General features: G+C 52.2%; 67 protein-coding genes across 67 annotated transcripts; 31 read left to right on the forward strand and 36 right to left on the reverse strand.

The window, feature by feature from the left end:
• Window positions 1-667: 667 nt before the first annotated feature.
• On the forward strand, window positions 668-2,307 carry HER10_EVM0005639 (uncharacterized protein; the record flags this gene model as incomplete). Its single annotated transcript, XM_035475245.1, has 2 exons — window positions 668-742; window positions 976-2,307. 2 exons carry the CDS (start codon window positions 668-670, stop codon window positions 2,305-2,307), a joined length of 1,407 nt encoding a protein of 468 aa, XP_035333995.1.
• Window positions 2,308-4,310: 2,003 nt separating this feature from the next.
• Window positions 4,311-5,367, forward strand: HER10_EVM0001514 (thiazole biosynthetic enzyme; the record flags this gene model as incomplete). Its single annotated transcript, XM_035471259.1, has 2 exons — window positions 4,311-5,196; window positions 5,273-5,367. 2 exons carry the CDS (start codon window positions 4,311-4,313, stop codon window positions 5,365-5,367), a joined length of 981 nt encoding a protein of 326 aa, XP_035333730.1.
• A 765-nt stretch (window positions 5,368-6,132) lies between these two features.
• On the forward strand, window positions 6,133-6,960 carry HER10_EVM0008734 (uncharacterized protein; the record flags this gene model as incomplete). Its single annotated transcript, XM_035478244.1, has 1 exon — window positions 6,133-6,960. One exon carries the CDS (start codon window positions 6,133-6,135, stop codon window positions 6,958-6,960), a length of 828 nt encoding a protein of 275 aa, XP_035334215.1.
• Window positions 6,961-7,762: 802 nt separating this feature from the next.
• On the forward strand, window positions 7,763-9,643 carry HER10_EVM0013034 (uncharacterized protein; the record flags this gene model as incomplete). The annotated part of the gene is made up of 2 exons (XM_035482406.1): window positions 7,763-8,132; window positions 8,193-9,643. 2 exons carry the CDS (start codon window positions 7,763-7,765, stop codon window positions 9,641-9,643), a joined length of 1,821 nt encoding a protein of 606 aa, XP_035334518.1.
• A 577-nt stretch (window positions 9,644-10,220) lies between these two features.
• On the reverse strand, window positions 10,221-10,613 carry HER10_EVM0004271 (uncharacterized protein; the record flags this gene model as incomplete). The annotated part of the gene is made up of 1 exon (XM_035473921.1): window positions 10,221-10,613. One exon carries the CDS (start codon window positions 10,611-10,613, stop codon window positions 10,221-10,223), a length of 393 nt encoding a protein of 130 aa, XP_035333903.1.
• A 3,861-nt stretch (window positions 10,614-14,474) lies between these two features.
• HER10_EVM0006056 (uncharacterized protein) lies at window positions 14,475-16,459 on the forward strand. Its single transcript, XM_035475653.1, has one exon. It carries the CDS (start codon window positions 15,004-15,006, stop codon window positions 15,841-15,843), a length of 840 nt encoding a protein of 279 aa, XP_035334024.1. The 5' UTR covers window positions 14,475-15,003; the 3' UTR covers window positions 15,844-16,459.
• A 659-nt stretch (window positions 16,460-17,118) lies between these two features.
• HER10_EVM0009538 (2OG-Fe(II)oxygenase) lies at window positions 17,119-18,003 on the forward strand. Its single transcript, XM_035479024.1, has one exon. It carries the CDS (start codon window positions 17,182-17,184, stop codon window positions 17,890-17,892), a length of 711 nt encoding a protein of 236 aa, XP_035334268.1. The 5' UTR covers window positions 17,119-17,181; the 3' UTR covers window positions 17,893-18,003.
• An 8-nt stretch (window positions 18,004-18,011) lies between these two features.
• Window positions 18,012-19,646, reverse strand: HER10_EVM0006013 (hydroxymethylglutaryl-CoA synthase; the record flags this gene model as incomplete). The annotated part of the gene is made up of 5 exons (XM_035475611.1): window positions 18,012-18,149; window positions 18,207-18,338; window positions 18,395-19,335; window positions 19,426-19,528; window positions 19,590-19,646. The coding sequence occupies 5 exons, from the start codon at window positions 19,644-19,646 to the stop codon at window positions 18,012-18,014; spliced, it is 1,371 nt and encodes a 456-aa protein (XP_035334022.1).
• A 4,480-nt stretch (window positions 19,647-24,126) lies between these two features.
• On the reverse strand, window positions 24,127-25,395 carry HER10_EVM0010973 (uncharacterized protein; the record flags this gene model as incomplete). The annotated part of the gene is made up of 1 exon (XM_035480417.1): window positions 24,127-25,395. One exon carries the CDS (start codon window positions 25,393-25,395, stop codon window positions 24,127-24,129), a length of 1,269 nt encoding a protein of 422 aa, XP_035334382.1.
• Window positions 25,396-25,725: 330 nt separating this feature from the next.
• On the forward strand, window positions 25,726-26,959 carry HER10_EVM0004684 (uncharacterized protein; the record flags this gene model as incomplete). Its single annotated transcript, XM_035474320.1, has 5 exons — window positions 25,726-26,101; window positions 26,164-26,290; window positions 26,328-26,550; window positions 26,756-26,788; window positions 26,840-26,959. The coding sequence occupies 5 exons, from the start codon at window positions 25,726-25,728 to the stop codon at window positions 26,957-26,959; spliced, it is 879 nt and encodes a 292-aa protein (XP_035333942.1).
• A 2,291-nt stretch (window positions 26,960-29,250) lies between these two features.
• HER10_EVM0000678 (cytochrome p450) lies at window positions 29,251-31,092 on the reverse strand (the record flags this gene model as incomplete). Its single annotated transcript, XM_035470448.1, has 6 exons — window positions 29,251-29,404; window positions 29,467-29,520; window positions 29,577-30,199; window positions 30,261-30,393; window positions 30,456-30,665; window positions 30,740-31,092. The coding sequence occupies 6 exons, from the start codon at window positions 31,090-31,092 to the stop codon at window positions 29,251-29,253; spliced, it is 1,527 nt and encodes a 508-aa protein (XP_035333664.1).
• Window positions 31,093-32,082: 990 nt separating this feature from the next.
• HER10_EVM0012128 (fatty acid desaturase) lies at window positions 32,083-33,682 on the reverse strand. Its single transcript, XM_035481529.1, has 4 exons — window positions 33,562-33,682; window positions 32,693-33,485; window positions 32,429-32,597; window positions 32,083-32,372 (listed from the first exon to the last, which is right to left on the reverse strand). Exons 1-4 carry the CDS (start codon window positions 33,610-33,612, stop codon window positions 32,198-32,200), a joined length of 1,188 nt encoding a protein of 395 aa, XP_035334463.1. The 5' UTR covers window positions 33,613-33,682; the 3' UTR covers window positions 32,083-32,197.
• Window positions 33,683-37,687: 4,005 nt separating this feature from the next.
• On the forward strand, window positions 37,688-39,221 carry HER10_EVM0003258 (acyl-CoA dehydrogenase domain-containing protein; the record flags this gene model as incomplete). The annotated part of the gene is made up of 2 exons (XM_035472941.1): window positions 37,688-37,913; window positions 37,976-39,221. The coding sequence occupies exons 1-2, from the start codon at window positions 37,846-37,848 to the stop codon at window positions 39,219-39,221; spliced, it is 1,314 nt and encodes a 437-aa protein (XP_035333839.1). The 5' UTR covers window positions 37,688-37,845.
• A 563-nt stretch (window positions 39,222-39,784) lies between these two features.
• Window positions 39,785-40,382, forward strand: HER10_EVM0008068 (thioesterase superfamily protein; the record flags this gene model as incomplete). Its single annotated transcript, XM_035477603.1, has 1 exon — window positions 39,785-40,382. Exon 1 carries the CDS (start codon window positions 39,807-39,809, stop codon window positions 40,380-40,382), a length of 576 nt encoding a protein of 191 aa, XP_035334160.1. The 5' UTR covers window positions 39,785-39,806.
• Window positions 40,383-41,468: 1,086 nt separating this feature from the next.
• Window positions 41,469-42,340, forward strand: HER10_EVM0005714 (uncharacterized protein; the record flags this gene model as incomplete). Its single annotated transcript, XM_035475319.1, has 2 exons — window positions 41,469-41,666; window positions 41,732-42,340. The coding sequence occupies 2 exons, from the start codon at window positions 41,469-41,471 to the stop codon at window positions 42,338-42,340; spliced, it is 807 nt and encodes a 268-aa protein (XP_035333999.1).
• Window positions 42,341-43,002: 662 nt separating this feature from the next.
• HER10_EVM0000470 (uncharacterized protein) lies at window positions 43,003-44,556 on the forward strand (the record flags this gene model as incomplete). The annotated part of the gene is made up of 2 exons (XM_035470250.1): window positions 43,003-44,448; window positions 44,479-44,556. The coding sequence occupies 2 exons, from the start codon at window positions 43,003-43,005 to the stop codon at window positions 44,554-44,556; spliced, it is 1,524 nt and encodes a 507-aa protein (XP_035333654.1).
• A 1,470-nt stretch (window positions 44,557-46,026) lies between these two features.
• HER10_EVM0001423 (cytochrome p450 monooxygenase) lies at window positions 46,027-47,879 on the forward strand (the record flags this gene model as incomplete). The annotated part of the gene is made up of 5 exons (XM_035471171.1): window positions 46,027-46,401; window positions 46,477-46,579; window positions 46,651-46,719; window positions 46,782-47,363; window positions 47,440-47,879. 5 exons carry the CDS (start codon window positions 46,027-46,029, stop codon window positions 47,877-47,879), a joined length of 1,569 nt encoding a protein of 522 aa, XP_035333724.1.
• Window positions 47,880-48,038: 159 nt separating this feature from the next.
• Window positions 48,039-49,223, reverse strand: HER10_EVM0012665 (uncharacterized protein). The gene is made up of 3 exons (XM_035482055.1): window positions 49,026-49,223; window positions 48,644-48,965; window positions 48,039-48,591 (listed from the first exon to the last, which is right to left on the reverse strand). The coding sequence occupies exons 1-3, from the start codon at window positions 49,084-49,086 to the stop codon at window positions 48,159-48,161; spliced, it is 816 nt and encodes a 271-aa protein (XP_035334494.1). The 5' UTR covers window positions 49,087-49,223; the 3' UTR covers window positions 48,039-48,158.
• Window positions 49,224-50,434: 1,211 nt separating this feature from the next.
• On the forward strand, window positions 50,435-52,143 carry HER10_EVM0006100 (FMN-dependent dehydrogenase). The gene is made up of 2 exons (XM_035475695.1): window positions 50,435-50,923; window positions 50,987-52,143. The coding sequence occupies exons 1-2, from the start codon at window positions 50,769-50,771 to the stop codon at window positions 52,011-52,013; spliced, it is 1,182 nt and encodes a 393-aa protein (XP_035334029.1). The 5' UTR covers window positions 50,435-50,768; the 3' UTR covers window positions 52,014-52,143.
• A 593-nt stretch (window positions 52,144-52,736) lies between these two features.
• Window positions 52,737-54,967, reverse strand: HER10_EVM0010882 (uncharacterized protein). The gene is made up of 4 exons (XM_035480327.1): window positions 54,484-54,967; window positions 53,938-54,418; window positions 53,629-53,870; window positions 52,737-53,557 (listed from the first exon to the last, which is right to left on the reverse strand). The coding sequence occupies exons 1-4, from the start codon at window positions 54,827-54,829 to the stop codon at window positions 52,827-52,829; spliced, it is 1,800 nt and encodes a 599-aa protein (XP_035334376.1). The 5' UTR covers window positions 54,830-54,967; the 3' UTR covers window positions 52,737-52,826.
• Window positions 54,968-56,774: 1,807 nt separating this feature from the next.
• HER10_EVM0001084 (allantoate permease) lies at window positions 56,775-58,762 on the reverse strand (the record flags this gene model as incomplete). The annotated part of the gene is made up of 3 exons (XM_035470844.1): window positions 58,270-58,762; window positions 57,192-58,181; window positions 56,775-57,140 (listed from the first exon to the last, which is right to left on the reverse strand). The coding sequence occupies exons 1-3, from the start codon at window positions 58,492-58,494 to the stop codon at window positions 56,775-56,777; spliced, it is 1,581 nt and encodes a 526-aa protein (XP_035333695.1). The 5' UTR covers window positions 58,495-58,762.
• A 512-nt stretch (window positions 58,763-59,274) lies between these two features.
• HER10_EVM0005377 (fungal specific transcription factor domain-containing protein) lies at window positions 59,275-61,525 on the forward strand (the record flags this gene model as incomplete). The annotated part of the gene is made up of 3 exons (XM_035474998.1): window positions 59,275-60,079; window positions 60,203-60,640; window positions 60,691-61,525. Exons 1-3 carry the CDS (start codon window positions 59,355-59,357, stop codon window positions 61,523-61,525), a joined length of 1,998 nt encoding a protein of 665 aa, XP_035333980.1. The 5' UTR covers window positions 59,275-59,354.
• Window positions 61,526-61,707: 182 nt separating this feature from the next.
• On the reverse strand, window positions 61,708-63,594 carry HER10_EVM0013115 (carboxylesterase; the record flags this gene model as incomplete). The annotated part of the gene is made up of 3 exons (XM_035482482.1): window positions 61,708-62,748; window positions 62,800-63,217; window positions 63,269-63,594. 3 exons carry the CDS (start codon window positions 63,592-63,594, stop codon window positions 61,708-61,710), a joined length of 1,785 nt encoding a protein of 594 aa, XP_035334520.1.
• Window positions 63,595-66,286: 2,692 nt separating this feature from the next.
• On the forward strand, window positions 66,287-66,957 carry HER10_EVM0012274 (uncharacterized protein; the record flags this gene model as incomplete). The annotated part of the gene is made up of 2 exons (XM_035481672.1): window positions 66,287-66,480; window positions 66,534-66,957. The coding sequence occupies 2 exons, from the start codon at window positions 66,287-66,289 to the stop codon at window positions 66,955-66,957; spliced, it is 618 nt and encodes a 205-aa protein (XP_035334471.1).
• A 1,481-nt stretch (window positions 66,958-68,438) lies between these two features.
• On the forward strand, window positions 68,439-69,020 carry HER10_EVM0012346 (uncharacterized protein; the record flags this gene model as incomplete). Its single annotated transcript, XM_035481743.1, has 2 exons — window positions 68,439-68,781; window positions 68,854-69,020. The coding sequence occupies exons 1-2, from the start codon at window positions 68,511-68,513 to the stop codon at window positions 69,018-69,020; spliced, it is 438 nt and encodes a 145-aa protein (XP_035334479.1). The 5' UTR covers window positions 68,439-68,510.
• A 4,626-nt stretch (window positions 69,021-73,646) lies between these two features.
• On the forward strand, window positions 73,647-76,784 carry HER10_EVM0013455 (thermostable alkaline protease; the record flags this gene model as incomplete). The annotated part of the gene is made up of 4 exons (XM_035482811.1): window positions 73,647-75,432; window positions 75,501-75,567; window positions 75,630-75,996; window positions 76,089-76,784. The coding sequence occupies 4 exons, from the start codon at window positions 73,647-73,649 to the stop codon at window positions 76,782-76,784; spliced, it is 2,916 nt and encodes a 971-aa protein (XP_035334542.1).
• A 69-nt stretch (window positions 76,785-76,853) lies between these two features.
• Window positions 76,854-77,808, reverse strand: HER10_EVM0003561 (uncharacterized protein; the record flags this gene model as incomplete). The annotated part of the gene is made up of 1 exon (XM_035473234.1): window positions 76,854-77,808. Exon 1 carries the CDS (start codon window positions 77,796-77,798, stop codon window positions 76,854-76,856), a length of 945 nt encoding a protein of 314 aa, XP_035333859.1. The 5' UTR covers window positions 77,799-77,808.
• Window positions 77,809-79,130: 1,322 nt separating this feature from the next.
• On the reverse strand, window positions 79,131-80,498 carry HER10_EVM0001852 (methyltransferase type 11). The gene has a single exon (XM_035471587.1). It carries the CDS (start codon window positions 80,170-80,172, stop codon window positions 79,264-79,266), a length of 909 nt encoding a protein of 302 aa, XP_035333755.1. The 5' UTR covers window positions 80,173-80,498; the 3' UTR covers window positions 79,131-79,263.
• Window positions 80,499-82,108: 1,610 nt separating this feature from the next.
• On the reverse strand, window positions 82,109-83,464 carry HER10_EVM0010575 (dipeptidyl-peptidase 3; the record flags this gene model as incomplete). Its single annotated transcript, XM_035480031.1, has 3 exons — window positions 82,109-82,732; window positions 82,791-82,840; window positions 82,891-83,464. The coding sequence occupies 3 exons, from the start codon at window positions 83,462-83,464 to the stop codon at window positions 82,109-82,111; spliced, it is 1,248 nt and encodes a 415-aa protein (XP_035334341.1).
• A 2,022-nt stretch (window positions 83,465-85,486) lies between these two features.
• On the forward strand, window positions 85,487-87,246 carry HER10_EVM0001878 (uncharacterized protein; the record flags this gene model as incomplete). Its single annotated transcript, XM_035471612.1, has 3 exons — window positions 85,487-86,151; window positions 86,220-86,846; window positions 86,967-87,246. The coding sequence occupies 3 exons, from the start codon at window positions 85,487-85,489 to the stop codon at window positions 87,244-87,246; spliced, it is 1,572 nt and encodes a 523-aa protein (XP_035333759.1).
• Window positions 87,247-88,033: 787 nt separating this feature from the next.
• HER10_EVM0005270 (uncharacterized protein) lies at window positions 88,034-90,006 on the reverse strand (the record flags this gene model as incomplete). The annotated part of the gene is made up of 3 exons (XM_035474892.1): window positions 88,034-88,230; window positions 88,278-89,439; window positions 89,476-90,006. 3 exons carry the CDS (start codon window positions 90,004-90,006, stop codon window positions 88,034-88,036), a joined length of 1,890 nt encoding a protein of 629 aa, XP_035333974.1.
• Window positions 90,007-90,475: 469 nt separating this feature from the next.
• On the reverse strand, window positions 90,476-91,061 carry HER10_EVM0009836 (uncharacterized protein; the record flags this gene model as incomplete). Its single annotated transcript, XM_035479309.1, has 2 exons — window positions 90,476-90,822; window positions 90,896-91,061. 2 exons carry the CDS (start codon window positions 91,059-91,061, stop codon window positions 90,476-90,478), a joined length of 513 nt encoding a protein of 170 aa, XP_035334295.1.
• A 5,231-nt stretch (window positions 91,062-96,292) lies between these two features.
• HER10_EVM0008327 (phospholipase carboxylesterase) lies at window positions 96,293-97,097 on the forward strand (the record flags this gene model as incomplete). Its single annotated transcript, XM_035477854.1, has 1 exon — window positions 96,293-97,097. The coding sequence occupies exon 1, from the start codon at window positions 96,348-96,350 to the stop codon at window positions 97,095-97,097; it is 750 nt and encodes a 249-aa protein (XP_035334181.1). The 5' UTR covers window positions 96,293-96,347.
• A 353-nt stretch (window positions 97,098-97,450) lies between these two features.
• Window positions 97,451-99,584, reverse strand: HER10_EVM0004347 (ATPase; the record flags this gene model as incomplete). The annotated part of the gene is made up of 1 exon (XM_035473996.1): window positions 97,451-99,584. The coding sequence occupies exon 1, from the start codon at window positions 99,149-99,151 to the stop codon at window positions 97,451-97,453; it is 1,701 nt and encodes a 566-aa protein (XP_035333908.1). The 5' UTR covers window positions 99,152-99,584.
• Window positions 99,585-99,643: 59 nt separating this feature from the next.
• Window positions 99,644-101,091, reverse strand: HER10_EVM0013306 (iron-sulfur cluster assembly accessory protein). The gene is made up of 2 exons (XM_035482668.1): window positions 100,103-101,091; window positions 99,644-100,044 (listed from the first exon to the last, which is right to left on the reverse strand). Exons 1-2 carry the CDS (start codon window positions 100,854-100,856, stop codon window positions 100,007-100,009), a joined length of 792 nt encoding a protein of 263 aa, XP_035334533.1. The 5' UTR covers window positions 100,857-101,091; the 3' UTR covers window positions 99,644-100,006.
• A 236-nt stretch (window positions 101,092-101,327) lies between these two features.
• Window positions 101,328-104,291, reverse strand: HER10_EVM0001279 (uncharacterized protein). Its single transcript, XM_035471034.1, has 6 exons — window positions 104,089-104,291; window positions 103,578-103,784; window positions 103,323-103,476; window positions 103,149-103,261; window positions 102,757-103,094; window positions 101,328-102,699 (listed from the first exon to the last, which is right to left on the reverse strand). The coding sequence occupies exons 1-6, from the start codon at window positions 104,170-104,172 to the stop codon at window positions 101,718-101,720; spliced, it is 1,878 nt and encodes a 625-aa protein (XP_035333710.1). The 5' UTR covers window positions 104,173-104,291; the 3' UTR covers window positions 101,328-101,717.
• A 2,442-nt stretch (window positions 104,292-106,733) lies between these two features.
• HER10_EVM0006958 (uncharacterized protein) lies at window positions 106,734-108,207 on the forward strand. Its single transcript, XM_035476526.1, has 3 exons — window positions 106,734-107,243; window positions 107,295-107,512; window positions 107,571-108,207. The coding sequence occupies exons 1-3, from the start codon at window positions 106,928-106,930 to the stop codon at window positions 107,853-107,855; spliced, it is 819 nt and encodes a 272-aa protein (XP_035334085.1). The 5' UTR covers window positions 106,734-106,927; the 3' UTR covers window positions 107,856-108,207.
• Window positions 108,208-108,564: 357 nt separating this feature from the next.
• HER10_EVM0002627 (uncharacterized protein) lies at window positions 108,565-114,704 on the reverse strand. The gene has a single exon (XM_035472333.1). It carries the CDS (start codon window positions 113,749-113,751, stop codon window positions 108,862-108,864), a length of 4,890 nt encoding a protein of 1,629 aa, XP_035333799.1. The 5' UTR covers window positions 113,752-114,704; the 3' UTR covers window positions 108,565-108,861.
• A 13,362-nt stretch (window positions 114,705-128,066) lies between these two features.
• HER10_EVM0001904 (uncharacterized protein) lies at window positions 128,067-131,367 on the forward strand. Its single transcript, XM_035471637.1, has one exon. The coding sequence runs from the start codon at window positions 128,693-128,695 to the stop codon at window positions 130,673-130,675; it is 1,983 nt and encodes a 660-aa protein (XP_035333761.1). The 5' UTR covers window positions 128,067-128,692; the 3' UTR covers window positions 130,676-131,367.
• Window positions 131,368-132,108: 741 nt separating this feature from the next.
• Window positions 132,109-133,151, reverse strand: HER10_EVM0007514 (uncharacterized protein; the record flags this gene model as incomplete). The annotated part of the gene is made up of 1 exon (XM_035477068.1): window positions 132,109-133,151. The coding sequence occupies exon 1, from the start codon at window positions 133,033-133,035 to the stop codon at window positions 132,109-132,111; it is 927 nt and encodes a 308-aa protein (XP_035334121.1). The 5' UTR covers window positions 133,036-133,151.
• An 876-nt stretch (window positions 133,152-134,027) lies between these two features.
• HER10_EVM0002617 (proline racemase) lies at window positions 134,028-135,499 on the reverse strand (the record flags this gene model as incomplete). The annotated part of the gene is made up of 2 exons (XM_035472323.1): window positions 135,261-135,499; window positions 134,028-135,156 (listed from the first exon to the last, which is right to left on the reverse strand). Exons 1-2 carry the CDS (start codon window positions 135,371-135,373, stop codon window positions 134,028-134,030), a joined length of 1,242 nt encoding a protein of 413 aa, XP_035333798.1. The 5' UTR covers window positions 135,374-135,499.
• A 2,595-nt stretch (window positions 135,500-138,094) lies between these two features.
• On the forward strand, window positions 138,095-139,334 carry HER10_EVM0009283 (uncharacterized protein; the record flags this gene model as incomplete). Its single annotated transcript, XM_035478774.1, has 4 exons — window positions 138,095-138,555; window positions 138,665-138,801; window positions 138,920-139,029; window positions 139,269-139,334. The coding sequence occupies 4 exons, from the start codon at window positions 138,095-138,097 to the stop codon at window positions 139,332-139,334; spliced, it is 774 nt and encodes a 257-aa protein (XP_035334251.1).
• Window positions 139,335-140,167: 833 nt separating this feature from the next.
• HER10_EVM0001331 (uncharacterized protein) lies at window positions 140,168-145,707 on the reverse strand. Its single transcript, XM_035482855.1, has 4 exons — window positions 143,426-145,707; window positions 142,822-143,326; window positions 141,040-142,770; window positions 140,168-140,985 (listed from the first exon to the last, which is right to left on the reverse strand). Exons 1-4 carry the CDS (start codon window positions 143,524-143,526, stop codon window positions 140,611-140,613), a joined length of 2,712 nt encoding a protein of 903 aa, XP_035333713.1. The 5' UTR covers window positions 143,527-145,707; the 3' UTR covers window positions 140,168-140,610.
• Window positions 145,708-146,596: 889 nt separating this feature from the next.
• HER10_EVM0009026 (uncharacterized protein) lies at window positions 146,597-147,961 on the forward strand. Its single transcript, XM_035478528.1, has one exon. The coding sequence runs from the start codon at window positions 146,673-146,675 to the stop codon at window positions 147,894-147,896; it is 1,224 nt and encodes a 407-aa protein (XP_035334237.1). The 5' UTR covers window positions 146,597-146,672; the 3' UTR covers window positions 147,897-147,961.
• A 469-nt stretch (window positions 147,962-148,430) lies between these two features.
• HER10_EVM0009408 (feruloyl esterase B) lies at window positions 148,431-149,887 on the forward strand. Its single transcript, XM_035478896.1, has one exon. It carries the CDS (start codon window positions 148,711-148,713, stop codon window positions 149,674-149,676), a length of 966 nt encoding a protein of 321 aa, XP_035334262.1. The 5' UTR covers window positions 148,431-148,710; the 3' UTR covers window positions 149,677-149,887.
• A 442-nt stretch (window positions 149,888-150,329) lies between these two features.
• HER10_EVM0006139 (uncharacterized protein) lies at window positions 150,330-151,154 on the reverse strand (the record flags this gene model as incomplete). The annotated part of the gene is made up of 1 exon (XM_035475733.1): window positions 150,330-151,154. The coding sequence occupies one exon, from the start codon at window positions 151,152-151,154 to the stop codon at window positions 150,330-150,332; it is 825 nt and encodes a 274-aa protein (XP_035334034.1).
• Window positions 151,155-153,562: 2,408 nt separating this feature from the next.
• Window positions 153,563-154,979, reverse strand: HER10_EVM0000820 (amidohydrolase; the record flags this gene model as incomplete). The annotated part of the gene is made up of 2 exons (XM_035470588.1): window positions 153,563-154,804; window positions 154,893-154,979. 2 exons carry the CDS (start codon window positions 154,977-154,979, stop codon window positions 153,563-153,565), a joined length of 1,329 nt encoding a protein of 442 aa, XP_035333677.1.
• A 2,023-nt stretch (window positions 154,980-157,002) lies between these two features.
• On the reverse strand, window positions 157,003-158,409 carry HER10_EVM0002668 (glutathione S-transferase; the record flags this gene model as incomplete). The annotated part of the gene is made up of 3 exons (XM_035472370.1): window positions 158,123-158,409; window positions 157,915-158,064; window positions 157,003-157,866 (listed from the first exon to the last, which is right to left on the reverse strand). Exons 1-3 carry the CDS (start codon window positions 158,132-158,134, stop codon window positions 157,003-157,005), a joined length of 1,026 nt encoding a protein of 341 aa, XP_035333803.1. The 5' UTR covers window positions 158,135-158,409.
• Window positions 158,410-158,829: 420 nt separating this feature from the next.
• Window positions 158,830-160,790, reverse strand: HER10_EVM0006014 (thiol-specific monooxygenase). Its single transcript, XM_035475612.1, has 3 exons — window positions 160,456-160,790; window positions 159,786-160,377; window positions 158,830-159,725 (listed from the first exon to the last, which is right to left on the reverse strand). Exons 1-3 carry the CDS (start codon window positions 160,734-160,736, stop codon window positions 158,931-158,933), a joined length of 1,668 nt encoding a protein of 555 aa, XP_035334023.1. The 5' UTR covers window positions 160,737-160,790; the 3' UTR covers window positions 158,830-158,930.
• An 870-nt stretch (window positions 160,791-161,660) lies between these two features.
• On the forward strand, window positions 161,661-164,678 carry HER10_EVM0012968 (fungal specific transcription factor domain-containing protein). Its single transcript, XM_035482342.1, has one exon. It carries the CDS (start codon window positions 162,032-162,034, stop codon window positions 164,552-164,554), a length of 2,523 nt encoding a protein of 840 aa, XP_035334515.1. The 5' UTR covers window positions 161,661-162,031; the 3' UTR covers window positions 164,555-164,678.
• Window positions 164,679-165,074: 396 nt separating this feature from the next.
• Window positions 165,075-166,428, reverse strand: HER10_EVM0005654 (uncharacterized protein; the record flags this gene model as incomplete). The annotated part of the gene is made up of 3 exons (XM_035475260.1): window positions 166,129-166,428; window positions 165,438-166,021; window positions 165,075-165,377 (listed from the first exon to the last, which is right to left on the reverse strand). Exons 1-3 carry the CDS (start codon window positions 166,184-166,186, stop codon window positions 165,075-165,077), a joined length of 945 nt encoding a protein of 314 aa, XP_035333997.1. The 5' UTR covers window positions 166,187-166,428.
• A 976-nt stretch (window positions 166,429-167,404) lies between these two features.
• HER10_EVM0010182 (uncharacterized protein) lies at window positions 167,405-168,224 on the forward strand (the record flags this gene model as incomplete). Its single annotated transcript, XM_035479650.1, has 3 exons — window positions 167,405-167,587; window positions 167,647-167,751; window positions 167,838-168,224. 3 exons carry the CDS (start codon window positions 167,405-167,407, stop codon window positions 168,222-168,224), a joined length of 675 nt encoding a protein of 224 aa, XP_035334315.1.
• Window positions 168,225-169,037: 813 nt separating this feature from the next.
• HER10_EVM0005262 (uncharacterized protein) lies at window positions 169,038-170,313 on the reverse strand (the record flags this gene model as incomplete). The annotated part of the gene is made up of 5 exons (XM_035474884.1): window positions 170,022-170,313; window positions 169,677-169,958; window positions 169,401-169,616; window positions 169,229-169,339; window positions 169,038-169,168 (listed from the first exon to the last, which is right to left on the reverse strand). Exons 1-5 carry the CDS (start codon window positions 170,122-170,124, stop codon window positions 169,038-169,040), a joined length of 843 nt encoding a protein of 280 aa, XP_035333973.1. The 5' UTR covers window positions 170,125-170,313.
• A 240-nt stretch (window positions 170,314-170,553) lies between these two features.
• Window positions 170,554-172,638, forward strand: HER10_EVM0004741 (major facilitator superfamily transporter). The gene is made up of 3 exons (XM_035474374.1): window positions 170,554-171,079; window positions 171,144-171,647; window positions 171,715-172,638. The coding sequence occupies exons 1-3, from the start codon at window positions 170,819-170,821 to the stop codon at window positions 172,480-172,482; spliced, it is 1,533 nt and encodes a 510-aa protein (XP_035333948.1). The 5' UTR covers window positions 170,554-170,818; the 3' UTR covers window positions 172,483-172,638.
• A 206-nt stretch (window positions 172,639-172,844) lies between these two features.
• HER10_EVM0009345 (cutinase) lies at window positions 172,845-173,865 on the reverse strand (the record flags this gene model as incomplete). The annotated part of the gene is made up of 1 exon (XM_035478835.1): window positions 172,845-173,865. The coding sequence occupies exon 1, from the start codon at window positions 173,457-173,459 to the stop codon at window positions 172,845-172,847; it is 615 nt and encodes a 204-aa protein (XP_035334257.1). The 5' UTR covers window positions 173,460-173,865.
• Window positions 173,866-176,015: 2,150 nt separating this feature from the next.
• HER10_EVM0011069 (uncharacterized protein) lies at window positions 176,016-176,973 on the reverse strand (the record flags this gene model as incomplete). Its single annotated transcript, XM_035480511.1, has 2 exons — window positions 176,016-176,244; window positions 176,315-176,973. 2 exons carry the CDS (start codon window positions 176,971-176,973, stop codon window positions 176,016-176,018), a joined length of 888 nt encoding a protein of 295 aa, XP_035334390.1.
• A 2,189-nt stretch (window positions 176,974-179,162) lies between these two features.
• On the forward strand, window positions 179,163-180,644 carry HER10_EVM0012757 (cytochrome P450; the record flags this gene model as incomplete). The annotated part of the gene is made up of 3 exons (XM_035482143.1): window positions 179,163-179,621; window positions 179,716-180,335; window positions 180,386-180,644. The coding sequence occupies 3 exons, from the start codon at window positions 179,163-179,165 to the stop codon at window positions 180,642-180,644; spliced, it is 1,338 nt and encodes a 445-aa protein (XP_035334501.1).
• A 563-nt stretch (window positions 180,645-181,207) lies between these two features.
• On the reverse strand, window positions 181,208-181,735 carry HER10_EVM0001117 (uncharacterized protein; the record flags this gene model as incomplete). The annotated part of the gene is made up of 1 exon (XM_035470876.1): window positions 181,208-181,735. The coding sequence occupies one exon, from the start codon at window positions 181,733-181,735 to the stop codon at window positions 181,208-181,210; it is 528 nt and encodes a 175-aa protein (XP_035333697.1).
• A 2,239-nt stretch (window positions 181,736-183,974) lies between these two features.
• Window positions 183,975-185,778, forward strand: HER10_EVM0001835 (uncharacterized protein; the record flags this gene model as incomplete). Its single annotated transcript, XM_035471570.1, has 2 exons — window positions 183,975-184,498; window positions 184,584-185,778. 2 exons carry the CDS (start codon window positions 183,975-183,977, stop codon window positions 185,776-185,778), a joined length of 1,719 nt encoding a protein of 572 aa, XP_035333753.1.
• Window positions 185,779-185,825: 47 nt separating this feature from the next.
• On the reverse strand, window positions 185,826-186,614 carry HER10_EVM0011378 (uncharacterized protein; the record flags this gene model as incomplete). The annotated part of the gene is made up of 1 exon (XM_035480811.1): window positions 185,826-186,614. One exon carries the CDS (start codon window positions 186,612-186,614, stop codon window positions 185,826-185,828), a length of 789 nt encoding a protein of 262 aa, XP_035334409.1.
• Window positions 186,615-186,916: 302 nt separating this feature from the next.
• On the reverse strand, window positions 186,917-187,898 carry HER10_EVM0001801 (thioredoxin). The gene is made up of 2 exons (XM_035471536.1): window positions 187,770-187,898; window positions 186,917-187,638 (listed from the first exon to the last, which is right to left on the reverse strand). Exons 1-2 carry the CDS (start codon window positions 187,821-187,823, stop codon window positions 187,186-187,188), a joined length of 507 nt encoding a protein of 168 aa, XP_035333751.1. The 5' UTR covers window positions 187,824-187,898; the 3' UTR covers window positions 186,917-187,185.
• A 5,272-nt stretch (window positions 187,899-193,170) lies between these two features.
• On the forward strand, window positions 193,171-196,341 carry HER10_EVM0001359 (major facilitator superfamily transporter). Its single transcript, XM_035471109.1, has 2 exons — window positions 193,171-195,782; window positions 195,836-196,341. Exons 1-2 carry the CDS (start codon window positions 194,486-194,488, stop codon window positions 196,078-196,080), a joined length of 1,542 nt encoding a protein of 513 aa, XP_035333717.1. The 5' UTR covers window positions 193,171-194,485; the 3' UTR covers window positions 196,081-196,341.
• On the reverse strand, window positions 196,336-200,426 carry HER10_EVM0008251 (uncharacterized protein; the record flags this gene model as incomplete). The annotated part of the gene is made up of 2 exons (XM_035477780.1): window positions 196,336-200,159; window positions 200,213-200,426. 2 exons carry the CDS (start codon window positions 200,424-200,426, stop codon window positions 196,336-196,338), a joined length of 4,038 nt encoding a protein of 1,345 aa, XP_035334177.1.
• Window positions 200,427-203,395: 2,969 nt separating this feature from the next.
• Window positions 203,396-204,267, forward strand: HER10_EVM0009260 (short chain dehydrogenase; the record flags this gene model as incomplete). The annotated part of the gene is made up of 2 exons (XM_035478751.1): window positions 203,396-203,518; window positions 203,587-204,267. The coding sequence occupies exons 1-2, from the start codon at window positions 203,408-203,410 to the stop codon at window positions 204,265-204,267; spliced, it is 792 nt and encodes a 263-aa protein (XP_035334250.1). The 5' UTR covers window positions 203,396-203,407.
• A 262-nt stretch (window positions 204,268-204,529) lies between these two features.
• HER10_EVM0008646 (uncharacterized protein) lies at window positions 204,530-205,442 on the reverse strand (the record flags this gene model as incomplete). The annotated part of the gene is made up of 2 exons (XM_035478161.1): window positions 204,530-204,897; window positions 204,950-205,442. 2 exons carry the CDS (start codon window positions 205,440-205,442, stop codon window positions 204,530-204,532), a joined length of 861 nt encoding a protein of 286 aa, XP_035334210.1.
• Window positions 205,443-206,105: 663 nt separating this feature from the next.
• Window positions 206,106-208,425, reverse strand: HER10_EVM0010986 (uncharacterized protein; the record flags this gene model as incomplete). Its single annotated transcript, XM_035480429.1, has 2 exons — window positions 206,106-207,662; window positions 207,721-208,425. 2 exons carry the CDS (start codon window positions 208,423-208,425, stop codon window positions 206,106-206,108), a joined length of 2,262 nt encoding a protein of 753 aa, XP_035334386.1.
• Window positions 208,426-211,060: 2,635 nt separating this feature from the next.
• On the reverse strand, window positions 211,061-212,871 carry HER10_EVM0010757 (aldehyde dehydrogenase; the record flags this gene model as incomplete). The annotated part of the gene is made up of 7 exons (XM_035480207.1): window positions 211,061-211,356; window positions 211,416-211,719; window positions 211,782-211,814; window positions 211,869-211,929; window positions 211,982-212,197; window positions 212,252-212,484; window positions 212,551-212,871. The coding sequence occupies 7 exons, from the start codon at window positions 212,869-212,871 to the stop codon at window positions 211,061-211,063; spliced, it is 1,464 nt and encodes a 487-aa protein (XP_035334360.1).
• Between the last annotated feature and the right edge of the window lie 4,301 nt (window positions 212,872-217,172).

A 217,172-nucleotide genomic window follows, 5' to 3' on the forward strand; every position in this document is an offset into this window, starting at 1 on the left:
TCGATAGAAGTGTACCTTCGCATTTCGACGTCTTCTTCGCTGTAACCTGGTTGCTTAAGGACCCTGGTACTTTGAGACATGGACCAGGAATTGACCGGCCACCCTCTCGAGATTGTCGAGAGGCTACGGCACGTGGAGATAGAGAACGATTGCGGGTGTATTGAGCAAAGAGGCATCGCACCGAGCCAGCTACGCACCATCGTGAAGATCAAGAAACCTCGCACTGGCAGCTGTCTTTTCCCAGCTGGGGCGAACGGATTGCCAATTCAGTGCGGCAAGCCGCATGTGGTATCTGATCCCTGCATGACAACAGCTTTCTGATGCTTACACTGCCCGCCGTTCGGTCAGCTCCAGCCTCTCACACATCACTACTCGGGTTTCTGTCACCCCGTTGTCACAGCGGGGGACGTGCGGCGTTGAAGTTGAGTTTGCGTCAGGACAGCCATGCATCCCTGACAAGGTCAAGCATCTCCCCAAGTTCTGACGTTTCGCATATTGAACTAAACGGATTGTTTTAAAAACAAGTAGTCAACCCGTCGACGGTTGATCTCCCGCGCCACCTCCTCCGCCCGCCTATTCACCGGGACAAAATTCGACCAGCGTCCGATCCGAATCTGAGGAGTTGCAAAGGGCAGAACGTCTGCAAACGAGCTTGTGTACCGATAGAATGCCGAAGGGCTCAAGGCAGTATCACGGAAAGACGAAGAACGGGTGCCGACAGTGCAAAAAGCGTCGTGTCAAGGTACGGAATGATCCTAATTGCAAAGAGGCGAGCAGGCATGAGCAAGACGTGGCCCGCCAATACCGGGACAGACTGGTGACGTGCATGTCGGAGTCCCGGTTTATTGGGTTCTTCCTTCAGCCAGTCACGATGTTGGTTAGCCGAGCAAGACATGATCGCCGTCTAGGTCCCCCAATACTACACTATACTATCTCAGGGAGCTTTCCTTTTGCTAACTTGACACTGGGTTCTAGTGCGACTGCGTCGGTCCCGTATGCGCCAACTGTCGCCGTCGCCAAGAACACTGCAGCTATCTCGGGCTACTGGCAGACGCCCTCAATCGTGAAAATGGAGAAAAGGCTAGCGATACCCTGAGTATGGTCCGCCGTGCCGCCACGGTTGCGGCGCACGCGTCTTCACGAGATGCCCTCAGCGCTTCATTACCTGCCGAGAAGCTTCGCGCCGACGAGGCCGAGCTCAAACACCACTTCCTGAACGAGGCCTGGTTCACCTTTTCATTACAGACCGATCCTCGAAAGTGTGACGTGTGGTCGAGATGGGTGCCCCAGCTGGCGTCACGCAACGTGTTCATTCATCAGAGTATGCTTTCTATCGCGGCTCTACACCTATGCTACCTCGAACCGCCAAACGCGAAGCGGTACTATTCGATGGCTTGCCAACACGCCATACAAGCGAGCAACTATTTCCGCCTCGCCGTTCCTCAGGTCACGGAGGAGAACTGGCTGGCTACCTTTGTGTTTTCCATGTGCAACGGCATTTTCGGGTATTACCGACCGTTTGCCGATGAGAAGGTGATGGGACAGGTCAGCACGTTTGAGCCTTGCAAAGCTCTCACAGTAATGCGGGTAGCGGCCAGATTCTCAGACACGGTCACGCCACACGTCTTCAAGAGCCCTATACGGGACAAGTTAGCACAAGTCGACGTGAAAGTATGGCGTGACAGCAGCGACATACTGCTACGACCAACCATACAGAAGAAAGCCAAGTTTGTTGAGTTTCTATGCCTAGGTCCCGAAGCAACGGGAATACCAGTCGAAGACATCAAGATATACCTCGGTGCCCTCGGCGCGCTCAAATCCTGGATCATGTCTCTCCCCGGACGGCCGAGGATATGGAAGCACTTCATCATCTGGCCGTCGCTGGTGTCGGAGCAATACCTCTCGCTTTTGAGGCTGAAGGAACCCGTGGCGCTTATGATCTTTGTCCTCTGGATCGAAGTCATGTTCCTCGCGCCGCGGCGATGGTACCTCATGCCCTGGTACGATCGCGGGCACGCCAGCGCGATAGCGGAGCTCAGCAAGCAGGGCGACACGCCCGCCCGTCGGTTCTGGGATGTGCTGCAGTCGGAGGATAGTCAGTCTGATACCACGGGCGAGGATTCCGAGGGCAGTGTGGGGTGGGCGAGTAGTCCGTCCATTGCTAGGAGCGACGACGTCGGGGGGCGAAGAGGCGGGATTGTCTTGCTGTCGACTGGAGAGGAGTATGTTGGACAGGATAAAGGGTGTGGTGGTGGTGGTAGCAGCGGGTATATGAGCATTCCGGCATTGGCGCAAAAGGCGAGCTGATGATGATGGCAAATGTCATCGCGTCTAACGTCGGAACTGGTCACCTCGCGCACTTTCGCATCGATGGCACTACAGGAAGGGCCTTCAGGTTCCTGAACTGACAGGTGTCTGATAGGTTTTCCAGCGGAAGGAAAGAAAACTTACTCTAGTCTCGAGATCAGGTCGGGGGAACATTCCACGATCGCGAATACATCTCGGGTTTGGCCTATATTGGTGGCCCCGAAGATACTGCCCTCAAGCTGCGAACGGTCGCGACATGTGTTATCACGACCTGGCTAGGGCACCAATCTTACCGTACCGACCGATTTTAATCGTCTACTTTTGATCCGGTGTCCCATCGACGATCGATTAGGACTCTGGACGCATTATGGACGAGGCAATTGCAAACTCATCGACACCAAGCATGTCAAGCCTGCTCTGCTCTAGCTATCAAGCTAAAACAAACCAAATACTAAATATCATTGTTTAACTGAAAGTCGTCGCTTAAATACCCTACGCTGGTGTGCACAGGTGTCTCCCATTAGTGGTAGAGACATGATGCCCGCCAAGCACGTGAACCTCCATGTATTGCAGGCACACCATCTAGAATGCATGCCGCAAGTAGAGACTCATTGTCTGGTAGGGACCAATCCTACATCGGCGGTTAAGCTCAGCTCAGCAACCACTCAGAAGAGGTCCATTCCCAACCACGCGTACTCAGACTTGGGGAGATATGAGCAAGTTTTTTCTTCACATGTTCCTCTCATCACGTTACTACGCACCCACGGGCACCACTGCTGTGCATTCTTGGTGCGCGAATTTCCGTACGCTCTGTACCGCAGTACAGAGTACCTTTTACGTTTGACATTGCCTTGGGTGTATAGTGTTGAGGTACGCGGGCGCGCCAATGCCTCTAACAGCAACTCCGCGTGAAGCAAAGGAACGCCCGCCCCACCCCGCCCGTGTCTTGCCGTTGGACTTGGGCTCGCTAGGAGGTGTGGGGTGACGGTATGCAGGCGGGAGGTTTCTTCCGGCGTCGGCGGGCGGTGGTTGGAAAACCTTAGTCTTGGCCTGATGATCCGTTGTGATGCTGCTGTGAATATGGACGAGTGCTACACATGTATAGATTCCAGAGACATGCTTGAGTCCGACTGTTCGTCAATTCGAAGCTGGAATTCTCGGTAGTGTCTGGATCGGTCGGCGGGAGTTGACGGCACGGGAGGGAGGGGAGGAAGGGGCAAGGAGCCGATTCCGGAGGCGGGTGCCATCGGCTTTCGGGAACGACTCCGCCGGTGGGGTTCAACGACACATAGTTTAGACACCTCCACCCTCTGTCATTACTTCGCATCTCATAGGACGTGGAAGTGAGTGTATGGGGGGCAATGTGTACCAAGCAACTGTACTCGCGGTGATCGTCGAGGCGAGACGCGAGGTACGTCTGGTCTGTTTATGTACTGCATGACTACTGTTGGGAGAGGATTGGCCGATCCCGCCCGGGCGGAGGTTTGAAGGGGAAAAGAGCTCAGGATTGCGCATGTATGATGTCTTTTACCCCGCAGGCGATAGTCCAGAGTTTGTGCTATGCAGTTTCTTATCAATTGTCTATATAATATACTCATATCTCGGTCGCCTTCCTCCTTTTCTTGGTTTTTCTGGTCTGTAACCAAGTTTTATCAACCAGCTTCAATATACACACAAACAGTAGGCCCAATTCCGTGTAACCGAACGCATACAGACTGACACCCTCACAGGAGGCACTTTGCCAAACCAACACTTCACGAGTATGTGAACACTCTTGAGCGCAAATGCATGAGCCGGTGCCCACCTGAGCGCAGACGCCGCTGCCATCACTCTTCCCCATGATGAGCTAGCGACCGATGCCGATGTTGTGGCTGAGAATATACGGCCTTGAACTTGATCTGGATAATACCAGCGAAAGGATCATGCACCCTAACACAAGCAGATTACACCAAGAACAACACTCGAGAAAGTCCTTTCGAACTCCAACGACAACAAGAGACAAAATGGCTCCTCCCGCTGCAATCTCCCCCGTCCGCGACTACGCCGTCCCAGTGATGGCCAACAAGTCCAAGTCCTCCACCCCCGTCCCCACCACCGCCGCCAACCCTTCTGCCAAGGTCGAGGACATGTTCGGCAAGTGGGACTCCTTCAAGTTCGCCCCCATCCGCGAGTCCCAGGTCTCGCGCGCCATGACGCGCCGCTACTTCTCCGACCTCGACACCTACGCCGAATCCGACGTCGTCATCGTCGGCGCCGGGTCCTGCGGCCTCTCCACGGCCTACGTCCTCGCCAAAGCCCGCCCGGACCTCAAGATCGCCATCGTCGAGGCCGGCGTCGCGCCCGGCGGCGGCGCGTGGCTTGGCGGGCAGCTGTTCTCCGCCATGGTCATGCGCAAGCCCGCTGACGTCTTCCTGGATGAGGTCGGTGTCCCGTACGAGGATGAGGGCGACTTTGTTGTGGTGAAGCACGCTGCGCTGTTCACGTCCACCGTCATGAGCAAGGTGTTGCAGTTCTCTAATGTGAAGCTGTTCAACGCCACCACGGTTGAGGATTTGATTACCCGCAAGAACGAGGATGGCAGCCTGCGGGTTGCGGGTGTGGTTACCAACTGGACGCTTGTTTCGATGCACCACGACGATCAGTCTTGCATGGACCCCAACACCATCAACGCGCCGCTCGTGGTGTCGACTACCGGCCACGACGGCCCGTTTGGAGCGTTCTGCGTCAAGAGGCTTGTGAGCATGAAGCAGATTGAGCAGCTTGGCGGCATGCGCGGGCTGGATATGCAGAGTGCCGAGGACGCGATTGTTAAGGGGACGAGGGAGATTGTGCCGGGGTTGATTGTGGGCGGGATGGAGTTGAGTGAGGTTGATGGTGCCAACCGCATGGGTGAGTCACTTCGTTATACACACTTGGTCTGATGAGATGTATGTCGCGTTTTGCTAACGGCTTGGGTGTTATTCAGGTCCGACTTTCGGTGCCATGGCTCTCTCTGGAGTTAAGGCTGCTGAGGAGGCTCTTGCCATTATTGATGCCCGCAAGAAGCAGAACGAGCTCTAGACTGGGGTAGTCTGATGTTGAGGATGTCCATTTTCCTTCATCCGAAGGTTGTGTTTATTCGTAGTCGCTCGCTGCTTTCCAGATTCAGTAGGTAGGTTTGGGTCGAGATGACACGAGATTGGATACTTCGTCATGGTTTGAGATCAAGTACACACGATACAAGTATTCAAGTATGATCCGAATACAGTCACTCTTTTGATGTTATGATTATAGGTATACCAGTGACGTGAAGATCGGAGAACCTTGACAGTTTTATGGCTCTAACCTTCCGAAATATGCGGTTTCTCAGGTAGCAGTAAAGTGACACCTTGCTGGCTTACCTCGATCCGCTTCATGGATCGTACCCAGTCCGAAGGCCGACTGCTCTATTGAAGTACTCGATTCGGGCTGTATGAGCAAGTCTAGGATATGCTGACACTTGGTGGTGTAGGTAGCTTTCCACGTTCGGCACACAAAGTTGCCGTGTCGTGACTTACTTTTGCTGTAGTTACAAGCTCGCCGTGAACCTTGGGTAGTCATGGTCGTCAAGCTTAGCCAGGCTGATCGTCTACGAGACAAAATCAATCTCCGACAGGTCGAGATACGGAAATAAGTCTCAGTACGTTCCCATCTCTGTCTGGCTGAGTGAAGCACTTTCCCATAAGATACGACCCCAACAATCAACTATCAAAGCCTAAACCACAGAAATCTCTTCCATACTCCCTCACAACACCTCACAACACCTCACAACACCTCACAATTACCTACATGTCGCCCAACATGGACATGACTACCATCAGAGCGATGGTTACTGAGCGTCAGGCCAATGACTTCATGGCTGTCCACGATGATATAACTGCCTGGCAGGACATCAGGAACCAGTACAGAATCTCTGGGAAAGAGGTCTCTCCGGCAATCGCAGCCCTCACAAGTTGGATCGAAACCCAGCTCGAGGAAGCAATCGGCGCCATATACGACGGCAAATTGGAGAAAGCGCGCGTCTATGGTAACAGGATGCGGTACGGAATTAGGGCTTTCGAACAGTTCACGCGCGAGGAGGCACTGTATGGAGGCCTCGTCATGGAACTCAGGCAGATCTTGAGAGACCACGACCTGATGGAGGACCTCCGCTGTAGCGCCGAACAACTGCCAGTACTATGTGCCAAATACGACGTGAAGAGAATCACGCCGCAGGAAATTCAGGACGCACAAGATCAGCAGGGCTGGAGGGTGGCCACGAATTGGTCTGACCTGATCCAGGATGTCGATCGAGAGCGGTGTCGCTCCGCCGAGTGGAATCGTTGCTACGGAAGGTACGAGGGACGTGGCTGGCGAAGCACGCCTTTCGAATGTCCGCCAAAACCGAAAACGCCCTTCTCAAATGTGGCGCGGGCAGTTATCGACCTTTGCCTCGAGGAGGTCAATGAGGAGGATAACTGGGAGTCCGTCGTGGACATTGTACGAGAACATTGTCGACACCGGTATAATTTGGTGTATTCGATTACCCGAATTACCGAACGGAAACGACACGACGGAAAGTTCTTGCAGAAACCCATTACTTGGCTGGGCGATGCGAGACTACGGCTTCTGGGGAGTAGAAGGTTGACGATATGAACCTTGATAGGTTTGCAGAGAATGTTGATAGATTCACTTTTCAGAGCAATAGTTGAAAAACACCAATCGAGGTAGCATGTGGTATGACCGAGAGCTTTCGCCAACGCGAAGGCGTACCCTAATAACAATTCATTGAAGGCAAGGGCGCTTCTCGGTCTCGATACATCATACGGATTTGAGAAACGATTCGATACCACGAGACTAGCATTAGATACCTATGCAATCAAAAGTTGTTGAAAAGCCCATCGTTCCGACAAAGATTGCTGTCTTATGCATCAATCTCGATATTTACCCCAAATAGCTTACGATGTGTCCATTTTTCCGTGGCAAGTGAAAGATCTGGAGAGAATCCGGCAATGCCAACGCTCAATCAACTGAACACATATGTCAAAGGCATTTTTGTCTCATTGTTAGATAGTAAAGACTCTTGATACTGCAGAAGGTTGTCTTTCTTTGACTTGATTCCTCCTTTCATTTCGGGGACGTAGTACTTATGAATTGTCTACAACTGCAAGGCTCTTTGTGCTGAATGACAAGGATACAATGAAGTGAGTGTGCAAAGATCTGCACGTTCTTCTGCGTATAAATGCAACCCGTTTCGTCTCAAGTCTAGAGCTTTCCAATCCAGTCCATCCCATCAACGCAGCAACTCTCAATATCACCATTCAATTCCTGACCTCCAGCATTCCAGCACAATTTTCTTCACCATCATCTCCAGGCATCATTTAACCATCTAACCTAAAGCACAAAGCCCGACATTGCGATTGTCATCTCATTCATCCTCACAAAACTTCCAATCATCATGTGTCTTATCCTTCAGCCCACCTCCCAATGCAAGGTGTGCTTTCAACTCACCCGACTCGAAGACGTAAACCAATTCTGCACCAACACCGACAACATCGCCAGTGGCACTCAGTGGGCCAACATCTCACCTTCCATCCTAGGCTCCTGCGGTACCCTCAAGCTGACGAGAGTCCAACGTCTTGCTGAGTTCGTCTGCGAACACTGCCGCTGGTCGGCAGAGCGGGCGGCCAAGGACTTTTACGAGTTCCTCTATCCGTCCCCGCACAGGTACTTTGGAGAATCGGCCCACGGCTTCGCTGAAGATTTCTTGAGCCGTCCGAGTGCGCCTCCTCCTGGCAAGCAACGTCCGTTTCCTTGGAACAACAAGGGTAAGTCTTACAGCCTGCCTCTTCTGGCCATGACCGCAATCTCGAGATTCCCGATCCCAGCTGGGCCGGTTTCGCCACAGTCTGAGGCATCGTCTGAGGCGTCAGTTGCCACGACGCACTTGAACCACCGGTCAACTCTGGACCCGCCGGCTAGATCCAAGTATGAGTTCCACTCTTCATCAAGTGTGTATTCATGTTCTAGTGAGTCAACCGAAGAAGACAGCAAGGACGATAACCAGGACGATAGCCAGAACGACAGCCGATGCCTTCGATGGGCCAATTCGGTAGACCTTATGAACAGCAAACAACAGCTACCACCTCTGAACATGCTGGTCAATCAGACCCAGAACCTTGCAGAGACCCCAAAGTCCGCTAAGCAACTTCGAGTCGTATCATCTTGGGGCGCGAGGGCCGTTAACAACCCCGAAGAAGACCCCTGGTGGCTACCCGAGACCTGGGGTGCTGCACAGGACCTCACCGACGACCTTGTAGAATATCTCAGCAAGGCTGAGCTTGTTAGCACCTTCCACGACCACAGTGTTCACGTCTCTCGAAACAAAAATGATACAGGTACCTGGGACGAGAGCCTCACCGTCATCATCATGACGCCTAGAGGAATTAGAGCCCGCATCATGACTGGAGACGTGTACCAGCAGGGTGTAAGCCTGGCGGGCCTCCGCATGATTGATAGGACTCGGTACCAGCACATCTCCAAGAAGGAGCAGAAGAATATGGAAAAGGCGGGACTGGGCTGCATCTTCTACCCGTGTAGAGTCGCGAGTTGTCCGCTTTCTCACAGGCAGGATCAGCATCAGCCGTGGCCTTCGAACGGCGAGAGTCTGCTTGCTGGCTTGGAAAGGGGATATCGGATGCGTAAGAACTGGAAGTCGCGGGCTAGTATTCCTACCTCTATGACGCCGACGCCGACGCCGACTCCTCGTCAATATTCGTCTCCGTCCCCTATCCGTGGTCGGTTGCCTGCTGTTATTCCGCGCCGTCGCCCGGCCCCGCTGGATCTGACAAAGACCAAGGAAGTGAGATTCACTGATGCAGCAGATGTTACTGGATCGACTTGGTCCCGTGGAGATGTGACGCCTCATCCGAACAGTCTTCAGACAGCAATTTCAGATGAGGAGGAGGAGGCGGAGGAGGAGGAGAAGGGTCCCCTCACGACGCCTGACTGGTTCGAACCTCTCATGAAAACACCACTCAAGGTAAAAGGCGATGTGATGGTGAAGTACGGAGGCAGAGCTGGTAGAGTTCGACCCCAGAACTACAACTTGAACCCAGCCAGCGAAAGCAATGAATCACCACTACCTCACGTTCGTTCTGAGGCCAGTCGACAGCAAATTCCCCAGGCAGGAGGGGCTTCAATCTTTGGGCAAGTATACAACGCCAGAAGGGCTGCGGCTGGTTCACCAAGCGACGACACCTCAAATTTGCGTCGCCCTACCCATGCTCTGAACCAGTCATGGATTTCCGGTTCTGATGAGGATTATAGTGGCATCTAAAATCTTCCATCCCAATAGGTGAGTGACTGGGGACTATTTACTGACATGTGTGGAGTATGAAGTACAAAGCGCAGGTGTCAAGGACAGTGTTCACACGAAAAGATTCATCGAATTCTCCAGTTGGACAAGAACTATTACATGATTAATAGAACGCTTGTTTTGAATATCACACTACTGAGCCCTTTGATTGACTGGTTCTGACACTAATTTGAACTGCTGAGGCCGTATCTGGCCCTGAGCCATAGAACTGTTCTGGCCTAGTGCCGGAGCAAGGCTGATCGGTACTCTGCCTTCTCTATCTCTCCCATTCCCCAAAAACGAAATCCTCCTTTCCACACTCATCGTTGACGCAAGTAGGTATTGGTTCGATTGCCGAGAGGAGTGAAGGTGTTTATGTGGCTTCTAAAATATTAGATGTTTAGCAGGTTTACATCTGTGTACCGCGACCATTACGTACCATTCTTCAACACGAATATCTGCCACGATACCGTTACAAGCTGCTTCCATATTGGTAGTCGAAAGAGATGGAGGGATTTCACGTTTCGTGTGAAAAAGACAAAGAAACTCTTCTCCATGTTCACATCCTCTTCTTGCTCGTACACTTGAGTGGGCCGAACTTGTTCCTGGTGGCTTCCCACCACGCGGCACCGATCATGCCCTCGTTGCAAATCCCCACCGTCGCGAAGCGCCAGGTCAGGATGCCCTCCCACTTGTTCTCGCAGCCGGCATCTGGGCTCGGGGCGCATATCGGGAATTTCTTGAGGTTGTCCCAGAGACCGCCGCAGATGTCGGGGATACTGTCGACGTCGTCGACCATGGCGTGGATCATCCACTTGCGGTTGAGGTTCGCGAACTTGAAGTAGTTGCCCGTGCAGGTGGGTTGACCTTTCTTTAATACCTGCGGCTCTTGCCCCAGCACGCTGGTGATGGAGAGGGCTAGGGCGAGGGCGGCTGTTGCGGAGAACTTCATGTTTGATGGTTATTGTCGTAGGTCTTGTGGATGGATGCGGTATGCTGTCTTCGGCTGGTTGTGTCTGGAATGTGGTGTTTGACATCTTTCTTGAATGGTAGAAAAAAAAAGAAAATCAAAAGCTGACCGCGGTCCTGACTTCTGTCTTTCAGTCTATCCAGAGAGGTATCACAGACTGCGTAAAAAATCGAGCGTGGACCGCGGCTGGCTGTCTCGGGATCCTGGGTCAACCAAAGAAAACCCTTCGCCACAAACCTTGTGTGTTGGCTCACCTCAATTCGTGGTCTGACCTTGATGGTGCATCTTATGTTTCTTTTCGTGACATGTGACAGAAATGAATATCGGCATTCTTCTCTGCGCTTGGAGTTTGCCTAATTCCCCTGCATGATCACCAAGTGTAAGACAGCGTTCAGCCCGCGACCCTTTGATTTTCAAGGTCTAATGATATTCACATGTTGATTACGGAAACAAGGAAGACCTTAGATGTTTCAATTACATAGCCATACTGGATTTCACAAGAAACGAACATGGGAGCCAGCGTTCTACGTAATTCTCCACCATAGCCCATGGTATACTGAAGCTTAAGTCTCAAGGTAGCAACGAGAAACTTGCTCAGCTCATCTATATCACATTTTTCTCTAGACAGACACGTCTGTAACGCTTGTCGGCTCTCCAGGAGTAGCTCCTAGTCTTAAACGGCAGCATTGTCAACTCAGAACGGCAAAAATGCAAAAAATTGGGCCCTAACCAGGATTCGAACCTGGGACCTCTCCCAGATAAGTGAATCCGAAGATGTACCCTAAGGGAGAATCATACCGCTAGACCATCAGGGCTGCTGAGTCATTGAAGACTCGTGGTGTGATGCTCAGGCTGCCGGGGCGGGACCCTAAGGAGGCGAAGAGCTTTTTTGGCGGGAAAATTGAAGATCGCAAGAGTGGTGCTGTGGCGGTGGTGGCTGGTGCGCGAGGGCGGGTGGATTTGTGCGCGTCCAGAGGCCCGGCGGTGCATATGACTCTCTTGGTCAGGGTAGACAGTTGCTCTCGTGAAAGTGGCGCTTCATTGCTTCGGGACACATGGGCGTCGTGGCAGCATCAACTGCCAATTCGCTCTTCATTAAAGCGTTGTCCAGTGCTTGACAGCGGTGACACCGAATTCGTGAGTACGCCAAGTGCATTGGGCGCCGCCTTGCCCCCTTTTCCAAGGGGAAGACAATGTTGAAGGCTCTTTTGTTGATCTGGCAGATCAGTCGACAAGTCAGATCGAATCTCAGTCGAGTCCTCGACGGCATGCCCAAAGCTGTCCCAAAGAGTGAATGATCTTCAGGAACAATTGTTGTAGGCACATTCCACCTGCCTCCCTGGGCAACCACCCGGGCCAAGCACCAAAGGGAAACAATAAAAAGGGAAGACTATTCTTAGAGGCAAACAACCTAGGTCCCTCCGGGTAATGCCACATGGGCGCGCATTTGGTCCGGGTGCGGCTCCCCCTTCTCTGGCGCCGTCCGGACTCTACTGCGTACACAGCCGCAAGCCAAGCTCCCTGGAGGAAGATCGACTCGTCCGAACTTGTTGTTGTCTTTCGCGGTAAACAGCGATAAGCTCCGAACCTCCAGGGCCCTCCAAGAAGCACCGTTTTCACGGGAGCCCTCCCACACATGTCTATACGCTCTCAGTGCCCTGAGTGGTGCCTGATTAACAGCTGGTCCTGCAGTAGCAGAAGCAGCCAGCCTGCAGGCCATCGCTGGACCGGCGGTAGCTCCATCTGCCCTCAGTCCTGACGAGGCCTATGACGCGTTCGGGATTGCCACTTGCCCACTGGCCTCTGCTGCCAGCACTGCCCCAGTGGAGAAACGGAACAGAAGGAATCGCAGATTCGCACTGCGCAGAAAAGGCTCTTCCTTGGAATCAGTCCAAGAGGGGAGGGAGAAGGGTGGAGGGATTTCGGACAGCGACCAGGTTGACTGGTGATTGTGTTCCCACCTGGTGGACCGGGTCGCCGTATCCGTTACGCTGAGCGGCTTGAACGGGCTTCCGCTGGGTTTAGCTGGGAAGATCCAGACCCCATCGGTTCCTGGCACTCCCACTTTCAACCACCCCGGCGGCGTACGGGCCGTTGTGCGGCAGCGGCACTGGGATCGGAACATGGGAGAAGGAAGGATGGGACGCCGTGAGTACGAAGTCTCTAATGAGCTGTGTTGCACTGCCGAGGAAACATCCTGCGAATATTGGAAGAGCAATAAGGTAAGCGAAGGGAGGTGAAGGGGACGAACTCAGGGAGAGATGGGATGATGCTACATTGGCACAATGCATAGCAAAACCCAGCCAGGCGCCTCAGTCACCTTGCCTATTATCCTGACGTTGCTCTTCTTGAACGGTATGTATCCGTATCCGTACAGGCAATCTCCAATCCCTCACTTCGCAAATACTGTGGTGTTGTCTCCATCGGATGATATTGACGATTGAATGCGTCTATGCTGCACTTCGATGCTCCCAGGTATCGAGTCGTCAACCCTCTTCCGAGAGGCTCGCAGATAAGACCAGAAGACAACTGAGGGGTTTTCGGGTGCCGAACTTTGCATGCTGACAGCAGGGTGAAGGACGAATAGGACGTCGATGAAGGGGTGTTGCGACTATAGGGCTTGGATATGCAACGTCATGGAAGGCAAGCAGTGACGACTGTCTTTGAAGTTCGGGGGCGTCAACTCGCCTGTTCATGAGCATTTGGGTGAGAGATTTAACTTTATGCACTCGGACGCCTCCACCGGATCTCCACCAGGGAAAGTCTCTGTTTTGGTCGGAGTCATGGAGAGAAATCGAGAAAAGCAAGACACCAAAATCTGGAGTTGGGACCGCTCTAGACTTCTTATCACGTCTGGAAGGGTTCGAGAAACCTGAATCCGGTCCAGCGGACAGCAAAACACTGCAGGTAAGCAAGGCAAAACTTTGTGCGATTCTGCAGGTCGCTTGTGGACATGTGGACGGGCAGCGTCGATCTTCCCGTCATAGCTTGTGCTTCTCTTGAGTGTCCCGTCGTGCAAAGTTGGAGTGTGGTGGCACTTTGTGGGTGCCATGTTTGTGGTCCACCGACCAAGTCCAATATTTCGTGTTCCGGTTCCAGGTCGAGGTCCAGGTTCCAGGCCCAGGCGCTGGAGCTAGGTTGACTGTTCCTGGCATTGCGGCAAGCCTCTTCCCCTCTCTCGCGCAGCCAGAAACCTAACGTGCGGGTGTGCCTGGCCGGCGCGCTTTTCCTGCCGGCATTTGTTGGTGTGGGATCCATGGGGCGTACGGAAAAGAAGGGGACTTTCACTCGACTCGAGAAAGATACTGATGCGTTGTCCAACAGCAACGGGATGTTTTCATCCCAATGTGTGTGTGATGTGGCTTTTAGGCGCTGAATATCCGCATCACCCCAAGATGAGATGGAAATACTTTTGATGACGATCCATCAAACCAAACAAACCCAAGCTTTAGTATCTCATCTTCCCAGTCGATAATCACCCATTGGCAGGTCCGCCGTGTAACGGTCTAGTGATGCTTGGCTTCTGGTTGGCTTGTGAATGGAATGTTACTGCGACCTTGAGGAGGGATTGGCTTGGACTCAAATCTGGGACCAAGCTTTGGCTGGCCGTGGCCCTTTTGGAATTGGCGTGCGGTGAAATTACCTTCCCCACCCCCTTTTCCCGCATCACCGTCCAATCCTGCCCTGGCGCCGGCGGTGCACCATGATCCATCCAGGATCCATCTCCCTCCACCATCCGACTTACCCATGTCTCCCTACTGGTTCCTGGTTCCCACACGTCAAGAGGGAGGTGTGTGTGTCTGTGTGTGTGTGCGTGTGCCTGAGTTGGCAAAGCCAAGCTGGCAAGCAGCGAGAGAAACAGAGATTGTTCCTGGCCCGGCCTGTCTGGCCCTGGAACCAGCGATGCCCCTCTCCACATCGCCTAGCCCTCTCGGTCATCACTTCTGGACCTTTACCCGTTTTGGTGTCTGTTCCTGGCTAAGCAGGGTTGTTGACGGGTTGTGATGGGCTGTTGATGGTGGATGATAGAGCAGAACGCGATGTCTTGGTGACGACGCCCCTGTCACCACACCAAGTTCCCCCAGTTTGACAATGTCTCTTGCTAACACGCCTCGCAGAAGGGCGCTTCGAATGAGATTGTTTCCATCCCTTCAAAATGGCTCTCATCTCCCTCCCTTTTCTGGCACATCCCGGTTCCTGGTTTTTTGACACCACCACTCTCTCTTCAAACCATCGTCCAAATCCGCGAGTTATCTTGATAACCCGCTGTCACTCCTTTCCGGACGGGTCTAGCAAACAAAAGCACAACTTTTAGCACTCTTAACCACCAACGAGTTTTACGAATCTCTCCACGATCTCCCGATAGTTCAAGATGCACTTCACCTCTGCCGTCGTCCTCGCGGCCGCCTTCGCCGGCGTGTCTGCCCACCCTTCTGCCCACAACCACCAGAAGTTCCACGAGCGCCGCAGCGCTGACGCCGTCGAGGAGCGCGACCTGACCTTCATCAAGAACATCCTCCCCTCCACGACTCCCTCTTCCACCTCTGCCGCCCCCGCCGCTACCTCCGCCGCTTCCACCGGCGGTGTCTACACCCCCTTCTGCAGCGGCTCCAACAGCAAGCGCGCCACCATCGCCGAGATCGCCTACTCTGGCAACACCGGCAGCGCGGACAACTGGGGCTGCAACATGCAGATCGTCAACGACGCCAGCGTCTCCCTCTACAACTACACCACCACCTTCACCGCGAGCGATGCCGACTACTCTTGCTCGTGCTTCAACAAGATCGGCCCCAAGGGCCTGATCGACGGCTGCTGGTTCGCCGCAATTACTTTCACCGTCAAGGAGGGTCAGTCCAAGAACGTCGCCTTCGACGCCGACTCCCAGGGCTCATGCGCCTGCGGCTCCGGCACCACGGTCCCCAAGACCCCCATCGGCCAGTTCGCTGGTACCTGGCTCGAGTTCGACTGGGGCTCCACCCCCAACGGCGGCAACTCTGGTGCCGACGCCTCCGTCCTCGTTGCCGGCTCCCAGAGCATGCCTTACTACGGCATGAAGGTCGCCGCCAACGGCAAGACCTGCTCCTGGGTCAAGTCTGACGGCACCAACGAGGGTGCTTACATGCCCGGCATGGAGGCTGAGGATGGCGTCGGCTGCAAGGGCTACTACAAGGGCCACCTGGACGTCACCCTCGGCGACAAGTTCACCGCGTAAGAAAGGCTCATCCTTTTCTTTCCGCCTGGTCCAGTCTTCTTCCCTTGCCTGGGGTGAGTTTTTCGTCGGGGAAAGGGGGTCATCTCACACAAAACCCACGCAAAAAAACCTCGCCACGATGACGAAGCCCAGTAATGGATGTTTTCCTTAATCTTCAGAGCTTCTTGACGGCGCATGGGATACCTCTTTTCTTTCGGGGCACATATTTTGGATGGTGCGGCCTATTTGCCATTGCCCCTCGTGCCCACCACCAGCTTCTTCTGCTTTGGACATTTGTGCAGATTTCTCGGGATATGGGAAAAAGCGTTAACGAACAAGACGGTTGGTTTAAAGGGACGCCTTGTTCAACGGAACGGTTACATAAATCTAGTCCCCCTACCTACCCACACATATACCTAGTGTCTGCTGCTTAATGCGACATCAAAAAAACTCATCCTCTAAAACCTACTTAAGCTTGCCTCCCCATCTGTGCTCAGTGTGTGTGTATCGTTCATCCCGTCATTCGTCTCAAATTTGATTAGCAGTGGGCTTGCCGCGTCTAGCGAGGCACAGCTGGGGATCAAGCTTCAGAACCGTTTCATCCACGACATGGGATGTCGGCAACGCTTGTACGACCCGATCGATTCGCTATCATCATCACCTGAGTAATTTATTTGGGCGTCTCTCAAATCTGATGACAAGCCGGAAGCAGCCTCTCATACCAGTAGGGTTATCAAGTCCATAGACCTTATGTTGATGTATACAAGGCATACGGCATGCTTCTTGAGTGCTTTACATTCCGTTCTGTGTACCCCGCCGCCCCCAACAGCAAAGAAAACAACCCCACCCCTCATATTCGCAGTCACATGCAGCTTTTTACCTACCGAGAAGCGTGTTCCTTGCCAAGAATTTTATCTGCATACATTGAGGCTCTCATCGACGGCAGCTGGAGTGGTTGTGACCACTGAGGTTTCCTTCCACATTCTGAGTCTCAGCGACGGACTATGGCCACCCCCATGACAGTGTTATTGGCGGGTCCTGTGAGACGTATCTTATTATTACCGAATTTTAACTCATCATCGAACTCACGTCTAGGACTGTTCTTGTGGCTGTTGTAAGGGATATGAGTGAGATTCCTATAGCTGGAGATCTTAGAATGAGTCTTCTCTTTCCCGTCCGTAGCCGCTACGGTTTCCCGCAAGTGCCCCACTTCAGTTCCGTGGTGGTGCCACACCGAGCGACTTTTGCCGCTGAGTCAAATTTGGTTCAACATCATCTCATCCATCGGTGTTATTCCACAACTCTTACTCATCACCACTGCCACGACGGAAAGCTTTGCATGGCGCTACAGCTTTCGTAATGAATGAACTACCAATTCAGCCCTCGGGCATCTTCTGGCAAGATGGCTTCATATCATCCGAGCATGAGGAAAAGTTAATACACATTTTTCGCAACGAGCTTTCCTGGCCAGACCGATCTGGGCGACTGTCTCTCCACTACGGCTACACCTTCGACTATAAGACATTCGGCGTGGACCCCAATATCCCCTTCAACCCTTTTCCGGACTGGCTGGAGCCGTTGCTTCCCACATGCGAGGGCAGACCACCGGATCAAATTTGCCTGCAGCATTACCCACCCGGCGCCGGCATCCCGCCCCATGTCGATACTCATTCCGCATATGATCAGTTATATGCGCTGTCGCTAGGGTCGCCCGTCATGATGCAGTTTGCTTTACCTCCAGACGAAGGCGAGGAAGGAAGGATGGTGGAAATAGATCTTACGCCGAGAAGCATGTTGCAGATGTCGGGAGACTCGAGACTGCATTGGAAGCACGGAATTAGGAAACGGAAGACGGACATGTTGCCTGATGGAACGGTGCGGAAGAGAGGAGATCGGTGGAGTATCACGTATCGGTGGATCAGGGAGCCGGCCGTATGCGGCTGTGGGAACGCAAAGCTCTGCGACACTGCGCAAAGAGAACTAGGCATTGAGAAGGAGTATCGTTGGAAGAAAGGCGACGAGGATGTCGTAGCGGGCGAGGAAGAGAAGATAGCAACCAAGGCTTCTTGAAATGATTAGAACTCTATCTATATTGATGTTCTAAGCCGCGTTCTCCTCCTTCACGACAATTTACTACTATAGTCGTATTGGGACCCAGGACTTGAGCTGTGAGTACCATGGACGGAGGTTCATGGCTTCACAGCGTAAAACCTGCGGTAAGCATCATCAACTCTCTCCAGGTAGTACGTTCCAGGAGCCATGGCTTCGATACTTCCAGCAGGCTCATAGCTTTTGGCGCCATATGCCTTCAATCTGAGAGAGCAGGCCTGCGAATTGGTGGTTAGTGGCGGCTTGCAAAATCCTTTGGTTTGATTCACTCTCACCTCTTCATACTGCTCAGGCGTACAAGTCTCACGTTGCTCAAGACGCTTCATGAGATCAATCTTTTGGACCATCTCGCTAAGATCTCCCGTAATCTTGAGCCCATAGAGAGTGCTGGCGATACCGCTGCCATACTGATCCCGCGTATCTTGTCAGCATAATATTTGCACATGAGTATCACAAGACTTACACTGAACATGCCGATAGTCTTCCCGACACTGTCTCTGAGATCGATGTTGCTGATCAAGCTGATGAGAGAGCAGTACAGACTAGCCGTGTACATGTTGCCGCATAAAGTGGGGGCGGCAATGCATGGCTCAGCTCTCGCTTTGAAGAGATCCTTTGACTGGGTGACAAAGATCTTTTCAAGTTCCTTGCTCTTCAGAGACTCCTCGTAGCTGAGCCCGCGCAGCTCTTCCGACAGAGTCTCCCATCGACTCTTATCGCTATCCAGTCGGAAGTCGTTGTACAACAGTCGTCCATACGACTTGCTCACAATCTTGCAATTGGGGGTGTGGAATGCCATGTAGTCGAATACGTTCAGCAAGTTGTTATCATCAATTTTCGGCCCAAGGCCGTTCGTGCGTTGGTTAGCTGCTTCCACCTTCTCACGAAGACGTTGGTAGCAACCGTCCAGCGCCGACATGTACGACCGAAGCGACTCATGTCCATTTACCAGAGGGAACTCTGCTTTGAGATCAGGCTTGTAAAAGTCGTAGGCATGGGTCATGAAGGTTCCCTTGAGCGCCGGCTCCATCGAAAGCAGCGCATTGGGGCCTACGAGCATGACGACACAACCGGCACCGCCCGTAGGACGAGAGGCGGGCTCGTTGTACAATGCAATGTCGGACGCAACAACGATAGCATTTCTGCCGTCCCATGATCTAGACTCGATCCAGTTGACGGCATTGAACAAGGCGCTCGTGCCGCCGTAGCATGCGTTGATGGTGTCGATGCCTTCTAGGCTGGTGTTTCCGGCAGGCTCGAAGAGCTGGGTCAGCACTGTCTTGACAGACTTGGCTTTATCGACCAAGGACTCTGTGCCAACTTCGAGGCGACCAATCGAGTTGGGGTCGATATCATACTTTCGCATGAGCGAGGATATGGCAGTGAGGGCCATGGAAGATGCATCTAAGCTGGTCAGTAGCCATCACTGATGAGGAAGACGCCAGACTCAGAGCCCGGCCGAAGTAAGAGTATCCTGGAAGGTCGATGACTTACCCTCACGGTCGTTGCAGAAGTTCATGTATTTGAGGCCCAAGCCAATGGTGTATTTACCCGCTGATACGCCTTGGTGCTGTTCAAAGAGAGACTGGTCCAAGCACTGGAGTGATTGATATTAGCTCTGATAGATGACATATGGATTTTAAGAAGGAGATGCGGACCTGGCCAGGGACGTAGATTTCCATGGCTTTGATGCCAACATTCTCAGGGTATGCCATCGCGAATGCAGAAGATGTTTGTTTCTGAACAGAGAGTAAAGATGTAGAACAGTGAAGATGTCCAGAGTATGAGACTCAATAGATGAAAAATAATTGTGATATGATAACAAAACTTGTCAGCTTAAATCTCGTGCACTTAAACCATTGAAGTCGCAGAATCCATATATACACAGATTGGACTATGTTAACAGGAGCTTGATGCTGGGCATGACCCGTATTCAGTAACCTGAAAGCTAGAAACACAGCCCACGAGATGATCTGGAGTGTTGAGATCGATATCATCCGATTGTTTCCCCATGACCAGCTGAATGTCTTGTTCGACAGCCTTCTCTACCACCCAGTTCAGCCTTCTCGATAAGGAGAATGATGACTTCTCTTGCAAAAATAAGCTTGTTCTGTCATCACGGTACCTAGCGTACCCTGACAAGCTGAAGCCGTTGCTTGATCCTTCTGTTTCTACCATCCAAGGTTCGTTCGACAGTCCGCTTACGGACCAACCCAGGTGGATGGAGAGACAAGCAAAGATGCTGATTCGTTTATTGTTTCCGTTTTTCGATCCATCGAAATTGCTTGTGAACTGAATCTGGTATTTCATGGATTTTACGCCATGTTTCAGCAAGGGTGTTTGTGATGGTTATGGAAACCGTTGGGAACTTTTGCTCAGGAACCTGTCGGACGGACCAATCCGCAGTCCAAGGTGCCTTTCACTATGGATGCATCCGCGACCCCACATCATAGTCTTCCTGCGACTCCACGAATTGAACTGCTACCCCATTTGCCAAGCTTTCCATAAGAGCCGTGCCGTCACACCGCGAAATGTTAGGCTTCTCCCTGGCACAATCGAGATGCAAAGTTTTGCAGGGCGTGGTTCATGGCATTCGTGTCTACGCGTCGAGCGTGGCTTAGCAAACGGATAAGCGAGAAAGACAGGGGAAACAAAAGTACTCACAAGGCCAAACCCACTGCCCCAACAACACTTGGTAGTGAAACAGGGCTCGGGAAGCTAGATCCGAACGGTCTCCGTCGAACGAGATGCACTGCTCATCTAGTTCCTTCAGAATGTCTTGAAACAAATGATTGATGGCTCCCAAGCTTTCTGTTTCTCCCTCTAGGACAGAGACAGAAGGTGGTGATGTGAGACTTTGCCGAAGACTCAGCCACCACGAGATAATCAGCGCTAAGCGGAAAAGGACAACGTGCCACCCATCAGCTATTCAACTCTTCAAATGACGATCCGGAACATGAATGCTTACCAGTCTCGTATGCTACCATTGGGCCAAGCCCACCGAATTCGAATGCCGCCTTCCGCTGCCTATGAGCGATGCCTATCACGGTATCCGCCAACCAAGAAGTCGCAGCGTACTTGATGACAACAAGAACCTTCCTTTCAATTGGAAGATTGGGAACTGCCAGATGACATTGAGGTTCTTTCGCAATTCTCTTCAAGATCTGGAGCTCCTGACCCATGTAGAGATGGTGATACGCAGAGCTGAGCAGACACAGACACTCCGTCATCATGGGATCGCTCTTCATGCTTTGCGTACCTTCAGCGTGAGGGTGACTGCGCCATAGAGTCTCCCAGGCTTGAAGGCTCCTCTCCATCTTTGCACAATATTCACGATCAAGGATGGGTGCCATTTCAGGAGAGTACCGTTCTCTGGCACAAATGTTCGCCACGAGAGCCCCGATCAACGTGAGAAGTCCGAATGAGCTCATGGCTACCGCGGGGAACTCGCCAGTGAAAACTCGTCTCGAGGTTTCGACGAGATTGACTGGCTTGTACACCTGCCATTCTTTGTTGTGTGCCCATTCTTCGGCTGACGGTGCTCGCCAGAGGCTGTCGTTTGAGGGGACGATCATTTCCGCTGTGACCTGAGGCGCAGCGATACATGTTGATTCGGGATCGAGGAGTGATATGGCTGCGTTCAGAATGCAAGTCCAGCTTGCGAGTCTGTACACAGAAATGCAGGGAGTTAGATATCGTATTACATCAGTAGAGGACCATAAGCTCACTGACCTGCTTAAAGTCTCTATAAAGATCCAGTCCTTCCAATCAGGGTCCTGACCTGACTGGACTCCGCGAACTTGAACTTCTACTGCGCGCAGTAACTTGAAGACATCAGTACAAGGGGTGGACCAAGGACGCCTCACTTACATCTGTTACAAGCGAGAACTGTCGTTGCGCTTGTCGCGCATACCTGGGGTTGGCTGAAAAGGCCCCAAACTGAATACACAATAGAGCAGTCTGTATTGGCCACAACTCTGAGATAGAGCTCTGCAAGAGGTCTTGCTCGTACTGGAGGAAGTATGAGAACCGAGCACAGAGAGACGAAAGACACAAAGGATGAGCTACGCACCTGAGCTAGGAGATGGCAGGAAGCTTCATAGGCCTTAGAAGCAGGACCATGCTCTGATACAATGCAGCCACCGATGGCCAGCATGCCCAAAAGCAAAGATGCTGCAAGATAGTGTCGCAACTAATTAGTCAAGCCTCTTTGCTGCCTGCTGTGTATGTTGCCTACCTGGAGTAGCTGAAAGGATGAAAGTCGGCCGATGCACTATGGGCGTATGTATATCAAAGTGTTCGAAGTACGCATTGATCCAACGTGAAATCTGATTGCGACTGAGACAGATTGAATCTGAAGTACTAATTGTAGTGCCCTTTGCCTTGGAAAAAGCGTTGTTGACTGCAATGGCATCGTCATCCGAGCATCTGATCAGATGAGGTGTGTCATAGGAAGGTTGGTACTGAGGTAGGCTTTCGGGAGCGTCGAAGAATAGTGAGACTGGTCTTACACGTCGACTTGGATCTAAGAGAATGCATGTATCTGCAGAAGGGGGTGAGATGATGGTGTTGGTATTGAAGTCAAACATCAAGTCTGTGACGCCCCTCAAGTCGAAATCGTCTGGGTGGATCTCAGATATGAAAGAGTCTCCGAGCATCAGAAAGTCGGGGAGATCGACGTGCTGTGCCCCCGAGCCACGATTGTTCTCAGATGTGGTGGAGTCGGTGTTTTCTAGAGAGGCTCCTTGGCTGAGTCGACCTGTTTCGTCAACTTGCTGAGCGGCGATAGTGGTATCCAGAGCAAGATCGGCCTTGCTTATTGTAGCACTCTGGTTTTCATCCGATTGAGGCGAGCTCAACTCAGACTCGGCTATATCTTCATCTCCTGATTGGCGAACTACGATGGGATCATCACTAGATCTACCACACTGAGGGACAGCCAAATTTGCAGTACTGATCTCGTCTCTTTGGTTGTTAATGACACCACCTGCAGTGGGCACACCACAATTCTCCACATCATTGAGACCTTCTCTTTGTGGTTCAGTCTGATCAACTGGTTGACAGCTACCTTCTAACCTGAGAGTTTGATGTCAATACCCAGGACCAGGACTTCAAATTAACTTCCTAACCTACATCAAAATATCGTCTAGTGACTTTCGAGAATCATGTTCTTCACAGGCCTGAGTTTGGCCCTCTTCATGCTGTGATGTCGGTAAACCTTGAGTAGGCTTCCCTGGGCACTTCTTTTGATGTCGACGTAGAACATCTGTCCTGCCGAAACTAGCGCCGCAGGGTAGACATTTGAAAGGCTTTCGATTCTCATCTGACCCATTTCGATCAGCTGAAAGATCCGATGGATCAGGTGAACAGTAGACTTACGTGACGCAACGTGCCGTATGAGATGCTCCGCCCTGATAAATGTTTTCTGGCAATAGGTGCACGTATGTGGACGCGGACGCCCCGGCTGTGCTTGGCCATCTTCACTTGCTTCATATTCAGGGTGTGTCAGAAAGCTGCTCTTACGTCATTAAGAGAGGTGGACGGGTGCTCACAGCTTCTGACTCCCCGCCTAAAGGTCGACTTCTTCGTCTCTCGTGGAGATGACCGGGTGTTGTCTCGTTGTCGACTCATGTCCGCTGATACAACCTCTTTGCCGTCTTTTCTGTCGTCCTCATCTCTTCTTCCAGATGCGGTGAGAACAAGTAGGGATATTACTGGCGAATCAAGAAAGATGGAAGTTGTCTTCAGCGCTTTCGGCAATTGAAGGAACGGACATGGAGTTTGCGGGGATCCGAGACGCTAGGACCCGGGGTAGGCGGTGCTGATTCAGGCCTGACTCAACAGGTGTATTTGTAGATGGGGCGCTTTCCCAAGGGCCGCTGTTCTGATGTTGTACGAAGCGTGGGAAAGTGCTTGTCGCTAATGTCTTGGCTTCGCAGCAGCGTGTTTGCACGGTTAAGCCGGAATCCAGCCATTCCTAATCCCTCTGCGTGGGTCAAGTCGAAATCCAAGTCTGTTGACAATGAATTTGGCAGTGTTGATTCTCCGAGTTCACTGAATCTATGAGTGAATCTTAGATGGACTGTTATCTGAAATGATATCATATCATCATAGCAGGTGCTGTGTTTTTAACATTTGATACAAGGTCTTGTTTGCAATGACTATTTATCTAAAGTCTCTCTATGTCCGCGCCTTTCAACCACTGTTAACACTAAGCCTTTGCTTGACAATTTCCGACACCTCATCCCACTTCTCATCGACCAATTTCTCAGCATCGTTTTTCCAAAGATACAGATTCTGCATCATGGTGGCGTTGATGTCGAATTCCTCCTTGAAAGCTTTGCTGTCCTCATCATGCAAGTTGTGCCATATTTCTCTCTGCTTGATCCCAGTCGCCTGTGCTTCGGCAACGTAGTCGTGTCGGATTTCGAAGTAGGTATGCAAGGCTAAGGGGATATTGCCTGCACATTTTGAGAGACATTTGGCTATGGTGGCTCCGTCTTCGATGGCTTGACTAGCACCTTGAGTCGAAGTGGGTAGAAAGGGATGTGCAGCATCCCCCATCAAAGTAACTAGCCCGGAGTCTGCGACCCATTTGTCGAGGCAAGGGCGGTACACGAGCTTCCAGTCAATGACTGAAGGCATCTTTTCCCACACCCTTCTGACAGCAGGATCCCATCCTTCTAGGCATGCCAATACATCATCTTTGGTGGCCTCTTTAGTCCAACTCTCGGCGACGTCGCCAACGTCTTTGTGAGTCAAGACCGCATTGATCTCTTTTCCACCCTGCAGAGTGCTAATGAACCCGTGAGAGTCCTTAGCCAGGAACAATCGGATTGAATCGCCGTCTCTGAGGAATTTACTGGTCAAAGGGTCGTCGCGAAGGAGGTCACCGCTCATGAACGATCGGTAGATGGCGTACCCGCTTGCTTGAGGTTTATCTTCATAACCCAGCACAGTCGTGCGTCCCTTGCTCCTGACGCCGTCCGCGATGATGACGACATCTGACTGAATTACTTCTCCTGAGGAAAGGGTTATGCTAGGTTGACTGGGATCGTAGACTTCGACTCTCTCGCCAAGCCGGATTTTGACGCCCTGTTCGAGAGCGAAGTCCTTCATGATGAGGTGGAAGTCGCCTCTGTGACCGATGATTTGGCGGCATCCATAATTATCTACGGACTTGCCAATTTGGTCGTCGATACCGAGGACTTTGTCGGAAGAATCAAAGTTATAGATGCGCATCTCGGTACTCTGACTTGCAATTGGCTCCATTCTGGACCCGACTCCCCAACGATAAAGAAGCCTTGCCGAGTTCGAGCCAAAGCCGATACTATCACCAAGGCGTAGGAATTCTTTCAGTTGATCAACTACCAAGACATCATAGCCTTGACGACGGCACGCAATGCCGCATGCCAGACCTCCAAGGCCTGCGCCGACTATCGTGACTTTCAGGGGACGAGACATAAGAAGGATTTCGGGGAAAGTTGGTATTGATGAAAAGGGGTTCAGAACAAGTAATGATTGGGATTTGACAACGACTTACTTTCAGAGTGGTCCTTCGATGTTGCTTTAAACCATCTTCAAACGAGCCATCCAAAGTCGTCTACTTACATGGCTTGTGGGGTAGGCCGCCTACCTACCCCACAAGGCATCGGTTCGCCCCCTCCACATGCATAGGAGGGCTTTGGGTACATCAATAGATGGTGTCGTCGGCCTGTTCAAAATACGTTTGACCTTCCGTGCTATTGCAAACATATCGTCTCACTTGGTGCCGAAAGAACCTACGTATTCGTCATGTCCTTCCTTCAAACCCTCCTTCAATCTTTGCGGGACAACGTTGCTGTTCTCGAACATGAAGTCCAACAACACGACCTAGGAATCCCCCAAGTATGGGACTCGGAAGCTTCTACAAAGTTCGACGACCCTGAACATCTGATCTCTTGGCAAGCATTTGAGGCTATTGAAAAGATTCGCGTTGACGTTCGCGCTCTCGATGCAGCGGTTACGCCCAACCACATCAAGCTGCTTGAGATGGGTTTGCAGCCAGCGCGGACGAGTGCACTTAATGTGGCAGTGTCCCTTGGTATCACAGATGTGATCAAAGATCTTGGGGGCGATGCGAAGCTTGAGGATTTAGCTAGCCGACTAAATGTCAATGAGCAGAAACTAGGTACATAAGCAGCCTGTACTACACCGCTTCTAACGTCCAAATCCCACTGATTATTATTCCAGGAAGGGTCTTGAGAACCTTGGCTACTGAGTATATCTACCAAGAAAAGCAGCCAGGTGTTTTCAGCAATACGCGGCATAGTAAGACTCTCGAAAAGGAAGGCAGTGCTGCTCAATTTCTGTCCCTCTTGTAAGCTCCAATCACAGTCCTGGGTGTCCATTATCAGTGAATGGTCTAACAAGCAAAGAGCGGACGAGGGCTTGAGGAGCTCTGCAGGTCTGCTGTCGCATATGACAGACACCAAGACCAAAGACTCTTATCTGGCCACAGATGCTCCATTCTGTTCCACAGTTGCACAGAATGGCGAAACATTTTTCGAGCATATTGGTCATCCCGAGAACTCCGGGGCTGCGCTTAAGGTGATCAAGGGTGTTGTACCATGGCTAAACGTAAGTGTGCTCCGGTATGCATGCCATTAAATCTGTCTCTGGCTTATCAACACGTTCTTTATAGAGGACAACTAGGCCAGCGCTTCTCAATGACTACCCCTGGCATGAGAATCCCAAAGCTCGAGTTGTTGATGTTGGGTGCGGTCCAGGTGACAGTGGATTCGACATAATGAGGCATAATCCGGAGCTTCATTGGACCTTTCAGGACCTTCAGCCGGCCATCGAGAGCCTGAAGACCGTGAGTTGCGCGTGGTCTAAGACTGTAAGCCGGTACTGACGTCCCAAACAGAGCCTGCCAGAGGATATTGCGCAAAAGGCTGCCGAAGGGAAAGTCGAATGTGTCGTACAGGACTACTTCGAAGACAACGCAGCAGAGGGTGACATATGGTACCTCAGGGGAGTTCTGTGAGTCATAGGAGTTTCTGAATTGCGTTTATACCGCTCCACTACGGCATACTGACAAGTTTCAGGCGCGAGTATGATGATGAAGACGCTATCAACATACTTACCAACGTTGCGAACTCCATGAAAAGAACTCCGGGTTCGAGGATGGTGATCAACGAGATCTGGAATTCGAGTCCATTCATTGTCAGCAATCAGAATACGGCCCCGTCTACTCTGACACCTCCCCAACAGTCAAGGCTTCCGGACCTTGCCAACTTGATGACATGGAACACTTTGTTCTTCTTCGGCGGGAGGGAAAGATCGGTGCCAGAGCTGGAGTTGATTCTTGGGAAAGCAGGTCTGAGAATCAGCCGGTTCTTCCAATTCCGCACGATCACTACCATGATAGAGTGCTCACTAGCCTAGAGGGTACATGTATGGTTGCAAATTTCCATAGCTCAAAAGCAATAGACCATTATCTTCTGCTTTTTGCATGGGACTCATGAGCAAATTAAGACGTACAGCCCCTCTTTCTAGTTCTGTTTTACCAATACTCTATATAAGTACCATTCCAGAAGAGTCAAGATAGTTTCAAGTAGGTGGTCTTTGTATTCGTGCTAGCTTCAGATTGCAAGATGGAATGCATGACCTTAAAGCGAGCGACAATCCGATGCCCACTACCCAGATTAGCGTGGACTGCTTGTAGCTTTTGATTTAGGCTCCTCTCATCAGCAGGCTTTCATCAGCATTTTGTAACTCGAAAGAAATCAGATGAAATAGAAGAGTTAAGCTTGGGGATCACGCTAGATTGAGCTGGTCCTACGATTTGGGGCTGCATCATTAGCAACTAAACCGCCGTCGACGCAGTAACTCTAATGATCGATCTGAAGCCAAAGATTCAAGGTAACTCGTCGGCTGCAAATTGAGGCCAAAGCACTGGGCCTTCCCATAACAAAGGGTCTTCCGAAGTTGTTCGAAGCTTATCCCATGTGCTCGCTTGAGCTGATCTTCCAGCTATTTATGTGAGACTAGAACTTGAGATCCTTGACTCTCGCGTTGGTAATTTTCTTTAGTCGTTCTAGATGTCCGGGCTTGATTCCATATCTAAGATAGAGACATGCAGCCGCAATGCTCGTAGACCGGCTGAAGTTAGTAGATAAGATGGATCTACATCTTTGGCTCAAACTTCGCTGAAGAGACGGATTATCCTTGCAGATCTTTCTTCGGCTCTTGTAAAGATCCCTTTGACGTGGTAGTTTCCTAGAATTGATAACCAAAGCCGGTCATGATAGTAAATGACTCGGCCATCATTGATCTGCTACCTCAGATAGGTAAAGTAGGACCCTGATGCAAGCTGTTCTGCCTCGATCCCGGCTCTTCTGCCTCCGGGGGAAAGCGTCTTCTCGGGCCCAATTTCGATGCCGAAACCCCTCCCAACTTCCGAGTCACTCAAATCTGTCTCCCCCACTGAGTGGAGAAATTCCTGTGCCTAGATTATATCGAGTAGGCTATGCCAACGGCCATCTTCTCCAAGCCCCTACCCCCGCGCGACCTTTGGCTCGATCAATATGTCTCGTGTTAACTACCCCACCGTAGCCATGAAATAAGCTTTCTGGTGCCATTTGCTTGCTCCACGCCGAATCAACAGGGTCCATGCTACTGAGACGTTAACGTCGGTCCGTCGGTATAGCATGCAACAAACCCCTGGCGGGGGTTTAACAAGGGCAGATAAACCATTCGCACTTTGCAAACTCCTTCGCGAATAAGCTTTTCACATGCATTTCGTTGCAGTAAGGAACATGGTTTGTGTCTTATGAGCGGAGTTTTCCCGCCACGTAGTGTCCCAGAAATACCCTCACCTCGTCAAGCTGGTGGTCATTGCTGGGATTGGGGTACTTTGCAAGATCTTCCTGTTCTAGTCCCTCCGAGCTGTTGAATGCAACATAGCCGGTGGGAGTGTTGACTATTGCAGTATATCAGGCAAAGTCTCTTATCCGTGTTAACCGATACAAAGGACTCGAGGACGGGGGGTCAGCCAAGTGCTGAAAGAGGTAGCCTATCTAGATAGTTGGTTCTTCAGCTCTTGCGCACCTTCAATACCGTCACCCAAATTTATCCAATCTCGCTCATGTCTATATCGCAGTTTGCCCTTAGATCGATGCCTTGGACTCTGTTGGCCTACAACGCTATCGCTTGAACATAAATCTCAACCCTGCAGCTCCGTCCCAGAGAGATATAATATAAATTCTTTCCGATCTAAATGCCAAAAGTCATGCTTTTTTGAACGTTTCTTCGTAAGAGTCTACTGATTTGTAATCAATTTCTTGGCTTGAGAACAACTTTCCAGTGACCGGTTGCAAACTGCATGGTGATGTACTGGCGGAAGTCTATGTCTTGACCCGGAACTTCCAGCACGTCAAATCTTTGTAGGAGATTGGCGGCAACCATTCTCATCTCGGCCCACGCAAAGCTTTATCAATTTTATTAGCACAGTTACTCGATAATAACGAGAAGCATTGTACTATGGCTTACTTAATACCAATGCACGAATGCTTGCCTCCAGAAAAGGGGTAGTACGCGTCCATACTAGAGCTTCGTTAGTACCAAGACTTTGTTATGGGAAGGAATCCATTGAGACCTACTCAGGTGCGGGTGCCCCGTCTCTCTTGTCCTCGGACAGCCACCTCTCGGGCCAGAACCGTTCTGCCTGGGGCCAGAAAGCCTCGTTGCGGTGAAGATCGCGGTACGAAGCCGAGACTACTGTGTGAGGCGGCAGATCATAGCCACAGAGGTTGATCCACTGATTGCCAGTCCGGCGACCCATCTCCGAAGCAATAGGATGCAAGCGGAGGTTTTCCTTGATGCAGGCCTCGAGATACTCGTATTCCTTCTCGTTGCGAACCGATTTGCTCGTCACAATCTCGTCGTTAAAGCCCTTGCATGGGAGAGAAGCAAAGAGCTTGGCACGGACATCGGGGTTACGGGCAAGCTCGAGAAAGAGACAGCCGATGGTGCCGGATGTTGTTTCGGAACCGGCGAGGAGGATCTCGGCCATTTGGTCGACAATGTCGCGGGCAGACATGCTAGTGCCCGTGTCAGGCTTTTTGCCCTCTTCGATAAGGTGCTGGAGGAGGTCTCGGCGCTCGACGTCCGAGGTGCGCTTGCGTCGTTGTACTACCGCGTCAATTGCTGTGATCATCTCGGCGGGCCAGTCGAATTGCAGATCGATTCCTAGGGCGCGGAAGAATTTCTTGACGTATACAGTCTTTGTACAAGTTAGCATCGAGGAAATGAAGACACTTCGTCTGTAAAAAGGCTTGACTTGCCTGGTATCGCTTGCTGAGACCATCGAAAATGGAGCGAGGGATTGACTTCCAAATCTTCTCGTCGACTCCATCTTCGATTAAGCTGTTGGGGTTGGTCTGTCCGAACCCCTTGCCGAATGAACACTCTCCCATGCTGTCACTCGCGTCAGAAGCCGCGCAAGAGAACCAGAAGTATCTGTGAAATTATTGGCTTACATGTCAAGGGCCACGTTGTGAAGGTCATCCATCAAGTCGACCTCGATACCCTGCTTTGCATGGTATACCGGATCCTCGTTGATCTGCGCCTGGTACTTGTTGAGCACGTCACGAACGGTGCTCTCAAAGAACATCTCAAGGTTGTCGATGTAGTTGACCGTAAAAGCAGGAGACAGGAAACGCTTAAGGCGCCTGTGCGGCTCTTGGCGACTGTTTCCAGAGGCGTTGGATTAGGCTCATGTTGCAAGTGCACATTGCGGGCAGAAAAAAAAAGAACGACTTACATCTCGCCAAAAAGGCCGGGACTGAACTTGTCTCTGGAAATTTCGGCATACATGGCAACTTTGGGTAGATCTGTCTTGACCAAGATCTGCTTCATGGCCTCCTTGTCAGAGATCCAGACCTGTCGGGGGCCGAGTCGGACGATTGACCCATACTTGTTGTGGCTTCTTTCTACCAACTTCCAGATGGTGCCTGTCGAAAAGAGACAACGTAGATGCAGTGTTGTGAGAGGGGCGTACCATGGCCCAGGGAGTTTCCTTAGAGGAGACTTGAGAGCTTTGATCTTCTGCTTGAGTTGAAGTCCGGCAAGGACAACCACTAGGAGGTAGACGGCGAGTATGTAAGCCGACGCCATTGTACCGCCGTTGTTGATCGTCTTGATCAGATCAGTGTAAGATGCTGACAATGCTTTAGGTTGTCAACAATAGAATGACTGATGAGTGATGAGATGACAGGTCCGAGATAACGAGAGCACAGAAGGACATAAAAATCTTTGACAGGAAGCGGGCGATGATCATCTATGACACGAGACCCGGAGCCATCTCCTCGGGATGATATAAGACGAACACACACAAGTCTGCAAGAGCTATTTCGTAATCTCTATCCCCCGCTCGCCCCCGGTGCTTCCTGCTGAGAAGTTGCGCAAGCCAACCTAGACCGGAGGTTACGGTACGTGGCTGGATTTGCACAATAGTAAGAGGCTCCTTTGAATTACACGACTCAGTTCAGATGTACATGTAGCCATCGCCAGCCTGCGAGGCTGTCGTGAATATGCTGCGCGCACTGTTTCAAGCTGTGTAAACTCTGTTATATTAGCTCGGATGATGGGAGCCCAGCAAGCCAGCTTGCTGGGCTTTCCCTCTGGTCTGGGAACAAGCAAGTTCACCAACGTGGCACCCAAGAGACGACGCAAGCGCGAATCGGATGGTCCAGAATGTTGTACACCAATTGACTGGGCTACTCCTTGGCTGAGAAACTGCGTGTCATGCAAACTAAGCGGGAACATGGAGATAGGTTGCACTCGACCGACAAATCTCATGTGCTTGGTGTAAACTCTGTTCGAGTGTAATCCCACATTACTCATTTTCAGTTACCTCGCGGTACTTCATTTCCTATTCAGGAAACTATTCGGCAAGGTCGCCTATTTCGCAAAGTATTCATCAGCTTTAACGCGTCTGTCATCACGAGAACCTTAAATATGAATACCTCACATTTCAGTGAATGACAAGACAGTGCCTTGTTCACGGTGGAGATGCAGTTTCAAAAGAGTTCTGAGCCTTGGCCCTGCCATTTGGTCTAGAACTTTTCATCTATTTCCCCTTGTCTCTAAACTCCATACGTGCTCCCGCTCTATCAAGCTTTGACTCTGCGGTCTTTGAGTCTAAAAATGTCTATGTCCTCTATGTCTCTTTATGTTCGTCTAAAGAAAACCGTGTTGTATTTTATACAGCAACCACCCTCTATTTGGCCCATCTCATGGCGCCGGGGCAGTTGGGGTCGTTCTCGACGTACTTGAGCGTGCCGAAAACGGACCAGAGCTGGCCGAGGAAGCTGCGGCCATCATGGTTGTACAGGTCACCAAGGACAGGCTTGATGGCCTCAGTAGCCTCGTCAGCCTTGTAGAAAGGAATGCGACTAGGGTCTGTTAGTGCCGGCTCGCGAGACTTTTCATGATCAGAGGCAAAGCTTACGGGAACAAGTGGTGAACGACGTGCTTCTCAATGATACCGTGGAAGAGGTGCTTGCCGATGAAGCCGAACTCACGGTCGACGGTGGCGATGGCACCCTTGACGAAAGTCCAGCCCTCCTCAGTGTAGTGGTGGACCTCAGGGTGGTTGTGGTGGAGGTAAGTGATGGCAACTGAGTGGTCAATTAGCACTATGATAGCCACATTTGCTTGTGAAACTCAAAGCCCAAGCTTCAAGGATCACAAGTGAGGGGAAGGGGGTGCGTACCGAGCCAGTGGTGGACCCAGAAGTAGGGGACCGCGTAGAGGAGAGCGACGGTGGAGACGTCGAGGATGGTGGAAGCATAGTACAGGGCGGAGAAGGTGATAGCCAGGCCAATATCAGAGATGGCAATGAAGATGGCCTCATTGGGACGGAAGACGGCACTGGTGGGGCCGAAGTGGCTGACGCCCAACCAACGTCCGAGACCGTTGACCTCACGCTGCAAGCTACCCTTGCCGGCGGTGGCATTGAAGAACAGGTACGCCTGCCATCCGAAGAGCTGGTGGGTGAGCAGGTTGATGGCCTGGGCAATGGGCGTGTCCTCGAAGAGCTCGTGAAGGTCGATGCTTCCGAACAAGGGCTTCTTGGAGGGCTTGGGGGCGGTGGCGGGAACGAAGGCCATGTCTTTCTTCATGTGACCGGTGAAGCGGTGGTGGCGGTGGTGAGAGAACTTCCATGAGAAGTAGGGGACGAGAAGGAAGGAGTGAAGGGCCCATCCGGTGATGTTGTTCACCTTGTCGTTCTTGGAGAAGGCGCCGTGGCCGCACTCATGGCCGAGAATCCAGACACCGGTGCAGATGAGACCTTGGACGAAGCCGTAGACCATCCAGGCAGTGGCGCGCAGGATGGGGTCCTGGATGCCGGGGATGTAGGTGAGAGCAGCCCAGACGAGGCCGGCGACCATGGTGAGGTCGCGGACGACATAGTAGTAGGAAGTCACGAGCGACGGCTCGAAGCAGTGAGCCGGGATGGCATCTCTGATGGTCTGAATATCAGGGAAGACAGGCTCGTTGGTCTTCTATGAGGAGGGTCAGTGATCAATGATCGGTCATCGAGATCGATGGCGGCGCATCGGAAGCTGTTTGCCGACTAACCTTCTGGGGCTTCTCGACCACCACGGTAGACGAGGTGCGTTGGGTCGCCATTGTGTGTGATAAGGTGCAGACCAGGTTTGTTTGGGATCACCTCACTATTGCTCAATGGATATAATATGAGATGAACGAAAGGGAAAGAAGGATACGCTCTCGAGACCGCACCGTATTATGGATGAGTAAAGGAAGGAACCAGAGGGAAGCTGAAGCTAAGAGGTCTGGGGAAAAGGGTGAAATTTTCTCAGGTGCCCGAGGTTAGGGAAAAGACAAAAAGGTTTCCAGTCAGACTTCAGAAGGGACCCGGGAAGCAGACCGCCAACGAGAGAGACGTGTCTCCTTGACCCTTTTTTTAGGAGCGGCAGCATTAAAGGTGGGCCGTTACCCACGGTGAGAGACGATCCATGGAATAGGGGTCCAAACAGTCTGGACTATTTTTTTTTCTCGGTTTCCCCCCCTTCCCTTGCCAGGTTGTCTTTGCCTTGCCTTGCCCACATGCATTGGGGGAGTTAGGCTCGGCGGCAGAAAATTTCATCTTACTGCTGCCAAAAGTCGAGTGTTTGGAATTGCTCGAGACCGCCTCGAGACGTGACTCGCCACTGGGTCTAACCTTGTGGCTTGCCCCAAAGCATCGCAGAGCCTCGGGCTGGGCGTATTCCGCAGCATATTCCATGACTCGATGATGACAGCCACACGTAGAGCACAAAGCAAAAAACCGGTACCGTAAGTGTTGAAGAATGTCTCGGTGTCTCCCTTCGCAAACGTGGCCTCGCGGCCGAAGTGCCAGTTCTAGGAGACCTTCCTCGGTACCATAAGGTGAAACAATCAAAGAGGCAGCCAGCAGTCCCGGGCGGTGAACGCGTATCTGGGGACTCGGAAGGTAGGTGTTGAGAAACGCGGATCTAATCTGCTGCAAGATCCTAGCACGTTCAAGAAGAGGCTTCGTCGCTTAAACGGAACTAAACGCAATCCGGCCTAGTCATGGAAGATTTCCAAGGGTCCGGTTCCACGTGCGGATAACAGAAGTCTTGGAAAAAGCCCACACAAAGGTTCTCAACCCCAACACTTTTGCACCCCTTGCTCTCTGCTTCCAAGTGGGAAATGAAACCCACTGTGTATGTTTGAGCTTGAATCTCGTTTAACGTGGAGTTGCAAGGCAGAGAAAGACGGTGGTAGCACCAAACAGGACCCTGGGAACTCCATTTGTTGACAGAGTGGCATTTCGACAAACTCCATTGGCCGAACGGTGGGGGTCTTTGGCTTCAGGAACCTCTCCATCTTCTCCAATCCCTCTCCCCTCATTGCCCAGATTCAGAGACCGCCCCCAAGCTGTTCAAAACATGGGACCGTGCGGTAACGTCGCGTCCCACTCGGGGCTTTACGGAAAGAGGGGGGGAGGATTGCGGGAGAAAGGGACGCACAAGTCATTCATTTCTCTTTGACCTTTGACATGTGCCAATGCGCCCCCTTTCGAGCTTCCCAAACGAGTTCGACCGGCTCCGTGGCTGAGCCGTCTATGATCTCTCTTCTCGCATTGCCAGCCACCATCTGCTATCTTTGTCAATCTGACGAGGCCGGGCCTGAGCGCAAGGTTAGGGTTAGCGGGAGCCTCGGCGCACGTCCTGTCCAGATTGCGAGACTTTGCACCGTTGGACGGAAGCAGTCAAAAGCTTAATTGGCTTCGTTGTGGATTCTAGAAATGAGCAGAGCTTACGAGGATCGGGATCCGGGGCAACCCTTTCCCTCAGTGTGTCTTGTGTTTGGCGCAAGTACGGATACCTATTCACAATTGTCAGTATGGCAACTCTTGCCTCAATCAGAGCCGTCGCAACTCCCTGCGAGTCAAAACTTAGATCGCTGTACGCATACAATGCAGAACCCTTGTGAGATGCGCAAGAGGGAGGTCCAACGGCGAGGATCTAGGAAGTAGCCAAGTCCGACAGCTTGCGCGTGCCGTTACCCGTTTGCCGGTGAGATTCGTATCTATGTTGCGGTTATGAGGGGCAACTCGATCATTGATGTGGCATAACCGAAGGCCATACTTTATCTTTGGGTACTTATTCGAAGCCCTGAGTTGGAGCTGAACTCGGGGCCCGAATTTTAGATGCACTGACTGCACCAACAACATGACGGTTTCCAAGGACAGCAGGACCAAGGCCAGAAGTCTCACAGACTTCATCAGATTTGTCAAATTGAATTCTCCTTATTACGCCCAGTCCTGGAAGTCGTGTAAGACTCTTGAAGATGCGACGGTGTCTTTATGGGATTTGCCCGTCGTGGACCATGAGTCTTTCTGGGCATCAAACACATGTCGGAACAGTCAGGTTGTGACATCAAAGCAGAAAGATGGCATTGTTTTCAAAACTGGAGGCAAGTTGTGCGCACTTCTCATACCACTTTTCATAGGCTGCCTTCCAGGCTTCATGACGGTTCAAGCAAGTTGTAATACAGGCATACTAACATTGCTCCATCCAGGAACAACCACACACCCCAAAGTGTCGTTCTACAACCAGAAGGAACTTCATGGACTTTCGACACAGCTAGCAGAGAGCTTGGGACGCTGCGGAGTCGGCGTGGGAGACATGGTTGCCAATTTGTTCTACGCCGGCGACCTCTACGGGAGCTTCTTATTGCACATCCTCTCAGTCTATCATCTTCCGAGCGGTGCAATCCAGCTTCCTGTAGCTGGACACGTTTCTTTGGAGTCTATGGAAAGACAGATCGTCGAGTTCGAGGCAACCGTCGTCCTCGCCACTGTGACCACTATGTCTCAACTCTCAGAACGCATCCTCAGCATTGGCAAGAGCCACCCATATGTCCGCCTGTTGCTTTTCTCAGGGGAAGCGTTCTACGAGGATCAGGCCGGGCTGCTGAAAGCTGCCTTCCCGAATGCAACCATAAGATCAGTCGTCTACGGATCTATGGACTGCGGAATCATCGGCTTACCACCAAAGCAAGAGCACTACACAAACGACCCCCGGCTTCACCAAGTCAACGACCCAAACATTATCGTGGAGATCATCACTGAAGACGGCGAGGTTACTACGACCCCAGGAGAAGCGGGCAGCTTGGTTGTGACGAACCTGGAGCGGCAGCTCATGCCCATTGTTCGCTACCCGTCTGGAGACCGGGCCGCGTGGGTTGACCCAGCTCTGAGCCTTTTCCGTGTCCTTGACAGGGACCGCACGGCCATACGCCTCGGCCCCGTTTCCGTTGACTTTGTGGACCTTCGACGGATAGTGTCTACGATTCTTAAAGACCGGCCGGTCGGGCGCTTGCAAGCCATTGTTACACGAAAAGACAGAAAGGACCTCTTGACTCTGAATGTCGCATTTACACCGGCTACAGATGAGGAGAGTTCGCAACTGCATGCGGAGCTGAGAGAAGAGCTAGGCGTGGTGCGCCCTATGTTTCGGGAACACGTCGAGAAGGACCTAATCAACCCGTTGAGGATTAAGTTTGTTACCATGCAGGAACTCGCTGTTAACCCGAGAAGTGGAAAGATTGTCGAAGTACAGGATCTTCGGTCGACCACTGTTTAGTTATATGTTTAGCATTCTACTACAATCGTTCGACGTGAGAAGTCGTGTAAAGAGTACTTGACATTGTTGCACGAAAGTCTAAAAGAAGTTGTAGGTTCCCCCCTGCCGCGTGAGGGGATTTGAAAGACCACGAATTAGACGAGTCGCTGGCACTCCACAACCGAATAACTGGGATTGTCAATGAAACAAGCTTTCGTTCTCGCTACGATGCACTGGTCGTAAATCACGTTAGGCAAGCTCTCTTGATTGGGGCTGATAGACGCCTGGTACGGAGCCGGATCCAGGTCCTCGGACTATTGTCAGGACCCCGTGGGTTGTCTCTCGGAGGCCAAGACCGATACCCCTTGTTTTCTCCCCCGGACGAACTGACCAACACCTCTTGAGCTAAAGCGGAGACCAGGCGGAACCGGCCAGATTGAGCAATCGCCGTTGGTTGTTGCTCTCTTGACTCGCGCCAACTTGATCGCATCGCATTGAACTAGTCACGTCTGATACAAACTTCACTTGAAAGTGCTTCCCTGCAGATGCAAGGTTAATAGCGTGACATGCTTTGGTTACAACTTCCTCTTCCCCGCGCGATGTCTATCGCCTGCTATTTCATCAAAAAGCGTTCCCGAGTGTTCTCAAGGACCAGCTCCAGTTCGATTACGAGACTCATGCCTCTCGTACACGGATCTCCATTCATCGTCAACGACTCCCCACATCGAATGTGTAACAGAATTGGCAACGAAATCGCAGCATACCCGAAATGACCGCCAAAGGATCAAGGCAGGCCGGCCCCGGCAAGGAATACAAGGCGACAGGCGTCCTCGCTCCGTACTACCCCGATCCCTCCTTTTTCCTCCTCCGTTCAACTTGTCATCTAACACGGGCTTCAGGTGGGGCGAACCGGCGTGGTTCCATGCTTTGGAGAGTCCCTACTACAATGACTCTCACCGGCGGTTCCAGACGTACGTACGAGCCTTTGTCGACACTCACTTGCTTGCCTACGCGCAGGAATGGGAGGCAGCTGGGGAAGCCCCTCTATCTGCGAGGTTGAAGTTTGCCAAGTCCGGTCTTGCTTTCCTCGATGTTCCAAAAGAGTACCGACCCAAGGAGCTCATGACTATTGCGGGTACCCCGTTCGACAAGCTGGATGTCTTTCACGAGCTGATTCTCATGGACGAGATGGCCCGCATCCCCAGTGGGGTCCCCCTCGCTCTGGCGGGGGCATCTAATGTGGGTGCGCCGCCCATCTTTGCTGCCGGAACTGAGGAGCAGAAGAGACGATGGCTTCCTGGGCTCTTTACCTGGGAGACTAGCTTCTGTCTCGCCATCACGGAGCCGACTGCTGGCAGTGATGTGAGCGCTATTCGGGCTACTGCGGAGAAGACTCCCGATGGCAGGCACTATGTCGTCAACGGCCGCAAGAAATGGGTTACAGGAGCACCCTGGGCAACGCACATGACCACCGCCGTCCGAATGGGCGAGCCAGGGCGGAGTGGTATCTCGCTGCTGGTCGTGCCTTTAAACTCTGCCGGTGTCACGATCAGGAAGATCCACAATTCCGGGCACAACGCCGGTGGTTCCTCATGGGTTGTGTTGGAAGACGTAAAGGTGCCAGCTGACCACTTGTTGGGCAAAGAGAACGAGGCGTTCCCTATCATCATGCGGAACTTCAATAAGGAGCGCTTCATCCTCACAGTGGACTGCAACAGACAAGCCCGAATATGTCTTTCGGAAGCGCTGCAGCACGCACATGATCGAGAGACGTTTGGAAGACCTCTCGCCTCGAACCAGATCATCCGGCATAAGCTGACGACGCTTGCTCGCGAGGTCGAGGGTCACTGGGCGTGGCTGGAGCAAATTGCCTACCACGTCCACATCCACGGCTGGCAGACCAAGGACGTTGCAAGCAGAATTGCGTTGGCAAAGATCCAAGGCGGCAGGATTGTAGAGCAAGCCGTCAGAGAGAGCCAGCAGATTCATGGCGGGATGGGCTATGAAAAGGGGGTGACCATGACGGAGCAGATCTCTCGGGACCTCCGTCTGAAAGTCATTGGCGGTGGGAGTGAGGAGATTCTGAGTGACCTGGCGTGGCGCGAGGAGCACAAACGAGCTTCTGATCGAGGCGCGAAACTCTAAGAAGCTTTCGATGGCTTGGAAATCAGATCATGACAAGCTTAAAACACAGTTTCTGTCGCCTAAACCGTCTTCACTGCATGATATGTATGACTGATGTGATTGTATAGGATAGGAACTTGTGCATATGCTTTATGTCTGCTTCCGTGATCCGTGAAGGTTCATTACGTGTTAGAGTGGCATTGATGGGCTGCGAGTCATGGGTGCTTAAGCCGCTACTCGGACCATGATACAAAGAGTTCGAGAATGAGACTAGAACCGAGACGTCCACGTGTCGTCCGATACATCGACAAGTGCCCGTTGATAGAGTGCAGAAAAAAATGCTCAAGGTTGTACGCCTCAAGTGCTAGCTAGTTCTAGATAAGCCTCGACGTGCATTCAGCTTAACTGCAAGGACGCGATAGGGTCCTCCAACCCCTGCGCTAGTTTCCCCTCCAAGTTACACAACCTCGGGTGTCTCAGGAGACCCACCGCGACAGTCCGAACCCGAGGTCTTGGGGCCGGACCCCTCACACTCACTTGTCACTTGCAATCTTATCGTCAACGTCTTGAGGTCAGCTTTTTGACCCATCTATTAACTCGCCCACCATGGCTGACACCCACGTCAAGTCACACCCTGATTACAAGCACTTTGCATCCATCCCATGGTGTGCCAAAATCCTCAGCCAATGTGACACTTCGTCCCACGTGGTGCAAGTCTCTCAAAACAGAACTGTCCTCCCTACAAGAGAGAACACATACGTCGGCGGAACTCTCAACACACCAGACACAATCAAAGCCTGGTTGATCATACACCCCAAGCCGCAAGGCCCCGATTGGAAGGTCGATGAGTTGTGTTCTCTCATCACCTTTGACCATGGCATGATTGGATTTCCCGAGACGGCTCACGGAGGCGTTGTTGCCTTGGTGATGGATGAAGTTACGGGCATTCACATTGTAGCCCAGAGGCCGGCAGGAACAGAGCCCAACAAAGACTTCAGAACTGGTTACTTGAACACGTCATTTCGAAAGCCTGTTCCTGCGCCGGGAACGGTGCTAGTGAGATCGAGGATAGCCAGGGTTGAGGGCCGGAAGCATTTTGTTGCGGCGCAAATGGAGAATGAGAATGGTGAAGTGCTTGCAACAGCGGAAGTCTTGTATATCTCAATTAAGAATAAATTATGAGTTCTAAGGATTTATAGAGGATAATTTGACGAGCATGCTGTTTGAGGGGGTTGAATTCACGCATAGAAATCACATCAGCATCTGAACAACACAAAAGAGCTCCGAGGTATGACTTCAGCTTGCATGGAATCAAGCGCTGGCTTAGTAAACTTAGAAGTTACATTTAGATAGTATTCTTGGGAGTGAATAAAGTAGTCCAGCATTTACTCAACACAACGATGAGAGTTAGCTTACTGTTACGCGAGTGAACCATTGAGCACAACTATTGGCATTGGCCAAGTTGACGGCCAGAAGTTGTCCCCGCCAATTTGTGTATGAGAGTGCGAGCATAGGTGTGACGGGGCGTTGCCAAATCTTTGAAGTTCAGTAGTTTACTCAAACCTGGCACTTTAAAGACCAAAATACCTTCAAGTATACTAGACCCTAAAGAAATCACGCATGCCGCTGCTCAAGTTTGTTGTTAATGTAGTAGTATTCGAAGACTGAAGGTGGACAGTGACGCCGGCATTGAGTAGGTCGAGCCTAAACTTGAACGGCATAGGAAGATACGCATGCCTAAGTCAATTAGAAGCGCACCATGGACTGACTTGCTACATTTGTCACAGTAGGAAAAAGAATGACGAGATGACGTATTGCTTTTGTTGTAGTGAGACCCGTGGTTGTTGGCTCTCTACTCAAATTTATAGCGTGGTGTGGGGGTAATCCGAGCTGAATCGACGTGGGCCCCCAATTGGCTATATGTTGGACCAGGAGGCGAACCGGAACAGTCCGTACACGACAAGCGGACCGATCCATCTCCACGATCAGCCCAGAATATTCTAAGCTAGAGTTTAGTCGAGTGTTCAGATTCTGTACAGGTTTTACGCTGATAAATCCAGTAGAGGCTTACAAATGTCATGGGCTCACTAGAGTCTAGAGATTCCTAGCTGCTAGCCAACCTGGATGCATGCGAATATAAACCCCGATTGTTTTGTGATTCCAAGCCAAATCTGAGCAATACTAAACATTTACGTTGGCTATCGCTTTCTTCTATTACATCACATCTCACATATACAATTGGTTTTAGCCAGCTCATCTGCAATCATCATGTCTCTGCCTTACCAAAAAGTCCTGTTAGTCGGAGCGACCTCGGGAATTGGTGCAGCTCTAGCGGACAAACTTGTCGAGAATGGTACTTTCGTCATCGCTGCCGGTAGAAGAAAGGAGAATCTCGACAAGTTCGTTGCGAAGCACGGTGCGAGCAAAGCTGCAGCAGCCGTTGTGGATATCCTCAAATTGGAGTCGGTATGTTGAGGCTCTTGCCGTTCATGACGGTCTTGTAAAGGATAAGACTAACGGCATGTCCAAAGATCCCAGATTTTGCTGCGTCTATAATCAACGAGCACCCTGATCTCGATTGCGTATTCCTGAACGCCGGAGTTCAGCGAGGTATCGATTTCACCAAGCCTGAAAACGTCAGTTTGGACATCGTTTACGATGAGCTTCTCGCAAATTACCTCTCCCACGTCCACCTGACCAAGGCCTTCCTCCCCCATCTCTCAAAGAAAGACAAGCAGACCGCCTTGCTTTACACAACTTCTCAGCTCGGCCTCATCCCAATGAAGCGGTGCCCCAACTACAGCGGCTCCAAGGCTGCCATGCACGGCTTCATCCTCGCCCTCAGATCCCAGCTCAAGGATGCGTCTTCAAAGGTCAAAATTGTCGAAGTTTACCCGCCTGCAGTGCAGACGGAACTGCACGATGCCAAGAACCAGCCGGATTTGAAGAACGGCCATGCTATTGGCATGCCGGTAGACGAATTTGCCGATGAAGTCTACCAGAGATGGGTCAATGGAGAGGAACAGATCCCGGTGGGAACCGCGAAGCCCATGTTTGATGCGTTTGAGAACAAGAGACAGAATTATTATGAAAGCTTTAACGCTGAGATGGATAAGGTGTTGGTAGACTTTACCGTTTGAGTATTAGGCCACCAGATCTTTGGAAAGTAATAAGGGATGGAGGATTGCGATGGAAAAAAAGTCAAGTGAGCATTTATCGATTCTCCTCGGGCAATGGATGAAACTATCTCACTCTTAGTCTGAGTGTTTGAGATATCATGTGTGGCTTAGAGATCACTGTGGTGCGCAGTAATCTCATCAAGTCTTGCTTCAGGGTCCTGGATGACGTATTGTACTAGCAAATGGGAAACGTAGTATAGTAGATTGCTAGTCAACTTACAAGTTCAGGGCAAGTCATGTTGATGATAGTAATCGCAATAGAAGTAGCGGCAAAACTGTTCTTTGAGCGGCAGATCTGCTTTTCACCAACTTCAAGGCAAGGTATTTACAATTGGATGCTGATCACCGTGATGGCGAAGATGCATTGGATCGCCGAAATATGCCGGCTTTGGCAGCACCGTCTTACCGAACAAAATATGGGCCCATCCCGATCGCGCTCCGTGGAAAGGTGGATACCTCGGCTGGTAGAACGCTGGCCCGTGCTTAACTCCGTCAATCGCCACTTTCTTCCTTTCGTTGACATCACGAAAGCAAGGCTAATTCTTAACAACCCCGCGGCCGTAGCTCGACCCTCTCAACCATGTTCTGTCCCCCGACGTCCACCGAGGATTGGGATCTTGAATATGGCGACTAGGCTCTCACAAACACCGCTGGCCTGGGGACGCCGTCTATCATCACGTTGGCGCACCGAACCACTCGCAGCGAGATGTCGACCTTACACGTCCGACCGATCCCCCGAAGCTTCCGAAGCTCCGACACCCGATCGCAGTAACAATGGGCTCGAAAAAGAAAAGGGAGCCATGGCGCGAAAGCTCGAGGAAGCTACAGAGGAAGCTCTTTTGACTGGTGGCCGGCGCGGGCGTCAAGCTATCGAGGATGCCGGGTTTTCTGAAGAGCTGAAGCAGCGGCTTCTCGACAAGGTCGAGACCGCCAAATTCCGATCCCAATACGCATCTGCTTTCGCAGAAGCTCAAATGCCCACCTCAGCAGGCGAGGGAACACGTTCAATAGCTGCGGCGCAGGCTTGGACGGGAGACGAGTCGCAGTCTGATACGGTTCTGCGAATGCTCAACGATGCGAAGAAGCCCCTAAAGCCCGAGCTTAGGGGACAATTTCAGATCCCGCCCGTCGATATGCGGATGCGGAAAGAGTCAAAGACGAACCCTAGCCAGCGGGTTGCGAATGCTCGCGAGAAGGCCTCGACATATACTGCACTAGGATTCAAGGAGGAGAGCGGGCAAAGCGCCAAGGAACGCGAAGAGTTTAGGAAAGAGCTTCGGGACCGATTTGGAGCAGCAGCTCGAGCTGTGCCGAACACTATATCAGGTCTAGAGTCGCTGGCCAATGAGAGGATAGAAGACGCCATTGCTCGTGGGCAGTTCAAGAACATCCCTCGCGGCAAGGGGGTAGAAAGAGACGCAAGAGCCGATAACCCTTTCATCGATACCACCGAATACATAATGAACAAGATGATCAAGAGGCAGGAGATTGTGCCACCATGGATAGAGAAGCAACAAGAGTTGGCCAAAACCGCTGGCATCTTCAGGGCAAGATTACGCAACGATTGGAGGAGGCACGTCGCCAGGATGATTTCGTCAAAAGGTGGGAGCTTGGAGGAGAAGATGCAACTGGCCGAGGACTATGCCCGTGCAGAGGAACGCCATAATCCGCGCAAGAGAAACAGCGACAGTATTTCGGTTCCCACCAATGTGACCGATGATCCTGTCATGGCGAAAGTGCGTCAACAGGCGGTCGAGGGCAACAGCACTAGCGAAGCCGGACCAGAGGCAGCGCCGACGAAGCCTGCTCGGCCACTGGTACAGCCCTTCCGCGACTCTGACTGGCTTGCAACTGAGAGCTCGTACATGAACCTCGCCGTCAACGACCTTAATGCGATCACGCGCTCCTACAACCTGATGGCGCCGGAATTGGCGAAGAAGCCGTACTTCTCGCTTGAGCGCGAGCTAAAGGCTTGTTACGCCGATGTCGCGCCCCTTGTGGCAGAAACTATCCGTGAGAGAGCCACCAGGCCGACGAAGACATTATTTGATGCAGCAGGGGGCGGTCAAGTCACCGTTTTTGACCGCTTTAGTAAGGAGGGAACATCGGCTAAGATATACGATTCCAGGGCTCCTCACTATGGCTTCAAGGAAATGTGGAGGGATCTCTTCAATTGAAAGGAAATGTAAATTTCCATCCGACCCAACCAATTGGGCTCTAGGTCCCTTCAGCTAGCAGCAACCGATGTCGGGGTTGATACATACGCATCTTCATCGTCGATGCCCCCTTCTCAACGCAGCGGGAATATCATCCCGTGAACATTTTCCCTGCTGGAAATCAGCGTGCTCCCTGAAGCCTCCTTTGACCTTGATCGGACTACGTTCGAGGATCAGCCCCCAACGTCGTACAGCCAGCCCAGCCGGACCTGTGCATGTAGCACTCGCTTCGTACCGGGACCTGGATGGATCACTTGGACACCTACGGCGGACATGATGGCCCACGATCACCTAGCGCCCACCCTTGCCTCACACTCTATCATAGCCTCGTCCCATCCGGGTTGCCCACTCTCATTGCCCAACAGCCAAAGCCTATACAGTCAACTCACCCTCCCCAGTCACACACAGTAGAAGGCGCCTGCTTGGGCGCCTTGGCCCAGTGGAACACTCAGCTGGTGTCGTGGGATTTCCACATGTCTCTGTTGAGACGGACCTCGACCCCTTGAGTTCGACTCCTTGCTGGGCCCTTTTTTGCATCTTTTTTGGCACCTCTTTCTCTCGCTTCGTGATCGGAAATCATGTCACCCTAACTTGCTTGTAACAACGCTGCTGGCTCTTTGCTTGAGAACCTGCCTGCAACCAGAAAAGATGGACACTGCCTGAAGGGTAACATTGAGGAGAATTAGATGAAACTTTCGGACCCGGGCAAGTGCTGGCGGAGTACACCGACATACCGACTCCATCGAAGATAGCTAGAATTCCTCTACTAATTCGGAACCGTCTCTTACCTACTTCCACAACATTTAAACAAAGTATGTGCAATTAAGCCAAGATCGGTAGTGGCCGTAGGTAATTGTAATTTGAAACGACGAGATTAGACTTCCTGACGACATTTTAATTTGAGTCGATCATTGAGTCGTGACGTAACTTTCCTGAACGTGGTTTATTCATCCCACCGGCAGATGGAGATGAACCCCAAGAGTATTGGGTAAGCAGAGAGATTGATTGGCGCTAGGCTTCACGTTCGGTACGAGCCGCGTCTTGGCTGGCAGTTGAGACTGGAGACAAACTGACTTGCGACATCGAGACCGGTGGGATGAGCACCGTCCTCCGACCAACATTTGTCCGAACGCCCGTCAAAAGGCCTTTTGATTGGTTTGAACTGGGAGGATGCCGTTCGGATTGTGTTCAGTCGGTGCGGACGCGGGCCGGCTTGAACATGTATTCGTCCGAAAACTACGGATCGCGGACTCGCGGAGGTTCAACGTCCGGATGGCTGGTGCGTCCCACCGAATTGTCGTCAGTCCGAGAGTCCGTCATGATGATGGGTATATGTCGTCGAGCCACATTGGGATTGAAGCTCTCAGATCTGTCTGCACACCAATGCACCAATCAAGCGCCAGACAATAAATCAATTCTTACACGACCATTATGGAGACTATTGCCTTTTCCAACGAATCGCTCATCAACGCGGCCACGGACCGCCAAGAAGTCGGCCAAACCCCTTGGTACTATGTGCTCGGAACATGTGTACCAGTTGCCATTCTCGTCCTGTTCTGGATGAGAGACCATGGCACCAAGCTCCCGTATCTCAATCCCAAAGGACGGTTCGAGTGGTCCTCGGACAGGGTTGTTCGGGAGTTCGTATTCAATTCCTACCGAATGCTGTATTCATCTGCAAAGGACTTTCTCGGCAAGCCTTTCCGTGTGCTGTGTGATGTTGGAGATGTCATCATTCTGCCACCTGATGTTGGCCAGGAGATTCGGAACGACAAGCGCTTTAGCTTCGTTCAAGGCCTATTTGAGGTGCGTCTTCCACGGGGGAATAACAGGGGACTCGACTGCTCGACGAGCAAGACTTTACTAACATGCATGACGAAGGACTTCCAAGGACAATACGCAGGCTTCGAGGCTTACAAGGAAGCTTGCCACCCTTCCGAACGTATTCAGAATGTGGTCAAGCTGAGGCTGACCAAGACCCTTGGTACGTCTAGCAGCGATCTTGTAGCCACCTATGCGCCTTGATTAATGCTAACCTTGAACAATCTTTTCCAGGCAAGATTTCGGGTATTCTTTCGCAGGAAGTTGAAGAAAGCCTACAGGACACGCTAGGTGACTCGACTGGTAAACTTAATCCCACAACGTCAACATCTTGGACTTTAACTCAGGGCTGATGAATGGTGCAGAATGGCATGACACGGTGGCCAAACATGAAATCCTCAAGATTGTGTCCCGGATGTCATCCCGGATCTTTGTCGGGAAACGGCTAGGACGCAACGAGAAATGGCTGAGCACCATCGTAGGCTATGTTGAGCTCAGCGTTCACGCGATGCAGAACCTTCGCTTCTGGCCCAAGTTCCTTCGAGGCATCGTGGTGTACTTCCTCCCCGGACCCACGAAGCTGCGCGCGTACATCAGAGACGCCGAAACTCAAGTCTTTGCGGAGATCAAGCACCGTCAACAGGAAGGCGATTCCGTCGAGGAGTACAACGATGCCATCGAGTGGTTCAAGGAGATGGCGAAGGGGCAAAAGTTTAATCCAGCGGTCGCGCAGTTGATCCTGGCTGGCGTGGCAATTCATACCACGGCGGACCTAGTTACCCAGACGCTCTACGATATTCTTCAGCACCCTGAGCTTATCCAACCTCTCCGAGAAGAAGCCATTCAAGTTATTGGCGAAGGAGGGTGGAAGAAGACGTCGCTCTACAACATGAAGCTCATGGACAGTGTTCTCAAGGAGAGTCAGCGACTGAAGCCTAATCAGATCGGTAAGTTCTTTCGATATTCCACCTGCACGACTTGCAGACCCAACATGAGTGAACCGTTGCTCACATATGTCATAAGTGGGAATGGCCCGTCGCGCCACAGCAGACGTCCAGCTCTCCGACGGAACCCTCATCAGCCGCGGCAGCGCGACCGTCGTCTCAGCCGAGCGCATGTGGGATGACAAAATCTACGAGAACTCCCACGTCTTCGACGGCTATCGATTCTACCGCGAGCGCGGGGGGCCCAATGACGCGGTCAGCCAGTTTGTCAGCACCAGCGTGAACCACATGGGTTTCGGTCACGGCATGCATTCCTGCCCGGGCCGCTTCTTCGCGGGAAATGAGGCCAAGGTGCTGCTTGCTCATATGCTTCTGAAGTACGACATTAAATTCGTCGAGGGCCAGAAGCCGAAGTTTGCAGAGTTTGGGTTCACGCGCGAATCGGACTCTGATGTCAAGGTCTCGGTTCGTCGACGCAAGGAGGAGATTGATCTCTCCGTTCGGGTTGAGGAGGAATAGACTCCTAAGGAGGCTTATTTCATCGAGGCTTTGACTTCAATTTGATTTTCGACAAAGGTCTTTTCAACACTTGAGGAATAGAATGGGGCAGGGCACTTATATTGAGGACATCGGTAGTTTCTTTTGCAAGGATTAGAATAGACGGGTTGAACATCTAGGGCGTTGCACTTTATCTCCATTCAAAGTGAAGTTCGCTTTACAATTTCTCTCCTGTCACAAAAGCTCTGTTCAACACTACCATACAAAGGCCGAAGGCGACTTATGTTTTCCACCCATAATCTAAGGTGATGAGTAGACGTAACCGTAAGCCTTCTTCGCATCATCAACTTGCTTCTTGACCTCAGCTTCACTCTCAACAAGGTCCTTTTCTTCCTTCAGTCTCTGCTCCATGCTAGCCACGGACATGTACGGAGAGCTGGGGATCTGGATACCTCGCTGAACAGCAGGTCTCTCATAGCATCTGTCCAACCAAGCCTTGACGTTTGGGAACTGGTAGATATCCACGCCTGCCATGGGAGCGCCTTGCACCCACCCAATCATTGAGATATCAGCGATGCTGTAGCGTCCGCGATCCGGACCGACGACAAAGTCCCGCTTATCGAGGTGCGTGTTCAGCACGCCAAACAGTCTCTCCGTCTCACCGACGTAGCGCTGGGTGGGGTAGGGGATTCTCTCCTTGGAAAACCTCACAAAGTGGTTCGCTTGACCTTGCCTGGTGGAAGCATTAGTCTCTCCCCTCAACGTCATGAGACGGTTACACTCACATGGGTCCCAGTCCACCGTGTTGCCAGCCAATCCAAGACTCGGCTCGGGTGTAGTCATTGTCTGAGAGGGCGAATGAGAACTTGTGCTCAGTGTCGTACTTGCGCGTCAGATAGCTGAGAATGGCGCTGCCCTCAAAGACAGCAAGCTGCTCGTTGTCATGGTCAACGATGACAGGGATGCGGCCGTTGGGGTTGAGTGACGTGAACCATGGCTCCTTCTGGATGTTTTGCATGATATTGATGCTTTGGACCACGAAAGGGAGCCCGTAAGCCTCCTTCAGTTCCTCCAGGATGATGCTAGCCTTGTAGCCATTCGGTGTGCCTGAATACAGTCGTTTAGCAAGAGTTCATAACTCAAAGTTCATTAACTTAAATAGCTTACCGAATGTCAAGAGCTCAATGCCCTTCTTGGCGATGAGACCAGTGGGACGTGCTGCAGCCATTGTGATGGGATGGGATGAGATAGGAGTAGGGTAAACAATGGTTTTAGATGGAAACTATTGGGACTATGATGTCAAGTGTATACGATCAAAGCTAAGATAACGCGGGATGTTGCAATTGCACATATATATGTTGCAAGATGCTGTAGTTATTCGTGTAGGTGGAATGTGAAGCGGATTGCTAATACAGTTCAAGCTGACAAATGCTTCTCCACTGTGTTCCATGACGACAAGGACGACTCTCTGGAGTTTAGCGCTTTTTCGGTTCTGGAAAAGTCGCGACTCAGGCCGCTTACCACGCGACGAGAGCCTAGTCCCGCGCGCCAGCTTACAACAGGCAGCTTGTCCGACACGGAGGAGTTGAGAGCTTTCTCGTGTATTGTGACAATTGACAAAGCTTGAAGTTGAGGCTTGCACAACATACTTGTCCCGAATACTTTCGTGCGACCGTTTGAGAAACCCATACTACTCGAGGTTAGATGCTTTGAAATCCGATGCCTGGATGTACTAGACTTGAAGATCATTGGGCATTCGATAGGCAGACTCAGTGATGCATGGATGTAGGTCAGCGAAGACGTCGTAACACGACACCTCGGCGTAGAGCCTGTGATCTTCAATCTCACCGTGACTCACCGAGACAAATTGAATTGTTCAGATGTCCTGTGCGATTGTGCGGCCATTTGTCAGTCCTTGACTTTCTGACATCAATACGGAGGAAACTTATCTCGGCTCATTGGTCTTACTTTTCGAAGTGCAGGCATCCGGAATACCTAGCACCCGAAGGCAGCCTGCGCAGTTCAATTGACGATTCTAGAAACCGACTTCGGTGACTAGTTTGCACTTCATGTAATCTCCCACAACGTCATGAAATCATTAAGCAGCAGCTCCGTTTCCACCCTGCCTAGCAACGCAGTACAGATCAATGTTGAGGGCATGGCGGTGCAGTCGCCGTTGTGACCTGAGCAGCACTGCTACCCCACAGTCCAGATGAGTGTGTCCAAGGCAGGTTACCCGCGCTGTCACGCAGAGCCTCAGTCAAGCTTCGAATGATGAAATAACTCGAGACTTCGATTTCTTCCTGGAAAACGACCTCTACCTGCCCCCCACGTGCCCCTCTGTCCTGAGCTTGAGATGTTGGGGACATGACCCGGAGCTCTGGAGTATCTGTGGATTGTTGGGGGTCACCTTAGTCATTCCCCAGAACTCACAGCTCCAGATTCTGAGAGAGGCAAAAAATCCCGACGAGAGCCATGACCCCACAAGCAGCTAATGCTCTAGCAGGGAAAGCTCCATGTCAGGCAAGGGTTATTTCACCAATGCTTTGGAAGTATGACGTTAAATAAAGCTCCAACACGAACGCTGAAGCAACGAAGCTTCCTTCTGGTTGGGACCGATCCAGTCTGACGGGTCACGGTTCGACGGTAGTTCATCCGCCCTCGAGTGAATTGGGTAACTTGCAGCGGTTCACGAGACCGCCGGGCGGATACCGAGCATGCACCGAGTGACGCGATCCATCGTGGGCCCGAGATCGGACCGTCACTCGGTCGAGTAAATAAAGCTCCGAGTCCCGTCCTCTCGCGCTGATAAGGTTTCCAATTGCTTGATCTTTGACGACGATAGCTTCTCTCCTGAACCTGGGCCTCTACTACCAAGCAACACCAGGCAGACGTAGCAATCGAGGCAAGATGACGCTTATCAAAGAGCCAATCACGGAGCCGGTGAACATCGCCGACGTCCATAAGATCGCGCAACAGAAGCTCGCCAAGCCAGTATGGGATTACTACGTGACCGGCGCCGATGACGAGTACACACTCGCGCGGAATCATGAAGCCTACAACGAGTGAGGCGCATCCCCCACAATCTCCGTGGCTGATTAGCATTCTGACCATTGATTGTCGTGCAGCATCCTCCTCCGACCTCAAATGCTTCGCAACGTGAGCGACATTGATACCTCAACCACAATCTTCGGCAAACGTTACGATATCCCGATCGCGATCGCACCGAGCGCCTATCAGAAACTAGTCGGCGGGGAGGGCGAGCTCGACGTTGCTCGCGCCGCGTTCAACCTCGGAACCAACCTCACACTATCAAGCAACGCCACGACTTCTCTCGAGGATGTCTCAGCAGCAATCCCTCAGCGCGGCCCAGATTACCCCCGTCCTTGGTTCCAGCTCTACTTCCTCGGCAGCCGAGATCTCACGGCGAAGCTCATCAAGAGAGCCGAGAACGCGGGGTACGAGGCCTTGGTCCTGACAGTCGACACTGTTATCTTGGGCAACCGCCTGCAAGAACGGAGAACCCCTCTGGAGCTCCCTCCAGGAATTGCTATGGCCAATGTTGAGTCGCGCAAGTCCGGAGCCATTTCCACAGCCGGTCTGCTCTTGCGCGCTAAGACGATGGCGGAGCACAAGAAGATCCAAGAAGAGAACCACGACCATCTCGTCGACGCCAGCTTGGAGTGGAACGAGGTTATTCCTTGGCTGAAGTCGCAAACCAAGATGAAGATCATTTTGAAGGGAATTTTGACTGCGGAAGATGCGCAAAGATCAGTAGAGGCTGGCGTAGACGCCATCGTTGTGTCAAACCACGGTGGGCGCCAACTTGACGGTGTGCCGTCGACAATTGAGGCGTTACCTGAGATCACGGACGTTGTGAGAGGCAGGATCCCAGTCATTGTCGACGGCGGTATCACAAGGGGAACCGATGTGTTCAAGGCCCTCGCCCTCGGCGCCGATCTGGTTCTCATCGGCAGAACTGCACTGTGGGGATTGGCTTGGGATGGCCAGAAGGGAGTCGAGGGAGTTCTCAACATCCTCGAGAGAGAGTTGACAAGAGCTATGGCACTGATGGGAACCGCAAAGCTCAAGGACATCTCAAGAGGTCTGCTTGGACGGGCCAGGCAGAACGGGTTCGGTGTTGCGAAGCTATAGATATGGGTGTTTCATCCTTTCATGGAGTAGTCATGACCCAGGCAAGATAATCTTAGATTGGATTTTGTTTGCTTTCTAGCCAAGCCTCAACGTATTAGACGATAGATCAATGCCAATTTCATTCATTCTGACCGAACGCCCTTCGAGAATGATTGATTAATCATCGTTCTGTGTCACCAATATCGACTTCGCCTCAATAGATGCTTTCAAACTCCCTGCACTTTAATACCACAAAGAGCTGAGTATGCGTGGTAAAACGCAAGTTTCCATATGGGCCTCTCGTTGATAACGAAATGGCTAAAGCGCAAGTTCTATCGTCTTTGGAGGCGGCCTGACCATAAACTTAGGGACCATAATCCTCCGAAAGGCAGGGGCAAGGGGCATTACTCTAAAACTAGCCTCCCATTGATGGATAGAGGAGCTTTTACTCATGAGTCTGGTCCAGGCCCCGAAGCGGAGGCCAAATCCAGCCGAATCAAGTAATTTAATTCTACAACTATCGTGGACAAAGGCAACAAGCAGTGTCAGAAGTTGCAGATGCGTAGAAATTTCGTGACACTGAATACCAAACTGATAGGACAGGCTGTTCGCTCTTGAAGGCTTCATCGCAAGTGGGATCTTTCCGAATTTCCTTTTTCCACCCGTAGAGTGGATTTATAGAAGTTACCTGAGTAATATTTAACTCTACAGCTCAAATCTTTGCTCGTCTACAAGAGCATTCCAAGGGTATCTCTATTGAGAGCACTCGCGATGTGCGAGTTCGTATCTTCGAATTCCAAATCAAGCCGCTGTAAGCTCTCAACACTCTTAATTCTACTCCTCGCAAGCACCTCTGCAGTACTCGGCACCTGGGGGAGGCGGGCATCGCGCACCATCGGGCACGACACCACTCGCGCCGCCTGAGACACCCTCTCCATTGAAGTAACACTTTCCAATATCATTCTGGCAAGGGTTGCCCTCACCAGGGCAGCAGTATCCGTACGCGTTGATGTCAAAATTGTAGCAAGCGACAGGGTCGACCTTTGGCTCCGCCGATGGTGTAGCCGATGGCGCAGGGGCTGCGGTGCTTGTCACCAGCATAGTGGTCACTTCCACGGTCTCCAAGATAGACGTAGTCGACACAACAGGAGCACCCTCCCAGTCTACGAGAGGAATGCCTGCAATAAGGGGCTTGAAGGCTGTCTGGTTCATGCCAGACCAATCCTCGCAGACGTTCTCGACGGCTGGCTTGTAGGTCTTCTCTGCAGGCTTACTACAGGGCGCAGAACTGCTGACGGGCTTTGAGCTCGTTGTCGGGGACTGGGTTTGGCGAGGGGTGTTGGTGGGCTCATCTGGTCCTGATTGTTGGGGGTCCTTCGAGGGGTCGCTGACGGTCTGTCCTTCGGGCACGGGGACAATGACGCCTCCGAACGAGGCAAGACCACCACCAGGTCCGCCGAAGGCGACGGCTCCGGCGGGGATGACGACTGCGACAGTGCCTGATACTGTGATGACTTCGGGATCTGTGCTGCGAGAAGGTGTCGGAGTCGCAACTCTCGAGGGGGCTAAATCAGACCGTTTTGGTTAGCAATGTGAAACCAGTGGGAAATATGTCGTCCTCGAAGGAATAGCTTACGCTTGCTGGTTGAAGTAATGATGGTGGGCGGCAAGGGAGTACGAGATAAAGAAGGTGGCGCCGACGAAGTGGTCGAGTTGTCAAACCGAACTTGGCGCTTCTGGCGCACCAAAGTAGAGGAGGCAGGCGATGCCGGGCAAGCGGGCTGTTCCTCCGCGTCAGGGAATGCCATCGAATCGAGTGCAAAGATGGCATAGTTCTGCGCATTCTTCACCTTCTCTGCTGCTGACAAGCGGGAGCAGCTATGCATTATCAAAGTCAACAGATTGATCTCGTAAGTGAGTCGTTTCGAGTCCGGAAATGGCTTACCATGTGGCAGAGTAGCAGTCCTCAGACCTATCATCAAGGAATCCGAAGAACGGGTTCTTGAGATCATCCGCACGCTCTCCCGCACCCGTGGCAATGAGCATATGCTGGGTCTCATGGACCAAGACGAAGCCCTTCGACATGTCGCCAATGGCACTTTCAGCCTGCCATTGCTTCACCATTCCCTGGTTGGTAGGCCGGGTCTTATCGAAGAAGGTCTCGCATAGAAGTAGTAAAGTGGTCCCAAAGACTGCGGCCTCGGTATCTGTCGCACTCTGTACACCCGCAACCATTTGACCGTCTGCACAGGGTCCATTGTTTCCGGAACAGCCGAAGACAAGACTCTTGTCTGTCACAGTATTGGGGGGAAACAAAGGCTCAGGGGAAAATCGGAAAGCTGTTTCGACACTCGGGGGCTTGAGGGAGTCAATTACAGGACGGTAGTGCTTTTCAATGAGGTTGGAAGCTGAAGGACCTCCACTTTCTATGCAGTAAGGGCGAAGTAAGCGCTTTGAAATCTTGAAAGAGACGACAGGTGTGTTGGCTTACCAGGTCCGAACCACGAGAAGTACGCTGGGGTCCTCGCGACATTGGACTTTCCAAGAGCAGTAAGAGCTGCATTTGCGAGTTCATGTGCCTCGACAACGCCCTGATCTATATCTAAGATTTGCTGAGGGCTACATGACCATTGCCCCTTAATGATGACGGCTTCACCATCGAAAAGATCGCGCTTGCTAATGCTTTGATGCGATGCATGTGATGTAACCACTGGTAACGACGCTAGCAAAGAGCCAGAAAGCAGTAATGAACGTAAGTTGAATGACATGTTGTAATGAGTGGACAGAACAAATAATGAGTGACGGAGGAGCTGGTCGGCCTGGCGCAGATTCAACATGCGTCGGTAGAAGCGGAAAACATGCTGCACATTTATGGACTGCTACAGCCGGTAAGACCGGCGCATTCTCGAAGCCATCGTCTGTCAGAAAAGATCTAATTAATTATGATGCAGAATCAAGACCAGCTCGCAATTTACTCACTACGCATAGCGCCTCTTTGCCAAGCAGCTCTTAGAAGACCACATTGCTATCAATAGTACCTAGCCAAGCAGCGGGCCACACGTGCAGACACGGGACCACATGAAACGCCCACATATTGCCACCCTTGGATTAGACACGATGACACGAGCTATAAGCCCCCGGTCACAACCTATAAGCATTCGATCGCTTAGATAAGGCATATTGAAAGTTTTGAGTACTTCGCCCCAGACAGTCTAGAACCAGCCTCAGTGATGGCATGTTGTGGTCCACAATGTCGCGAAGACAACTTCATCCCGTCTATGTCAATCAGTTCATCCGTTCTGTGCAAACAAGCTCAAGGCTACCGTTAAGGAGAGTACCACTTCGAATCCTTCGGGGGATGACAAGTTTCTCATGCAAGACTGGATCGTCCCTCCTACCCGCACGCCTCACGGACTTTGTGTATAGGCATGTTCCTGGCGTTCGCGATATGTCCAACAGCGTCGCAGAATATACCGCCTGGGAACCCGGGAATTCTGAATCTCACTGGAGACCAAACATGAATCTCCGTAAGGCTGTCAATCTCACAGAGCCCGGTTCTTCTACGCAACAGGGATGAGCTGATTTGGGCGATGGTGTAGAGTTTGACGGCTGCGCGCGGCTACGACGTGACGCGCAGCTGCGGCATGAACGGAGAAGTCTAGTGCGTGAGTCCTTAGTGGTGGTGTGGGCCAAGCCACTGTTTTAACAAACTTCAATCTACGGATAAGGTGCCCAGAACGTCTGGTTGGCAACCATGCTGAAATTGGCAACGAACAAAGTTGTCAACTGCCATCATAGGCTTTCTCAGTAGGTAGTCAAAGGCTACGGTGCCGGGTGCCGACTCGTTTTCGCCAAAGAAAACCGGGCGCAACCATTACACGGAGCTGTTGATCCACCCCGTCGGAGTTTCGGAGGGTTGCATTGCAGCTCTAGATGTCTTAAGGAAGAGAACAAAACCTAAAAGTGCCAATCCTAGTTGAAAGACAGCCCAACAGTCTATTTGTTGCTAGGGCTTGGTGCCGCCGAGCCGTCAATTAACACAACATCTTGGCAAGTTCGTGCCTGGTAGCCTTCGTGACGAAAGACATGACTCTTCGCCCTAGTAAAGAGAAGTGCGAACATCGGCTGTGCAATAGATACCAGTATGATGGGCGCCGACATAAAATCGCACCCCGGATTGCCAGGATTACGATCACAAGTAGGGCTGACTCCCTCGTCATTCATCCCAAAGCTGGGCAATCGATCAACGTTTTTGGGACGAAGAGCGAACTAGTCTACTTATGATCACTCTTGCCAACCGTGCGTAAGAAAGGCAGCGCATAGCCTCATCCGACCAGTACGCCTTCGGGCTTCGAGGGATCAAGTGAAACAGACTCGATGGCTTGGCATCATGACATAAAAGGTTTTCTGCCCAAGGTATTAGGAGTGGAAAAGAGCTCACGTCTCTCAACTCTTTTCGGTTTTCTTTTCCAGAGTGGAAGCTGATGGGCAATAGTTCCGTCCGATGAGCGGAGTTTCGAGTACTATTAGTACCGCACCAGCACCAGCATGTTGACTCACGATTCCGCGATGAAGAAGTACTAGTGTGTATAACGTGTGGCATGGAGTGGGTATAGTAATCGTGTTGGAAGCTTTGTTGTTGAGCCTCTCATTAATTGCCTCGGCTCAACTCTGTCAAACGAGTAGGGAAGACTGGCGTTGGAGATATGGAGGGCCAGGCCGTTTTATTAGACTTCACGATTACTACTAACATCTGATCTCATAGACGCGGAGGGTCTTATACTAATAGGAATACCTGAACTTCCTGTTCTCAAAGTCCGTCAAGTCCATGAGAACCTCATCAGATACATCCTCCGCATTTTGTCCACTGGCCTCCGCCTCCGCGTCTCTCTGTTTGTTCCTCTTAATTAACAACAGTCGAATGGCGATAGCCAACACGACTTGACCGGCAGTGCAACCCATGATAACTTTACAGCCAGTGCCGTAGATGGGCGCTTCCGAAGCGAGGAAAGCTTGCGGGCCTATGATATTTCCCACGCAATACGCTAGAAAGACGAAGGCTGTTGAGGTCACACGCTTGGTGTAACCCGCGACGTTCGCAGCCGGCATTTGGAGCGCAACTACAAGAGCACCGACGAAGGAGGGACTCTGTAAACCTTGTTAGAAGCAACATTCGAGAAGGGAAGGAACACCACTTACAATGTAGTATGCCATCAACAGCCCGTTTTTGTTGCCGCGGTCCAGTTTCAAGAACAGGGAAACAGCAATGAGTGTCGGCAAAACCCACGTCATCATGACAATGGTCCGGAAGTTTTTGAATTTTGAAGCGCAAAAGGGACCAGTGAAAATAAAAAAGGCAACCCAGGCTCCATACGGAATCCCGTAGGCAGTCGTCAAGAGGGCATCCTTTGTAAAACCCTTGACAATGAGTTTGCCAAAGTTGGCGATGCCGCCGTTGACAATCTCGTTGAGAAGGGTGTAAAAGAACAGAAGCCACACTTGAATGTCCTTGAATGCTTCCTTAATTTGAGCTGGCTTGATCTTTCGGCTAAAGACACCAGTCTTGTTGCTCTGGCTGCGAGCAATAAGCAGGGCCTTCTCTTCCACGGTGAATCGTTTGGCGGTCATGATGTTGTTTGGCAAGTAGAAGAACAGGACGATGCCCCACACGATGGTAAGACCACCGCATATAATGAAGATGATCCTCCAAACATCCCATCCGTCTGCCTGACCGACACCGTAGAACAGAATACCGCCGATCATGGAGCCGAATCCGTTGAAGCAGTAGAAAGATCCAGCGCGTACCGGCGCCTCCGCTCTGGTGTACCACATGCTGACGATCATCATGAAGCAGGGTGTAATGACGGCTTCGAAAGCACCTAGAAGGAAGCGGCAGACGGCGAGTCCAGCGAAGCTATGGCATGCAGCGGTGCAGGTGAGAACTGTTCCCCAGCAAAGGACGAAGATGCTGACAATGGTGCCGGTGGGGAAGTGCTGAGCAAGGTAACTTGCTGGCCATTCGGCTAGAAGGTAGGCAAAGTAGAAGATACTGGCCAGCCATGAATACTGGCTTTGAGAAGTATTGGTTGTTTCGAAGAGGTCGAAAACTGCGCCGTAACTCAGGGCTTGCTTGTCGATATACTGCAGAAGGTACGTTCCCATGAGAAGGGGCAACAATGTGAGATCGATCTAAAAATGGCACATGCGTTAGAATTCGCAATATGAAGACAGGGGATGATGCTGGAGTCCTCCAGAGGAACGAGACCGGAAAACTTACCCGGCGGACAAGCTTTTTCTGGGCCTGTTCATCTTCCATGAGCTCTCGCAGATGCGCATGAGAAAGACCATTTTGCTGTAAGAAGATTTCGGCTTCATCGAGAAGTTCAACCTGACCGGCCTTGAGGTCTTCGCCGATACTGCCCGGCCGAGAGGGTTGCTTCTCCGCAATCTCCAGGTCCTTGGACCTGGGCTGCTCTGCGTTGACGGAAGCCTCAACCGCCATTGTGGAGTCCGGGGAAGTGGGCGAGCGGGTCGTCGCTATTGTGTTCAAGCACGCGATGGACGATGTGGGCACAACTAGTTTACAAGAATTACATGTAGCAAACGCAAGTTGCTATAATGAAGTGAGGCTTTACAACGTCAAGCGAAATTGTTGAGTCGCAAGCTCGGACAATTGCGAGATGTCGGGACTTTCCCGGATCGGCAAACTCCAAGGTCGGGAGTCTCCTTTATTCATTGTCATTATCAGAGGTAAAAGGTTTCCGGCATTGGCTTTGTCGACTCCTCAACCAACCCCAAGACCAAGTCCCCAACTCGTTAAGAGACTAACCGATAGCGACTGTTCGAACGTATCTCTGGGCGGCGGCCTGCTCCCGACAACATAGGCTACAGATAAGATGTCAGGCGATATTATCTGCCCAAGTCAGCGTCATATCCTAGCAGTCCTCACTAGCAAGACCCAGTTGCTGATAAGGGTCCTGGGTCAGAAGGAAATTCCCCGCGTTGGAATGGGGGCATGATGAAGGAGTGGAGTCGCCGTGGACACTGTGCAGCCATTGCCATTGTCGGAAAACCAATGAAGACCGGAGAGCAGATTTGGGTGCCGAAGCGGTTGAATCGACGGTTGAAGAGTGAGTGGAGACATTTCGGTGAACCTCCGCCTTATCAGCTTGCGCGTTGACTAACAACTTATCTTCGTTAGCGTGAGTTGGTCGGGATTTAGCCATGATAGTGGTTGTGGACCTTTCCGCGGGGAAATATCAAAGACACAACTCCCACTCAACTTCCCCGAGTGCGGTCTGCCGATGAACGGACTTTGCAAACCACGACTGAACGCCAGACACGAGCAGTAAGCACGCAACCATGTCCACGGTCACAGATCAGCCTACGCCCCGGCCTTACCGGTCCCATTTGCGCCCAGCCTGTTTGCAGTGCAGGCGGCGCAAGTCAAGATGCCAGCAGCAAGAGGGAATCACGTCGTCAACCTGTCAAATGTGCCACGTCTATGGCACGGACTGCGAATTCCCACCGTCTCCTCGCAGTGCAGGTCGAGCACCGCTCAACCCCGGAAAAGTCCAGAAATCCTATCGCACCCCTCAGTCAAACACGCCATGTCGACGGGAGCCTCTGGCATCAGCCAAGGTCCATGTCTCTGTACCTCAGAGCCAGGGTGGTGGCATAGGGGCATCGTGTTCTCCACCGACAAGCACGACGTCCAGCTCGGGCCCCAAAGTTGTGCTTGATCCGCACAACACCCATTTGATGCTGGCACTGGACAGTCCTGAAGACGAAGACAACTCGCACATCATTGGTCCAGCTGTTACAAATGACACCCAGGTGTTGGCTGACTATCTTAGTTCTGAGCCAAGCATCCACGAACGGATGATCCGTGTGGTGAAGCCTAGGCCAGGAGCTCAGGTGGGCCAGATGCCCCGTCCAACAATGGCCGGGGGTCTTCGGAAGCCAGTCATCTTTACAGCAGTCCGAAAGCGTCCGTATGGTCTGTCACCGAGGCAGACGGCACCGTTGCAAAAATATCAGATTGTCGAAAAGATGCTGGAGCCGTGGACTTCGAAACTCATAGATCTGTAAGTTCTGGCGGTGTTCCTAATGTGCCCTCCACCTCCGGGTCATTGCCATGTCAATGGTGAAGCCGTGCTAGCAGAAGCGGACGTGGGTGTTGAGAGTCGTTGCTGACCTGACCCGCGCAGTTACTTCCAAAAGGTCAACATATGTTTTCCGCTTCTGGACGAGGTTTCATTCAAGCACCAGTTCAACACAGCCAGAGACAGAATATCGCCGGCGCTCTTGTCCGTGCTTTACGCCCACTCCATGATCTTTTGGAAAACCAGCCCGGAATTGCCCTCACAGTATTGTCCGGACTCTCGATTTATCTGGAACCAAGCCACAGAAACCTTATTTTCTGAACTCCATATTTCGCCTGGAATATCCACCATTATCGCCATTATCCTCAATGTGGGAGGCAGGCCAACTACCTCCATGATCATGAACGAGATCCAGCTCGGCGCCGCTGTATCACTAGCCCAGTCATTAGGGCTCAACAGAGACCCTGTGGATTGGAACATCTCCATGCCGGAGAAGTGTCTACGAATGAAGATATGGTGGGCACTCGTTGTTCATGACAAATGGTGAGTTTGCCGCCGATAACAACCTAGAACACAACTAACCTAAGGTACAGGCTGAGCCTAGCCTATGGAACGCCACCTCAAATCAAGCGCTATCAGTACGACGTGCCGGATCCCTCATTGGAGTATCTCACCGGGAAAGATGCAAGCGAAGCCCAAATTGCGGCCGCTTCGGTCTTTATCGGCCTGGTCACTTTGACCGGGGTTCTCGATAAGTATCTGGAGCATGTCTACGACCTCAACCAGGGTCGAGACCAAGATAGCAGCCAGACGTCTCTTGACTTGGAGCTGAGCCTCGGTCAGTGGGAAGACTCCCTTAGCGACGATGTCAGGCGAATCATTACTCGCGGAAACAACCTACATATCCCCGGCGCGGCGAACCTGAGACTAGCTTATCTCTCAACTGTGTTACTCCGCAGGAGGATCGAGCTCGATATCGAGAAGCAGGAAGACGCAGTTCCCGGTGACGCACTAACCAACCGATACATCCAAGTTCGCCGCGCCGCGGAAGAGATTGTTCTCCTCGTGCAGGAACTGGAAGAGATCCATTTGAGCGACTTCTGGCTGCCGGTCAGTGCCTTTGCATTCACGTCAGCAATGACATTTCTCTTGCGATGCGCTCTGGAAACCGAGAATACCGCCGGTGGCTTGGCCCAGAGTGCATCCTTGAAGTTGGCAAAGAACCTGATTGACTCATTGCAATCTCACCAACAAAACTCGGGATGGGATTTGGGTGATCTCTGCTTAGCTCAGTACGGCGAGGTTGTTGAGCGTTTGCAAACTGCCGACAGCCCTTCGGCGACGGTTCCAGAGTTCCAGCAACTGATGATGTCGTCGGACGTTCCCATGATTGATGAGCTATTTCCTAATCTATGGGATATGTTTTAATGTGGTTCATGAGCGACTTGGCGGTTCCATGTATGATATTAGATGATAGGCCTACGACTAATGACCGAGCTATTTCCTTCATTTCATGCTTGGTACTCACTCAATTTTTGGAGACTGCAACTGAAACGAAGCATACCTCACCGACGCTGAAAAGACTCGAGCTGAGTATCAGACCATTTGACCTAGTCTTCGAAGTTTTCCGTCTGCTTCCACCAAAAGCTGCACTCTTTCTCCGCCCACTTGTAGTCCAAAAACTCAGCCGAAGTCCCCAGACCGGATCCACCAGCACGCTCATCGTTGCCCTCACCGAAGATCATTGTCTTTCCTCCCTCTCTGCCTTCCTGACCTGAGAAGGGTAGCCACTTAGGGCGACCATCAAACTTGCCCTTGATCCTGTTCGGGTCGCCATGAACAATGAAGGATGTTGCGTACGCGTGCATGAAACCGGCAATCTCATCTTGCTTCGGTGAAATGGACCTGACCTCGGCACTGTAGGTCTGATAACGCATCTGGTCGCCGTGATTGGCGCCGTATAGTGCCGTCTTATTCAAGGCCCAGTGGTAGAGGTACACTGGAGGGTCACTTGATGACTTGCTTCCCCAGATCGCCGTCTGACGAACGGGACAAGTGTACGCATAGTGACCGTACGCAGCCTCGGCGCGCTTGTACTGTGATCCAATATCAAGAGGTCGAGTCTCAACGTATTCCGAGTCAGGGTTCTTCGAAGGATCTGAGTAGAGTTTGTTCAAATCTGCTACACCCTTGTCCGAAAGTTGGGGCAAGAGTGTGCGGAAGAAACTGTCAAAGTCTTCAGAGGTTGATGCCATCTTGGGAACGTACATTGCTCCTTCGTTGTGAGCAGATCCTGTGAAGATGGGGACTTTGTTCCATTTTCCTGACTTCCATGCGTCGATTGGTCGCCTTGAAATTATGTCTCCGTCTAGTACCGGTTGCCAAGCCCATCGCACAGAAGGATTAGATTGCTCATATATCTTCTGGCCAGATTCGATGATTGTGGAGGATGGCAGTGCTCGAAGACAGGGTAGTATCTCGTGCTCGGGTCTGTTACCGCAGCCGGTGAGTTCAAGGAACTCTTCGAAATGAGCTTCATTCAGCTTAGACTCAGGCGGATGCACAACTCGCGCAGTGTGGCCTCCCGAGTCCATGATGGCTTTATGGAAGAGAGTCTTCTTCTGGTTGACATCCATGATGAGATGCCCGATCTAAGTGATGTCAGCAACGGCCAACTTGGAAGGTAGGTATGCCAAACATACTCCATGCGCCGCGGCGGATAACCCCATGATAGTCACATCATCAGGATCACCACCAAAAGCCGCGATATTCTTTTGAACCCATTCCAAAGCCACATACATGTCTTTGAGCCCGAGGTTAAGCAAACCCTCTTTCTTTGTCAGTGCACTGTTCATCCCACCGGCAACGCCAATTCGATATTGCATCGACACGCCGATCCAGGGTTCCTCAGACCACGCCAGCATAGACGGGGTATTATGCATCCGTGCAGCACCACGGTTGAAGGCCCCGCCAGGAATCATCACAGCAACGGGCAGCTTTTTGGCAGCGGCCGTGTGCCCCTTGGGTCGATACACATTGATCGTCAGACAGTCTTCGCTTTCCCAGTCAGGGCCGAGCCATTCGTCGTCTGTGAACGGAACAAGCTGCTTTCCTGGGCATCTACATGTTCGTAAGCAGTTGAACTTCTCGAAGGATTGGGTTCAGAATCACCTTGGACCAAGCTCAAACGCTTCCAGTGTTCCATTCCCAGACGGCACCGGAACTGCATGCCTGAATCTCAATTGTCCGACTGGGGGAAGTGCATACGGGATTCCCATGAAGCCCTCCAGTGGTTCTGGGAACGTGCCGTCGGTCACAAGTCTGCCCACAATAGTCCCTTGATTAATCGTGACCGAGGCTATGGAGCTGTACTTCGATTTAGTCGACTGACTAGCTCCATTCTGCCCTGTCCAAAGATAGGCGCAAATCCCAGCAACGGCTAGCGGTAGACCCAAGGTCAATCGCCAGTTGGGACCCTGGTTTGTCGTCTTCGACATCTCAAAAATCTGACAAGAACTATGAGTCGTTCAAGTTCTTACACCAGATGTTTCAACTCACATGTATCAGATCCAACAGACGTCTACACAAGAATGGAATGACTTATTATCTGCCTCAACGGATACGGAAGTACGGCCTGATAGTTTGATGTCAGCCGCCAAGGGGCACGGTGCTGCCGTCACTCGAGAAGGTGCCGGCGGGATAAGCTGGGGAACCTCGCCGCGGGAAACTCCCGGGATCCCGAGTCGAGACGTGCCACCGGCCCCACCCAAAGAAAGATGAATTCAACGTGGCCTAGATGAACGTGCTCGGGGAACGGATGCCGACCTGCTTTGCAGAGAAATGCTGCCGCTTCCGAGCGTCGAGTTAAGCTTAACATCAAATCCGCCGATCTGCGGAATGAATGAAATGCACGTTCAAAGCGAACGGCCGTGTCTCCCAAGTTAAACAGACACATCAATGACAATGACTCATTTTGTGCTCTTCAAGACTCACCTAGATTTTATATAGACGTGCGGGTTATTGATGTCACTTTTGCTCTCTTCAAGTTGATCCGATTCTCTCAAGGGGTACTTCAAAATTTGATTCAGTTGCACTCATGTAGCTAGAAATAGGCGGTCAAAAAAATCACTTTAGAAACATCCAAATCCCGCAGCCAAAACCATATCCTTTCCCATCGCGACGGCAGACTAGTTGCAAATGATCTCCCCGTTGCCACTCTGCGATGGCCAGCCGGGGCACTCAACACAAGCCCCATCAGCATTGGGGTTGAATTTGCGGCACTGGCGGACAAAGTCATCACCATCAATGCACTTTTCTCCTGATGCGCATTGCAACTAAGATTCATGTCAGTACGTGTTTCCGACTCTTGAGACGATTTGACGTGACTTACGTATGAGCCACGCCACCTGACTCTGTCTGTAGCAGCCCAGGTAAGTGCCTGATGGGGCTGATAGACGATGGGTGCTACCAGCTGTCAGTATGTCGCCGAAGTATCAAGTTGAGGATAAGAGAAAACTCACCCCAAGTGAATGGGTTGCTGCAAGGGTCTTCAGCTACTTTCTTGGTAGTCTCAAAGTCAAGCTCCTTGTCTCTGCCATATTGGCAAGCACAGTAAGAGTGCAGATCAGCGACTGTTCTGTACCGTATTGAAGTTAGCCATGGGCAAATTAGTGTTGGTATGGCTAAGTACTAACACAGACGCAAGGAACAAAAGCCCAAGTGACTTAAGAAGCATTTTAAAAAGAGTGAGAAAGATCGTTGGTTAAAGAGTGAAGTGAGACAAAAGCTCGATAGATGGTAAAGACAGCGATAAGGTGGTAGTGGATAGGTGGTGTGGCCCAGAAGACCGAGTACTTACACGGAGGACATGATTTATATACATCTTGTTCTACTCGTTTTCAACTAGCAAGTCTGACAGAGAGCATATCCCGCCGTGATGCTGCCGAATCCGTCGGAGTTCTCATCGCAAGTCTGAGCTCGGCATCGACCGATCATTCTCCAAAAGTAAATTAGATGAACGGAAAGCATGAAATATTGAGACCGAAAACTCTTCTCCTGATCGGATGATTCGAGATGGACGAACTTATTCGAAGCACAGTCAACCTTATGGTTCGTGACCTATAGTAAGTGATTTGCACTAGCCGCAACCTACCTAGACTTATGGACCCCAAAAGCGCAGGGATCACTGCATTCGTGGTCCTCGAACACAGCCCAGTCTCGAATGGCCCAATTCGTAAAGGTTCGCGAACTTTAAGTTCATCTTCGCCCTCTCAGTTTCGGCCAGATCGGGCAAATTGGCGTTGACTGGTAATGACTGTCAAATCAGCGTACATGTAGGCATGGTTGTACCTTGCGCTAATCTAAGGGTCCGTTCCTTATAGGGCTCAATTATGAGATGTCTTTCCTCTAAGCATGAAGCCAGACAGAATCGTTCACATTACTACGTGCTGTAAGTGTTGAAATGCTCTCATATTGATCGGTAGTCTTCCAGTGGCTCTGGGAGATAGGATCCTGGAACGGCTACTTGTTGCTGTTGGGCGAGGCACTTTGTCCCGAAATTCAGCATCCATGAAAACTAACCTCGGATGCAGGCTGGTACCACTGGGAAATAAGCCTGATGCCAAGTATTGCACACAAAGCCAAGTCGTTAAGCACTCTATGTGTTCATCTCATTCTTCTATAGACTTTTTTTTCTCTCTCCAGTACCTTTTGATGAGCGAACATCAGCTAGCAGGGGGTGTTGGCGGGTACAATCTCAAGCAAACTTCTGCGCCGCCTCGTTTCGGATGGTGAAAGCTTTGACACCTCCAATACGAAGTTCAATGTCAGCTAACTCTCGCGATCCTGACTCGGAATACATGAAAAACTCTACAGTCTACACATTTGGTAGAAGTTCGCCTGAATTCCGAGCCATCCGTGACTAGTTAGTTCAAACCAGTTCATCTAATATGCTTCTTTTCATACGCCGATTACCGACCTGGGCAGGTTCCGGACGTGGGCAGTAATTATAGAAGACGCGAGAGGGGCGAGTTGACATATGCTTATACTCCCTTTTGGCAAAAGGGGAATATAAGTTGTATGCCTCCTCCGAGACTTGCCAATCTGTACCAACGCCACCATCACACTCCTTTCGTTGTTGAACAAAACCACTACTTTCATTTTCAAACTATCAAACGGTCATTTCTCAAAATGCGTCTCTCCTCTTTCGTTATGTGGGCCTTGGCCTCTACCGCCTCAGCCATCGCCATCAGAGAGCCCAGTCCCGTTGTTGTGGACCGGGAGGTTTCCTCTCCTGGTGCTTCGGAATTGTACAACGAGCTCAAGAACTTGGCCGTTCGTGACATCGAGGACACTTTCAAGCGTGAAGCATCCACTGACTTGGCGTAAGTAATTGTCTACACTTCACACTCCGAACTTTTCTGACCTTAGCTCCTAGCCTCATTCCGGACCACCCCTCCGCTTTGGCAGCCCGTCAAGGCAGCTGGTTCAACTTTGGCGTCTTCAACTGCAGAAGAGCCAATCCCATCTCTGTCACGGCATATGTCGTGGCTGCCAAGGTCGCCTGGGACCAAGCCACAGGCCTGTGCAAGGTCTGGCTCTCGAACAAAGATTTCAAGTACGACATCACTGTCCGCCTCTCCAACAACAACGATCCCAACACCCGCCAAGAGGTCACCGTCCGTGCCGCGACTTGCAACTCAGAGTACTCTGTCTCTTTCTTGAGGGACGGAAGTGGGTTCAAGCTTGAGGTTGGAGGACAATCCAAGCCGGCGCCTTCCCCTCCCGGAACCCGTCGTTCCCTTCCTGCCAATACCTCTGAGAACCCCTTCCACAAGAGAAGGCTTATGATCGGAGCTTGAGCGTCAGAGAGGTTGGATTTTAGACAAGGAGGCATTTTCAGCGAGCGGTGCAAGGTGGCGAATGCCGTTTTGACTAGGTTGGTTGCACCGATGAAACATTCGGAAGGCAAGTCAAGCTCGAAAATTGTTGGCTGAATGTCTCTAAACCTCTGCTTGGCTAAGGTGGGGAAGATATTCAACCCCGGTTCGAAGTATCCAAAGTTTGGTTCAGGGTTCTTTCTGGGTATCTGGTTAGTTCATGAAGTTATCGGGAGAAGTACTGAACGGAGGAAGAGATGTTCAAGGACTTGTGAGGTTTCAAAGATGTCGTATGCTTTATCAATTCACCATGATTCAATGTACGAGGTCAAACCAAATGGCGATGTTGAAGAACTTTCAGCCTTCTCGAAAACGTCTGCAATCTTTGGGACGTCTCAACTTGGTTGTTGTTATTCGTTGATTTTGACAACGCCAAGCTGATCTTACTCGTTTATTTGAAATGGACCCTGCGAAGGGGCCACCGTGCATGCCCTTACCAAAACGCTGACTGAACATCGACCATAATGAACACATCAGTGAAAATGGCTCTCACTTTGTGTTATAGATATTTGCTACAAATTATCTTCATAATGTAATGTCGAGTCCTCTTGAAAGTATGAGCTTTTCGTAAGCTGCAACTGGAGGTGTGAACCGTGTGGGGCAGATGCGAGCCAACAGCAAACTACATCACGAAGGTAGTACAGCTCAACGAGTCCCAAAGCCGCATCGATTTCTGTTTTGTCAGACAGTAATTGGTGGAGTACAGCGCGGAGTTTCCTTTGTTCCCTCGCATGCTAGCAGTCTGCAGCTATTCAGTCAAATCAAGGCAGCACATCCACCGGTGTAGTCCCATCAACCTCGTATCGCACAAGTCCCCTGAATGCGATACCGAAGATTATTGCTACCTCGCCACAATTTTCCGGTAATACACAGAGGCATGTAAGAAAGCGTACATAATTAGCGTGAGGGGTACCTGCACCCATTAATAACAGTAAACATTGCACGCGGCTCCCACTCGACCACTCCAATGACGAATACCACCTCTTTATGGGTGTGGCGGAAAGCGGGCCGTGAACAGGGCCTTGCTTGCATTTGCCCACAGGTGCCTTGCAGCCTGTGGTGGGGGATAGCACGGCAGCATGGCCTTATTCTGGGGAAAGGCCGGTCTACAAATTAGGTGCTGCACCATCAGGTCAAACCGTGCCATCCTAGTGCCTGTAATGGTAAACGACGTGCCTATCCTTCGTATTTTAGACTACTCGCCTGACGATTACGACCGTATGAATGGAAGGTTACATAGCGCGTCTTTGTTCGCATTGTCCATAGCGTACGGATCCCCTAAGGCACCTCAACTTTAGGTGGGCAATTGGCGCCATGCGGCTATGACGATCATTCTCAAGTGTATAAATGCTAGAAATAACCACGTCCTTTAGAAGATGGGAGTATAGTATCAATCAACACGCCCTAGCTTCTCACACTTTTCTCGAACGTTCTGATTAAGTCCCAATATTCACTTGTACATACCTTCACCCACGATGCTCTTCAACGCCGCCTCCATCCTCGCCTTTGCGGCCTTGGCCTCGACCGCCGCCGTCCGCCGGGCTGATTACGGTTTCTGGGATTTCTCTGGATCCGTTTCCTTCCCCGCTAGCGGATACCTCTCCTACGGCGTCGACGCAACGTATACAAACAGCCAGCTCGCTGCGCCGATTGAGGTGACTTGCAGCTATCTCTACAACCCACAGACAAAGACCGAGACCGCGTCATGCTCTGACCCAAGCTTCACCTATGATTTCGGTGGCGTCCGTAAGTCACAACCTCAAGTTGCATTGCTTGTAGATGGCGGAAAGAATCTTTTGCTGAAAAGTGTGTTCCTAGGCATGGCCAACACCATCTCGACTGTGACTTTGACACAGACTGTTGAGCTGGATGGAAGCCCAGTCACCGTGACTGGCGCGCAAGAATTTGACTGGGATTTCAGCAGTGGTTCAGGGCGTTCAGGGATTGCCAAAGGACCCATTGCGGCTCAGACTGCTACCGCTTGAGGCTTATAGCAAGCGCAATGCGCATGTCGAAACAATGGAGACGTGAAGGGGAGACAAGCCTGAAAGTCCATGTACATATCATAAGCGACCTGGATATCTAATTGATCAACTAGGGCTATGACACGACCCATAGATTTCAATTCATCGTGTCTATTTATGACGGGATATTCATTGGTCCAATTTCAACTCTGTCAAGTCATGGTAGAATGTCATCATCTGATCTCTAGATCTACAGTCATGTGCCTCGTGGTTAAGTTAGAGCCTCACTGGTCCCGACGAAAAGAAGGTAAGACTTTCTGATGATTTCTCTTCGCACTATCGCTGGGCCCTGAGTTTTTTGAACGTATGTCTGGTTGTGATTCTCTCGAAGATACTTCGGCGCCCATGCGCTTATGTTGGAGGAGTAAGAAAACATCCAATTATATAAACACGAAACGAGAGATCTCGTGCACCACGCTTCCACCCTCCTTGGGCTTCTGAAGTTCTTGGTTGTGCAGAACCGATAGAATTCTAAGCGCTCTGATATTTCACCGGGTTTGTTGTAATTTGTGTTTTGTCTCAATAGAATAACCAAAGAGAGAGAGCTTCGGGCGGTTGACTTCGCTCATAGAAGCCATTAAGCCCCAGGCAACTTGAAGAGTCAGAACATACCTGCCAGGACCGATCTGAGAGCACCTTCGTCCAGTTCAATTATGTTGTCCGCCTCGTACTAGTATCCTCCATCCACATTGAAGATTTTAGCCAGAAAACATGTAACCTAATTTCTCCTAACCCAAATAAACCACGAACACAAGGCCCTGATATATGCGCAGTACGATCTATGTCTCGCTCTGTGTATAGCTCACCAGAAGAGTCAGAAATCTTTCCAGAAATGCCGAGCCATCGTTTGTGACAAATGGGAGCCCAGTTTGTACATTCAAGTTGAGGGTATTGTTTACATCCTTTGTCGGACAACACCACTTTAGCCATCCCTTTCAGATGGACGCCGCCGACTAGGTGACCGTTTCTTCCGGTCTTTCTTCTCCCCCTTGTCATCTCTTCCAGAAAAGTAAATCAAGACTTTGTTCTTGACCCTGTTGCTCTGACGTCCGCGTCGACCAGCGGCCTGAACGCGTCTCGCCTGAGGCAGCTCAGTCGTTTCAGTCACAATTTCCCTTGTTGCAGGAACAGGGTAACGGCGATAATTTGAGGCTTCGCCCTGATTGTGATAGTATCCATTATCAAGATAGGTTGCTGCATGTTGGTGTGAAGCTGTTGACGAATATATAGGTGGGGGGACACGAGTATAAGTCATATAAGATTGGGAAACAGGAGCTTTGTCGGCTTTTTGTCAGCAGGGACTCCGATTTATTTCGTTAGTAGTAAAACATACCCGTATGAGCGGGGCCTGGGACACTCAAACTAGGTCTTCTGCTTGCTGGTCTACCCTCAAGAAAGCTCTTGAGTTTGCTATGGTCTCTAGACTTGATAGGGTTGGCAGTGTGACCCAATGTGCTCGATGCTCGTGGCGGTACAGGTCCTGGATTGACATTGATGACCTCAGGTAATTGAGCCTTTGGATCAGGGCTTGGAGGAGTACTCTTCGAGTCCTCCGCTGGAGCCACGGGATTGTGATCATTGACCTTCTGAGTTGGATCAGACTCCGACGCTAGCTCATTCACTAAGTCTGGTTGGTGTTGTTCGTCAATGCCAATAGTTCCAGGCGATGGAACTCTCGAATGTGTTCGGGAAGGAGGGCTCTTGACCCCTGGTGTGGATTTGACAGGAGAGTCCGCTTGAGTGTGTGTCTCATGTGCATCCTTGGACTTCACTTCGGGCTTAATCGGATCCTCGAGTGGTGCCTTAGGGCGAATTTTGTCTTGGTTCTCGGGAATCGAGGACCTTTTCCTGCCCTTCACAGAGCTTTGCTTCTCATGTTCCAGTGAATTTGATGGCGAGCTACGCTCGGTTGCTCCTTCGGGAACTGGTTCTTCGATGATTTGCTGAAACTCAACCTGCTTCTTCTTCTTCTTTAGATTTCCGGTGAAAGGCCCCGGCAGCACAGGTATCGGCGGCTCTTGAAACGACGATGTTGCTCGAGGTATCTTGTTGACGGATGAAACCATTCCCGGGCGTCCTTGAACAGAAGATCCAGACGCATGCCTGTTTATTCTCGATTCTGGGATGTTATTCTTCGCGGCGTTTGCGGTGTTGGAATCATAAGCTGGGTCTTGAATGTTACCGCTGTGCCTGGGTTTGGAAGTTGTGCCTGCACTAGGATTCCCAACTGGGAGTGCCGCCGTCATCCCCGTATTCACGGGTCCTGATCGAGGTACATGAGGTGATCTCATCTTATGGGAAAGCATCGATAGAGGCTGTGATTGAGTTGAGGAGGCCTTGTGTCTAGTAGAGAACGGTGACGTCCATGATTCGGGGTTCTCTTTCGAGCGTTTCTGGCCGTTCGTCGTGTGATCCAAGTCGGGAGAGTCATTTGTAGATACTGGGGTCTTTGAAAACCGGTCCGGAAATTCTTTGCCCAACGATGTGGGTACTTGCTTGTAGTTACCTGATGCTGGATCCTCTGTGAAATTTGTTGGACCTGTGGGTGGAAAGGTGTATTTCGGAGCAGATCTTGGCGGCCCACGATCAGTAGAAGGCGGGGGCATCGGAGGTCCGAAGTCGCGAGAAGGCGGCTTGTGTGCACTGTTCACAGATTCTCCTGTTGTAGACGATGAAGATGTTGACTTGTGGTATTTGGATGCTCGCCGACCTCCAGGTCCGGCTGATGATCGGGGAGACCATGGAGGTGGCCGAAATGGCGGTGATGACATAGGCGAATTGCCCTTTCCTTGTGACTTGACAAACGACTTCTTCTGCCGCCGTCTTCTAAGAACACAACACCCGAGAATCAAGAGAGTAAATATCGTTGCACATGTGGCCCCGATAATGGCCCCAAGTTGTTGGTCGCTGACGCCATTGGACGAGTGAGGAGGTGGTGATGTTGGAACATCGCCGTGAAGCGTTACGGTTGCAGTTCGGGTGCTCAGAGTTCGAGGAAGTGTCTGTGTGATGGTAATACGAGTGGTATCATCGCGTCCAGCGAGCAGAACCTTGGATCTGATATGTGTGGTAGATGTAGGACCTGGACTTTGTTCAGTTGTCTTTGGCCCGGCGGCAGTGTTTGATGATCGAACAAGCATTCTAGGCTGAAGCCAAGAACGGTCAAGCCGTCATTAAGCTCAAGAACCATGAGAGGCTCTCCAAGCTCTCTGACTGCCTACCTTCCTTGAACTGCTCTATTCGCCCGCGAAACTCTCATGATGATTTATTCGTACAGTTCGTGCAGATATAATGAAATCGAAGATGAGGTTGGGAGATTCGAAAGCATCCTTGTCGCGCACATGGGCCTTCATCCTAGCAAAGCTAACTGTCAGCCCTCTAATGACTTCTACGCGGCAACTCGGCATATCGGGGAAGCCGATGATAAGGCTTTGCATAACACGCAGTCTTTGAGCGGAGGCTGGGAGGTACTCAGCAACAGATCAACGGTAGCGGCCCTGAGGCTGCACACTGTGCTTCAAAACGCTCACAGAAAGCGATGCGATGCAGAGGCCAGCCCCTCACGCAGCTCGTTCAGTCTTCCGAATCCACATCCCATCTTGGCCATGTCACTGGTGATTGACGTTGGGCAGGCGACCAATAGTGCATGTTGAAGATGTCGGTTGCTTGGTGCTTCCAGCGGTGGCTGCATCGGTTTCTTCCAGAATAGGTTTGGTCGAGAAGATGACTGCATTAGCGAGCAGGATTAGCAATGGCAACATATGGTGCTCAGCCTGATTTTGCATATTCGCTATCTAGACTTGACATCAGTCTTTCTGTCAATGCGCTGCAAGTGTAATGCGGAGTTTGTCCATTACAAATTTTGGAAGGTGGCTGACGGTTGCGGAGGTGAAGGAATTTCAATAAATAAAACCACACGAGAGCATGTCTGTTACAACACCGGCACATGTGTGAAAGGAATATTATGATGTGCCAGGAGGACAGAGACTTTACGAAGACCCATGCAAGTCCTTTGCTTTTGTGGATACATGAGTTACAGACCCCGCACAGGGATTACGGAGTAACGATACCTCATGTAGGCACACGCCCAACTGAAGTAAGGCGAGAATCATGGCTTCAACTGCTGAGAAGACTTGACAAGAATCGAATTGGGACCTTCGTGCTGCGTTCGGCAGTTGAAGCAGTTATAGTATATTCCTGCTTGTGACTTATGCTAGAGATCTTCTAGATGTTTCTAAATCTTTCGGGACCAGTGCTGAAACTGTGACCCTCTTTGCTAACAACTTGCCAGATGCATGTCAGCTCGCCTCCGGCGGCAATAAATACCTCTAACAAGGGTTGTTGAAGGGGCTGTGGTTGGTGAGCTGGAACACCCCGCCTCCAGCCTCTGGCCAAGGTGATTCGTTCGACACAATCCCTTCAAATGATCGCAGCCACGTACTGTGTTGCCAAATACGCTGCAATTTAGCCCGAATTCTGTTACTCATCGTCGTTTACCTTATATCAAGACATTAGTACAGCTCGCATCAGTCGCAGCCTGATGGTTCGAGGGACCTGAGAGCTACCGTTATCGTGTCGTCTGTCTCGATGCTGCCGGCAATTCCGGGCAACAGGTTGACCCGAGCGGGGAACGGCGATGGTCAAAGGTCTCTGCACGAAACAAACCATGTCTATCACAATCGATCTTCGAGCTTCAACCAGTCCAGACCAGGAGTCAGCAGCTCAGCCGCCGGGTCAGAAGTCCGCAGTGAAACAGACTTGTCTATCGGGAAAGATCAGATGCCGAGAGGACGAAGTGCCGAGCCTACGTTGAGACCTTCCATCGGTCATCCCACCCGCCCATTGACCAGACTGCCAGACGAGACAACAGAGTTTCAACCACTTGGAAGAATCAGAAGAGAGGAATCCAACATCCCGATTTCAGGAGACTTAGCTGCACATCAGAAACCGGGGCTTCCCCAACACAAGTCTGTTCAAAATGTTCCGAAACATTCGAGTATCGAAAACCGCACAAACCTTAGCCTCCAGGACTTCAGTAGAGCGATCAGAGAAGCTGCGAAGTTGAAAAACGACCCACACAAAGTCGAAGAAGCTGCCAAACTAATTCTAGACGCGATGTTGTGGGACAACATCCAGAAACTCCCGCGCGACAACATGGAGATAGTCGTCGCGCGGCATCATCTGGGAGAGTGCTATTTCCACATGGGGAAGTATAGCGAGGCTGAGAAGCTTTACCGTGAAGTTCTCAAGGCCCGCAACTCCCAGAAGCCTCCCGACCCTCTGAAAATCTTAGAGGTTCGAAAGGATTTGGTGGCCACACTCATCGAGTTTGCCAGACTAGAGGATGGAGGGGATATTGCGAAAGCCGAGAAGCTCAACTCTGAGGCACTGGCGCTAGCTGTTGACAACATGAACGACAAGAAAAACAGTGATCAGGACGACGACATCGATAATGTCCTTCATTGTACTGAGGTTCTTCTGGAAAACCGAAATCGAAAGCCTATGGAGCTTGCTAGGCTGAAAAGGACTCGTGTCCGTGCGTTAGTCAAGATCGGAGACGACATGAGCGATGACGAACTGATCGACATTAAATACCATGGAATCGAGGCGTTCAAATTGTTCACCGTGGATCTAAAGGATAGAAAACGCGGATACGAAGTATACCACATCATTGAGTCGCGCATATGGAAATATGGTGCCCATGACTCCGGTCAATTCAGAAGGGCAACAAGTATAGAGGAAGAAGTCAAGGATGAGTGGAGAAAGGCAACGGGAATGCTTGCGAGCAAGAGATGGAAGAAGTGTTTGAAGAAAATACGCGCCGACGTGATAAGGAATGTCATACCTCGGAAGAAGGAGATGCGTGAAGCTTGGTATCTCATTTGCCGAAGAGTACTGGCCAGACAGAGATGGCAGAGAGCTTCGGCAGAAGCCATAAGAGAAGCAAAACTAAGAATTGCTCACCGCAGGAGGCTGGCTAGTCAATGGAGATTGGTGGTCCACCAGGTTATAGAGAGGAAGAAGGAAGAAGATCAGAAGAAAAAGAGACAAGAAGAAAGCGAGGAAAAGAGGAAGCGGGGCGAAGAGAGAAGGAAGAGAGACAAGGAGCAGAAGCGACTCAGAGAAGAGGAGGAGGAAGAAAAGGAAAGGGCCGAGGAAACTCGACTTAAGAAATCACATGAAGAGAGGGAACAGAAGAGAATTGAGAAAGACCTGATGGACAAGCGAAAGCTGGAGGATCAGGCAGCGGTAAGGGCCATGGTATTGGAGGAAGAAGCGGCTCAGACAGCACGAGCGCAGAGATCTGAGGATCCCGAAATTAAGCAAGGAATCAGAAAAACAGATACTGGGATCTCGGAATGGTCAGAGCCTGGTGAGTATTCAGTGGTTTTAGTGGCGTTCGAATGGTTCACCTACCTTGACCGAGGCTAATATTGGCAGAAACACCATTACATTTCAACTCAGAACAAGCCTTCTTCGACGCAGAGACTGAACTCAGCAGCATACAGTAAGTCCCACTCACGTTAGCTAGATGACTACTACTGCGCCGCGATTAACAATGACTTGCAGAAACAGCGAAAAGTGGATGAGAGATTTCATCAGGTCTCGCGATATGATCCTTAGTACTCGACAGGAAAAGAACATGGAGCGTGTCAGGGTAACCATTGTTGATACAGGTCTCGATACGACCCACCCATTTGTCGCGAAGCGGCAGTGGCCAGACTACAGGCAAGCAGCGAACAAGAAGGTGGCTCTTTTCCAGGACTTCGTGACAGAAACCCCTAGCGTGGAAGCGATCGATGAGGACGGACATGGAACTTTCATTGCTGGCATTATGCTCCAGCTCGCACCACTCGTTGAGCTTTCTATAGCTCGTGTGGCCACAACACGGGCCTCCTTTTTGAAAGATCCCAACGCCGAGGAAAAAGTCACGAAAGTATGTGAACTAGACCACACAATCATTGCCCTTCCTTTTACAACCCAACATATTACGGGGGGCAAAAGCTAACAAACACGATTTATGATTAGGCAATCAACCACGCCGTCGAGGAATGGGAAACAGACATTATTTCAATGTCTCTTGGGTTCCCACGCATCAAAACGCTGGAATTTCGAAACGTCATTGGCAAGGCCACTTGGAAGAATAAAATTCTTTGTGCGGCCGCAGGCAACTCAGGAAACATTAACGCCCACGTCTCCTTTCCTGCTCGACTCGCTGGTGTTTTCAAGATCTTTGCGGCCGACCATATGGGCGGCAAGTGCTCCTTCAGCCCAAGGCCTGGCCTGGACAGTGAGATGTGCTTCAGCATTCTCGGCCACGATGTCGTGTCGATCTGGCCGGAAGCTCTGCGAGACAAAATTATGGAGTCGGGTAAGAAGGTGATAGAGAAGAAGAACTCAAAGAAGTATCCAGGGCTGTGGGTTGCCATGTCGGGAACCTCCTTCGCGACACCGATAGTTGCGTCTGTCGTTGCCATACTATACCAGTTCTACGACGCAAACAAAGCCGAGATCGACCTCGGACCGGCTTTGGAATTCAAGACGGTCGAAGCCATCAGAATCATACTATTGAGGATGTGCATGGCGCCCGCTGCGGACCAGCACAACTACCTCAACCCTTGGGTGGGCCGGGACAACTACTTCAATTTCAGCGGGGAAGAGAGGAACTCTGTTTCCTTTTTTGCACTGATGCTACGGCTTTGTTTGCGAGCTTGGAACACATAGTTTTCAGTTTGCTCTTAGATCGAAAGAAACGCCCATGCAATCGTTTCGAACATGATAGTCTTCTCTCAATTAATCTGCAACTATGACAAGGCAGTCCTCACCATCAACTTCATCAAAGCTGGCATTCTTGGCATCCCGAGCAGGCAATGACCGCCCAAAATCCTCGTTCTCAACTAAGACTGTATCAAGTTCATCGACATCAGCAATAACCTCGTCGGGTGTCTCGTCGTCGCTCTCTTCTTCGGAGCTTGTATCATCGCTGACTCCTCCAACACCATGTCCATGTAGCTCACCCCCAGATATCACGCTCCCTACCAAGGACTTGTTGTTGCTGAAGTTGACGTGAATCTTTCGCAGTCTGTAAGCGAATACGAAATCCTCCTCCGGCATGCTGCTCTCGACATCACTCTTGAAACGGGTCACGCCGCCCTGTACGCCGGGCATGGCCAGTCCCCCAGTCCCAGGGTCTGCGCCAAGTTTCGCATCGATTCCCGCCGTCTTCCTCACTTCGTATGAAACCTGGCCAGGTCTTCTAGCAATCTTGATCCCCGTGATCATATACAACACTTTCTTGCTGACGGCCAGTTTCTTTAAGAACCCTTCGCGCGTGAGACGCTTCTGGACCACCGCCTCTTGCACACTAGCGGTCACGTAGTCAGATTCCTTATCAGCTCCCAGTCCGAGAGAAGTTGTCTCGAGCTGGGCCGCTCTCCAAGAGCGCGTGGTCTCATTCGAGTCATGGATCGAGGTTTCCGCCGTGATCAAAGAGACAAACTGTGCAAAGACACCATTATGCCTGGCTGCTCCTTTGGATTTGGTCAAGGACCAGTTGCTTTCGTGGCTGACACGGACGGCATTGGTAGGGAAAGGCCTCATGGGAGGCGCTAAGGGTTCGTAAGGAGCGCGAGGGTCCTCGATGAGCTGGCCAAGTTGTATAAGGTCGTCGGGCTGATATTCGGTGCTGCGTAGAATGAAATACGTCTTGCGCTGAGATTTCTTATTGTTCATCATCATCGTAATCTTGGCGGGGCTTCGGATGTAAGACAATACAAAAAGAGAGGAGATCAAGCCGGGCGCCTCTTTGATGACTTATTGTAAGATAAGTGTCACTGTATGTGGTTTTGAGTCTTCACTGTGTCTATGGTAGATGTGGACAAGGAACCCATTCGGGTGCGTCGAGAGCTGCAAGTCAGACTGTGTGGGTGTAGAATATCCCTCATCCTCCACTCTGCATATCAAGTGGTAAGCTGCATCGCGGCGATTGGTTCTTTTTCAACCTTGGAGGTGACTCCAATGAATTGGCAGCACCCATGTCGTGTGAGATCCGAACTCTCGAGAGTAAAACGCTGCAAGTCTCGCCGCAACAATGGGACACAGTCACTATTCCGGACTGGGAAAATTACTGTGGCTTGCCTCACTTTTCAGGGTAGCTGAATCTAGTGTAACATATTTCTGAGTTGATCTTTAAGCACGATCCTGCGGGAAAGAGATCGTTCATTGGCCACACTGTTACTGCACTACAGGTTGATTTGGCATTACGTTTGTCTCCCTCGTCCTATTATGTACTGCTCGGGAGTCTGGGTTTATCTGGAGCAGCCGAGTGATCTTTGCAGGCCCGGCAGATCACGCTAAGGAATAAAGACCACACTAATCCCCATTCATTATCCCACTGCTGACCATACTGAAGATCCGTCACTCCATCTGTCCAACGACCAGTCTCAGCTTTTGACAATTTGCGCTACCTGTTTTTTTAGATCGCCTCAGAAGTCCAGCCACGCGGCCAAGGCGAATGAGTCCATTACTCCGCGCTCGTCGACGTGTGGTCTCTTGGCGTCGTCGCGGACGACCTGATTTGTGGTCTTCTACGATCCAGAGATGAGGACGAACGGGATCGACAGTGATATTTGACTTATCAGAATTCATGAAAGATTCGAAAATGACTGCAAGAAACATCCAGACAGAATCGAATGTTTCATTCCATGGGCTATGTTGGTGATCATGTCACCGAAAGTGTTGTGTTCGGCCCTGAATGCTATTGAAAGCTTAATCGATTAAAGGCGTAGTGATTCATCTCATCAAGGTTCAGTTGGTGACGGTAGGTATATCTTGAAGACTTAGTCACGCCTATGAATGGCTTTCATTGTCTTATTACAACGTTCACAATCACGTTCAATCGTGTTCCGCGACCATGCCCCCAAAAAGCTCACACCTGGACGGTGTAGACAAATTTGCATCATGACTCGGCTTCATTAGATTGATCGTGAGTGATGTACTCTAGTAAGTTGATCACTCCAGGTTCACCATCCCTCATCTTGCCGCGGCACTTTCTCATAGATTAACTATCTTCTCCCCCGAAATTGTTTCCCCCATGACTGAAGCCGTTCAAACGGTTCTCATTAAGTTCAGCGTGCCTTGGAATTCAACACAGCTGCTAGCTTTCACATAACTCCAAATCCCTCAGTGCTAGTCGGCCAAGTTTTCATCGAGACTTCGGGGGTTCAAGGGTCTCTCCAGGCTTGGTAGCCGAGATGGCGACGAACCTCCAGCGACCCTTGCCCCGGTAACTCTCCACACCAGCGACGGTGTTGATGAAGTAGCGCTCGAGGCCAAAGGTCTTGATGAAGATGTAAGGGATAATTCCAAGGAGGAAGAACAGACGGCACAGCGGGCGGATGTTCTCGGAGAAGTCGCGAACCTCGACGTTCACGAAGCCCGCTTCCTCCATGAGCTGCTTGAAAACGCCCGGATGTGACCGGTTGTTTGTCGGCATGGCGGCATACTCATTGATTTTGCGCATGTTGTCGGCCATGACTTCTGGAGAGTCTCCGATGAACTCGTGGTCGTACTCAAAGTTGGCAAGATGGCCGCCGGGCTTAAGCAGTCGGAAGAAGCCTGCCAGGACGGTCTCCGGGTCCGTGGCGTGAACAAGAGTCTCCATGGTGTATATGCCATCAAATGACTCGCTTTCCAGCGACTCTAAGTGGTGGTAATCTCTCCTGTTGACAGTCACCTGGTTCTCAAGACCAGCTTTCTTGATGGTCTTCCTCGCCCTCTCTACATGGCGCTGGATGACATCGAATGCCTCGATTCGGAGGCCATGCTTGCTGGCGAGGTGTTTTGCAACATGACCATTCCCACAGCCAGCATCCAGCACCGTTGATCCTTTGGGCAAGTTCAGGACCTCAGCCATTTTGTCCTCCATGGTCCGTAGGCCGCGACTGAGGGGGAAGGGGAAGTAGGTGTCATTGTCCCAATAGCCGAAGTGCCGTGTTCCTCCCAGAACCAGGCGATAGCCGATACGGGACTCGAGCGACGCGTAGTAGGATTGCAGCACCGGGTTAGAGTTGATGAGAGGCTCCATCTCTGTGGTTGCGGTGGAGGGGGCCATTACGGGTCCGATGCGACTTCGAACTGACGGGAAGATCGATCGCGGGGGCGGATCTGACGTCTTCTACAACTTTGTATGCCGTAGGCTTGAATTGATTCTCAGGGCAAGACGGATGTTTTCAGATAAAAAATTGAAGCCGCCAGAAACAAGAAGGAGAAAGAGATTCAGGATGCAGCCTGATGGCGGAAAGGGGACACACAACGAGTGAGAATGGATGGGCTGGACGACGGGCGGCTGTCCACGCCATGCCGTCGTATCCGCCCCGTCGCTGATTCGCTCGTTTAGAGACGTGCTTTGCTTACCTACGCGGGTAGGGGGGGTTTTCCAACAGTGTTCAATTTCTTTGTCGTACTTGCAAACTCTGTTGGGACTACATCCTTATATAAGCAGTGTGCTTCCGCTATGTACAGATTCCCGAATGTCAATTTTGCTGGATACTTTCCAAGTCTTCCTGTGTTTTGCCCAAAATACTGTTCTGAATCCTTGGTGTTCTAGCGTTTAAAGTGGTTATGTTTATTCAAAATGAGACCACACTGGAGAAAGAAACATAGATGAAGGTACGTAAGAAATGCTCACCAGGTCTTCAAAACCCTGGCCTGTAAAGTGCAATTCTCGGTAGGTAATTATACAGCTTAAGGCACCGTACACGCATACTGAATGGACAATGTTGAAACTAACCCCTCCCCACCCCTTCTCTCGTAGGTAAGTAAGTAGGGTCTAGGCTTTCCTTCGTTACCTACTAGTAATAGTAACCTATACTATCTTTGCGTTGCTAAGTCCCGACCCATATGCAGGCCTTTACGGGCCGGATTAGTAGTCACGCCGGAGACCACCAGTGAATACCTGGTGCTGTATTGGGGTTTTCTTCTTTGAATTCAGAAGGATATTCCAGATCTCTTGTTTTACTATGTCACGATTTCCACGTCGGAGATGACTCGGAACATGCCAGACTTATAGGAGGCTCCTGTTCAATGGTTTTCAACTCTCTAAACGTAATGAGAGTAACCAGGGCAAGATACATCCGTGCCGAAATGCTTCCTCGTCAAGGACTATGCATACTTCCAGCTAGAATCCCAGTTGAGGCCAGAAAGCTGCACTCTTTCCCAATGCTTCGCCGCTTTCATCATACTCAACTGTTTGCATCATTGGCACGATGTTCTTTTGCCCCAAAATGGCTCAAGGTCAACAGGGGTGTGTTTAGACGAGAGGCCATTTGAGAGGCAAACTAGCTCGACCGTACAACTATCAAGTGCATCAGGCAAAAGAAAAAAAAAACCTCTCTTTTCCGTCTTCAGCAGAATCATCGTGACTCTACAAGTTGTTTAAAACTTTTTAGCACTGACTTCATTCGGGACATCAAAATTGTCATCGGCTTCCTTTATTCAAGATTGTATGGGGTCGGACTCTTTGATACATGTGACCATTGCAATCGTTTAATAATGCCTGCGAAGCCCTAAGACTTGGTTCCAATCTAAATACGGCGCTCGGCCCAGCTCTGTATGAGACCTTCAGCTGTGGGCTCGTATTCTCTCAAAGTAACCTCATTCCCTTCCAGAGACGTATTGGCATGAACAAACACAAGTGGCGGTGGCTTACTAGCCACCATAACCTTCCGCCATTCCAGATGCTTCGGAGTCAATGTCGAAAGCATCTCGTAGTAAACTCGACATGCCTGTATATCTGCTGTGCAACGGTACATGTGCAAATGTAAGAGCATCCTCCCAAGTGCTGGCTTTCCATGAGTGGAAATCTTTGCTCTGTCAACTCTGACTGTCAAAGTTTCAGCAGTCTTGTCATGTTCAATTTCCACACAGTCCCCGCCGTCCTTAAGTAGCCAGTTCAGAATTGCGAAGTGTGCCTGTCAATTGTCAGTATGTGGTCTCCGCATTGAATACCTGCGTCTTGTGCTTACACGACTATGGGCTTGACCCCAGCGCTATGAGCAGATGTCAGCGAATATTCCAATTTGATAGATATGTTCTTCCAACCGTACCTTGCTATCGACATTGTAGTTGGCAAGACCACGCAGGCCATCCACACCCAGTTGCTGGTACATGTTGTACGCGACTATACCGTGCACGTCAGCCTTCTGAATGGTGCCAAACATTGCCAATGGCTTCTCACTATCGTCAGCTGTCACGTCTGTGGCATCTGTAAATCCAAGAACTTTCAGAAGATCTTTGTCATCCATCAGGTACGCCCCAACTAGCTCTGCTCTGCACTCATCAACTGTTGTGGCGAGATCTCCAAATTGACCGGTCCAAGTCTGTCCAGGCTTATACCAGGATTTGATTGGGTTATCATCGAGAGGATTAATGGGCGGGTTCTGAATGTCGAAGTTATAGTCCCCTTCTGTCGTTTCAACCATCATCCGGCCTGTGCCATGTCCAAGAAGCTCGTGCAGAACGACCCACCAATAGTAGGTCGGGAACTTAGCTTTGCGGAATGCGGCTGCTTCGGAGTCTTCGATGAATGGGTAATCCTGTGCCTTACTCTCCGCAACCATGCGATTGGCAATGATGACATTCTTGAATCCCGTCTCTTGTCTGATATCGTTGTACTATCAATAAGTTAGCTTGTGCCGATGGGTCACCGAGCTGGAAGCTGGAAAAGAGTACGTTGGGTAGGTTGATTCCCGGAAATATGATACTGGAGCAATATGCCAGCGCTTTGGAATGTCAGTAAGTTGATGTTCCCTTAATTTCCGTAGGAACTTACTGTGTATGCTTGAGAGATCAGGTGGGTCAAACAAAGACTTCTCAAACACCCCTTTTCCGTCGTTTTCGGGACTGGTCCAAGGTAACTTGCGGATGAATTGAGTTGAATTCTCGACCAATCTTGTCAATTTCATTGTTTCTGCGGCGTCTGCAATCGCAACAAGACCCTCAAACTCAGCTCGTATTCCATGTGGATCTCTGTACGGCTCGACGAAGCCGAAGATGTTTTCGATCCCCGGAGCCTTATCCTTCACCCAGTTTCGTAGTGAATCTCGATACTTGGCGAGACTTCCGGTCCTGAAGCTCTCGACGTACTCTTTGATGAAAACTTTCTGGAGCTCATTGGATGCGAAGTTCGCCGCATGTGTTAACTCGACGCACATTTTCTCCAGCTCAGCTGCATGGTCTCCCATCACGAGCTTGACGCTGCCTCTTCCATCAGGCAACGGCAAAACACCAAGACTTCCGTCATCGGAAGAAGCGATCTGCAATTCAAATCCGACATCTCCGTCTAGTTTCCTCAATCTGGTGTTCTCTGGGAGAATGGAGTTTTGTTCCAAGACTTGAGAGACCATTGCGATTTCCTCTTTGGTGATATGGTTTCCCGGGTAGTAAGTGCTTTGAGTGGTCTCTCCCGGATATCCAAGGCTGAAGGGCGGTGATGAATAGATAGCGTCAGCAAACGAGCTATACAAAGCCTGAAGTCTGTCAGACTTAGTTGCAATCTTTGCGAAGACGGTCCCAGGGATGGCTGGGATGAACTTCTGGTCGCCGGATCCCTAGAATAGTTAGCGGAATCGACTCAAGTGAGTTTTGCGACAACAAACATAGTAGTTCCCTAGGTTCGACAAAAAGGTTGCCACGTAAGTGAGGAATTGGCGCGTCTCTTCGATTCCAATCTCATCAGCAAGTTGATCCCAACTGCCATTCCACGCCGCGTGAAGCTCGAGGATGAAATCAAATATTGTCAGCGATTCTGGCGAGGTTTGTCGTAGAACAATTCTCGCCCCGTGCCATGCTGCACTTCTTGGGTGTCAGCGAAGCAGTCGTGTCTCTTTCATGTCATTACTTACCGTGCCATATGATGGGCATATCTCTGCTGCGACTTGGTCAAGCCTTCAAATTGCGACCTGACGTCCAGTCGAAAGACCTGGACGGACTGAACCTCCATGATAGCTCACAACGAAAGCAGACTCTGTGCGCAATGCCCCGAAAACTTTGAAAAGCTTGGGTTATATCTGCATGTGAGGAAAAATGAAAGACTCTCTCCATAAGACTCAGTGCTCTTATCATTGCCAGGTACGGGGTGCTTGTTTGGGTAGGCGGCCCCGCAGTGACTGTCGTACCACTAGGGAGATGCATTTGCAGAGCTGATTGGGCTCGCGTAAATGCCAATAATAGTCTCAAAGATCAATGGTGTCCGGATATGACCCTGTTGTTTGTTGGTTGGGTTGGTTGAATGTTGGTTTGTTCCGCGCCGGGTTGACGGGCAAGGGCAGAGGGCGCTAACCTCGATCATCGGAAAGTTGCGGTTTCCGTGCCTCAATCAAGCAGCCCAATCACAATAAGATCACAACGACACAAAATGCACTTAACAATGTACTTATCTGCTTGGACAAATTTCTTCATGATGCATTTTTCTTGTCTTTCTGGCGCCGTGCAATCACGAATGACCTCTTGTATAGGAAAGGATACCTTGCCGGTTGACTAGTGCGTGTCACCACAGGTAGTATTATTAAGTGGTTCCGAATGTGCAGGTCGCCTGTATTATCGACGGAAGGTTCTGTCCAGGAATTATAACAATGGTATAGGCACCAAATTTGTTCATCTGATCGGGGCAGGACAAGACGACCTAGGATGCGTATTCGAGTCTGCATGTGGGCACTGTCAATTGTTTCAAGCCTCTTATTTTATGTTCTGAGGGAACGCTGAGTCAAGAGCATATATCATGAGGAGCGTTGCCCATAACTCCCTGTAAGTCACCGAGTACTCAAGTCTACTCATCTCAGCCGAAAAGAAGTTGTCTCAGACTCTGTGCGGAAGATTGGTGAGCTCTTTCTTCCTGTCGCTCCTGCGTGGCATATGTCATCTTACCTTCTTGTCGCGTCAGACCTTAGAATCTACATTGGGAAGGTTGGTGCGAGTAGGCATTCCTTCGTGGATAACCTGCTGATCTTATCAATCGGGACTTGCTGTCTTTGAATGAGCTGATATCTTGGCAGCAAGCATGTAAGGGCCGTAAATCTAACGGTAAGATCTCACGTAAGGCGAGTTATCGGTTCGTCACACCGATTGTGACCTGGTAAGTGTCCACAATAAGCCGACAACACATATACAGCGCGAAATCGGATGCGTTATCCACTTAGGCCTTTACATGTAAGCTGACGGCGCCTGCAAGAGGCCGTAATGTCTTATTAACATTTACGAGCATGTACAATGCCAAAGAGGGCTGATTGTTGCTTCAAACCCTGATCGAGCGATGTTTGGAACTGGTCTCGGCTCCGTTACATAAGAGCACAGGATCCCTGTTTCCTTCGCCTTGTTCGCGCCCTTTTGCCTTGGACTTTATTCTGAAAGACCCTTCGTACGGTGTCAACATGGCAGTCACTGCTTTCAAACGCGCCAAACCCTTCTTCGCATGTATCGTGGGCCTCATCGCCGCGGTTATATCCTTTCGCCGTGGTCTAGGAGCTCAAAGTGAACAATTCACTCCCGTCATCGGAAAGAACAATACCGTTCTCTTCATCACCAACATTGAACACGGTCTTTCGAATGTCCACGTCGCAACTGTTTACTCCCTTCTCGAACGCCACCCAGATATCACTATTCACTTCGCGTCATGGTCCAAAATCAAGCCCAAGATCGACAGGATAACTATCTACGCACGCAGAAAGACACCGCAAGCCCGTTCTGTTGTATTCCATGACCTACCAGGCCCGAACTTCCAGGAGGCGTCTGGGCGGAATTCCTCATTAAGCTGGATGCAGCCGCCCGGGATCGCAGGGCTGGCGGGTCTGAATGAAGATATGGCGCAATTCATCTCGCCATGGTCTGGGGAAGATCACCTCCTGATATACGAGAGCATAAGGGATCACATCAGAAATATTGATCCTGCAATCGTGGTACTTGACATGTTTCACCGACCGGGGATGGATGCAACACGGGGAGACGGGCGCCTGCACGCAATTCTATCACCGAACGTCCTAGCTGACTGCTTCGCCGGGGATCAGCCATGGCTCAAAGGATTTTGGAAGTTCCCAGCGTAAGCCGACATTCAGTCTATAATCCTCGAACTCACAGCACAGCAGCGCAGACTGACATGTTCTCTAGGGTTGGCTCTGGTCACGAGTTCCCTGTTCCTTGGCGAGATATCCCCACGAACATTTACCAGATGGGAAGCTTCGCATGGACAATGATGTTTAATGCAGAGCTCAACGAGAAACGTAAATTTCTTGCCAGCCATGGACTAAAAGACCCAATCAACTTCTTTAATATCCATCAGCCTGGAAAAGGCGCATTCATTACCCAACACACCCCGGCGGCGGCCATTCCTCTCGATTTCCTTCCCGCCAATGTCACTACTACAGGACCGATTGTCATCTCGGGTACCTCGGCAGAAGAGCAAGATCCCGAACTGGCCGCCTGGTTGACTAAGGCACCGACCGTGCTCGTCAATCTAGGTAGTTTGTTCGAATACGACACAGGGAGAGCTCAAGATATGGCTGGTGCATTGAAGGTCGTCATGGAGCGTACGGAGGTTCAGGTTCTGTGGAAGCTCAATAGAGCCGCCAGTCTCAAGGACGAGGACTGGAAACCCTTGGTCGATAAGTTTATCAGAAATGATCGACTGAGGGTTTCAAAGTGGTTAACGGTTGACCCGACTGCATTGCTTGAGACGGGAGACATTGTTGTCTCTGTCCATCACGGTGGTGCGAACTGTTATCATGAAGCTATTAGGTACGTTCCTGCTCAGTTGGGTCGTGCACATGTGCCATTACAACATGGTACGTTCCTGCTCAGTTGGGTCGTGCACATGTGCCATTACAACATATACCTTACTGATATTTGACCTTTCAGTACCGGGGTACCGCAACTCATCCTTCCTGCGTGGCTGGATCTCTACAACTACGCTGCACGTGTAGAAGCGATTGATATCGGAGTTTGGGGCAACAGGCAATCTGCTCCTGCTTTCTCGCTCAGCGAACTCAGCAGCGCTTTTCTGAAACTGGTCGACGGCGGCTCTGCCAGCTTATCGATGAGCCAAAACGCGAAGAAGATTCAGAGAACTATAAGTCGCCCAGGGCGTGATGTTGCAGCTGATGAAATTGCAAGACTTGCGGCGTTAGGCCATTCTTGAGGTGTTGCTCTAAAAGAGACACCTTGCCAATTCGAATGCAATTTGAAATTGCAACTCTGTTCTGAAATACTGTCTTCACGAAATACTAACCATATACGTGCTTCCATACATTCCTAGCTCATTCCAAAGCTCCGTGTATTCTGGGCTCCGTATACAGCCTATACAATGATCACTTTCTCTCGGCTCTCTTGAAATAATATCGGAAAGTTCTTCTCCTATTTCCTTTGAAGCCCTGTGTATTGCCAAAAGAAGATGGTACAGTGCCGTCTTTCTGTTAGTCGATAGCCAGTCTTCAAAATGTGACGTTGGGCAGCGGACTTCAACCCATTCATTCAGCGTCGCTTTCAGGCACCGTTCGTGGTGCTCTATCGACTCGTAGCTAGTCATCAGAGCTGGCCTCCAATCCCCGCCCGCGACCCGTACTTCCCATGGATTTGGTTGACTCTTAGAAACCTTTGGGTCAATCCAATATGATTGGGCTGTACTAGATAGATACCAATCTGAAGCCTGCTGAATTTGGGAGTCTGAGTCTGAGTTCGGCCCATCACCTGTCAACTGCTGGGCTCCTATCCATTCGCGTATTCTGAATTTCAATACCGTGAAGTTTTTTTCAGCGCGTGGGCGGTATCTTTTTGTCAACCACTGGAGATAGAATCCGCCCGGATCATCAGACCGAAGTGCCTCAGGTTTCCCGCAGGTAACGAGTCTGACGTGTAGAGGTAGTAGATCACGATATGATCGTGCGTCGGGGAGCAAACGTCGTCTCATCGTACCTCCGTAATCTTCATCATCTAGCTTCTGATCGCGAAGTTTTCGAAAGATCTTGAGGGAGTCGAAGAGGCTCGATTGAAGATCGTCGAGGCGCAGCCTGCTGGAAATGAATACTCCTCGGCCAGGTGACGCAATAAAGGCGTATGGACAAACTGCAACCAGTGTGAAGTTTGTCTTTGATTCTCCCGTGGGCTTTAGGACAATGAATATTCTCTCAAACTGGCTAACATTCAAGATAAACATTTGTTCGTTCCCGCAACCTATGAGCTCGTCAAGGGGAGACTCCGATACGATATAGGCCGCGTGAGCATCCCGAGGTTGCATGAGAAAAATATGAGAGGCCTGCTTTCTGGCGATGCGGATCGGCCGCGTCTTGAAGGTGAAAAATTGCGTTACATTGATATTCAAGGCTCCTGTCGCACTGTTGACGAAGGCTCCTTGATGCCATGGCTTGTTTGCCTTGATCCAGTCTGTCTCGGGCCCCCAAAGCTCGTAGGCTATGCGTGGAACCTTTCGCCTAGGACATTCCAACACAACTTGTGAAAGAATTTGATCCGGAGATAGTTTGCTAGTAGTCTCCCGAGGTGAGAATATGGCCCTCCAGTCTTTGCACCTCCAGTCTGGAGCCCAAGAGGGATAATCTTGGGCTTGTCCTTCGAGTCCACAGGCTTGATACAGCAACCCGGGCTTCTTGAGTACCAACAGAGAATATGCGAACGTGCCAATAAAAACTTGGTTTGCCGATAGAGAATAATCAGCTTCTAAGCCATCATTCGAGGGCAAAGCTGTCGTTGTGTAACTTTGTGCCGAGGGGTCGCCGGGTTTAGGCACAATTCCAAATACACCAAATACACGGTCGCGAGGATCAGTTGATTGTGACTTTGAAGTGAGCAATAAGAGCTCAGTGAGGTCTTTCAGCATAGATTGGCCCTGTGTCAGATGCTGTGCCCAAGGTGCGGATGTTGATTCCCATTTCCATCTGGAAGCCTCTGTTAAAAAATAAGACGCGCCAGTTGCGTCAATCCAGAAGTCAACATCTCCAACGCGAATAACGGCGTTTTGTGAGAGGAGTAGTTCTTGTACTACCCAGACGCGAGTGAAGTATTTACGCCCTAATATAGCTTTTAATCCTAACATAGACCGAGGGACTGTCGAATTAGCGGGAAGATTGGGGATTATTGAGCCTATCTCTAGCTCATGGAGCCGTCTTCGTCGAGGGTAATTCTTATCAAGTTGTGTGGCGACATCGGGTCCGAGGTACACGACACAACGAAGGCATTCTGAGTAGATTCGCGCCATGTTTGCAACCTGGCCGTTCCGCTCTATGACATTGGCCTGATTGATGCAAATGGCATCGACCCACAGCATTCGTAAGCCTCGTTTAGGTCGCACGAAGCGAAGCATCTCCCAGCAATTTTTCGTCTGCCATAAGATATCTCAGTGAGGACCGATGTAGACGGGATTCTGTAATGCACAATTATCGTCTTCTCCGGCCCAGGTGTAGGACACTGCCTCGTATTCGGGGCAATTGTCAAAGGCGTAAAGTTCGAGGTCAAGGTGCACAAGACTATCGCTAGTTTCAGCAGCCGGGAAACTGATCAACCGAAATTCCTCGGATCGAATTGTCTGAGGGTAGATAGGCGATTGATGAACTCGGATGTCTTGTGCTTCTTCAGAGTCTCTCTCTGTTGATTGCATTTGAACGCAAAGACTTTCTGCTACTTCGCTGGCTTCTTGGCTCTTGTCCGAGTTGTTGAAATGGCTGTTGACAGCATCTGGCGGAAGCTTAAACGGAACAGAATGAGGCCACCACAGGTTCATCATACCTGTTGCCTGATTGGGAGGAATTGCCGGGATTGAACCGGCCGTGACGTCGTCTGTTGTTGGCTTGGCCGCGTGGGCTGTTCGATGACACGCTCGACAGACGGGGATTCCATCTTCGACCTCAACACGAGGGAGATCGCAATTGGTCTCGTGCCAGCGCGACATGTCTGCGGCTGACATCTACTAGAATTCCTGCGCGAGAGTTGTTGGCGAAAGGAGCTGGGACCATGATGAAGTCGGGCGGACACTTATGACGTGGAGGTAGCTTCTTTGCAATAAGCAGGCTGTGGTCGATGACCATGTACAATGACATGGATATGTGCAGAGCCTGCTTACATCCTACGTCTAACTCCGCCTGATAGTCTGCCTACAGGATAGCAATATTGAATGATATGCGAACTGATTCCGCAATCTGCAACCCAACTATCTGGTAGTAGCCCTCAGGCAATGCAGCATGGATCAATCACATGGTCTCTAAGTTCGATGTCATTTCTGGACGTTTATTAATTTTGATATCTTTTCCCAGTATTACTTAGGTGCTCCCCTTCCCTCTGTACTCCGTGAAAGACACACAGTGAACTCATGGTATACATGAGCTGTCTGCCCTGAGTAGTGCTCTGTGAGACTTCGCCTCTTACGGGGCAGTAGCCTTGACAGAGGTGGTGGTGAACTCGGCACAGCCCTGTCCTTGTGCAGACACAGTCACCTGTGCCTTATTATCGTGACCGTTCAAGCAGGCGCCGCCAGAGGCAACAAGCTGGTTGCCAGACTGGGCCACAAATTCAACATTCTTCGAAGCGCAGTCCTCGGCCCGAAAAGCGGTGCCGTTAAAGCCGACGCAAGCCTGCTTGTTCACCAAGTCAGGTCTGAAGCCAGCAGTGAAAGAACGCTGCACGAGAAGAACGTTGTTGCCGCCCTGGGTCGAGGGGGTGATCTGTCTGTCCGCAGCGGTGTTGACACAGGCAGCGTTGACGATCTCGCCTAGCAGATAATACGTGTTAGTGTGGGGTCGCCTCAGATAACATGGGAATTGTTCAATCCCAGAGAGTCATACCGTTGTTGCGGAAAGTGAGGCACTCGTTTCCGGGTACGCCACCCTGCTCCTTGAAGACGAGAGTGCTGCCGCCCTTCTTGATGGCCTGGCGCTTAGACAGATCTTCGGCGGGCATGGCGGCCACGAAGGTGGCAAGGGCCAGGGAAAGAGCCGCGGTGAACTTCATATTTGCTGAGGAGACGAAAAGGTCGGGTGAAGGATTGAAAAGTTAAGTTATATGAACAGTTAAAATGAAACAAGGGACCAGCCGAACGAAGAGAAGGTTTGCAAGTTGGAAAGTCGAGTGAGCGAATGGGATGATTCTCAAAACAAGTGAGACACAGAAGTCGAGGCCATCGAGTCGTCTTTAAATCCAAGCCAGCGACACCGCCAGACTGCGGCACCCGGGCTGCAAACTGGAGAAACTGAGTCTGGCAAGGGAAATTAAGCTTGATGCGACACGTCGCACCGCCTTCAAACCACCCCTCACACCTGCGACCTTAAAACGGGCTATACCGATCAGCCATACGAAAAAGATGAGGTGAAGGCGGCCCCGGCCCAAACAAGGAGGGCCAGGAGAAGAAGAGACGAGTTTTGACCTGGTGTCAGCTTTTGCCGAGTTTGTCCAGCACCCCTCTCCCAAAACGACGAACCCCCAAGCAGAGGCTAAGCAGGGGTGCTCTGACGCTGTCGCCAACAACCAAAAAGAGGAAAACCCCACCACCACAGCCATTCGCTGAAACGTCTCAAGATCGGTCGGTTGCAGGGTTGCGCCCAGCCGAATCTGGGGAATCACCCCTACAGTCCTACCAGTACGCCAGAAATACGGTTTCATCATGGCACCTCGTCAAGGAGCCGCATAACTTTAGACTGGCTGCCATCTTATGTAATTTCGGATATCTCGGTGTCAGACTTTGGTTGGCAGGGCGGGAGATGACCCAGATTTGCGCTTGGAACCGAAGATCCCATCTTTTTGGGAGGATCGAAGGGGGAATGATGGCCATCAAGGGGGCGTTCTTTGGGTTGAAACCGGCGGCTTCTCGTCTCGAAGTCCACTCGGATCACACTCTATCTCGCTTTCGGAAGGTCTTGTCGGTCTTGTGAGATGAACGTGGATTGCAACTTTTCGTCTATTTACATCCAGACTATGGAAAACTTGTCTTGTTGCTCACTGATCTTCAGTCATTTCCCTTCTCCCCTTCCTGCCAAGATAATTGGTTCATTAGATACGGAAAAGCTGACGGCTTTTCCGTGTTTATACGTCTGCCTTACGGAACGGTCATTTTCAAGCCGTATTAACGGCCAGTGCTATGAGTATTGCAAAGATTCATACTCCGCTCGCAGTTTTGTTATTCAGACGTCAGGTATCTTAGCCCAGCCTTCATGTGAAATCCCCAATTCATAGACTTTGAGAAGCGTGTGCATCTTGGAGCCAGTACCCAACCTTCAAATGTTCACTACTATTTGGGTTGCTGTCTAAGATGCTGGAACCCCCTGCACTCACTTACTCCAATCCACGAGCAGCGATCTACCACAAAGATATCTGCCGATCGAAGCTGAGTTCAGCTTGGGTTCCTTCTGTGTCATCTGACCAATCTCAACATGATTTAGCAAACGACTGCCCGAATGTCTAAGTCATGAGAGTTGTCGAGAGCGATCCAATGGCCGGGCTCGAGACTCAGTAAACACAAAGTTGTGTCAACTGAAAATGTCTCACCGTTGGCTGTTCACCATATCTCGCAAGCCTTAGGCATGGTATAGCACGAGCAAGCCTGTGACTTCAAGTGAATTGATGTCTTCTCTTAAGGGCGGGGCGTTCCTCACAGTAGATCACGCTCTGAACAGCTGGATCAGTGATTCTGCGTCTGATTCTGCGTGGTCGAATTAAACCTCAGCATTTCATTTCACACCTTAATACATGACCTCTCAACTCCTACTACGTCAAGGGTCTTCCGCGCCAACGTCCTTGAGCCTGTTCCACTGAAGATGAGTCAAGAGGCGACCTGCTTAAACGCCCGAGTAGGCAGATCGTGGAATTGGGCGTACTTTTCTATCGTCTGTAACCTCATTGGCCGTTAAGTAGAAGCAGTGTAACCCAAAGCGGCCAAAACGCGGACATGAGATCCCAACATGCATGAAGCTCCGCCATCTGCCTCTGCAGCCTGCTTCCCTACCGAGAGGCATCCAAGGGCGCAGCTACCCTTCTTCAGCCGGCTAGATGAGATTTTGTTACCAAGGCACGACTAATTATGGTGGTCTTCAGAGTAATGAGGTACCTCTTTACCTTCTAATTTGAGCACGATGCTGATATCAAGTCGAGCTAAGTAAACACGCAAGATATCCGACAAGTTTGGCTGTATTGATTGCACACTGTCACCAACGAGAGACCCTAAACTGTTGGTTTGGTCGAACTGCCTTCTGTGGCAGTCCGTAAATGACTAAAAATGGACTACTAGCCGCCGACGGGTCTCTGCATTGCATACTCCCTTCCGACTTCCAACAGAGTGATAATGTACTGCCCCTAGTACTGCCCCTTGCTCACGAGCCAGTCAAGCATTCAAAGCAATTAGTAGAAAAGTCTGCCACGGCTCGAATGTTCTATACATTAGATGATCTGGTTAGAAAACTCACTCGACTTGACTCGGCCTTGATTCAACCTCGCTGCCTTACAGTTATCTCATCATCCAACCCTCATCATCTTTCACAGTCTCACAGTCTCAAGCCAGCCTCATCTCGATGTTACCAAGCGACGCAAAAACAGCTATTCCATACAAAGAGATGGATATATATTGTTTGACTAGACCAAAAGGTCCTCTAAATGCATCGGGGGACATCGTTGGATTCGGGGTAAGGACTTGACTCCCATAGGGCCTTCCTTGTCAAGGACTAACAGCCGGCACATTCACAGATCCTTGCAGCATTTATGGGCACAGCAATTACAACGATAGCCGCAGTCATACTAGCATACTTCTTCGATGGCGTCGACGGCGACCTTCTCAACGAACTAGATCACAAAGTAATTGACTATGTCGGCTTGAACAAGAGGCGTAACAAGCTAGGACGCAACAAATTTGAAGACGAGCGCGAGCAACAGCGTCGTCGACAACGACGTTCAAAGGCGTTTTCGCAATTCATTCTCGCCCTCAGCGATCAACAACTCGTCACCGGCCTGGCTTTACTCGTCGCCGCTATCTCGGGTATGGCAACCTTGTCCCAATTTGAGTTCTCCGTGGCGCATAGTCTTGCCTGGTTCTCTTCCACCACACACCTGGCTACCCTCGACATCCTCAAACAGACGCTCAAGTGTCAGAAACAATGGGTCCTCCATCTGCGAGTATGTGGCATGGTGTGCGTGCTCATTCTTTTGACGTACACAACCGCCGTGATCGCGGACATGGACGTAAACCATAAAGGTGAGGCAACTATGCCAGCAGCGTGTTTAGCCTCGTCTCACGGAACCGGCATCATCTTCTCGCAGCCAGGATTTCCCCTTGTGCTTCTCTGGACTGGATACATCTCCCGCTTGCAAAACATCTATATGAAAGAACGAGGTATTGCACCGCTGCTCGACTACTGGCAGATCACACTTTACATGGAAGACCTCGACTCAGTCCAAACAAAGACCTTGTCTTTCGAGATGAAGCAAGAGAAAGCCGCATGCCATCGCAAGAGCGAGGCTCTTTTCCATGCCAAATACCGTCTCGAAAACCATCAGCCAGGGCCATTTTACAATTTTGTAGCTAGAACCTGGGGCAACGGACATGTTACAAGATTTTTGGCTGGCTTTCATTTAGGAGACATGGGCGCGCGACGTTCAGTAGCGGGAACTCGTTATTCGTCCTCGCTTCTTTCGACATCACCAAAACTGATATTCACTTTCGGTTTTGGAGTGAGCCAGGTCATTCTCCGTCGCTTCATTCACTCGCCAGATCTAACCCCAGAGTCCACCGAGATGGGTTTCGGTCAAATTGTTTCTATTTTCTTACTCATACTGCCAATGATGGCTGTTGGAGAGGTTTACGCAGGTGAGTTTTTATTGACATTGAATTATAAACGACTAGTGAAGACAATTGCTGATACAAACTTGCGAATTCAAAGACTATAAGGCCGGAGGAGTACCCGCTCAGGCCGATATACCGAAACATCAATGCCAGACACTTGGCAGTGATGGCGACATGGAATCAAGCTCAGTACAACCTTGCAATTATATCACACACTTCGACGAAATCAAACAATACTTATTTACAACTGCAAGTGATCCAAGCTTGCTTCCTCAAGATATGCAAGAAGAACTGTATGGATTCTTCTTGGAGTTGAAGAAAATCGAAAGCTGGTTTGGGGTTGGCCCCTCTATCTTCCTCTTCGCGGTGGACATCTTACTATCACTTTCGCTCGGTCCGCTTTCCGTTCCATTCGAGTTTTATGAAGTGAACGGCTGCTACAGTCTGCCTTTGGCCGTTCAGATTCTCGGCAGTATCTGGATAATCTGGAAAGGTAGAAGAATGGTGGCAGCCGCATATCTTGCGTACGAGGCAAACAGCCCATACACCTCCAAGTCGGAGCAAATCTATCTTTGGACGGAAAGCATTCTTTTGTCAAGGGATGGCTGATTTTTACGATACATGTGTTCGAAAAGCCGCAGGTCATGTGGCTCTCTTAGCTAGGCCTCCCGATGGAGACGAAATGAGAACATCATCGTGTCGTGTCCCGGCTTATCGCAGTGGAGTGGTCAGTCCTTAGATGTTTGTCAGCGTAGTGCGGACGTTGAAGGAAGGACCCGAAAACAGATCGAATTTAGCAGAATGAAGCTTACTTTGACAGGTCATTGTTAATGGCCCGTATATTTAGTGAATGTGCAGCTATGGCTTATGGATCGCCTCATACTGCCTCTGTCTCTTCGCTATTCTTAGCAGAACGTCCTTAAAGCTACACCAGGAATAACAAAAAGTACAATAGTGACAATGAAGACATTGTCAAGGATAGCTAAGAATGAGGATATCAAAGAGAAGACCGATGTGCTGAGACCGTAGTCCCTGTCAGATGTTAGCCAGTCAGACAAGAACGTACTATTGGCGACCACGACCTCTTCCATCAATCACATCAATACTCTAAGGCGGCTTATAACGTTAGTAATCTATGCTAACTTGCAATCTATTGCTAACATTAGAGTCTTTTGAAAATTTGCATGCTTAGATGGACCGCTAGAAAGGCCTTCTCTGAGGAATGGGCTTGAAGTGTCGCGGCCGCTTGGTGAGCAAGCTAGACCGCTATTCAAGATCCCCGGTCTGAGGAAAGGACGACCTTTGGAAACTATCCAGGTTTGGCGCCGTCAAGGTTCGGTCTCCACTGCTCTGATAGGTAGGTATATATACCGCCTCAAAGCCTCCCCACCAAAACAGACATCCTTCTTACACCTGACAACCGCCTATTCCTAATACATCCCCCACAGCTCCTCTAACAAAACATCACCAACATGGAATTTACCACGCACCACATCGACCCTCAAGCGGCACACACCCACACAATCATCTTCCTCCACGGCAGAGACAGCACCTGCGCCGACTTCGCGACCGAACTCTTCGAAAGCGAAGCATCAGAACCAGCAAACCACCCACGCACGCTCCCAGACCTACTCCCATCTATCCGCTGGGTCTTCCCCGGCGCCGCGCTCCTTCCCTCCAAGAGATTCGACACCGAAATGTCACAGTGGTTCGACGTCTGGTCGTTGGAAACCCCAGAAGAACAAGCCGGCATCCAAACACCCGGCCTAAGGCGAAGCATCGAGAACATCGTCACCCTCGTCGAGAGCGAATCCGCCCTGGTTCCGATGGATAAGATATTCCTAAGCGGTATAAGCCAAGGATTCGCAACCTCCATCGCCGCTTTTCTGACCACGCCGAGGCTAGGCGGATTAGGTGGGCTGATTGGTTTGTGCAGCTGGATGCCGCCGGCTGGGGTCATCGATGAGCTGGCGGAGGAGGGTTCACTTTATCGCGGAGCAAGTGGCGCAGATTCAACGGCCAAGACTCCTATTTTCCTCGCTCACGCTGTGGACGATGAAGTCGTTGATATCAAACTTGGTCGGCAGTTACGGACGACCCTTGATTCGTTCGTGAATTCATGTACAGTGGAATGGCATGAGTATCAATCAGGAGGTCACTGGGTCAACGAGCCGCAGGGTGTGGATGACATGGTCAGGTTTCTGAGGCTTCATATGTGTTGAGCCGGGCTTCACACCCCATTGCACAAGTCGTCGACTCACTGGTCTTTGCGTCTGACATCATACAAGGAAACTTGCAGGTACACGTATTACATGTATATTCCATCATCATGCTCAAGAACGGCAGATGATGCCTCTCTAGTATCCTAGACGCCATGCCATGCTATGCCATGCGCTCTACGCAGTGCTCTCTGTTCGTCTCAGGCCTGACGAGCTTCTATCCCAAAGCTCAAAGCCATCCAAGGCGACGCCGTATACCCCTCAGCGGAAAGGTATAATTCTACGCTCAAATCAACCACCGCCTTTCCACAAGGTGGGTCATCTCCCACCCAGAATGGATCTCAAGACATCACGACTCAAGACTCAACCTCCATCTCCAAATCCGGATCCACCTCCGTCCCCAAATCCCTCTCCTCCAAAAACCGCCTTCCAACAAGCTCATCAGGCAGATACTCCTGCCTCACCCTGCCCTCCCGATAATTCGGCGGGTACTTATACTCCGCCCCATACCCCATCTCCCTCATCAACCTCGTAGGCGCGTTCCTCAAATGCAACGGCACAGGTAACGCCGCTACGCCAGGCTCCTTGAGCGCCGCGTAGGCATTATTCAGACCCCTATACGCCCTCGTGCTCTTCGGCGCGAGACTCAGCGCCACGGCGCAGTGCGCGAGAGGGATCCTAGCCTCGGGCATGCCGATCTGCTGCGCGGCTGTGTACGCTGCCGTCGCGAGCGGAAGGAGAGTGTTATCTGCCAGGCCGACGTCTTCAGAGGCGATGACGACCATCCGTCGTGCTACGAACAGGGGGTCTTCGCCGGACTGGAGCATGCGCGCGAGGTAATACAGCGCCGCGTCGGCGTCTGATCCGCGGACGGCTTTGTGGAAGGCGGAGATGGTGTCGTAGTGTTGATCGCCTGCGCGGTCGTACACGAGCGTCTTGGTTAGAGAGGCCTTGATGCTCTCCTTTGTCGTCCCCGCGCGCGTCGACAGGGAAAGCGCGAGCTCGAGAAGGTTCAGCGCTGTGCGGGCGTCGCCGTCCGAGAAGGCGGCCAGGTACGTCACCAGCTCCGCGTCGACGAGCGGGCTACCGGGAAAGTTATTCGTTCGCGCCTCTTCGTCAATAGCACGGAGGAGGATTCTCGCCACGTCTTCGCTGGAGAGCTTCGAGAGAGTAAACGTCCTACACCGCGAGAGCAGCGCGCCCTGAACTCTAAAGGAAGGGTTCTCCGTCGTGGCGCCAATAAGTGTAATCGTACCCGCCTCAACGGGCTTCAGGAAAACGTCCTGCTGCGACTTGGAGAAGCGATGTATCTCGTCGCAGAAAATAATAGTCTTGCGGCCCGTAAGAGCACCCTCATTAGCCGCCTCCGCAAAGAGCTTCTTGCACTCGGCCACGCCGGACGATGTGGCATTCATCTCGATGAATCGCGAACCAACACTATGTGCTATACACCGCGCAATCGTCGTCTTGCCGGTTCCCGAGCCGCCCCAAAGAATCATTGAAGGCACGCGGTCCGACTCGATGAGGCTGCGCAGCACGCCGTGCGGGCCGACAAGATCCTGGCCGCAGACTTCGTCTAGGGTTCTAGGACGCATTCGCTCTGCCAAAGGCGCTGCGCGAGCTGTCTTTGTGCGCTTTGCCGAGGGACCGATTTCTGGTGGTTGTGTTTGTTGGGTTGCTTCGCTATCTGTGTCGGTGGCCGTCGCCATGGGAGAGGGTAGCTCGCCTGGCCCGTCGTCGAATCTCCGTTTCATGCCCGCCATGGGCCGAGTAGTCGTCGCTGCTGCTGTCGTCGTGCCATTGGACGGGGTCGTCTGGACTTTGGCGGGAGGGGCATGGCGCTTCGGTGCGGGGGTCGAGAAGAAGGAGGAGGCGGGTCGTTTGGCTTGTGATGAGGTGAGCGTAGAGCCGGAAGTGCCATTAGACTGTGTCGCTGTCGGCGGGGAGGATGTTCGTTCGGGGTTGAAGATGTGGTTTTGGCAGCCTGAGTCGATGTGGGAGTTGATCAGCGTCTCCTTGACGGGTTTGTTGCAGATGGGGCAGTCGACTGCTGCCATTTTGAATGGAAGACGGAGCTGTGACGCATGCAATGGGGTTGCTTTGGTTCGTGATTGACCTGCGTTTATGTCGAATGGTCCGGATTCGTCAATTCGTGTCAGTCAGCAATGTTGGTGCAACTATCGCGAATTCGTGTGAATTTGGAGGTTGAGCTGTGACTGGAGGAGACGCGCCTTTGGGGGAATTTTTGAGTGCAATGACGCGCCTGGCAATTGAGCTCGAAATTCTAGTGGGGCACGGCACGCCTCGCTCCGCACTTCAGGTACCTCCAGGCTTCTGGAGGTCCCTTGACTCCACTGCCGTCTAGAGGCGACTGCCAGCGCCAGGGGTCTCGATTCACAGCCGTCGGGTAAGAAGCCGCGCTCTCTCTCGACGGTGGGGCTGCCCGGCACTCGGATTCGGTCGGAGATACACTGTGGTTTCCGTCCGCCCGTTATGCTCGGCATACGGATACACAGTGTTACGTATGATCTCATTGAACACAGCAAAATGGTTGATTCACTCTTCAGGTTCAATTGATAATGAAACTAATAATCTCAGTGATTCGCGCCCGGATGATGAGCCGGGTCTTCTCGTAGGTATCATTACACCTGTATAAAACGCCTCCCAATGCCTTTATCCTCAACCCGAAATGTCAAAAGTGCTCGGAACGGAGCCGTGATGTACAAAGACGCCGTAGCATGAGTTGATGCCGGTGCCGGTGCCGTCAGCAGTCTCCCCTTCTCTATGATGGAGACGACGGCCATGTATGAAGTGTATATCGAAGCCATTGACCCGCTTACGAAAGCAGCGCATGCTCATGCTGTCTCTTCTCTCGCTGGCGACTCATTCAGTCTGCTGTTTACAAACTCCCCTCAAACCATGAAAGACTCTCCGCAGCCACACTGCTCCTCTGTTCAAGTGGTTAGCATGTTGTTTAACCAAAACGACAAGAAGCGACGTAGACTCACTGATATTCGGGTTCTTGAACACAAACCGCTGGCTCAGCTTGTCCTCAACCCAGTCCATCTCGCTGCCAATAATGCTGAACAGCGCCTTGCTGTCAATCAGCACCTTGACGCCATCCTGCACAACCTCCTCGTCGAAGCTACCCGGCTTCTCGACGTACTCGAGGTGGTACGCCAGGCCCGAGCACCCCCTGTTCCGCACGCCGACCTTGATCAACTTCGGCTCCGGCTGGTCCAGCATCGCGCGCAGCTGCTCTACCGCCGCGGGGCTGAGCTTCATCGCTGCCTTGCGGGCACGGAGCGTGCGCTTCGGACGGGCGGCTGACTTGGGGGTTTGGGCTGCTTGTTCAGAAATCTTTGGCGCGGGGGCTGCGGCGGCGGCGGTTGCTGCTGATGACGTCGTCGTGGCCTTGGCTGCGGCGGATGTGGTCGCTGCTGTTGTTGTCTTTGTCGTCGAGGACTGTGTGGCGGAGGAAGAAGAGGAAAGAGTGCTCGGTGTTGAGGATTGTTGGTGGGTTGTCGCCATTTGCGAGGGGATCTTGGGGGGTCTCGTCTCGTTGACCTTCGGCAGAGCATCCGGCGATGCGATGGAGCTCTCGGGGATGCCGTCGCCTCTCGCAGGAGGGAGTGTGTTGTTTGAGTAGAGAGGGTATGACTGGAAAGACGGGCTGCCGTAGGCGCGACGAGCAGAGGCGCACTGCAATGCCGTGCAGGAGCGGCGGAACGCCACTCTGCTGAGTATCCTCGGTGCATTCATCTTTGTGCTGGAGGTTGTGTGTGTGTGTGTGTCTGTTTGTGACGAAGTCGAGTTTGCTAGAGGGAATCACACAAGGCGAGGTTGCTTCCCCTTTGGTTTTGTTGTGTTTGTCGTCGAAAGATCAGGTGTTGAGGTTGAGAGGGTTGAAAATCATTCGACGGTGACGAAAGAAACAGGCGGGAATTGTAGGTCGGAGGTTTTTGCGGTCAGGATGGATTGGCAATGGGAATGTGGCTGGCACTCGGAGCAAAGCAACAGAAGCTGGGGCCAAGGGGGGTCATTTGACAGGTTCTCGCCGTGGCGCGGCTATGACATGGTGAGCGGTCCCCAGTGTACCGGGTGCTCTGCAGCCAATCAGAAGCCTGTAATTTGTCAACGGCCGGGACAGATGACAAAGCAGCCTCTTTTCCTTCAGTGCCTTTTGGGCATTAACTGTCCATTGCTTCATTTCTCATGACTAACAAACACCTTGAGAGCCTCAAAGGCATTGTCCATTCTTTCCTTCTCCAAACTACCTTAGTCAGGTACTCTGTTTGTCCAGTGTTACACTACATTGCCGAGTTTCCTGGACTCTCGGGGAATCGACGTGGTTCGAGATTAGGTTTGCCCGGACTGACAAGGAAGAACTCACATCCAATCCTGAACAGCCTGTGGAACCACACTTGACATGCCGAATAACAACCTTGAAGGTCAAGGGCTCGAGGTTGACATTAGCTCTTAAGGCTGGAGCCGCAGTCAACAAGCCTCAAATCAGCATGCCAAACATTGATCAACCAGACTCCAACACAATGTTTCATGAGAATCATCTCGGGTGTCATTAATATCATACAGTCTATCACCCATCCCTCCTTGCCTCACATCTTACCGCTCCACCAACCCTCTGACATCAGCCACAGCCGCTCTCGCCATCTTCTTCAACAACGTCCTCTCATCCGCTTCACGGTACCGATCCCACGTATCAAGCCCCTCCTTCGCTTGTATACTCAGCGTCTCGTACCCTTGCTTGATCACCTCCGTCACCTGCATGCTCGTCAGGTTCCCCTTCTTCTTGCCGCCCTCCGCCAGCAGCTCCTTGTAGTGCGTGCTCACGCTAATGAGCGTGTCAATCGAGTTGCTCGGCCTCTTGCCGAGCTGATAGCTCTCCTTGAACTTGGTCAGCGTGTCGCCAGCTTCGACGACCTTGTAGAATAGATCGTCGTACGCCGCTGGCGATGGCAGGAATCCTTCGCCTGCCGACAGCGAGAGCGCAACCAGGTTGACGACATTGTCTAAAAGGAGGTCGATTTGCGAAAGGTCCTTCAGGTCCGCGACATATTGCGTCAGGAACCGAATGAGGTTCAGCAACGCGCGGAAGAGGTCCGCCCAGTGATATGTCAGTCGTGTCCGTGACCGTGAGAGATATGAAATCACCCGCAGCAGGATTCCGACGCAGAGTGTGTAGAGTCCGACGTCCAGCCTCCTCCGTAGGTTGTGTGTGATGCCGTCCACCATAGTATCCAGCACGGCCGTCGCCAGGATCCGGTCCCCTCTGACCAGCGGGAGGAACGGTTGCCTCTGGCGACACAGACGGACTTGTCCCTTGGACTCTTCGCTGCATATCCGCTTGCATAGTACGGGGTCCTCGATTAGTAGGCGGAAGACCATCAGGTTGAGATGCGAGTAGTGTGTCGTGCGTTCGGAGAGATGGGCGTGCTGGAGGAGGTATGAGGTGAGCGATGTGAAGGCTGCCAATGGCTGCTCTTCGCCCTTTTCGGCAGGCAGAGTGGCGAGGTTGAAGCAGAACAGCTTGTTGGCGTGGGTAAAGTCGTAGGTTGCTAGCAATAAGGCGGCTTCCTCGCCGGGTCTGCTGCTTGTTAGATGCCACATTTCTTCGTTCCAAGGTCAGCCAGACGATACTCACAGCTTTGTAAACATCTGTTTCATGGTCTCGGCATCGTAGACGGGCTTCTTCTCCGGCTTGGGACCCCTCGCAACCGCGCCAAGGCCAATCATACGCAGGGTGCCGTTGAATGTCCACCCCTCGGGCAAATCATCTTGTACATCCACGAATTGTGTAGTCAAGCTTTCGCATGTTTGACCGATGCACCGGATGATCTTCTTAATGGTCGCCTCGTTGACAAAGTCGTTTAGTCGCATCTGGTAGGGGTTCTGGAACTCGAATTTGTTGTAGTTCGCCAAGAGGCCTAGGAGAGAAAAGGGGCTGAGGATACGCTCTGTCGTGTCGGTGTCTTGTATGAACTGCGGGATCGTTAGTTGAGGCTCGCACAAATTGCAAGAGTAGGATGATCTCACCTTCATTACTGAGGGGAAGAGATCCCTCTGAATAAAGTATGTCAAGAGACTGGTCTGGTATGCGCCCGCCGTCACAGCCAGGACAACCTCAACAGCCTTTTGTCGCAATTCCACTGCAACGTGTTAGTCTGTCTCGTGCTTGGCTGTAACTACGTCCTCTTGCGCCAAACTCACAGCTCTTCCCGCTCCTAATGATCTGGTCCACAGCGCCCACAAAGTCCGTAAAGATCGTATCGACATAATCGATCCCAGCCAAGACGATGATGATATCCGAGCTAGGGTGTGCGTACTTTTTCGAAAGAGCCGAGCAGAGGAACACGCTTAGAGTCTACCGTCCTCCCAATCCAAGTCAGCAACTCTACTAGCACCTTCCAAACCTCGCCTCGGCGCAAAAGCCAAGGAATCAGCTTGTGCCCCTGGTTTACTCACGTCAAGCGCATGCAGATCTGCGACACCCTGCCCACTCTTCATAGCAGTAACAGCGCGCGCAAACAGCTCCCTGGTATGCTCCTCCAACGCAAGCATGTCTGCCGGCCCGAGGCCATCGAGAATTCGCTTCAGGGCGGGGCGGTCGGGCCGCAGGAGGAAGAACTCGCGCCAGAAGCCCTCGGAGCGTTCTGCGTCATCTTCGGCGTCCTACTCAATCATGGAGATCGTATCAGCGGGTTGCCAGTGTACAGAGTCGTGCTTCTTTGCGTAGCAGTAATGTCTAGGAAGGTACGACCATGTGGTCCGGAAGTTGAAGATCGTCAAGGGGGAATGCTCGGCCAGGCGCAATGGGGCAAGCTCGGGATTCGTGGGTATAGGGATCGAAGAGAACACACACCTAGAGAGAGAAGGTAAGCTACAAGTCCTACATGAAACCGGCGAAAGAGTACCTTGGACACACAGAGACATGGTCGAGGGGTCACAAAGGCAGGGAGAAGCGGAGCTGTCGAACCTTGAATAGCGACTCGTACAGCTGTACGATCTTGGGCTTGAAGACCTCGGGCGGGGCCTGACGGGTCAGCGGCGACGCTTCCATTCCCGAGGTATGGCGATCTGTGGCGATGAAAACGAAGAATTGGCTACCGCTTTATGTCGGAGGCAGCGGGAGGAGGGCAGGTAATCTGTAAATGTTTGGTTTTGGGGGCTGACGACGTCGGTCCGGCAGCACGCGAGCTAACCGTTGCGATACGCGTTCCGATAAAAAAAAAAGATGGAGAGGTCCCCGTTACAGCTCAGGGATTCTGCACCGTTTGCTATCTGGGTTGGCACGGTTTTAAACGGTTACTTGCTCGCAATAGATACAGTGCTTCTAGAAATGATGACTGTACTTGCACATGCGCATTCTCCCCCTGAACTCGGGCTGCCTCCAAAAAAAGATCGGGACACTTGTCCAGCGCCAGAAACATCCATGGCATGTTTCATGCACGGGCGCATCATAATCCAGTCTTTCTCCGTAGGGCTGATATTGATATTCTAACTACAGGGCCGCCGATCCAACCGTCTTCCCAACCCCCAAGGCCGACGCCTCTGTTCCATCTCCATCGTATCAAGCTCTTTACCTCTGCCAAGAAGCGACCAGCTTACCAAGTTAATGAAAGTTACAACCCAGGGTCTTTCCCATCCTAGCCGCATCGAGAACCGAGTCAGCGAGAGAAGAACCGCCGTATGCGCCCTTTGTGGTTGACCGAGCCCTCGCCTTGCATTTCTTGCGCCGAGTAATCATCAAATGTGGGTTGCTGAGGCGCCTGCTTCGGCAGAATTGATTTCTCCCTGGCCTTAAAGACTCGGCGTATCTCTTGTTCCTTAGCAGCAGCAGCATCTCTGTCGGGGCCGGGCGACATTTGTAGAATGTGTCGCCGAGCAGCAAACTGCCGCTTACGCTCTGCCAATCTTCTAAACCACCATGAGTATTCGCTCTCTCTTGCATCTGGGAGTTCAGAAGTCTTCGAAACTCTCGGGCCTAGAAGGCTTTCCGAAGTCTGACTTTGGGGCGCACCCTCCGAATGCTCATTCGAGGTTTGGTGGTTCTGCTGAGGGTTGGCGCCAGCATCCGTGGCTTGGTCCGTCTTCGGGTCCTCGGCAGGCACCCATATGACCAAGTTGAAATCCGCCGGCTCTGGACCTTGGTCGAATTCCACAAACGAGGCAATTTGGTCAGTGAAGGCTTTGATCTCTTCAAGCGCTTTTTGACCCAAGATGACATCATGGATACAACTCTCAAGAATGTGGAATTGGAACACCGCATCATCACGGCTTAGGGGAGAGCCCGACTGGCCCATGCAGGCCCAATGTGCCCATGCAGAACCCATTGTCTTTTCCACGTTCCCGTTAGGAAATCGCAAAAGACGTTGATCATTCCAATCGATGGTATCATGCCAATTCGTATGGCGGCGTGCAAAACTGGACGAGACGAGGTTCGACTCGGAACCCGAGTCGGCAAGTGCCAGGACCGCAACATCGCCGATTCTACCTTGAAGCCGCTGGCTCACAGATCCAACACTGCTTATGAGGAGAAACGATTTTGCCCAAGGAGGTCGGGGGGCTCCGCTCAAACGGGCGCGGTACTGGTTCATTGTCCCCGAAGTTGTGAGAAATTCGCTTCCTAGGATAACATCATGAGCGAGATCATTGATGACCTGGAACGCGATGTTCCAGGATTTATCAGGATCGTATGCGAAATTCCATACAGCATTGATGGTACCGGCACTCATGATGGTCTTGCCGTTGGCCATTCGAAGACCTGTGTCTTGAGCCTCTGGCAGGCCGGGTGGTGGCTCGAGACCGAGTCCTTTGGCAAGCGAAGAAGACATCAAGTTGCAGCCAGCGCCAGTATCGGGAATCGCATTGACCGTTTGACCTTCTATCGCTCCTTGAGCCATAAGCATGCCGCCTGATGCAAGTCTTGGCATCCAAAATCTGTCTGCTGAAAAAAGGCAATGTCATTCGCGTCAGCTGTATTTGGGGCAAAGTGACGAGACGGCTGTGGTGCATCCTTACAGATACATTCTCCAGACGCGACGAAATCGGCATACAGGCATCGCAATTTTGGGTCTGAAAGGATATTGTATGCATGTCGTATCTTGGAACATTCTCGTTCTCCTAGTAGGCTGTAGGGTGAATATCGCTCTGATTCCTTCCAGCATTTAATGGCGTCTTTTTTGCGACATGCTGAATTCTCATAGGAAAAGTATGCCTGCAGTTTCCGTCTGTAAGCCGCTTTAACCTCGATTTGCGTGGCAGTTTCTGGAATGCCCAGAGTCTCATAGAACTTATCGGATTCTGAGAAGCGAACCATATTGAACGCTTTTGACGCTTTTTTGACGTATAGAAGGACCGTCAATTTAGGCAACGTCTACAACTCATGAGGCGGGAGAGAAACCAGCAAGCTCGCTACTAGAGGCAAGGAGAGATCAGGCTTTGATATTCCTGAGTATGGCTATTCAAGTTCAGCTGCGCCCCTAACAAGCCATGCTTGCAGGGTGTGTGATTGGTCACTTCGTCTCCAAGGCATACTTGCACATTGATACCAGACATCCAACCAAGAGCTCCCTTCACCCATGGCAGGCGGCCGGGGTGCCTTGGTCCCCCATTTCCGTAGTTCACTTCCAGATGCCCATCGATGCAAGTAGATCTTGGCGTGCACATGATGAAACAATCCTCGCTAAGGAAGGCCTGATCAAGATACGTCTCTGCCTTGCCCTTGAGAATCCAGACCGACTGCCCGCTCTTGATACATTATCTTCCCAGACTCTCTCAGAAAGTGGCTGCCGTGAGCAGTTCGACTGCCCCAAATGGCAGCCGCACCGCCCATTTCACTAAGCCACGCAGCTTTCGCGGATTTCCTTGCTTCTGATCCTGAGCTGTCAGTATTTAGAAGTTTCCAAGCTCTAAGCGCTCGGAACCTCCTTCACCTGCAGTCGAAAATGCTGGACATCGAAGCCGAGCTACAAAAGTCTGACGATGATGACGCCACAAACGTCGATGATGCTAGCCGTCTCGCTACCAAGTGCTGGGAAGTGTTTGCATTAAGAGCTCAAGAAAAGGATTCAAAAGAGGCCAAGAAGATGGCTCTTGTGAATCGACTGCAACAAACCATCAAAGAATACCGTACGTGCCTCGAAGGTTGAGCATTAGTGCAATCGTTGTGACGGAATATAGATGAAGCTTTGCTTCTGCGAAGCCAAGTAATGAAGTTCACAACCCCCAACGACCGAGTCTTCCGCGTCTTCCAAGGCTGGTTCGACTCCGAACAACCCTTCCTCGGACACAGCCACAATCTACCAAACAAGCGAGACGACTTCATCGCCCTCGCCCCATCATCAGGCGCAGACTTCCTCACCCGAAACCTCGAAGATCTCGCAGGGAGATACCTAGCAGTACGTCAGTCCTTCTCCACCACATCCCCATTAAACAGCTCTTAATAGTCTGAACCAGGGAAAACGACACAAGGAAACAACAGAAGTAAAATACTACTCCGCCCACCTCGTAACCCGCCTCGTCACGATCATCACCGTCCTCGCCGCCTCCCTCGTCATCCAAGCCGCCATCGTCACCCTCTACCTCGTCCGCAACGAGGTCCTGCGCCTCTGCATGATCGCCGTCTTCACCAGCGTCTTCGCGGCCAGCTTAGCCGTCATGACGGACGGGCGGAGGACGGATATCATTCTGGCGACGGCGGCCTGCGCGGCGGTGCTGGTGGCTTTTGTCGCGCAGGATTGAGATTTATAGCAGCTTTCGGATTCGGGTTTCCTGGTTTGGTGTCGATTGTACAAGTCGCAAGCTGGGAGGTTCAGGCCTGAATCTGATGGCCGGATGTCAGCTTCTTGGGAAGGGATACCTATTTGCATGACTACTGAGGTTCTTGGGAAGTTAGACCTCTTCTCCGGCGTAGAGACGACTGACGCCGATCTCGTATGAGGTGTGACGTTGTGGGTCCGGCCGGGAAACAGAGAACGGGCTCCGGCCGCCGGCCCCACCAAGCGTGAGGGGTCACACTCAACGATGAGAGCACTCCGAGACGAATAAGTCGATCTCGGCGTTATACGTCATCTTGGTGACAGTGATGGCGGTGATGGTATTGGTAGACCTAGCTGGCAGTGGCAAACAGCCTACGGAATCACAGTCAACTTAATTTGGCTCAAAGGCTTTTTGTCTTTAATTCCACAAAGCCTTGCTACCAGAAGAAGGAAGACATATCAATTCACAGAGTTCGCGCACGTTCGCACATGGAAGATTGCCGATGAGACCTGGTAGTAACATTCCTCTACCTCCAACTGAGAACCGAATCCTCTCCAGGCTCAAGTAGAAGCACCTGCTTCATACAGCCGCTTATCCTGGGCCAACTCTTGCCGCTCTCCCCCAAAAACTTAACAATGACTGGACCACATGAAAAGCAGACGAGATTCACAGTTGTGATTATTAGAATTGATTTGTATACGTTGGATGTAATGTAATAATCCCCTAGTACCTGGTATAGGTAAACCCGAGAAAACCATGTCCCCCAAAACCCCCCAATTGTATCCCAATGCTTCGCATCGCTCTGTGCGTCGCAAACCACCCAAAGGTTATTCAAACAAAAGAAAAATCAATCCAACTCCCCTCGCAATGCCATGGTTGTGTGTGATTGTTTATATACAGCTCCCGCAGACTGTGCGTCCGCCCAGAGATTAGTGTGTAGGTAGGTAGTTGGTCGGTCGAGGTATTGTAGATCCGGGCTGGCCTTCGTCTAGTACATGACACTCTGCCTCCAGCGCTCGATGGACTGCATCTGCCCATTGTGACCGGGTTGCATAGGCATCTGCATCTGCTGCATCGGCATCGGCGCCATACCTGGCTGCATACCCATGGGTTGCATCTGCATTGGCACACCCATGCCTCCGCCGTAGGGGTTCATGCCGTTCATGCCCCCCATGTTGTTCATGCCTCCCATACCACCAGCAGTGTAGCCTCCGTATCCGCCCAGATTCGGCTGGCTCATCTGAGCCATGCCTGGATTCCCGTACACTTGATGCTGCTGCTGCATTGGCTGCTGGAATGGCCCTCCGTAATTGCTCAAGGCCATGCTAGAGCGATTCCATCCACCAGGTCCCATATTGACGCCCAAGGTGGCATTGACAGGCGGGAGTCCAGGCTGCGCAAGGAGACCTCGAGCACCCGGCCCGCCGCCGGTACCTCCGTTGGCGTCGTTGAAAGCGCCATTCTTATAGCCACCACTCCGCTGGTTGTTCGGTCCCGTCAGGGTCTGCGGCATCTGGGCGCGGACTGCAGCCATCTTGGCCTCTTGTTCCCGAACCTTGCGCCTCTCCTGCTCAAGGCGGCGCTGCTCGTCCAGAGCTGGGTTATACGCAATCGGGTGAGAGTTGAGGACGTCAGCCAGACTGTGCTTCTTGCGAAGCGTAGGCGCTTCGGCCTCAGCCTGGACCGGCCCGCCGCTGAGCATCATCTCCTGCTCGCGTGCCTCACGTTCGGCCTGCAGTCTCTTCCTACGCTGGCCAAGCGTCTCCTCTCCCTCCTCTGGCTGGGCCTCCTTCTCCTTGCCCTTGTCTCCAGGTTTCTTATCATCGTTATCGCCAAACTGGGCGAGGATCTCCGCAGAGAATGCGCGACTGACAGGGCGGGCGTTGGGGAGATTGTTGTGTTCGGCTTCGTCCTTGGCCCTAAGGCGTCGCATACGCTCGCCAAGGGTCTCTCCAGCAGTAGCTTCGTCCTCCGACTCCTCCTCGGGCCTCAAGTGCTCGGCGGAAGGCATCTGGTTGAGACGCATCTGGCTCAGACCAGCGTTGAGGGTAAAGTTGCTCCTCTGCTTGGCCAATATCCTTGGAGGTTCTTGGCCGTGGAGACGGGCACGACGGGCACTCAGAGGCTCATTCTCTTCCAGGTCACGACGCTCCATCAGACCCATAGGTCGATTCTTCTCGGCCACGTGCGGGTTGCCGGCGTACAAAACGCCAAGCGGAACCTCGTCTTCGTCGGAGCTATGGTCCTCTTCCCTGGCGCCATCGACTTCCCAGGCAAGGGCAATCTTCTTCTTCTCACGGTGCCGCTTCTGCGTCTCGGCAACCGCGTCCAGCTCGATGAGGGTAGCATGCATGCCGTTCTGCCCAACGTTACGGTTCGGGTTCTGAGTGCGCATTTTGGCGTGGTACTTGCGCAACTGCAGCTCAGCGAGGAGGGTGGTGGGGGGCCCATCGAGAACTCCTGCAAACTCATCGACTTCCTCTTCTTCCTCTTCCTCATCTGAACCCTCGCCCTCGGCCTTTTCCCTATCCTCGCCGTCGACGTGATCAGAAAGAGCTTGGTTCTCTTCTCTGCTGCCGGCCATGGAGTTCTTCCTGGATCCATTGTCGGATTTCTTGCTGAATGGCATAAGTCCGCCCTTCTTCTTCTGCGAGGCGGCCCGAACATGCTCTTCGGGAAGCAAGACGGTGGCGGTGGACTTGCGGTTCTTCTTCTTATCGGGGCCGTACGTCTCATTGCCCAACTTTCCTGCGAAAGCGTGGTCGGTGAAGGCACTGACAGGGGCATTGGCAGAGGCATCAAGAATGCTATCGAGCGTCGCCATCGCGGAGCCTCCCTTGACCTCGATCTGCGGTGTTGTGGACGGTAAATCGAAAAAGGCGCTCGCTCGGAGTTGTGGCGGCAGGTTAGAAGCCCTTGGCATTTTGGACTTGCGGCGTTGCGTTGGCGGGGGATCCTCTGGCATGTGTTCTGGTCCTTCACCACCACCAACAGTAGCAGCACCATCACTCGACAGCAACGGGTCGCCCTGCTCGGATGGCACATGGGAATCGACCGCGGCAGGTTCTTTGAGCGATGCGTCACCCGAGTGCTGTCCCCCGATATCGTCTCCAAAAGATGACATACCGTGGCCGGCAAGCGGATCGGGCAACCACATCTTGGACTCGCGAACCTGGGACGCTTCGGGGTCCTGGGGCAGATACTTTGCCTGGCCGAAACCAGGATGGCCCATAGCCTGGAGCACCTTGGAGTGCCTCGCGTTCCGGACCTCAGTCTTGGGCTTCCTGGACAGCTTAGGCGGCAAGTTGAGCATAGCGGGCACTCGAGCGGGGTAGTAGAGCATCTCTTGGCCGGTGAGCTCGTCAAAGTAGGATTGTGGCCGCATAGTATCCCTGTTGTTTCGTGGCATACGTGGCGGCGGCGGTGCTTCGTATTGAGGCTCTGGGATGTCTGGCATGGGCATGGTGTGCGGAACGGGCATGGGCGCGTCGCCGTACTCGCTCTGCTCACGCGAGTCGTACTCGCTCCGCTCGAGGTCTTCCGGCTGGCAATGCACGCCGTCAAAGTCTCCAAAGGCATTGGTGTGGTCAAACGTCGAGGTTGATCTCGGCGTGGGCGGCCTATCGTCAGAGTCTCGCCTGCCGCTGTCTCCGCCAAAGTCCAAGCCCAGGCCTCCAGACTGCTGGTCCATCTCGCCAAGCAAGTTGAAGACACTGCCACGGTTCTCTTCGTTGGTATTGGGACGGCGAATGGTCGCGTCGTCGTCGGCTGTCACAGGGATAGGGGCGTGATCGGCCTCGTCGAGAACACGTCCAGTCAGGGCAACGGGCTCCGACTCGGCAATTTCAGCAAGGGAAGGCTTGCCGGAGCGGGCACTCCTGGTAGACCCCTTTCCAGAACCGTGTCGCGACATGATGGCATCGACGTCGATTTCGGGGCGGCCCCTGGAGTTGTTGGAGCCGGAGCGCAGGCGGCCGGTCAAAGAGTGATTAGGAGACATGACGTAGCCGCTGGGAGAGTAGCCGCCGAGGCGGGCGTTGTTGTTCAGTTCGACGATGGAGGCAACGGGAGGGAGAACGCGAAGGGGACCGGGTTGGGCCGAAGATTCGTCGATGGGGGAGTTTGATGCGGCGAGATTGGCGGCAAGTATGGAGGAACGACGGGAATCGGAACGCTTCAACTCTCCATGCAAGTCGCGGATGGCGTCCTCGATGGAGCTGGTCATAGACAGGCGTTCGGCCGACTTCTCGAGAGCAGCGACGTTTGTGGTGTAGGCGCCGGAGCGGCAGTTGAGGTCGGGAACGGGGTGTTTGAGTGTAAAGGTGCCCGAGTCGGATGTTGTACGAACGACTGGTTGGGCGACGGGACGAAAGAGTGTGGATGCCGAAGAGGCGTTTTGATGTTGCTGTTGTTGCAAACTGTCCTGGATCTGAGAGATGAGGCTGCTGTTGGATCGCAGGGACGAGGTGGAGATGTGACGAGCGAGAGCAGCAGGGGCGGAGAGAACAGTCGAGGAGGGTGAACAGGCGGCGAAGGAATTGGAGGCGGTGGTAGAAGTCGAGGTTGCCGGGCTCGTGATGGTGCCAGTTGCAGCAGCAAAGGATCTCGTATTGTGGTCGCTCGTATTCAGGTTGTCTGCGGTGGTGGTATCGATATTTTTCGTATGAAGGGCCAAGGGGGCAGACGCAGAGGCCATGACTCTGCCCGTGGGCATTGGCTGCTTCTCCTGGATGGCTGCTGTTGGCGCTGCCGCGGGCGCTGGCTGGGGGCCCTGTAGCCGGAGGGACGTGCTGGCGCCATCCCTGACGCTACCGGCAGCCGTGTCCTTATCGGATCCCGTATTCTTATCGTTGCCGACCTTAGGTAAGATTTTCTTATCGGTGCACATATCGTTATCGCTGTTCCTTTTTGGGTCGCTGGTGTTGGCGGTGGTCCCTGTAATGGTCGCTGTAGTGGTACCCGTAGCAGTGTCGGTAGACGCAGCAGCAGCGGCAGCGGCAGCGGTAGTGCACCTGTCCTCCAGCTCCATTTCCATCTCTTCGTCTTCGTGCGCCCTGCCCCGTCCTCTCCCCCTGTTCACCTGCAGCGGATCTAGCGACAGCGGCGTCGACCCGGCACGGCGCTGGCGCGGGCTCCTAGACGAAATTGCGAATGGCGGCACCTCGTCATCTTCGTACTTTTCGCACTCTTCGTTCCGGTCTCCAACATTCCTTGATTCTGCCTCTGTGCTGTGACCGTCACCGTCCTCCTTTTGACTTTTTCTCGAGTGCGACCCTGACCGCCGCGGCCGAGACTCTATTTCCGTCGTGTCGCGTGCGCCCGAGACATTCTTCTCTTCGTCTGCGTCTGCCGCTGCCACCATTCCTGTCGTTGCCAAAGTCGTTCCGGTCGCCGCATGCGATGGTAGTGTCTCTTCGTGTAAGCTTAATCCTGAATATGCTTCTCTCGACCTCGACCTCGTCCTAGTCTCCTGTGTATGCGCTGCCATCGTCGTCGCTGGCGGTGGTGACGTCGACCTCTGCTGGTCGCCGAATTTCGGGCTACTCGTCGTCTTGTGTTCTCCTGCCACGCTACTGCTGCTACCGCCAAAGCTCAAGTCGAAGTCGCGATCGGGAAACAGGTCGCTGTCCATGGACAGAGGCGTGAAGCTCTTGTCGGCAAGAGACAGAAAGTTGGCGGGACTGGGCGTTGCCGTGGCGGATACGGACGGCTGTGAAGACGACGAGGCCAGGTCTTTTGTGTAGTCTCGGTCTTGTGCTCTTGTTTTCGTTCTCGTTCCTATTCCCATACCGCCTGCTGCTGCATCTGCGTCGCTGAAGTCTGAGCCCATGGACGACGTCGAGGACCTGCGCACCGAGGCGTAGGCTGCGTGCGCCATTGCTGTGATGGAGACTCAAAACGAGTTTTGGGCGCAGCAAAAAAGATTATAAGCACGGTAAAACGTCGTCAATGTTTGCTTGGTTTGCGACTTTCTCGGTTCCGTCGAGTCTGGGGTGCGTTCGTTTGGCGGGCGGTGATGATGGGATGGCGTTTCCGAGTCGCGGTCCCTGCGTGGGCGGTGCACCTTTGTCCAACACTGTCGTCTGGAGTAAGAAGTGGTTGTTGACCTGTTGCTCAACGGTGATCGAGGATTCACTTGGATGCGCCGACGATGGGACGAAGTCGTGGCGCTTGGGTTTCTCGTTCACTCTTGGCGTTTGCTCTCTGTTGTATTGTGTGTGGTCTGTGATATGGCCCTGCTATTGGTGGTATTTGGTGATGCAACAATTTAACTCTTGTGTTCCGTCGTGCAGTGGTAGAATTACCGCTGTTGTTGTTGCTGCTGCTTCTGCTATTGCCTTTCTTCTCGTTGTTTCAATCTGTGAACCTGGTGACAGTGACGTAGCGCGCGAAACATGGAGGATCTGCTGCAAGTGTCGAGCGCTGCTTCGTCGTAGCATCCGGTACCAAAGAAGGCGGTTCGTCGGGAATGCGCCGGTGCAAGGGCCGCGAGTTTCCAAACCCAAGTGTTTCTTTCGTCGCAGTGCTGATGTGCTGTGTCGATGGATGGTGGGTTGAAAGGTAAGGTACCGGTGGCTGCGCCGAGGGGGTATAAGCCGAATAAGGGACGAATAAACAGAAACCAAAGGACTGTCAAGAAGAAGGATTGCGAGAGACTCAAGGCACAGACGGGGTATAGGAAGCCAAGATATCGTCCTGCTACAACATGCGCCTCCTTTGCAAGAGAAAGAAAGGTGATTAGAGTGTGAGAGTATGTAAGAGAGCGAGGATGAGTGAGAGCAGAGTGAGAGAAAGATGAGTAAGTTGCGAGTGAGCTGCAATGCAATGTCCGAGGACGAGTGACGACGATGGGGGACGGATGGGATGGGACGGATTCGGGGAGGGTGGGAAAGGGTGTGTAGATATTGGGCCATGCTATGGATAATGGAAACACTGCTGTGTATTCCCACAAAGAGCGGGTGTGGATGAGATGGACACCACACTTCTCACTCACTGGGCATAGGTATTCACCTGCTCACTCACTCACTCATTCACACACCCACTGCGGTGGACTGGGGATGGGGATGGGGAACTCTGAACGGGGACGGATACAGCAAGGCAAAAGATAGCGCACGCGCGCGCTCGCCGGGCAGGTTCAAGGGTGGATGGACTACGGAGTACTGGGCAGCGAGCAGGATGTACCCAAGGTCTGGAACCACCCAATTCAAGGAACAAGGAACATGGCAGCACCAGGAGACGGAGAGGTGTCAGCCAGGTCTGGCAGATCATGGTTCCTCTCTCTATCTCTCTCCCGTCCCGTCTCTGTTTCTCTGTACCTATCTGCTTCTCGTGCTCTTCACTTCACCTGAGATCCCAAGTAGGAAAGATGAACAAGATGGACGTACACGCCCCTCCGTTCAAACTTCAACCCCATGCATGGCCCCAAAAGATAAGGTCCAACTGCCTCTGACTTGGCTCTCTCTTTCTTAAACAACAACCCCAGGCCACGCGGTGTGATATGGTGTACACGTGTAAGGTACTCCGTAAAAGTGAGATAGTTTCCGGGGTTGCAAGAAAAAGAAGATGGTATCCGCAGAGAGACACGGACGGCTATCTCATCAAACGCACGCGCGCATGTCTGGGATCAAGCAAACAAATCGGCCAGGGTGGTTGGCAGACAGCTAGACACACTTTTCAGCGAGCCCTTCGAGGTTGGAGGTACGCACTGACGATTGACAGCTGGTCAAACTACTGCGTAGGACAACAAAGCAGCTCCGTCTCCAGCTTTAGGGATCCATTCATCGTCTTCAGCTGGTCCGGTTTGAACAAGTCCCAGTTCCAGACCACGTCCAATCCGCATTCAGGAACTGTTTGTGAACACTGTAGAGTCTAGTGCGGTAGTGTATTACTGGATGCCGGTGTAGGGGGGTGTGAATTTGTCCCCATATGGAAATACGAGAAACTCTTGTACTTCTGTAATGAGTTAACCTCAACTCACAGTAGGTACGTTGAAAACCGTAGCTGTATTTCCCGGTGTAATTTTCCCACACGTTATTTCTTTTGCTGGTTCGCGGGGCCTTGGTTTTCCTCTGGTCAAATAGCAACGGGCTAGTATGTAAGCGGCCTGTTTTTCGATGTGGAGGTCGCAGGATTGGATGAGGGAGGATGTGCCCACCGCCCGCCGCCGTCTACTGCGGTATCCATACCTAGTAGGCACTGGACTCTGCGCTTGTTCCCCGGAGGAAGCCAATCTTCGAGATGGACGGCTGACGGACAGTATCAAACATGAGGAACAAAGATGAAGTCTGCGGGGAGGAACAAAGCAATGGCAAGATCAACACCAACTGGACTGCGGCATCTCGCCTGCTAGGACTCTCCCGAATTCCCCCAGATCCCCTTCCCCCCCTAAAAGTTTAAACAAACGAAAAAGCTCGGGCTAAGAGACGTTTGACAGGTGAGCTTCCGACAAGGCCACTCCCTGAAGACATTCCCCCTCGTGGGCAACGAGAAAAAGCTTCGCGGTCTGGAGGTAAAAGCCGACACGGAGAGCATATTGAAGCTGACGCATTCTCATCATCAAACTGACAAAGTCTCCGTGTCTCTAAACTCTACGATCCTTCCGCTGGCCTCAATATCTTTAACATGCGCGGTTTTTTCTGCTGGCTTTCGCTGCTGTGGTGACTCCCTTCCGTTCGCCGCCGCTTCAGACAAACCCATCCTCCGTGTCTCTCGGCGTTGCTTGTGGAGCAATCCTTAAAATTGGGTACTGCTCCTCGTCTCTCCTGGGTGACGAATAAAAGTCACAACAGGGAAAAAAAACGCCCGAGTCGCAGAAGAAGAAACGACAAGAGGGTTCTTCCCCGTCAGGGGCACGCAGCAACGAGGCACACGACGCAGCGCAAACAGGGATATTGTCCTGGGCAGAACAGCAATGTACGAAAAAGGGAAGAAAAAAGCTCATGGGTAAGGAGGCACAGAGCAAGTCGTACTCCGTACCTGCAAAACGTGGATCACTTTTATTTACCCCACCACCACTGACGGGCCCCGTAAGGATGACGATGATGTCGTTCCTGGATCCTTCTTTTCTTTCTTTTTTTCCCGCTCTTTTTTTGCGGTCCCGCTCGCGCTATTGAAGACGAAGGGTTCAGGGATTGATGGACGGCCTTGACGGCTCATACTCTGCCCCATCGCGTTGCCTGGGGAGAAGAAGAAGGGCTGTACCCAATCATCGAGTTATCGAATGGGTTGCTAGACGCGCGGAAAATGAGGCGGAAATGTATCACTGTGAGGAAAAAACATATGAAAACAAACTTCGTGAGATGAGATGACAAGAGTCAGGTGAAAAAAGTTTGAGCCAATTTCAGATTCGTCCAAATAGAGTAATGTTTTACTCTATTGGCTGATGAAAAAGTCAAATAAGACGATAACTACACCAATCCACGTCGAAGGATGAGAGAGAGAGAAGAGGCTTTGTGTTATCTGTACCCTCGATATCGTGGCTGATGATCGCAAATATGAGAGGTGAGCTAGCAGCCAAGGATATGATTGACTGATTGAGTGAGTGAGTGAGCCTAGATACTGCATCAGTGTATCCGTAGTTCGCATGAGATGAGACGCAATGCAACGGACTTATCAGCGAGAAAGAATCACACCGAGACCGGCGTCAGTTCAGGGAAATTAACCCTCCCAGAGTTTGAAGCGATACAAAGCCTTCGAGCAAATCACCAACCTTGATCTCATCTTCCTTATCGCAAGAAAATAGCCCCCAATAGGCGATGGTCGGTCAATGTCACAACGTAGCGGTAGCCCCCGCGCTTGCGCTTACTTCCTTAGTCTCCGGCCTGCCATCCCATCCCCAAGAGAGGCCGGCCGACGCCACATGTTTGCTGTCCGGAAACTCTGAGGTTCGGACTTCTTAGAGCACTCCCTTCTGTACGATTACCAACTTGAACGTCCACTGCCGACGGCGGTCTGGGGCTGGGAAGCATGGGCTGAATTACGCATGCGGACCCAACTGAGTCCACGTTTGACAGCCGAGCGGTCAATCTTCACTTTCGTCGCTGGGCACTCGAATGTCTCGGCTGTTCACTCTGGCGTGCGTGCGTGCGTGCGTGCGTGCGGCATCTGCGTAAAGCAAAAAGGTCGCAGAATCGCAAAGAAAAGCCGAGCCGGCTGGTTCCTCCGGAGCATCATGTCTCCCAGGCCACCGGAAACCTTGGCCTACATCACGGCAACGGGAATAAAATGCAAAAGATGGGACTCGGAGGGCTCCAAACGAGTCTCCCCAAGCTTCCCAAGTCCCGGTAGCCGAGAGTTCCCCAAGGAATAGCGGATATCATACGCGTGTAATTGGGTCTCACTTGCTCGCATCTCATCACTCGCCCGTCAACACATCTCCATAACTCATCCAGAGGATCCGCATGATGCGTCTCTTCCCTCCGCAGAATCCGAGAGAGGCCCTCAAATCCACATATCAAGTGTCCGAAACCTCACAACACACCAATAAGTGGGAGAAGCTAGGGCCCCAGGCCCCCAATCCTATGCCTGTGAGAATCGTCCACTTCCCACTTTCCCAGCTCCCAAGTTCCCAGCAAGTGCAGACAAAACCCGACATGAGGGAAAATATCCTCCGGTGCCGAAGGCCGAAAAAAAGGCATGGCAAGGGGGGGGGAGAGGAGGAACTAGACATGCTAAACTAAGGCAACAGATGCTCAAGTGGGCAAAAGGCACGTCCGAACCGCATACCCGCCCCCCGTTCCGTCCGTCTGAGCGTTTTCCTTAGTCCTATGCCCGTCTACGCTGGACAAATCGTCATCCTGCATTGAAGTCTCCAGATTATAGGGTAGCGTTGTTCGTTTCCCATCCTGTTGGAGACTTGGGAGTTGACAATAGCGACGGTTAGTCCCAAGACACCATTTACAGTAGCGCCCATTCCGGCCTCCCGTCTTGCAAGTTGCCTTCGTCTTTGCGCTTTACCGGGGTACGATATCTCGGCCGTGCTCACCGCGGACAGCTCACCGCAACATCGTGAACCCAGATCTCGATCTTCCCATTCTCGTACAGGCAACCGAGACTGTCAAAATTTACCTAGGGGGAAATCCAAATCGCGGAAAGTTTCGAATGCTGAGACTCGGATACTTTTTTCGTCTGCAACCACCCATGTAAGCCGGACCTAAACACAAGGTAACCATAATGGCAAGAAACTTGGTCTCGTTTAGACTACCACCCCTCGTGATCCGACCAACGACCCCAATACCACCCCTCAGACTCGAGTCGAGAGAATTCAAGCCAGCCAGCCAACACACCTCCCGGGCGCACCTCATGCAGCCACGCAGCCACGCAGCCACGATCACGCTGGCACCAGCAGTTCGCAGCCCGTAGGTTCGCAGCGGGGACGGCGTCGTGGCGTCGTGGCGCGACCACAACCACCCCAGACGCACGCCGCGTGGCTTTGCGCCTCTCTCTCTCTCTCTCCGCATGTTCCCATTTCTTTCGGTGTCTCTATTCCACAAAGGAACGCTTCCACAAGGTGTAGAACCCATTGAGGAATGCAAAGAGTGAAGAACGCCCCCCCGGATCTACGCGCCGACCTATCGTTCTCTCCGCTCGCCTAGAACCATGTCGAAGCCGTCAACAATGGTCCAGCTAATTAGATACACAGAGAGGCAAAGCCCTAAGACTCTGTCGTGATGTTTGGCTGTAGCCATACACAAGCCCATCGTACGCGCGAGTAAGTACACTCACACCACCCGCGCCGCAAGTCGAGAACCACATCGATTTCGTCGGCCAAGGACACCATTGTCCGCCCGGTCCGCCTGCTTTCGGCAACGGCACGTTGCCAGCATTGGCAAATAGAAAATTGATGAACCGCAAATGGACAGTGACCCATGAGCTTGTCTGAATGCCGTTTGATGTGTTGAATGCCATTCTTGTATCTTCTGGGCCGGCAATCCCACCCCCGGGCCCCAGATCTTTTGAGGAGACCAAAGCCGTTCCTCGTTAGAGTAAACTTGCTCGGTACTTCGAGAGGCGGCCCAGTCACGCTGCCTTGCTTCCCCGCACAACAGGTTGGAGAAACTTCCACAACACATTCCGAAGTCTTCAGTCGGCTACTCAATGAAAAGCACTCCGGATGCAATCAATAGAGTCGGGAGGAAATGCAAGTCTTGCTTTACCTACAGATGTAAAGAGACCAACCTCTCACACCGCAAATCTTCGGCCTCGCTCCATGCCAAACCAACACCGGACCCGACCAACCGCTCCCACCAGTCCGTGCCCTCCGCCACGACGGCTCTCTCTTTGGAAGGGAAATTCCAATGCGTTTCCTCTTGGGCGCCTGACTTCTCTTAAACTCTCTTCATGCTTCTCTCACGAGCAGCCGCGGTCGTGAGCAGATCGGAATCGGTGGACATGTCATCGATTCAACTTCACTCATACAAGTAGTAGCACTTACAGAATACCTCTGCCATCCCGTCCGTCCAAGAATGCACCGATGCTGCTTTCAGCACAACAGTTCGCAAGCAGGATGACAAGGCCCGTCGTCCAAACAATGTCCAATTTGATTACCTACTCCATACTGCGTACATCTTTGAGGTAATTAACCCATAAACTCTATTCCATCCAAATCAGAACGAGGGAGGCAACCCGGAGACCTGACTCGCAAAGAAAAACATGAAAGTCCAGCCGACCCGGCGTCCTGGAAACCTTGAACCCGGAACCATACCCATTGCCCCGGATTCCTCCAAAGGCTGAACCATGTTTTTCCAACGGTCAAGTCTTCTTTGCGACCCCAAAATCTCGCCGCACATTTCCGTGAAAATCGGTATAAACCCATTTCCTGTTTCTCTCTACAACAATCAAGAATAGTTTCGTCATCCTTCACCAGATGCCGCCATCACAACTACTTGATAAGAGGAAATGCCACAATAATCACGCTCAAGTCCGTGCGCGCAAGGAAAGGATTCAATAGCGCGATGTGATCCCGTAGCCCGCAGGCCACGGAAGGCCGCCGTAGAGATAAGCGACGTGATCGTGGCGGCGGCCCATCACGACCGAGACCAAGTGACCGGGGCGAGTGTGCGATTCTCGCGCCCAGAGCCTTTGCAGGTTTTTTTCCGCGTGCCTCAACTCGTGATGCCTCTGTTCTGGTATTGCGACTTGGCTATCATGAGCTTGTGATAACACCAGGGGAATGGGGGGTGCAAGCCTTCCTACTTGCAATATCACGTTTCCTCATTTCTTTCTCTATCGTAATCCACGAGTGGTCGAATGAAAAATCAGGAGATTAGAATCCACCCGGCCTAGATGTGTGTCTCATTTCACAGTCTGATAACGTCGTTCAGATTGCCTTGACAGATAACCGACGGGACACTCACGCGCCGCAACATGTACTCCCCGTAAATGAGTTCGTACATCGTCATGCAAGGTCCCGCCCATCTCATCACATTCGACAATCTCGGCAGGCAGTAATCTTGCGGCACAGAAGCCGTAAACGACCGTAAACAACCAAACGTCACGTTCAACGCACGCCCGCAAAATTAGACGCGGCCGTATCTAGATGCCAACTCCATCCGCGTTCAAACCGCGTCGAGGGGGGGGGGGGGGGTGTGAACGTGTATGATTCTCCGTCTTGCATCGACTCGATTCGCTTGATGTACGGATACCAGTATCCGCAGACTGTAGTAGACCACGCCGTATCTCGTCGCCGCCCGTTTGGAGGAATAGAAGAAGAAAGAAGCGCATCTCGTGCTTATCTCTTCATGCATGCCTCGGGCCAAGATTTCCGAAATCTACTAGGTATGATGCGTGAATACGCACGCCGGTGGCTGCAGGACGCAATTTCCTCAGCGTCTTTGCATAGTGCCTGTCTCATCTGCACTGCTGCACCGCGTGAAGCGTTGGTAATGATACAGCCTGTAAAGACAGCAAGTAATACCGGCTGGTTTGTAGAAGCAGAAGCAGCAGCAGCAGCAGCAGCAGCATATGCGTCTCATGTATCTTGCAGCTGCTCGTATCCTCGTCCATCATCATCCTTATCAAACGCTTGTCTTGCCTTGTTCAAGTTGCCGATAACGCCTCTCATCAAACACGACCATCGCTGGGCCGGTCATTGCAGTTTGCTTGCTCGCGTCGTCGCGTGTTACGCCTCATACTATGATGGCATTCTCATCGTGATGCTCCCATCTCATTACCTTTATCCAAGCAGCGGCATTGTAGTGATCATTTACTAGCTTGCCAAATTGCTTCTGTATTTGCATCTCATTTTGTCCGTCCGGGGATGTCAGGGTCACGATGACTTCTCATGAGCATGCCTTCTGGTTCAGAACGGTTCAAAGTACTTAGACTGGATAACGCTGGTCACGAAAACGAGTGACAGGAGCTTGTAACTGTTGACAAGGTTGAGAAGTTGTACATTACGGTCAATTGACTTTCCTTTGCGGACTTCCTGCTAGAACAAGGCGGAGAAGTAGGTTCACAAGATAGAAGTCGGGGTTAAGAGACTGGCGCTATGGACCGAATACGCCTTTCTCGAGAATCCTCTTGGGCCATTATGTAGTCATGAGTGGTCTGGTTTTGTACCATAGAGTTGATTTACTGTGTCCATGGCCAGGCAAGACTCCAGAAGAACCATTATGACACACACGAGGCTCTTAGCAATCTTCCAGACTCGTAGCAGAGTCTCTGTAAGTGTTATGGACAGAGATCGGGGACGTGATGGGTAGTATACCGAGGGGAGCTAGTTAATAGAAGCCGTATCCTCCTCCCAGGCTACTATTGGATATGCACCAATATGATGCTTGATGGTGGCTAGCTCAGTGGACATTATTACTTTGAACACTGCAAACCTCTTGGTAAGTTGTCGCATCTCACGCAAGGTAGGCGCTGACTTATTCTTTTGCCCGCTGGGTGTGTGCGTTACGTAGGACTGCATACTAGCGGTGAGGAGGTTGCGAGCACAACATTTGAAGCGTCGATACTGTTCGTGGTCAGCGCCGTCAAGGTACATGTTGAGCTCGTGATTGTGAATGTGACACTGATGTGAAGATGCCTCTCAAATTGGCAGAGTGATATGACCGCCAGTCAAGAGGTAGACAATACAGAACAGATACGAGTATGTCTGAAGGACGAATGTGATGTCCAAGATATCAGTACGAGAATACATCACAACAAACAGGGTGCCGGCTACAAGGTCTTTGTCCACACGTGGACAGAGACATGTTGTCTATCACAACTGTCAGCTCTTGTCGATGTAGCAGGATGTGATTGATGATATAAAGCCATCGTCTCGAGTGCTTCGATGTGGTATGTCAATCTTCTCCACTCGTCCGTTTGGGAGCACCTCAAAGGGCCTGTCTGGCGACTTGTCTGAGGCGCACTATGAAGAGATGCAAAGATGTAAGAATCCTTTTTCATCGCGTATCTCGCTACATTAGCTCGTGAATTATCCATCTTACAAGGCTTTGCGTAAACGTCTTGGGTATGAGCCCTCGAGACATTTCAGAAAGCCAGTCGTCTAGATCTTCCAGAACTGATGGCCAAATTCATGGCCAACGGCTGAACGGCAAGTAGAAAGTTTCATCGTAATATCATGATATATGCACTACTATGGCATATCACGGCTCCCTGAGCAACGTTGCTTGAGCTTTCAAGTGAGGATTCTGAACATAGGATGGCTTGACATCTGTCTGATATAAGGCGCTGTCTCCTCCGATCCCCACTCCTTCCCATTTTGAATATCTCCAGCCAGAGTTCGAAAACTTTCATCCGAGATAATGGCGCCGGCAACATAATCCGAATCAACAGGTTCCTGAAACATCTGAAGTTGTGTCGGATAAAAATCCAAGTGCCGCTTCCTCGGCGAGTCAGGACGGTCTATACCCGGCGGCGGGCGGAACTGGTGGAGTCGTAAACGCGGAGACAAAGTCTATCCTGGCCGAGCGGCCGGTCCCGGGTGCAGCCGGAACCGCATCCTATTGAGCCGTTCCGGGGTCACATGTTGGGCTTCCGGGGCTGGAAAGAGGGGAGAGAGGTCGAACCCCCGGACGGAAGGCCAGGTCGCAGAGTAGGAATGCCCAGGCCCGCGACTCAGCGAGGAGCGGGCACCAAGCCGGTTGGCTGCACCACCCCTTCCGGATGGACACCGATTCTGAACTAGTCTCAACAGAAGAGTCTCTGAGCGGTGTGTGTCAGATGCATCAGAGCCTTTTAGCGGCCGCATCGAAGCATCGAGTCGGCCAATAATGTCGGATTGGAGTCCCTGATTATCACGAGAACCGACTTCTCTGCATGTGGCTTGCAGCTGGAGGGTGGTATCATGGCGAGCGCGCGTGGCAGGAAAAAGCAGCAACCGGGCACGTGTGCGATTGCACCGCTCTAGGTGCTCGGGAATGAAGCTGAAAGTGCGGGCAATAATGAAGTCGTCGTGAGTTCTCACCGATCGAGACGGCCGGGGTTAATGCCTTGGCTCAGGTGAAGTTGGACTGTAGTGGAATTCCTGCGGCTCCCCTTTCCATAGCTTCATGCATCGAAATGGGGTTCCTGTGGACGAACTCAGCGAACGGTGCGTTGTCTGTTGATGGGTTCATCCATTGCCTAGGTAGCGTTCTTTAGCGGCAAGATAGCATCGTGCCGGTATCGGTGAACCTTGGGAATTCTTGTCATCATTGGAAAGACCAGACTGTCGTTTGCGTGGCGGTGGTAACACCAAAAAGTTTCACATATGGAGGAGCAGAGATAACGAAACAAGGGCGTTGCAACTGCAAGTAGGTTGCCGTGGGGAGACTCCAAAGTCTAGACAGCGGTGTGGGGGTTCAGCCATTCATGGGGGCCGGCGATCGTCGGTGAGCATGCTTGCTTGCCCCGGATACTGGTACGGAGTACGGATAGGTAGTGGTGGACTGTTGGTTGTGATTCAGATCATCAGATGAGGCGTACGTCGAGTGCCGGCCGAGATAGGTAGGTGAAAAAAAAACGACCCCCGCGGGCCGTGCGGAAACAAACAAGAAGTGACTGTTAGGAACGTGATGTGACGCTGACCGACGTTGACGGTTGTCGTTGCCCAGTTCCTCGCTCAACGTCTTGGGCTCGCCTTCGTGGGTGGAATGTGGGATGCTTTCAAGTCTTGGATCGATGAGCTGGCACAGCTGGCAAGCTTTGGACAATGCGTATCTCTGGACAATGGACGGGTCGATTGCGAACTTCTGTGGCTCATTAGGCCCAATTGCTTGCTCCCGAAGCGGTAGTCGTCCGATGTTTCCAAGTTCCCAAGAAAACATGGCGTCAGTTGAGGTGTCGGGTAGTGCCTGGTAGTGCAGCGCGACGACAACGAGTGACGCTCAGCGGGAGGCTTCCCCGAAAGGAGCCATCCCTGGTGAGGTCCATACATATTGAGTGACATGCCCGGAAGCATCGTGAGTTGGGCTACTGGCATTGCAAAATGCTTCGGTCAGGGTTCGTAGCTAATCTCGGGGCTTGACTCGCAAATAGAACCTCAGCCACGTCAGCGCCTCATTACCTCATCTTAGCAATACGGTATCCCCGGGTTGCGAGATTACCCCAGGTCTTCAGAGAAATGCCGTACCCTACAGTGGGCAGAATGAGCATTCCTGGGAGGCTGCCCCGTACTCTGGCGATGAGGGCGTCGTGAGTGTGACAAGAGACAACAGAAGCCTGGCCCTTCTGTTGTCTTTCCAAGGCGGGAGGCGGAAGACGGAGCGACGGTATGATTGTTGAATGGAACGCTGGGATATGCTAGCGCCAGTGCAGGGGTATTTGATCGGTGAGAGGCTTCCGAGAGAACCAAGCCAAGAGGCGCCTCACCCTCACCCTCACCCTCGCCCAACGCGATGCGATGCAAAGGTAAACAGAAGGGGCAGCTGGACGCTGCTGAGCCAGTGGTGAGTGGCCTTGTGACAGAGCTCTCGAATCCATCGTGTGCTATCGAGGGTTGGTTAATGAGTCGCAGAGTCGCAGAGAAGAGGGCACAAAAGTCTAAGTTTTTGAAAGTTCGGCTGGCAAAAGTTTTAGCGGGCTGTGAAGCGGCCTAGTTTGATAGGCATGGCCGCATTGGGGACAGATCCGGGGGCGAACAGACGCCATTTCCGTCAAGTCTGACAGGCTGTTGTCTCTAGGGGCTCCTCTTCTCTCCATGTCATTGCATTGGCGTTGATTGTGGTGAAGGTCGAGATCGAGGTCGAGGTCGAGGTCGAGGCCGTGAGACAGAGAAGGCGGCGAAAGTTTGAGAGTGCTGGCGCTAATGACCAACGTCTTTTGTCGTTGGCGGGCTCTCACTGCGCAAGCCAAGCATTCCTCATGGCTCTGGTGTGCGTCTGTGATGGTCTGGTGCCAGAGAGTCGTCTGCGGTGCTCAGCGGTGCCCACTGCCCGCACCTATTAGTGCTCACCTAGTTATGCATGATGCCGCTGTGTGTTTGCTGTCGGGCCTTGATAGTCGAGAGTCAATAGTCAAGACTTGGGTGCTCGTGGGCCCCCCCAAAGGAGAGAGCGAGGCTGGCCCAGGTTCCAGGCTAGGATAGCATGCATAATAACGGGTCATGGACATGGTTGTGATTCTCGGGTCGAGCTCGTCGTACTGAGCGGGACGTCTATGGATACATATGTATCCGTACAAAGTAGAGGCAGACTCTGAGAGTCCGAATTGGTCAAAGAGAACAATGATGTCAGGGACCTTGGTAGACCGGTAGGTACGGATACGGATATCTTGTGGCGTACATACGGCGGGCGTACGGCGTAGGTACTGGATCGCGACACTCTGAAATGTACGAATATCCGTATTGGCAATACTGCGTACTGGTAGAGGAGAGGCTGGAGACGTAAAGGCTGGCGTGCGGAAAGTCAGCTGAAGCGTGGCTCGGGGGCTCTGTTCCCTGCCCTGCCCTGGAGCGATCGCCTCCCAAGTCAGATCAGGTGGCCTTGGTGCCCACCTTATTATGTTAAGGGTACGAGAGGAAATGCGGGCAGAAAGGGGGGAAACAAGAGAAATGGGTGCTCTGGAGGTGGTCTCTGGAGACTGGAGACGGACAGAAGACTGGAGATTTCGGGGAGTAGGAAACAGAATTGCATACTGTGGCCAGTGGTAAAACACGCGACCAAAGAGGACCCTTGTGGGCTTCCCATCCGAGTATGTTTAGTTGAGCCGCCGATACGGTCAAGGTACAGAGTGAGGTAGGGCAATCGAGAAAATACTGGTGAGGTATCGTGGATATTCAGGGCGCAATTGTTCAGTGGGCGGAGGGAGCGACGGGATCAGCATGTACCTGCAAGGTGTGGCTGGCTCCGGCTGCGACTGTGTTTGTCTCCGGTTGCTCACCTTTCTCCAGACCCAAGAGGAAGAAGTGGGAGCAATGGAGAGAGAGAGACACTGGAGGATGTGCGTGCACACACAACGGATACACTGCAACAGCGGGGAGAGCGGGCGGGGGCATTGTGCGACATCGGGCGTGTTTCTGACAAAGTCGAGTCTGGACTCTTTCCTGAATGTTTTAATTATTTACGCAGTTGAGAGTATTAGGTAAGAAAGTCTGACTCTTTCCTTCTTGTCTGTTTCTTGCCTTGTTCCTTCCTCCGATTTCGTAATTTTGAAAGAGAGGAAGGCATGTCCCAGCACGTCAAGACTCAAAAAGCAGGTGCGAATTAAGGTAGAGGAAAGAGCGGAAGGTGAGGGAAAGAACGACACCGACATCATTCATTCCACGGCATCGGTGACTGCCCTCGTTCCTGCCCCGCGAGACCACCCACAATACCCTAGGTAGGTACTTCGTACGATGTACATCACTCAGGTACCTGGCACAGTGTCTGGGGCTCAGGGTAAGGTAGGTACGTAGCTGTCATCCCACTCTGTAACCTGTCCCAACCCCACTACACCCTCGCATCCGCCCTGTCCGCGCCGTGGTCGACAGTCTGCTGGCGGCGCTGGCCCTGCTTTAATCGCCATTAAAAGTACCTGCTTGGGTTCTGGAACGAGGTATCTTGGCCATGTGCTGAGTGAAAGTGAAGTACTGGATACGAGTCAATACTTGTCAGACTCAATCTCCGACAGCCAATTACATCCCTAAAAGTAGACGGCTTCACACATGTTCGCATGACTACTTGGTACTCAACAAGTATCGGAGACATCTCGACTCTCACTGTACTACAGTCACTCTATCCTGCTTTTGCGGCTTGCCCTCTTCCTCGTTCCCTGTCGCTGTTGCCGCTCCCGACTATCGCTGCCCTCCACTGCGTAGGTAAGGTGGTAGGTACGTCTGCGCCGTGTACGCAGTACTCGCTGCTTCCAGCCATATACGCCCTGTGACCGGTCACCGCCGCATGCCCCTTTGCATTCTCTCCGTCTTTTCCCACGATTGACACACAAGGGCTCAACCGAACAAGACGAGCCCGTACCTTACCTCGTCACCTCCGAGTCTTGTCCTCTGACAAAACTCACGATCTATCCGTCTTACTACCTCCCTCCTTCCCTCCTCTCATCCCTTTCTTTCTCTTCCCCTCCTCAACACCTACGCGCCGCACGGGCAGCGACAGCAACATTTCATCGCGGCATCGCCCAACCACAGACCAGCCTCTCCCACCACATCTACACTCTACCTGAGGTACTGCCCTCAACCGACACCGGGGCCACCTCTGCGTCACTCTTTCGTCCCATCACTCTCACTCTGCCCCTCGTCTCACTGAAAAAAGGGTTCTCCAACACAACCTCCCCAACCAACTTTTCCCATTCGGCCTGGTGTTCTCTGCCCTATCCAACTCCTCTCGTTCGGATCGACGCTTCGAAATTATCCTTTCGCCAATCCTTCCCCAACTCTCCATCTGCCGCCCTCCGCCATGGCTCAATCCACCGAGCCGCGGAGGCGGTTCGCCCCCGTTCCTATCGAGACCACCTTCGAGTCTGTACGTAAGACTACTGAGCAACAACCGCAATCTCAGCAACAGCAACATCAAACAGGCCCGGCACCTGAGTTGACTCCCGAACACACCCCGCGAACGCCCTCTCCCAATCCTTTCGAGCAGCGGATGCAGCAGCCGCCGCCGCAATTGCATTCTCTGCAAAGCCAGCCGGCACCGAGACGCCGCTTCGCTCCCCAACTTATCGAGACCTCTAGGCGCGCCCGTAGGGAGGGCGACGCTGGTCCTGCCACTCGCCCGACCGATAAGACCGACATCACCCCTTACACGAATCACATCTACCTCCAACGGAACAAGTCGAGACGCAAGTTGAACGATGGCGCCGCTTCGCCCGCTTCCCAGACTCAACAGATTCAGAGGCAACCAAAGGGCGCACGAAGAGAGTCGGAAGACGAGAATGCAGGCACCTACATGTTGGAATGGGCTGCTATGGAGGCTGAACGCCAGATGCAAGAGGCTGCTCTGGCAGCGTTCCCCAACAGTCGCCCGCGTGAGGGAGGCGCCGCCCATTTCTACTTCAGAGAGAGTTCGGGAGACGACAGCACACCAGAGAGCGTCTCGCCACAGCAGACCGGTACTCAGGCCAAGCCAAGGGGCCGCCATGGCCATGCTCCCCGCCGCAAGTCTTCAGAAGTTGGATATTGGCAAAAGGAGATGCAGAAGCATGCCCAGGATCTGGCTGTTGCCAGAGGCGAGCACGCGCCTGTCTTTGACGATGACGACGACGACAGCACCAAGAACGATTCCGAACTCGACAGGATGGAACTCGACACCCCGCCAGATCCCATGTGGTTGACGAACAAGAGGAACCACACCACCGACACCAGCTCCAAAGGACCATTGGAACCGATTGGCGAGAGTTTCATGCCGCTGATCGCGCCTGACCCAATCGCTACTCAAGATACCCGACGTCCGGAGCTTCCTCCCCCAGAGCCGGTGAGCAAGCCCATTGGCGAATCTGGCATGCCATACATTCCGCCAGACGCGGCCAGCAAGCCTGCCCAAGTGCCTATCGCCGCACCTGCGCAGGTCGTTCCCGAAACCGGCTTCCGAAAGCCTCAAGGCGGATTTGGCCGCCCGTTCGGCAACTTCGGACTCCCTGCGGAGACAAGCGAGTTTCGCAAGATGCGCAAGGCGGCGTCCCCGCCGATGCTGGGCAAGGACCTGGTTTTCCGAAAATGCCCCTCGCCGAAGCAGACCAAACTTGAGCCGGACCACCCCTTCACCGAAGGCCCGACCGTCGAGGAGAGAAACAGGGATGCCACGGGAGAAGCCGGCTTGTGGAGGGGTTACTGCTTCCGGGGCAGCGAAAGCGATCAGGCCATTGTACCACCGCATCTTCAAGGTCCCAGAATGCTGCATACACCGCTTCCAGCCGCCACCCCTGCGGACCCATTCGCTGCAGCCTTTAGCAAGAGCTCATTGACGGATGAGCCTGGATCGGACTATGCGTCTGCGACTCTGACACCAAACACAGCTGAGCACCGCGTTCGATCGGGCGAGGCCAAGGGTCTTCACATGCTCGCTGGCCTTGAGGACCGCCTCAAGCGCGAAAAAGCATTGGAGGAGAAGATTGCATCGGAATTCGACGACATCTTTATCACGCAGGTCTACAACTACTTGTCGCTGGGATACCCCGCCATGGCAAGGTCCTTTGACGAGGAACTTGCCAAGATTGCTCAAGTCAGTGTCGAAGAGCTTGAAGCTGATGACGCAAAGCAAATGGCAAGTGGTCATTTGATGGAGCCGGCTGAGGCTGAGTTGGCAGAGGAGAAGAGATGCCCGAGATGGAAGGCGCTAAAATCCTACATCTACGAGTGGGCTAGACAACACCCGGATCTGGACAGCCTGGATTCCCTCGCATGGGGCGTACGAGAGAGACGAGGCAGTTGGGCCATTTAGACGGTCGACATAACAATACGAGAGAGAGAAAAAAAGCAAATGTGCAGTTTTTGACATTTCGCCATTGGAGACGAGGATTCAGCGGGCAACACAGCATGGTCGAACCGAGCAGAAGAGCAGCATACTGGGTGATTTGATAGAGGCAGTGCGATTTCAACGAGGCGTTTCACATTGTCTCCCACCTTTCTCAACAGGGAGACTCTTTTTTGGCAGCAACCGGCATGATTTGGTGGTTTGATACAGGACAAAACACGAGGTGTTGAGGGCCTAGAACGATAAGAGGAGCTGCAAGCTCGCATTCTAGATGCTGCCTGTGGGGTCAAAGCAGGTGGAGAGGAACAGCATTCGGACACAAATGGGAAAGGGGCGCAGCAACGTTGTGGGTCACGTCGAGAAGAGGATGCAGAGTGCAAATGCTCCCAACGCGGAGAATTTGAGGCATCAGTGAGGATGACAGAATGTACACGAACCTTGCCCTCAGGGGTGCTGACACCACAGTGGGCAAAGGGTTTTCGATAGGTACATTGGAATGTGAATTCAACGGCAACGGCCGTCTGATTTGACTCAGTATCTTGGACTGTTTCTCACTGCGATGTTTTCTCACTGCGATGATGTATGCACGTTTGTGTGACTGCTTTGTGAACATGATATACACACAACAAGCATTGTTGAGGTTGCGAGTACTGATGACGAGTGTGGAAGAGATAAAGATATCCATGGGTATCACAGCAAGGCCCAAGGAGAGGGCATTTCCAACAAAGTAGCCTTCAGCCTAAGCTCGTTAGTTCTGGGTGGCCAAATTCCAACATCTTTTTAGCCAAGGAGGTCTGTTAAACGTCTCGTGTGTTGCTTGACGCCTTACATAGCTCTGAGCAATAAACCCATTTACTGTTGAGTTTAGTAGGTTGAGGCCAGGGAAAACTTTCATGAAAGCTCGGCGGCAGGTGGGATATATTATGCGATGTCTAGAGCCAAAGTTTGAGAGCCTGTCTGAGCCTGGAACCGATGCCGTGTACGGCTCTGCTATCGGCATCTGGGGTAGCCGCCGTTCGGTGCGGGGCCGGCGGTCGAAGCCTGTCTTTATTCTTTTACATTCTCGTTGGGCTTTGGTGTTTCTTGGGCTCCGAGTTAAGACAACACCATGTCCGACTTCTGTGATCCCAGCCACAAGCAGCACTTTGAGTGCCATGTCTTTAATCCCTTCTTCCAGTCTCATCCACCTTAAGTTGCCACTTATATCCCCCTCTGAGATGAGTTATTCTTCTTTGTCCTGACTTGGTGTTGGTATAGAATTCGCATCAGTACGAGAATCGGCATGATATCAAAGCCATATCAAGATCAAGATCAAATGCTCATAAGCTCGCTCAAAAGCAACTTGATTCCACAGATCCTTTCATGGCATTAAAGCCTCCCCAACGACATCCGCAAACCCCTCACACAAAGAACTCGTTGATCGTCTTGACAACCTCATCAGGCGCCTGCTCCGGGATATAATGCCCGCTCTCCACACTCCTCCCCTGAACCTCAACCCCCTCCCCAGCAACCTTCCTCCACTCGCCCACCGCATCAAAACACTTCTCAATCACCCCGTGCTTCCCCCACAGCACAACAAGCGGCGTCCGCAACACCCTCCCCTCCCGCAAATCCGCCTCCGCCTCCTCGAGATCCAACGTCGCGCTCGCGCGGTAGTCGTTGCACATGGCGCTCACGGCCTCCGGCTGGCCCATGACCTGCGCGTAGAAGTCAAAGTCCTCCTCTCTGAAGATTTGCAGACCCGTGAGCTGGCGTCCGCCCATGAAGAGTTCGAGAAACTTGCGCGGCGCGGCGTTGATGAGGGTTTCTGGGAGGGGCGAGGGTTGAATCAGGAAGAACCAGTGGAAATACGCCTTGGCGAAGTCGAGGTTCGTGGTCTTGTACATCACCAGCGTGGGACAGATGTCTAGGAAGATGGCTTTGCGGATGCGGGAGGGGAAGTCTACGCATAACTTGTGCGCGACCCTCGCGCCGCGGTCGTGGGCGCAGACGTAGAAGGCAGAGTTGTTGGAGGAGGAGGTGTAGCCGAGGGAGTCCATGACGGCGATGCAGTCCCGCGCCATGGCGGATTTTGCGTAGGAGGGGACGCCATCTGGTTTCGAGCTGTTGCCGTAGCCGCGGATGTCGATTGCGATGACGGTGTAGCGGTCTTTGACGGCGGTTGCGACGTTGTGCCAGATGTGGTGGCTTTGGGGGAAGCCGTGGAGGAGGAGGAGGGGTGGGAGGGAGGAAGTGGTTGCGTCGCCGCTTTTGATGCCGTGGATGACGACGTCGGGCGAGGTTTGGGTTGTTACTGTGAAGGGGGAGAAACCTTCAAAGGTCGTCATGGTGTATTGTTGTATTGTGTTTGAGTTGATAGGGATGACGATGGTTGAAGATTGGATCAAGTAGCTTACTAGTCTTCACGTCTTGGCTTTCTGGAAATATATGAGATGTCTGCGACGCAGTTTCGTGGGGTTTATAATATCAGGATGGAGATTGACGCCCTTTGCGATTACATGCGGCTAATATTTGACGCGGAGTAAGGCAATGCGATGTGACGCCACGACTTGCCCGCCCACGTTTACTCATCTTACACGGCCAAATGCCCATTTTCCCCGCGCGCGCTAAGATCGCTGACAAGACGATTCAAGATGACTGCTTTACGCCGCCACAGCGCTATTATTACGAAGCTTTAATCCATCGGAGTAGTGCGGATTTTCCCCGTTTAGATGCTTTGAGTTCTTACACATCGGCTAAACTAAACAACCGCGGATTCTAGGAAGCCGAAAACGTGCCTTATTGGAGAGAGCATGAGTTGAGGTAGCAACTCTCCTACATTGCAATGTATCTCTCAACCATAACACACAAAAGAGCATGCTTAGAGAGTCTAAGTGACTAGTTTCGTAGAGGAAGAGTCTTCGCCATCTCACTGCTCGCTTTCCATGAGACCCAGCAACGCGCAAAAAAGACCCATCCCTGACCGGCCCTAATCCTCGTCGTGATCCACCACCCACGACACACAAACATGAGCGCCTAGGGCTCGCCAAATCTTCAACCCCGCTTCAATGCGGATTGATTCCACGGCGTTGTGGCAGAGTGGTCTAATGCGCAAGACTAGAAATCTTGTTCCTTCGGGAGCGTCTGTTCGAATCAGGCCAACGTCGAGTTAATCTTTTACTGGATCACCACATTCCCATTTTTTGTAAGTTTTGTTGAGATGAGTGACTTACTCGTCAACTTCCATGGCCTTGCTGCTATCTAGGATGCGCGATGTCCTCAGACATAACTCAAAAAATAACGGAATGGATGGTAACATCGTTGGTTGAGATCACGGCCCTCACCCTTCAAATCCCCGAAAAGAAAACCCCCTCCCAATCTCGTCACCATCCTCCATCACAAACGTACTCGAGCCCGTATAATGAGCCTGCCCACTTACCTCGACCCTCCAAGCCCTCCGCCCACCAACATCAACCTCCTCCACGGGCGTCCCTACAAATGCTCCGCGATCCCCGCCAACACCCCTCGATACAAGACTGTGATACGTCCACGACTGGCCCAGTTTCCTCTCCCCTCGCGCAGCAGCTAACGCAACTCGTGCCTGGACGACTGACCCCGTCGGACTCCGATCAATCTGCTGGTCGCCGAAGAAGTACAACCCCGTCTCCGCGCCTACGCAGCCTTGTGCCGTGGGGAGGACGTCATTGCTGCCCGTGTCTGTGACCATGATGCCATAGAGATACTGCGAGCCCGTGTCCGTCTTGCTGTCTGTGGGATCTTCAAGGCGGGCGCGGAGGTCTGCCGAGGCGTTGAAGGCTTGCTTGAGCTTCTTCGTTGCGTGACTGAGGGCGCTGACATCTGCTTTCGCGAGAGATGCCGGGAACCCCAGAGCTGCGGCAGACACGACAGCGTAGAACGCGCCGCCAAACGCAACGTCCATCGTCACGGCTGCGGCATCACCCAGCTCCGGCCACCCCAGATCCCGCGGGATCGGAACAGAGAGATCAACAGCCGTAGCGAAAGTCGGCACAGAAAGAAACGTAATCCGCCTTTCCGTGTCCGCCTTCCATCCCCGGATGCCCACGGTGACCCCCGTGCCGCCATCCACATCCACCTTGACAACAGGAACCGTGAGTCTCACTACCCCAACAGGCGCATGCAACCTGACCTCCACCGTCTGCCGCTCCTCATCGACAACCAGATTCCGTCGCCGCGGGAAGACCGTCTCGTCTGTGCAGTCGACGAGGAACCTGCCGAGCGCGAGCGTGGCGTGCCCGCACATTGCGCCGTACCCTTCGTGCGTGAGGAATAAGGCGCCCATGTGCGCCTCGCCTGTATCGACGAGTTCTGTGTGGGGCCGGAGGACGGCGCCGTACATATCTGCGTGGCCGCGCGGTTCGTAGATTATGCTGCGGCGGATGTGGTCGTGGCTGGTTTGGGCGAGGGAGCGCTGTTCGAGGAGGGTGCCGCTGGAGGAGGGGGATTGGTGACCGGTTAGGGGGATAGGGTCTCTCATTGATCGTGAAGGGGGGTTTACTCGTGATATGAGGCATGTTGGTGGAGGGAGACTTACGGTATGTCTGGGTAGCCGGCGTATACGATGCGCGCCGGCTCTCCGGCTGTGTGCATCTCCACGGTCCGGATCTCGGTGCCCGCGAAAGGCGGTAGGAAGGATGGCAGGCTCATGATGGGTGAGTCAATCGAAGGTTCGTAAGTTTGATGCTCTCTACAAGCCTCTAATGACACTTGCTGTTAAGGCTTCTAGGAAACCTGCACGAGGGGGATGATGTAGTTGCAAGAAAGGGCGCAGCGTCAGCCGCTGACATCCGCTTCGCAATCCTCCGAGTCGGGTTCCACCTTTTCCGGCCGCGGGTTGCCGATGTCGGGGGTGTATCCACCGTGACGGCGGCCCCGGAGCGAGTGCACGTCGGCATTGAGTAAGTCAAGGGGGATCTCTCAGTGCACATATCGAATCCCAGAAGTCCTGATGAATGGATCCTGATGAACAGAACCTGATGAACAGAAAGGCTAGTCAAGACTCGAGATGATCAGTGTCCACAATTCTTCCCAACAACCACAGATAAGACCAAGCTCAGATTAGCAACAAGTAGATCACCAAACATGAATCACTCGGGCAGGAAGATGTGAATACAGCTCAAGCAATCGTATCGATTCCCTTGAGAGGGCCTCACTTCTTGCAGTCAAGCAGCACGCCTTTCCTGGCGCCAGACTACCTAAGAACCACCACGTTTCGCTGCCGCCATCTTTGCAACTAGCCAAGTCCTGAGCTATCCTTAATGCAGTGAAGAAATCGCGTTTTGGGGTTGCATCTTCTGCAACGGGATTCCAATGATGAGATGAAAACTCGGTTTCAGCTTCTTCGACACGTGCCTTGACCTGCCGTTTGTCTCATATAGGTATTGATCGCTGGTGGCCTTTCGTGGGAGGGGTTCTGTTATAGTTCACCGTCACGAACACCTATTACGTTTTGGGATGTCGGGGTTCATCACGAATATGCTTACACTCAAAAGTTCTTTACCTCTACCAGGTCATACGGCGGCCAACTACAGTGATGGGTACCTACGGCTGAGAACCAACTTATGATGGTAGCGTAAGATGTTGACGGAAGGTAGAATAATCTCATTCTCGGCAGCTTGAAGCCCCTATAGTATTTCCTCTTGATTCTGTTGTCGTATGGGAAGTGAGAGGAGAGATCAGCCGCATAGTCAACATGGTAAGAAGAGGCTCGCTCAAACCTAAAACTCGTGGTAAATGAGCCCACAGGCTTGTAAGCAGAAGCGATCCTTCTCGTCAAGTGGTGTTCCCTCCGCAACCAAGTAGTGGCCGCCTTGGGGACCGGGAAGACCCTGACTCAAATAGGCCACCGCGCGAGCCATACGGCTGCGAACTGATCCGACGTTCACAATCACCAAACTCTGGTTCCGAGCTTCCGCCCTCGACTTCGGACGACCCTCTTGATCCTTCAAAGGCTGGAAGTGGTTTGTTCACGGGGGGCCTTGAGACTCGCCGAATCGGCAGCGGTAGCGATAGCGATCAATCTGAGTGACTTACACTCACTGTGACTGTGACTGGAAGCCGTAGACACCTTACTCGCCTCGGATTCTCCATCCCTGCTCTTGAACAAACGCTGTTTATCCGATGTTTCTGAAGAGATGTAAGTGGCGATTTGACAACGGATCGAGGCTTCCGGTTCTAGAAGCTGATGTGGAAGAGATTGAGAAAGACGAGAGGGTTGATGAGGGGGCGAGTAGTCACCTGCAAGTGATTTACGCACTTTGAATGGGGCGATGAATGTTGTCACCCTCAAAAGTATCTCGTCTCGAGAATGGAGATATACTAGTGCAACCATCGTAAACTGATGAGAAGCGACAGCCTCCCACCACCCGACATTGATAGCCTATTAGATCGGGATCAGGTGTCAAGTCTATTTCCGTTCAGAGGATTGTATCCTGCCCCGAAGATGGCTGCACCCTCGAAGCCAATCGCAGCCCTACCAGCTTACGCTTACACCAACCATCGTCCTCACCAGCCAACTACCCAGATCTCACGCATACCACAAATCTATTCATGGCCACAATCCTCCTCCCCCTCATCTCATACCTCCCTCAGATCAAGTAAAGAATCCCGTAAGACTAGCCGCAATAATCTTAGTACGAACGGGATCGCATTCCGCCGTATTAGGTTCACGGCTACATTTCTGACAAGACTCACGGGCTCCTGCAAGATCATCTGTGGGTGAAGCCTGGAGCTGAACACACATACCTTCCCTCTGATGCATCGCCGGCCCGTCGGTAAGCCCTGTATCCCAGTCTTCCCCAGCACCATCTCACTCTATCGTACCCGCTCACCCAAACACCCGAAAATCTCGTACTCTAAACCCATGCCATCACAGTACTGACAAACCAGACACGATTCATCCACCCTTCTGAACTTCTGGTCCAGGCCTACACGCGTGGCCTCTCTCCATTCGAAAGTGCATGATCAGCACGAGAGATCCGGTTCACGAATCTCAAGTCCAAACTAGGAGTGGGGTAGGTGTATGTATCACCGCACGACCTCATGTGCAGAAACCACACCCATATAATCCGAAGATCTCACACTCAGGCTGCCAAAATGTAAAAAAGGTCACCTCCCTCTCTTCCTGCCCGTCTCGGGCGTCGGAAGACGTTCTTAGAATGTAACCCTTCTTTTCTTCCACGTTGTTGGTCTTCTCCCCTGTACATTCTCTCGCTGCGACTCTATTAACCAGCGTGCTTCTCAAAACCCCTCCTCTGCTCAGACCTATTACCCTAAGACCGCAAAGTTTCATCAGCAGAGCTGCAGAGAAGAGAAGAAAGGAAATCACTCCATGAAGCTGCAGCAGCGCTCCCACCGCGCGCTCTCGAGATGCACATCTCCCCCCCAGTGTCCGGGTCCCCTCTCTCGACACTATCCCTCTTCCTCCTCTTGCTCAGTAACACAGTCCTCGGCAGCACGTTGACCACCCCGACCCCGACCACAACCACCACGCAAAATCAAAAGAATGAGCCAGCGGCACCCCCGAACCGCGCCTACGAGGCTCCGCTCCTGACCATAACCCCGGCCCCGGACTCCTCCGCCGTATCCCGCCGTCTCCTCCGCGCCCGCCAAGGCGACCCGCGGTCCTCGGACGGCCGCACGAATTTCATCGCGTGGTATTCCCAGTCCGGCGCTTGGGTCTCGGCGACATGTCCGCCAGACAACTACTTTGCTGCGGATAGTAAATATGGGGTCTGTTGTCCGCGGAATAATCCCTTCTGCGAGATGGCGACGTCGTGTGGTGGGCCGTTCGGGAATTATGCTGTTGGGCCGACTGGACAGGCAGACTGGTAATGAATCCCCCAATTTCTTTGCCATTTTCTTCACGAGCTGCGCTTTATCGGGTCTTGGGATTATGGGAAAATGGCCAAAGAGTGTGTGTACTAATTAGAGCGGTAGTGGACCGAGTAACACCTGCGACACCATAACCATGCTCCAAACACAAGGTAGCACCGACGCGAGGAGAATCATCTTCTGCATCGCCATGTCGGAGCTCTACGTCCTTCCAATGACTTGGTACCGCGTCACACATCCACGTGAGTGCCCCGGTCCTGTTTCCCTTAAACCCATTGCCTACGAGACCTCATCCTGGACTATCATTACCCACGGGCAATCCTAACAACACGGGCTCCGTGCCCCTTGCAGTCCCCGAAGCCTCCGTTGCAACAGTAACGGTGACCCAAAGCACAACGGTGACGGCCACTCCCGGGGTCGGAGGGAGCCGCATGAGTGGGCAAGCCAGCACCCCCTCCTGTTCGCCGCCTGCCATGATGGCTCTATCGGTGGCTGCTATGATCTCGTTTTTGGCTCTCATCATTCCATGAAAGGCTTTCGAGGGAAAACGCTGGGGACCAGGTTGGTCACCAGCTTTCCACGTATTAGCTTCCATTTACCATGTTCGTGGCTGGTGAGCCTTGGAATCAATCCCTCTTGAGAATAGTAAGGATAAGTCAACAGAGCCCCAGACGCTGTAATCTGATGTTTGGGAAAACACATCGTAAAGCCTATTCTCCGACGAACAATTACGGCCATTTTACGAAGACAGCAGCTAGGCCAGGTCAGGAAGTGAGTCAGGGCCAAGTAGCACGGGGCTGCAAGGTATAGAAAATCCCACGCCGTGTGCAAGGAACCGGCCATAGCGCCATCTATTCGAGCGAGCGGGATCACCAGACAAGGACGAAGCTCCCACACGTACATGATCAGCATCTTCCAACCGTACATCTTTATCCACAGAGCAGAGAACACATAGACTATCTTTTCTCATGATCAATATCAATGGGAATCTTGTCATTAATACAATCACTAAAGGGAACATTGCGTTCCACAAAGAGTGCAGGTCTTCATAGGCCCGGGAGTACCTTTCTCGTCGGCCGCATGTGGACTCCCCGCCCGGCACCCACCGCCGGGCCCACACCGGGACCAATTAGCCCAACCCGGCCTTCCGATCTCCATTCGCAGCCTCAACCTCCATGAGTCCATATCCCATCGTTACCGCAACGCTTTCCAAAACATTCCAGTACCAAGAAGCCCAAACCTCGCGTTCATCGGAGCCCTCTGAATACGAATCACCCCATTCAGTTGCACACATTTGTCTCCAGCCATTTTCCCATGCCGTATTCGATCCGGGCCTTGGTGGGCGGTCTGCGCATCGGTCGTTCCGATATTACTATCCGGCGCCGCTTGCTGGCGCTGATTCATCCACAGGAGCAGGCCATTGACCTAGAAACCCTTGGCCGAGCCTCGAGTCTCACGACGGACTTGATGCAGTCTCGATCGCGGTGAGAAAGGCATGGAAGATGGGGGCCAAGGGTACTGAGTGGCCGTCCATAATGCGTGATGCCGACGCCATAGAGGTCAAGTTCACTTGAAGCAATCTGCGGATTGTAGACTTCGTCAATAGCACGGGTTGAAAAGTTTTATACATCATATTCTACAGCTCAAATGTTGGCTAGCCTCTTTTGACGTCCGCTAGCTGGCAATAAAAGATGCTATGTATTGGGCATACAGTCACAACGCCCGCAAATCAACGCTCTTCTCAATCCCGCTGTAGGGCAGATACATCGCCTGTGCGCTCAATGCGCAGGAGTCCTCCGCGACGTCCACGGTCATCGCTATCCCCGCGGTCCACCCCCGACCCAGGGCCGTGAGGCAATGGGTCAGGGAAGCGCCCGCTTGAGATGCTGCTGAGCGTCACGCGAGGGAAGCCCTTTCTAGCGTGTCGGAATGAGCCAAGTAGTACAGCGCCAAACTCCCCTATCGTAGGGTACCAGGCGCATTCAGTCGTCCTCCCCACGCCACATAGCGACTTTTGGACCCAAAAAGTTGCTGCTACTCATTATGCCTCTCTATTCCTCTTCCGAATCCGAAGATTCACTGTCATTGTCGTGAACAGGAGCTTCGTGCGCACGACCAGAGCTACCAGGTCGCTCTTGATCACCCGGTTCCTTGCCGTCGTACATATTGCGAAGCCGCTCGAGCTCGGCAATGCGAGCCTCTTGCTCTTGAGCGTTCATGGGCTTGTTCTTCTTCGACTTGGACGGCTTGTTTGCCGACGACTTTGCCGCTGCATTGTTCACTGGTGATGCGTCACGTGCTGGTCCGTTCGAACCCAAGCCCTGCCCAAAGCTCGGCAAAGTCTTTTTGCACAGATCCCACAGCTTGTGAAGCGCCTCATTGGTGAGTTGGTCGATCTCCAATTCGAGTTCGCCACTGCTATTTTCCTGCAAGGATGGTCAGCATACATCTAATGAAGAAAACAGATCGGTTTGTCTTACCGATTGGCCAGTATCTTTCTTGATGATGTCGATGGCACGTTCTATGTGAGGACTCTCAAGTTCGTTAATAGCGTTCGCGATAGCATCCTTCTCAGCTTGGTTCATGTTTCGTTGCTTGGGTTTCTTAGCCACGCCGCCACCGCTCTTCTTCGAGACGGGAGCCGCGGCTGCCTTCTTCGCGGGGACATTAGCCGCCTTCGACTTAGCAGGCTTTGGCGGCTTGGCCTTAGCGGCGCTCTTGGCAGGCTTCGTGGTGGTGAGCTTGGCCTTCTCGTCTATGAGACGCTGCCGGATGGTGGTGAGCAAAGACTGCTGAAGGTCGATAACAGCGTCACTAGCGATGTCCGCCGTCTTGTAGAGCTCGGTCAATTGCTTCGTCTCCTGCTCGAGACGCTTCTCCAGGAATGCAATCGTCGCAGCCACCGAGGGATCAACTGCAGGGGCTGGCGCCTCTTCCTCTTCCTCGGCTTCGTCTTCACTATCGCGACTTGAGCCGTCATCAACTGGCTTGGCGGGGGTGTGCTTGTTTATCCACTGCTCCTTCTTTGACCACAGACCCCTAAAGATTTGCTCGAGCTGTTGACCTTGCTCGTAGACGGGCTGGCCAGGTTGATTGAACTTGTAACAGTTCTTAAAGACCTGCTTGACATCGGTTTGGAACTCCTTGATACCGGGATAGTCGTAGCTCTTGAGCTTGGCCATAATCGTACCAAAGTCCATCGGCCGCTTGATGATGGTAAAATAGGTGGGGATGGCTAGGGCCACGGGATCGACCGGGGACAGGAATGCGAGGTTGCACGAGGCGTTCTTGGGATCCATCAGTTCACTGACAACCTCGTAACAAAATTGAAGCTCAATGGGCAACTTCTTCCGGTTGAAGGTCTTGGAGGAGTAGTCGGGGTCGCGATTCTTGGTGGGCTGGATGGCGCGCTTGGGACGGTCCAAGTCATTCTGTGTCGAGGCACGGCGAACTTGCGGCACACCGCCAGGAGGAACGGCATATGCTTCGGCCTCCGCCTTTGCCGGCGGGCTCGCGGCAGCAATGCTAGGCTGTCTACGGACAGGAGGCGGAGGGGCTGATGTCCGTGACTCTGAGTATCGGGAGGGCTTCGGCACTGGCTTCGACTTCGCGGGCTCGTCGGAAGGAATCTCGAAAACGCGGGTCCAGGCTAACTTAACCACACTAAGTGCCGCGAACGTGATTTCATTGTTGATGCCGTTGAAAGTGACTGAGTTCTTGTAGATCAATCCAAGATCATCCTTGAACTGACGCAGGCTGCTGTACTTGTTGTCGCGCAGGCCTCGCTCAAGCTCGCCGATATCCATAGGCCTGTTAACCCGCATGAGATAGCTCTCGGCAAGGCTAGGCCACATCCGGACAACCGCGTCCTTGAAGTGAGCGCCGTGTTTGGTCTTCTTTACACCCGCCAATACCTTGCGGAATTCTCTCGTTTGGTGAGATGTCAGGGGTTTGGGGTCGCGTGCAGCATCGATCCATGAAGGGAGGTCTTCGAGAGCCGCCTCACCCTTGGCCAAATCGTCTTGCGCGCCTTGGGGCTTAACCTCGACGGTGGACTCGATGGCTCCATCATTCGAATCGGTCTTCGCGCGCTTGGGAGCGGGCTCAGCATCGGCGTCATCTTCTCTCTCGCGAGAAACCTTGCTAACGGTTGATGGCGCCTCCGCCATGGGCATGTCTTCGTCTGCAGGCTTCGAAGGCTTGTCCTTTTCCTTGTCATTGTCAATGGCCAGTTGAGACAAGCTTGCTGGTTGGAGATCTACCTCTTGGTCAGCGGCAGTTGTAGGAGCCGCCGGCGACTCGTCCTTTGCTCCGTTGACCTTGTCGTCGCTCTCCTTCATTTCGACGTCCTTGTCTTTGATTTCTGTCACAGCCTTCGCAGGCTCAGAAGCCTCCGCCTTCCTCTCAGTTGCCTTCTCCTCTGGCTTCTCGTCGGTCTTCTTCTCCGCCTTTTCGACCTCTGGAGCGTCGGCCATGTCGACGTCGTTGGGAAGCTCAGCAGGTGGGGGGCTCAGAGATTTGCTAAGTTCCTTGCTTTCCTTTGACTGCTCAGGCTCTGCGGACTTGGGCTTGGTAGAAGATTCGTCAGCCGGTGTAGGTGACTTTTTGGCTGATTCCTCTTTCTCCGTCTCCTTCTCATTGGCGGAAGCTACTTTCGCATCGGACGACGCCTTCACTTCCTCATCGTGCTTGCTGTCGCCATTGGTTTTGGGTGACTTTGCGGACTCGTCTGCCTTCTCGGAACTCTTCTCAGCAGGCGAGGTGTGACTGTGGAAGGAGAAGCAATCATCAGCAATTGTGCTCTGAGAGAGGCCGTGCGAACGGGTAAAAGAAGCCCATCGCGCAACAAATGCAACTACTACTCACCCATTGGTTTCGGGCTTGCTATCGTCCTTTGCTGGTGTGGATTCGGCCGGCTTCTGATCCGGGACGGCGCGTTCTGATTGAGGCGACGCCATGACTGCCATATGGTGGTTGAGGTAAGGGCAGATTTACTGTGCGCGACGCAACATGAAGGTAGCGACGCGCGCAGATGTCTTTTAGGTTGCGGCGATGGCGGGATGCACAACAAGGATTCGGTTGGCTAACGTCGGGGATAGCGCCTTGTTGTTGCTGACTCGAGCGGTGGTGTATGCGCAGACCAAATTCTATGACTCTGAAGTTGTCGCGCGTGAAGCAGTAGCGATCGCGTCGATGATTCGAGATACGAGAGGATGTGGCAAGGCAGGAACAGCTGGGAGCAAAGAGCCGGCGCAATTTTGGTTGTAATTAGGGAAGGTGCGTCGCGATGTTTTTCGATGCACGCGCGAGGCACGCAGGGTCGACAGAGGCGATTGCGGGAGATGGAGGTACTGAAAATATCGCGAAATATCCGAGGAAAGATTCCAGAATGCGCCGACGATGAGTGACGATGCGCAATTGATTATATGGTGGTGTCGCAAGTTGAGGTGATCGTCGGTTGCGGCGACGATGGGATGGGCGAAATGGTTAATCCGGCCGTGTCGCGTCGCGAATGGCAGGTGCGAGGTACTTTTTTGGCGATACGGGAAGGTGGAGGACCTGGGCGGAGGAAATCGCGTGCACGTCAGTGGTTTTTGGCCGAGATGGCGGCGCGTCCTATTTATGAGAAAGAACGAGCTTGGGAAGGGTGGCCCCCGGACAGCCGGTTATCTGGCCTTATCGGAGGAAGGCGCGCACTCGCGACTGGGCGACGGGTCTTGCTTCAGAAGGGGGTGCAGCCTGAAAACAGCGGCAGAAAAAAAAAAAAAATAAGAAGTAGTGGCGTAGCGTTGGGCAGGAAGCCACGGGCCAGCAACGACGAGACGACGAGAAAGAGGCGGGAAGGAAAGACCGGGGGGTTAGAGGTCAGAGAGGGAAAGAGTGAGTGAGAGACTCAGAGGGAGGAGGTGGTCAGTGCGTCTGGGTGATCGACGACTGGGGGTGTGGGTGGTTGAAGCCAGAAGGGTCAGGCAGGAAAGAGGTCCGAGTGGGAGAAAGCACGGAAGACGGGCAAGACTTGAGAAAAAAAGAGGGAAGAGATCGTGAATTTGCGAGGAAATGGTTGGAAGAGCAAGTTGAAGGAGGACGAGGGTGGACCGGGGGGAGGGGGGGCCGCAAGGTGACATAAAATGCATATTTATGCAAGTTGTGGAGGCACTAGCCAATGAGGTGCTTGTCCAGCTCCCGGATCTGGCCTAAACGCGCGAGGCTGGGAAATGTGACTGGGGGCTTGGGATGCCATGTGGACCGCGTCTGCGTGGGACGTGGGAAATATTGAATGTAAGATGCAAGACGGGAAGACGTCTCTTTCTTGTTGTGTTGACCGATAATTGAGGATATGGCGGTCGAGGACGGGGACAGTTATGAGATTCGGTACGAAGTACGTATGCATTACAAACTCACCTAAAGAAAGTTTCGAGGCGTGTTTGTGATGCTTTGCTCTTGCCTTGTATCGTTTTGTTTCCTAGCTTCTAGACATCCATTAGTGGTTAGCATCGGCATCGTAGTACAAGTACAAGTAATGCAAGCTGAGATGTGGCTGAGCTCGTCGATCGTGTAAGAGATGCGTGAGGCTGGTGGACTTTTGATGAGTGAACCAGGCCAAGGAGCGCGACACAGGCAACGCAACAAATGCCAGCCATCGCGACACCTCGAATTCCAAGCAGAAGGAGCCAGGCGGAGCGCGCGACATCAATATGTAGATTGTGCAAGAGCAAACATAGTTTCTCATTTCTGAAAGTACAATAATGGTCCATAGGTAATGGTAGACAGAGTGGTGGCAGATGAAGCCAACGCGGTCCGTCCGTCGCATCGGTAGGATAGAAAAAACGACAGTAGGGGGGATGGAAACACCGGAGGAATAGCTCGACACGTCGCGTATGCAATGCAATCAATGCAACTGGTGATACAGAGTAGTGCGAGTTTTCGTAGTGAAGTGAGGGCATGTTTGGTGGCAGTTGGGAAGAGCAGAAGAAGAATCGGCTTTGTTGGATGCGACGGAAAACAAAATCGGTACGTACCGGAATGGTCCCCAATCGAACAAGAGAAAGCTCTGAGCCAACACTGTTCGCTCCGAGGTGTCTGTGTCTCTCAAAGGTCTCGTGACAGATCAGATGACCAATGTCAGGCTTCTTTGGACTTTTTCCAGGACTTTTCTGCATCAGAAGCGCGAAATTCAGAATTCGGGGCCACTTCTTATTTGTAGGAACCCGCCAAGTCGCGCTGACCCCAGTCAGAGCTCGACAGATTACCCTTGCCAGGGCATACAACAGGGATAGCTGCAGTCTTGTGAACCAATCATGACTTGATAGTGGATCCCCATGAGACAAATATGGCATAGCACAGAGTGACGGGACCATGCCTTCCTGAGAACCGTGTCAGCCAATCAATAGCCAGCGGTCGTTGCGGCGCAAAAGCTCTCGATCGAGGGTAGCTGGACAATAGCGTCCATGCCCCCAATCACCTTCTTGTTTACTCGTGAGCTTCTCAAGTTCTGATGGTCCGGCCAGACTCTGTTGCTCTAGCTTGAGGCTTTGCACACCTTTGCGAATAGCTTCCTTCAGATTCTTGGCTTGCGCACTGTCACGTCGCCGCTTGCTTGACTCAACGTGGAACTTGCGTCGGTTCTACTAGGTAGGCGGTCGTGTTTAGACAAACAGCGTGCGGCCCAGATCCAGGCAAATGATTGAGCCGAGAGGCTATAAACAGACTGCCCTTCATAGTCAACAGTGGTCCATCGCGTCGATTAGTGTTAGTGATTTGTGCAGATGCATCTCTTGACCTCAAACTCAACCACGATGAATGGGACAGAGCCTCCACTTACATAAGCAGCTGGGATCAAGACGTCGCGGAGAATGGTCTTTCCGAAGCCGAGAATCTCGCGACTGGACCCGACATCGATGAGAACAGCCCCACCTCGACTCATTATGTCAGCGAGACCCCCCGCGGGCGGTCATGTACATCCAACCAGGAAGAAAAAAATTGGTTGGCGGCAGAAAAAAAAAGTTCAAGCAGGTCTGTCGCTGCTGGAGGAGAGGAACTCGATCACGACTTTTCCCACCTTTTTTTTTCACCACCCGATTCCTTCGAGATACCCCCCCAAAATTCCGTCACCATGTCATCAAGGCGGAGATCTTCCGGCAAATTCACGGCACCAGTCGTCAAGTCGACCCCCAAGGCTTCCAAGACCACAATTGACGAGAGCAGAGCCGCCGTCTCTGCGACAGACTCTCTGCAAGCCGCACTCAAGGGCAACGCCAACGAAGCGATTGAGATTTCTTCCGGCGAGGAGAGCGATGAGGATGTTTCAGACGAGGAAATGGAAGGCGCCGAAGTCGAGACCGGCAACGCAAAGGAAGCCGTGAACGGCACCGCCACAGAAGAAACCACCACACAAACCAAGGCCGATGCTGAGGCCGGCGCCACAGAGGAGGAAGAAGAGGCAGGGTCGCCCACCTTTGGCGAGCTGATCCGCGGCACGATCGACGTCCCCGCCATGCTCGCGCAACAAGACGACGCCAGCAGCAAGGCCCTCGTCTCGCAGTCATCAAGAAAGGGCCTCGAGCCCGTGTCGCTATCCTCTCTGAGTACCGTCCTCACCCAGGCGCTCAAGACCGACGACACCGACCTCCTCGAGAACTGCCTGCAGACCAGCCAGCCCGAAGGCATCAAGCAGACGATTGAGCGCCTCGACAGCAGCCTCGCCGGCGTCCTCCTCACCAAGCTCTCCGCCCGCTTCCACAGACGGCCCGGTCGCGCGGGCAGCCTCATGGACTGGGTCAAGTGGACGCTCATCGTACACGGCGGCGCGTTGGCGGTCCAGCCCAAAGCCCTGGAGCGGTTAGTCGCGCTACAAAAGGTCCTCAGCGAGCGCTCGCGCGGTCTGCCGAGCCTGCTCGCCCTCAAGGGCAAGCTGGACATGTTGCATGCGCAGATGGAGCTCAGGAACGGACGGACACGTGGGGGTGACGCCGCGAGACAGCTCGAAGACGCGGATGACGAGGACGATGACGAGGAGGAGGGTGCCATCTACGTCGAAGGCGAGGAGGACGCCGAGACGGTGTTGAACGGCGCAAGGAATGCGCTCCTGGGAATTGACGACGATGATGACGATGAGGTTCCTGCTGCCAACGGCTTCGTCGGCGATTCGGATGACGAAGATGACGAGGAAGAGGTTGCTGCGGCGGAGGACGAGAGCTCGGGCGAGGAGGTTATTGACGAGGACGAGGTTGATCACGACGATGTTGAAGATTCGGATGAGGACGACGACAGCGACGCGGAGGCGGCACCGCCGACAAAGGTTCAGAAAACTGCTTCTTCGTTCGCAAAGAGAAAATAAGGGGATGACTCGGTCTTCACGGGGGCGTAGAGAATGGCGGGGTAGAAACGGCACATAGACTTGGCTTGGCCGACAATTGACATAATATTGTGCAATAGGGCAGAGAATATAGACTTGGCTTGGCCGACAATTGACATAATATTGTGCAATAGGGCAGAGAATGCGTCGTCTGGAGTTCTTGGTCAATCAAAATCAATGGGTATTTGGCAAGCAGCATCTCGTGATGGTGAACCTGGTGATGTCTCCTCGACTTGTTAACGCAGAGAGAGAGGTTTAGAGATGTGAGATTCAGTAGTGCCATTGAACCTCCCATACGGTTCGTATTGTAATCACCAGAAGGGCAAAGTCGTTAATTGCTCGAAATTTCATGATTGCCAGGATCGCCAGCCATTCAGAAGACATTGCGAGTAGAAGCCATTTTCTCGGACTTCTCGCACCGATGAGACCCGGCTCACCGGCTCACCGCGGCTCCACATTCCCGCTTTGGGAAACGGAGGCACGAACCTCCATGGTCCATCTCCACCGACGATCTCCCCTACAACACCATCCCCGCCAACCAAGCGCAAGAAATGCAACCTCAATCAACCCCAATGCCAATTGAACCAGTGAGAACGAGGCACCATGAAGGGCCATCATATGTTACCCCTTCTACCCGGATGCCCGGTATCGCGGGGGTGCCGGGGGCAGCTCCCCTAGAAAGCACATAAGAAGCAGCTCTGATCCCACTTCAGGAACAATACCAGCTCGTTCTCTTGGCATCTTTTCCCAGATCGCAATCGTTAAGGCAATCTCTTCCCAAACCACGACCTCCACAATGCGCCTCCATCTAGCCTGGGCAGCAGCCCTCCTCCCAATCCTCGCAACCGCCGCCTCCCTCCAACATATCACAACCGACTTCGGCCCCAACCCCACAAACGTCTCCTTCTACCTCTACGTCCCCGACTCCCTCATCCCCAACGCGCCCCTCCTCGTCTTCCCGCACTGGTGCCACGGCAACGCGACAGACGCCTTCAACTACAAGCCCTGGCGCCCCTTGGCAGACACCCTCGGCTTCGTCACGATATACCCCTCCACGCCCCACACGGCAGACTACTGCTGGGACGTCTCCTCACCGCAGACGCTCTCGCACGACGCCGGCGGTGATTCTCTGGGAATCGTGAGCATGGTCCGCTGGACTCTCCAGAACTACGATGTCGATGCGGATCGTGTATTTGTCACCGGCGTGAGTTCCGGCGCCATGATGACCAACGTCCTCGTCGGGGCGTACCCGGACGTCTTTGCGGCGGGCTCGGCGTTCGCGGGCGTGCCGTTTGGGTGTTATGCCGCGGATGGGTTCGCCGTGTGGTCTGACGACTGCGCGAGCGGGCGGATCACGCATACCGGCGAGGAGTGGGCTGCCATTGTCGAGGCTGCGTATCCGGGGTACGCTGGGCCGAGGCCGAAGCTGCAGGTTCTGCACGGGGACGTGGATAACGTGCTGAATGTGACGAATTTCTACGAGGAGATCAAGATGTGGACTACGGTGCTCGGGACGGGGGCTACGCCGACGGAAGTTGTGGAGGATGATCCCGTTGCGGGGTGGACGAAGAGTGTGTATGGGACGAAGGGGCTGTTTGAGGCGTTTTTGGCGCATGGGATTGATCATAATATTCCGGATCAGGCGGATGAGGTTATCAGGTTCTTTGATTTGGATTGTGTTGGGGAGAACTGCTTCTCGCGCAAGTCGTTGCCTGTGTCGGGTACTTGTGCTAAGAGACGGCGCTCGTCGAAGGTTTACTAGCCTACATTGGATATCTTGGAGTGGATGGGCGAGTAAGTACCATTGAAGAAGTATTGAGCTTCAAATTTTATAAGTGCTATTCGAATACATACCGTGTGTACTTCATTGACGATTTATGCTGACAGTTACCTTAAATAGTTAGCATTGATAACTGAAGTCTGCCCTCTACGGCTACGGCCTCCCCAGAGACGAAGTCAGCTTGATATCAGAGTACACTAGCTAATTACTCATACCGGAGGCCCGATATGCAGATGGAGCAAAGTAGACTTCATAAGGTAAGGTAGCAAAAAGAGTTCACCCCCCCCGGTGCTGAACTGGGGGCTACATCTCTTGGTGCTCATGCTGGGGAATTTGGTGCTCATACTGGGATTCGAACTCGGGGACTCACTAAGCCTGTCGTCGAGTAGGCTGGTTGGCGTATAATTTGATTGTTGACCATGAAACACTCCACCACCCAGCCAGTTTGACCTGACCCGTCGACCTAGACGGGCGCCTGCTGGCTGGTGACAGGAATAGAATTGAGAGGACCTACATGGCCTTCTTCCGGCAAGTTCAGGAAGGTACGGAGTCGCCTATTCATCCAGCCTTGCCGTATTCCATGGACTATGTGAATACTTTCGAGTATACCTTTTCATTGACTACTGGGCAGATATTTACCAACAAACACCAGACTGCGTATGCCCAAAACTCTTGACATCGTTCCAAGCCGGCGCCTTCTTCGTCTCATTAAGCACAACCATGGCACAGTGCTTCGCATGTTCCCACGCGTGAACGACCATATCCGCCTTTGTCCCCAAATTCAACGCCGCAGCAGCCTGCAGCAAAAGATACATGCAGTGCGTCATGTGGTGCCCAACAGTCGTCCATGCCGGCGTCAAGATTTCAAACTCATCCAGCTCGTCGTCGGAAATCTCCGCCCCTGGTTTGCCGTCCTCGTCCCTGTAGAAGTGAAACATCGGCTCCTCCTCGCCACTGCCTAGGGCTTCAAAGACGGCTTGTCTGGCATGCTCGAAATCTTGCGTGCAGGCTGGTGGCATCCATCTGTTGTGCAGCTTGTTGAAGGCGCAGCCTCTGCGTTTGGCTTCGATAGTCGAGTTGCCGCACCAGAAGTGTCCTTGGGCGACTTCCGCCTCTTTCATCCATTTCAGGACGTTATTTTCGCCTTCTTCTGGTTGGGGGTAGTCTTGTCGACGTGGTTCTGGGGCTGAGAGTGGGAGCCAGGACAGGAGCAAGGCTAGTATGAGCACTACCGTGGCACAACGCCATCTCCAGAGGGAGGCTTTGCTTCTTCTCAACTCTTGCGCCCATGCATCTCCTGTATCCCCTTTTTCGTCAGAGTCGTCTAGTGGTATATACTGTAGGTTTTCAGACGACCACCATCGGTGTTTCTTGGTCGTGTTTTGGACGCTCTTCGGCCGCCCCTGTCCTTCGGAGGATCTTCGTCGATGCTCCTCTCCACGTAAAGGTGATTCATCCATCGTAACACGACTCGACGAGATTATTTGTTTTGTTGGGTGGGTTCCGCTCTAGATGCCTCACATATCACAATTGTGTGATCTCAAAAAAGAAACTTGGGTCGTCTTTCCTATGGGGAAAGTTCTCAGTTACTATAAATCTCTGGGTTAAGGTCGTCTGAAAGTTGACAATATCTAGATATGATAAAGTAAGTATCTTATTACCTACCTTAGGTGGGCTATCAACATGTTGAACTATTATTGTTCGTTCAATTAACTCTCGGTCCGAAGACTCTTAGTGGCCAATTCGGACCGCAGTTCTCCACTCAGGCTAAGTTGGTACCCCAGAGTTGAGGTAGTCTTATGCACGATTCAGGGATCAGGAGCGTCAGCGACAGTAAGTCGTTAACTCCGGGATGATGCAATTCTTCTGTATCTCTTATCAATAACTTCTCTCGACCATCGCACTCTCTTGCTTTTCGTTCAATATAGGGCCGTCCTCCCTCGTCAACACCATGCCACCCCTCACGTCGTTCGATCTCATTCCCTATTGTCCGAGGTCACGCGCCGACGACTGCGCAACCGATTGAGCAAGACACTTCACAGGCATTATCGCCAACCATGCTCGACAACACTACACTGTCCAGCCGACGGAGTCGATCAACGAAGGGATGCGTTACCTGCGCGCGATCCAAGGTCAAGTGCTCAGAGGACCGGCCTACATGCCAGCGATGCAGTCGCCTGCAACGACACTGCCAATGGAGGAGAGACCATGTTCCTCTCCGAGAACGAAGGCGTGGGTTTGGCCCTGTCAAATCTCGCCTTCAGTACATGCCTCCTGCAATTTTACCCTCGAAGGACACCTCCAAAAACACTGTCCAGAATAGGGTCGAAAGTGACGAAAGTCCCCTTGATTGGGGAGGGAGTCCCTCAACGACGTCGGTGAAAGAAAATGAGTCGACGATTGCGACTGATCCGGTGCTAAACCACACAGCGCACTTTGACGAACGCTTGGCCTTGGATGTTATATTTGATCTGAACACAGCGGCATCACCTCAAGCACTGCTGAGCACTCGACACATACCGTCCCGGTGCTCGATTCTCTTTGGGCCCTTGGAGCAGAACGCTCTCTATTTCTTCGAGAACGTCTTCTCAAAGTGTAGTCCTAAGACCTTCATGTGGTCCAAGTTGGCCATCCTGCTCCATCATGCCTACGACGACGCCACGGTCATGCACTTGCTGCTCGCTTCATGCCTTGGTACTGTTGCCCGGAATCACCCGGACCGTACGGTGTTGACCACGGCCAAGTCTCATTTCAGAATGGGAACCAATAGCTTTGTCGACGGAATACAAGAGCCGATGTGTGATCATACAAAGACTTTGATGGCATTTTGGCTGTCGCAACTCACGTACCGTGCGATCTGGGATGATAAATGTCGTCGGGCTATGAAGAAGCTCAGCTCTGCCGTAGCAGACTACGTCCGCAAGCATCGTCTTCTGAACCTCTTAGATTCCGGGGAGAGAACCCCTTTGGATCTTTCTGGCGGCACGTCTCCTGAAACGGAGTCCAACGTCGACTGGTTGTCTTTCAATTTGCCAATACTACCGAACAAAAGTCTTGCCGCGAGTCTCCTGCTCTTCATAGCGTACGAGGACCTGGACTCTGAATCTTGCGGCATTGGAGGCAACGTTTCTCGCCTGGTACTCTGCGGCGATGACACATCGCGCTCCCTGTTTGCCTGTTCTCGGAATGTCCACGCTGATTACTTTGGCTCATTGTATCCTTGTGAAGAGCTCATGGATGATGTAGAGCGATCAAAGCCTCTGGAGCTTCACTTTTTCGCAAACGTTTGTCTCGATCGATTGCATCGGGCCCAAGCATCCGGTATTGACGAAGACCAGCTGAATGGCATACTGACCACGCTACATCGTCTACGAGAGGTAAGATAACAGCCTTTATTTTATCACTTTACATCTTGCAGACCTCACGTTGAACTGGCCAACACATCGGCTGACTTCCGAGGATCTGTACAGGAATACTCGGCGATATTCCGCTTGGCAGAAGCCCCCAATCCAGCCGATGCAAAGTTGATCATAGCATCCTACGGCATCGTGTCCCATTTCCATGCTGTCCTCGTCAGTGCCCTGATTGCCATGGCCTCTGCTTCACCCTCCGAATCGATTCAACGAGATCTTACCGTCGCCAAAAACGATCTCCTCCGGGTTATTTTCCGGATGGTTACACAGAAGCCAGATAGACCGTTCATGTGGCGGAACCAATGGGCTGTGTTTATTATGGCGAGAGAAACAAACGACGCGATTCATCGGGATTGGTTGCTACAAAAGCTTGGTAATAGCAGCTACGCTATGCTACTGAAAGAATGCAGAGAGCGGGATTCCGATGTGTTGGCCTAGCTATCAAGTACTCTTGCTTAAACCCCGTTGCCACAAGAGCAAAGTTTCCTCACAGGTGTGCTGGTCCGAGAGAGATCCTTCGTGATAAGAGACATTTCCTCCTCGAGAGAAATCTTCAACCTCCTCTCTGCCACGGTCTCTTCGAACTCGCGTTGAACCTTGGATGCCACCTCATCGTCGGTCAAGACAGCCCATGCGGACCTCGCCAGAGCCTTGGCAATAACAAGAGTTCGCTCGTGTGCCGATTCGGCTCCGGCAGCTTCCGTGAAGCCGGCAGTGTGGTTACTCTGCCCTTCCTTAGTCTCAATCCCGTAAATTGGGTGGATGACAGGAACAACACAGCCAACGTTGCCTTGGTCGGTGGCCCCAGAGATGACCTCCTTCGTGTCCACGTTGCACCACATGGGAATGCCCAAATCTGCCGCAGCCTCGGCAAACACCAGGGAGAGCTGCTTGTTCGGGCGCAAGGGCGCGTAGAAGACATCGTACTCGACCTTCATCTCGCAGCCCGTGGCGACGGCGCCAGCGCGGTAATTCGCAATGACGCGGTCTCGCAGCTCCTTGGTCTTCTCAATAGTTGGCGCACGCACGGTATAGTCGACGGCAGCAAAGTCGGGAATGATGTTGCTCTTGACACCGGCATCCGTGAAAATACCGTGGACGGTGGAGTCCTTGGTCATCTGCTGCCTCATCATGCTGACGCCGTTGTAGCCGAGGACAGCAGCGTCGAGAGCATTCACACCCTCCCAAGGCGAGGCGGCAGCGTGCGCAGCCTTGCCCTTGAACTTGATTCTGAAGCTGGTAGCAGAGACATGATTGACAAATACGTCACCTTGTCGCCCTTCGTTACCGTAGGTAAACATTGGGGCCGGGTGAGCCATTACGCAGGCTGCGACGCCGTCGTATGCTCCTTTGCCTACGAGCATTCCCTTGCCGCAACCACCTTCCTCGGCCGGAGTGCCTAGAAGCCTCACGCGTCCAGGATTGCCGGACGCCTTCAGGGCGGCAACTGTGGCGATGAAGCCAGCTAGGGATGCGGTGGCGATGAGGTTGTGGCCGCAGGCGTGGCCGATTTCAGGGAGTGCGTCGTACTCGGCGTTGAATACGACGAGACGGCCGCCTTCCCCGTATTCGGCCTCTAGAGATGTAGGAATTCCGTATGCGTGCGGGGTGACTTTGAAACCAAGCTTCTTGAGTACTTCGACGAGAGCATCGTGCGCGTGAAATTCTTCATAGTTGAGTTCCGGATGATGAAATATCTAGAATGTCGAGCCCAGAGTCAGCAAGGACAAGTTTGTGCTTACATCCCTTGGCGGGACACAAACAACGGTGATTGGGACTATTCACGTCTAAGTCGACCTCTCTCAGCAAGGTTTTGGCATCGCTGACAGATCTGTCCATCGCATCAGCGATCTCCGGGGCAATGGTGGCCATGTTGGGGACGAATTGAGATGTTAAAGGAAGGATACGAATGTTCATGTTGGCTTGGTAGACTTGAGATGAGATAATCCTTCCTGCCGTTTGTTGAACAAAATGAACCTCATAACTTGGACATGCGGAGGAGAGGTCAGCTTTTATGGAAATTCAGGTCTGCCCAGCACAGAACTGATTTGTACGTTGCTGACCTTGATTCCTTCTCATGAGGACGCTGGAGCATGATTGCGACATGTTGCGCCTAGATTGTCGTGGGATTCGATCCCGGACGGCGATGAGATGTCGTTGATGACTGGTCAGAATTGCCGACGAAGATAATCGTTGACTCCACATTGCTCGTCAGGAGAGCTGATTGTGATACCTATGACAGCCCAGTAGCATCCCTTCGTCCCCAACAACCCCGAAGATTCGTGCCTTCCCGGCTCGGAGTGGATATTTTGATAAGAGAATCTTCTATTTTCCGCCATTAAAGAGTGATGCAACGACAAGAAGCAAGGGGCATAGTGTAAGTCATTACACGCAGAGGGCTCGGGCGCGCGACGACAGTGCATAGGATCTTGCATACTATTATTTAACCACAAGGCACGGCTCCTCTCCAACTAGGTTTACTTGGTTGATTTGCGTTGATGTAGAAATTGAGACTTTCATTCATAAATAGAAGGGAATGTCAAAAACGCCAATGCCATGCCTACATGTAAAATCAAGGCTACACCAACCAATTTTTCGCGATAATATCTTGAGCCCACATCATCAAATTTATGACTGCTGTTGAGATCTGCCAACTTTGCCAGGGACCGGCGGAAGCGGTTTCATCAGCCGTCGAGCACGCTCACTACCATCATCTTCGGCTGCGCTATACTGCGGCCCTGGAAAATAGCCTCGACCATAAGCATAGCCCCCATTCCTGGTGTCTCTCTGCTGGTCATCGAGAGCCACGACACTGCTGACATAATCGTTGTACCTATGCATGGTGGCTTCCTCTCTAGCCCTGGCTCTCTGCCGGCCCCAGACGACAAGTATGAGAAAGACGAACACTATGGCAATTAGAGAGATGCCTGCAATTGGGCCTGGACGTATGTGGGTCTTGTAATCGTCGCCAATTTCTCGTTTGGTATGGTACCTCGAGGTGATTGAGGTTATATGAGCTATTCGAATTTCGAAGGTCTTGAAGATGCTGAGAGCGGCTATTGAGTTTCCGCTTTTCGAAAGGGGATGCATTAGAACTGTCAAGTAATCTGATGATCTTCGCGCGTTGCGATATTTCGGGAATATTTTAGAGTTGTCTGATCTCGTCAAATCCAGTGTCAGCTCTTGTAGGTCTAATGGCAGCCACAGAATGTGTAATCAGCGATAGTGAAAAGATGGCGAATCTACAATACGTTTCCAAGTACAATAGACACATTTGCAGTCTAGTTCACCTTGTTGCCATTATATAATAACGCAAATGCTTTCAAGGCTGACTGTCTAACACTGGCAGACTCTGGTGAAGCTCTCGTCAATGGATTCATTGCCTCAAATCGGGCGAAATGCTCTGCCCCAGAAGGCTGAACCAAGTCAGGCAGTGGCAAAGTGTGGCCAGATGATATTGACGTTTGTTCACATTCCTCACCACTCTGATTCGTTGGGACATGCTTTGCTGCTAGGATCAGCGACCCTGTCGCCAAGCAGCAGTGCGTGCTGATGGGTCACAGCCCCTACCTCACTTACACCGCCGCAGCCACTGATTCTGCCTATTTGCTTGGCTGACTACTGTCTTTGCCCGGCAATAGTGTAATGTATATTTCGGAAATTTTTGGAATGCCGAGAAGCTTGACCCAGGGTAATCCTGTGTTGAGGAACCTGATAAGATTAAATGCAGTCCAGTACGTCATAGTGAAAGTGATGGATGGCGGCCAATTGAGATGCAGCCGATTCCTTGGATTGTTACAACAAGCAGGTATTACCGTCATAGCTTGACTACCTTGAAGTATCTACGACCTCAGTTGATTGTAAAGTCCAGTCCTCGCAACCAAGCAAACTACAGTCACTTAAGCCTTTCCTCCCCCTTGAGCTCGTGAACCAAAACGCGAGGGCCCTTTGGAATTATAAGGGGCCCGGTAATTCCCAAGACCCTCGTCCTCGCACCGCCATATCCCTCCTTGAACCTCGACACCCACGTATCCGTCGTACTGAAGAACGCGCCGTGCGTCCTCTCACTCTGGTCCCAGTACAACCTCCTGAACCAAAGGTGCAGATTCGGGTAATCGTTCCGGATTGTGCCCAAATTACACATAAAGATCGGGACATATGCAACGTCAAACCGGGCAATCGTCGGAAACAAGCGGACATCGACCTCAGTAATGTGATCGCCAGTCAGGAAAGGCCGGTCCTTGAGAATATCCTCCAAACGATCTAGCGACCTGAACAAGGCGTCGACGTTCTCTTCGTAAGCGGACTGCGTGAACGCAAACCCGCTTTTGTAAACACCGTTGTTGACCGTGTGATACACCCACTCATTGATCTCATCAATTTCCTTACGCTTCGCCTCAGAGTACAGGCCGCCACCGGGTCGACTCTCCTCGCGATCCACCTCTGGAAGGAGGTGATCGAACTCGGTGTAGAGCATACGGATAATTTCGCTAGACTCGTTGCTGACGAGAGTATGCGCCTTCTTATCCCAGAGGACAGGCACCGTGACACGGCCGTCGTAGCCGGGACTCGCTTTGAGGTAGAGCTCCTTGATCGTCATGAAACCGTAGACGGGGTCGCGCGGGAGAACGCCGAATTTGGCTGCCTCGGGGCTGTCTGTGAAGTGCCAGCCTTCTTTTCCCATGCCCATGTCGGCGATATAGAGGTCTACGACGTCCTCGAGGCGTTTGAGGGCGCGGACGATCATGACGCGGTGACACTGCGTTTTATCAGCGGGGCATTCAGGTCGACGTGCATGGGGACCTACCCAAGGACACCCGGGGCTGACGTAGAGAGCATAACGACCTTTCTCAGCTGGGAACTTTGAGTTGGCATCTTTCGTGATGAAGTTGCGGAACTGAGCCTCAGTGCGCTCGAAGCCTCCGCCTTTTCCGGGCTGGTACCGGATGGGGTCTTTCTGTAATGAAGGAGTTAACTTGAATGTTTTTGGTATTTATAGGTGTGTGCAACCGTACCTCTTCACTCATGTCAATTGTGAGTTGAGGTAGTAGCTTTATACTGTTATGATAGAAAGCAGGTCGGACCTTTGCTAGTCAATAAGTGTGCGATACCAGATGTCATATATGCTTGATGGATTGAAATAACTTGAGCCGGTGGGATTCCAACTGCACTGATATTATGTGGCGTGATGAGGGGTCTACTAATAGCGGATGGATTGCTTTGTTAGGAATCATATCAAAAGGGCAGACGTGCTTCCACAAAGGAGGTGAACATGACGTAAAAATAGACTTCTCCAGCTTCCTAGAGCGGGGAAGCTGCATCCATCCCGCGCGGTTCGGAACTCCGAGCGCTCGTGGCGCGCGCGGCCAGCAGGTGTAGTTTGGGATGAAGGCCATTTGTCAGCTTTGCGCTCACGAGTCCAAGTTTGTAAGCTCGTTGTATCGTAGGAACAATTCCTTCTCCATAGCGTCTATACCTAGTAGATCCTAGGACCCGCCATTCTTGATCTGGGCTCACTGCAAATTGATTTGGTGGCATCGACAGAGGTGTTCGAAGAAAATTACCCTCAAGTTGGTACAGTGAACTAGAAGAGATGCATTGAACTACAAGGTACAGGCAGAGGCCGACGCCTGTTACGCACCACGAGAGGAGCTAGCTTGATGGGATTAATTTTTATACTCTTTCTCTCACGAGAGAACGTAGCTATCAACTGCTAGATGGCGTCAGTGTATACATCTTCAGTCTTTCTCTATTCCTGCTCCTTCTAAAATCTATGCAGAAAACGGAGAGGGAAGAAATGGTTAAGCCATAAGGGAGCAATGCTCACAGCAACTTCTCCTCCTCATTAAGCCCAGCCTTCCAAGCCTTGTAATCAAAACCAAGCTCCTCCAACGTCGTAATCTCATGCCTCCGCTCTCCTAATTTTCTTGAAGCGATCTTGATCAGAGGGAAGCGTTCTCTCGTCCACCGCTTCTCATCATCCCAGTACGGCGGAATCTTTCCCACACCATCATTCTCCAGACCCTCCCTCTTCTCCGCCTCCAGGCTCCGCGCGTGGAGCATATTGATGTACTCCAGATCCTTGGGAAACGCCAAGTTGTGCAGCATCTTACTCTCGCCCTTGTCCTTGAGTATCCGCGCCTCCCACTCTCTCATCTCGCCGCGACTCGGCAGACGCAGACGATCCGCCCACGCGCGCGCAACATATGCCGCCTGGCCCTCCGACACGGGGAACGGCACGATGCGCTGCGGGATGCCCGCGAACGCAAGCGTCGGGTCATCAATGTAGAGGAGATGCTCGTACAGATTCCGCGCGTAGGCGCCATCCGTTACGACGGGAGGGGAGAGATCACGGAGGAAGGGGAAGCTGTAGAAGTAGCCCGTGCAGAAGACGACGCCGTCAATTTCGGATTCGGTCTCGCCGTTGGCGAAACGGACTTGTCTGTTTTCAGGGATGAATTCGAGGATCTCGGGGACGGGTTTAGCCCAGGATGAGCGGTCTTCTGCCGGGGTGTTGGGGACGGTCTTCTCGGAAACGATGATGGGGAGGGCGCAGACTGTTGAGATTTGGGCGCTTAGGTCAATGCCTGAAGCTGAGTTGCCGACAATGATGACTTTCTGTGACGAGTGTGAGTGACTGTAGTTAGGTCAAGGGGTTGCGGGTATAGTTCATCTCACTTTTCCCTTGTACTGCTCGGCATTCCTGTAGAATTTGGAGTGTGAGATTGAGTCTGGGTGTGCTTTGTCGAACTCGGCAAGGCCGGGGATGTCTGGAATGAAGGGATCATTGTAGTGTCCGCTCGCGACGAAGACAGCGTCAAATTGCGCCTTGTTGGTTTCATTTGTCTTGAGGTTCAGACTTTCAATCTCCCAATAAACTTCACTGCCACCTGAAGACTTTCTGACGGAGAGGATTTGCGTAGACAGAGAGATGATGGGCTTCAGCTCCTCGGCATAGTCTTCCAAGTACTTCTTCACTGTTTGGTGAGGAGGGAAAAGCGAGGCATCTGAGGGGAACTTTTTATCCGAGTAGTTCATGAGTGTGTGGGGGATATTCGTCTCCAAGTAATCATATACTGGAGAGACGAATTGCTTGGCATCGTGTCCCTCAACGGCAACGGCCGTATCCGGGTTCTTGGTTGGTTGTGTCCTGGGGATGCTGAAGTCACCGTCAATGACGTTCAAGGGGCTGTATGTCCAGACGCCGCCGACGGTATCCCTCTGTTCAAATATCTGGACTTTGGAGAACTTCTTCTCCGCTAGCAAGTACCTATCGGAGTGCGGATAAAGTAAGTAAGTTTGTATAAGGCATGGGACTCGTCGGCTGGGGCCGGATCGGCGGGCTTACTTTGCGGCGGATAGGCCGCACGGCCCGGCGCCGATAATGGCGACTCGGTCGATGTTGAGTTTGTCTTCAAGGTACATGGGCGACATGATGGCGGCGGAGTCTGGCCGGGTCTGGATGCGAGGAGGGGTTGTAGAGAAGCGAGAAAGCGACAGTAGGGAGGGGTATCTGGGTAGCACCACTGATGAGACTGTCGGACGATGACGATGAAAAGAAGACCCGGCTTTATGTGAAGAGTGACGAGCAACTCTGAGCGATTTGTGCTTAATGCTCCGCATGAGCATCAGGCGATTTACACTCTTGGACCTTTAGATTCCTGACGAGAGTATCCGTACAGGATTCCAGACGAACCTTGGTTCGGCGATATGCTTCTGCTGGTCGGACGAACGGCCCACTGAGTCGCAGCAAAAGCAATGACTGCCAGCGCGAGTCGGCCTTGGCCCGACCACGCCAGCGCCAGCGTGAGCGCCATTTGTGCGTATCGGGGACATGCTGGGCGGGGTGGGGGTTAGATCACAAGCGCTTGGAAGAGTCTGACAGTTTGGGATGAACATTTCTTTCCCATGTAAGTCATACACTACATAAAGTAGTTACTGTACGTATCTGACTACTGTTTCCCCAGTTTCTCGGCTCTGTCACACTGTCTTTGCTTCCAAGTTGTTGATGCTTCAGTTGAATTTCTCAGTTGCCGACTATCAAAATGTAGCAGCACACCCCAACTGCCAGCCGGCCCCTTATCTCTCACTCTCTCTTCCTCGGTTCCTCCCCCTCAGCACAAAAACAAAATTATTAGGAAATATTAACTCCGAATGACGCATCCCCGACAGCGGGTCCAGACTGGGCCGACTAAACCAGAAGAATCGCTCTAAGCAGACTCCTCATTCGTCGCCCCTGAACAGACCGCGGTAATGGCGTGCTAAACGCCCGCTTGAGTCGTGCTCTTTCACCATCGGCAACTGGCTGGTACTGTGGTACTTTGGTGCCGTATTCCTGGTGTTTCTATCCGACTTGCCGGCCGGTTCATGGTCTCCCAGTACCAGACTTAGTGACTGGATGGCTATCGGATCTGCGCGGAGAGCGACCTGGGCAGAAGAAGAGATAGTGTGTACACGTACCTAGGTACGGGTAGTGTGTAGTAAGGCAGGACAGCCTCGTTGCGACGCTGGGGAGGGGAGAGAAGAGAATTTTCACTCTTCTTCTCTTTGCAAGAAAATCAAATACCGCACGACAAACGATTGCCATCAAACTACGCGACCCGTAGCCATGGAACCGCACAGCCGCTGAAGAACTCTCTCTGCCTCTGCCCTGCAGATGACGATCCATAGAGCAAGTGAAGCAAGGTAACAACAAGCGGAGAGGTTCCCGACTCAGTTCCAGTCTCGCTTCTGTTCGAAAAAGGATCCCCCATCCCACACTCCCACTCCCAGCCGACCAACCGGTTGTGTATGCGACGTGTCCAGCGAAGAAACGCCCCCCAAAAGTCCAGTCTCCGACAGCCCCGACACGAAACGGGCGCTCACGTCGGCGTCTCGCCGTCGCCCAGTCCCCCTATCCCATTTGGCATTGCCGCACCGTCGCAATGTCGCCCGAACACATCAGATCAAACATTCATCGCTTTCGCGTTCGACAGACATCCCCATCCTCGCCAGCCCTGCGCCGCTCGGCCTCTCCTCCCGCCGTACGCCCTCCACTGCCGCCCCAGACACCGTCCTCAGCAGTCCACCCGGGACCTCCGGATGCCGCCGCCGATGTCTCATCGTCAGCAGTAGCAGCAGCAGCCGTCGCGGCGTCAGTCTCGGGCTCGACCCCAGCGCCGCCGTCAGGTCCAATCTCACCGGCACTGACAGGTCAAAGTCCTACCGCAGTTGCAGCTGCTGCCAACATCTCCACCTCCGGAGCAGCATCGGCATCAGCAGTAGTAGCAGCATCAGGAGCGGCGCCGTCATCCATCTCGGCATCGTCGCCGAAGGCCGCACGCGACATCCCCGCCTGTGATCGCTGCCGCAGCTTCAAGAAGAAGTGCAGTCGCACTTTTCCCATCTGCACTCTATGTGCCAACGCGGGACACAAGTGTTCTTTCTCCACTCCCGCCGCCTCCACAGCTGCCCAGACGCACCATCTGCGCGCTCGGATAGAATGGCTCTCGCGCTTCATCAACGAGAACTTGCCCGTCGCCGGCGCCCCTGGCGTAGAGACTCTTGACACGGGCACAGACATTGCCTCCGTGTTGGGATCCTCGCCGGCGGCTACTACGACCACAGCCGTGGGCCAAGCGATGGAGATTCTTCCGGCTACGCCAGCGGCGAATGGAGCCACGCCCGGGTCTATTATCAGTGCAGAGAGTAACCGCGTGGAACCGCGGGACACATTTGCCGTGCATCAGCAACCGCTTGGCGCATCGGGCCCGATCCTCTTTGATCAAAGAAGTCTCGCGGTGAACGTAGACACGGAATCATCGTCGTCACGGGGCCATGATCACATGCGAGCTCTGCTCCAGCCAGCGCCAGAGCCCGGAAGGATCCTCGGCATCGAGAGCCTTCGCGATGGAGAAGGCTTCACATCCTCGAGCCTGCCTCGCGACGCTATTGCGAGGAGGTTCGTCGATGCCTACTTCCGGAATGTCAATCGGGCGTACCCATTCGTCAATAGGACAAAGGTCTTGCGAGACCTCGAGTCACTAGGCGAATCTTCTAAGCGGCGAAGAGATGCCGACTCTACGCTGCTCTATCTTATCATGGCGATTGGATGCACAACCTTGCAGCGCGCCGGCCAAATACCCAACGACACGGCCTCCAAGTTCGACGTAGCCTACGCCGACATCATTCAGGAGTGTCTCGTCAGAGAAGACCTCGAGTCGATCCAGATCCTCGTCTTGGTGGCACTGTATTCACTCTTCGACCCAAAGGGCATTTCAACGTGGTCTATAGCAGGCATCGTCTCCCGCCAAGCCATGCTCCTCGGATTGAGCAGGAGATCCTCCGAAGACAAGAATCTCTCCGCCATGGACATTGAGCTACGCCATCGCTTATTCTGGAGCATCTACGTCTTGGACCGGATGATGGCCATCTCTCTAGGTCTCCCTGTAGCCCTCATTGACGAAAACGTTGACGTCCCGCTGCCAGGCCTTACCATCGAAGAGTTTGCCTCCCCAGACCGTCAACACTTCGCTTCCATCCTCCAGACAAATCGCCACGTCATCCAGCTCAGGCAGCTTGAAGACCGCATCCTCAAGCAGATCCACACTCGCAAACAACACGAGGTCGCCGCACTCTCGCAAGCAGACAGGCGCGCCATAGTGCAGAACATCCGCTCCGAGATTGAAAACTGGTACAGCAACGGGTGCCTCGTCTCCCCACTGGAACCGGACAACGTCCCCATCCACAACTCAGTCACCTGGCTCAGCGCGCGGTACTACCACCTTCTCCTCCTCCTCCACTATCCCTGCCACTTCAACTCGTGCGGCACCATCGTCTCCGCCGTCGAGCTGCTGCGCTTCGCCCAAAAACACCTTCAGTCAACCTCGGTCCTCCTCCAGCAGCGCCAGCTCCCCTTGAACCGGGTCACCCTGTGCCGCCTCTTCCCCGTCGGTCTGGTCTTGATCCACAGCTTCATCGCCTGCGCCGCAGAATGCACATCCTTCTCCGCCCGCGACGAGGTCGCCGTCATCGTCAGCATCCTCGAGGCCTTCCCCGAGGGCTGGAACCAGGCGCGCCAAGCCGCCCAAGTCTTTCGGCAGTTCATGGGCCTCATCTCAGGGGTGCCCAACAACGGCTACACGACTCTACATTTTCCCGGGAACAACAATGTGTACGGCGGCGGTGGCGGCAGCGGCCAGTTCTCGTCTAGAGAATCCTACCAGGCGATGGTGCGGCCACTCATCACGCGGCTCGTCGCGTTGATGCAGGAGGTCCTCGGTCGGTCGACGTGTTATGCTTTTCACGAGTTCCCGGACGATTGTGGCGGGCAGGCTTCGGCGCCAGCGGGGTTCAGGGGTCAGACTGCGTTTTCGCCCACGGGGCCTACGCGCCATTCGGCAGCGGTAGGGAATGATGAATCGGCCATGGACTATGGCTGGGGGTCATTGGAACTGGGATTTCTCTGATACGATCCTGTCTTGTAGCCGGCTGCTTGTTTTACTTTCATTAGTACCTAGATACCTTAATGTGTTAGAGCGACGATGCAAGTTCGATTTCATCGGCATCTTTGATCCTGAATTCACGTTCGGCTATTCTGGCATGGTCCTTTGGCTTCCAAATTGGATGTTGCCTGGGCTTCTTTGGGTCATTCCTCATGAATAGAACGACTTCTTGTTCCGCATCCAACCCGTGGAGTATCCACCGCTAGGCAAGGGGGCCTTGCTGGGCCAGTAGAACGGAGCAGCCCGTCAAGTTCCCGGAGCTTGTAAGCGTTGGGTGGTAGTAGGGAGAAACCCAAGAACGCTCTGAGCGAGGGGGCCAGGGAGTAAGTCTTGTACGGAGTATCAAAACGCCGTTACGGTCATTCTTGATCCAACCTAAGTATTGATGGCGTCGAAAACAGCCTGAAGCCCCTCAAAATCATTTCGAAAATGTACGAATAGCCTTGACATTTCTTACCTATCTACACTAGCGCGTCCGATCTACTTAGCAACTAGACCGCATCCCCTTCTCGGCAATCATCCCCATAAAGTTGAGCTCCGCCTCCATGGCCTTGGTGCCCGCACCCATGGGGCTAGCCGTCGGGTACAGAGCTTCGAGTTGCACCTCCTTAGTATGGATCTTGGGCTCCTCTTTGCTGCCCACCATCATGATTTCGAGCACGTTGCCGTTGCCATACTGCTCCTCCGTCAACAGCGAGAACATTGCGTTGGCAAGGTCCTCGGACGATAGGGCAAGATCTTCAGCCGGCAACCGGTCGCGGCAGAATTCTTGATCAAAGAGGGGCGTCTGCTCTTATGTCAGCCTCTGTTATGTGAGCAGACTCGTGGACTTCCAACATTCACGTACCCTCGTAGGTCCAGGACAGATAACAGAGTTCCTGATCCCCACCAACTTCTTTAATCCCTGAAGCGACTTGACGACACTGAGAACAGCCGCCTTGCTAGCAAAGTAAAACGGCGTCTGGATGGAGTGGATGTAGCCGCCCATACTCGACACCCAAAGCAGATTCCCCTTGACCTCGCGGTTCTGAAGCCAGTAGTCGATAGCGATTTGCGCCAACCGGATGGGGCCGATGGTATTCACGTTGAAGATGTGGTATGATCCCACCTCAGCGTCCGCATCATCCTTTGATTCAGGCGAGACGCCGGGAGGGTTCCAGAAGGACGACCAGGGCGGCTCAAAGATGCCGGCGTTATTAACGACGATGTCGACCCGGCCAAACTTTTCGAGGGTTGCCGCCCAGAGAGATTTGAGTTGGGCCCAGTTTGTCGTGTCTGTCTTGTGGAAGGCGGCTGAGGGCTTGTCTGCGGATGGAGACGGATGGGGGAAGTTTGCGATGGTGGTCTCGGCTTCTGGGCGGAGGGCGAGGTCTGCGATCATTACCGAGCAGCCTTCATTGAGAAGGCGCTGGGTGATGGCTAGACCGATGCCTAGAAGAATTATGAATATCGTGTTAGCCGGCGATTGAGATATCTTCGATCAATACCCAAGGGTGTCGTCATTGAAGGTCATGTAGAGATGGAGACCAATCACTTACCAGATCCAGCCCCGGTAACCAGGGCTACCTTTCCCTTGACCTCGTATTCGATAGTCATGGTAAGTGATCAAAGTGCGAGCTTGATGGTAGAGATTCTAGGTGTAGTTCTGACTCGCTTGCGCTGTTGATAAATCAGAATTTCACAATGATATGCTCCTTGGCACAAAAGTCGGGTTCAAAGATCAGGAAAAAGGAAGAAAAAAGGGGTTCAATTACATGACTTGCTAGGTGACATCAAACTCGTTGCCGGATGGTCTTATAGGATGAGGATCTTCGCTCAGGGGCCCTTTTTCAGATATCCTCAGGAAGGTCAAGACGGACGGACTTTTCAGAAGGATGGGCGGTCAACGACCAGGACCCCGTCTCTAGTTATCTTCAAGACGACAACTTGCTTTAACCCCGCGTTCCTGCATACATCCCCGGCTCAGCTGTCAACGGGGGTGATGCGGGCGGATGCTGGGTCAGACCATCCGTGGGCCGCGTATCCATCCTGTTGGGCTTCGAATGCCCAGGCACTTCGACTCGCATAACTTATACATGCATAGTGGATAGTTCAAAGTCGGAAACAATCGCAATCGGGAAGATTAGACAAAGCCCATAATCCATGAACTTTGACGGATAATGATTTAACAAGACAATACACCTTCAACACCTTGACTGGAATTTCAGAATGCATTATATGTAAGAACGAAGAAATGTGCTATCTACTCCGTACGGGCGGAGTAGTCCCCCTCGCTCCCTGCTGCCGACTTGCCAAGATACTGTTGGTGCTGGGTTTCCATATGCAACCTTTCGCTTTGACGTCTCCCATCCCCATGCCATATGTCCAGGGCCCCTGTCAAATACCGCATCCTATCACACAACCAACATCCCACACTGGTGCATCTACCGGGGTATTCCAATCAGTCTAATTCTCCAACAGACTTTTTTGATTGAACCCGAGCTTAACGTATTCGTACCTGACGCGGTTCGCAGCCGAATCAGGCAAACGCACATGGGAAGACGCTCCTTCGAGTCCATGCCAGGGATGTCAGGGACCCAGGTGCGTTAGAGAACTTTGGTCCTCCCATGGTCCATGAGGGACCACGCACATCACCTCCGCTTCATTAGCAAGGTTTGCTGTCTGTACATTTTCTCCGAAACCCTCTTCACTACTAGTAGTGTGTTCGCAGAATGTACGGATAGAATTCGAAGTCGATTCCTTTTCGAGACTCGTCCCAAGACTATTCCTTCCTTTCCGGCTCAGCTACTACGGAATCGACGGAGAGGAAGTGCCATGTCGAATCTGGCCGGAGACGATACGTGGCAGGCCGTTGAGCCTCAGGGGCTCGCATTGGGGCTTTTAGTCACTACCGTCACGTTGGCGATTCTGACAACCATCGTCATGGCCATGCGCATGTTCATTCGATTCAAGACGAACAAAATCGGTTCTGACGACTGGGCTATGTTGACAGGATTCGTAGGTCGACTATGTTCTGGTCCGCGGAAAAGGAGCTAACTGCAAGACCGTTTGTTTAGTCTGCCAACTTGGGCCAATCCGCTGTTGCGATCTACGGGTCTTTTACTGGCATAGCGAGCAAAGATGAGACCATGAATCGAGCGACGAGTATAGAGGGCTACAAGGTACGTTGTGATGGCATTGGACAGACCTACTACATACAAATTAGTAGGCCTATAGTTGCTAATTCTATGCGGTCAACGAAAACTAGACACTCTTGATCTGGCAAGCTTTTTACGCTGGGAGCTTGTGCTTCATCAAGTCCAGCATCTGCATCACCCTAATGCGTATCACAAATCAGAAGGTCTATCTCTGGATCCTGAGAGGATTGATAGGCCTCTCCTTTTTGATGAGCGGTTCCGGCCTAATCGTCATCTTGAATCAATGCCACCCTCTCGACAGGTACTGGGACAAGAGTATACCGGGAACTTGCTGGCCACCAATCGTGGCCACCGCGCTTTCGTACGGGGCATCCGTTGCCAACGTCATCACCGACTTCAGCGTTGCGGCAATTCCGTTCTTTCTGCTTCGACATGTGCAGATGCGATCCCGACTTAAGTTCTACGTGCGACTCATTCTGGGACTGGGTCTCTTGTAAATGACATTCTGAGATCTCTGCTAAACCCAGGAGATTGTATACATGAGGCTTTGACTAACTAATTTGTTGGTAGAGCTGGCATCGCGAGTATTATCCGAGTACCCTTCACGAATGCGTACATGAAAGCGAGCGACGTTCTGTGTAAGAAGACCCGCGCATCCCGATTGTTTCGCTACAATCCGTACAAGGCAGCACACTGACATTCCTGCAACTGTGTAGACCACGCAGGTAACATAGTTCTCTGGACGATTGTCGAATGCGGCCTAGGCATCATTGCTGGCTCGCTACCAATGCTACGAGCCTTCTTCAAACGGTTGGCCAAGGACACCAGCACGCAGGAACCCTACAACCGTTCAGGCGACACAAACCTCGTGACCTTTGGGCAGGGAAAGGGACGACAGGGTCCGATATACGAAACGGACCTAGGGGTGACGGTGATTGGGGGAGCGGGGGATAATGACAGCAACAACAGCAACCATGACGACGACGCGGAGAGCACACGGCGAATCATCAAGGTAACAAGAGAAGTACGGCACAGCGTTACTGAAGAGAACAGAAACATGCCGGCGAAAAGTTGACGTATGATTCATAATAACACTAGCGTCTATGGAGAAAGAGTTGCATGTACCCAAGTAACATTAACTCATTTACCTTGTGAGATGGAGGATGTTCCGAACTTCCGATAGAAGTGCATCGTGGTCCTTCAAGTCATAAGGCGTGCTTTCATTGCCAATGGTATTCGTATGGAACTTATCGGAGAACCGCAGCGCCATACCAATAGGCAGCCAAAGCAGCTTGATAATAATATTCAGTCTAGATGTCCAAGTGCTTGCGAATCTCTCCCAGGACCATTTCTGGCTTTTCGGCATGAACACCATGATTAGCGCCCTCAACCAACAAAAGTCTAGCTCCAGAGATTCTTTCAGCAATCAACTTGGAGTTTTCTGCGACGTTTCGTTGTTAGCGTAGACCAAGTTACTCGACAATTTTGGCATAGGTCTTACCAGGAGGACATATCCAATCCTTGTCGCCCACGACTACCAGAGTCTTCGCTGTAATCTGAGAGAGTTGTTCGGTGTAATCAAAGTATTTCTCTTTCTCGGAGTAGAGATCATCTGAGTTGATTGTCACTTAGTCTGGACATTTCACAAATTCACTCGGTTGAAGTTCACTTACTGTGAGACTCAGCGACGTAAACACCATCGAGGTTGCTCTTCAACGCTGCATCGGGGTCGAAAGTTTCTCTGTACAGAGGCATCATGGCGAAGTAAACCAACTGGAACTCGCGGTCGCTCTCATATGCACCAAAGACCTTGTTCTTTAACATGTCGACAGAGAAGCTAGGAACTTTGTGTATCCTCGCCTCCAGAGTCTTGATGGCGCCGGCCTCGTCTGGTGGTGATGTTGTCAACGCTTAGCCCTCCCAAAGCTCGTGTAGGTTGCACAACTCACGGTGATGAGATGACGCGGTCCCTCTGAGAATCAGATGCGACACTTTCGGAGCGTACTTGATGGCATAGTGCTGTGCTAGGAAACCGCCGAAACTACCGCCGCAGATGATGACCTGATCATTTCCGATGAAATGCTGTCTTACCGCTTCGATGTCATCAACAATTTGCTCAAAGGTGTAAGGCTTAGTCAAAGAACTTTGGCCATGTCCGCGGTAATCGAAGGAAAGAACTCGAATCTTATCGCTTAACTGGCTGTAGACTTTGAAGTCGGATTTATGATCACCTAGATAATGCCAACCTTGGTCAGCAAGCTCGTATTGTCAAGCTGGACTTTCAATCAGTGTACCCATTCCGCGACCGCCATGTAGCGTGATCATGAGCGGTGCACCTTCAGGCCCAGCTATGCGGTATGCCAGGCGGGCGCCATTGATATTCACAAAGTCAACCATCTTGTCTTGAGCACCGAGTCAGTAGTTTCAAAACAGCGCTGGCAAGTCAAGGAGCCATCAAAAATATTCAAAGTTCACGGACAAGGTAGCAGCATGAACTTTGACTATGTGCTTGATAGCTACTATCACGTTAGATCAGCCCAGCGTTGAGGACTTCTGGTAAGGCGCCGTTCCGTTATCCAAAGGGCGTATTGCATAAGAAGCCGAAGAAGCGGGGAGTAATCCAGCGAGCCGAAGCGAGGGCGGCCTTTGCTTGGCGTGCGAGTAAGGAGCCACTAAGCACCGGAACTAGCCCGACAGAAACTTCCAAAAGGGGTAAAGACACAAGGCCCCTCCCCGATACCACATCGGAAGGAAAAAAGATTTTGTTCCTCGATGGCGCTTTGTTCGCCGCCAATAGTGAGTCGGTGACGGGACAGTCTTGGTCAAGCCGGCTTGAAGAAACGACTGCCGATGTCGTGCTCGACCCAGTAAAAATCGTTATCAAGTCACTTTTTCGTACCATCGACCGCTTCTCTAGTGTATCGAGGGAGGGATATGCTATGATAAAGAATCTTCTGCCCAGGTTCAATCTTCACTTTGCTCAGGGACGCTCCATCTGCTGGGCCTAGATCGCCGACCGTGGGCTCTTCTGAAGTTTTCTTTTGATCGTGCGACGAGATCAGAGTTAGTGATTGCTGCAACTCAAACCAGGATGGCGCCGCATCTTGATACCAACGCGGCCAATGCCATTAAGGCAGTCGACCCAACCAACCGGAGCCAAGACAAGGACGGCATTTCGACAACCTCCGTCGTTGCCGAGACCGATACCAAGCCGGAGTCCCCACAGCAACCTGAAGTCGCCGGATGGTTCCACTGGCACGAGCCCGGCACATCGCCGGAGGAGAAGAAGTTGATCTTCAAGTTGGATTGGTTTCTACTTTCATTCTCGTGTCTCATGTTCTTTATCAAACAGGTAAATGCACCTATCTCCAAGCGTTGCGTTCAGCCGGCGTGCTTACTCCAGTGCTCTTCTTTAGCTTGACCAAAACAACATCTCCAATGCCTACGTATCCGGCATGTCGGAAGAGCTCAACTTCGGTCCCGGCAACGAACTGTCCTGGATGAACACGTACTTCAACATTGGAACCATCATTGGCGGTTCTTTTGCCAACCTAATCATCACTATCGTCCGACCGCGCTTCTGGCTGACCGGGTGCCTCTGCACCTGGTCTCTCTTCGTGCTTTTCCTGTTCAAATGCCAGACCGCCACGCAGTTCTATGTCCTGCGTTTCTTCATCGGCTTGTTTGAATCTGCCGCCTGGCCTGGCGTCATGTACGTCCTCGGATCATGGTACCGCAAAAGCGAATTGTCCCGTCGCTCCGGCCTTTTCGTCATGAGTGGTGTCTTGGGGCAGATGTTTTCCGGCTATCTTCAGTCTGCCTTGTATTCGGGTATGGGCGGAAAGGGTGGTCTGTCAGCGTGGCGATGGCTTTTTGTCTTTGACTTCATTCTTGCCATTCCCGTGGTGATCTATGGCGTCGTAAGTACCTCTCTTCCATATTATGTGACTTCCAAAGAACATCTCATCCTTCTAACATCATTGTCAGATTTGTTTCCCCGATACCCCTCACACGACAAAGGCTTTTTACCTCAGCGACTGGGAAAAGCAACGTGCCCGTGAGCGGATTGAAGAAGAGGGCCGCAAACCTGTCGGCAAGATGAACTGGTCCGTCATCACCCGCGTCTTCGGCTCGTGGCAAGTCTACGCCTTTACAGCAGCCTACTCCTTCTGGACTCTGACCTGCGGCTCCTACATCATTCAATACTTCACTCTGTACCTCAAGTCAACAAAGATGTACACCGTACCGGAGATCAACAACATCCCAACCTGCGTCGGCGCCATCAACTTTGTGTTCATGGTCTCCACAGGCTACGTCTCTGACAAGATTGGGCGGCGCGGACCTGTCTGTTTTGCCGTCGGGTGTCTTCTGACGTTCGTCTACGCCGTTCTCGCGGCATGGAGCGTGCCACATATGCTACGCATGGCCGTCTTCATCCTTGCAGGGTGCTACGGTTGCTACACGCCTTTGTTGGCTGGATGGGCGAATGAGGCATGCGGTGGCGATCAGCAGAAGCGCGCCTTTGTGCTTGGCTTCATGGTCTCAGTCGGCCAGGCTGTTGTGATTCCCTTCCAGCAACTGCAGATGCCGAGCGGACAGGCCCCTGCATTTGCCAAGACACATGGGTGGAAGAGCGCGCTTGCATTTGTGGTGGCGTTGACTGTTTGGACTGGTGTCGGTCTACCGTTACTTCAGAGATGGAGAGAGTCTCGTGTGAAGTTCAGCACTCATGAAAGTGACAGTGATGAGGCTTGATTGCCCATTACAATGTAGGGTCAAAGGACGGAGGACACAAAGTCCAGCGCAGTCTTTTAAAGCGATTATGTGAGTATTATTAGGGTAATGAGTGGCGGTATGTCTACAAATAGACACAACTAGATTGATGTTATTTCGCGATGGTGGATCTCATGGGGTATCAATTTGGGAGTTTGAAGTAAGAACCAGTGTCATTGACTAGGTAGGTGTATTCAATACAAGAAGGTTAAAGCCATACTGTGAAGAAAGGAAAGTTCCAGACATCCAATCGTGTATCCATGCCACAAATCCAGGGCTCCCTTCAAGCATCTACAAGTAGATGCTCCTTCTATCAAGACGTACATGCCTCACTAGTGTTGCACTTAAGCGAGAGCACCCTTCAGGAAGGTGCCCGCGGTGTTGACATCGGCGCCATATCCAATGTGGCCAGAGGCGCTTTGGCTTGAGCAGCTTCCGGAGCTGGCGCAGCCACCAGCGGAGCAGACGCCGTCGCCAGCAGCGCAAAAGCTCCTGAACTGAGCGGTAGCAACACCAGTGACAGCTTGGCCCTTGAACGGGTCACCGAAGGTGACGGCCGCAGCGACCGCCTTGCCCGAGAGCTTCTTAGCGGCGTTGTGGACGACCATACCGCCCTGGCTGTAGCCAGTGAGGACGATCTTGGTCTGGGGGCACTTGCTCAGCCACGAGTTGGCCTGGTTAGCCATGGCGACACTACCCGGGCCGGAGCCAGTTGCCTCGGACATAATGCCCGCCATGTCAGCTGCGTAAGTTGTGCCCTCGAAGACGGAGTCGGGGACGTTGGACGCAACGGCCTTTTGGAGACCGGGGCCGACAACGGTTCCGAGGGTGCCCATCTCGGTGGTGCCGCGGGCGAAGAGGACGGTGTAGGCCTTGCAGCCCGAGGTCTGGCGGATCTCAACGGGGCTAGCGGCCGCGAGGGCGGCGAAGAGGATGGTGGTGATGGCAGCAGTCTTCATTTTGAAGTAGTTGATTTGGTTGTTTGTGGTGGTTTTTGAAAGGAATGTCTTGTCAAAAGAGCGAAGTCTGGTATGGCGACGGTTGAAAGAGTGTGCGCTGCACTTGGTTGGCAGATGTGTGACTGAAGAAAAGCGAAAGTGAGAAGTCGTGAAGGGACTGGATGGTTCTTGATGTTCCTACTGATTCTTCAACATGACTCCTGATTCCCAGTGATATCTCATGCTCTTATACCTCGAGGCCTGTCAGCCCAACTCCCGAAGCTCGAAGTCTTCACATCTCGATAGGAGGACCAGGGATAGCCTCAAAGGAACCACGATGTCATCCCAAGTTTGAGGCGATGGAGCCTAGTTCGTCCAAAAACGATGTTTCTTGCGATTCCCCCGTTTCATACTGATTGGTGGCTTCGTCCGTAGACACCAATGTCTCAACCTGTCGTTCGCAATCAAAAAAATCGGGAAGCATCTGTGCGGATTGACACGGCACTCCCGTCGAGGATCAATGCGGCGTGACACTGGTCTCTCTGCGGCAATACCACCGGGCAGAAGACCGTGCATAATGTTCTGTTCCTGTTGGAATGCAGGCATCCTGACTTGCCTGACCTGCTTCGGAGCGCTTGGACTTGGCCATCACACCTGTCAGACCCAGTTGATTGGTTCTTAGTTGGTCTGCCTAGTCGCACCATTTCACGGGGTTTAGGAGATACTTCCCATTTCTCATTATGCGCGTCGTTTCTTCTCCAACACCCATGAGCTCACAAACGGGCGATGTGGGCACAACTACCACACCGTTGTCTTGGCCATGAAGACAAAACAGGGAGGTTTCCCTTCATCATACCCCACAGTAAAGCTGTTCGCTCCGAACTAACCGACTATTGATCAGAAGACTGGAGATCTTCGAAAGGGAACAATTGATTGGATTGTTCTGGACCGAGGCTCTGAAGCCTTAGTGCGCCGCTCGGTCGGTAAGGAGGATGCCGGGAATGATCCTCCTTGAAGGAAGATCACGGATTAAGTGGGCGCGTGGGCGCCAATCGCATCTCATCTTCCTCGACATCAGGCTTAAAAAGTTCCGAAACAAGGATATCCATCTTTGATGTACTCGATGAATTCGCAACTTGATTTACATACTACATACTTCGATTATGTGCATTTGATGCGCACATCAGATTTCGTGTGCAGACACGAGCAAGTTTGTGGATGCAGCGGCCGTGATGACAACATATTGAAGTGTTAAAACAATATGAACCATATAGGTTGCGATGTAATATTCGAATGGACTAGAACGTTCATATTGTCATATTGGCATCGGTCGGCATAAAGAAGACGTCGATCCAAGGCCCGGCAGATAAGCATACAACCCACCGCAACTTATTGATCCTCTTATTTGCAGGGGTAAGTCAAGCTATTCAGGGTCATCTCCGTCGATGGACACCTGAAGAAACACGCTGGTGGCCTTGAACTATTTCTAGTCATCTCCGTGCCTGATTTTATGATGATGAGCCATTGAAAGATCACGAGAGCGGGTTATGGATCAATCAGCTAGAAGTAGCTTGATCGTCCTCGCCACTGTCCCTGCAACCCCTCACATCGTATTTTCGCACCAAGTCATGTTGAAGTTAACCTTGCCGAATTCAATCTCTCCATAGACCCCGCAGCTTCAAGGAAACTGCTCAGGCTCCCCAACACTGTGACAGCCTTATGTTATAGGCATGTTCGCGATGCCTAGAGCAAGCTCAAACATCTCCAGCAGAATGGAAGCTACTAGTACCAACAAAAGAAGCGACTTTCGCCCTGTTTGACTCAGAATAATATCATTCACCCTAAAATTCAGCCTACCCAGTCCAAGCAAGGCAAAACTTCCGAGTACGTCAAACATCGATACGACCTTCCCTTTCATTAGAAAGTCATGCTTCGACTGGATCGAAGCCATGGATGCTGCCTACTCCGTCATCTACCTCGGCTCATCGCAGTAGAGACACGCCTTTCTGTGGACCACCACAGTCAAGAAGATCGATCCAGACATTCTTCATGGAGGGAAGAAGCCTGCAAGCTACCTGCAACATATTGACGTGCGCCCAACCCGCAGGCCCAAATTCAAAGTTCTTGACTCACTCGTAAATTGCAAAGGGGCCCAGATAAGAGGGCAGATTCCTGCCCAATACTATCGCAGTGCTTGAAGAAGCACGTTGCAGCACAATGTCTTGGTCACATGCTCCCATCAAATCACATAAGTCGCCCGCCGTTCTTCATCTAAGCACCGCCAAGCTCTACATGAAGCGTGGCGTGGGCAGCATTTTAACGAGTATTTTGCTTTTTCTACGCCCCGTAGTCAGATTTCCACATGCCGAGAGCCGGAGAGAATGAAAGGGGGGTTCGTTGTTGGTCTGCAGAGCCGTTTGGACCACCTGAAAAAAGCAAGAATAAGACTGCTTGTGGGACGAGGCCAGGTTCTGGATTCCCACATTATCCGAGCCCAATCCCAGAGCGTTCGCCCCCAATGCTCTCCCACCATCTTCTCGCAAACTTGGCAACCGAAACTTGTCCCTTTGAAAAGACTCAGAGAGACACACACCCGTTCGCGCTGTTCTCGACAAAGATGCCACCCAGTATTTGTCCCTCATTCAGATTGCTTTCCTGGAATCCATCGTTCACAACCGTCTTGGTTTCGGTGGGTTTCTTGAGCAAGCCGATCTGGAGCGCACCTCCGCCCACGTTGTTGTTGGGGAGGACCTCCGTGACGGACTTGAGTGGATCGTTTCCTTCCGAGAAGAAGACTTGAATCGTGCTGATGAATCATTAGATACCGGAAACCTCCGTCGCCTGCTCCCTTACGACGCGATGGGGATATGACTTACTTTTTGGGCACGTCGAGGGTGACGGCCCAGTTTTGCCAGACATCAAACTTGAGTGCCGTCGAGAAGATGACGCTGTTGTTTCTGTCCAGCATCTTCCAGTCGGTTGACAAGGGCTTGCCCGCCGTACTGTTCTGCCCGAGGGGCGTGCCAATCTGCAGGGCGAATTGCGCACCGCCGGAGTCGTTCGTCTCGTGGAAGGACGTCAGGTACTCGTGCGTCAAGTTCAGCTTTCTGGTCGAATCCTGCATGGAACTCCAGTGTGTCGTCATGACCCCTTGATTGGAGGCATCGGAGCCGTTGCCAAGCAGCAGTCCGGCGCGACGAAAGCCTAGCTGCGGGCTGTTGCCGCTAGGATTGAAGATGGACTGGTCATTGATGGTGACTTCGAGAGGCTTGAAGTTCCCAGTCGCGTTAGAGGTGTCGAATCGCGAGGGTGTCGGAACGGTGGGAAACAAGAGAATTTCGGACCACTTCGCAGGGCCCTTTGTGTATCCCGGGTTGAACGGGCTTGCGTAGGTGTCGAAGACTTGCAAGGTGAAATTTTGTGGGATTCGCCCATCCAGAACAACCGGGCACTTGACGGGCGAATCGAGAGATGCGCGGGGCGCATTCAGCGAAAGTGCTTGAAGAGAACGGACAGCTGCGTGTGGCAGAATCATTTTGAATGGTCTGAAAACAAAAGAGTGACTAATTTGCTATTGAGAAGAAGCGAATGACGACCGGACCTGCGAGAATCTATCCTACAGAGACTTTGATCATTTTTTCGTGGTTTGAGGTGAAGTTATACGGACCAGTACTCGGTTTTACCCCACTCATCTGATACTCAACTTAATTGTGATAGATAAAGGGGAGAAAGCTTATTTCGCATCATTTGAAGATCATGCTGAGGATGCTGCGCATGCGCAGGAGCCGCAGCCGTTGAACTTTGCTTGTTTCCAGCTCTTTGGCAGAGGTTGATGGCGGGGCTAAGGACTGTCCCTAATCCCCCGGCGGACTACTCCGTATTGAAGCGCAGGAGGAAAGTCATTTTTCTCTTGGCAGATGCTCCCGAGTCATGGGTTCAGGGGTCATGGGCAGAAAGGGCAGAAAGTTCGGCATCGTGATGTTACCGTCACCGTTGACCCAGGCGGTACGGTCCGAGCTTTCAATCTACACGATGGAGTCGCCTACTGGATCCAGTAGTCAAAGCCACCAGGCAGCAAAGCATTTCATCGCTTCAGATCAGCCCTTCAATGAAGCATGTGCTGTGGCCCCTTTCTTCTGCGACTGGCTCTATGTTCTAGTACTGATGATAGGGCTATGGTAACATGGATAGAATCAATTCCAAGGCAAAATGCCCACTTCACAAGACGAAACTGCTGTCAAGGTCCACCTGGCACGACCGTTATGTTGAACCCATCTTTAACGACATGCTGCTTCCAACCTAAGAAGACTGATTTGCCAGTAAGCGGCCCGATCATTTTCGTGTAAGCAGTGGTAAGACCCGATTTGAGCATACTCTGCTAAGCACATAGCGATTATGTGCGACTCTATAAACAAACACCACTCCGTAAGGGACAAGGAATTGAATAGGAAATTATACTCAAGCGTTGGCCAGAGACCTCTGATGGAATGATACGACATGGAAATTGAAATCTGGCCGAATCTCAACAACCTCAACATGACACCATTCGAGCGAATAGTCTCCAGTCACATGGTTTCGGTTGTTAAAATAACGTTAATTACTTGCGTTAAAGCTTCGTGTAGATTCCGGTGGGCGCAACTACCGCTTTACAAATTTGACCAATTGGGTGTTATGAAGCTGATTGAGAGGATCATCTCAGAACTTCAGCCAAGCTGCGATTATTCCGTTAAACGAAAGCGTCTGTGTTCTGTTTGGTAGCGGCCGGGGGATAGGAAATCGACAACTTATATGATAATGTAGTCGCTCCGGCACTTGACGGTATTACTTGCCTAGTTCAGAATATGTGCACCTGGTTTTCTCGGGCTCGGCGCTAAGTCTCTTTGCGCGTCCGAAGCTATGACTCAATATGTCGCGAGATGCGGCCACCGATCGTGAGTATATCGGCCCGTGTGGGATATTCAGTACTCATGCCTGGATGATGCGGTAAAGACTTTTCCCCAAGTACGGACAAATAGAAAGTAACATCTCAGCAGCCCTAATCCGCGCCAAATACCAGGTCACCCAATGATGTAATATCTCTTCTGCCACCGGACTTTTCAGAATGTCCTTATTGTCCTTATTAGGCCGATTCTTCTTTAACAAAGCTGGTCGTGATGTTTTACCCTTGTCGGCATTGACAGTAGGTCTGCAATGCCAAACATGTGCAGTTGCAATTAAATATTGCCAGCCATTCATCATTGTCCCATTAATCAGTAAAATGGGTACAGAAGAGTTCTGACCTTCCCCGTTGGGCAAGTTATCCGAGCCCAGAATGTGGTGGTCGTTGGTTCACCCATCAACCACATCTCCGGCTCCCTGTATCACCTTCGGCGATCGGCCTACAGCCATAAATTCTTCCCCGCATCGTTAGATGCCTGGACATCTCATCTACATAAGTGATCCCCGCAGCTCCGAAGGAAGTCTTTAGCTTCTTCATCACTTCGTTATCCGGGTACAGCTTTACAACTCAATCGCTTCCAGAGCTCTTGGACCATGCTCTTCACCGATCCAGTCGTAGTGTCCTGGGCGCTTGTGACCACATGCGTGCTTGGTTTCTTGCGGGTAAGTGAGATAATCGTGCAATATCAGAGAAACCTGCTGACGAACATCTAGCTGTATTCTTTGTGGCTGCGCAACCCTCTCAAGCACATCCCAGGACCATGGTACACCCGCATCACCCATTACATGCTCAAATGGCAAACCACAATCGGCCGACGAATGTACTACGTTCACTCCCTCCATGAAAAGTATGGTACCGTTGTACGGATCTCGCCGTATCAGGTCGCAATCTCGGATCCCGACGGCTTCGTAGCGATCCATCGCATTGGTTCTGGCTTCCTAAAGTCGCCGTGGTATGAAGAGTTCGTTGGAGCTACAGGCATCGGAATCGGTGTATTTGCTACAGTAGACCCAGTGAAGCACGGAGTGATGCGTAGGCTTTTCTCCCGCGCCTTCTCTACCACCAGCCTTCGACAGAACTGCGAGGAAGTTGTGAGGGAGAAGGTTGCGAAGGCGATTCACAGGATCAAGGGCGAGGCCACCTACGGATCCTGCGATATACTCCATTGGTTGATGCTCATGACTTCAGATGTTATTGGCCAACTAGCTTTTGGTGAATCCTTCGAGCTACTAGAATCTGGCAAGGTACGTCTACTGTCAATGTAGCTGTTACATTGCGTGTTCATCCAGTGTCACATGCTGCAGTTGAAGTCTAGTAGCTGACCACAATAATAAACAGAAAAACGAGTACATCGACACGTTTCAATTGGTCGGAATTGGGAGTTATCTGAAGCACGAGCTTCCGTGGCTCTATGCAATCTCTCATTACATTCCACTTAAGCCGCTTCGGCGAATGCTCAACGCAGGAAACTCGATCCGCGAATACGGCGAGCGAGCTGTCGAAAATTTGAACAGACATCGCGACAATAAGTCGAACCTCTTCGCTACTGCCTTAGCCGAGTGCGATGCCGGAGATAAAGCCGAACTTACGGAAGATTACATCAAAAGCGAGGCGTCTAATTTGATCTTTGCCGGCGCAGATACAACGGCGGGGACCCTGACGTACCTTGTTTGGGCTGTCTTGAGAAGGCCTGAGCTTCAGGCTCGACTTGAAGCGGAAGTCGCTGCGGTTGACGATATCAACATTTTCAACGATGCTTTTCTTGAGAAGCAACCCCTTCTCAACTCTGTTATCGATGAAACTCTTCGCCTCTACGGCAGTATTCCGGCCAATTTGCCGCGAGTTGTTCCATCCAAAGGCGCCAAGTTCGGAGACTATGAGATTCCTGGAGGCTTAGAAGTTGAGACTCAGGCTTATACTCTTCATCGGGACGAGAACGTCTATCCCAACGCACTCGAGTAAGTTGCTGGTCCTCCGAAGTAAGATCAGCCTTCTAATCTTATTTCAGATTTGACGAGTCGCGATGGATGGACCCCAAGATGCTCACGCCACACCAGAAAAGTAATTTCTGCCCTTTTGGTGCCGGTGCACGAGTCTGTATTGGTCAGCACCTCGCTCGGATGGAAATCCGTATGGGGGCTGCTGTATTGTTCAAACAGTGCCCTGGCCTCAAGTTATCGAGCAACATGACAGACTCTATGATGGAGATGGAAAACTTCTTTGTCGTTGCGCCCGTCGGGCACCGTTGCGACGTCACTCTTCAATAGTTCTTTTCTCTACAAAAAGTAAAGCCTTTGCGAGAAGAGCATCACCTGGAAGGCTCTGTCGCACACCGAATGTACAATATATTGATTCCCCTCCATGTCCTTGACGCTGCCTCGTGTAAATGATGTGACCTTTTAAGCGATTTTAGCTCTTCCACTCGCTTTTCCATCACAGTCAACTTCGCGTGATCTCCAGCTCGCTGTACTCTTTGGTAACCATCGGCAGACCCAAGTTGGCAATACTTGGTTGTATATATCTCTAATAGTGACTGTATTTGTTCTTGGTACAAAGTACTATGCCAAAACTGAACTAAAGAGCGTGGATTGAGAAAATTCTCAACATATACTAGTACACAGCCTCAGAGCCTTGTTGTTCTTGAATGATTAACAAAGCCAAACCCGTGGTTGTAGCCAAGCCATCTTATAACTCCCTTCGTCCTTGCATCATTGACCGAATCCCCTCCATATTTCTCGCATTACTGGCTGGAAGAGATACTAGCTGGAGTCCAGGTTGGCGTGTTGCCTGTGTTACCCTTATTGAACGGCAGCGCTGCAATAGCTCTACTCTACTCTAGCTGGGCATACCAGGTACCATCCAGACGGGGGAGGACGATGCAGCCGGCGCCGGTGGTAGGGGTCGGGCTGAGACTCATTCCGGTAGCGCGACCGATCGGGACCCTGATGGTCTCCCTAACCGTGCCGGTGATGGTGTCCTGGTAGTTGCTGAAGATGATGGCCGCGCCAAACAGCTGGGATCGGTTGGTAATCTGGTATCTAAGCTGGCGGTTTCTGGTGGTCGTAGACGAAAAGTCGATGATGGCACGAACGTTACGGTTCGGGTTCCACTCGATAGAGCGGCGGGCGTCGAGATCACCCTGGATATCTCGGCGGTTGTCTCGGTTGATTCTGAGAACCGGGAGGATGTGGGTGAAGCAGCCCTGACGGGCTTCAAGGGGGGATGAGTCGAGAGGGGCGACCTCGCGGACATCCATGTTCACAGCTCCAATGGCTGAGTTGTCGGGGGGGCTAAGAGCCGTGGAAAAGACGGAAGTGGCCAAAGTGGCAATGGTGAAGAGAGCGGTAGAGAACTTCATTGTGAGAGTTTGTGGATGTCTTGTAAAAGAATGGTTTGGGTAGATGAAATGTCGGAAGGAGCGAGTTCAGTAGAGAAAGAAGAGAGAGTAGTTTGAATCTTCGGTGTCTGGAGATGTCTTCCAATCTGAATAATTGCGCCGGTATGATCGAGGCCTTTATAGAGATTGAGAACTCATGATGGAAACCAATATCAATCTCACAGCCGTGGGCAATGTGTTTAAGTTCGATTGCATCCTTGGCATTGCAGCCCACAGTGGCCAGAACATTGTTCGACGTTCTGAGCCAAATTCTCCAAATATTGAACATGAAGTTATTCGGAGTAGTCGGAGGACTCCGTTGAGTCTAGCAGTTGACATGAGTCTACGGAGCTTTAGGTTCCCGAATAAGAAAAAGACCCATTCAACGTAACGGATCCGCCTAACGCCTAAGTCGAGGCTGTGAAACTCTAATCCCCGGACACAGCGGACACGGTGACTTTCAAAAGCGAAGTAATCTCGCAAATCTTTTAGTGTAAAGTCAGAGTGATGGAGAATCGTGACAAACGTGCACGAGTCTAGTCTCGATAGAGCTTCGTAAAGGCAAGCAAATGGAATAGGCTGCCTAAAGCTAGTCGAATTCTAAGCTCTTGGCAATCCGACTTCTAGTTTATTGGTTCTGTTTTAAATGAGAACTATGTCAGACTTTACAAGAGCCTAGCACGTGGACGAGTTCTCCGATTTTAACCTTCGTATCTTAATCTTGATGGAAACCATTTCCACCTTCGGAATTCTTTACCAAACAGGCACTCGGACTTAGAGGCTGGTAGCTCTTCAGCAGTCCATTTCTCAATCGGAGCCATCTTAGAGTTCACGACATTCTTGATTGGATCAACCCCAGTGGACTAGTTCGTCCTTGTCACTCGATCCTAAACGAATCCGAAGTGCTGACAACCGGCTAAGTTCCTCGAATTTAGAAGGCTAAATCGACAGACAAGGAATCTGGACGTAGAGCGAGGAGAGCGAACTTGCTTTGGGATTCCTCGGAGGGAAAATATTTTCCGGTCGTAAGGCTCCGTTTCTTGAGCTAACTCCAGTACAATACGCTGACAGGTCGCGCAAACCTGGCAGGCTGGTCCAACTTTGATTTATTTTGAAAGCGCTTCGTTGTTCTAGGAGTGATGTGCTGCGCCGCATAATAATGCAACGGGAATATGAGGACAGAAAAGAGCAATAAGAAGGCGGGGTAAAGTCCGTCTACAGCGGCTGTTCCTGAAGACACCCAACGTGGATACTTAATGTCGGCTATGCCCACCGATTTTCTCCGTCGACGTCTCATATCCACTACGCAGTTCGATATATGATTGTTGGACTTGGTGCCGGCCGAAAGGCCTGCCCTACTGACACGTGTACCAGCGGTACCCAGAATAAGCTCCTGCTTCAGTATTTGTGAATGGATAGCCATTTGACACTCAACATCAGGAACTGGGGACCCTTCCCAGATCGTCGCTTGAAGCCTTCAAAGCGAGTGCCTTGCGGTGGATATGTCACTGAACGATGGACGCGGACATGGCTACGATAATCTCAAAGCTATTAAAGGATCAACTAAATGGTACCAGTCTAGATGAATGTCGAGGAGCGACGACCAAATGTTTCCAAATTGTCGACTATGATGGCAGTCAATCGCCGGCGGCAAGTTACCATACAAACACCCATAACCGGTCTCTTCAAGTAAAAGAACAGTAGTGAAATCAGATATTAACTATCTCCATCGTGACTTGACAGAGAAGACAAGTCCATAGCCTCAGAGTAGGCGGAACCGAGAATACTCCCAATCCAGGTCCCTTCCGCCACGGTTACCCGGTCTGGCTTTCATTGGCTTATTGTTAAAGTAATTCATGTCGACCCAAGCTCATTGCTCAGGATGCCGAACAATGAAGAGAATCCCAAACACGTCATTGTCCCGGGCGTCCCAGATGACCATTACCCCCTCTCGGTGTCATCGATATCCAGCTACGGCTTCGTCTTCAAATCCTGCAGGCCCTACTATGCCGAAGGTTTTGGGCAATCCGCGGATGTTCACAAGAATGACCACTCCTAAGAAATGCCTCCAATGCCTCCAACTCAAACATCAGCCTCGCACCTTGCTGGCCCCCATGGCTTGATTATGGGAAAATTCTGCTGCAAAGATCCCCGCACTTTTACCCTCCTATTTTTACATTGAACGATATGCCAATCCTTCCTTCATCTACGATTATCCATCATGTCAACTCCACGAACGCACTCAACCAAGCCCATCATTGGGCAGACAGTGGCCTCCAAACCCTCAATCGAAGATCCGTCCAACACCTCCACTCGACGCACCGAGACTGAAGAAATACCCATAGCCACCGATGGCCTCCACCGCCGCCTCAGCAACCGCCAGGTCCAGCTCGTCGCCATCGGGGGGTCCATAGGCACGGCCGTCTTCGTCAGCATGGGCGGCGCCCTCCAGCGTTCCGGGCCGGGCAGCCTTCTTCTGGCGTTTGTCATCTACACGATCATTCTCTCGCTTTGCAATAACTGCATGGCTGAGATGTCCGTCTACATGCCCATCAGCGGCGGGTTTGTCAGACTTGCGGGGAAATGGGTCGATGACGCGTTTGGCTTCATGGCTGGCTGGAACTTCTTCTTCTACCAAGCTTTCCTCATTCCTTTTGAGATCGTCGCTTTGACGCTGGTGGTTTCGTACTGGAATGACAGGATTCCAGTCTATGCAGTTTGTATCGGATGCATCATACTCTATGGGTATGTTTCCCCGGTGCTCGCTGTGGTCCTTGTTGGCATCAGGAAGAGTCCAAGGGTGTAGAGCAAAGTTAACTTCATTGCTTAGCCTTATTAACGTTTTCGCCGTCGGCGTTTACGGAGAAGCCGAATTCTACCTCTCCGGCGGTAAAGTCATTCTGCTCGCAATGCTTCTTGCTTTTACTTTAATCACTATGGCGGGAGGTAACCCGCAGCACGACGCCTACGGCTTCCGAGCCTGGTCCGCTGGTTACTTTGCCGAATACGTCAGCACCGGGCCCCTCGGGAAATTGGAAGGCTTCCTGTCCGCACTTTGGACCGCATCCTTCACCTGCGTGGGACCCGAATACGTCTCAATGATGGCCGCCGAAGCCAAACATCCCCGTATCTACGTCAAGACGGCCTTCAAAGCAGTCTACTGGCGTATCTGGATCTTCTTTGTCGGGAGTGCCCTGGCCGCTGGCATCGTCGTCAGCCCTAAGGATCCGACTCTCGTTGCGATATATACCGGCAAAGGAGGCTCCACGGGTAGCGCGGCTGCATCGCCTTATATCATCGCGATGGGCAACCTCGGCATCGGTATCCTGCCTCACGTTGTGACTTTCTTCTTGGCTACCACCATTTTCTCGGCCGGCAGCGCCTATACCTATTGTTCTACAAGAACGCTCTATGGTCTGGCACTCGAAGGGAGGGCCCCGCGCTTCCTGACCAAGACGACGAAGAAGGGGGCCCCGATTTACTGCCTTGCCGTGGTCATGGTATTCCCTCTCTTCTCGTTGTTGCAGCTCTCGAGCTCGTCGGCAAAGGTACTCGACTGGCTGATTTCGCTGACAACTGCGGCAACTGTCATTGACTACATCGTCATTTGCGTCACATACATCTGCTTTCACAGGGCCTGCAAGACGCAAAACTTTGACCGCTCTCGTCTCCCCTACATCGGTCGGTTTCAGCCGTATAGCGCATACATTGGCCTGGTCTGGATGATATGTGTCGTCATTTGCTACGGCTACCGGTCACTCAGTCCGTTTGACTCAGCGTCGTTTTTCATACATTACACAATGGTTCTTCTAGCGCCTCTTCTGTTCTGTCTCTGGAAGTACTTCAAGGGTACGAGAACTCTGCGGCCGGACGAGGCCGACCTCGTGTGGGATGCTCCTCGGATAACCGCGTACGAGGAGCTGCTAAGCGAGGTTGATCCTCCCATCGGATTCCTACAAGATATAGCCAACCACTTCTCGGTCAAGAGGCTTGTCAAGAGACGTGATGCCACCGTCGGAGTGTGAAGCAAACCAGCTCTCGGCAATCAAGCCCACCGCCTCACTCAGCCCAACTACGTTGACAGGGTATACCAAAGCCCTCCCGCAACAGCACCAGCGCCGACAAGCCACGGCGCAAATCGAGCCCCGGCTTCTAGAATCACTCGCTTCTGCTTGTCAAAGATCTTGCTTCTGAGAGCCGCAGCTTCGTTCCCATGTGGGAACGGTATGTCCGGCACAGGCAAGTCGAGGAACTCGCACAAGGGACCCCAGCCCTCGCCGAGCTTGTACACAAGCAACCTCTCTTTGGGGACCGTCGACAGGATGTACTTGTGGTGGCGCTCATAGACCTCGCCGAGCATCGACTCCAAGTCAGTAACGTCGCTAGCTCCCACCCAGCCCAGCATCATCTTTTGAATATTCCCCGCGCTGTCTGCACCCATCATGGGCTCGACGTAGTCCCGGATGAAACACGTCAGGGGCCCAAAGATGCCAGAGATCACCTCCTTCATCGATACACGCCACTTTTCATAGTCCCGGATGACGAGAACGACCTTCGCTTCAGGGTAGGCATCGATGAGCGATGGTGTGAAGGGGGCCGCGATATCGGTGATGCCCTCGCATGGTCCGAAGATTTCGTCCCAGTCGGCGGTGGTCATGCCCTTGCCGGTGTATGAGGGCAATGTCGGGAATAGGGCGTCGGAGGCACGGCCGAAAAAGCGCCAGTCATCGGGGCTGTCAATGGCATTGAGGCCGTGGTAGACGTCCTTGTAACCCAGCTCGGTGAGGGCGAGCATCATGGAGTAGGACCCCGTGCGAGGGAGCCCGACGCTGAGGACTTTGGTGGGGCGAGAGGGAGCCATCGTGATGGGTTGATTTAGCGTCGATGCCTTGAAGCTGGTTCACGATATGTCTACACGTAGTACTGGTTTCTCCTCACACAGAAGTGTGTTGGTTCTGGTGAACATTAGTGACAATCGGAGGTCAGTCGATTATCTTAGTGAAGTTCGACCAAATAAACATGTCAGCATGAGCGACATTCAAAAGCTGCCTAGCCCATATCATCACCCTTGTCGATCTAACTGCTTTGCGAATTAGATGACTCCACCGCTAGCTCAATCAACCGATTCTGCCGTATACATCCCTGACTCGGACATGGAAAGCCCGACAGGCAACCGTTCTAGGGTACCTGGACCGCTGTCATTGTTGAATCGACAATTCAATCTCGAAGATGAGGATGTGATCACCAAGGTCGAGTAACATTTCCTGAGATTCAAGTCAAGACACTGGCATCTGAAGCATCAACACACTTTCAGTATTTTCCGTTGGAAATCGCTCATTGGCATTCGGATCCACTGTTTGGCTGCTCGAACCCTCGACAGAAGTATTCCTCTCAAGGTCCAGCTTTCCGTACACGCCAATCCTAGCATCTCATCACTCCTTTTTCGCATCCTCTTCCTCGCCAGCCAACGCCTGCAAAACAGCCTGCAACGCAGCCCGATCCGCGCCCCGAATCTTGTCGACGCGGCCATCCTCAGTGAACACAACCGACTGACGGGGCGTCACCCCCTTGGCAGCCACACCCGTAGGCTTCCCCTTCTGGAAGAACATGAATGTCGGCATGGCAGTGACGCCGTAGCGGCCAGCGACGTTGTTGACGTGATCGACATTGACCTTGGCGAAAGCAAGCTTCCCCTCCGCGGCGTGCTTGTCGGCCAGACCGGAGAAGATGGGCGCAATAACGCGGCAGGGCGGGCACCAGTCGGCGTAGAAGTCGACGACGACGTTGGTGGTGGAGGCGAGGAGGGCGTCTAGCTCGCCGGCGCTGGCGACTTTGTAGACTTTGCCTGATGTCTCGGGGATGGGCGAGCGGTCTGCGAATAGTGTCTTTGGAGAGTTTATTAGTTAGCAGCGTGGGACTCACATTTGAGGTGTCGTTTCGGGAGAACAGCCGTGGACATGTCATGAAGAGGGGTGAGGCAGCGGCGCCGTCGTGAGACCAGATGTGGGGTACGTACTTTTGCGAGCATGTAAATGGCAAAAGCCAGGAACATCCATGAGAGCGTGTCCATCTTGTAGCTCGATACAATGGACTTTTATGATGAGAGCAACCGTTGCGTGGACTCTCGCGCGGATAGCGAATGATGGAGAGCACGAGGAGAAGGCTCAGTTGAACCGACCTTGAGCTGTGGGAGTGATCCGGGCTTTACCCGGCGGGGCTTTGTCAGCAGCGACCCATGGGTGGCGCCCAACGTCAGTGCCAGGTACCAATATCCAGGCGTGCCATGTACCCTAGAGCAGAAGATCCAGTCTGGTACGCCCTGTTGAGGCAACGCCAAAATCTAGATAGACCCGACAGCAACTCCGAAACCTGGTAAATGTTTCGTCTAGGTATAGATACCTTGAGATGTATTCTTCTTCCGGAAACTTCATATTTTATTCTATTTGGCAAGTTCATAATTGGAGAAAACTGGCGCACATTCTGGTCCGAGGCAAACGTCGCCAGTGACGCATGAAATCATCACATCCCAGTGCGCGTCTTCCAAAATACCAATGCTTCCAAACAGCGCTTTACTTGCAGCGCATCAAGCATGGTATGGCATATATACATAAATGGAACATAGTTGCGCCACCTCCATAATATGTACGGGTATCATCTCCCCGAGCAAAAGCTCAACCTAGTCGTGCCATCTAGCATCCTCCGCAAAAGCAGCGGTCGTCACTAGATCACCCAATATTAGCATCCACTGTCCTCTCATCTCCAAAACAAAATTCCAAGAGAATATTTATCCATTCTCTCTTTCATCTTGACGTACCCGAAAGCAGAGAGTCCGCAGAACGGCTTCGTGCAAGGTCCTCCGCTGCAGAAGCTAGTGCAGTCGCTATCCCTGCCACAGGTAGGCGCAACGTTGGCCTGAGGCGCTGCGAGAGCGAGGGCGGAGAGAGAGAGTAAGGCGATGATGGAGAACTGCATTTTGGCGTGTGACTACGAGTTGAGTGGAAGAGAAGGGCTTCGGAAACGGGAGGCGTCTGCGGATGGCTGTAAGTGGGCGGAGTGAGTGGAGAGCTTGAGTTGATAGACTGACAGAGACTCAGGCCTGGGAGGTAGACTTGCTCTTTTATATCTTCTTTACAGACCCGTATGGGTTTATACACGCTGATGTATGCGCCGATACTCTGCGTACATCGCGGACTTTACACAACCTACCCGGGTAGGAATTCGTCCCCGCGAGTAAGTCTAATTTCTTAAAGACAGTGTTCGTTTGATGGTCACAATCAATGTGGTTCGTCTCTAGGCTTGGCAGTCCTATGCTGGAGAGAACTCAGCCTCAGAACTACTCTATCTGTAGAAGCATGGTCTTGACTCGCCATGGGGAGAGAAGGTATACCCCTGCTGGTTATGCCAATACGCGCCTGTAATTCGGTGCACGGGATGTCTGTACATGTCCGGCGGCCATTTTTAAGCTTTGTGAGACTAGAAATCAATGGTGAACAAAATATGATTATGTGGGAGGCCCGCGGGATTCTTCACCTGGCTGAGCCAATTTGGACAAATGACACTGCAGATCGATTCGGTACCATAGTCCTTAATATCGTTGGTCCCTCTGTATCTTGTAATTTCTGTTGACGATTCGAAGTCCCCGACGAGGATTGACACCCAGGAATGGCCGTCAAGTCATGCGATACTATGGGTTTACCATTTTACGAAGAGAATACGAAGACTGAGGAAACATATCACCCATGATCACCCTGTCTCGAGGTTGAAATGACAGCAGTATAAGGCGGAATCAAGGTAAGTGGAATGTCTACATCTGCTGCTGGCTCCACAAGACTATGTCGCCAGTTGGAAGCAAGAAAGTGGAAAGGGATGACCTCTGACGGAGGTTTCAGGGGCCGGAGATTCGTCTAGGCTCCGGCCCTCCGATCCCGGGAAGCTGACCGCCCGGACACAGACGGCCGGCAGCTTAAAGCGGTGCCTGGGGAAAGACTGGAGGCCAGGTGAATCGTAGCAAATATAGACTTTGCAAGTTTCCTGCATCAGAATGAAGTATCCATCTGATGATGCACTTGCTCGTCCCCGCAGGGCAAAGACTTCATCTTTCCAAGAACTTGCTGCTTTCCGGGCCCGCGACTCTCCCTTTTCTACCGTTTAAAGAGGACGTGGAATACAAGGCTGCGTGAAGAAAACCATTGGACTGACGTTAGCCTTGTTTGGTAGCGACCATGATCTCTTAGGAACGTGCGGCAAGGCAAATATCGACGACCATCTACTGAAGCACCAAATTGACATATGTTTGGACGGATATGGAAGCCGGGCTCCAACGGGACAAAGAAAAGATGCTAGGCGTGAAGAAACCAAAGCAACCAGTATGGAGGCGTGAGGTGTCAGTCAACCATTGCGTCGATGATCTGCCCATCCGGAGTCTGGGAGCCGAACCCCACTGTCCCGGCCGGAAAGTTCAAGGACATCTAAGCTCGGCGGAGGGATTGACATTCGGGAGCGGAGTGCCGGATGAGACTCCACATCATCGATGCCGTGATGTGCCCTTGACGAATCGTCAACGAGTTTCAAGTAACATGGGGTGGCATGGTAAAGTTGGGTCAACATATAGTCGCCTGTCACGCAATACCCAGCTCCATGGAGCGGGAACCACCTGCTCCAGGAGCTTGAAGGGTTGGGCAAGCCGGTTCGGACTTTTGGATGGCTCATTCTCTTCAGCGGGTTGGATACAGCGGATTCGGATACCGGATGGACCCTTGAGAAGTCTACTGTAAATGCCACATCGCTGGGCGAGAAATCGCCGGTAGCCGTTGTAACTTGTGCCATGGTTCCCACTGGCGTTGACCTGGGGATCGAATGGACCGTGGAGTCGTGCACTACCAGACGATGGGATGGGTGGGGATGTAACCTTTGGGTTGTGTGGGGTAAAGGAAAGTAACGGTCAGATACGTCTGGGGAGAGATATGGATAGATATCTATGGTTACGTCCAGATATCAGATACAGGTCTCGTGGGATGGAAGACTGGCAAGTCGCCCCAGGCGTGGACCAAAATTCTAGCTTGAGATGCTGCAACCGAGCAGCAACGGATGACCTGGTTGATATTAGCCACAGCTAGAGTCACTGGCTCGGGGAATTCAGATCGAGTCGATTGCTGACACGCCTGCCGACCCGGACGTCTATACAGAGATGAGCCTTAATTGCCATTCTAACGTACGGAAGACGGAAAGCTGACACTCTACTCGAATACTGCTGTGCGACCCCGAAAAACGGCCTGAAGTAGAATCAAAGCTGCAAGTAAGGTAGGGCGGGAAACATGTGCGATGCAAGCATCCTTATCTGTGTAACGAACCCACGAGGAGGAAGACTGGAGCAAGAGTCTATCAGTCCCGTCGTGTCGCCGATGCAACTGGCCGGTTCCCAGGCCGTGGGCACGGTCAAGTCAGCTCCTGCTCCGTAACACGTCGTAGACGTGGGAAGCACGGGTTATCCTGACAGCTTAAGGGACGGGAGTCTGAGGAATAGCGTTGATTTAGGTGTCGGTTAGGCATCTGTAGGCATCTGTATCGAATCTTCAATCTGCAGATGCCCATTGTGGCCAAAGCCACAAGCTTAATCACCTCTCGTCTGGCAGCTGCATGCTGGCACGCAGTGTGGTCCCCTCTTTTTTCTCACTTCTTTCCATTCTTTTTTTTGAGTTTCAATCTCAGGGAAACGTTACATGCACCTCTCCATCCTGCACGGACTACAGCTGGCAGGGGGCAGGGACGATGCCTAGCGCGCTGGTTGGTCGACGCTTGTCTATCTTGGCTCTGGGCGCCACTTTAAAAATCTCTCCGCACGGGGGAAGGTGTGGTGGTGTGGTGGCTGCTGTTGCCTTTTTTACCACTGTGTTTGTTGCGTGGAGGGAAGGCACGAGATCAAAAGTTGTAGCGTTCAGATACCTACTGGTATTCGATGTTTTACAGATATCTATGGCAGACGAGAGTAATTAGAGAACTTGGGAATATCAACCTCGTATCCCGACTTATCACTACCCTGAGAAAATCAACATCGGCCGCATGCTGTGGACCGCAGGATGAATCCATGTGCATTCGCAGCAAGGGCCTGTGATGCTGTCAGCACTTGATCGTCTTCGGCACTGAAAAGGCACAGTGCGGGCGGCCGGCAGGCGATGGATGCATGTCATCTCTCCTTCTCCTTCCCCAAACGGCCGAGGCACAGGTGTCCATAAGCCAATTACGATCACAGTCTCCGAGATGGAAGGAAGCGCCACCTCGTGACCTCCCGGACTGTTGACCAATCAGATATCCCAAGGCATCGGCCCTTTGTCGTGGGGCTTATCGATTGGGGTAGAGTGGGGACGCAACGAACCATGAATTTGGTTGATGAATTTCGCTTCTTTCTCCCGGCGCGGCACACATGTCAAAACCATTAAGCACCTCAGATTGCTTCCTGCAAGTGACGGTAGGCGACTTGGGATGAAACCTGACGCGAGTTGGGGCAAACAGAAAGTTGAAATCACTAGCACCAAAGACTCATTCAAGCAAGAAAGAATGGCTTCTTTGGTGTTACCTGCCCATGAATACCAGCTAGGGGCCTCTGCAGATGTGGTGTGATGCGAGAGGGAGGTTGGCCCAGCCAGTCAGCAGCAATGGGACTTTGACAACGTGATGTCTCGATTCCAACTTCCAGCCACCGTCAATCACCCATTCTCCCTACTACCTTATTCGCAGGTTGGAACGAATAGGTACCGTCGTTGGAGCCTACACCTCGTGATACCTCGCGTTGCCGTGAACAGCCGCTCTTCGCCCTGGCTTAGGCCGCCACCGCGTGCCGTCCGGCGCCGTTGAAGTTTGTCTAAATTTGGACTGCGTCTTTCTTTGATTGATTGTTGGTTGACTCGACAATGCCATACGGGTACCCGTCTCCCAGACCAGACCCAACTTCCAAGATTCCGCAACTATCAACGTCAAGACGGTATCAAGCCTGACCGACTGATTGCTCACGCATCCATCATTCGGCACTGACCGGGCCGGAGTCTCTCTTATCAAGACTGGACCTTCAAGCTTCAGGTCCACGGCCAGGTCTCCGAACCGAAATCTCCCCATCCGTATCTGTGGATTACCCGGTTCAGTCAATCGCATCCCTGCGCAGTGGCTCCTCTCAACCCATCGGCTGTTTCCCCCGTTGCCCAGCGGCGCCGCCAGATCCTGGTTTGGTTTCCCCATGCTCCACACCATCAGTCAATTCTGCTGTCACCTTTGAATTGGCATTATCACCTCTGACGAGCAACTTTGGCGCACTTCTACCAGTGCCTGGTGGCTGTTGAGTGTTGCTTGTTGACGAGCCGTATCTAAGCCTCCAAGGTAGGCCACTGCCTCTGACTGTCACGTAACTTGCCACTCCATCCTACCACCTTTCTTTGACACCACCACAATGACACATTGGAGACGCCTTACCTTACTCTCAGCCCATCTATCAAACCTGGTCCAAGGTCTCTCGTTCATATGGCGCTGATAGGCACCTCGGCCACACGTCAGATGGAACGCACACGAGAAAGACGACTCCTTCCTGAGTTTCCATTGCTACCTTACCCGCTCTGACCGTGCCTTCCCCTCCACTGCTAGAGCGGTCAACTGGGGCAGCTCCTTCCTGCCTGTGCCTTTTTGCCAGTAATCTCCTGCCTCCTGACATCAAAGGTGCCGTGGCGCGTGTGAGGTGCCTTCCCCCAAATTCTCACCTGCTGCGTACCCCGTACCCGTCCCGTCCCATTCGGGCGTTGGCGCCACCTTCCTTAGCTCTGCACATCTTCTCCCTGAGTCCCTCCTTCCATCGTCTCACACCTCACACACCCATCATCCGTGGACGCGCTTTCCCGTTTGCCATCCACGCCCCCGGCTGCCGGCTTCTTTCCTTCGCACCTAAGGTATCCGTCCATCTGCACCTGCCCTGCGTCTGAACATTGAGCCTTCAAAGGTACTCGATTATTAAGGTATTTTTATATGCAAAAAGAAACACTCGACACTGTTTGCTCTTGCCATCTTCCAATCTTGTCCTGTCTTCCCGTATCACGGTTTCGTCAGCGGCGATAAACAAATTGGCGTATCCGGTACTTTACCTTACTTCGCTACTATCTTTCTTCTCTTTCCCCTCCATCAACACCCTTCCTCCATCTTCATCATCTCCAAGTCAACAAATCAACCCTGGCTACCCTAGCACGCCTAGCTACGGATACCACCTCCATCATCCTCACACCCTCCACCCGACTTCCTCCCAGTCTCCGCTCCCCCTTGTCATCTTTTTCGCACCCGCCACGCCTCACCCTGGCACGTCGGGACCGCGACCTTGACCAAAGCTCCACCCACGATCATCGCCCAGTGCAACTGCAACCTGCAGCCCGATAAACCGTCCCATAAAGAAGCTGCACACCTCCCCCGGGACCCTTCTTCTAGCCTTTGCTCGCCCGTCTCATTCTTTCAGTCCAGTCTTTCCAGACCACAACTCATCGAACCGAGCCTTGCGCCTGCGCTACTTTGGGCCACCATCACCCATCGTCTGGCACGATTGAGTTTCCAGTCTGCGACACTTTGAGAGAGAGAGAAGCACCAAGCGGCAGCCACACACCACCGGCCCCAATCCCTCCCGTCCCGCCAAGGCGCAACGCCGCTCCGTCAACCTCAACGTCTATCCTCTGAACCTCTCCACCTCGTCAACTCCACACCACCGCCAAGATGTCTTCTGTCGACGAGAAACACGCTCCCGAGCCCGCGGCTGCGGCCGATGTCGAGCCCGTCACCGCCGCCCCGACAACAACCGCTATTGACGGCCCCGTTCCCCGCCCTGCCGGCTTCATGTACCGTGGCTTCCGGATTGGTGGCAAGGAGCTCTGGTACGCTTCACCCCGCATCCAGCTCTTCATGGTCTCCTTCGTCTGCTTCCTCTGCCCCGGAATGTTCAATGCTCTCGGTGGTCTCGGTGGCGGCGGTCAGGTTTCCACAAAGGCCTCCAACGATGCCAACACGGCCTTGTACTCTACCTTTGCCGTCGCCGCCTTCTTCGCCGGTACCTTTGCCAACCGTCTCGGTCTCCGTCTGACTCTCAGCTTGGGCGGCTTGGGCTACTGCATCTACGCCGCCTCGTTCCTGTCCTACTCTCACAACCAGAACGAAGGCTTCGTCATTTTCGCCGGTGCCTTCCTCGGCGTGTGCGCTGGTCTCTTGTGGACTGGCCAGGGTGCCATCATGATGTCTTACCCCTCTGAGAAGGAAAAGGGACGCTACATCTCTTGGTTCTGGATGATCTTCAACCTCGGCGCTGTCATCGGTGCTCTTATCCCCCTTGGTCAGAACATCAACACCACCTCGCGAAGCACTGTTACTGACGGCACCTACGCCGCCTTCATTGTTCTCATGCTGCTCGGTGCCATTCTTGCTCTCTTCATGTGCGATGTGCCCAAGATCATTCGTGAGGACGGCTCCAAGGTTATCGTCATGAAGAACCCTTCTTGGCAGTCTGAGTTCAAGGGCTTGTGGGAGACCCTGGCTCAAGACCCGTGGATCATCCTTCTGTTCCCCATGTTCTTCACCTCCAACGTCTTCTACACCTACCAGACCAACGACATGAACGCCCCTCACTTCAACACCCGCACTCGCTCGCTCAACAACCTGTTGTACTGGTCCTCCCAGATTATCGGTGCTCTCATCTTTGGCTATGCCCTTGACTTCCCCAAGGTCCGCCGTAGCGTGCGCGCAAAAGCTTCCTACATTACGCTTTTCGTCTTGACCATGGCCATCTGGGGCGGTGGATACGCATGGCAGAAGAAGCAGGCTCCTCGCGGCGAGATTGAGGGCAACTTGGACTACCCCACCATTGACTGGACCGACGGCGGTGAGGCCTACATTGGCCCCATGTTCTTGTACATGTTTTACGGATTCTTCGATGCCTGCTGGCAGACGAGCATCTACTGGTACATGGGTGCCCTTTCCAACTCTTCCCGCAAGGCTGCCAACCTGGCTGGTTTCTACAAGGGTAAGCCAAGCGTTCCTCCACTGTTTTGAAGCATTGATACTGACTTGGTACAGGTATTCAATCCGCCGGCGCTGCCGTCTTCTGGCGTCTCGATGGTGTCCAAACCGAGTACAACACCATTTTCGGCGCTACCTGGGGTTGCCTTGCTGGTGCCCTCGTTATCGGTGCGCCCATCATCTTCTTGAAGATCAAGGACACTGTCACCGTCGAGGAGGATCTCAAGTTCTCTGACGAGACCATTGCGGACGTTGCTGCTCCGGGAACGGTTGACACTAAGTTGGAGAAGGAGGTCGCGTAAGCTGTTTTGCTGAAGCGAAACTGGGGCCGATGCCTGCATGATATCCACGGGAGTTGCGGGGGATTTTACGCTGACGAGGGATGAAGATACCATGATGTGCTATGCGCATTGGATGTTGTAATGTTGGATTAGGTCCGTTTATATGTAATGACAAGGCTTTATCAAGTCACACCATCTTTCAATAGCAAGCCGATGATCATCTGCTGCAAGCTTTATTGATCTATTTGTTTGGTCTATCATGATGCAGCGTTCGCCTCATACATACCCCCGATGTCTATCCTCCACCTCCTCGCCGCCATACCCCCCACCACCCGGCGTATTGACCTGGATATACTCGCCTTCCTTCAGGTTGATAATCGCCTTCCCGCCAAGATTAATCTTCTCCATTCCTCCCTCGTCATTCAACAAGAAAGCATAATTCTCACCCTTTTGCCCCGGCCCGCCGCCAGCCATACCCCAGGGTCTATACACCCTCCGATCCGAAAGAATACTAAATTTGAGCGGGATACGCGCCTGGATCTCACGGGTGATTCCATCACCTCCACAATACTGCCCAACACCGCCGCTGCCTCTGCGGATACCGTAGGACTTTACCAGCACAGCCGTCCGCTTCTCAATGACCTCCGCGTCCGTCTGCCGCGTATTCGTGGAATGCACGTGCGTCGAGTGCTCACCGTCGTACCCGGCTCCCGCACCCACCCCGCCGCCGATGCTCTCCCCGTAATTCCACCCCTTGACGACTATTCCGGTCTCCGGGTCCCGTCCGCCCATGCCCCAGCCGAAACTATTCGCGCACCCCTGGCTTGCGCCGTGTGTCCCGAACGCGCGGAGGATGACGTCGATGACGCGCTGCGAGGCGAGTGTGCTGCCGCAGATGGCGACGCCGGGGCCGGGGTTCAGGACGGAGCCTTGCGGTGGGAGGATGATGTCTACCGGGTTCAGGCAGCCTTGATTTAGGGGTATGTCGAGGCCGACTAGGCTTCGGATGGTGTAGATTATGGCGGAGTGGGTGATGGAGACGGGACAGTTGTAGTTCCCCCAGATTTGGGGGCCCGAGAGGGAGAAGTCGTAGGTCGCGGTGCCGGTTTCGGGGGCGATTGTGATGTTGACGTGGAGGGGCGTGCCGTCGTCTAGGTGGTCTGTCGCGGAGAGGCCGGACGGGTGGGAGGCGGCGAGGGATCTGAAGTAGGTTCTGACGGCGGCCTCCGCGTTGGCTTGGATGGCGGACATGTACTTGTGCACCACGACGACGCCGCGCCTCCCCTCGCCTTGCTCGGCGCAGAGTTTCCGGAGGAGGAGGATGCCGCGCTGGTTTGCGGATGTCTGGGCTTTCAGGTCCGAGATGTTGTCGGCGAGGCGGCGGGAGGTGGAGCAGCCTGGGAGGGAGCCCGCTTTCTCGAAGGCGGCGAGGACGTCGGATTCGAGGAAGTGGCCGCGGGAGACGATTTTGAGGGTGGGTACGTTGAGGCCTTCTTCCCAGAGTTGGCGGGACTCAGGCATCATTGAGGTGATGCCTTTGCCGCCTATGTCTGTGTGGTGGCCGCGGGAGGCGACGTAAAAGGCGATTTCTTGGGTGGATGTTTCGTCGCTGTCTGGTTTGTCGGCGGAGGGTGATCCGGTATCGACAAAGACGGGCGTGACGACGGTCAGATCTGGTAGATGCGTGCCGCCCCATTGCGGGTGGTTTGTGAGGAGCACGTCGCCGGGTTGGAGGCGGCCTTTCCAGTGGCGGTGTTGCTCTTGGATGGCGAACTGCATGGAGCCGAGGTGGATGGGGATATGGGGCGCGTTGGCGACGAGTTTGCCTTCGGGGGAGAAGATGGCGCAGGAGAAGTCGAGGCGTTCTTTGATCGAGGTGGAGATTGCGGTGCGTTGGAGGGTGGTGCCCATTTGTTCTGCTATGGCCATGAAGCGGTGGGCGAAGACGGAGAGGAGGATTGGGTCTGTGGTTTCTGGTGCCGGGGTCTGGGGCGCCGGTGTTGGTGTTGTGGAAGCGGAGAGGGGCGATGTTAATGAAGTTGTCGTGGAAGTGTGCTTCTCGAGGAGTACGTGGGAGGAGAGGATGTACGCGCTGAACGTTGGCGATACAAAGATTGTCTGCGTCTGGTCGATGAGCAGAGCTGGTCCCTCGATCACGACGCCCTTGGGAACTTCATCCAGACGATACACGCCCGTCTCGCGCCATCCGGCGTCGATATAGACTCTCTGCTTCACGCGCGGCTCCGGGGCGGCAGCTACACCATCGCTAGCACCGCTCTTCCTATCCGCTAGCTCCTGAGTCGCAGACGCCTCTCGCATCCCGAACGCGCTCCCTGCCGCGCTGCCTGTCCCGCGGACCTTGATCGACTCAATGACAATGTCCCGATCCATCGAGAAGGCAAACTCGCGGAGGTGCGTGGCCTTGAAGCTCGCGGCATAATCGCCATCCTCGGGGCGGGAAATTGTGAGGTTGGTATCGGTGCCAAAGTACCGCAGCACAAGACTCTCGTCAAAGACCAGAGAAGTCTCATCCGCATCCTGGGATACTAACTCTTGCGTCACCTTTTCCTTAAGCGCAGCTAGACGGTCAGCGACGTGAGATGCCACTGCGGCTTGCACGGCGCTATCGCTGTGTTTGAATTTTGCGCCGTACGGCTCCAGGGTCTCGCTTTGCAGCTCTGCCTGCGCGATGCCGTACGCCGAAAGTAGGGAAGAGAATTTGTGGATCAGGATGCGGCGGATGCCGAGTTTATCGGCAATCTCGCAAGCGTGCTGCCCGCCTGCGCCGCCAAAGGAGACGAGGTTGTGATTTTCGGGAGCGAAGCCGCGGGCTTCCGTTGCGTTGCGGATAGGGCGGGCCATTGTTTCGTTTGCGACGTCTAGGCAGCCTAGGGCTACGTCGTGTGGTTGGAGAGTCTGGTTCGTCTGCTCGTTGAATTCCTCCGTAATTTGTTTGAACTTCTCTTCGACCACGGCGGTATCGAGCGGTTCAGAGGCGGACGGTCCAAATATGGAAGGGAAAGAAGATGGAACGAGACGTCCAAGGAAGAGGTTCGCGTCCGTGACGGTCAGGGGCCCGTTCTTGCGGTAACATGCCGGTCCCGGGTGCGCGCCGGCGCTCTCAGGTCCTACAGCCAAGAGACCATTGCGCGCAAAGAGGATCGAGCCGCCGCCAGCTGCTACGGTCGCGATGTTAAGCATGGGCGTGGTGATTGTGCGGCCCGCGATGGAGGTTTCTGTGAGGTAGTCATACTTCCCATCGTACCGCGAGACGTCGGTGCTGGTCCCGCCCATATCGAGGCCGATGACGGGCGTGCCGTCCCGAGGGTCATGGCAGGACCTCGCGATGCCGACGACGCCGCCTGCGGGACCGCTCAGAAGCGCCTCGTTGCCGCGGAAGCGGGAGGCTGCTTTGAGGCCGCCGTCGGAGCACATAAAGTCTACGCGGCGTGGCGGGGCGTCGGGGAGGAAGCCTGCGTGGAAGGAGGCGACATAGCGCTGTATGACGGGGTAGAGGTAGGCTTCTGAGCATGTTGAGGTGCTGCGGTTGAGGAATTTGATGGTAGGAGAGGTGGATGACGAGGTTGTCACGTAAGAGAAGGCGAACTCGGGAGAGCGGGCGAGGGAGGCGACGAGGTCTTCGTGGGCGGGATAGAGGTAGGCGTGCATGAAGGAGATTGCGAGGGAGGTGTAGCCTGCATCCTTGAGAGCGCGGAGTTGGGATCGGATAAGGTCTGGGTTTGGGCGGCGGAGGATGCGGATCAGATCGCCATTTGGTGTGCTGACGAGGTCTCCTTCCTGGGGATTAGATGATGAGGATGAGGTTGGTGATGTTGTTGAAGCGGCCTTGAGAGCGGCTTCCTTGTCCAGTGGCGTTGGGTTGAGATCGTAGTCTGCCGGCACGATGCGCTCATCGATCTCAACGACGGTCGAGTGTAAAGCCGTGGGCTTGCGAATGTTGAGATCGAAAAGTTTTGGACGGGACTGGTCGCCGATGACGCAGACATCTTTGAAGCCTTTGGTGGTGAGGAAGGCGAAGCGCTCGCCCTTGTGTTCTAAGAGGGCGTTCGTCGCGACTGTGGTGCCGATGCGGCATGATACTATGAAAGTGTTAGAAACAAGATTGAAGAGAATTCATGATATGAAAATGCACCGATGCGCGAGCCATCGAGCTTTTGGCCGATGGGGATGGGCTTCCCCTCCACGGATTCAAGGACGCGCCGGATGGCTTCTGTTGGGGCGTCAGGGTAGTTTGCCGGATCTTCGGAGAGGAGCTTGAAGATGAGGGGTTCACAGCCGTCAATTTCGGCGATGACGTCGCAGAATGTGCCACCGCGGTCGATTGAGACTCTGATGTCGGCGGCCATGATGCTTAGGAGAGATTGGCAGTTCCTCGTGGTGTTGATTCTCAGAGGAATCTTGGCCGTGAGTCAGGACTTGGGGATTCAAGAGAATGTTTTCAGTGAGTGCTCATAATTGAGCGTGAGTTGAAGCGCACAAGATTTCGCTGGCTTCCGGCCTTCAAGAACGTGGTTTATGAGCGGACATGAGTAGAACTCATCAGCGTATATAAGAGACTCTCATGAGAAGTCTCATTAGTCCTGCCGTTCCTTGTGGCAATTGATGCCGAGTGCCTGGTGAGAGGGTCCGCCGATTCCGCCCCTCCTCAGGCAGATCGCAAAACAAACAAGCGTCTGCTGGTCGGGCGTGTCGGGCGGCATGATTACGTGCGACCGGACGCCATCCGCCTTCTGCAGACCCAGCGTCGGGTCGTCTCCGACAAAGACTCTACTTCGCCGGCTCATGCTTATCGCCTGTCAAGTGAGATCGGCTTTATGGCTTCGGTATCGCGTCTACCTTTCGCGAGGCTCATGTGGCGGGAACGAGTTTACCTATGATTGCGCCATTGATCCCATAGAATACGCGCCCCGAGTCGTCCCCGGATGTTTTCCCCGGGGGACAGGTCGATCATGACCCCTCTCACAAGTTACGTGAGCACCGCTGTGGCCGGCTTCCGAGGCCGGAACCAGGGTGCGCTGCCGCCTGTCAACCGGAGCTTGGCTGTTATGTTTGCGACTAGCAGGATGCTTGAGCTAAGTTTTGGAGATCGCGTGGCAAGTGTTCAGTTCGGACGGAAGAACGTGGGAGACTGAGTCGAAGGCCAAAAGACACGCTGATCGATCACTCAACAAACTTGGCTGTCCTGGGCAGACAACCTTGTTTGGCACTCCCGTGGCACACAATTCTGCGCCAACCTTTATTACTGTTTGGCTCTCCCTTCGATAAGTTTGTCAATTGAGAGCAGCTCGGACGCACTTGTGTCCATGCGACCAATATATGTGGCAGAAATACTGTGCCTTGAGATGGCACTGAATAACTTCGAACGTTTCCACTAAACTCAGCAATGCGCGTTTGCAACATCGCTGGGCTCAACAGGATCACTGGCCACGATCGTATTTATCTTCCATCATCTGCCTCATCATAGCAATCGCTTCTCGTTCACAGGGAATCAAATGGCAACGAAGCTTTATTAGCAGTCGACTCAGAAAATGCACGTTGAATCTCCCGATTATTTGCGACTGACTCGGCTTGTTGTGGGCCAACGTGAAGAGAGCCCAGAAGCCCACACTCTGAGCTCACTTGTTTAGGATCGCTAGACATCGCCAAGGTCATACGCGAACCTTGAGACTTATCAAAGACTTAGCAAGACTTGCTAATCTTGCTCAACGCGCGCGCCTCGTGGTCCATCGACCCAAACACCTGGGGCGGCATAACATTCCCGGAGCTCAGTATCCGCAGTTGAATCTGGGGAAAGCCTTGGCTACTTTCACTTTCCACTAACGAGCTACCCAGGCAAAGCGCGCCGAGTGAGCTAGCTTCTAACAGCACTCCGCTTTGCAATATAATTAAGTTGCCATTGTCCGTCCGATTGCTTAGTCCGGCAACTGTTTCCCAAGGGGGTGCTATACAGACTTGGCTACTAATCAGGGCTGCGAGGCACCACGCGTTCAAGTTGAAACGTCACTGTTAATATAAATGGAACGCATGAGAGCAAAGCCACGCCCCAGAAGGCCGAAAGTGTTCGTCTCAGCACACGGGTCTTTTTTTAAGGTTCTCGGTTGGGCGGCGCTACGCACCAAGCCCACGGTTCCACGGCGACACCGACAACCCATCCCACTCGGAAGCTCTCGAGTTGCGTCGCTTCGCTTAGAATGGCCTCGAGACATCGGCTCGAGTCAGCGAGATTATGATGGTCTATCAAAGGCTTGGACGGCAGTTGCTCTCCGTGAATCGACGAGAGGAACTTCTATATAAGTAATTGAGTAAACCCTTCAATGGCGTAATACTTCTCCCTCATTTCAACATCACTCCCCTCACACAACTGTCTCTCTCGCTATAACTTTACTACCAAGTATCAACTTGCCACCCGTTCAAGCTCGAACAATCACCACCACAAACAACAGCCAAAATGCAGTTCCCTACCTTCGCCGTCCTCGCCAGCATCATGGTCGCTGGCGTCTCCGCTCAGACCTCCTACGAGACCGCAAACTACCTGTCCGTCTGCCAGCAGGGCACCAACCTCTTCTGCACGGGCAACACCAACGTCTGCCAGAAGGGCAAGACGGACACCTTTGACGCCAAGGCTACCAAGGCCAACGAGGAGGCCTGCAAGGGCCTCCAGCGCGGCAACAGCTGCACGCAGACTGTCGCTTGCGTCTAAATTCTCTGGACCAAGTTCGTTTCTTTGATCATTTCCAAGCGATGAGGGAGGAATAGATTGTTTTCGGCATGGTTCATGGCGTTGTTGTTTAGCACAAGCATTGGGGAGGAAGCGAGTCGGCCGCCAATAGGGGAACCCGCTGCATCAAGATCGAAAGTGAGAAAGGCCAACCTGAATTGGACTTCGCATCTTATCATGAAGATGGCGCACTCGAACAAATAAAAGCATACTTCTTACATTTCTGGCTGCCATCGTACCTAAGTGAAGTGCAATGTCTCTTGGAATAGGTTACCTCTGAGTGAGCAGACATTCTACCTATCTAGGAGTCTCGGGGACCGAGAGCACAGAGCTAGTGTTTGTTGACAGGCGAGTTCGAGTCGTGCAAATCGAGGTGCTTCACTCTTGACATCCCACTCGAAAGCCGTATTACAAGACCCGTTGTTTTCCTCTGGATCTTGCTAGATGCCTAACTGCGATTGGAAAGAATTCAAAGTTAAAAAAAAGTCTTTGATCCGCGGGACCCCGCTTTCTCTTCAAAACGTTCCCCAGTTCCCACCACGTTTGCTGCAGTCCTAGCGTTGTGGTCTGATAATTACTCCATCAATTCAGTGAAGATCTGCAAAGAAAATGGCCTCTACGCAAGCTCAGTCTCTACACGGCAAAGTCGCTATCGTGACTGGCGGCTCCAGAGGAATCGGCGCCGCCATTGCTATTGAAATAGCCAAGAGAGGCGCAAACGTCAGTCCATACCCTTAGTCAAGTTTTTCGATCATTGATGAGCCTGGACCACTGACAGGAACTTCTAGGTCGTTATCACTTTTGTTTCAGAGAACAGCGTTAGTGTTGCGCAAGATGTAGTAAACAGCGTCAAAGCCTTGGGCAATGGGGCGGATGCCGTCGCCGTGCAAGCCGACATGTCCTCGCCCGACTCTCCCGCGCGGGTCCTCGAGGCCACTGTCAAAGCGTTTGGGGAACACATCGACATCCTTGTGAACAATGCCGGTATTACCTCCAAACTACCCGTGTCAGATGTTACACCAGCAAATTTCCAGGAGAGCATCGACGTCAACCTCAAAGGGCCCTTCTTCATGTCTCAAGCTGTCATACCGCGCCTCCGCCGCCCAGGCCGCATTATCAATATCACTTCCGTCGCAGCACGGGGCGGCTACGCCTCCGCCAGTCTCTATCTAGCCTCCAAGGCCGGGTTAGAGGGCCTCACACGTGCTTTAGCTGCGGAGTTGGGCCCGGCGGGACATACTGTGAACGCCGTTGAACCTGGTGTCACGGAGACGGACATGGCGCGCGACTCAGGAGCGTCGGAAGCTCACGGGGAACACGTCAAGATGATTGTGGCCATGACGCCTTTTGAGAATCGGATGGGCAGGCCGGAGGATGTCGCTTATGTTGTTGCTATGCTGGCTGAGGAGCAGGCAAATTGGGTTACTGGGCAGACCATATCTGCTTCTGGAGGGTTCTCAATGTTGTAGGCTACCTTTAAGTCCGAAATACACAGCTGCTATTTCGTTCGAGAGTCACTCCAGGATTTTACCAAAGGAGTCTCCGTGTCTCATAAGTTTGACCACGATTGTTCGAAGGACCATAGCCTTCTTTAGTGCTTGGGTTATTCGCTGACGATTCTGCTTTACCGCCAAACTTCAAACTCATTGTGATGTATTCATAAAAATTGCGTAGATTTGACTCCGGCCCCTGCCCAGATCCCAGGCCCTAACGACGCTTACAACAAAACAATCACGCGGCCATCATAAGCTCCTGCAGGCGTCGCAGAACCTCGTCTTCACCAGGATAATCAGGACCCTTGATAGACTCAAAAGCCGGGAGCAGGACAGCCTCGTCAATCTCCTTGTATTTTCCAAGCTGCACATGGATCACATTGCCGTTCCGGGAGGCATCGGCCATCAGATAGGCTGCGCCGCGGGCAACGGCTTCAGCGGTCTGAATCTCGACTCCAATCTTGGCCATAAGACCTTTCAAGTCCGGCAGTACGCTGCTATCCGCCCACGTTGGCGCCAGGGAGTTGACTCTGATGGGCAAATTGGCGGATGCGATGAGCGGGATCAGACCACGTCCGAATCCGAGAACCGCATGCTTGGCCGTGGCTGAATTGTGTTGTCAGCTGGAAAGGCTAGCCATGGAAAAGCTCAAACTTACAGTAGTCCACGGCACGAAGCCGTTGGAGACCGGTTGTAGAACCGTTGATGACAATGCTGCCACCCTCGGCCTGTTGCCGCATGTAGTATATCGCGATCGTAGCCGTGTGCATTACACCTGTGAGACTGACATCCAGAAGCTGGTGAGTGGGCTCCTTCAGATCGCCGTTCTCGTCTACTTCCGTAGACAGATAGTTGGCGCGGGGACCGAGGCCAGCGTTGGCAAAGACATGATCAATGCGTCCATAGATCTCCTTTGCCTTCTTGAAGAGTGCGATTTGTTCAGCCCAGACGGTGACATCGGTCTTCACAAACGTGTAAGAGTTTTCGGGCTGCTCCGCTGGCGGCTGAATATCTGCGTTAATGACGGAAGCACCCTGTGAAAGAAGCGTGTTGACTGCAGCGAGGCCAATGCCTGATGAACCTCCTGTCACGATGGCCACCTTGTCCTTGAGCCCGACCAAGTCTTTATCTTCAATGAGGAATTCAGCCATTTTTGTGTATACAATTGCGATGTCGTTGAGAAGAAGTTACACACACGTGGCTTGGCGGAGCTTGTCGATATTAATAGCCGGTTCCCCCTAGGCGCAGTCACCTGCAGATATTCTTCAAACCCCTCTCAGATACCAGGCAGCTGTAATGTCGTGCGACGTGTCGGTGGTCGAATGGGACTCAGACCGGGATTTGGACCGTATGCGGTGTAGCTAGGCCCATTTTCAAGCTAGGGAAGCGGAAAAGCGGCCACTTTGGACTTTCTGTGTCGTTCCAGAGTGCGACGCGTCGAGTGAAAAGCGTAAGCTGGGTGAGGGCCCCGGTGCTTTGCGGTATTTCTCGATGATCAGTGACAGGGGTTTTTGTGGGATGTGGATTGGGGGCGGCCGCCGTGTCACACAGCAAGAGAAGGACTTATATCTTTGACGGTCTCGTGGCACTGGTTGGACTAACCTGGTTTATCGAGTAATTATTGTTTGTATCCCTTATTGATTGTAGTTGCTGCAAGAAGACTGGATTGTTACATGTTCAAGTCCATTGGAGGCTGTTGCAATTTTCGATTGAGGCTTAGGTGACTTGCGCATACGTTAAGAAAAGAAGCTTGAAACAGTTCATGATGCCGAGAAAGCTTCAGACTCAAAAAGTGTACATCCAAGGCCAATGGCTTAGACGCCAAAATGAATGTAGGGAACCCATAATGGCCTCGTGACCATGCTGTAGTTTTCCAAAATCATACCTCTTGACTGATCGCCATCCTCTCGCGATGATTTGAACGTCTGGCTGTCTTGCAATACCAATATTGGGGCTTGACTGGCCACCCATCGATCTCGAAGCAGCCTCAAGCCGGAATGAAGGCCGATGCTGACAGACTCATCCACAACCCCATGATCTCGGAGATTCTCATAAACGGCCTTTGCCACGTCAACGCACAATGCATCGTCAACGTCCCACAATGTTCCTATGACATGCCGAAACCCAGCTAGCTGAAAGGCATTGGCCAGATGAATATTCTCATCAACAGATCTCATGTCCCGAATTTGACTTGTTCCGTATGCCGAGAGATAGGCTAGAAAAGGCTGGCGAACTTGGAGCTTTGTCTCCAACAAGTTTTCCACTGTGAGAGGACGATCTTGCCAGTCATTCAACAGCAGACGACTTTGGAGCGGGTCGATGGGATTCGATCCGCCATGGCCAGTAAAATGGAACAGCGTGCACGTACTAAGCGCTTCCAAAACCTCTTTTTGTTTACTTTCAGGCTCAAGGCAGGAGATTTCCATGCTCTCGCAGATGGCTTTCACCTCGTCAATCTCACTGCTTGCATGCCAGAGCGATCCTTGAGCTGGGGTATCTGGCATGGCGATCAGTACAGCGCTTGACTCTCGATTTGAATCCTTCCTGAGTGATCGTTCCTGGCGGGTGATTGTGATGGCTTTGACTGATGAACTGTAAGATGACACAACTCTGTCGAGTGTTGAGTGGGAGTCGCCCTTCAGGTGGTAGCCTGCAGCGTGCAGCGGGAAGCGAACAAGTGGTCCTGTGGGAATCCACCAAACGTGTGGCCAAGTTTCTCCCTCTGCTGGAGTTTCGACGAATCCGAGGGAGGTTAAGATGGGATTGACAATGTCATCCCAAAGCCATTCGAGCGTCTCCAGAGACTCTACATTTGGTAAACGCCGAACAATATCATCTCTTCGGAGCCTTGTAAGTTCGATAGCCTCGATTCCACCTTGCTGAATAACCAACGCATCGCATCGGTATGAGCTCACATTGATGATTATGATGGGACCATCCATCGCCGCTTGCCTCAAATCAGTCTCACTTCCAGCGAGGAGAAAGTCTTCGAGGTCCGGAATGCGTCTGATCTCTTCCAAAAGACCACTCATCTGACTGCTGACATTGTGGCGTCGATCAGTCGCGAAAGTATTCGGCAAGGAACCAACATCTAGACCTTCCGTTTCGAAGAAAGTATCGTTCTCTTCATCTCTGGCTGAAGCATCAATGACATTGCGAATCTCATTGAATCGTCGAGCCAGCTCTGGATGCTTGTTGTGAAGAAGTTTGACGGCAGATAATGGGCTTTTTCCAATCTCTAGAGATATTGCCGCGGCATTCGACGGGAGGTCTACCACAGAAGAAAGAAAATACTGCTTATCAGAGGGCTTCAGACTAAGAGGAACCCATAAAGGGATCAGGTCCATAAGAGTCTTAGCGACATTGTACATCTCGCAACCGTCAGTCCCCAAACTTGAAGCCGAGATAAATCTTTAGTCCGACCGTCACTCGCGAAGCGATATCGCCGTTGGCCAAGTTCAAAGCTGCCAAGAATATGCGTTTAGCCTCATCGTGGTAGCGAAAGTCTTGTTTTGTACGATTGAACTTGCGTTCCAGCATCATTCCCAGACTGCCGAGTATCCTAGCCCTTGATGAATGACTGTCAGACGTGATACGTATAGCTTCTCTGACAAGTTGAACACTCTCTTCGACGTCAGCCAGTTGACTCCCCAGCTGAGATCTATCATCTAGAGCGGTGGCGAGATTATCGAGAGTAACTACACGGCCAGTATCGTCATCGTTGGACAACTCTGTAAGAGACTCGCGAAGGTATTTGACTGCCTCATCAATATGCTTCACGTCTCTTGATCGTGAGAATTTCCAGTTGAGATATTTCCCAATGTTGTTCAGACGATGAGCACGATTTGGATCCCTGTGCACAATGGTTTCCCTTGCCAATTCGATGGCCTTATCAAGATCGGCAGAACTCCCATTTCGCATGGATCGCTCAAATGTCTCGGCAGCCAGATTCACCTTGAACATAGTTAGTTTCGACCTCTGTTTCGGGGATTTCGGATCTGCTGTGGATGATGTGGCATCTTCGGTTGCTTGGATACTTTCATTCAGATCTTCCATCAGACCAATACGCCTGAATCTCCCACGAAGACTGCCGGAGAGATTACCCAGCCTAACAGGTCGTTCCGTATCTTTCATTTGTGTTATCTTTACCGACTCTCGATGGTATCAAATGGCTTCATTGAGGTCTGCTGACTCTCCGAAGCCCTCAAATCGTAGGTTGAGAACGCTCCGAGCAAGCTCAGCCGTAGAGATCATCCTCTTAGATCGTTGGACGGCGTGCCTTCTAGAGATTGTCTAATCACTGATATTGCCTCTTCGATTTATGCAAGATCGCAAGCTTCGATAATTGGAGGGAAATTGAGAACACTAATCTGGCATGAAACCGGTCCGTCCCTACTTAACGTCTCTGGTAAGAATTTCTTCGACTCGCATAATCTATCCACAATAACCTAAGCTGAGCTTTTCCAAGCATTCTTCATTAGGCTCCATGTTGCAAAGACTGCAAATGGAGAGACGAGGGTCTCCGGTAGGAGGCCATTACGTAAACTCCCGTGGAGAGCTACAAAAGCCCATGCCAAGTTTTGAAGCATTTTTTCTTTCCAGCGAGCTTTCGAGTCATCAGAAACTAGTTCGCCCCTGTTTTGCGCTGTTCTTCCCCAGTCTAGCAAAAGACGGCCAATCTCTGTCATAGTAGACACAGCCCAAAATCTAATCGCCAAGAGCGATAGTTGCTCCTGTGTCTTGGCCGACCATTTGATTATGCTTTTAGAGGATAGGAAGGCTGTGGCCTCGCAGACATGAAATGAGGTAAGGGTAATAGTCTGTAAGACTTGGATGATGATATCCAGCGCCTCAACAGGTTTGTCTGTCGACTTTGTCGCCGCGATTCGATTAACGAGGTCTCTAGCGGCCATCCACATATCCAAAACGCCCCAAAGTCGATTCATGACCTGCCACTCGTCTACCATATTTGTGAGGGCTTTCATACGAAGTGTAGTTTGACTTGCCCAGGTAACAATTGATCTGGTATCAGGCTCCGTCAGAGAAGTCTTTGAGAAACTCAGCGACCTTCTCGTTCCTGTCCGGCGTAGATAGGAGATAAGTAGGTCCATGACAAGAGTGAGCGTTCTCATTGCCTCCCCAGCGAACAAGAGAACGATATCCCGGCTATCACGCGGCTCAATGGCTTGATATAAGTGCACGAGGAACGAGTTGACCTGACTGCTGTTGAAGCGAGATAACTCCATCTAAGCGATTGTTCGGAGACTTCAAAAGGATACTGTAGTTTATGCGTAATCGGTCTGGTAAGAGATGAAAATGAGGTAATTATTAAGAAAAAGGTCGTTCAGGGCGTGGGCATCTATGCGCTGTAGGCGCTCAACGATGACTGGTCGACATTCTACAGGTGTGCGGGACGTGATCAGTGACTGACAGGCTGGAGATGGATAAACACTTCTAGGTAGGTATAGGAAAGCACTCATACGTGGCAACACCTTTTATTTGTGTGATGTAGATGAGAACTTGGCCCTCTCGGAACTGGTTCCGAACGTGCCGTTCCGAGAAGTGAATGGTCCACACGCAATTCGCGGCGAATGGGCGAGCGTTCTAGTGAAGCCATGGCACTGTTCCGCTCAACGTCCTAGCTGACCTCAAGTTCTCTCCTCCACTTCCCGCCGATAAGATCGCAGCATCACGGGAAGGGTCTATCAACAAGTGCAACAAGATCCATGCCGATATTAAAGGCCCGGACTACAAGTCTTGGACGTCATTTGGTATTCCAGGAAAGGGTGTCGTCTCTTCGTTTGGTGACCACACTACCCCGGCGGGTAACTCTCATCTCGTTGCTTTTGGGCCTGACCCAACAAGCCCGGAGGGCATCACTCTTGGTAATCCTGAAGATGTGAAGGCGGCGGTAGTTCACCTGCTGCCTAAGGACCTCCAGGGCAGTGCCGTGATTGATCGCATAGTGAGCAAACATTAACCATGAGCCCCCAACAACCAGTTAACGATGCGAGTAGGTGTCTCACGACTGGAACAACGACGAGTTCTCCAAGGGTACCTGGTGTTACCTGCCGCGAAACTTCACCACGAAGTATCTCAGCGCATTTCAGTGTCCTCACGGCATTGTTCATTTCGCTAGCGCGGACTGGTCAGATGGCTGGCGTGGCTGGATCGACGGAGCCGTTCAGAGCGGCATGCAGATTGCCAGGGAAGTCATTGATAGCCAAGGAAGGACTAATAGTCGTCCCGTTTCATTGTCCCGACTTTGAGAGGACAGAAGGAGACTGTAACTCCATCTGCGAGGATAGTCTGCGTACCATTTCAGTTCTGTAATTATGCATTCGAATTCTTATCACGAAAAGGTGACTACCGGATCTATAGCGACGTAGCAAGATTAGTACAATTAAGCTTCCGACTCGTTACCGTCACTGTTTTGTCATTTGAACGAGCATAACGTGCACGACGAGCGCATACACTAGACCAGTGCGTGCACCAAAATTCTCAACCTTGAAAGTCCAAATCAGAATAAGAATCATATAAGCTCATTAACCATGGTAATTTTCATATTGACTCCTACCCTAGGAACCACTTGAACTGTTAGCTGGGATAGATACTTCACAATGAAAATTAATAGATACAGTACTTAGAGCTCAACATTGGCTTCAGTCTCTTAATGCAACAGTGTAATGCATGACTGATCAACTGACCAAGTGATGATCCACCCCTGACCTGAAGCGTTGAAAGTAAATGAAATAGCAAGAATATCAAACTAATTGACAACTTGCTTGTTGAGGAATAGGGTCTGCACATTACAGAAGCCCTTCAGGCCATTCGCACCCCACTCGGTTCCGATACCACTCTCCTTGTGCCCTCCAAACGGAGCGAGGGGTGTGAGATCGAAGTGTGTGTTGACCCAGACGTTGCCTGCTTGGATTTCCCTGGCAACCCTGGCTGCTCTCTTCAAATCGTTAGTCCAGACGGATGCTCCAAGGCCCATTGTGGTATCATTAGCCCGAGAAATGACATCGTCTTCGTTGCTCCACGATAGAAGGGGAACAATAGGCCCTGTTCGAGAGATGTCAAATTCAAGATTCATATGTTTGGAATGGAGTTGGAAAACCTACCAAAGGGCTCCTCGACAACCAGACGAGACTTCTCAGGAGGGCGGTCGATGATCGTAGGGGTAATGAAGTAGCCTTGCGATTTCTCGACGTTGCCGCCCACGGCAACTTGCCATCCTTGGGACTCGATGTCCGAAAAGAACGTCTTGACTCGCTCATACTGCATTGAGTTTTGCAGAGGTCCATGAGTGATGCCAGGTTGTGAGCCATCACCAACATTGTACCCTTTGACGTGCTTCACCAAAGCCTCCTTGAAGCGGTCAAAGATGGTCTCGTGTACGTAAATACGTTTCAAATTAAGGCAGATCTGATTTTAAGTGTAAGCGAATAGTTTTGGGGATATAGAAATGGTAGGATAAAAGGACATACCTGGCCAGAGTTGAGAAAGGCGAAAAATGCCACCTACATTACTTTAATCAGTCATACTAGGCTGCAGACTCTCGGGGTTATACATACCTTCTCGGCGACCTTGTCAACGTCTACATCCGGGAACACGATAGCAGGATCGTTTCCTCCCCTTTTGTTGTCAGTCTTTACCATAAAGTAATCAGCACTGCCGATACACTCACAATTCCAGCGTGACTCTCTTCAATGTCTTGCTTGCGCTCTGCATTACCAGTTTCCCTGTGGCTGTGGATCCAGTGAAGCTGATCTTGTCAATACCGGGGTGACTAGTCAGCCAAGGGCCAAGGTCGTCGTCTCCGCTCAAAGACTGAACCACACCCGGCGGAAAGAACTGCTGTGCTAGTTCAACTAACTTCAGCCCACAGTACGGGGTGAATGGTCTGCAAGTTGCTTAGCATCCATAGTATAGTTTCCCATTGTGCGAACATTCTTACGATGGCTTGACAATGATCACATTCCCAGTCAGGAGAGCCGGTGCGATTTTGCCCGTCGCAAGAAGCAAGGGAAAGTTCCAAGGAACAATAGCGCCGACTACACCCAAAGGAGCATAACGAGTGATAATTGTCCGGTGATCGTTGTCCTCTACAACATCCTCCGGTAGTGGGATGCCGGCCATGCCACGAATCCAGCTGATTGCAGCCTCTGTCTCGGCATCTGCTTGAGGTATCTGGGAAGTGTAAGCGTAGCTCGGCAATTTGATGCTACAAACAAGACTGCGGCTTAGCGTTCATACTGGCTTTCCTTGTTCAGAGATCAGCAAGTCTCTGAACTGGGTTCGGTAGCTATCCACAGCATCCGCATATGCCAAAACTGCCCTCTTTCGGTCTTCGTACGAAACTTTCGACCATGCTTTGAAGGCATCTTTTGCTGCAGCGACGGCAAGATCAAGATCCTTGCGCGTAGCGATAGGGACCTCTGCTTTCGCTTTCAGGTTTGCAGGATTAATGCCATGACGATTGTTCTCGGTTGGAGAAGCTTTTCCGTCGATAATTTGGACAAAATGGTCGCTGAAACTCAGTGCCGTAGAGCGACCGCTATTGGTAGTGGAGGACATGACGCGTTGTACTTGGAGCTTGGAAAATCACCGACTGTAGAAACACAAATCATACCCCGCACAGATTGTTGAGGTTTTTCTGACAGGCTCGAAATAAATACAGATTGGTACGAGGGCATCACTCAACGGGTATCTAAGACATTTCGGTTACTCAGCTGGCAGCACGAATACCCCGCATCCAGGGACACTGCAAAGACCGGACCGACCGCCGACAAATCGGATACCATCTCCTTCCAGATCCTCGGCTAATATGAAAGCCTTTGGAGAGCTTTTGGCCTATATCATATGTCTCTCGGTCCGCGATGTTCTCGTACACCCATATACCTACTCCCAGCACTATCTTGAGTAAGCACGTACATCACGAGACTCGGGAAGGCTATACTCAGCTCTAAGCTGCTCCACTTGATGACTTCAGATATTGAACTTGTTTAGCAGTGTCTTCCCAAAAGGTCTCCATGCGAAGAAACTGCTAACAAGGTCTATATCTCGTCAAGGCTCTTTGACTGGTTGCAACTTGCAGATTGGATAGGAGATGCACAATGAGCCGCAATGTATCAGGAACTGTGTTTCTTTTATCGACATCGAGAACTACCCAAGAGTTCTGGTACAAAGGAAAACTATTTTAAATTCTTGCGAGGGTCAATCCCGAAAGCCCGCCTCTTCACACCGAATGATATGGGCTCAACGCTTTGCCGAAATTGAGCTCTTAATCATTAGCCACACTTCTCAAATAATCATCAATCTGGCCATCAATCTTCTTCGAAGTCTTCCAAAGCACAAACATGGCATATCCAGATATGCTTGCCGTTCCTACAATAATGGCTGGCCAAGCGATAGGAAACACAGGTGCGGTAACAAACAGCAGCCCTCGTCGGATCAGCCGTCCACGCCACGCAGAATGATACGGTGCTTCTGCCTGTTCTAGATTCTTCATGATACACGTCCCCTGAAGTCTTCTTTTCTGAGGTCCATCAGGCATGAAGCGAGTAAAGAGAACGTCGAAAGCTTGTCTAGCAAACCACCAACAATTGTGGTGAAGGAATGTGTAGTCGGATGCTGCTTGGTGGATTATGGAGAGTATGTTTGCCATTTTCGCCAACGTTGGGGGTAACGGACCAAGATCGACATGTTGTAAAGTCTCGTCGTCATGGTGAACCAGGCTTGACTTACAAGGTGCCGGTATGAACATCAACTTTGCTTCCTTGTCTATTGCCTGCTTCCCCAAATCGCCCATTCGTTCAAGTCTAACCCACGAAATCTTTGACTCTTCTTGACCTGTGATGCAGATCAACAGGTACTCATGTTGCAAAGTGCTGTGCTCTTTGCTCCATATGACCCGGGTAACGAAACCAGGTGTCTGGTGGTTCGCAATATGGCGGATGATGCCCAAGCCTTCTTGTCCCATCATTCCTTCCATCTCCAGTCGCGTTTGTAGCACCGAGCCTGCGACAATAAACAATGAGAACTGCATTTGGACTTTGGTGATTTGGTGATCTAGCCTTTTTACTTACCTGTGACCCCTTTGGGGGTCGTTGGTCCTCGGCTCTGTGATGCACCCATGATTTGGTTGGAAACTAGTTACTATCTCAGGACAAGGTCGAAGAAGAGAAGAAATAGGGCTGATCAAGGGATAAGAAGCGGGTTTCAGCCAGTCGATGCCTAGAATTACTTCAGGATGTCTTGGAGATATGCATATTTATGTTGCTACGGCCGACGCCTCTTTCGGTGGCACTGCCTCGTTTTGGCGTTTTTCCTGGGTCGGACGCGGTGCAGTCACAGTAAGGCAACCGAGACTAACACCTAGCTCAGCCAACAAAGCCAAAGATCGTCAGCTCGTGATGCTATGGCTTGTTGAGCTCGACATAAATAGTGGCCGTTTCTTGCGTGACATTTGCAGTCAGGTGTCATACTCTTACACTTTCCTTCACCACATCACCTACTCGCCTGCCAGGTTTCTGCGCGCTTTGACCGCAAACCGGTTCAAGGCTGAGTCCTTTCTGTTGAGTGAAGATGGCTACGACATCAACGCCACGATCCCCAACCGGCGGCCAGGGACCATCAAGCGTGTCGGGAGCAACAGGCACCAACCAGCAACCCCCGCATGCTAGTGCGTCACGGCCACATAGTCCGCCATTTTCTGCGTATCTTCAGCTCGTCGCATTCACTGCCACTATCACGGTTTCCGTTTCAATCTCGGCTAGCCAAGGATTTGCTACGGGAGGAAACTTCTTCGGTGTTCCTCTAACCAATGAGACTGATCCACCCATAGCAGCCGCCGTTCAGGCTACGGCAGACGCTTCGTACTGGCTCTCGTGGGCAGCAGCTACATCCTCAGTCTCATTGATGATCGCACTCATTTTACAGTTGATGCAAACAGATGAGGTGTTCCTCGATGCTCTGGAGAGGGCACAAGGGAGTCGCACTTTCAACATACCAAGAGCAGTCGTGGGGTCTGGGAGTTGGGCTGCTCTCTTCTTACAAGCAAGCGCATTAGCGTTCATAGGGCAAGCCCTGAGAGCGATCAACAGCAACAGCGGGAGCATGATACAGGTAAATGTCACTCTTATTTGACTTCTGGTTCTGGTGCATTGTAATTCTAATTTTGATCCAGTGGGCACTACTTGCCGTGGGGACAACTTTCGTGACCTTTTACCTACACACCATCAAGTTCCAGAAGACGGTTAGGGACTTATTCCGAGATACCTGACTTGGGTTGGTGGATATCTCTGGGACTGAAGAGTTTTATCTTAGTTACAAGCGTTGACAGCGAAAGTGCTTTGATTATTGCGATAAATAATTGCACGAAGGAAAGAGGAATGTTGGCCAGTAAATACTATGCGATTTGGGAAGTCGCGTCATTCAGATACTTCTCTTAGAGCTTTACTGTTTCTGATGATACACAGCCCAGCCTGAAATGGTGTTCCCACTGTGTTTGAGCGTCGCTTCAAGTTCCTCAATGATTTGTTCTCGGTTGAATGTCTAGAGGCCTCAAGACCTCGAGTATGGGGTTGGGCAATATGAGCGCAATGAAAGGTTTTGCTCTTCATACTTGAAATTCTAAGGCGATAAACACCTCGTCTGTTCGGATTCGTTCATGAATTATAGACTGTGACTATTGTTCTATGTTTGACCGTTTATCTTGAAGGGCTAGAGCATGCTTAGAAGGTAGCAACGGAAACTGTGGTGACGTCTCACATGAAGCTTGGTAGAGAGTAAAAAGGTGAAATGATTTATACAGACCTACTTTGATAAGTGGCATGGGTCGCTCCATGGCGACTAGTGTCAAGTCATGACCCAACTACATGTGATATTCCCTTGGTGCCAAAGCAAACCATTTGAAACCGATTTCCATAGGTTGCGATCATACTACCTGGGTAGTACGTCGAGAGTCTGTACAACATCGCTTGGGCAACATGGACAGTCGACTTAGAACCACTGGTGTGAGGTGTCGTTGACTTGTTATAGAAGGAGGTGATGCCGCAATATCGAGCATGCATTCAATACAACCTAACATCTAGGGAAACGACAAACGTTGCCATCATCGACCCAAACTTTGAAGGTGCTTGCGGCATTGATACTTGACGGATAATAGTCTACTATTCTATCTCACGAAAACACTGGCGAGGTTGAGCCACCCACTTCATGATCTCGTCCACTTGGTATCATAGTCAGATTTTGTGGTCAGACACCTTCTATACATTGCCACAATTGCAATATGTCTCTAGTCACTAACCCGATCTATCGGTTTATTTACGATACTTTGATGACAAGTAAGTCGCCGTTTCGGATTACAATTACGAGGCCTTGGCAAGAGCCTTGAAATTAATTCGCGCGCAAAGAAAGACCCTCATTTCCACGATTCATGGAAAGACCACTACCATTGAGATGTGTTAATAAACCTTAACGCTAATGATCGCTGACTTTGATGGATACCAAGGCCATGCGAATTACAGCCATGAACTGGCAACTATACTAGCGCTCACTTCGTAGTCAATATACAGCCAAGGCAAGTCGAAGTGCTCTATTTCAACCAAGAATCCACAACGCCAGTTCAAGGCAGGCATGCGTCTAGTAGCAGAATGAAATAACTGACCGCACTTTGACAATCATGCTTCATCTAAGCGCTTATTAACATCTTCAAATAACTTGGCGACTACGATTGCCCCAGCCCTTAACAAGATCGTCGACGGGCCGAATATGGCAATGATCATATGATATGAATCTAACAGCTCTATTGATGCCATGCACCCTGTGGAGAAGCTACCTTCAAGCGTGGCGAAACATCCATTAAGAGTTTGCCT

This window comes from Colletotrichum scovillei (assembly GCF_011075155.1).
Source record: "Colletotrichum scovillei strain TJNH1 chromosome Unknown Contig00005, whole genome shotgun sequence".
NCBI classification, from domain to species: domain Eukaryota; kingdom Fungi; phylum Ascomycota; class Sordariomycetes; order Glomerellales; family Glomerellaceae; genus Colletotrichum; species Colletotrichum scovillei.

Coding starts and splice junctions, on each gene's coding strand:
- HER10_EVM0006958 (XM_035476526.1), top strand. CDS start 106,928: ATGGCAGCCGCACCGCCCATTTCACTAAGCCACGCAGCTTTCGCGGAT. Junction 107,244..107,294: donor ACAAACCATCAAAGAATACC/GTACGTGCCTCG, acceptor GACGGAATATAG/ATGAAGCTTTGCTTCTGCGA. Junction 107,513..107,570: donor TCGCAGGGAGATACCTAGCA/GTACGTCAGTCC, acceptor AGTCTGAACCAG/GGAAAACGACACAAGGAAAC.
- HER10_EVM0012968 (XM_035482342.1), top strand. CDS start 162,032: ATGTCGCCCGAACACATCAGATCAAACATTCATCGCTTTCGCGTTCGA.
- HER10_EVM0001359 (XM_035471109.1), top strand. CDS start 194,486: ATGTCTTCTGTCGACGAGAAACACGCTCCCGAGCCCGCGGCTGCGGCC. Junction 195,783..195,835: donor CCTGGCTGGTTTCTACAAGG/GTAAGCCAAGCG, acceptor GACTTGGTACAG/GTATTCAATCCGCCGGCGCT.
- HER10_EVM0001331 (XM_035482855.1), bottom strand. CDS start 143,526: ATGGCAGTCATGGCGTCGCCTCAATCAGAACGCGCCGTCCCGGATCAG. Junction 142,771..142,821: donor CAACTGCCGCTGACCAAGAG/GTAGATCTCCAA, acceptor GACAATGACAAG/GAAAAGGACAAGCCTTCGAA. Junction 140,986..141,039: donor AGAAAGATACTGGCCAATCG/GTAAGACAAACC, acceptor CCATCCTTGCAG/GAAAATAGCAGTGGCGAACT.
- HER10_EVM0012665 (XM_035482055.1), bottom strand. CDS start 49,086: ATGGCTGCAGCACGTCCCACTGGTCTCATCGCCAAGAAGGGCATTGAG. Junction 48,966..49,025: donor CATTGAGCTCTTGACATTCG/GTAAGCTATTTA, acceptor GACTGTATTCAG/GCACACCGAATGGCTACAAG. Junction 48,592..48,643: donor CACGGTGGACTGGGACCCAT/GTGAGTGTAACC, acceptor TGCTTCCACCAG/GCAAGGTCAAGCGAACCACT.
- HER10_EVM0004741 (XM_035474374.1), top strand. CDS start 170,819: ATGGCGCCGCATCTTGATACCAACGCGGCCAATGCCATTAAGGCAGTC. Junction 171,080..171,143: donor TCATGTTCTTTATCAAACAG/GTAAATGCACCT, acceptor GCTCTTCTTTAG/CTTGACCAAAACAACATCTC. Junction 171,648..171,714: donor CCGTGGTGATCTATGGCGTC/GTAAGTACCTCT, acceptor CATCATTGTCAG/ATTTGTTTCCCCGATACCCC.
- HER10_EVM0012128 (XM_035481529.1), bottom strand. CDS start 33,612: ATGGCGACCCAACGCACCTCGTCTACCGTGGTGGTCGAGAAGCCCCAG. Junction 32,598..32,692: donor CTGGGTCCACCACTGGCTCG/GTACGCACCCCC, acceptor TTGACCACTCAG/TTGCCATCACTTACCTCCAC. Junction 32,373..32,428: donor GTCGTTCACCACTTGTTCCC/GTAAGCTTTGCC, acceptor AACAGACCCTAG/TCGCATTCCTTTCTACAAGG.
- HER10_EVM0009538 (XM_035479024.1), top strand. CDS start 17,182: ATGAATGAACTACCAATTCAGCCCTCGGGCATCTTCTGGCAAGATGGC.
- HER10_EVM0009026 (XM_035478528.1), top strand. CDS start 146,673: ATGTCATCAAGGCGGAGATCTTCCGGCAAATTCACGGCACCAGTCGTC.
- HER10_EVM0006014 (XM_035475612.1), bottom strand. CDS start 160,736: ATGCTCATGCGGAGCATTAAGCACAAATCGCTCAGAGTTGCTCGTCAC. Junction 160,378..160,455: donor TGCGGCCTATCCGCCGCAAA/GTAAGCCCGCCG, acceptor GCACTCCGATAG/GTACTTGCTAGCGGAGAAGA. Junction 159,726..159,785: donor CCGAGCAGTACAAGGGAAAA/GTGAGATGAACT, acceptor CACTCGTCACAG/AAAGTCATCATTGTCGGCAA.
- HER10_EVM0006100 (XM_035475695.1), top strand. CDS start 50,769: ATGACGCTTATCAAAGAGCCAATCACGGAGCCGGTGAACATCGCCGAC. Junction 50,924..50,986: donor AATCATGAAGCCTACAACGA/GTGAGGCGCATC, acceptor ATTGTCGTGCAG/CATCCTCCTCCGACCTCAAA.
- HER10_EVM0001852 (XM_035471587.1), bottom strand. CDS start 80,172: ATGGCCCCCTCCACCGCAACCACAGAGATGGAGCCTCTCATCAACTCT.
- HER10_EVM0001279 (XM_035471034.1), bottom strand. CDS start 104,172: ATGGAAGCGTCGCCGCTGACCCGTCAGGCCCCGCCCGAGGTCTTCAAG. Junction 103,785..104,088: donor TGTACGAGTCGCTATTCAAG/GTTCGACAGCTC, acceptor ATGATTGAGTAG/GACGCCGAAGATGACGCAGA. Junction 102,700..102,756: donor AAACAGATGTTTACAAAGCT/GTGAGTATCGTC, acceptor AACAAGCAGCAG/ACCCGGCGAGGAAGCCGCCT.
- HER10_EVM0010882 (XM_035480327.1), bottom strand. CDS start 54,829: ATGTTGAATCTGCGCCAGGCCGACCAGCTCCTCCGTCACTCATTATTT. Junction 53,871..53,937: donor GACTGCTACTCTGCCACATG/GTAAGCCATTTC, acceptor GATAATGCATAG/CTGCTCCCGCTTGTCAGCAG. Junction 53,558..53,628: donor CATTACTTCAACCAGCAAGC/GTAAGCTATTCC, acceptor GGTCTGATTTAG/CCCCCTCGAGAGTTGCGACT.
- HER10_EVM0002627 (XM_035472333.1), bottom strand. CDS start 113,751: ATGGCGCACGCAGCCTACGCCTCGGTGCGCAGGTCCTCGACGTCGTCC.
- HER10_EVM0006056 (XM_035475653.1), top strand. CDS start 15,004: ATGCACTTCACCTCTGCCGTCGTCCTCGCGGCCGCCTTCGCCGGCGTG.
- HER10_EVM0009408 (XM_035478896.1), top strand. CDS start 148,711: ATGCGCCTCCATCTAGCCTGGGCAGCAGCCCTCCTCCCAATCCTCGCA.
- HER10_EVM0001801 (XM_035471536.1), bottom strand. CDS start 187,823: ATGGACACGCTCTCATGGATGTTCCTGGCTTTTGCCATTTACATGCTC. Junction 187,639..187,769: donor CCATTTACATGCTCGCAAAA/GTACGTACCCCA, acceptor AACTCTCCAAAG/ACACTATTCGCAGACCGCTC.
- HER10_EVM0001904 (XM_035471637.1), top strand. CDS start 128,693: ATGGCTCAATCCACCGAGCCGCGGAGGCGGTTCGCCCCCGTTCCTATC.
- HER10_EVM0013306 (XM_035482668.1), bottom strand. CDS start 100,856: ATGAATGCACCGAGGATACTCAGCAGAGTGGCGTTCCGCCGCTCCTGC. Junction 100,045..100,102: donor GTTCAAGAACCCGAATATCA/GTGAGTCTACGT, acceptor CCACTTGAACAG/AGGAGCAGTGTGGCTGCGGA.